The sequence below is a fragment of the Pelobates fuscus genome, chromosome 2, assembly GCF_036172605.1.
Source record: "Pelobates fuscus isolate aPelFus1 chromosome 2, aPelFus1.pri, whole genome shotgun sequence".
NCBI classification, from domain to species: Eukaryota; Metazoa; Chordata; class Amphibia; order Anura; family Pelobatidae; genus Pelobates; species Pelobates fuscus.
Window position 1 is genome coordinate 320,315,998 of NC_086318.1, and position 288,358 is coordinate 320,604,355.

General features: G+C 42.0%; 1 protein-coding gene across 1 annotated transcript; it reads left to right on the forward strand.

Moving 5' to 3' along the window:
* Positions 1–4,209: 4,209 nt before the first annotated feature.
* On the forward strand, positions 4,210–229,156 carry ATG5 (autophagy related 5). Its single transcript, XM_063441308.1, has 8 exons — positions 4,210–4,287; positions 8,840–9,015; positions 33,754–33,881; positions 57,770–57,848; positions 73,414–73,576; positions 117,770–117,864; positions 177,942–178,059; positions 228,111–229,156. The coding sequence occupies exons 2-8, from the start codon at positions 8,908–8,910 to the stop codon at positions 228,245–228,247; spliced, it is 828 nt and encodes a 275-aa protein (XP_063297378.1). The 5' UTR covers positions 4,210–4,287; positions 8,840–8,907; the 3' UTR covers positions 228,248–229,156.
* The last annotated feature ends 59,202 nt before the right edge of the window (positions 229,157–288,358 follow it).

Consider the following 288,358-nt stretch of genomic DNA (forward strand, 5'->3'; position numbering starts at 1 on the left):
CGAGTCCACCTCTACTGGCAGTCATCCAGACAGTCACTAGAAGTGATTCCTGGATTTTCACAGAGTTTAACTCCGTGAAGCGGTGCCGACGGCCTTAACATTTTGCATGGGAATGTCCAGCGTCTTCAAATCTCCCATAGGAATGCATTGATTTTGTGAGAGGTTACGAGATTTTCCGGTGTTGGCTCGGTATTGTGCAGGACGGGAGATTGGCCGCCTCACCCGTCCAGCAATAAGTGTGTCCCAGAGGACCCCAATAGGCAAATTATGCTCGGAGCACATGCAAAGCATGTCCAGCCACCATGAAGCTCAGGCCCCAACCCTTAAAATTGAATTTCAAACTTAAAGCCAGAGCAGCCAATCTAAAAGCATTGCTGACAGAGTTTTTTCCAATTTGTCTATTTTCAACTGAAATGTGAAATTATGGCGTGCAGTCCAGACGCATGGCGCTTGAGCTCTGCCAAGCTATCACATATTACACACTACAAAGCATGTCTTGGCTACACCACAGGGCCCTGGAGGTGTATAACAACCTCAATAAGAGATTGGGAAACATCCCAAGAAACTCTGAGGGCTGAGTTAGGAACATACCCGAGATATCGTCCAGCTCCTATCCCAAGCAGGCAGGCCAAAGATGGCGGACCTCCTGCCAGACTCGGCACAGGATTCCCTGTCAGCCTCTCAAGACGAAGACATAGGACTTTTGGCTGCTTCAAATCCACTCAGCAAGGGTCGGGCTGTGCCTTCCAAGAGACCCAAACCCCCCCTGGCTACTAAAGCGGATCTCAAAAACATGGTGTCAGAGCTCAAGGCCTTCTTCGCTTCGGAGTTGGCTGTGCTGAAGGAGGACCCCAACAATCTAACAGGCTGGATGAGGGCTACAGAGGAAGATGTCCATGACCTAAAAATTAAAAAAGACACCTAAACGTCTCTATTGCAGGAATTCTCTACTACCTGCTTGCAACTAAGCGCCAAGGTTGGGCAATTGGAGGACAACGCAATTTAAAGATGCGGGGGAACCCTGACACCACAGACGCAGCAGAGCTGCCTCAGTATGTTAGGAGGCTGTTTTCCGCTACTCTGACGCCCAAACAAGCTAAAGTTCTATCCTTGTATGGACTCTATCGATTACCGGGGTGATCTCACAACGTGACCCCCACATCTAAAGATGTAATTCTATGCTTAAAGTCACGGAATGATAAAGAGGGTTTCTTATGGGCAGTCAGAGGGCAAACCCCTTATATCTTTGAAGAAAACCAACTGAGTTTTTTCCATGACTTAAGCCGCCATACTCTACAATGGCGAGCTTCCATCAAATGAGTAACCTCACAACTGCCTGCCGCATCTATCCAATACAGATGGGGGTACCCGAGAGCCCTCATTGACGAAAAAGATGGCCACTGTTACCGGCTGACATCAATGTCGGAAGCCACCTCGTTCCTGCAATTGCTGGGACTTACACTGACATGAACGGTTGATCAATGGGACGTGGCAAACGTGGCAGTCTTCACCCCAGCTGGATCCACAGCTCCTGGCTGATTTAGCCTGTCATCCATTTTGCCTCCATCTGGAGCACGAACAGTTGCCGCAGACCTCTTGGATTCTACTTATCCTACCCAGTTTGTTATACTGCCGATTGTTTGACTTTCAGTTAACTTTTTTTTTTCTTTGTCACATACCACCTAGATACCGTGGGCCATGGTAGGGACTTAACCGTTCCTCCTAGTTACCTCACATGTTATATATTTGAGATATACCCTATGAACGTCGATGCTTGCCCATGATCCAGAGCCGATTTTTCTCCCCTCTAGCTCTAGGGTTATGGAGCTCATTAACCCTACTGTCTAAAGCACCATGCCTCTGACCTGAGAGGCTAATTGTAGATACTCTTATACTCTCCATCTAAAGCATGGGTTGTCAACCTGGTCCCTACTGCCCACTAGTGGGCGTTTCAGGTTTCCAGGTGGGCGGTAGGGATTTCGGCGGCCAAATCCTCTTTTTGAGAGGATTTCTCCTTTTGGGCGGGCAGGCGGGCGCGAGCAGCTCTGCGGGCGCAAGTTTTCAGTGACCGGCAGGAGGGAAGTGCTTCCTCCTGCCAGGCCGTAAAGCCCCACTGGACCCCAGGGACAGATCCACACCAGCTCTCCAGGTAGGGAGGCTGGGTGGACATTTAATATTAATAATTTGTGTGTATATGTGTGTGTCTGTAAGTGTGTGTGTGTCTGTAAGTATGTGTGTCTGTGTGTATGTCTGTAAGTACATGTGTGAGTGTCTGTAAGTGCATGTGTGAGTGTGTGTATGTTTGTCTGTGTGTATGTCTTTCTCTGTGAGTGTGTGTGTCTGTAAGTGTATGTGTGAGTGTTTGTCTAGGAGTGTGTGTGCCTGTAAGTGTATGTGTGAGTGTTTGTCTAGGAGTGTGTGTGTCTGTAAGTGTATGTGAGCGTGTTTGTCTAGGAGTGTGTGTGTCTGTAAGTGTATGTGAGCGTGTTTGTCTAGGAGTGTGTGTGTCCGTAAGTGTATGTGTGTGTGTGTGTGTTTGTGACTGTGTGTCTGTAAGTGTATGCGTGAGCGTGTGTGTTTGTCTGTGAGCAGAGTACTTGTAGAATAGAAGAAAGAAGGAGCAGAGTATTTGTAAAAAGGAGAAATAAGGTGCAGAGTACTTGTAGAATAGGAGAAAGAAAGAAAAGGAAAAGGAGAGAATTGTTGTTGGCTAATAATAGTAAGTGGGCTACCTAGCTCAGCCTTCCTACTGGACATTGCTATAAGGAAGGTTAAAAAATAGAAAAAGGAAGGAAAAAAAAGGTGGGGAGGGGAATTGAGGAGGGAGAGGAGGGGAGCTGATGCACGGATGAGAAATCATATTATGAGCAAACAGAGAAATCGTCTGAATATCACCGAAAGAGGAGACCTTTGTTTGTTCAATACGAAAATCGAACCAGATATCAAATATTTAGTCTCACAGCATCAACCTCAAGGATCTCATTAATCACAAGTAAAGGTAATTTCAATTTACTTTGTTTTCTCATTAAACTTGATAAAGTTAAAAACATTATAAACATGCATAAAGTAGAAATAAAAAGATAAATGTATTTTTTTTTAAAACACCCTCCTTTCTAAAAAATTGTCTGCACTTGCGTAAAAATTGGTGGGCGGTAAGTACATTTTTCCATCAAGAAAGATGCATTAGTGGGCGGTAGATAGAAAAAGGTTGACTACCACTGCTCTAAAGAATTGTATGCCCACTATCCCTGCTAGCCCTGATGCCTCATTTAGGGGGCCTTACTTAAGTCCTCCACATTACGGCTTTTAACACCTACCATCCCGTGGTCCAACCTCCGAGAGTGGTGCGCTCTAGCTAACACAACTCCCAGGGAGGCATTGGGGCAATGAAACATGTATTCTACTTACATAAAAATTTAAAATGGGCTTGCACCTTTTAGACAGGGTTGACACTCACAATCCACTCAAGTCTTTTCAGTATTGCTTTGCACAATGTGTTTGTTGATGCTGGTCCATTGAATGAGATAACTAGCATTTGATGTGGTTTTGTCATAGTTTCAGACTTTCAACACTGTACTATTACCATTGACAAAAAAATGATTTTTTTTTTTTTTTAATATTTGAAATTCACTTGGAAGTCACCTTAAATTATAACTTCAGTGAATAACCCTGAGAGACTGTCCATATATGGCCACCAAATCTGGGAGTATTATGAAATATGCTTTAGTGGTTAGGGTGCCAGAATGCTCTTGGTGCTATCCCCCCCCCCCCCCCCAGTTCTGTCTCAAACAATAGGTCTGACATATTTCCACAAACAGGTTGGCTATACAGATTATGAATAAAAAAATACAAATGAATATAGCTGAATATACATTAACTGTGAAATATTGTCCAAACAGCAGTCCATACTAGCACATTATCAGTGGTTTAAAAAGGAAGGTTAACTAAAACAACACACAACTTACCTCCCAAACACTTCTGGTTTGGGGGTCCCTGTCCCCAGTAATTGCACTATAAGTGTATCATTAGAAGCACTGCTCAAACTGAGCTCAGGACATTCCCTGCAAAGGGCTTCAATATCAATGCATTCTAATAGTTTCTGCGCTACATTCCAATGGCCTCTAGAGGGCGCACCCCTGTGTCCAATACTGGCATAGATTATTTTTGTACCTTGTGTGGGCCCGTCCAGGGCGAGCTAATCATGTGATCAGCAGGTAGGCGTGGTTCACCCAGTACCCGGAAGTAGTAGAGAAGTACCGGGGAGCGGAGGTGAAGAGCGCTTCTCGGGTAATAAAGACTCTGTCCTTTTAATGGGGTGTAAGGTGTGCCTGGCTGTATACACTGTGTGGGGCTGTCCGCAGCCCGTGTGTGTGTTGTTACTGGGTATGAGGAGCACAGAGCACACTGACAGCCAGGGGAGTCCATGTTTACAGACCTGGCCATGTGTGTTCTGTGTGTAAATATAGCCCACTGTGTGCACTGGGTCATATCCACTTACTGAGCATGTTATGCACTCAGTGTCTCAGTAGAATGCCTGAAAACACAAAAGATGCATTGCTTTTTGATTAATGAAAACTTGTTTGTTTTTTTGGTTTCTAACTTTTGAACATACAAGGAAGTGTGGGTTAAATTATTTATTTATTAAAGGACCACTATAGTGCCAGGAAAACAAACTAGTTTTCCTGGCATTATAGTGTTAATAGTTACCCCCCACCCTTAGGGTCCCACTCCCGCCAGGCTGGAAGAAGAGGAAGGGGTTAAACACTTACCTAGCCCGGCGCTGGAGACTCTCCTCCTCCTTTCCCCGTCATCGGCTGCATGCGCGGCAAGAGACGCACGCGCATTCAAACCGCCCATAGGAAAGCATTTCTCAATCCTTTCCTATGGACGTTGGTATCTTCTCACTGTGATTTTCAGAGTGAAAAGCGCGGAAGTGCCTCTAGCGGCTGTCAGTGAGACAGCCACTAGAGGCTGGATTAACCCATAGGTAAACATATCAGTTTCTCTGAAACTGCTATGTTTACAGCTGCAGGGTTAATCCTAGAGCAGGGATGGCGAACCTATGGCACGCGTGCCACAGGTTGCACGCCGGGCCGTCTCTGTTGGCACGCGGCCATAGCTTTGCCATCACTGCAGAGTAGGCGCCTGCCTGCCCGAAACCGCAGGCGCCTACTCTGCTTCCGTGTCGGGAGGATCGGAAGCAGGGGGGAGGGATCGAGGAAGCAGCTCTCCTGTCCTCCCGCGAGCCGTGTGGAGCGTTGCCGCGCGTTACCATGGTAACGCTCCACACAGCATCGCGCGGGAGGACAGGAGAGCTGCAGGACCTGTCCTCCTGTCCTGCATACCACCACCGGACCACCAGGGATGGCTGTGTTCCCCCCCCTCCCCTTCACCAAAGGTAACAAGAAGGGAAGGGGGGGGGTACTGATTTAATAACCTACCCCCCTTACCCACAGCACCCCTACTCCCCCTACCCACAGCACCCCTACTCCCACTACCCCCAGCACCCCTACTCCCACTACCCCCAGCACCCACAGCACCCCTACCCACAGCACCCCTACCCCCCCTTACCCCCAGCACCCCTACTCCCACTAACCACACCCCCCTTACCCACAGCACCCCTACCCCCTTACCCCCAGCACCCTTATTCCCACTACCCACACCCCCCTTACCCACAGCACCCCTACCCCCAGTACCCTACCCCCAGCACCCCTACCCCTACACCCACAGCACCCCTATCCCCCTACACACAGCACCCCTATCCACAGCACCCCTACCCCCCTACACACAGCACCCCTACCCCCCCCACACACAGCACCCCTACCCCCCCACACTCACAGCACCCCTACCCCCCCACACTCACAGCACCCCTACCCCCCCACACTCACAGCACCCTTCCCCCAAACACACACAGCACCCTTTCCCCCAAACACACACACAGCACCCTTTCCCCCAAACACACACACACACAGCACCCTACCGGCCCCCACACACACAGTACCCTACCGGCCCCCACACACACAGCACCCTACCGGCCCCCACACACACAGCACCCTACCCGCCCACACACACACAGCACCCTACCCGCCCACACACAGCACCCTACCCGCCCACACACAGCACCCTACCCGCCCACACACAGCACCCTACCCCCCCACACAGCACCCTACCCCCCCCACACAGCACCCTACCCCCCCCCCCCCCACACAGCACGCTACCCCCCCCACACACAGCACCCTACCCCCCCACACACAGCACCCCACCCCCCACACACAGCACCCCAACCCCCCACACAAGCACCCCACCCCCCACACACAGCACCCCACCCCCCACACACAACATTACACACAGACACATACACTGCACCCCTCAATGCAGTATATGTGTGTGTGTTCAGCAGTCTTTATGTATTCAGCAGTGTGTGTGTGTGTGTGTATTCAGCAGACTGCGTGCGTGTATTCAGCAGACTGTGTACTCAGCAGTGTGGGTGTATTTAGCGGACTGTGTGTGTATTTAGCAGTCTGTCTGTGTCTCAGTGTGTGTATGTATTAAGCAGTTGGTGTGTGAATGTGTTCAGCAGTCTGTGTGTATGTATTGCATTTGTTGGAGATACTAATATAAGCTTAATTTATATAATTATTTAAAAATTTTATAATTCAACTCTCTGTTGTGTTCTTCTTTTAAAACAAAAGTTGTTAACTGTACGAGTAGTTTTTTCTAAACGTAAACCTCAGTATTCAGGTTTAATTGCCATGTTGGCACTTTGAGGGAAAAAAAGTTGGCATGTATTGCGGTTTGGGCACTCGGGCTCAAAAAGGTTCGCCATCACTGTCCTAGAGGGACCTGGCACCCAGACCACTTCATTAAGCTGAAGTATTCTGGGTGCCTATAGTGGTCCTTTAAATTATATAAAATATTCTACCAGGAAGGTTTCTCTCGTTTTCAAGTATGCCCTGGGTGCACATACATTGCATGTTACAGTAGAGTACAATATAATACTAAAAATACAAATACGTATAATGTAACACAGAACAGGCAAATGTAGTAAAAATGTCCATACGAAATATATATATATATCCATATATAGAGGCGGTGGAAACCTAGACAAACCTGGGAATTGTATTTATACAGTACCTGGAGATTACCTTTTGACCTTATGCTAATACATGACTCCTAAGTGCTTCACTGCCAGTGTTTGTGATCCAATACAGAAATCAAGTTAATAAAGACTTACTGCTTTGAAATAATATGGGACGAATAAAATGCTTTTCTTAACATTTGTCAATTTTTTTTTTTTATTGGGGAGGGCTGCAAGATGGCGTTAATAAGAATAAATAAAAATGGGGAAATACACTGGGAGGGGAAAAAATGTGTTATAAGGTTATGTACACCTTAAAGTGGTGTTTCAACGTTTTCCTAATCAAGTAATTATAGTTATTTTCAGTTACAGGGACACTGTAGTCACCCAGACCACATCATGTATGTGGCCCTCTCATTTTAACCCTGTAGTGCAAAGCATTGCAGTTCTTTCTCTTTTCTCAAATAAATTGCAATGTTTACATTGCAGGGTTAAACCAACCTCTAGTGGCTCTTAGTAGGTCATCTGCTAGAGGTGCTTCAGTTGTACTGAAAGAGTGAAACTCGGTCACATGACGCAGACGTCCCTGTAGGAAAGCATTGATTCAGTTCAAAAAGTTAAAGTGGGAGAGACAACAATAACAAAAAGTATGTTCAAAAGGTTTCCAGTTATGCTATTTAGTGATGATATCAAGTAACTAACCAAGAAGTTAGTGAAAATAACGTCAGTGTTAGATACTATGCACAACAGGATATAAGCAGAATTGTCTTATAAAGGGGTAGCCTAAAAAAATCGCCATTTGTCCATATCATTAATTGGCCGCGTGTTTGTAGCATGCTGTAGTGGTTATGGTGCCAGTAGTGTCCTGGCTCTGTCCATATAAGTAGTCAAATCATTTGCTAATGTTTATCAACTTAACTGGGGTCTACCATTAAGAGTTGGAGGCTCCATGCAGGGACCTTCCATTAGCTCTTCTCAGGTAAACCCTGTGTACAGGACTTGCTCATCACTCACAGCCAATGAGCTAAGCCCTGCACTGCTGGTCTTAGCTCAATGCAGAAATATTCTGGCTGCCATGGAGGAGGTGACATGCAGACCCCAGACAAGTTGTTATATCCTTAGCAAACTCGTTGTCTACTTACACTGGAGAGGTGACAGGGCACTACTGGCACCATAACCATTATTGTGTGCATAGGGCTGTTTCACAATAAGCAGTCAAATAGCTTTAGAATTATTTGACAACTTACTTGGGTTTCCCTAAAGTGCCCATGCCACATCCGCTCTTCTCCTGCAGGAGATCCAGATGTCTCTATAGAGCTATGCCGATCCAGGGCCGTGTTTATTGGTAGGATATGCGGTCCTGCATGGCCCTACTTAGCACAAGGGAGCCTACTGGAAGTGAGAAGACTGGATGCAGTGTATGCAGCCAGTGGGACACAGGTAACATTTTTGCCTACTTACCTTGGGCGCTCTTGCCACCATATCTACTACAATGCGCTGTAATGGTTATTGTCCCTGGAGTGTCCTTTTAACCAAAGTTTTGCAAACTTTTCACAACTCTGTGTCTTTTAGATTATAGGCTCCAAAACAAATGCACAATTGTAAGTATTAATTTGAAGTTTGCACGTTTCACTAGCATTGATAGCTGCAATATGTTGCTTTTATGTTTTTTTTTCTTTTAAGTAATTATTTGGGTCAAGTGTGAAATCTATTTAGAACCAGCAAATGTATTTTCAGCATATTTTCATTTTTTGATTTTAGGTTATAATTTTGTGTCAACCACTGTGAGTGAAACAGAATATTTATGAGGTATCCTATCTGCTGGAAGAATGACAGATGACAAAGATGTCCTTCGAGATGTTTGGTTTGGGAGAATACCGACTTGCTTTACATTATACCAGGATGAACTAACGGAGCGAGAAGCTGAACCCTATTATGTAAGTGCTGTTCTACCAGCTAGCGTTATCTAATAACAAATAATTGTCCCAAGATATACATTAAGATGCAAATATCAAATTTTTTAAATTTTTGGGATAAAATTGATGATTTTTTTTTTAAAAAGGGTACTCTGACCATTATAATCACTAGAGCTCACAGTATTGGTTATGGTGAAAAAGTCTTGGTGCTGTTACTCAAGTTAATATAAAGCCATTTTCAAGCTGTCTTGGAGCTAAACTGTGCTCTCATGAAGGGATCCTGTACCCTCTCAACTTTCGAACAGCACTGCGAAACCCACAATGTCAGAACAAAACAACTCCCCGCTTTCTATAAACTCATCCAGGTAGACCAAAATAGCCCTCTACCACCTTTCACGGAATCCTGGGCCACCAATCTCAACATCCAACTCATGACAATGCAATGGAAAACAGTCTTTACACCGATACACACTGCCTCGATTTGTAACACTATACAAGAAAGCTGCTACAAAAGAATTTCCAGATGACATTACTCCCCTTCCAAACGACACAAGATGTTTCCTAATACCCTGGACATTTGCTGCAAATGCACCCAACCTGGAGCATCCCTAGCCCACAACTGGTGGCACTGTTCACTGATCTAAAAGTACTGGTCCAACATAGTAAAAATGATCAAAATAGTAACAGGACTTCGACTCCCACACACAACACTTCCTGATATGTCCCTGTACCTACCCTAAACCTCAACGTATTCTTCTTACTCACCTCCTCACAGCTGCTAACCTACTCATCCCCACAAAATGGAAAAACTCCAACATTCCATTCTTTATAGTATGTATTCAAAGGGTAGACACAATTAAAACTATGGAAGAAAAACATTCCTCTATCTCTCACATATATACCCTGTACAATGCCATATGGGAGCCATGGGCTAAGTTTATGAAAGACTAATGGAATGACTCATGTCGAGATCAAAACAGCGCTCTTTTACTCCCTACCTATCCCATGGTTCCTGAGACATATTGAATATGTGTCATAACTTCATCAACACTTGATCTTAGGCCATCCCCTCACTCCCTTCTCCTCCGGTTCCCCCTCTCTGGTGTCACTGGGCTGACTCTATGCAGCCTGACAGGGGCTGGCCCGGGTCGTGCTGACTCTGTTTTGGCTGCTACACAGTCCCTATCACACTACAGGCTGTCAGGCTGAGATAGCTTGATTTGATTCGTCATGAGCAAATATTTCCTGTGTTAATATATCATCCTGACATGCTAGCCATCTTGCGGCAGGCTCCGACCATCTTCTGGTCGTTACAGGCAATGGTCAAACATTCTAAAATACCTACTATAATTCAGGCTCATAAGGGTATACTCGGGTTCACAGGACACAAGTGCTCTCCTTCTCTAGGGATGTTGCATATGTATTGTTGTAACGATTTGATTAGATTACCTATTTGACTAAGTATAAAATTTTATTTGGCAGTTCCTACCTGATGCCCATGAACGCAACATAGATTGCAGTGTATTGACTTACTCTATATTGTTTCACTATGTAACAACTCTTCATTCCACCCTGTTTAATGCAACAATTACCGACATTTCTGTGATATGTTCTAATAACATGATATTGCACCTTTTCACAAAAACAAAACAAAAACTTGCTATACAAAGCTGGATGTTTTTAGGGAAAATACTTTGCACAGTTTTTTCTGAGGACTTACAGTTGCAAGAAAAAGTACGTGAACCCTTTGAAATGATATGGATTTCTGCACAAAATGGTCATAAAATGTGATCTGATCATCATCTAAGTCACAACAATAGAAAATCACAGTCTGCTTAAACTAATAACACACAAAGAATGAAATGTTGCCATGTTTTTATTGAGCACACCATGTAAACATTCACAGTGCAGGTGGAAAAAGTATGTGAACGCTTGGATTTAATAACTGGTTGAACCTCCTTTGGCAGCAATAACTTCAACCAAACGTTTCTTGTAGTTGCAGATCAGACGTGAAAAACGGTCAGGATTAATTCTTGACCATTCCTCTTTACAGAACTGTTTCAGTTCAGCAATATTCTTGGGATGTCTGGTGTGAATCGCTTTCTTGAGGTCATGCCACAGCATCTCAATCGGGTTGAGGTCAGGACTCTGACTGGGCCACTTCAGAAGGCGTATTTTCTTCTGTTAAAGCCATTCTGTTGTTGATTTACTTCTATGCTTTGGGTCATTGTCCTGTTGCAACACCCATCTTCTGTTGAGCCTCAGCTGGTAGACAGATGGCCTTAAGTTCTCCTGCAAAATGTCTTGATAAACTTGGGAATTCATTTTTCCTTCAATGATGGCAATCCGTCCAGGCCCTGACGCAGCAAAGCAGCCCCAAACCAGCCCCAAACCATGATGCCCCCACCACCGTACTTCACAGTTGGGATGAGGTTTTGATGTTGGTGTGCTGTGCTTCTTTTTCGCCACACATAGTGTTGTGTGTTTCTTCCAAACAACTCAACTTTGGTTTCATCTGTCCACAGAATATTTTGCCAGTACTGCTATGGAACATCCAGGTGCTCTTGTGCAAACTGTAACCGTGCAGCAATGTTTTGTTTGGACAGCAGTGGCTTCCTCTGTGGTATCCTCCCATGAAATCCATTCTTGTTTAGTGTTTTACGTATTGTAGATTCGCTAACAGGGATGTTAGCATTTGCCAGTGACGTTTGAAAGTCTTTAGCTGACACTCTAGGATTCTTCTTCACCTCATTGAGCAGTCTGCGCTGTACTCTTGGAGTCATCTTTACAGGACGGACACTCCTAGGGAGAGTAGCAGCAGTGCTGAAGTTTCTCCATTTATAGACAATTTGTCTTACCGTGGACTGATGAACAGCAAGGCTTTTGGAGATACTTTTATAACCCTTTCCAGCTTTATGCAAGTCAACAATTCATGGTGTGTGTTTTTTTTATAGGGCAGGGCAGCTGTAGCCAACACCTCCAATCTAATCTCATTGATTGGACTCCAGTTGGCTGACATCTCACTCCAATTAGCTCTTGGAGATGTCATTAGTCTAGGGGTTCACATACTTTTTCCACCTGCACTGTGAATGTTTACATGGTGTGTTCAATAAAAACATGGCAACATTTCATTCTTTGTGTGTTATTAGTTTAAGCAGACTGTGATTGTCTATTGTTGTGACTTAGATTATGATCAGATCACATTTTATGACCAATTTGTGCATAAATCCATATCATTCCAAAGGGTTCACATACTTTTTCTTGCAACTGTATGTCCCTTATTTAAATCAAATCTTGATTCATACCTGCCCAAATCAGTAGTTATGGTTCCGGGACTGGAGGTGGGCAGAACGGATCGAAAAAGGGGGCATTTCAGAGCTCTTACTGTCCTTCATGGAAACATTTCCCTGGTGACCCTAGATGCCTAACACCAGGGAACAAACTCGGGACATCAGGAAAGGAGCCTGAATTCAGGACTGTACAACTGAATCCAGTACTATTGTTAATTGTGTCATTATCCCCAAGAAGAAAGTGTCTGAAATTTATCAGGCAATCATGGGCCTTCTGTTGATTTTTGTTGAAGAGCTCTGCATAATTTATAGGATTCATACAGTGAGCTGTGTAGGGTAAAAAAAGACCCATAGGTTGACTGTTGATTGCTTTCTCTGACGAATTTCATAACCAACATCTGGAGGAAGTAGGATGTGTGTAGGGTGGTGCTGGGGGCAGGGAAGATATCTCAAGGGGTCTATCCGCTGGGAGACGGGGGCAGTTCACCTCTCCTCCCTTTTCTTTTTCTCTCTCTCTCTTTTCATATTTTTTTTTCTTCATTTCTTTCTTTTTTCCAACCCGTTTTCTATTTCTTTCTTCCTCATTGTTCTTCACCAAAAATGAGCCTTTGGTACTAATTCAAAGGTCCAACCCTGACATAAAGAGGTGCACGTACAACCAGATGCAATATACATGACCATATGCTTGAACCGATGTTTACTGTTAATTGTATATACTAATAATTTTGCAAAGACTTATGGCTCTCATATTACGAGGGACACACACTTTCCGTTACCAGATCTAGGGACTGTCCCTACATTGTATATGCTGATGACCTGTGTATCAAAAATAAATGAAAATATATATTTTTTAAAAGACCCACAGGACACGCTTGACTCTTTTTGCGTTTGTCTCTTCCTCTACACTTTCCCATAAACACTCAAATTGTAGCTGTAGAGGGAGTCAGTGGTTGTAGTGGGTTACCTTCATTTGAGTTCAGTTGACTATAGCTGTGATGTTCTGGATTGTAGTGAGTATAACAGTTTGGCTGACATTCTCACATGCTCAAAATTAAATTGCCAGGAGTGAATTTCAAATTGTAAGCCAAACTAGGAGAACCAAAAGCATCTTTGGTCTAACATTAATTTTAATTTGCCAGCAATTGATGCTATAGTGAATAATCCTGATACGGTTTTGTCGTTGAGCTGCTTCTAGATGCTTCTTGTGATTTAAATACCTTTCTGATGTCATGCCTGTCTAGACATGCTTCTTTCTGTGCAGTTCATTGTAGTTTCAATGCTGTAAATTGTGGCTTTATTAAACAACAAATTGTGTCTCATTAGTGTAAAGTAGATGGTGTCTTGGTGAATTCAGAACCAGGCGCCCAACAAGGAAAAAAAAAAACAAAACAAAGAGAACAGTGATTGAAGTTTTCTAAGCCATCGAAGCTTGCTGCCATTTCCCTGTTAACTTCAGAGGGAGACATATTTTTGTTGGAAGGGCAGGCATGTCAGGAAGGATGGCCTGTGGGGGGGACATAAAAGGCTTGGAGGGGGTATACTGTGTGCTGTGCTGCTACCAACAATAAACCAATATGCACAGAAGTGGCCTAGATTTCTGGATGCAGGCTAATGATGACCCAGTGATGCTGCCCGAGGTGACGTTACACATCCAGCCGTGAAAGTGTTAAATTTCATAGGCAAATGCTGCACATACAAACTTCAGGCACCATGACCAGTTAAAATCACTGGTTACTCCAACCACCATGACCACTACTGTTGTGTGAAATGGTCATGGTGGTAGGAGTTTAGATGTACATTGCACGTACATTTGCAATTGTATGTTGGGGGCTGTTACACCCCTGTCACATGTGAGTTTGGCAGCCCATAACTCTGTTTTGGACTTCCTAACGTCAATTCTGTGCATATTTTACGTCTGTCGTCATTGCTGGTGACAGACGTTCTTTGCTTCTCCCTGCTGCTTCTTGTGTCACCCCTCCCTCCCTTGTTCCTTAACTGCTGCCCTCCCTCCTCTTTATCCAATCTGCTAATTTTTTGTTTTGTCTTCTGCTTTCTGTCCTCCTTCTCTCCATATCCATGCCATTTCATAGAAACAAAGAATGTGACGGCAGATAAAAAACATTGGGCCCATCTAGTCTGCCCAACTTTCTAAATACTTTCATTAGTCCCTGGCCTTATCTTAAGTCTAGGATAGCCTATCCCACGCATGCTTAAACTCCCTCACTGTGTTAACATCTACCACTTCAGCTGGAAGGTTATCCCATGCATCCACTACCTTCTCAGTAAAGTTATATAGTTACATAGCTGAAAAGAAACTTGCGTCCATCAAGTTCAGCCTTCCTCACATTTGTTTTTTGCTGTTGATCCAAAATAAGGCAAAAAACCTAGTCTGAAGCTTTTTGCAACAGACTAGGAAAAAATTCCTTCTTTACCCCAAAATAGCAGTCACTTTTTATTACTTTACAAAGTTTGGTGCCATCTGCAAACACGGAAACGTGGCTTTCAATCCCTTTTTCAAGATCATTTATAAATGTTAAATAGAAGCGGTCCCAAAACAGAACCCTGAGGGACAACACTTACCACTTTTGTCCAGCCTGAAAATGTACCATTAATGACAACTCATTGTACTCTGTCCTTAAGCCAATGTTCTACCCAAGAACAAGAATATTAATCTAGACCAATTTCTTTTAGTTTGAAGACTAACCTATTGTTAAGAACCGTATCAAATGCCTTGGCAAAATCCAAGTAGATCACATCCACTGCAACACCCTGATCTTACTTCTTCGTAGAATGCAATTAGGTTAGTTTGACATGACGGATTGTTTTCCTGGCACTGGAGATTCCCTTTAAGCTCACAGGTCTATAATTTCCCGGCAAGGATTTTGAACCCTTTTTAAATATAGGAACAACATCTGCCTTCCTCCAATCCTCCTGTACAATACCTGAAACAAAAGAATCTTGAAAAATTAAATACAGTGATTTACTTATTTCCCCACTTAGTTTCATAAGTACTCATGGGTGAATTCCGTCAGGCCCCGGAGCTTTATTTAGCACCTTGTCTCAAGTCATCCAATCACAAGTTACCTGTAAGTTTTTTTTGCAGCAATCATTTGCTGTTCTTGCCATAGGATTCTCATTAATATATCCTGAAGAAAAATAGTTGATTAACATTTCTGCCTTTTCCTGGTCTTCATTAGCTAACACACCCATCTCAATTTTTCATTTTCTAGTTTAGCCACTTTAATTGCATTTTGCATGCATTATTGGTTTCCTTTATATCTTATATAGGATGCATCTGATTTGTCCGATTTAAATGCCCTTTTCTTATTTTTAATCTCGTTTTACTTCTCTACTAAACCTCATTGGTTTAAATTTGTTTCTTTTATATTTATTAACCAATGGTACGTACTGAGAAATGTACCTTTCAAATATTTGTTTGAATAGTTTCTGTTTATCCTCAGTTTATGCCAGTCGATATGTTGTAGAGCTGCCCTAATCTTATTGAAATTGGCTTTTTAAAATTATACGTTTTTAAAAAGCACTTGCTTTTTTCGAGTTTATTTAAAAAATTACCATATTGTGATCACTATTTCCCAAATGCTCCCCTACTTGAATGTCGGTCAAAAGATCAACATTGTTTGTTATAACGAGATCCAGACAAGCATCCTTTCTAGTTGGTGCTTGTACCAGTTGTGACATGAAGGTGTTATTTAACACATTCAAAAACCTGATTCCCCTATCTGAAGTACTAGTCACTCTATCTCAATTTATGTCCGGGTAATTAAAATGTCCAATAATTAACATGTTACCCCGATTTGCAGCTCTCCCAATTTGCTCTAACAGCTGTTCTTCCTCATTAAAATTTACATTAGGTGGTTTATTACATATCCCAACCAATAATCGATTCCCCTTCTTTTGCCCCAAGCAGATAGCTACCCATAAAGTTTACACATTTTCCTTGTCACACTCCACATGCCTAAGATTTAACTTTAACTCCTGGTTGACATAGAAACATACCCCATCACCTTTCTTGTTTTTCCCTATCCTTCCTAAATAACGTGTACCCATTTAAGTTAACTGCCCAGTCATGTGTCTCATCCCACCATGTTTCCGTTATGCCTATTATATCATATTGTTTAGCGTATGCTATTGCCTCTAGTTCCCCATTTTGTTATATAGGCTTCTTGCATTAGTAAGCATACATTTAATATTATCAAGAGTCATTTGTACTTTTTGTGAATTTTTATCAATATTACATACCTCCTCTGTTCTGAGCTTTCCCCTCCCCGCCATCTCCACCGCCTTTGTTCTGAGCTAAAGCCCATCTCCTTTCTATCCTATCTCCATTTTCTCGATTGCTTTGTCAGTGAGAATGTATGTGTTTGTATGTGTGTCTGACTGTGTCAGTGTGTGTAACTGTGTGTCAAGGTTTGTGTATACAGGTGACACACGAAAAATTTGAATATCGTGCAAAAGTTAATTTATTTCAGTAATGCAACGTAAAAGGGGAAACTAATACACACAAGAAAAGACAAGAAAAAGTAAAATGAAAACGATCACAATTAATAAATATTAGGCTCAGAAATTGATAAATATAGCACAAATAATAGAAACACTAGATTCACGGTATGATTTAAATTTATATATAAAGAGCTAAGTAATAAAGAGAAATAGGAAGAAGAAAGCACTCCCATACAGGAATGGGAGGGAGGGGAGAGGCGAGAAGGAGGAAGATAAGGGAATGAGGGTTGGATATGAAGCAATATTGGAATATGAATTATGAATTCTCATCAATAGAGAAAATAACATTGAAGAAGGGAAAGAGGATTACTGATATATACTTACCGTATATACTCGAGTATAAGCCGACCCGAATATAAGCCGAGGCCCCTAATTTTACCCCCAAAAACTGGGAAAACTTATTGACTCGAGTATAAGACTAGGGTGGGAAATGCAGCAGCTACTGGTAAATTTCTAAATAAAATTAGATCCTAAAAAAATTATATTAATTGAATATTTATTTACAGTGTGTATATAATGAGTGCAGTGTGTGTGTATGCGTGCAGTGTGCATGCGTGCAGTGTGTGTGTGTGTGATGGAGAGCATTGGTGGGGGGTGGGCATTTTTTATTATTATTTAATTATTATTTTAATATTATTTTTTTTTTCTTATATTATTTTTTTGTATTATTATTATTAATATATATATATATTTTTTTTCGTCCCCCCTCCCTGCTTGTTAGCTGGCCAGGGAGGGGGGCTCTCACTCCCTGGTGGTCCAGTGGATGGGCTGTAGGAGGGGGGCTGGCAGGAAGCTGTTACTTACCTTCACAGCAGCTCCTTCTCTCTCCTCCGGTCCGTGCAGCTCCCAGGTCAGCTCCCTCTGCAAGTCTCACGGCCGCGCGGAGCGTTGCCACGGTAACCCGTGGCAACGCTCTGACCCCGTGGCTCTCGCGAGACTTGCAGAGGGAGCTGACCTGGGAGCTGACAGGAGCTGCTGTGAAGGTAAGTAACAGCTTCCTGCCAGCCCCCGGTCCTTTGCCATAATACAGACAACTGACTCGAGTATAAGACGAGTGGGGGTTTTTCAGCACAAAAAATGTGCTGAAAAACTCGTCTTATACTCGAGTATATACGGTATATAGTTTTTTTTTTTTCTCTCAATTAACATGATAATGAAGTACCAATCTCTCTTTCATTGAGGTATTCAGCATCTATAATTGATCCCAGTAGGGATCTAGGTGGACGGTTTGATGAAAGGGGATATTCATCAAAGCCATCCATACTTCCTTAAAGGGATGTTTTTTTTTCTTCTGTATGTCTTAGTAGGTCTGAATTTGTTATTACGCTTAGTGTTAGTTTTGTATCGAAACAGCGCTTAAAGTGTAATATAAAGGAAACAGAAATCTGTCATGAAAAATTTATACTCATGTGTAAATGTCTGATAGGCAATAGAAAATATTATAACCTTATAGAAAGTCATTATGATACGAGTTACAAATAGGCTGATGCCTAATTTTAGGTTAATAATCAGTGGATAAATTGTACATTTTGTGACTATTAATGTACATGGTCTTAATTCACCCCAAAAAAGGAAAATACTAATAGATCGTATGAAAACAGAAAATGCCCACATGGTGTGCCTACAAGAGACGCATTGGAGACAAGCTGATGTAGGGAGATTTAGATTTCAAAATTTCCCTCTTTCAGAATGCTCGTCATTTAAAGAGAAAAAGAAAAGAGGAGTAGTGATTTTTTTTTTTTCAGATAAAATAAATGTCTCTATAAAACATCAGAGTATAGATAAAATGGGCCGATGGATTATATTAATTTGCGTTATTGATGAAGAACTATATACAATAGTTAATATCTATGCACCAAACTCTTCACAGATACAGTTTATACAAAATTTTTTTAATGAAAGTAGATAAAATCAAGCAAGGTACTCTTATAGTCTTGGGTGACTTCAATTCCGTAATGGGACCCCAAATTAGATAAAAGGTCTGAAAAAGGTAAAATATTTTCTAGGAATGTCTATAATCAATCCAAAAAAATAAGAAATATTATACAAAATGCAGCTCTTGTGAACTGTTGGAGGATATTCCATCCCACTGAAAGAGACTTTACATGTTTCAGTAAGACGCATTGTTCATATTCAAGAATTGATTTAATTCTAATAGAACGTAATCTGTTGGATAGAATAAAATCTTCCAATATAGTGTCTATTACCTGGTCAGACCATAATATGATAAAGGTCCAGTTGAAAGATACATTTATTAGACAAAGATCAGAATGGAAATTGGACAAGAAAATATTAATGCCAGAAGACAATAAAGAACAAATAGCTAAGGTAATAGACACATATTGGATAGATAATGAAAAGGATGGGGTATCACCCATGATAAAATGGTGTACATTTAAAAACGTTATAAGAGGCCATTTAATCAGTATGGCTGCGCATGGAAAAATAAATAAAGAGAAATCTCTATCAGAGTTATATATAGAATTAAGTGAACATAATAAAATAAATATGACTTTCCCTACAAGAGAACGAGCAAACCAAATAAGGATAATAGAGAGGAAAATTAATGATATTTTAATAGCTAAAGCTAATAAAAATTTACAATATATGAAAACTAATTTCTACTATAGGGGAAATAAGGCTGATAAACTCCTTACCAACAAAGTTAAAGCAAGTCAAAAAGCAAAATTAATAAATAAAATAAAACTAGGAAATGAAGTAATAATTGATCCAATTAAAATATTGATGGCCTTTAAAGAATATTACTACGATTTATATAATTTACCAATAACTGCCACCCAAGAAGATCTACAAAAATATTTTCAAGTTAAGCATCTGCCCCAATTAATCCACTCACAAATAAATAAACTGAATGAAGATATTTCAGTACAAGAAATTATAGAGGCTATTGATGCAATGAAAAAAAATAAAGCACCAGGCTCAGACGGGTACGAAGATTTTTTTAATAAAATCTATAGGGATAGACTTGTTCAGGGATTAAGGGAATGCTATAACACAGCTATGTTCACCGGAAAATTGCCACATGAAATGTTAGCAGCTAATATCGCCCCTATACTTAAACCCCCCAAAAATTCAGAAGAGATTACCAATTGTAGGCCGATAGCTTTATTAAATAATGACTATAAAATCTATGCATCAATTATATTTAAAAGAATTTAAAATATAATTACGAGCTTAATATCAGATGACCAAGTAGGATTTGTTCCCGGGAGATCATCGTCTAATCATATTAGGAAAATTATTAATATTTTTGCCAAGGTACATGCCACAAAAACCCCCTTTCTCAATATGGCGCTCGATGGAGAGAAAGCCTTTGACCGGGTTAACTGGAATTATATGAAATTAACACTAGAGGCTTTTGGATTCTCGGGGCAGATTCTTTCGGCAATTATGGCCCTTTATTCCTCTCCATCCGGTAGGATAGTGGGAGGGGGCATTAAGTCTGATTGGTTTGAGATTTCAAATGGCACACGCCAGGGGTGCCCTCTTTCCCCACTTCTTTACATCTTAGTGGCGGAACCACTGGCCCTTGATATTCGTTGAAATGCCAATTTAACAGGCTTCCACAAGAAAGATAAAGATTTAAAGATAAGTCAGTATGTGGATGATATACTGTTAACATTATCGAATCCAGTTCACTCAGTTCCAGAAGTAATGGAAGAAATAAAACAGTTTAGTTTTCTTAAAAATTACAAACTTAACATCCATAAAACAGTGGTGATGCCGCTATATATGGATCAGGATCAATATAAATTTCTAAACAGACAGTATGATTTTAGATGGGAGAGGAAGAGTTTTATATATCTGGGGATAAATATAGTTCATGATCCTGAAAATATTATGAGAGCTAACTTGACCCCTTTAATAAAAGAAACCATTCACCTCCTTAAATTACGGAGTAAACTCGAGATATCTTGGTGGGGGAAAATTAATTCTATAAGGGCCTATATATTTCCTAAGATTATTTATCTATTGAGGATGATTCAGTTACCGATTCAACCCCATTATCTAACAAATATTAACAAGATTTTTAGAAATTACATCTGGAATAATAAGAAGCCCAGAATAGGACAAGATATTATGTATTTAAAATATAAACAAGGGGGAACAGGATTTCCCAATATTTTTTTGTATCATCAAGCTGCACAACTGATGCACACAGTAAATGCAATTAATAATGAGATATATCCACAAGATTGGTGTGAATTAGAGGGAGAGGATATCTCGGAACCATATAATATAGTCAAATTGTTGTGGCCTATAAGAACATTATCCCGTAATAAATATATGGAATTGAAAGACACAATTTTGCCGGCATTACCGTTTAGATATGGAAATGGGTAGATAATATAGATGTAAGTCAGTGGACCAGACATGGTATCAATAAAATCTCAGATATATTTGATGAAAATAATATTATGTCCTTTAAGGATCTCTGTACTGTCTTTAACATCCCAATATCACAGAATTTACATTTTATAAGAATAAAAAGCGTTTTATATAGAGTTGTACCCCATCTGAATGAACATTCTCCAGCTTTTAAACTGAATAAATTGATAAATGCAGAAAAAAACAGTTATTAACAAAATGTGTTGAAATATTAAATTCAATTAAAGTGCAGATCCATCCTCCAGCTAAGTCTAAGTGGGAAAGAGATCTAAAAATTCAAATTGAGTTAAAAGACTGGTATTAGGCCCTCCAAACGGTTTACTCCACACTACATTGTTTAAACATTATGGAGGCACATTACAAAATATTAAACAGATGGTATTTAACCCCGGCAAAGATAAAAAAGTATTCTAATATAGAAAGTTTGGGATGTTGGAGATGTGGAGCAGAAGAGGCAGACGAATTACATATATGGTGGAACTGTGCACCGTTGAGGAGAGCATGGGAGTGTTTTTTAGCAGAGATCATCAAAATATTGGGCACCAGAAATGGTATTGTTGCATTTGAAACTACCACAATTAGCGAAAGAAGATAAATATTTTATAATTCATGCATTTATGGCTATTAAAATGTCCATTGCCAGAAATTGGAAAAACACGGCAATAGACTCTTGGCAACAATGTAAAGAAGCCATCATATATCAATGTAAAATGGAAAGAGGAATATCCTCCTATTACTGTAATAGTACAAAAAGCTATAAAATGTGGGATAAATGCATTAAGATTCTTGAAAGACCTATAAGTGAATGACACAACTATTAAAAAAGGTGTAGATAAACAAGGGGTAAAAAAAGGTTATAGTTAATTTTCAAGAGAAAGATAATAACAGCATCAGGACAGACTAAAAATGCTAATTCTGAAAGCGCTGTTTCGATTGTATTGTATGTTTTTTATGTTTATTTGCAACAATGTATGATATATGATAATCATACTTTGTATGAATATTTATGTATGTATGTAAAGTATGCAATTTTATACTATAAAGATAAAATCTAAATACATTATCTAAAAAAAAAAAAAGAAGGGGGAAACTAATATATGAGATAGACGCATTACATGCAAAGCAAGATAGTTCAAGCCGTGATTTGTCATAAGTGCGATGATTATGGCTTACAGCTCATGAAAACCCCAAATCCACAATCTCTGTAAATTAGAATATTACATGCAATCAATAAAACAAGGAGTGTACATAGAACAATACCTGACCTCTGAAAAGTATAAGCATGCATATGGACTCAGTACTTGGTTTGGGCCCAAATGCAGCAATTACTGCCTCAATGCGGCGTGGCATGGAAGCTATCAGCCTGTGGCACTGCTGAGGTGTTATGGAAGATCAGGATGCTTCAATATCGGCCTTCAGCTCTTCTGCATTGTTCGGTCTCATTTCTCTCATCTTTCTCTTGGCAAAGCCCCATAGATTCTCTATGGGGTTCCGGTCAGGCAAGTTTGTTGGTCAATCAAGCACAGTAATCCCACAGTCATTGAACTAGGCTTTGGTGCTTTTGGCAGTGTGGGCAGGTGCCAAGTCCTGCTGGAAAATGAAGTCAGCATCCCCATAAAGCTCGTCTGCGGAAGGAAGCATGAAGTGCTCCAAAATCTCCTGGTAGACGGCTGCGTTGACCCTGGACTTACACCAGCAGATGACATGGCTCCCCAAATCAACACAGACTGTGGAAACTTCACACTGGACTTCAAGCTTCTTGCAGTGTGTGCCTCTCCATTCTTCCTCCAGACTCTGGGTCCTTGGTTTCCAAATGAGATGCAAAAGTTGCTCTCATCAGAAAAGAGGACTTTGGACCATTGAGCAACAGAGCAGGTCTGTTTTTCTTTAGCCCAGGTAAGACACTTCTGACATTGTTTGTTGTTCAGGAGCGGCTGACCATCCTCTCCAGGTTGCAGTCATATCTGGTGCTTGTGCACCTTTTACTTCCACACTTTTCCCTTCAACATAACTTTCGATTAATGTGCATTGATACAGTACTTTGGGAACATCCAACTTCCTTCACAATTACCGTATTTATCGGCGTATAACACGCACCGGCGTATAACACGCACCTCATTTTTAGAAGGAAATTCCAGGAAATGTCCCCCCCTCCCATAGTATCCCCCCCCCTCATCCCATAGTGTCGTCCCCCCCTTTCCATAGTATTCTCCCCCCTCCCCTCCCATAGTATTCTCCCCCCTCCCCTCCCATAGTATTCTCCCCCCTCCCCTCCCATAGTATTCTTCCCCCCTCCCCTTCCCTCCCATAGTATTCTCCCTCCCTCCCCTCCCATCCCATAGTATTCTCCCCCCTCCCCTCCCATAGTATTCTCCCCCCTCCCCTCCCCTCTCATAGTATTCTCCCCCCTCCCCTCCCATAGTATTCTCCCCTCCCCCCTCCCCTCCCATAGTATTCTCCCCCCTCCCCTCCCATCCCATAGTATTCTCCCCCCTCCCCTCCCATCCCATAGTATTCTCCCCCCTCCCCTCCCATCCCATAGTATTCTCCCCCCTCCCCTCCCATCCCATAGTATTCTCTCCCCTCCCCTCCCATCCCATAGTATTCTCCCCCCTCCCCTCCCATAGTATTCTCCCCCCTCCCCTTCCATAGTATTCTCCCCCCCTCCCCTCCCATAGTATTCTCCCCCCCCTCCCCTCCCATAGTATTCTCCCCCCCTCCCCTCCCATAGTATTCTCCCCCCCTCCCATAGTATTCTCCCCCCTCCCCTCCCATAGTATTCTCCCCCCTCCCCTCCCATAGTATTCTCCCCCTCCCCTCCCATAGTATTCTCCCCCCTCCCCTCCCATAGTATTCTCCCCCCCTCCCCTTCCCTCCCATAGTATTCTCCCCCCCCTCCCATAGTATTCTCCCCCCCCTCCCATAGTATTCTCCCCCCCCTCCCCTCCCCTCCCATAGTATTCTCCCCCCCTCCCCTCCCATAGTATTCTCCCCCCTCCTCTCCCCTCCCATAGTATTCTCCCCCCTTCCCTCCCCTCCCATAGTATTCTCCCCCCCTCCCCTCCCCTCCCATAGTATTCTCCCCCCTCCCCTCCCCTCCCATAGTATTCTCCCCCCTCCCCTCCCCTCCCATAGTATTCTCCCCCCTCCCCTCCCCTCCCATAGTATTCTCCCCCCTCCCCTCCCCTCCCATAGTATTCTCCCCCCTCCCCTCCCCTCCCATAGTATTCTCCCCCCTCCCCTCCCCTCCCATAGTATTCTCCCCCCTCCCCTCCCCTCCCATAGTATTCTCCCCCCCTCCCCTCCCATAGTATTCTCCCCCCTCCCCTCCCATAGTATTCTCCCCCCCTCCCCTTCCCTCCCATAGTATTCTCCACCCCTCCCCTTCCCTCCCATAGTATTCTCCCCCCTCCCCTTCCCTCCCATAGTATTTCCCCCCCCTCCTCCCCTCCCCTCCCATAGTATTCTCCCCCCCTCCCCTCCCACCCATAGTATTCTCCCCCCTCCCCTCCCATAGTGTCCCCTAGTGTACTTTCCCTTGTCCCATAATTACTTACCTGTCTTCAAGCGTGGGCCGGCTTCACAGCGCGCACCGCGGTACAGGAACTTCAATTTCAGGTTCCGGTTTCCGGCAGGACTGAAAGGAAGTGTGCACACTTCCTTTCAGTCCCGCCGGAAACCGGAACCTGAAATTGAAGTTCCAGTACCGGCGGGACTGAAAGGAAGTGTGCACACAATAGTGTGCACACAATAGTGTGCACACTTCCTTTCAGTCCCGCCGGAAACCGGAACCTGAAATTTTAGTTCCAGTACCGCGGTGCGCGCTGAACACCGGCCCACGCTTCAAGACAGGTAAGTAATTATTGGATATCGGCGTATAACACGCACCCACGATTTTCCCCCTATTTTTAGGGGGAAAAAGTGCGTGTTATACGCCGATAAATACGGTACCTTTTTGAGGCTTTCCCTCCTTATGGAGGGTGTCAATGATGGTTTTCTGCACACCTGTCAGTCTCCCCCATGATTGTGATTCCTACTGAACCAGACTGAGAGACCATTTAAACGCTCAGAAACCCTTTACAGGTGTTATGGTTTACTAAGCTGATTAGAGTGGGACACTGTGAGCCCAGAATATTGAACCTTTTCACAATATTCTAATTTACTGAGATTGTGGATTTGGGGTTTTCATGAGCTGTAAGTCATAATCATCGCACTTATGACAAATCACGGCTTGAACTATCTTGCTTTGCATGTAATGCGTCTATCTCATATATTAGTTTCCCCTTTTACATTGCATTACTGAAATAAATGAACTTTGCATGATATTCTAATTTTACGATCACCTGTATGTGCCAGTGTGTGTATCTGTGGGTGCAAGTGTGTTTATATGTCACTGTGTGTATTTGTGAGTCAAGGTGTGTGTCAGTGTGTATCTTAGTGTGTGTATCTGTGTGTCAGTGTGTACACTTTGACTCATAGATATACACACACAGATACACAGTGTGTGTCAAGGTGTGTGTATCTGTGTGTCAGATTCATACACACAGACACATATAAACACAGATACACACACTTTGACACACAGATACATACACAGACAGATACACACTGTGTGTCAATGTGTGTGTCAGATACATACACATACACACACACACACACACACACAGAAATACACAGATACACACACTGGCACATACAAACACCGATATACACACCGGCACATAGAAAAAACGGCACAATAATTTTTTTTTCCATTGGTGGGAATTCCACAATGTTGATACACTATGTCAAAGCGTCCCATAGAAAAAATTAATTGGGAACCCCTGCTCTAGAGAAAGCCTATTAAAGATGTAGTTATTCCCCCCCTCATTTCTATTTGATGCCGTAATGTAACATTAAATTTAGCTAAAAAACAAAATCGCATTGTTTGCAGTTCCAAAAAACAGGGGAATGTAAATCGGTTTGTGTTCACACAGCACATCAATGGGCTATATTATTTCTTAGTTAATAATTAAAAGAAAAAAATAAGCCGTGCAGTTCTGAGAACAATGCTAAACGGGATGACCGCTGAGTAATATCTGCCTCCTTTGTCAGTAAATCATGTTTGTTAACCTCCAGTAACACAAACGTTATGTGCTTTTAGTCAGTTGTTTTTCTGTGTTTCTGTAAGTTGCCTGAAAATAACCTTTCCATGTTTTGTCACGTAGGAGTGAGTGCATTGCAGTTGTTGGACACAAGTGGGCTTAAACGCGAAGGCGGTGGTGCTTTTTATATTACAGGTTTCTTTACGGTCCTCGTTCTCCTACATTTCTTGTTAAAAAGGAAGAGTATTCGGAACTTCCCCACTTTGGAGGCGTTTGTTATTGTAACTAATGTTTTAAATTAAGCACCCGAAATATGTGAGATGATTGATGCAGCCTTGATTAATGTGCACATTCTGTCCTGAATGGTCACACTCTAGTACTTGCTAGCTCATTTAAGTGGCCGTCTGAGAGTTATTTTTATTATTTTTACTGGCTGGCTTAAGATATCTCTGCATTGCTCAGCATTGTGTTATACTGTACTCACAGGTTGCTGTTTATTTTTGTCCATTGGAAACGGCATCTGCCAACTAATGAGCAGATCTATCAGGGATTTAAACTTTTAGGCCAAAGTAGTTGGCCTGGAAATATTCTATGTCCGCTATGTTTTCCAATCAGCTATTCTGGCCTCAAATTTGAAATTCAGTTTGAATTCTCTATTTAGTGAATACAGCTGTATTCATCAAAATAATATGCATAGGGGGCGTGGCCTGACAAGCGAAGCGGATGGTCGCACAGCGCTGAGCTCCGCGCACCGAAAAGCCCGACAACGCATATATTCAGCGGTACCGGCTCCACAAAACATCGCCCGCAGGTCTCCTAACATGGCATCACAAAAAGCCAAGAAGCAGGTGGAAAAAAATGACCGCGCTGGCTTCTTTGCGACCCGAGCGTCGACGCCAAAAGCCCTGGGCCTAGCCGATCAGGAACAAGATGGCGACGGAGGTAATGACACGCTGCCACTACCATCCTCCCCGGGGGGGCAAAACCTACCAGTGACCCAGGATTTCTTGCAGAAATGCCTAGACAGTATGTCCAGCAAGATCCTGGAATCCCTGCAAGGTACACTGAGAGAAATTAAGAGAGAGATGCAGGAGCTGGGTGACAGGACGGCACACATGGAAAACCGCATGGAGGAACAGGTTACAGTGCATAATATAATGGCAGATCAAGTGAAAGACCTGCAGCAGCAACTTGACCTCACACAGAGGAAGGTCATGGACCTAGAGGACCGCTCACGCCGCCAAAACCTACGCATCAGAGGCATCCCAGAAGAAGTGAGGCAACAGGATCTACACGAGTACCTCCTGGGGTACTTTAAGGCGCTGGCACCAGACATACCGGCTGAAATTCTGCTGCTGGACAGACATCACAGGGTGCAAAAACCGGCGTTCCTACCACAAGACACCCCCAGAGATGTACTAACACACCTACACTACTTCCACGCTAAGGAAGCACTACTCCAAGCGACCAGAGCAGGTGCAGAGCTCCCACAGAAGTATAAAAACATCAAAATGTTCACAGACCTCTCTGCAGCCACGTTACAGAAACGAAAAGAATTTAAGGAAACAACGGAAACCCTCCGCTACAACAACATACAGTACAGATGGGGATTCCCAATCCGCCTCCTGATCAGAAGAAATGGTACGGTGACTACAGTGAACACACCAGAAGAGGGCCGCAAACTGCTGCGCAGCTGGAATGTCCTGCCAAATCCGGAGAGGAAAGACATGTCCACAGCGCCGAGAATGCCTCCAGAATGGAAAAAATCCAGAAAATGAACTAGCATAGAAACGTTTTTCCTTCTGCTGCTCCCACCATGGCAGCGCATGACATCTGGCAGACAACGAGGCGCAAGTATTCCTAGCACTATATGCCTCACTATAAACATTTGAGACCACAAGCACAACACACACAAATAAGCCACGAAGGCTTGACGAGCACATAGTCCACAAACAATCCCAGACACAAACTTCCACACACGTACACACACACAGAAAAAAATAAAAATAAATAAAAAATTAATTAAAAAAAAAAAAAAAAAAAAAAAAACATAAATAAATAAAAAGAAAAAATATACAAACGAAAACCACACCAGTACGCCTTACGCCACAGCCATAGCCGGTAAATACACAGCACACTCCGCATACCACACATGAGAATACCGATGGAATGATTCGGGCACTTTGGGTGCATCCAACCGTCCTACACCTTAGAAGTCAACACAGTAACCACGCTCACACCTGGCACTATCACGGTAGTGCAATACCCTTCAGTGGGAAATGTATACTAAAATGTTTGTTAATGTATGCATTGTTTTGTTATACTCGAATGTTATGTATGATGTTTGTATAGCTGACACCTTGACCCCACCTCCCACCCCCCCGATCCCTATCCCAGGCATTACAGGGCCCTGCTGTGGGGACCACAGGGACAGCAAACGCATGGACCCCCTGGGGAGACAGCATACCACCATGATGACACACTCAATGACAGAAATACCCAGAATCCGTATACACTGCCCATTAGAATATGAAAATATACAGCCATAATGTTAAGGGGTTGAACACCCCAGTAAAGAGATACTGCCTAACTAGAGATCTACGCAAAGCACGCCCAGACATAGTATGTTTACAGGAAACGCACTTTAAACAAGCGTCCAACCTAGCACAAGCACAGTACCCAGTCCAATATCATAGTACAGCCACATCCAAAACTAAAGGGGTCTCTATACTGATCAGCAAGGATGTTTCCTTTAAGCTCCTGTACGAAGACACAGATAAGCAGGGGAGGTACATCATCTTGGCGTGTGAGATCAATAACTTAGAACACACGATCGTAAACATTTACGCACCAAATGCAAACCAGAGAAACTTCCTGCACAAAATTATAACGCGCCTCGCGCAAGTCCAAAGAGGAGTCACGATCATATGTGGGGACCTGAACCACATATTAGACCCCAAAAAAGACTCCACAGTGGAGCCAAACACACCCAGACACACAACCCTCACACGGGAATGCAAACCCTTAGTCCGACTACTTAGTGAACATGATCTATATGATGCATGGAGGGTACTACACCCGGAAGAAAGGGACTTTACTTTTTTCTCCCAGGTCCACAATACTTACTCCCGGATAGACGGGTTCTATATAAAAGGTATGTTCCTGAACCAACTAACCGCATGCTCGATAGGTACTATCACATGGTCTGACCATGCCCCGATTACTCTTGAATTGCAAGACGCATATGATTATAAACACAGGAGCCCCTGGAGACTGAACGAGACCCTTCTGCATGACTCTCAATTCTGTGCAAACCTCACCACTGACATGAACCGATACTTTGCTAACAATCAGACACTGGGAATAACACCGGAGACCCTATGGCAGGCACACAAGCCGGTTATTAGGGGCTTCTTCATAGGTAAAGCATGTGCACTAAAACGTGAGTCCCAAACTAAAACAAAATACTGGCTAAAAACACTGTATACTCTAAACAAGCAAAACCAACTGACCCCAACTCCAGAACTAAAAAGACAGATTCAGGAGAAACTAGGGGAAATTAAAACACATGAACTGGCAAAAACAGGGTACCACCTTAGAAAACTTAGGGCCACACACTACGTACAGGGAAATAGGGCAAGCAAATTGCTAGCTAGGAGACTGTCACACAGGAATGCGAACACAAAGATCCCATACATTCTAAACCAAACAGGGGAGAAGAAGGTGACACCCAAGGACATAGGGGATGTCTTTGCAGATTACTACTCATCCTTATATAATCTTGGGAACGACGCTAACACATGTCAACCCACTACGGCCAGTATTGAGAAATACCTGGAAGGGGTCCCCCTACCGTCACTGACTGAGGAACAAATAGCTACAGTGCAAGCCGCTATCACAGTAGAAGAGGTGCTCCAGGCCATATCACGCCTACCGAGTGGGAAAGCACCGGGCCCAGACGGGTTCCCCAACAATTATTACAAACAATTCGCACACACCCTAGCCCCGCACCTCGCAAACTTATTTAATGCAATAACTCTCAAAGCTGACGCACCTGGAGAGATGTTGGGCGCACACATAGTTACACTGCCCAAACCGGGGAAACCACCCACATGTAGCCAAAACTTCAGACCCATCTCACTTCTTAATACAGACATTAAACTCTACGCAAAAGTACAAGCCAACAGAATAACCAGCATACTCCCGACCCTAATTCACGATGACCAGGTGGGCTTCACAAAAGGCAGACAAGGGTCGGACAACACTAGGAAAGTACTCGACTTGTTGTATAGTCTGCTCCAAGGAAGGGAGGGGGGAGTACTGCTCTCATTGGATGCCGAAAAGGCCTTTGACAGGCTCAGCTGGCCTTTTCTGCAGGCAGTACTTGGTAAATACAGGTTCCCCACAACCTTCATAAATGCCGTCCGAGCACTGTACTCGCATCCTACGGCCAGGGTCCTCAACTCTGGATTCGTATCCAAACAAATACAAATCACTAACGGTTCGAGACAGGGGTGCCCCCTATCACCGTTACTCTATATCCTAGCACTGGAACCCCTGGCAGCGGTCATCAGGGCAGACCCAGACATACAAGGCATACACCTGGGGGACAACGAATACAAGCTTAACTTGTTCGCGGATGATATCCTGGTAACATTGACACACCCCATAATATCCCTACCAAAGCTGATGGCAAGAATCCAAGAGTACGGAGCAGTGTCTTATTATAAGTTAAATGTTACGAAAACACAGGCTCTGGGTATAACATTAGGCGACGACCTTGCAGACAGACTGGAGAGGGCATTTCCCCTGGACTGGAGACATGACCACCTGACATTCCTGGGCATAAAGCTAACCAAAAACCCTGCCCACCTGTTCCGGCACAATTATGCCCGACTGCTGAAAGAATTCTCAGACACACTACACACTTGGAGGGGTAGATACTTGTCGTGGCTGGGCCGCATTGCGGCAGTCAAAATGACGCTCATCCCTAAAATACAGTATCTTTTCCGGACACTTCAAATACCCATACCGAAACAATTCTTGAAAAACATGCAACACATTATCAACTCCTTCATTTGGGAAGGGAAAAAGGCAAGAGTAGCAGCAGGGACACTATACCGTTCAGTCAAAAATGGGGGGTTAGGCCTACCCAACCTAACGACATACTACAGGGCGGCCTACTTACACAACATTACCCAAATTAATCGTCTGACAGACGTCCCGCAGTGGGTGACGATTGAAGCAAGCAAAGCCCCGCACAGCGATCTCCGATCACTAATGTGGAAACAGTCAGACAACAACCGGGCGCTGGACGCTCTCTTACCCACTACCCAAACTCTGCTGCGAGTATGGAGTAAAATGAAACATGAATTAGTGTCAACACAGACGTTACCCTTGGCCACCCCAATGCGAACTATTGGACTGGAGATCCCCACATTCCCGTGGGAGACTTGGGTGAAGGGAGGTGTACAACATATATACCAAGTCATAGACAGGGGTCGCATACTACCATTCCCTGACATACAGGACAAGTACAACCTTCCCACCAGAGCTGCATTCTCCTACCTCCAGCTCAAATCTTATGTGATAAACAGATTAGGGAAACGAACGGACGACACGGTAACGACACACATGACAGTATTCGAAAAACAATGCACAGGGACTACACCACTTCAAAAAATAATGTCCTGGGGATACCAAAAACTATTGGCGCAACAAACGCACAAGTTAGGAGAGCTAAAAGAGTCATGGCAGCGAGATATAGGGAGGACAATACCAGATGGGGACTGGGACAGAGCCTACATGGCTCACCAGGGGCTCACGGCATGTGCCACACACCTGGAACTACAGCGCAAAATCCTATACCGCTGGTATCTAGTACCGGACAAATTACACAAAATATGGCCAACAACCAGCAACACCTGCTGGAGGTGTGGGGGGGAGGTGGGTACAATGATACACGTTTGGTGGACATGCGCCAAACTCAGACCATTTTGGGAAGCGGTAGCGAATCTAATACAGAAGATACTACCCAACCCGAGGATAGATGACCCACAGGTATGTCTCCTGTTCATCTTACCAGAAAATCTATCAAAACGAGTCAAGATGATAGTATACCACACACTAATTTCAGCTAACCTAGTAATATCCAGACACTGGAAAAAAGCGGTGACCCCGCCTATAGAGGATCTCATACAGCAGGTAGACCGAAACTGGGCGTATGAAAGAATGGCGTACATGCAATTTGGAACACGAAAAGGGGTGCTGGAGGCGCATGACCTGTGGGTAACACATATCACGAACCCACGCACCACACACTCAACCATAACTGAGCAAGCATGACCTAACGTGACCTAGAGGTACCACGAGGAGTACCAACATACAAACCTTAGCACTCAACCAAGGAATAGATGACCCATAGTACGCCACCCAGAAGTAGCCATACTACTACGACTTGGTTAACAACGCACGCTAATAACACATGCTTTGCCTGTAAATGTAAAACCCATGTGAAATATCAAAATGTCGATGACTCTCTGACACCGGGGAAACCCAGGTATCACATGTATGTAAATATCTACACGTAGCTGATCTCTGTATATTCAGCCTGTAATGTACCCCTACCCCTCCTTTCCTGTTCTGTATCCCAATGTTTTGACATATGACTTATGACAAAATAAAAAATTGTCAATTGGAAAAAAAAAAATAATATGCATAGAAAATAGAACATAGTACACCCAAAATTAGAGCGGTGGCACATTACAGAACTACAAAGTAGCAGGTTTCTTAGAAAATTGTTTACAAACCTCATAAAATTTTTATGGTTTAACCCCTTAACGACGTTAGCGCATTCTATGCTGTCCTAAATAAAGTGGGCTTTAATGCCAGTAGGACGTCATGAAATGCCCTGCATAATTTGTGTGTGCAGGGTTAAATCTATCAGAGTGGATACCTGAAGCTCCCCTCTGTCTGCAGGGGCCATTTTCAGTGTACCCAGACCTTTAAGTAACTGTTTGCAATGCCGGAAACTGCATTGAAATGCCTATTAAAACATTGCGGTGTGAGCAGGGTGAGCAGGGTTAAATCCCTGCTCAGACCACTAACCCTAGGTATCAAAGGACACCTGGGGCTCCTGTAATTCAGCTGGTGCCATTTTTAGATGAGCTCTGTGCAGCACTGAAAGTCCAGTGTAATTCTGAACACATCTAATAGATTAATAATTTTTAAAAGTCTTCAGACAGGAAGCAACTAATAAGTGGCATTATGTAAGACTCTTTCTCCAGGTGGAAAAGTTGTTCAAAGGAGAAGCTTTTTGTAGGGTTTTCTTTAGTATATACTATATTACCATATGTGTTACTAGGAACTACTAAATTCAAAGCCCAGGCACCATGGCAGAACTAGTGGAGCAGAGCTGTTCTAAGAATTAAACTGAATTGTGTTTTGTTTTACAGTTGCTGTTACCCCGTATAAGCTATCTGACACTGGTAACGGACAAAGTAAAAAAGCATTTCCAGAAGGTAATGCGTACAGAAGATATTAGCGAAATCTGGTTTGAATATGAAGGAAGTCCTCTGAAATGGTGAGTATAGGAGAACCAAAATCTATTCTGTTTATTCTTTCCATACATTTTTTCTTTTCTTTTGACTTAATAACTTTTTTTGGAATGTTCTTTGTATACTTTTTGCAATTTAAAAAAACATTTTTCAGCTTTCTGAACCTAGAACCTTCTTGCCATCTCCCACCTCCTCCATCTAAAATATCTATTTGTGAATTACAGTACCTGCATAGAGTTATTTTTCCATCCCTCTCAACCAACAGTAAAGGTTTCTGAGTTTTGATTCTTGTAAATGTTTTCATACATAGAAAAGCTGCTAACTGAACTATAATTTCCTGAAACCCCTGATCTGCCGATAACAACTTGCTGTAGGATAACGGCAGTATTTTTTTTAAAAGTCCCTTAGAAAAATAATCTGAGCATTCCGGTTGACTGATCACTTCCTTCTTTGGGCAGTGCAAACTTGCAATTTATGTGAAACCTACAAAATAATTTCAAATGCAGCCATTTCAGATGTGACTTTCTAAAATAATTATTATTTATTGACTGATTTGCAAATGTGTAATGCATTATCGATGTTATCCATTTAAAAAGAAAGAGTCCGTTTAGCTTTAGTGCTCCATTAACGTTTGCTTCACCATTCATCTGCTATTTTGATAAGAACAATTAAGAATTTATTAGGAGGTTTAATATGCTCACATGACTGCACTTTTACATTCACTGTTGAGTTCAGTGGATGCAACAGTGCAGTGTACCATGAGTAAACTGGTAACATCTGTTATCTTTATATTTTCCATAACTCCCACTCATACATGTGGGAAAATTAACATGTTTTAATTGCAAAATCAAATTTGATTTAAGAAATGCATTCACTTTGGCTTCCTGCTTTGGTCTTATTTCAAGCATGTGTCCATTTCATAGACATGGGGCACCACAGTCACCAATTGTATCGGACATGTGGTGTTAGCATGAAACTGGCCTTGTGTATAGAGCTTAATATGCAGTGAACATTTTAAAGGGAAACCTTGCGTCAAAAATGCATATTCTTTATGCATCTAATCGTAGCAACAATATGCATTCACTCAAATTTGCAAAAATGTTTCATAAGCCCTACATACTTGCTTTTCAAAGTAGTTGCGGTACTCGCCTTTGCAGCCAATGAAAATCCATTTTTTTGCAGAGGGTGGAGACATTGAATGTTTGGATGCATTTTAGGCAGCCATGACCCAGGAAGGATCTCTAACAGCCATCTAAGGAGTGGCCAGTGAAGTTATCCCTAGGCTGTAATGTAAATGCTGCATTTTCTCTGAAAAGACAGTGTTTACAGCAAAAAGCCTGAATGTAATGATTCTACTCACCAGAACAAATTCAATAAGCTGTAGTTGTTCTGGTGACTATAGTGTCCCTTTAATCTGTTGGGTATAATCATTGTCTTCAGAGAAAAGGCAGTGTTTACATTGCCCCTAGGGACACCTCCAAGTAGCCAGTCCTCAGATGGCCACTGGAGGTGCTTCCTGGCTCAGTGCTGCACAGTAGGCAGCTCTGCTGTTCAGCGACCCCACGCTCTGCATGGGGAAGCTAAATTTTCCTCATAAAGATGCATTGATTCAATGCATCTCTATGAGGAGGTGCTGATTGGCCAAAACTTTGTAGATAATTTGTCACAGTTTTGATTCATATTCAGTAATTTTTAGTTTAATTTTATGTGCTGTTTATCTTTATCTTCCACCTCTCTGGGTGTAAACAATATTTTGTAACTTTATCGGATAATTTAAAAGTAGATTTTATTTTAACTCAAAAATGTAAGGAAAGGAACACTGTAGGGCTAGCAATACAAACCTTTCCCTGTTGTAGTTATAAAAAGGTCCCCCCCCGCCCCCCCCTGTTTCCAATAAATGTAATTAAACAAAGCTTTTTACTTACCTTTTTCAGTGCCGAAACTCCCTCGGCTCTGCTCACCCCTCTGCATCCTGCAATGTAATAGAGGAGGCAGCAGACTCCTTCAGCAATGCTCCTCATAAAGGAGCACAATATTAATGTTTTCCTATGAGCTTCCATGTCCTGTGACCATGTTTTACTTTGTCAGTGCAGGGGAAGCACCCCTAGTGGCTGCAGTGTATACATTTAAGTTTCTACAAAAATATGTGTACCCTATAAAAATAATAGTTAATTTCAGAAACCAAGATAAAATGTGCTAACAATGGTATAAGTTGCTGACTAAATTAAAATGTATATGTATTCAAAAAAGGACATAATTTGAACAACAACTTAATGTATGTGCTGGTTATATCCTGTTTTTGATAAAAGTACATGACTTTCCATGACACATGTAAACCAGGCTCTAACAGTCTTCTTTACTTAGTGTGTGTAATTGTGAAGAGGTTTTATAGCATTTAATTTTGGCATGTTTGCTCAAAGAGAGAAAGGGGTCAGTACGTCTAAGGCACTTTTATGTATTTTTCTTTGCTTCGTTATTTTAAATAACATATTTCACCCAGAACTATTGATTTGTGCGTATTGCTAGGTGCACCAATATGCTCAGTAATCACCCTGTTATTGCACATGTACAATTACTGTGAATTAATTGGCAAAGGGTGAAAAAGTACAAGTGCACATTGCCAATTGATACGTTCTCAGGTTACAGATGTACATTCATCTGTGGACGTTTTTCATTTTACATTTCTAGAAATGATCCACACTGCTTACATTTGTGACTGTTTTTCACAGTCCACAGGAAAGTCATTTGAAAGTTGTTTCTTCATTCTGGAAATGAATGTTCCACCGAACTATGAAACAATTTCACTTTTTTTTGTTTAACTGCTTAGTGTGTTTCAGCTTTCAGTCATTCATCAGAAATCCCTGATCAGTGGGTAAGTTGAGTAATTTTTAGAACATTCACTTATTCTACTTGGTCTACTACTGATCAATTAATTGTCTACTCTAAAGGCATTAATATCAAGAGTAAATATACAATAAATACTTTTTATATCAACACTTTGAAAGTTAAAGGGATACTCCAGGCACCCAGACCACTTCTGTCCATTGGAGTGGTCTGGGTGCCAACTCCCACTACCCTTAACCGTGCAAGTGTAATTATTGCAGTTTATTTACCTTGCAGGGTTAAGTCCTCCTCTAGCGGCTGTCTATCAGACAGCCACAAGAGGGACTTTCGTGTTCTTAGAACACCAAAAGTGTTTTAAGCAACGCTGGACATCCTCACACTATGTACAGTAAAGGTTTATACTAAGAGCTATAGTGCTCCGAATATAACGTTGTATTCCTAGCACTATAGTATCTCTTTAAGGAGAACCGAGTATTACTTGGTTCTCAGTGTGGAAGCCCTCTAGTGGCAGTCATGAAGACAGCCACATAAGGTGTGTTTAGCCCTGCAATGGAAAATTGCTGTATCTACTGCTAAAATTACAGTGGCACTGCACCCAGGCCAGTTCATTGAGATGAAGTAGTGTGGGTGCCCATTGTGTCCGTTTAGCATAATTTAACAAACTTTCTATTTGTAAGAATTTTGTAAGCCGTTGCTATACTAACTTCTGGCCAATTAGACATACACCTTTGAAAAGGTTCCCAAATATTTCAATCTTGTTTAGCATAGCTAAAGGCACACCAATGGTAGCTTGAGGCACACCATTGTGCCATGGCACACTGGTTGAAAACCTCTGTTTTTACACACACTACTGATCTAGTTTCAGAACATGTTAAAAGGTTATAAAAATAAACACTAAAAAACTTATGAGAAGGTCTATGCTGGTTAAGCAGAGCTCAATTTCCACTTGCCCACTAATCAATAGCGAGTGCAAATTCAACCCTGGTGAATATGCCTTCTCACAAGGCAAAGTCTAGTCCTGTCTATTAACACAAGACTTGTATTGAAGGATATTAGTGTGCTTGGTACACATAGTATGATTTTTACCGGAATTGATAAGTGAATATCTGCATAACTGTTTTCCGAAATATTGTTTTTGCTACATTTATACTGTATTTTATGCTCTGATAATTAATGCAAAGCTGCAAAGGAACCCAACTGATAAAATGTGACTCATACTCTTTAGAGAAGTGATAATTCACAAAATTTTGGAAAGTTACCATATTGCTATTTTCCTTTGTATAGGAAATAAATTGTCACTACTGAAATATCAATGAAAGGTAAAGTTTAGTTAGTACAAGAATAATTCTGTAAATGCCAGATGTGTGCTACGTGAACATCCGTTTTTGTTTGTGATTCATAATTTAATTATGGCCGCAACACTCTGTGATTGGGTTTCCAAATTGAGTAGGAAGAAATAACGTTGGTCAAAGATCCATTCTCATTCGAGCATTGATGATTAAGGCTACTAGGGAAAAGTTATAGAGGAGAGTTCTGGAATTAAAACCATTGCATAAATCTTTACAAATCATCTAAACCTTGTCCAAACAATTTATTATGAGATGCTCTGTCCCCACCCAATTAATAGTAAAGATTTAGCAAATAACATCATAATCTAGTACAGGCAAGGCAAAGTCGGGGCAAATGAAGGGAAGAGAGATAGAAACTTTGTTTAGTTCTCTTCTCTGTATGTGTTCAATGTGCTGACTGATGGCGCATAGGACACAGCTTATAACAATTACTGACAGGGAGTTAAGATAGAGGTGCCCAGGCAAAGTATAAAGAGGTGGGAATTACCTGTACTGGAGATACGGGGGACCGGGGGCATCAACAATCCATATTTTATGGAAATGCCCCATACTGGTCCCCTTTTGGAAAAAGATCTATGACGTTATGACAAGGGTGGCAGACTACTAACCATTCCTCATTTGTCTTGTCATTCGCTCCTACAAATACTCCTTCCCCGCCCCCCCTCCACATATATATATATATATATATATATATATATATATATATATATAGATTTCCTTCTATCCCTCCTTCTCCCTCCCATTTATCTACTATGCACTAACCTCTTTTCCTACTCTTCCTCAGATTGACTTTTAGTCCTGACTACTATTCACTTAAGTTATATTTCAGCGCACTAATGTGTCACTTTGGTCCTCACAACTTATACACTACTAGCCATTCCCTCTGCCACAATAGCCAAGCCAAAGCTACTTACTAACACCCCTTCAGCAACTTACCTTTCTCCAGCGCTGGGCTCCCTCGGCGCTGATGACCTCTCCTCTTCCTGCCGACGTCAGTGCCAAATGCGCATGCGCAGCAAGAGCCGCGCGCACATTCAAACCGCCTATAGGAAATAATTACTCAATGATTTTCACAGTGAGAATCACGGAAGCGGCCTCTAGTGGCTTTCAGGGAGACAGCCACTAGAGGTTGGATTAACCCTCGGTGAAACATAGCAGTTTCTCTGAAACTGCTATGCTTTCAGCTGCAGGGTTAAAACTAGAGGGACCTGGCACCCAGACCACTTCATTGAGATGTCATAGAATGTATACAGCCAGAAACAGCAATTCTTCCTCTCCTAGGGATGTAATTATCAGGTCCTTAAACTCTTCTGTTAAAGATCTACTTATGAAACAATTGAGATTCAATCCACACCTTAGAGATAAAAAATGTGAAGGGATAATGGTATTCCCAGACCTCTCTTGGCTACTAGAACGGAAAGAAGACGTTTTAAAGAGTTAACACTCCAACTGAAATAAAAAAAATTTAAGCTACAGATGGGCATTTCCCACTACATTTATAATATTACACAATGGGAAAAATTTAATTGTTAAAGACTCTCTAGAAGATATACCCAGATTGAAGGGCATGGGGATATTAGACTAGGTAATAATAGCCCGCCTTTTCCCTGCCCTTCCTGACCTTTCAAATAGTTTTTACTTACCTTTCACTTTAGGACTGCATTACTTAATACACTATGATATAATAATATGAAGACATTTTATAGTTTATATTATATGAGAGTTTATAGCATTTTATTTTTTATTCCTTTTATTTTGCGTTAGTTTAACACTTTATACTTATTTAATGATTTAATTTTCATGGTGTATAGACATTATGTTACTAAAGGCACTATTCTGATTAATATTAAACACTGAATTTGTCAAACTTGACACTTCACTATTATGAACTCACGCATCTAAAAAACACTCACATATCTTCGACTAGATTTAACCTTTGGAATAATATAGACTCATGGGGAGTCTAATAACTTACCGGTAGTTATAATTTTTGGTATATGAGAGAGTTTTTAGCATTTTATTTTTTCTTCCTTTTATTTTGTGTTAGTTTAACACTTGATTCTTATTTGATGATTTATTTTTCATGGTGCTATAGACGTATTGTTACTAAAGGCACTATTCTGATTGCATTGGTAATGTAATCTCTTAATATTAAATACTGAATTTATGTTAAACTTGACACCTCACTATTATGAATGCATCTAAAAAACACTCACATATCTTCGACTAGATGTCACCTTTGGGATAACATAGACTCAAGGAGGGTCTAATAATTTAATTATAATTTTTCATTTAACTTATATTGTATAAGGAAATATTGTTATTAATGATAGGGAAGGGGAAGAGAGGGAGAAACACTGGAGTAATGACAAAAGAATGGAATCTACTTCCTTGTCTTATGTTTTAATGTTGAGACCTCCTATTAGCTCACACGTGTGACATTTCTATTTTCTAAATATTTCACCATACAAACAGCCATCAGCGACTGAATGTCTCTGAGGTTCTTTTTTTTTTTTAATTGTTCCTGCTGTATTTTTGGGATGTTTTTCTCAAGGCTGCTACCGCAGGCAATATCCTTTATGGTAGCATACTTAGTGTTTTATTTGTGTTTGTTAAGTCTATGTGCTGCAACACTTGTGGAGGTTAGAGAGCACTCGCACCTATCTGTGCGCGAGAGGGATCATCTCTGGGATAATTGGGGATGACATTATAAAATAATGTCAATCAAGATAGCTTCTATCAACGCACAGGGATTAAACTCCCCAATAAAGAGGGGCTTTTTATATAGAATGCTGATTGAGGAAAAAATTGATTTATGTTTCGTACAGGAAACTCACTGGAGAAAGGATGAAACCTTCTGGAAATTTACAAGATTTCCCATTGTTTGAGCGCTTATTTCTCTGATTCCAAGAAGAGAGGAGTGGCCATAATATGTTCATCCAAGATTACATTTGAACAACTTCATATTGAAAGAGATCCGCTGGGCAGATTTTTAATTCTAGATTTAGTAAGTTGAATGACATTATATATACCCATTGGTGGCGATTGGAATCTTAGATGTTAAGGATAAAAATAAAAAAAATTGTTGAACGATAATGGTCAGGTCTCTAATGAGACTCTTTGGGCATCATTTAAATGTGTAGTGAAGGGGGTATTTCATCCAGTTAGAAGCTAAAGCCAGGAAAGCAAGAGGTGCTAATTTAGCAGACCTCTACATCCAACTTGCAAAATTGACCATCTTAAAAAAGGAGACCAACTCATGTGATTCATTTACATATTAATGCAATCCAGCACCAGATCAAATTTAAATTGTAAGAAAAAGTCAAACAATTAATTACACATTTAAATCAAAGATGGTATGTTAATAATAACAGAGTTGGGAAATCTCTTTCCAAAAACCTGCTCTAAAGAAATATGGAATTAAAAAAATATATATAAGGTGGAAGAGTCCATGTGTCCCCTCAGAATATTGGCAAGTCTTTTGAAGAGTATTATGCTTCTCTCTATAACCTTCAGGATAATAGAGTTTCCCCTATGGATTTTTTTTTTGCTAAACTTTCTCTTCCTAAAATTGACTTGATAAAATTAAATACTCTTAGTTTCATCTGCTGTGATGGGTTTATTCAGAGTTATTACGAATCTTAAAAATAACAAGGCCCCAGGCCCAGACGGTTTTACAGCATATTTTTACAAAACGTATGAACCAATTATTACTCCTCTATTATGCAATTTATTTGCAGAAAAGGAGGAATATAAGGGCATCTCTTCTGATATGTTAAGTGCAACAATTTCACCAATTCCAAAACCTGGTAAGCATCCATGTTATATAAGCAACTATCGCCCGATCTCGCTTATTAATCAAGATTATAAAAATCTTCTCTAAAATCTTAGCTGATAGATTTAGTTTGGTTATTTCGGACCTAACTCATATAGATCATTCAGGATTCATCAAATCGAGATTGGCTTGCGATAATGTTTGTAAGATTTTAAATTTAACGTTAGTTGCTAACTGAGATATCCTTCAGTCAGTTTTCATTGCGGTCAAGACTGAAAAGGCGTTCGACAGAGTGACCCTTTCCACTTTTGGAATTGAAGGAACATTTTAAGATTTAGCACTGTCACCGTATTCTAATCCTTCAGCAAATGTCTATGGAAATGGCTTAGATTCTTCTTAGTTTCCTATTAGAAATGGCAACCGACAAGGTTGTCCATTAGCGCCTTTACTTTATATATTATCTATAGAATCTCTAGAAGCATCAATTAGACTTATTAGGAACATCACAGGCGTCTATTTAGCCAATCAAGAACAGAAAATAACGCTGTTTGCGGACGATATAATCTTGACAAATCCAAAGGTTTCTATTCCAGTTCAGATGAGTTGTATAGAGGAATTTATAAATTTTTCCAACTATAAAATTTACATTCAAGTTATTCAGAATAATCTTTTTTTATTCATAGAAGATATCGCTTTTCGAAGCCTCCAAATTTAATTGGTCTAAGAAACTTATATCATATCTTGGCATTAAGATTAATTTTAGTATTAGCTCCTGGACTCAGGAAATATATAGCGAACTCCTATAAGAACTTAAAAGCTTGATAGATAAATGGAGTAAAGTTCAACTTTCTTGGCTTGGAAGTTCATATTTGCTTCCTAAATTGGAGTATCTTTTTTAAACAATTCCTCTCAGAGTCCCCAGAGAAATGTTAAGGTTCTTTCAGAAATTGTTTACATCGTATGTTTAGGGAGGTAAGAAACCGAGAATTGCGCTCGAGACAATGTCAACTAGGACGTCAGAGGGAGGGCTATCTTTTCCCAATGTTTTCCTTATAAATATTTCTGTTATGTTCTCCTATTCTCTCGAATGGGGAAACAGAAACTGCAGTACAAAATCTTGGCATAATTTTTTTTTTTTTAATTCTTTATTTTATTTGAGACGTTATGAACAACAGAAAATAGCAGTAGGAGCAATCAGCACGTTAACATTAAATGCAGTCAAGCAAGATAGGCTCCGTGAACAAACAGCCTCTTTTTTTTTTTTTTGTCATGAGTAAAGGCAGACATAACAGCGTATATAGAAAAGCTGATACACAAGCTAGACATGTTATCTGGGTGCATATTTTTTCAGATAGAACAATAGTTAGGTAGTTATATGAAACAGGAGAGATAATACCATTGGTACTGACTGGAATACTGTTGTTATGCAAAGAGCAGACATAAGCAAACACAAGAGCATAAAAGAGAACATGGGGAAACATAAGGAAACTGCTGCCTCAAGTATGCTAAAGGGTCAGTTTAAGGAAGGATTGAGGGACCCCCTGGCTTAGGATTTTGTTTTTACTCATCTTATCCTATGGCCTTTTGGCATTGCTGTGGACCTGACAGAGTTTTGTTGGTTCTTTTTTTACCCCGGAGTCTGCTGTCTCTGTGGTGAGAGACGGCCATTTTGGTGCCTGTTGGAGTGTGCAGCCGTACGGACGTCTGTGTTGCCGGAAAGTTCAGCAGCATGGCTGAGGAAGGGGTAGAATCCGTGTGGGGTAGTCGGAGAAAGCCTGGAGTGCTGTGCTGGAGTCTCGTTGGTGCTGCCGATTCTCGTCGCTGGGTTGAATGAAGGGTCCGGAGGGTCCCCATTGCTTGCCAGGGTTGTGGGTTGGAGTGTTCAGGGCGGCGGTTCCGGCGGTGTCCCATTTGTGGCGAGGTCAGTCTTTTGGGTCTGCGGGCCCGCCGGGAGCCCCGTCTACGTTGGCGCCAGTTTCTGGCTCTGGCTATGGGAGGGAGTGTGCGTGTGCGGTGGGGGTTTGTCTGCCGAGCTGTGGGTGAGCTTGTGGCCTTTCTGAGTGGCTCTGCTTGATGCTCCTTGGCCTCCAATTTGTCCCAGAACGCTGACAGTATAGCCTCCAGCCTGGTTGAGAGGTCGGGTCTTTCCTCGTTATGAGCGCACGTGGCGACGGCCATTTTACGAGGCCATGCCTCGCCTCTCTGCCCGCTTGTTTCTCTTATGGGGTTCAGTGCCCTGGTGTAGCTTCTGGAAGTTGAACCGGGATAACCCCCTCCGGTCCGGGGGGGGCAGGGGTCCCGCGGGTCTGGTTCTCTGATTCGTTGGCTGAGAGAGCGTCCGTCTCTCCCCTCCTCTGTCGCTTGCAGGCCCCTGCTAGCCATCTTGGGTTCCCGGTCGCCGATACTCTCGGGAAAAGTGTCGACTGTGTCACCAGGTTTCCCTTGTGTGCAGGCAGCAACTCCCGAATTTAATATTTAGCACGAAAAAATCAGGTTGGTCTGGTATGCCTATTGCAACACCCAGGGATGAGGGAGTCTGACTTGTAGTGAAATGGCTCTAACTGGATGCAGGCAGAAATTTCACCAAGTAATCTGCCTAGAGAGATAGATTATTTTGGGTCGCAACTGAAATCAAAAAAAGAGATCAGGTGCAGTGGGTCCAGGAGTCAGTTCATTCAGAAAGGCTTATTCTAATGTATTCTGGTGATTCAGAAGGAGCACAGCACTTGCATATATGGGGTGTATGTCTTTAAATCTGCTAAAGGCAGAGTCAAATTTTGCTACACACCAAATAATATACTTTTGATTTAAAGCTCCAAACAGGAAAGGATGCTATAGGAGAACAGTATGAGGAACTGTTCCCTATTTGTGTCAAAAAAAAAAAACTTGAAATAATTATATATGGTGTATACGTCTTTAAATCTGTTATAGACAGAGTTAAACTTTGTACTAGAGATATAAACCTCTTGTATTATGTATTAGATATACGGTATATATGGCTGTATTCTATAATGTAATATAAACCATATCTCTTTAAAACCGTTAAAAAATATATATAAAAAAAGGAGAAAATGAATAAATGCAGTAATGTGGAATTTATTGGATATAATTTTTCAATCAAAAGTAAAAACACTAGGAATTTATAAAAATAATAATTAGTATTAAAAGTATAAAAATATGAGCCAGGAACGTATAACAAGGATATTACCAGCAGTTTGGCAGTTCTAAAATCGAATAAACCGCAGGGACCTCCAAGGATGGATATAGATACAGTGTTGCAAGAAACTGTAATCTTCTGGCTGTCGGCTGTGAGGTTGGCGTGCGTCCCAGACCTCACTCTGGGTAATGCGCGCTGTAGGCCGATTGGTCCCCAGATCTTAGGGTGCACACTCTCACTAGTCGGGAGAGGAGAGGAGAGGGAATCCCTTGCTGCTGGTTTACGAAGTCCTGTGTCCGTATCCTGCTCAGTACTGGTGTGGTCTAACGCGTTTCGTGGGTGTTAGCCCCACTTCATTAGACCACACCAGTACTGAGCAGGATACGGACACAGGACTTCGTAAACCAGCAACAAGGGATTCCCTCTCCTCTCCCGACTAGTGAGAGTGTGCCAGTACTGAGCAGGATACGGACACAGGACTTCGTAAACCAGCAACAAGGGATTCCCTCTCCTCTCCCGACTAGTGAGAGTGTGCACCCTAAGATCTGGGGACCAATCGGCCTACAGCGCGCATTACCCAGAGTGAGGTCTGGGACGCACGCCAACCTCACAGCCGACAGCCAGAAGATTACAGTTTCTTGCAACACTGTATCTATATCCATCCCTGCGGTTTATTCGATTTTAGAACTGCCAAACTGCTGGTAATATCCTTGTTATACGTTCCTGGCTCATATTTTTATACTTTTAATACTAATTATTATTTTTATAAATTCCTAGTGTTTATACTTTTGATTGAAAAATTATATCCAATAAATTCCACATTACTGCATTTATTCACTTATTCATTTTCTCCTTTTTTTATATATATTTTTTAACGGTTTTAAAGAGATATGGTTTATATTACATTATAGAATACAGCCATATATACCGTATATCTAATACATAATACAAGAGGTTTATATCTCTAGTACAAAGTTTAACTCTGTCTATAACAGATTTAAAGACGTATACACCATATATAATTATTTCAAGTTTTTTTTTTTTTTGACACAAATAGGGAACAGTTCCTCATACTGTTCTCCTATAGCATCCTTTCCTGTTTGGAGCTTTAAATCAAAAGTATATTATTTGGTGTGTAGCAAAATTTGACTCTGCCTTTAGCAGATTTAAAGACATACACCCCATATATGCAAGTGCTGTGCTCCTTCTGAATCACCAGAATACATTAGAATAAGCCTTTCTGAATGAACTGACTCCTGGACCCACTGCACCTGATCTCTTTTTTTGATTTCAGTTGCGACCCAAAATAATTAATATTTAGCACGATTTTTGCAGGATATTGTAGATTATCGGTAGTTCGCACAGGAGCTCAGCTTTCAGGTGTCCGCTCTGCTTGCTGGCTTAGCCCCGCCTCCCAAAATCTTGGCATAAATATGAAAGAAATGTTTGTGGTAAATTTAACCCCTTTCATTTTTTATGGATTGATAATATTTTTAGAAATCTCAGTATAGATAATTTAGTTATTAATCAAGTATTCCAATTTATAGATCCCATAAAGAAACTCTCTTTTTTTCTTTTTTTTTAAAAAGAACCAACTCTCTGAACATACTCCACTGATCGTCTTGAAATTTTTTATTCAAGATCTTTATTTAACCCCTTAAGGACCAAACTTCTGGAATAAAATGGAATTATGACATGTCACACATGTCATGTGTCCTTAAGGGGTTAAAGGATCACTGTAGGGTCGGTCAGGAACACAAACATGTATTCCTGACCCTATAGTGTTAACACCACCATCTAGCTCCCCTGGGCCCCTCATGCCTCCATAAATATAGCAACATCTTACTGTATTCAAGCCAGAAGCTGTAGCTCTGCATGCTGTTTTCCTTAAAAAAAACAAAAAAAAAACAAGCAGTCTGCTGACATCGTCAGAAGTGGTAGCCTGATCCAGTCACAGTGCTTCCCCATAGGATTGGCTGAGACTGACAAAGAGGCAGATCAGGGGCTGAGCCAGCATGATTCAAACACAGCCCTGGCCAATTAGCATCTCCTCATAGAAATGAAATGAATCAATGAATCTCTATGAGGAAAGTTCAGTGTCTGCATGCAGAGGGAGGAGACACTGAATGCTTGGATGCAATTTAGGCAGCCATGACCCAGTAAGGATCTCTAACAGCCATCTGAGGAGTGGCCAGTGAAGCTATCACTAGTCTGTAATGTAAACCCGGCAATTTCTCTGAAAAGACAGTGTTTACAGCAAAAAGCCTGTATGTAATGATTCTACTCACCAGAACAAATTCAATAAGCTGTAGTTGTTCTGGTGACTATAGTGTCCCTTTAATGTTAATCACTTCACCTTCCGTGGTTTAAATGTTGTGGCTGATCAGTGTATGTATTATAACTACAACTATGACATCCTTGATGTATTGGTCTGAAAAAAGGTTTGAAAAGGATCCCTTTTTAAAAAATAAATACATTAATTAAAAGGATATTTACTTTGCTGAGAATATAAGTAAGTTCTCTGATATTCAATCAAGATCAGGTATCTCTTATAAAAACCTATTTACATATATGAGAATATTGGACTTTCTCCGTAGTTCCAATATCAAATGAAACACCCTTAGATAAACTTCTATTGGGTGAGCAAGAATATATTTCCTCCAAGATTAGAAAAGTTTTATATTCCTCAAACCAGGATACTAAATTTAGATCCATCACAGAATGGGAAAACATTCCCTCTCCAGTCTTGGACAAATTCTTTTAAAATACTTCTAATCATTGTGTAAATATTCAGGAGACCTTTCCTAAACTTGCTCATAGATGGTATATGGTTCCTACTAAGCTGTGTAAATTTCAACCAAATACTTCTAGGCAGTGTTGGAGATGCAACAGGAATCTGGGTTCAATATTACATTTTTGGTGGGATTGTGATAAACTGAACATCCTTAAATCTGATGTTATTAAAATCTTAACAGATTTAAAACAAAATGTTGCTTTGACCTCAGATAGGTTTCTCTTTCATTTGAACTTTCCTTCTTTGTCGAAAACCATCATATCTTACCATACATATTTTAATGGCTGTTAAGCTTTGGGTTTTAAACCTATTTGATGCGGTTCTTTTGATAAATATACCAGGTTAAAATATTCAGGCAAATTGTAGAAAAAGAACATTTTCAAAATATGTTGGCATAATCAATATAAGGAGTAAGTTAGACTGATACTGAATGATTGGCTATTTTCTTGTATGACTTAAATCCATCCATGTGTTTTTTGTAAATATGTGAATTCAAAATGAAAATGCACACATAATTGTTCCAGTGAATTGTGTAGATTGCATTTCCCCCCCATTCTACACACTTCACTAATACTGTACCTTTTATATTGTATTATCATTTTGGGCTAGGGTATGTGGCATATACCCCCCCCCCCAAGGCTCTCCCCTGCCGGCTAATGCAGGGCTGGCACTGTCCAAATGCCAGCCCTGCAAGTGCCTTCACAGACTGAAGGGGAGATCAGAGATCTCCCTCCCTTGTCCGCAGGCATCGTGCGGGCAGCCGGCAGGGGAGTGAGGGAGGCAGCTCCTCCTCTCGCGAGCAAGGAGCGTTGCCGCGGTTACCACAGCAATGCTCTGGATCTCGCGAGAGTGAACTCTAGCCCTGGAGCTGCAGTCTAGAGTTTACTCTCGCCACTGCTACCAGCAGGGATTCCCCATGTACCACCAGGGATCGAGAAATGTCCCACTTCTCCCTCAGTAAAGGTAAGAAGGGAGGGGGAAAATAAATGTGTATATATATTTTTTTACATTATTATAAAAAAAAGCCCCCCTACCCTCCTCATCACACATTCACACACTGCCCCCCATACACTTCCCCCACATACACACACACACACACTGCCCTCCTATACACATACTTCCCCCACACACAAATATACTGCCCACCCATACACACATTGCCCCATAGACACACTGCCCTCCCATACACATTCACACATTGCCCCCCACACACACCCCCATAGACACACTGCCCCCATACACACATTGCCGCATAGACACACTGCCCCCCATACACACATTGCCGCATAGACACACTGCCCCCCCATACACACTGCCCCCCCACACACCGTACACATTCACACACACAGACCCCCATACACACATTGCCCCACACACATACACACACACATTGCCCCACATACCGTACACATTCACACACTACATCCCACACACTCTGAACCTTACACACACACTGCACCCCTCACACATTGCACCACTCACACACACCACTGCTCCTATGCCCTACTACAGCCCCATATCCGAGCAGACCCCAGGTAAGTTGTCAAATTGTTCTTAAACGGCTTGACTACTTACTCTGGGAGGAGGTCCCGGCACTCCTGGCACCATAACCACCACACAGAGCTGTAGTGGTTATTGTGCATGGATTATTTCTTTAAATAATCTACAAGTGCCCCTCCCGATATCAGGCTCTGGATCCGCCACTGCCAAGCACATCTGAACAATTAGCTAAGCCCTGCTTAGGAGCTTTGGTAGTGAGACAGGAAGTAAGACAAGTCAGACCATTCAAAAACAGTTTGCCCTCTTACAGAGGGGAGGTAGGAGGTGCAAGGGCAATTTAGGTACCAAAAATACTGCAGTGAGTTCTAGCGATTATGTTGTTTAGTGTTCCTTTAATGTTAGCGTGGCATCAGTGATGTCTGATATTAGTAGGAGTTAGACCGTATGGCAGGTATATTATAACCACGTATATATATATATATTTTTTTTTAACCATTTTGCCAAGGTTCCATATTATGTATGTGGGGATAGCTTTGGTGATCCTTATTTGCAAACTTGCTTCAATTGCTTATACTAAAATTGTAATATGAGTAAATTCAACAAGTTTGAATGCGAAAGGCAGCACTGCAACATTTAACAAACTGTAATTGTTCCAACTAGTGGGGACCCAATTTAAGATGCAAGCCCAGGGGTGAAGAATCCCTTTTCTGTGGTAACTGGGTTCTGCTCTGCAGCTGCACGGAACCACAATACATCAGTCGTCAGCCCACACTTAGAGGAGACATAACAGTGAATCATGTGGATGTCTTTGTTTTCCCATAACAGACACTTCACCATTACTCTGTCTTATAATGCATTCTATTTTTAGACTAGGGTTAGTATGGGTAAAGGGGAGGAGTTTAAAGGAACACTCCAAGGCTATACAGTTCACTGTAGTGGTTGTGGTGCCAGGAATGTTCTGACCCCTTCTCCCCTCCCCACCCCATTGTAAAAAGGCAACCTTTTTGAATTCTGCCTGACTACCACAGGCAAATATACATATTAAGGTACATGAATAGCATAACATTGCTGTGTGTTGCCTGTTTACTCTGTAGTAAGTTGGTGTTCAATAGTATTCAAAACATCAAAGATTACAAGGAGAATTAAAGTATTGTATCTATAGGGTTAACAATGATCTCCAGGAGATGGCGCCATTGCACTAATATTTTGTGATACAAATTGTCTCCGCTTTTTCGTCTTTGGGTTTGAATTTTGACAGTAAGAAAAAGCATCTAATACTATCGTATGCATATTTTTTTGATAAAACTTATCACAGGGCTGTGATAAGTGAGTCATATGGGGCAGAGATATTTGTTTAGCAAGTTCTATAGAATACTGAACCACGCTTATAAATCTGCAGAATTACCTTTCAGACTATGATTTTTTTTTTTTTTTTAATGCTTCAAGTAAAAGTAAATATTGTTTAGACAAATGCTAACTGTAATGCTGTATTTAGTGTGAATTATTTTGCTTGCTTTCCCAATGGCAACAAAGGGATAAAAAACCTTTTGGTCACCGCTTGGTCTTTAAAGTACTAACATCACACATTTTTTAGAGCTGTGGTGATTGACTAAAAATGTTGGACTAGAAGGTCGTATTGATCCATATGACAACAAAATTCATCATATGATTTGGCCAAACGATTGCAATACTGTTGTTATGAGAGTAGTCTGCACTCTAAATTTTTTTTTATCAAAACATAACTGCTTTGGCAGTGATACAGGACACCCTCTTTGAATTCTGTAGTTTTACATATCAGGATATAAAAAACAATAATCTGTTCCTTAGCAGGTCTTAAAAATAGGTAAATACAACCTCAAATGAACAACACATGACATATTAACAAAAATAAAGCCAAAATGGAGACGTCATGTGGGAAAAACATACACCCTTACTGCTTCCATAGGAATTAAGTGGCTAAGTAGCAGGCCTTTGATTAATTGATCATCATGAAGTGTGACGTAGAAAAGCCAAAATTTTGCAGTTTGTTAGCCTGGAGCATGGAGTGTGTGTTAAAGGAATATTATAGGGTCAGGAACTCAAACGTGTATTCCTGACCCTATAGTATTAAACTAACTATCACCTCTGGCCCCCATCTTAAAGTTAGAGTTAAAAACTCACCTTTTTCCAGCCCATAGGAAAACATTGGATTAGCTGAGATATTCAATTCTAATTATCTCAGCCAAAGAGACGGCCAGGGGCGGAGCCAAATGCAGTCCTAGTCAACCAGCATCTTTTCTTACAGATGCATTGAATTATGCAAAGCTTGGAGATGCTGAACATCCGTACTGCACACTATGCAACACTGCCCCAGGAAGCACCTCCAGTAACATTCCAAGCACATCAGCAAATCTACAACAGAATGGCTGAAAAAGAAAAGAATCGATGTGTTACAATGGCCCATTCAAAGTCCAGACCTCAACCCGATTGACATGCTGTGGTGGGACCTTAAGAGTGCTGTCCATAAACAAATGCCAGCAAACCTCAATGAACTGAAGCAATGTTGTAAAGAAGAGTGGGACAAAATTCCTCCACAATGATGTGAGAGACTGATAAAATAAAATTTAAAAAAAAAAACATAGACAAAAACGATTATTTCAAGTTATTACTGCTAAAGCTTGTTCTACAAACTATGGAATCATAAGGTGTACTTAGTTTTTCACACATGGCTTCTCCATTTTGGCTTTATTTTTCGTTAAATCATGTCACACTGTAATATGTCATGTGTTGTTCATCTAAGGTTGTATTTACCTCATTTTGAGACCTTCTAAGAAACAGATATGTGTTATGTCTTGATATGTAAAACCATAGAATTTAAAGAGGGTGTACTTTCATTTTCCCATGACTGTATATCTACATGAAAGATAACTGCTATTTTCTTATCTGACTTGGGCTATATTCAGTAATTGAACATCATCCGTCCATCTTTTTAAGTTCTGTGATTGTGCATGGCGATAATAGATATGGCATATTGTTTTCCAGCTCTCCAATGAAGGACAATTGCTTTCTATTCTGAAGCAGGATATTGAGGGTACACTGTGTCCGGGTTATTCACAGAACTGTTTAGGAAAATTTAGGCTAAAATAGTCAATATGATTAATTTTGTGATTCTGATTTTCACATGCTACAGTTTGACTAATGAATAATCCAGTATGAGGTTGTGGATATTGTGCAAGAGTTTACCCTTCATTGAGGCTACGGGTTGTTGGTACAGCTCAGACTGCGAATAAGGAATGATATTGATGATATAACAGAGTACCTGAGTCTGTGTTAAAGTGGCACTGTCACTTTCCTCCCCCCAAAAAATGAGTATTTCATAAAGAAAGTATTTTTGACTCTATATCTCTTGACGTGGTTGGAAATTCAGTGAAATTCCAAACACAGACAAAATGCATATTTTACAAAGTAGGGACTACTTTGTCTCTGTATATTTCCCCCGCCTGACTTTCTTCGGGTGGAGTGCTGGATCCTCCATAGGCCACAATTCTATGCTCTCATACATGCGCGAGAGTACAGCAGTGATGTTCAGCGCCAGGAGCTGAAGAGAGAGCTCCAGAACAAGATGGCAAAGCCGGCGAGGGGCAGGTTCAGGTAGGTAAACCTCACCTTTACATTCCCCTTCCCATCCACAAAACCAAGCGGTGATGTCCTGTCGGGTGTCCTTGCAAATTTGGCAAGGTTCCCAAATGGTGACAATGCTGCTTTAACTATGGTGTGCTGTAGCCCATATTGTAACAGTGCGTTTTGCTCAAACATTTCATTGCATGAGCTTTAGGTACAGATGTTGATTGGCCATAGCTCACTGTACCATTATATGTCATTCTGATTTGTTATTTTTGTTTTGTCCATGCCAACCATGTGATCGTGGTAATAGTTATATTGCATCTAGAGAGCTCAAGGTTGACTGCCCAATAATCTGATTCCTGCACAGTGTCTAATTAGTGCTTAGCAGTTAAATTCTGGCTATAAAAGTTTCAAATTGCAAAAGCAAGATGACTGAAGACAGAGAGGTTTCAGAACATGTCACCTCAAGTCTTTGAATATCTCTGGTGGTCCAGGGAGAACCCCTAACTAGCACTGTTATGGTCATGTGATGCGTCTGCTCTTAACATCTTGTTCCACATGCAATTTAGTAACTTGTGAAAGCATGTTACTAGATAAAACAAAAAAAAAAGAAGAAAACCACATACATGCACCACACTAAAGGGTTGCAAAATAGCACATAGCACTTGAAAGAACACCAAAGAGCTAGTGCATAAAAAAGAATATCCAGAAGCATAAAACATGTTTAGTTTACATTTTCCTATACAAACGGTGTATAGTCCTTTTTTAAATTTTATTTTTTTTAAAGGTTGCAAGTTCATTCCCGGGAATAAAAAAAAAAAAAAGCATGCACTAAATGTTTGGTAATTTGTTCTTATTCACAAACAATGTATAATGTGAAATGGTTTCATGAGATTTAATGAAATAGGCCAGTAAAATCAACTAATTATCCCATCAGACTAGATGAGAAACATCCTGTTTTATTTTTAAATGTATTCATTTTTTTATATACTTCAGCTGCCGTCCTCCGACATTGACACAGAGATCAACTGTATCAGTTATGCATGTCAAAAGAAATTTAGCACACACACACCTAGATATTGACACTTTTGATTTCAGTCATTACTTAGAACGATTTTTTTTTATTTTCGTATTACCTGCCATGCACTTGTCAGTCAACATACTTACATTTCATTTCACTGCTGACTTCTTAATGCTTCTTGAAATATTCCACACTTTTTTAATTGTATTGCAGGATTGTCACCACTGAAATTAAACCCTCTTCACCTAGATAAATATAGAAACAGCTTTTTCATTACTCAATTTCCCAATATCTTGCAGTGCTACAACAACTGGAAGATGACTCAAAAAACAAGCAAATCTAACCCCTTAAGGACACATGACGTGTGTGACATGTCATGATTCCCTTTTATTCCAGAAGTTTGGTCCTTAAGAGGTTAAATGAACACGCCTACTCCCATAACTCCTAATTCCCCACTGAGGGATTTAGAAGGTAGAGGCATCTGGTTCAAACTAGAATAGAGCTTAACCCTAACAGTTTAATGCATTACAGTGTCCAGACACCCCTGCCCGATTACTGCTTTAATGATCTAAATTTGGTCCCCTGCACTAGTTTCCTGCTCCTAGTGTCCTTTCTTCTGGCTGCTACAGTTTGAGGAAAGGTTGCCGGGCAGTCAGTGGTAGGCTGAGGGCATCAGTGGACCAGCTCAAGGTTTAAACTATTGAAAAATGTCACCCCAAAAAGAAAGAAAGAAAAAGCCCAAACATTCTAAAATAAGTCTTGAGAGATGCTGTAGCGGACTGGACCCTGCACCAGAGTCTGCCCCAGTTTCCTGGAGGGGACTGCTTGCTCGCCTCCTGCCCAGTGATTATGGCCCCTGGGAGACATTGCCCTTTAAGGGACTGAGTTGGGGCTTATGGACTGCTATTATACTGTACTGACCCTTTAAGAACTGTATTTGGGCATAATGGATTGTATAATACTGTTCCTAGCCCTTTAAATACTTTGGGGAAAGATTGGTACTTTTTATATGGCACTTCGGACACAGTCGAAGTTGCCGAAGTCATCGAAGTGGCCGCCATTTCAGGACTTCGACACGTGTTTTGCCGTCGAGTGGAACTAAAATCGGACACTCAAGTAGGCAAACACTGCTGAGGCCTCCAGACCTCCACAATTTCGTACCAAAACTACCGAACGCCCCGCCGTTCGGTAGAAAGACTCAGTTAACTATGGGGATTCATCCGAACCTCGGTATAACCATGGATGGCAAGCTGTTCGGGACTTTTAACGCATGAACAGAGACCGACCGCAAGGCCAAAACCTATGGAACTATATTCGGCTATTTTGCCTGTGCGGTCGGTCAAAACTTTAAAGTCCCATAACTTCCGAACCCTTTATCCGAATGGGCTAATTTTTACATATGTTGTTCCCCCAGACTAGGGCTAGCTGGGGATACTGGATTTATGGATGTACCCCAAGTATTTGGTAATTATGTTAACTGGTTATCTGAGGGGAGGGAATCTGTGGGTTGCAACTGTTATGTTATTGGCTATTTTATACCTCCCCTGTGGGCGGTCTTATGTGTGCAAGACCGTAATAAAAACCAGACTGGTTGTGCCAGCACTGGAGTTCCTGTTTTAACCCTCAAAGTGAAGTGTCGTCTCATTCTTGGGGGAGGATTTATTGTATGCTGTTCCAGTTTGACTGCTACGAGTGTAAACCTATTCGTATGGATTCCTATTCAACTGTCTACAGCATTCCAATGCTTGAGAGGATTTATATGCTTCTTCGGTTCGGTGATTGTGGTGTCTGCCAGAGTGCTTGGAGTCCTCAGGAAACGCTAGGAGAGCATCCTTTAACGGAGGTACCCAGTCCGGGTGCCAGGCGATCCGTTACAGATGCCAACCAATCACTATGCTCTGATTTGTGTTTTTCATTTTTCCTGGCTTGTTTTTGTTTTTTAATTAATATTTTCATTTTGGTTGGGGGTGTGGGTGGCTCCTTTAGTGCCAAATAAATAATGAAAAAAGAAGAATTAATGATAAGTTGTTAACTTATAGATTTTGTGGAGTGTTTTTCACTAATAATATGGTAACTATGGTCTTGGGAAACTTTAGCCATCCTGGGGGTGGGGTAACTTTATTGGCCCGAGACTGTGCAACTTCTAGGACCTTAATGGTGTCCATTATTTTTAGTAATGAGGACCAAGAGGCCCATGGAGTAGAAAAAAAGGATAGGCCACTTACCAATCATTTTAACAATGTACCTTTTGTATTGGAGGGTCTCAGTCACTTTCTCAGTGGGGCAGAGCCAGTCATATATTTTTTTATATGACATGCTACGGTCTCACAAACCTTATAATATCTTCTCCAAATTATTTAAACTGATTTTTTGTGATGTGTTCCTGTTTGCATCTGTATTTGATAGCTTTGCACCAATTATTTCCCTAGCATCTTGCAGAGAAGGTTTCATTTGTGCATATCTTTCTTCTTCTATGCTAACAGAATAGAAGTGGAATCTTGATAAGAGAAGACAAAAGTAAAATGTAATCTATGCATTTTTCTAACCATTTTGAAAACCATAAACATGGAATGTTAAACTCCATAAGTGAAACATTGTAACTTTGCATGGCAGGTTCACTTTCAGTAGATGTAAAAGGGCTTTACATTTTAGATTATGCTGTCTTCTGCAAATTAAGTGGTCTGGGTGCCAGGTCCATCTAGGTTTAACCCTTTTCAGAGAAACTGCTATGTTTACCTATGGGTTAATCCAGCCTCTAGTGGCTGTCTCATTGACAGCCGCTAGAGACGCTTCCGCGCTTCTCACTGTGATTTTCACAGTGAGAAGACGCCAGCGTCCATAAGAAAGCATTGAGAATGCTTTCCTATGGACTGGCTGAATGCGCGTGCGGCTCCTGCCGCGCATGCGCATTCAGCCGATGACGGAAGAAGAGGGTGGAGAGTCCCAGTGCCGAGGTAAGATTTTAACCCCTTCCTCACCCTAGAGCACGGCGGGAGTGGGACCCTGAGGGTGGGGGCTCCCTCAGGGCACTATAGTGCCTGGAAAACGAGAGTGTTTTCCTGGCACTATAGTGGTCGTTTAACAGGAAGTGCCTACTGAAATAGTATACTGGAAGACTGAACATCTTTGCTTGACACATGTTTTTAAGTGCCTGATTATTTTTACCTAAATTATGCTACTAGATTATTTTATAGAAGGAAAACACATACAAAGTTTAAGCAGCTTCTGAAAAGTTTACGAAGAAGCGAATAATGAATAGGGTAGATCCAATAATTCACATAGCTATATGCAAAACATTGAAAAGGACCCCATGCATTGCCTACCTCAAAGCTGCAAAGTAGGGGGTAACCCAGAGAAAATACACAGAAAAGGAGACCCTTGAAACAAGGGGATCCTGAGAAGCAACTTTGGACACGGAAAAGGCACTTGAATGCCCGGTAACAGGAAAGAGAGAGAGAGTAATAGGAGAGTGAACAGGTGAAAGATAATGAATCATAACCTGTACCCCCAACTTGCTTGATATATCATACTTGTACAAAATAATAGTAAAAATAGATAAATAGCCCCACACGAGGACTATAGAGGAGTAACAAACAAGAGAACCCCCAAAAATATCTCTCCAATAGCTGCCTAGTATAGTATGTGGATACAACCACCTTAACTAAGGCAAACACACTAAATACCTGCTACCGCCGAAAAGTTTGCTATGCAATAAATGCTAACTTTCTAATGATCATGATTCTTTGTTATCTTTTTCAATCAAGAAAGCTTCAATGTATCGACATAAAAATGAATAGTCACAGCATCATGAATAGCAATTATGAATTATGTAAGAGCATACCTTCTAATTTATAGTTTTTGTTTTTTTTAGGCATTACCCAGTAGGTTTACTATTTGACCTACATGCGTCAAATACTTCTCTACCTTGGAGCATCATTGTGCATTTTAAGGTAAATCTAATTGTATGGTATTCTGTCTCTCCTATGTCTAAATGTGAATTACGGTGTTATTTATTATTATTTGTAATTAGAGAATACCATTTATTCTAAGCATAACAACTTGTTAAACTGATGATACAGAGATTATGAGATACATTTACATTTATTCACATTGTGTTGAGTTAGTTTAGTAAAAATAATATGCCATTGATAGCCAACAAAGAGAATGTTTTGTTCCACATGTGTCCTTTTCAGTGATTTTCCTTTTTATTTACATGCAAAGACCTTAGTCATTCTGTTTAAGTATTGGTTACGTCCCTTGCACCCATGTAAGGCTTGATTTATACACTGACCTTTTTTCAAAGCAATAGTGATCTATTAAAGGGACACTCCAGGCACCATGACCACTTCTGCCCATTTTCTTTTTTTCCCCCTACTGATCTCTTTATAGGGTGGTGGGTGCCAACTCCCACCACCCATAACCCTGCAAGTGTAATTATTGCAGTTTTTATGAACTGCTATAATTACTTTGCAGGGTTAAGTCCTCCTCTAGTGGCTCTCTATCAGACAGCCATTAGAGGGACTTCCGTGTTCTTGGAACACGAAAAGTGTTTTAAACTACGCTGGACGTCCTCACGCTACGCATGAGGACCTCCAGTGTTGCCGAGGTCTAATGCGTTCACGTGCGCCCTCCTCCTGTGGGGGAGGAGCTTGGGCAGAGCCTGACCCAGCGCCAAGGGACATCAGCGCTGGATTCAGATAAGTCACTGAAGGGGTTTTAACCCCTTCAGCAACATGGGATGGGGGATGGGAGGGAGAGGGGCACTGCAGTGCCAGGAAAACGGATATGTTTTCCTGGAACTGGAGAGTCCCATTAAGCTTCTAAATTTCATGTAATGTTTAGGCGTTTATGGCTATAAAGTGATCATAAAATTAGTTAATCCATTATATATACTGTATAATAGTACAATAAGTAAGGTCTCTAGTGCTTGTTTGTAGTGCCGGTAGGCAGCTTGAACAACACAAACCAGAGTCTCTTTTTTTATGCTTGTGGAAAAAAGACAGAGGGAAGCAGCGCCTTAAAAGTGTCCTCAAAATCCAATCGGGAAAATTCAATATGCAAAAGAGAGGACAACAAGCAAAATATGGTGTAGTATTTTGAGATAGTTGGTGAGATAAATTAAAGGAAAAGCACTTACACTTTTCGGAGCTAGTAATGAGCTACAAATATATGTGCTCGGGTGGTATTTTTCCCTGCCTATGGATCTGTGGTAAATCTTGATCTTGCTCTTGGTAGTTATATCGTAGCTGGTGTGGTACAAGCTCCCCAGCTCAAGGTATTTCAGAGTTCTGCTTGTAAGTGCACAGGATTGTAGCAGCAAACGGTCACACACACACACACACACACACACATATATATATATAGTGCTTTCTGCTGTAGAATAAATATAGAAGATAAGCAAAAATTATTATTATCGCCATTTATCCTTAGGTGGTATGTTTCCCACTATGGAATTTGATGTTAGAATCTTCTGGATAAAATCTGGAGGGTCCAAATATGGTTGAAAATAACAAAATGTATTGAAAATAAAGATTAAAACCTTAAAAGGAATAAACAGTAACCCGTTTCACCAAAGATTACAGGCTTTCGCAAAGTTTTGAAAACTATACTCACCTACCGCAGTGATCTTGATCATGGGGACAGCCTGACAACCCAACCCGGCCCTTCTGGACCATGTGATCACAATGACATCGCGATCACATGATTGGATCGGCAGTGTACTGAACTGCAGGGGGACTGCATGAGTTCTCAGGCAGTCCCCCACACCTGAAAATAAAGGGAGCAAAAAATAGTTTAAAGTGTTATGGATAAAATACTAAAATGTCTTTTTTACTTTTATACATTTGTGTCTTATTTGTCACACATTCCCTAATATCCTGGTAAGAGAGTCATAATGTCTTACACATGTGTGCTCAGTAACTATTTCCTCTGTAAAATCCTCCTACCTTCCCCCCTTCCCATCGAGCAAGCCACGTGTAACAAAATGGAGAATCACTGTTAACGTAACTGAAAGAAACTACTCACTCCCCCTCCCATCGTGTAACCAAGATGGAGCTGGAATATGGGTGGGAGAACTCTGTAATGATGACATCACATCCTGTAGGGTGGGTTTAGACAATACCCTTTAGACTGTTAATCAAATGTTGAAAGTATACTGTATGTTTAACTGTGACTCTGTACATGACGTATTTGTGCTTTAAAAGGAGCTCCCACTCCAGGGAATAAAGGCATTCCTCAGGTTTTTCACTGATCAGAAACGTTGTCTCCGGTGTGAATTACTTCTAGGGAAAGCATGCACGCATTAATTAATCAATTTGGAAGGAGTAGATAGACAAATAATCAAAGTTTTCTTTGATCTAAAACAAAAGCATTAATATAATATATAATCATGTTTAAATATTTGATTTGAAAACCCTGTTTCTCCTGAATAAAATGACATAAAATAAGTGTGGGTGCACTTAATATGAAAGAGGTAAATTCTGGTTGAACAGACATATAGCTCAAGTTCTAGGTTTTGTTTTGATTTTGTTTTGATCAGTACTTGTACAATTGCCTCTGTTCTTAAAGGGTTAAAGTATTTAATTTTTTTCCCCTACTGATCTCTTTACAGTAAACATAAATACCGCAAAATCAGATGTCATGAAAATAATTACTCATATTGGTACAGCATTTTTTTGTCAGCATAAAAAATATTCACACAGATACGAGCAAGACAATATGTGGAATAAGTTGCCTTTCAATGGAAATGTACATTTCTGATGTACCATAAATTTCTAAGACTATCAACAAGCGGAAAATGTTATATAAGTACTAGTTAGTTGTTCTTCATAGTTGTAGTACATTCTAGTAAGGTACCCCATCATTTTCAATACTTGCAAATCCTAGCTGCCATTTGTATAATGTTGTAAACCTATATTTGTTAAAGGACCACTATAGTGCCAGGAAAACAAACTCGTTTTCCTGGCACTATAGTGTTAATAGGTCCCTCCCACCGAGCTCTAAGGGGAGGAAGGGGCTAAAAGCTTACCTTTCTCCGGGCTTCCTCGATGCTGGGGGCTCTCCTCCCTCTTCCGCCGAATGTGCATGCGCGGCAAGAGCCACGTGCGCATTTAATCAGTCCATAGGAAAGCATTGAGAAATGCTTTCCTATGGATGCTGGCGTCTTCTCACTGTGAAAATCACATTGAGAAGCGCTTCTAGCGGCTGTCAATGAGACAGCCACTAGAGGCTGGATTAACCCATATGTAAACATAGAAGTTTCTCTGAAACTGCTATGTTTACAGCAGGCAGGGTTAACCCTAGATGGACCTGGCACCCAGACCACTTCATTGAGCTGAAGTCGTCTGGGTGCCTATAGTGGTCCTTTAATATTCTTAATTTAGAGATTTTTCATTGTTACAAATCAGAAAATGTAGGTTTGATAAGTGCTTGACATCCCCTTGAACTAGAATATATGGTCATTTCAACATAATCACCAATCAGCTTCTCCTCATAGTGACGCATTGAATCAAACTGAGAAATTTGTAGCAAAGAGGTTTCTCAGCAACTGTTGGTAATTTAACTATTAAAATGGATGTTGTATTGTGTGTAGATCTGGGTGTACAATGTAGGGAGAAAAAGTTGAGTGTAGAACTTTGGAAGCTTTTTGTTTTCTGGCCTCATTAGAAGCAGTGTGGGAGAAAAAGAGGATTCATGTTCTTTAGGAAGGTTGGAGAGATTGTGCAGTTAAAGAACTACAAACAATACAGCATCCATTTTAAAAGTAAAGACAAATAAGTCGATGGGGCCTGATTGAATACACCCAAATTTATTAAAAAAAAAATCTTGGTGGTATACTAGCAAAACCATTAACGGATTTATTCAACCAATCATTGTTAATGGGAGTAGTCCCAGAAGATTGGACATTAGCGAATTTTGTGTCTATTCACAAGAAATTTAGTAGGGAGGAGTTGGGCCAGGGACTAATGAGAATATTTCGAAAATTGGGCAAACTAGATGGCCCGAATGGTTCTATCTAAACGTCACATTCTATGCTCTCCCCAGACTGATGAAAAATAACAGCATTTACCGAAAGCTTAAGATGGATGTATAGATCTGGTCTATATTTTTTTATGATTTTCTACTTACGCAGATCTGTACTTTTTAACTTTGTCATGAAGTTACTGTCCCCACAAACTTTCTTACTTTCAGTGTGTACAGGGAGCCATCTTAGACATGGCAATTTAAACTCTTGGGGGACTTTATTCATACAGCTTATTATAATGGTGCTAGGATGTTGTCCTGAAAAATAGATCTTTATTTTCCCGATATTCTCTTAAAGCTGCAGTGTGGACATCTGGCACTTTTTAAATACAAGTAATAATAATAATTCCCTTATGTTTTCTAGACATAAGTGTGATAGGCACTCTGGAGTGGATTTTATTTATTTTTTATCATTTATAATGTGGAGCATTACAAAAACCGCAATAATCAGAAAGCATACCATTCCACTTTTTTGTCTGGATTGGGATGTGTTTAAGTCCTTATAGTGTAACATCCCTCATGGAAAATTATCTTATTAATAAATATGATTTGGAAGCTTCAATTACAAACTGATTCAGGCTATGTCCCTCTTTTACCGAATCATGCATATTTCTTGTTTCTGCAAAGCTTAGGATGCCATGACAAGTAAGTCACATGGTACTTTCCCCAGCATTCCTATCAATCTGGAGTCAAATGGTGTTTAGAACCCCGCTATTCCTGCACCTCTCTATTTCTCTTTCTGTGTTCTTTGACAATTGTCTTTCTTTAATTGATTCATTGCTTTTTCCTTTGATGTCTTAGTATAATATTCTCCTCTCCCTTTCAAATGGAGATATTCATATTCCAATGGGCTTATCTGGTGAGTAGATGCAAAAATGGCATTTAACTTTTGTGAGATATATCAAAATTATGTGCATGGCCTAAACTTGGTGTCCCTGCAATTCTAGAACAATTTGCAATGCTGCAATGTTAGTACAATATACACACACACATATATATATATACATATATATATATATATATATATATATATATATATATATATTAGAAAAAAAATCTTCTTAACTGCTTTAGAGTCACAACAATGCAGTAACTGGTATTATTACTGGTTTAGACCTAATGCAGCAAAACATCAATTTTTTGACTCTGCTTTTATGAGCTTACATTCTATAGAAAGGTGAGGTCCCCAAAAAATAAAAGCGGTTATTGAAATGGAGCATAGTGTGTGTCTTATAATGAACCCTAGATTGTCTTTATGAAATTGACACACAAATTGCTGACTAAGAACCATTGCCTTTTGCTCTCTGAACCATGAAAGGGAGATATTGAAAAGAGACCTCAATTGCTTTATTTGTAGTCGCTAGTCATCTCAAAATCTGTCATCCAGGGCATGACTTTACATGTTTTTTTTCGGTCTCTGAAATTACTGAACTAACAGCGATAACATCCAAACCGTTTATCAAAACCACTGCACTTTTAATGCAATACAGGAACGTAGCCTCCCTTTCAATTTACTAAAATGTGGCTCTAGTTCTGAGTCACAAGTTCCATCACGGTGCACGCATAGCCCTATTTTTTTTTCTTCTTTTTCTTTCTTCAGTTTGTCCTTAACCAAGCCTAGAAAGGTTTGTGTTCATAGTTACATAGTAATTCGTACTCGGTTTCAAATCACCATATTTGCTGTGTGAGTCCTGAGCAGTGATGTATTGGGGTGGTATTTGGGGTTTTCAAATGTGTTTTATTTTTTATTAATTATATGTGAGAATTGTTTAGAAAATTAGCAATTTTTTTTTAAAGAGCCACATACATGATGCATAGTATAACACAAGAATATATGTATTTTATTTTTATTATTTATTTGAATCACTTCATGAATCCCCATAGCTTTAAATGGGGTATGTTAGAACAAGAACACATACTTTATTTACACGAACACATTAAATTGTAATGCAATCGCCTGTTATGTGAGTTTTGTTGTGGCAGATCTCTGTGGTACATTATGTTGTCTGTAAAAGCTGGGGGTGCTGCTATTCAGTTGACATTACTGTGAACCATTTTTCTGCTGAGCTCCTGATGCACACTAAATGAAGGTGTGTGATTATGCATAAAACATTTGCCTTCATCCCATTTCTGCACTCTAAGTGTGTCTTGGTTATTGACGATGTTAGGCTATTATATCCTGGTGACGTCAGCTGCTAGGGCCCACCCTTATGTCAACTGGCACTTGAAAGCAAAGAGATGGGTGGGTACTGGGCTCAGAGGCACCCTAAAAAATGTCAGTGATGTGAGTATGCTTTGTTTTAAGATATACACATGACATATGGAAAAGGGCTAAGACTGCATTTTTTTTTAAAGGGGAAAATCCCAATCGGCTATGTTTTAAAAAGCAAAAAAAGAAAGAAGAAAACTTTCCCTGCTCAATGCCTGAAATCATTCACATGCATAACAGGGTACGTAATGCAAAGTCACATCTATAGAGAAGTTGTTCAAAAGGCAGTCCCTTAAAAATATGAAGCAATTTGCGTTGTAGCCCAGTCCTCACATCAGAATGTTCTGTTGAAGATCTTCTCATTCAGAAACGTGTAAAGCTGTTCATCTGCCAGCTATGTAGACAGTAATCAAGTGCACGCAAATGTAAAGGTTGGTGTAGTGGTTATGTTCTCTATATCGAATTGTTTGGAGCCACAGCTGGAAATCTCCCCTTCGTCAGCTGTATTGGTGATGTTGAGTTAACACGTGGTCATGGTTAATGTTATTTGGGTCTAACCTGCCTGGCTGAGGTTGTTGGGCTAACCCAGTCATGTCACTCTTAGCCAAGTATTGCTGCTTGTGAATGGTTTGCCCTAAGATTGGGGATTGGAGCCCTGAGACACTAGGAAATATAACAACTGCAGAGAGCTATACTGGCTGCACAACAAATACATGAAAGTATTAAATATGACATTACAATATAGGAACGTCAAATACATTCTGCAATCCCAGTATACAAACAGTTCATTAAGTAGACATAATACACAGAAAATCATCTGAAATAGTGCATTACCTTTTAAGCAGCACTATGACCAGATCTTAGGGTAAAATCATTCTTATGTTTTATGTATTTTGTGTACAATAGATCCAGTTACAGCTGGAAGGGTTCTGGGTACATCTCGCGCTGTTAACACCCTACGAACCAGAGTACATGCGTTCAGAGCTTTTCATGTACTCTCCTATACCTATAGCTAAACTAAAATGAAAGATTTTCAGACGTGTATTTTTTTTTCTTTCTTTGAAATATAAATATTTCAGATAGGTATTGTGCCTTATTATGTCTGATTCACATGCATTTCCCATAAAGGCACTTTTTACCAATATCATCATTTATTTATTTATTTTCTCGTATTATCTTTCTCCTTTTTTGTTTCATTGTTTTGTTTTTTTCTTTTCTTTTTCTTATATCCAGTTATTTATCTTTATAAAATATTTAATGCTTTATTACATTTTAAAAGAGTTAAGTTTCATACATAATTTATCTTATAGTCATATTAAAATCATATTTTAGAGGGATATTTGCTAATTATCTAAAAAATAATAATTCATCATTTATATCCACATTCTACATTCCCACCAGAGGGGTGGAGGGAGTAAGACAGGTCCCACTGGGGTACACCATCAATTAATGCTATCTCTGAATATTTTCCTTATATCCCATATATCATTATACTCAGAATTGCTATTACCTGTATTACTTAGTCTTGATTCTATATTACATTGAAAGTCAAGTTGGTTCCTTATTCCGTCCATATAATTAAACCTGGCTTTCTCCAGTTTCTTGCAATGCATAATTTTATGGCCATAAAGATATGGACAAGCAATACCTTTTTTTTTTGTAAATATATTTTTTATTACGATATGTACGGATCAAGATGAGACTCGCAGGTCTCAAGCTGCATGTAAATCAATTGTATAGGACACAACATGTGTCAGAACATAATAAAGAATAAGACACAAGATATATCACAGTTGACTGGGCGCGCAGGCCCGTGTTAGTATTGGACTCGCAGGTCCTTAATTGGAGTCAGCGATCCTCTCTAATGGATCAAGCTACAATGAAACCTTTAGCTTCAATCATGCTATAAGCCTGAAACTTATCCTATCCAGTAGCGTATATTCAGGGTCATACAGACTCTGTAAGTGTGTATCTTGACATCATGAATGGGAATTGTCGGTCATTTCTGTAACATCTAACTATCCCTTTCGGGTTTCCGACCTAGTTAGGCCTCTTGCACTGGGTTATGGCTCCGCACCCTTCTGGTCGGTGCGTATTGGTTGGGTCGGGGTCAGAGGGGGGGGGGGGGTAGGATCAGGTAGGGAAGGAGGGGTAGGGTTAGTTGTTGTCTCCGTGTCAGTCGGTCTTGGGCTCTCAGGTGTTAGACTTGTCAGTATCGTCTGGAATTCTGGTTTCGCAGTCGTCCGTATCCACTGCATCCAGATGTCTAGGTATGTCTGTTGTTGCGGTCCAGCCGCGTACATAGTGAGTTCCTCTATGGCTCTGAGGTCTTCCATTTGGGCAAACCATAAGGGTAAGGACGGGGTCACTTTCGTCTTCCAGAACCGTGGGATCGTCTGTTTCGCTATGTTTATGATCCGGATCGTGAGCGATTTTTTTATATTTGGATGTGGGGGTGTTTGTGTGGTGGAGTAGCATGGCTGCCGGTTCAAATGGTGGGGGATTGTCCGAAAAGCGGGTTATAATGGCATGAATAGTGTGCCAGAAGGATTGTATCAGTTCGCAGTCCCACCATATATGCCTGAGTGTGCCTAACACCTTTTCGCATCTCCAGCAGAGGCGAGACTCTGTCGTGTCTATGTGATGTGCTGTGGCAGGTGTACGATACCATCGTGTGAGCAATTTATAAGCTGTCTCTTGGCTCTTGCTGAATATGGAGCAGTGGTGTATGATATTGCACATCTTTTCCCATTCCAGGGTGCTAAAAGTTTGGTTCAGGGATTCCTCCCATTTACCCATAAAGTTAGGCGTTTCAGTTGGTGTCTGTGATTGGAGAAGGGAGTATAGGTGCGATACCCCATGTGGTAGAGGGTCCGGGTCAGAGCACAGCCTTTCACAGGCCGTGAGATCTCTGCCGAGAGCCTGGCCCTGTGGAAAGAGTTTTATGTAATTGCGTAATTGTTCATATTTAGAGCGCGTTAGGAAGGGCTGGGAGGTCTCCCCACACAGTTCTGTCAGGGTTTTCATTCCCCGTCTAGTGCAGACGTGTCGTAGAAGAGGCAGGGGGTCGTTTACCAGTGCCCTTAAGGCTCTCAGGTCTAGGCCCGGTGGGAAGTCCGGGTTATGAACCAGGGGTAGCAGTGGGGACGGGTGTGTGGAGAGGGCATGACGTCCGACACTACCTCGCCACACCGTCAGTGTCGCTTTTGTGTAGGTCGAGTATCGTGTTTCCTTCCCTGACCCCCTGGCAGGGAGCCACGGGAGGAGGGCGGCTGGTATGCCCGCTTCGTACTCCTCTGCAGTTTTCCATAGCTTGCTAACCCCCGGTTTGGACCACTCCACCACACGTTGCAGGTGGCATGCTTTGTAGTATAGTGTGAAGTCTGGCAGGGCAAGACCACCTTTGTCTTTGGGTTGTGAAAGCAATGTATGTTTCAGTCTGGGTCTCCTCCCATCCCAAACCTATGACCCCAATGCTCCCCGGAGTGTCGTGAAGAAGGATGTCGGGATCACTATGGGCAAGGCCTGGAGGAGGTATAGCAGTCTCGGTAAGAAATTCATCTTTACGACTTGCACCCTACCTAACCAGGATATGTGGGGGAAGGCCCACTCCCTCATCTCCCTCATCAAACTCCCTCATCAAACTGGGTCAGCAGTGGGGTGAAGTGGGCCGTGTATAAATTTGTTGCGTTCGCTGTCAGCCAGGTGCCTAGGTAGCGTATTTTGTTTAAAGCCCATCGGAAATTATGACTCCTACGCAATTGGTCGGCTCTATGCGCGGGTACACTGATATTTAGGATATAAGATTTTGAAAAGATAATTTTCAGGCCCGAGAGGAGCCCAAATGCCCGAAATGCCCGCACTAGGTTGGGTAGGGAGATCTCTGGGTGATAAAAAATAGTAGGTCGTCCGCGTATGCGGCTATTTTATGATGTGTATCTCCTGTATATAGGCCGGTGATATCGGGGTGGCGTCTAATGGTGTTTAGGAACGGCTCCAGGGCCAGTACAAATAGTAACGGGGAAAGGGGACATCCCTGGCGTGTGCCATTGTGTATCGGAAAGGCCTCCGTTAGTACCCCATTGACCAGCACGTGTGCTGTCGGCTTGGAATAGAGGGCTCTAATCCATCCCCAAAGGTGTGGTCCCAGACCCATATGTGCCAGCGTTCGGAACATATATTCCCAGCTGACCCTGTCAAAGGCCTTCTCCGCGTCCGTGGAGAGCAGGAGAAGGCCCGAGTCCACCCCGGATTTCCTATGCATAAGCGTGAGGGCCCTAATAGTGTTGTCCCTGGCTTCACGTCCCATCACGAAACCCACCTGGTCCGCATGAACCAGACTGGGCACATGTGTTTGGAGTCTGGTCGCTAGGACCTTTGCCAGAAGTTTAAGATCCGTGTTGATGAGGGATATAGGTCGGTAGCTCCCACAGTGTTCCCGATCCTTTCCCTCCTTGGGGATGATGGAGATGTGTGCTGTTAGTGCTTGCTCGGGAAGGTTGTGTCCCTCTCTGATTGCATTAAACATTTCTACTAACGGGGGGTACAGTATGTCTGCAAATCTCTTGTAGTATTTTAGTGGCAGTCCATCAGGGCCTGGGCTCCTCCCGGGTTTAGAGCTTTTGATCGCAAGCGCCAGTTCCTCTAGGGTAATGGGTTCTTCCAGTTCGTCAGCTATGTCTGTCGTTAGGGAGGGGAGTGTATGGGCTGAAAGGTATTCGTCTATAGAGTCACGGAGTCTGAGGATGTGTGAGTCTGTGTGTGGCCGCGGCATCGCGTATAGTTCCGTGTAGTATGCCCTAATGATCTCCTGTATCTTAGTGGGGTGCCTGTGAATGCGGTCAATGTAGGTGTCTTGCCTCTTTTTATTGAGCATGCGCGCTAAAAGTTTCCCACTCTTGTTACCATTTACGTGAAAGAAAGCCCTGTTGCGCAATGCGGCTCTGTGGTGTTGGGAGTGTAGGAGTGTAGTTAGCTCTCTCCGTAGACTTAGCAATGTCGCCTGGTGTGTGGGGAGTTGTAGTCGTTTACTGAGGGCGTCTAGGTGTTGTATGTCTGCCAGTAGTGAGGCCATGCGTGCCTCCCTCTGTTTCTTTAGGAGTGCGCCTTTTTGTATGAAATGCCCCCTAACAACACTTTTGTGTGCTTCCCACCGTACGGTGGGGGACGTCTGGGTACTATTGTGTGTGAAGTATTCGTGTAGTGTGGTTTCTATTTCGGCCGTCAGTTCTGGCTTGGCTAGTAGGGCCTCATTTAACCTCCATTTGGAGATCTTGGGTCTGAATAGCGGGGACTTCAGGGTGACCGACACCGGTGCATGGTCCGACCACGTTGCGGTGCCCTGGTCAGCCCGAAGTGCCAGCGGTAGGTGGTATCGTGGCATAAAGAGGTAGTCGATGCGGGTGTATGAATTATGTGGGTGTGAATAAAAGGTATAATCCCTTTCATCGGGGTGTAGGGCTCTCCAACAGTCCACTAGTCTTTCCCTTGCCAAAAGGGCCTTGATCGCTGTAAGATGTTGGGTAGGGACGTGAGAGCGACCCAGGGAGGAGTCCCACTTAGGGTCCAGAGCCACGTTCAGGTCTCCCCCTAGTACCAGCACGCCCTCTGTGAAGCTCTTAAGGGTGCGGAGTATCCGGGCTAGGAAACGATATTGTCTACAGTTTGGGGCGTATACGTTAGCGAAGGTGTATATTGAGCCTGCTATCTCCCCCTTTATGAAAATGTACCGTCCCTCCGGGACGGTCATCACCCCCTTTTCTTTAAACGGAATGCGTTTGTGAAGAAGGATTGCTGTCCCCCTGGATTTCCCACCCTGGAAGTCACTGTAGTATCCGATGGGATAGTGCTGATTAGTCAGTGAGGGTCGCGACCCCTTTCTGAAGTGTGTCTCCTGTAAATACACTATGGATGCCTTATGGGAGAGGAAGTCCCTCATGGCTCCCGATCTTTTCTCGGGTTTGTTTAGGCCCCTAGCGTTGAGGGAAAGGACCGTTATGGGGGCCGGGGTAGTGGACATGGTCGAGACCTGTCTGTCGGGTGTATGAGTGCTGTCTTGTCCGTCCGGCGGTCAAGTGGTAGGATGGGATAAGGGGGGTGCAGGAAAGTATAGGGTAAGTGGGGTGGAAAGGGTCAGGGGTTGTATATACACAGTTGCTGTAATCAACGGTGTTGGAAAAGAGCGTCGGAGGGCAGGGGCCCCTCCCCTGATACTTGTCGGCAGGGAACCGTTCCCCTGATACTTGTCGCTCACTCCAGTAGGGCAGTTGAAGGAGTCCCGGAATTCCCAAGTGGGCAGGGCCCAGGGGACCAAGTGCGCTCGCAAATCGGTCGTCGCTGACCACTGTGGCCTCTCGGGGCGCCACCCAGTCAGGATATTCTGTCTCCCCGACTTACGGCACAACCTATCAAGAATGAAGCATATATGTCAACCTCACCTTAGAAGAACAATAGTAACTTTAACATGTATATCAGCCTTTACAAAAAAAACATTTCAACATAGATCCCTCATGTACCTTCATCGTGTAGGTCATCTGGTGACCTGTCACGGGGCCCTCCCCCCACCCTTGTCTCCGTTTCCCTCCCACCCTCTTGTCCCCCTATTGTATCTCCCTCTTTCTTCCCCCGTTCCAGTGGGCAAAACCCAGCCTTGATGGCGAGCTCCTGGGAGCTAGCGTTGTGGGGTCTAGCCATCGGGCGGGTTCTCCTCTCGAGCATAAGGCCCAGTGTGAGTCACCAACCCTCGATGAGGAAGCAGGTTCAGTGTGTCCCCCCTCCCCCTGAGCTAGCCCCTCCAGGCTCTTGAGTGTCCCCCTATCTGCCCACCCTCCCCCCCCTGTCTGGAGCCGCAGCTCTAGCAATACTTGCTGTGTCAAAAAGCACATCAGCGTTCTTAGAGTGGTGGAGCACCAGAGGCACCCCGATGTAAGGTCCATAGTTCATATCATGCCTGTGTTATCAGGGTAACAGTTCCGAGGCCGAGTCGTCTAGCAGACGCGGCTGTTATCAGTTGGGCATCCCCACTGGTCTGGTCGTCTGTGTGCGAGGTGGTCTCAGTCTCTGGGGACGGGGGCCCATGCCTTACGGTCTGGGGGCAAAGGTGTAAAAATTTAGCGGGTTCGGCCAGGGCAGTGTCTCCGGTGGCAGGTGTAGCTCTTTCTGGAGCGCCTGAGCATCTTCCTCTCCTAGGACCATGAAGGGGCCGTTGGGAGTTGCAACCTGCAGTCCCTTGGGAAAACACCAGCGGTACCTCAGTTGGGCTGTTTGCAGTTGTCTGGTTAGGGGTTTCATCGCTCTCCTATATGCCAGGGTTGCTGGGGACAGATCGGGGAACAGGTGAATCTTCGAGCCTTCCAATAAGATTTTATCTGTGTTTCTGGCTTTGCGGAGGATCTCCTCTTTCAGGGGGAAGCTCTCCAGACATCAGATGATGTCGCGGGATGGGCCTTCAGGGGGTCCCTGGGGCCTAAGTGCGCGATGCGCTCGTACAAAGCCTATAGGCGTCTGAAGCGGCCGGGCCAGTAGTCTGTTAAATAGATCTGACAAGGTGGCTTGAATAGGGGTATTCTTGTCCAGTCCCTCAGGCCCCTGATGCGGATGTTCTGTCTCCTACCCCTGTTATCTAGGTCCTCAATATGAAGTGCCATTTGCTGCAATACCTTTGTATGGGATTGCAGCATGTCAGTGTTTGCTGCCTGTGCTGCAGACATGTGATCGCTGTCTGCTTCAAGCTGGGCCACTTTCTGGCTGAGGCCTTATATCTCCTCTCGCAGTGCGTGGATCTCTGTAGTGATGGAGGTGCGGAGTTCTGCATTCGGGTCCGCTTTTGTGGGTAGTTGTTGCAGTATGGACATCAGCTCAGGGGTGGAGGTTTGGGAGATCGCTGGCGTGTGTTCTCCCTGCGGGGACCGCGGGCGGGAAAAACCCGAGGCCGTGGAGTCAGTTGAGGCCTGCTGGTCCGGGTCCGCCTGTGCCACGAGGTACTGTTTCATGGAGGGGTTCGGAGTACTTTTCAGGGTGTATGCGGGTCTTTGGGCGCTTGATGTGCGGTGTGTTTTCCCCATTTTGAGCTGTTGGCTGTGCGGTCGGTGAGGTTTAGTGCAAGGCCGGCGGGGAGCTTACGGTTTAGGCAGCCATGTTCGCGGACCTCCAAGCCACGCCCCCAAGCAATACCTTTTGATACATCTTACACATTGGAAAATTAATATGAAATAAAAATAACTGTGGTAGTAGCTGGAAATTAGGGATAACTGGAACAAAATTTGACCTAGCTGATAATTTTGCTTAAATGGGAGAATATGTTTTCTCATTCCATTAGGAGTGACTTCATACATGTGTCCAAGACTTTCACCACTAAAATAGAGATGAATGGATTTAAGCATTCAGAACTGTACATGTATACAGTGTTATTTTTATTAAAGGACCACTATAGTGCCAGGAAAACATACTCGTTTTCCTGGCACTATAGTGCCCTGAGGGTGCCCCCACCCTCAGGGTCCCCCTCCCGCCGGGCTCTAGGGGGTAGAAGGGGATAAACTTACCTCTTTCTCCAGCGCCGGGCGGGGGACTCTCCTCCTCCTCTCCTCCTCCTCGGCTGAATGCACATGCGCGGCAGGAGCCGCGCGCGCATTCAGCCTGTCCATAGGAAAGCATTCACAATGCTTTCCTATGGACGCTGGCGTCTTCTCACTGTGATTTTCACAGTGAGAAGCGCGGAAGCCCTCTAGTGGCTGTCAATGAGACAGCCACTAGAGGCTGGATTAACCCTATTATAAACATAGCAGTTTCTCTGAAACCGCTATGTTTATAGAAAAAATCTGAAGTGGTCTGGGTGCCTATAGTGGTCCTTTAATCAATATCATATTCCAAAGTGATGTTATAAGTGGACAAAGAAACCTGTATCTACAACAAATGAAGTTGCTGATACAGGAACAAAATTTGCTGAGGGCCCTGCTCATATGGACATACATTTTATAGGGATGAGGGATAATTACCAAAGTACTAAACTATACATACATAACATACATAGTTAAAATTGGTTGTGAGGTAAGTTTACAGCATAATAAGATCTGGGAACATTAACACATTTGGCAAGAAAGAAAGAGAAGCAAGTATGTTTAGAGAAGAAGGGTCATTGACTGGTGTAATACATATTCTAAAATATTTCATACTGTTTAGTAGTAGTAATAGTCTAGTAGTTGGTAATATTAGTTGTTTGCACATCTTTAGTTGTATTCTGTTAAAGAGTCGGTCATTTCTAAAAGGATCTGCTAAATTTCTTTTAGAATTTTCCAGCAAAGGACCTTCTGCGATGCCAGTCAAAAGATGTAATAGAAGCACATTTTATGTCGTCTGTGAAGGAAGCGGATGCATTAAAGCACAAGAGTCAAGTTATCAATGAAATGCAAAAGAAAGACCACAAGCAGTTGTGGATGGGTTTACAAAATGGTAAGTACGTTTCCACATAGTCTGAACCGTTTCTTGATAATTCTATCTTCATTTCTTCTTACATGAATTATAACGATACTAACAATCGGTTTCTAGTAACAGTTATTTCCTACACTGTGAGAATCAAAACACTCTGCGTGCTGTTGGGTTTTAACTCAGTTGGAAGCTTTTCAATAGATACTCTTAGCCAGCTTAGTGATACAAGTTTTATTGAACTCGGCAAGAATTCAAAACTCTGAATTTAAACTACAGCACCGTGCTTGCTTTCCAGCACTCGGGGCTTGACAAATTTCCCTAGACTTTCAGTCACGCGCAATTTTGATCAACAAGCAACATGAACACTTAAAGGAACGCTATAGGATCAAGAACACAAACCAGTATATCTGACCATATAGTGTTAAAATAACTACCGGGCCCCCCTAAATATAGTAAAATCTTACCTTTATTCCTGTTGGCTGGTTCTGCCTCTATAATAATAATAATGACTAGTATTTATATAGCGCCTTTCTCCCAGTGGAATTAACCAAATCGTCAGCTGAATAGTAATAAATGGTTCTCATTTTATCTACATCACCAGCCCTCTACCCCTGATCCGCCTCCTTGACTGACATTATCAGTGATGATCTCAGCCAATTACAATGCTTTACATAGGAAAGCATTGGATTGGCTGAGATTGTCAATTCTGATGATCTCAGCCAAGGAGGCATGACGGGGAGTGGAGCCAAACACCACCTTGGCCAATCAGCATCTCCTCATAGAGATGTGTTGAATCAACACATCTCTATGAGGAACGTTCAGTGTCTCCATGCAGGGGGTGGAAACACTGATTTTCAATGCTGCACACTGTGCTGCACTGCCCCAGGAAGCTCCTCTAGTAGCCATCTGAGGACTGGTCACTGGAGGTGTTCCTAGGCTGTAATGTAAACCCTGTCTTTTCTCGGTCAGGTGGCCAGCCGACTAGCTCCAAGCTACCCTGAGCCAACCGCCTGCATTCTCCTGCGGACGGCCCGCTACAATACTCCCTGACCCGGCCGCCTCCAATGCCCCTCAGGCTGGCCGGCTACAGTGCAACCTGAGCTGACCGCCCCCATGCTTTCTAGGGCGGGCCGCCAGCTCAATTGTTTGCCCTGCTGACACCTTTAGCTAAAGGGCAGACAAATCCCATGGCGGCCGTTGCCTGGGATTTGCCAAGCCCTGTACTAATAACTATAATTGTACTTTCCTCAACCACTAGTGTATGTAACATGGCAGTATTTTATCAACAATAGTTTGAGTTACATTAACAGACATCTTACTTCCATTTTCCCTAATTGCTTGTTTGCTCTTTTCTTTGTTTAGGAAATATAAAACATTGTATACACTTGCTGTAGTGGAAAGATTTCTAAAAATGGATCTATTGTTTTTGAAACCAATAACAACATTTCAGTGGTATTCATATTTAATTTAAAGGGACATTCCACTGTTCAAATCCAAAATATTTTTTTGAAAAATCACTGTTTAGTAGACGTACCCCAAATGAAAACATCCATGCATTTAATTATGTATATAGTTATATCTAAAACCAGCTTGCAAAAACTGCAGATTTCTTGTCTAACCCAGTGATGTATTTGCCTTGGGCGGTATTTTCCAGGGGGCGGCAAAAAAACACAGCCCCCAAATGCCCATGTAATACCTTGTTAGCCTCGTTTTAAGGGGGCCCAGAGCCAAACCTTTGGGCCCCTCCGGGGCAGGCGGCCAGTTGAGCTCCAGCCGGGCGGCAATACGACATCATTCTGGCTCCCGGCATCACTCTGCAGCGGGAGTGAGCAGGGAGAGCTCACAAATCAGCACTCCCTTGCCGCCCGCCTGTCTTCCTGCCTTCCTGCACAGCAGCCCAAAACAGCCCGGCCAGCAGCCCAACTGGATCCAAGGTAAAAAAATCCAACCAGCTCTCCCAAATGTAGGGAGGTTGGGTGGATTTCAATTAAAATAAGCATAAATAACAATCTGTGAGTGCTGGGTGGAAATGTGTGTGTGTGTGTGTGTGTCTGTCTGTGTATATCTGTCAGTGTGTGTCTATGAATGTGTGTGTGGCTGTCAGTGAGTCTGTGTGTATGTCTGTCAGTGTGTGCCTGTGAGAGAGCCTGTGTTTCTGAGTGACTGTGTGTGTCTGTGAGTGAGTGTGTATGTCTGTCAGTGTGTATGTGTGTGTCTGAGTGACTATGTGTGTCTGTGAGGGAGCCTGTGTGTCTGAGTGATTGTGTGTGTCTTTGAGTGTGTGTATGTCAGTATTGGTCTGTGAGTGAGTGATCGTGTATGTGTGTCAGTGTGAGTGTGTGTGTCTGCATCATTGGGTGTGTATGTCAGTGTGTGCGTGTCTGTCGGTGATTGTGGGTGTCTTTCAGATTGTGTCAAATCAGTGAGTCTGTGTGTCTGTAAGTCAAAGGGTGTGTTATGTGGGGATATTTATGGGATGATAATATTAAACAGTCGAGAATTGCCCACTACTTCAATTCTCTTAGATCTTAGAGATCGTTATCATGTAAGTGAAATGTATTCCATGCAAATAAAATCACAATTTGTTATAAAAATAGATATAATTTATTGTGACAAAATAATAATAATATTAGGCAGCATGCATGATAATAATTAGTGAATATTTAGTATAACATAAGTATGCAATACAATGGCTAACAGCATCAACTGTCAAGATAAGATTTATGGGGTACTTCACAGACAGAAAAAGTTAAACTTCACACAGCCCAGCGAAAAGTCGTAAAACCTTGGCTAACAGTTAGATCAACTGAGTAACCCTTTCAATGCTGGCTAGATCCTCCTAGGCATATAATATCCTATTCTCATGTAATTTTCAATTAAAATAACATTCAAACCAGCTCATTAATATTTCCTGGAACCATCCAATAAGAATAATCTACCAGATTCTATAAGCCAAATTTTAATTTGCCTAAAAAGATATCATCTTATTTAGAGCAAATCAATACACCTGGTATGCTAACACGTGATATCACATTAATATATAATTATTCTTAATTCCACCTGCAGAATGGAATGTTTATAACTATATATTCTTTAGTTAACTAAGATTTCTAAATATTGAAATCTGACCGTTATTTATCCAGTCATATATCATGCTATTAGATTTTTAATAAATTTAGATTAATTAAATAAAACCAGCATAATTACCAGTTAAGTAGATATTCTCATCAGATGCTCTTAGGTAGCTAAGTGTCAAGGAGTGTTTCTTGAGTTGTGTCCAAGAGAGTTTGAATGTTAGTCCCAGAGGGAATATCTGTCCTGGATCTCTCTGAATGTCTGAATCTGAAAGCCCAACTAACATTTCTCTTCCCTTTGTCCTAACTTTTTAAAGGGAAAGATTACCTGTATGTCATCAGTTGGTATAACCAATAGGATACTGAAGGTGTGGTCAACCTGCAGATTGCAATTTAGGTATTTGGTCCATAGAGGGCACTCTCGCCTCACAATAATCTTTCCTATCCAGGAAAGAGTTATCTTTTCCTGATGACGATTTTGACGTAATTTGGCTTATCTAAAATGACTACCAAAACTTACATTTGCTGTCAGTTCAAAGCGTTTGCCTCAGTCTTTGTGGCAACGACTTTGATCGTAATTTCTAGAATTGACATGTCTAAACTCAATTTCACCCCTTACTTACAATGGAACCTTGTAAAATTTAGAAAGTAAAATTAATTACTTAATCTTCTCTGTCACTAGTGTCTGTATTTAAAATTATTTCTATTCTATTAGCATTTAAACAGAGCATTCCATCCCCCTGCTTCATTGCTTATCACTTGGCTTGTTTATATAATGCATTCTTTATCTCAGGCTCAGTGGCTGGTTACAGAAAGGATAGAAATTATGTGTCTTTGTTATCCTGAAGATAACAAAATGGAGTCTGCTCTGTTCTGAGTGATTCGGGCAATATACACTTTTAATTTCTATTTTAGCACAAAATGTCTGCCGATATAAATATCCTGACAGTTAGTCATTAACAAGAAGAGGTGTGGTTTTGACAGGGAGGGATGGGGAAAATTTAAATTAGGGCAGGGCAACACAGACCCCAAATACATCACTGGTCAAACCCCGCCCAGACTTCATGTGACTGTCCAATCACACACTTCCCAATTCAGTTCAATGAGAAGTCTTTGCAAATCAGGTGCTCCGGGCAATTGCTGCCTCTTGAGTTCAGTGCAAATAAGCTAACCACGCCAGGAGGTAACATTAGCTGTTGTCTGCTTGAATAGCAAGGGAGTGTAACCAGTATAGTTTGTAAAAGTGTCAATTTCTATTGAAATCTGCACTTTTTGATAATGGAAGAAAAGAGGACACACTCTTCATACATAAAGCTTTTTAGCAAGTTTAAGTGCTTTAGGGGTCTGGAGTGTTCCATTAATTATATTTAATATAATTCCTCCACTTTGCCGTTCATGGTTGGTTCTCTAAAAATTTATATCAATTTAGATAGGATTGATATAAAATACAACTACGGCACTTTTGTGAATAGACATCTAGTTGTTTAAAATGTAAGGTACAATGTATCATGTTGCCTGCAGAAAACAGTTAATGGCCAGCTCTTTACTCAGTGTGAGTAACTGAATTAGGCTAACAAGCACCAATACAAAAACAATTGGTTTGTTCTTCAGCAAATCATCTGACGCAAATATACACTCTAAAACAGAGCACTGTGTAGTTATCAAAACAACTTTTTATGTGATAACACGGATTGAAGTTGAAATCCAGGAAGCTATGAACGTATTGGGTACGAATTTAAAATCGGCAGTAAAATTATATTATGAAGGATGTATGAATAAAACCATAATGTAGATTACTGCATATCATTATTTATATGCTCTACTATGTTGTTTATTACAAAACTATACAGTATCAGGCTAGAACCCATTATATGACACTGCATTGATTCAGATTGGTTCACTTAAGAAGACAGTTTAGTTAAAGGGACACTCCAGGCACCAATACAACTTTAATGCATTTAATAGGTTTTGGCCTCACTAATACTCAGTATGTTTTGCATGCTCAAATCTTTTTAGTTTTTCCAAAAAAATAAAGGGAGATCCTCCCGAAAGCTTTTCATTCCGAATTCTGTTAGTTCGTTAAAAAAGTATTACAAGATACAAATTTCATGTTATTTTACATAAAAAATAATTTAATTATGCATTGCTATAAATACAATACCACTTCAAGGCTAGGTTTTTAAAAGAAACTTTCTATAATGATTTCACACTTTTCTCCTTTGAAGATCTGACACGAATGCCACATCATTGCTTTGTTTCTATTGCACTGTCACTCAGACTGACAAATGTGCAAAGGAAATAGTAATATTATAAGTTAGAGTTTTATACCCTTATGACAGGCAGCTGCTTTCTATGAGACGATATGGGGGGAGTGAGGGGGTAGAGGGGAGTTGTGTGTCACTTTCATATGGCCACCCTATCTCCTTCACCCTATATGACCTTTAAACAGGTTGTAGCCGACTTACTGAAAGTGGGCCAACTGCTAAGTTCCGAGAAACACGGTACTGCTGGTGAAAGCATGTGGGCTCAGACTGATATTTGGCAACTTCCATCTGCCGATGCTTAGTGACTCAGAAGAATAGTGACCTCCATCTTTCTGTTGCAGTATGACAGATAGTTTGGTCCCAGGTGCAATTGAAAATACTGCTGAAAAGCTTAGTCATCCTAATGGCATCAACAATATTCGCTGCAAGAAAAGGGTTTGCAAACATACACATCTACATTTATTTAATATGAACGAATACAAGGAGTACTGTGTTATCATTACAGAGAGTTATCATACAGTGCTTTGTAGTTTAGCTCCCTTATTCCAAACATGTAGTGTCCTGGAATAAAGTAGTATCCATACATATGTTTAAACTGCAATTGGATAAATACTTGTAAAAACATAACATACAGGGATACAATTTCTAATTAGTGGGGTAATAGCGGCTTGATCCGAGCAGACATCTGACTGCTATTTTGGGGTCAAGAAGGAATTTTTTCCTAGTTTGTGGCAAAATTGGAAGCGTTTCAGACTGGGGTTTTTTTTGCCTTCTTTTGGATCAACAGCAAAAACATATGTGAGGAAAGCTGAACTTGATGGACACAAGTCTCTTTTCAGCTATGTAACTATAAGACCTATTTCATGCTAACCTTACATGAGCATGTATGGATCCTGGTAAAAGTCTGTATCCTCATTTATATATTCTAATGTTTGAAATATTACTATACATTCATGTGCAATTATAATTCTGCTCTGTAGACTATTACAAGCTTATAGTGGCATTTTAATATACTAGTCTTATGCTATTCTAATGCAGAATTAGTTTTATGATTCCATTGTATATAACACCTCCATGGAGAGGTTGAGGTAATCTTTACTGTAGAAACCTATTTTCTTTTAAAAAGCTCACTGTGCTGTATATATATCAATATCCATATTCTTTATTTATTTTTGCTACCATGACCTTCTAATGAGGAGAAAATATTTAAAGGATATTGAAAGCAATGCAGTTAGATGGGTACCGTATTTTGATTCAAATGTTCTACTCAGTTAAAGGAACACTCCAGTTGTCAGCATGTCCCGTCTGTCTAATTCCAAGAGAAATCGGCCCTTTTATACACGTTTTATACACGTTATACACGTTATATCGGCCCTTGATAACACGTTCTGACTTTTTGCTTGGAGGTTTGTTTCCAAGTCGAAGTCAGAGCTTTTGCAGTATTTGTTTCAATGCTTCATTACCAGAATGTCTGGAGGATTATGGCAACTAACACACACATGTCTTGTGTCTAATTGCTTCTCTGTGAGAACCATTGAATTGACCTGGAGATCATCATTAGTTACAGCAGAGTTGGAACAAGAACACAGTCTTGCTTCTAGATTAGGTCTAAGTAACCTGTTTTTAGGATACATTTGGTAAGCCGTAAATCTAAAAAAACAAAGGAACTCCTATTTTAGAATGAAAATGTAAATATTTCTAACATTACAGTGATCCTGTACACTACTAACTAGATTAACTTGGCGTAGTAAAGAATATTTTTGTAGTTTTATTCATTGGTAGTGATCCATGACATTGAAACGTTCATTTTTGTAGTTTTATATATGTAGTGTTTAGTTGTTAGGTATGTGTGTCGTGGGTGATGCACAACATGTTCTTGAAATCTGCAAAAGGTTTTCGAAACATCTTCTGAAAACTTTCAAAAGCTAATTTAGACCTCTCAGCTACTTGCAAAAGAGAAATAAAACGACCAGTGAAACCAAGAATGACTCCAGTAAGACATAGAGTACTTTTGAGTGCTGTTTTATTTATTTTTTTGTAAGTAGGCTTTCGTTTGAGTTATCGACTCCTAACGGCTAAGTGATACACCGTCTATGACCACAGAATAAGAAAAGAAAGTACCATTTGCAATAACTATTTCACAGCATGTGCTTACATCTGCTGATTTGTTTGCTTTCGAAACCTCAAGGAAGTTTAATTCTGAGCTGAAACAGAGAAAAAAAACATTTACATTTCTTTGGTGACAGTTGCACTGTTTATATTTTTTTTTTTTTTTTTTTTTTTTTTTTTTTTTTTTAAATTCTTTATTTTTCACGTGCAAAGGGTTACAGACAAGCTTGAAACGCCACGATAGCTGTATCAAGCGCATACAATCGTCATAAAACAGTTACATGGCTTTATATAGGTTGCACATTTTATATTTAGTTAATATGAGAATCGTAGATAGTCAAACTTAAGTTATGAAATAGAGGATAAGTTAACTTAGTCCTTGCATTTTTTTTTTTTTTTATATTAAGTCATGCTAAGGGTAGACATATTGATGAAGCATTTTGGCAAGGTCTAGGTAAGCTCTGACAATTCAACATCATTAGAGGGACTAAAGTAGCTTAAACATATATCAGGTTGTTGATTATATGTTGAGTAACATGCTAGACAATTTCTAATACCCAATCTGCTCTAGCTAAAGTATGCAAGGTGTGAGTACAGTGTGCTAGACTGGTGAAGTGTACATATACTGATAAACTAATAACCATGAAATGAAACAATACTGTGCATTGTTAGTAACAAATGACAGGTAGCCTCTCCGTTCGCCATTCATCCAACACCGCATGCTGGCTGTGATAGAGAGTTCTCAGTGTCGGCAGTTAAGCAGCCTCTTGTCATCTCGGGGTACCGCTGGGAGCAAGAATTGGTCGGGTGTCGCGTGAGTTCTCTCAGGCAGTGCTGGGGCCGCTCCGATCTCCGTGCCCAGTTTGGGACGGGAGTCCCTTCCCTGTGTCCATGGGTCCCGCTGAGTAAGATCTTCCGGTGTCTATTAGCTGGGCTGTGCAGCTGGAGCAGGTTCCCTCTCGATGTGGTGTGCACCCGAGGAGGCCCTGGCTTCTCCAGTCCCTTCCGCTTTGCTGCTTTGCATGGGTGAGGTAAGTACTGAGCTCTCTGCCTCCATCTTCTATCTCTGTTCGTTGCCGGAGCTGTAGATTGTTGAGAGGAGAGCGGAGGCTGTCTAGATGAGTGGTCATCCGCTATTTGTAGTGCCCCATGTTGCTGCTTGTGCGTAAGGGGGGAGCGATGTGGGGGGGACCCCGGGGTGAGCCCCTGTTTAGGCTTTAGGCGACTCACCCGTCGAGAGTTGAGGTGATTAGGCTTGCGACGGGTCTCCAGAAACTCTAGCCAGTGCTGGCATTTCCACAAGCTGCGATGTGTGCAGTCCGCTCTGTGTACTGTTTCTGTGGAGAGGTAGCTTGTGAGGGTTCCGGCCCCAATGCCATCCCGCATGGCCTCCGCCATTTTGGTGACACTGCCTGGGGCGTGGGTCTTAGCGGTCCTGCTGCTTCGTCCGTTTCACTTGTAGGCGATAGGGTCTCGAGGGTGTAGACCGGGATAACCCCCCCGGTCCAGAGGGGGGGGAACGGGGCCGGTATCCCCGCGGGTCCGACTCTACGCCCCGAGCAGTAAGCGGCAGGGCAGCGGCCGTCCACCCCGCTCGCCTCCGGAGTAGGCCTTGAAAAAGTCGGGTAGGATTCCTCCTCCAGGGGACTGTAGCCTGTCGGGCCAGCCTCACCCTGGATCTCAGGGCTCTCTGCCCGGCGGGGGCCACCGTTGCCGGCAAGTTTTGTGCCAAAATTCGTGGATATATAGCTGTTTCTAATTTTAGGCTGCAGGAGCTGGTCTCACATGCGACCAGCCAGCTCGGCGTTCCGGCCCCGCCCCCCCACTGTTTATATTTTTAACATATATATATATATATATATATATATATATATATATATATATATATATACATTTTATAATTAATGCAAGCTTTTTCTTTTTTCTTTTTATCTTTTCTGCTCTTACTGTAACTTACAGTACTTATCCCCTGCAAAGGCATTTGCTGTTCATGAAGTCACACCAATAGTTTGCTGATCAGACTCCCTATTGACTTATAAGTGGCATACCAAGGCAAGAAACTACATAGAGCCACCATTGACCTACGTGTTAGGATATGATTGTGCATGAGAAAGGAAATGTTCACCATACCATGCATAAAATAGTATGGATCTTGGCCCTTCTACACCCAAAGATACGTAAGGACATCCATTAAATATTATTTACCCTGAAAATCTGAAAATATTGTTTTTACAAATCTTTTAAATTGCTACTTCTTATGCCAGACTTCAATTTTAAACTTTATTACACATCAGTTATAATCTGCAGCTCAACTGATGATGACATGGGAGGGACTCTTTTACACTTGCTTCATACCATTTACCTCCCAAAGTATTAAAAATTTGTTACTCTCTATTCAAGGAACACTATAGTGTTAGAAATAGAAAAGCCTGTATTCCTAACGCGAAATTGTCCATTTCCCTAACTTATTCGGTGTCTCACCAACCTCACTTGTAAAGTGTTAAAAACCAAGGGCTCCCTAATTCTAGTGCTGAATTACACATTGCAATGGCTAGTTCTCCTCCTTCCGTGACGTTACTGTTATTTTAGAATCTAATCATGGTGCATTTTGAATCAGTGTTTCCCTGTGATGAATTTGAATGTTAGACAGGAGTTCTTTGATAAAGCCACTGTTTACATGCTACAACATTATCAATTTGGTTCCTACTGAATAATTTACTTATGTGAAGCATATAAAAATAGAACTTAGGACAAAGTTTATGTTTCACCAATTGCAAAGGCTGGGGCTGGGCATACTTATCACTATGTATTTGGATCCCAAAAGATTTAAGACCCAAAGCACACCGGCTTCTACTGACCACAAAGTTGATTATGTCCATATAGGATAACAATAGACACAGAGTGTGCTCCAACACATTTTGGTCACCAGCGACCCCACTGAAAATCATACATGTAATTAACCCTACATTCAATTTTAAACAATGGGCAGAACAGAAAAACCTCAGGGACCAGGACACAAGCTTGACGCACACCACCAGGTTCGAACTCACGTGCATTAAAACACACTCAGGCAGGAAAAAAACTCTATCATTCTGTTATAGCACACTCATAGAGAGGTCACAGGGTACAGTGCGGGCATTCCAAAAAGAATGGCACAAAGACATTGGGAGAGAGTTGACACCTCAAGCCTGGAAAAAAAACCTTCACCGCCTTTTAGGGAATGTCATTCTGCGCATCCCACTTAGAGATATTGAGAAAACTGCTATACCGGTGGTACCTAATCCTGGACAAATTGGCCAAAATATATAAACTACCACATAATAAACGCTGGAGATGCCATTCAGAAGTAGGCACCACTCTGCACACATGGTGGACGTGCCCAATAATAGCAACACATTGGTCGCAGGTAGACCATTTGCTAAAAGTCAGCACAGGCACACAAAATAAGCCAACAATAGAATGTTATACATATGGCCTCTGGGCCTCCTGAAATCAATACAGAAACTAGCATTTCTCATCCTAATAGCAGCAGCCACACAAGTAGCGAGGAATTGGAAATCGACAACCATGCCATCTATAGTGGAACTAATTAGCCTGACCTCAACAAATGTCGAATATTAAAGTTTAGCAACCGTACAGTGGCAAAAAGGGGCAACTCAGGGGGAAGTCAACAAGCTTTGGCAAACATATAAGGAGAAGAACCATATAGAACCACCATAGATAAGGACTACCTCATGACACACTAAGCCCAAAAGGGCAGTAACGCACAAGGCAATAGGCTCAGCATGATGAGAACAAATGACCAACTGTTGTAAATAAGTTCTTACAGTTGGATAATAAGTCACTATAGTTAAAGTCGATACTGGTAACAGAATGTTGGGTGCCACCGCAAGAATAAAAAGATATATAACAGATGTGTACAAGTGGTATAAAACATGTCAACACCGTAGTATGACTAGATGGCAGTAACAGAATCCAAAGAGAAGAATTGTTTGTTTGACCAAAGTGTTACTTGTCTTATAAAAGGTATTGGCACAAAAAGGAGCATGTCTAAACGTTCTCCCAACCCCTTTTCTTTTTTGTATCCCATATTTCATGCTTTGCAAAACAATAAAAACTGTCAATTACATTTTTTTTTTTATAAATAAATTTGAGAGCCTCTGGGTTAAAGGGACACTATAGTCACCAGAACAACTACAGCTTAATGTAGTTGTTTTGGTGAGTATAATTCATTATATGCAGGCATTTTCATGCAAACACTGCATTTCCAGAGAAAAGGCAGTGTTTACATTGCCCCTAGGGACACCTCCAAGTTACCACTCCTCACATGGCCATTGGAGGTGCTTCCTGGCTCAGTGCCGCACAATAGGCAGCTCTTCAAAGACCTGCATTGGTTTAATGCATCTCTATGAGGAGGTGCTGATTTGCCAAAACTGTGTTTGACCCACCCCCTTGCCGATTTTAGCCAATCCAATGCTTTCCCCCAAGGGCAATTCTGATGATGTCACCAAGGGGGCGGGGCCAGCCCCGGCAGACACACGCTGTGCTAGAAATAAGGTGAGTTTTTCATGCTTTTAAAGGGGCTAAGGGGGGCAAGCCACCTAAATGGTGGATTATACACTATAGGGTCAGGAATACATGTTTGTGTTCCTTTAAAGTCAATCTCTGGTTGCTTCTATAGCAAACTCCCATTGAGACTCAAAATGTGCTTATGGGACATATTAATAGCTGCTGTGACAAACATGGCAAAAATACAAGATTCCATGCTTGCAATCGAAAATTGATTCTATGAAAACTACTCGTACCTGTGAAGAAATGACCCATACATTCTTTACACCTATTCCAAATTCTCTAATAATTGTAGGAAATCACTCATATATAGATAAGACCTTGTGCACAAATACTGAATTAATCAAATGCTTGCTTATTGTCAAATGAACAAGTAATTTCAACAAAACATCCAATGATTGGTCAGCGCAGTTGAACTGGATTTGTGCAAAGTCTAATGAGCATTATTTCCGCATGAACTATTGCATGTGTTTGCTTTGTAGTTCTTATTTACCAAGTCTGTGCTGCATGCATTGTTAAAAATAAATCAGAAGGTAATTGAAATGCAAGTGGAGTAGAGATAGGGAATTGGATCATAGTAAATGCATTGCCGTGTTTAATTTTGTAAATAAAAAAAAAGTAAACGTAAACCCTTGGTGTTTTTACATCTTCCAGTAATTAAATATAGTCATAATTGGAGAAAACAGGATGCTGTGCTATAATCATTTTACTACACTTTAAAATAAACCCTGTGTATGGGGAAATGTAAGCTGATTGAGCAGGGCCCTCAATCCCTGTGTTCCTGTGGGTCCAACTTGTCTGGTTACAAATACTTGTCTGTTAGTCCACCCATTGTACAGCGCTACTGAACTTGTTGGTGCTTTATAAATAATAATAATAATGATATTTCTTGGTATACGATGTGCATACATTGTTATGGTTGTAGTGCTGTTTAATCTAGAGGCTCTAAAACATATGCCTTAGAGATAACACTGAAAAATATATGGAGGTCCTCTACATCATATAAGGTAAATTAGTAACAATTGTATACTTCATAAGATTTTTGGTTTACGCTTTCTTCCTGTTGAATTCCGGTGAAAACCGTATTTCAAGGTAGTACTTGCTACTGAGTATTATTTTCATTTCATGTGCGTTCCGTGCAAATTCTGTTTATCAGATTTTATGTCATCTGAAAAAAACTGTACAAAAATGGATAGATATATTGATGTATTCTATGACATATATTTTGACCTATATATTTTCTGTACACTTCCTCTTCACCATCTGTGCCTTTATTCCACCTAAGATGTGTTTGTAGGTGCCGTCATTGAGCTAATGTTCAATCCACACCGCCACCACCACCGCTGTAGTTTTAAATTAGCTAGGGGCAGCAGTGGCGGCTCTAGACTTTGCAAAGCCTTTGGTGAAACTCAAACATGAGATACCAACTAACACCCATAGTGAAAAAAAACTAGCGTTTGCATTGTATGTGCACAAGGAGCTTAAGTTTTATTGAAGGGCGGGCTTGCAGCACTGGAAAAAATGGAACTGTGTTCGATGTTCTGAAGCTTGCAATGTCGCGGCTCGCTGACTGTAGTTACGGCATCATTTGCAATGAAATGAATTGGTAAAAAAGCATTTAATTTGGAATTATGCTATTCGTTTATACATGATTGCAGGGTATGGTTGCATAGCCTGGCAGTCGTGTATACCCCTTCAAGTGCTGGTGTGCTTGGGCAGGGTGAAGGGTAGTGAGCGTGGCAGTGTGAGCGAAGCTGAGTGTGACAGGATTACAGGGGTTTAATGTGATGGGGTGAGTGTGGCAGAGCGACAGAGGTGAGTGTGGCATAGGTGGAGGAGAGTGTGACAAGATTAGGATGGATTACTGTGGGTGTGGCAGGATGAAAGCGGGTGATAGTGGGTGGGAGTGTGACAGTTTGTGGGACGTTTACAGTGTGTGGGAAGGCTGTGTTTTAGTGATCAGCTGCCTTGTGATGTAATTCCAGTAAAATACAAGTTTAGCAGGCTAAGATTGCCACAAGGCATATGTATGTATATGTGTTTGTAGTATCAGTTAGTTAATTACACGTAGCTAAGATACTGTTATCACTGTACTGACCAGGTGCAGGAATGTAAGAACTGGAATTACGCGTCCCTCTCCTTTGTATCAGATGAGCCACGTGGTTAGACCGGATGGATGAGTTTAGACTCTATTCATTAAATAGGTTAAGGGTATGTGTGGGTGTAGTTAATTGTGGGAGGAGCTACAGTGCTATATAAGGAATGTACTCTATGTATTCAGTACTCAGACTTTGCTGTATTTTGGTGACGCTAGTCCCTCTGAGTCCCGATCGGTGATCCAATAAAGAATCTCTTCCTTCCTGAAGAAACCTGTGTCCATCTCTCTGTGCTTGGCTTCCGTCAGTTTCTCCGGTATCATTTGGTGCATTGGCCGGGAAGCTCATCGTTCAACGGTAGCTGAGAGGCAGAGGCGTGAGACGGTCTATCTTTGCCCACGTTCTCTACGGCTGCACCCCTGAACTTCTGCGTGGACCTCCCTTCGTCTCGGCGCCACTGGTCTGTTGTCCAGGAGATCATCGGCCTCTACGTGAGAAGTGCTGGGGTGTCCCCGTCGATGAGTGTGAACTCAGGTTCAGGAACGAGGAGGTAAGACAACTGCTGTTTTAGACGGCAGGACCCACTAGGGGTATACCGATTGTGCGGTAGGTCCAAAGGGGTTTTGAATCTGTGTATCTGCCCCCTCTGTCGGAGGGAAGGAGCGAAGGCGCACCGCTCGATCGAACGCTCTTTAGTCAGACCGTTTGATTTGGTTAGTCAGGCGGGGTCCTGGTGTAAATAGCCCTAGCCGGACACCGGTGTCTTGTCTAGACTAGCGTTCTAGGGTGTATATTACGTTCGCTAGGTCGGAGGGACCGGGAGACTAAGCGGCGCCTGTGTAAATTCGGTTCGCTAGTTCTCATCCTATCTGGGCTAAGTGGGAAGGCGTGTAAATTTGGAACCCACTAGACTTTTGATAGTGCGACTAAGAGGCGCCTGTGTAAATTCGGTTCTCTAGCTCGCTATATATGTGGTGATTGGGCAGTGTGGCTAACCAAAACGGGTGTATATAGTTTTAGGTAGTCCATTCAAGGTACTGGCCAATAGTTTAGTTGGGAATTGTAAATGTGTTAACGATTGTTTTAGTAAAGTGTATATCTTGTTAGATAGCGCGAGCTCAGCCGTCTAGCGAGAGTGTTAATAGTGTGTTGCTGTATTATAGTGCACGGTACCATAACCCTGTATATTTACTGACATTATATAATAAGTACTAATCATTGTCGTCCATTGCATGTTTAACACCATAACCACTAATAATTGTATTGTGACCTTAACTTGTGCTTTGACCTATGCTAACCGTACTGTAACCGCTATTTGTAAAAGACGATGTTACTGGGGTGTGTTATAGACGGGTAATTCGTATATAGAGAATTATAGCGTGGGTGACTGTATAGTTACGCCAAAGGGCATAATATTGATTATATAGTGACTGGTGTAACAGCTGTGTGTGTACGGGAATTCCCTGAGTGTTTATTGTTATTGTGTACGTTTCACTTGGTAACCGTACCACGTGGTGCTGTTGCCAGAGGAAACGGGTGTGACTGTTGAATAGTACGCGTGTATAGTATTCGTTGTCGACGACGTTCCATTGTTAAGTATGGGTGCGTCGCAGTCAACGATTCCGGATCCCTTAGGATGTATGGTTAAGAATTTTAAAAAGGGATTCAAAGTTTGTGATTTTGGGGTAAAGATGTCTCCTGTACGTTTGGTCACTTTGTGTACTAGGGAGTGGCCTACTTTGGTTGCGGCATGGCCGCCACGTGGCAGTTTGGATCCAACTCTGGTACAGCGCTTACACGTGGCTGTATCGGGTAGGCCTGAACTTTACGGCCAGTTTCCTTATATTGACTGTTGGAGACAGGCCGTAAATGACTCGCCAAAATGGCTCCAGACATGCCACGAGGAGCAGTGTCGCCTCATGGTAGCTAGGACTTGCTCGTCCACTAGGACTGGTGTTAGGCCCATTTTGGACACGCCCCCTGAGTCCGAGATCCCTTTGCCGCCCCCTTACTTTCCGTTAAGAAGAAGTGACGCAAACGCAGGAAGTCCTGCACCCCTCCCCTCATTACCCTCATCCACTTCCGCTTCCTCCTCCAGTACAGGATCCACCCCCCCTCGTACTAAATCTCCCCTTCCGGAACCAGAATCCACCCCCATTAGAAACGAATATCCTGATTTGGCGCCACTTCAGACTTCCGGTCAAGCTTCATCTAGCTCGGCTCGAAGTGTTTTATTTACGACCTTTTCCCAAAACCGACCTCCCACATCCCCATACCCTATCTCTCCCCGACCGGAACCCATGACTGACGCCTCTCTACGTAGCCCCATCCAAACCCGACAGTTGACTGGTGCCCAACAATTAAAGCACTATCAGATGCCTCTTCGTCTGAATCCCGGGTCAGCTTATATCGATGCCGCAGGTCAAATGGCACACGCTGACCCAGTCTTCGTATATGTCCCATTTACCACAACCGATCTTTTAAACTGGAAGACCCATAATTCCTCGTATACTGAGAAACCACAAGCTATGACTGATCTGTTCACCTCAATAGTACAGACGCATAATCCGACATGGGCTGATTGCCAGCAGTTACTAATGACTTTATTTAACAATGAGGAAAGGACAAGAATAAATCAAGCAGCCATTAAAGCATTAGAGGATAGAGCCCGTGCTTTGAACCAAGCCAATCCAGCAGCATGGGCCGCGACACACTATCCCAACACCGATCCCGATTGGAACGTAAATGGTGCTGATATGGTTCAACTCAGAGCCTATAGAGACGCTATAATTGCTGGCATGAAAGCCGGAGGAAAGAAAGCCATTAACATGTCGAAGACAGTTGAGGTGATCCAGAAAAGCGATGAAGCGCCCAGTGTCTTTTATGACCGATTATTGGAGGCATACCGCTTGTATACCCCCTTTAATCCGGAAGACGCAGACAATTCCCGAATGGTTAACTCCGCCTTTGTCAGCCAAGCATACGGAGATATTAAGCGCAAGCTACAAAAGTTAGAAGGGTTTGCAGGTATGTCCATCACCCAACTAATGGAGGTAGCAAATAAGGTCTATATGAACAGGGATACAGAAAGTAAGAAAGAGGAAGAGCGCAAGATGCGTAAAAAGGCTGATATGCTAGCGGTAGCGATCGCAGGCGTAGATAAACGGGGCCCAGATAGAGGCAATAATAGATGGAGTAGGGAGCTTTTGAGTAGGGATCAATGCGCGTATTGCAAGGAAGAAGGGCATTGGAGGAACGAATGTCCGCAAAGAGAGCAGTACGAGAGAGACCAACCCAGGGCAGGCTACGGAAACTTTAGAGGTAGAGCGAGAGGTAGAGGAGGCCCCGGAGGGAGTAATGGTTATAGAGGGAGTAATGGGAACAGAGGAAGTGTTAGGGAAGACAGGTATATTCCAGCAGCGCAAAGGTCCCGCGATAGAGAAGGTAGGGACTTTGTAGGATTGGCTGACACTGTCATGGAGGACTATTGATACCGACCGGGCTCCATCCCCCTTGGTCGAGCGGAGCCTATGGTCGATGTATCAATAGGGGGGAAAAGGAGTGCGTTCATGATCGACACTGGTGCTGAACATTCAGTGGTGACTAATCTAGTTGCTCCTCCATCTGGAAGGACTATTACTGTGATAGGAGCAACTGGAAGAAGTGCTGAAAAACCGGTTCTTAAAAGTCGACTCTGTACATTGGGAGGCCACGTAGTAAAACACCAATTCCTTTATATGCCTGAATGTCCAGTCCAATTGCTGGGACGTGATATGCTATCAAAATTACAAGCGCAGATTACGTTCCTACCAAATGGAACAACATCCTTAAAGTTTAATGGACCTTCAGGTATTATGACTTTATCCGTACCAAAGGAAGAAGAGTGGCGACTTTATACAGTGTTGACTAGCCAAAACCCTAGGAGTGATGAGACATTGTTTAACATACCAGGAGTTTGGGCAGAGAACAACCCACCAGGACTGGCCCGCAATATTCCACCAATAAAAATTGAACTGAAACATGGGGTTTATCCAGTGAGCCTAAGACAATATCACATTCCGCAGAAGGCTAAGAAGAACATCCAATCCTATCTGGATAAGTTCATACGGTATGGTATCCTAAAATTCTGTACTTCCCCCTGGAACACCCCATTGCTGCCTGTTCAAAAGCCCGGTACAGATGAGTATCGACCTGTACAGGACTTAAGAGCAGTCAATGATGCGGTTGTTAGCATACATCCAGTTGTACCCAATCCATATAACCTGCTTGCTTTAATTCCGGGCGGGGCTACTTACTTCACAGTCTTAGATCTCAAAGATGCCTTCTTTTGCCTCCGAATTGCCGCAGAAAGCCAATGTATTTTCGCTTTCCAATGGGAGAACGCTGTAACGGGCTCAAAACGCCAAATGACTTGGACAAGACTGCCCCAAGGGTTTAAAAATTCACCTACCCTATTTGGTTCAGCTCTAAGTCAAGATCTACTGGATTTCGAGTCTATCCCAGGAGAATGTGTATTGTTACAATATGTAGATGACTTGTTGATAGCAGCAGTTACAAAAGAAAAATGTCAGCAAGCAACGCACGATCTACTACATATTCTCTGGAAGGCAGGATACAAGGTGTCCAGGAAGAAGGCTCAGTTGTGTTTGCCAACTGTCAAGTATCTGGGATTCCATATCTCTGAAGGTCAAAGGATTATGGGGCCAGAGAGAAAAGAAGCTGTCTGCCAAATACCAATACCCAAGAATAGAAGACAAGTGCGAGAATTCTTGGGGGCAGCAGGCTTCTGTAGGATATGGATTCCCAGCTATGCGATACTGGCAAAACCTCTGTACGCAGCCATCAAAGGTACAGAGCACGACCCCTTCTTATGGACCCAAGAACAGCAAACGGCATTTGAAGATGTGAAGAAGGCTTTGATGAGTGCCCCAGCATTAGGTCTACCTGATCACACACGACCATTCTACTTATATGTACACGAGCAAAGAAGAATGGCTGTGGGAGTATTGACACAGTACTTGGGATCATGGCAAAGACCTGTTGCCTACATGTCTAAGCAACTGGATGCAGTGGCCAGCGGACTTCCACCTTGTCTAAGAGCCGTAGCTGCAGCCGCCCTGCTAGTAGCTGAAGCCGATAAACTCACTCTGGGTCAAGAACTTTATGTACGAGTCCCACATGCAGTACAGACGTTGTTGGATTACAAAGGAAATCATTGGTTTAGTAACAGCCGTATGACCAAGTATCAAGCAATGTTGTGTGAAAACCCAAGAGTGCATTTAGAGACTGTAAACACCTTAAATCCAGCTACCCTTTTGCCGCAACCTACTGAAAGTCAACATGATTGTTTGGAAGTAATGGATGAAGTATTTTCAAGTAGACCAGATCTTCGTGATTTTCCCATCCAGAACCCCGATGTTCAATATTACACCGACGGCAGTAGTTATGTGAAAGAAGGGATCCGCTATGCAGGATATGCAGTGACAACAATAGACAAGGTGATAGAAGCTCGGCCACTGGCGAAAGGAACATCAGCACAAAAGGCAGAATTAATAGCACTAACACGAGCGTTACAATTGGCTGAAGGTTTAAGAGTAAATATCTATACGGACTCTAAGTATGCGTTTTTAACCACTCATGCCCACGGAGCTTTGTATAAAGAAAGAGGACTACTGAATTCAGAAGGCAAAGAAATCAAGTACGCAGCTGAAATCCTACAACTATTGGAAGCAGTGTGGGAGCCGAAAGAAGTCGGTATCATACATTGTCGAGCGCATCTGAGAGGAGATGGTGATGTAACCAAGGGAAATCGGATGGCAGATAGTGCAGCTAAGCGTGCTGCTGAATCAGGAAGACAGGAGTATGTGGGGCATATAGCTGCTCTTATACCAACTCCACTGTCCCAATGGACTCCAGTTTATACAGCTCAAGAAGAGGAGTGGTTAAAGACTGAACCGGGAAAGTATTTGGAGAACAAGTGGTATCAGCTAGAAGATGGAAGAATAGTCATACCAGCATCACTAGCGGTAGAAATTGTCCAAAATTATCACAACGGGACACATTCTGGGAGAGACAGTACTGAAGAATCTCTCAGGAAACATTTCTACATACCAAGATTGTCCAACTTGACTCAGGCCATTGTACGCAGATGTGTAACGTGTGCTAAGAATAATGCAAGACAAGGACCAGTAAAGCCACCAGGAGTCCAGTTTATGGGGGGACTCCCCATGTCCGATCTACAAATAGACTTTACAGTAATGCCTAAATCGGGTGGACATCGTTACCTGTTGGTAATTGTGTGCACCTATTCAGGCTGGGTAGAAGCATGTCCTACTCGTACAGAGAAAGCAGGAGAAGTTGTAAGATTCCTGCTACGAGAAATAATACCCCGATATGGACTACCCTGTTCTATAGGATCGGACAATGGTCCAGCTTTTGTTCATCAGTGCCTACAACAACTGACTCATATGCTTGGTATAAAGTGGAGGCTTCATACTGCATATAGACCCCAGAGTTCTGGTAAGGTAGAGAGAATGAATAGAACTATAAAGAACCAGTTGGCTAAAATGTGTCAGGAAACCCAACTTAAGTGGAACGTTCTCTTACCCATAGCTTTATTGCGAATCCGCAGTACCCCTACCAGAAGGATGGGCCTCTCTCCTTTTGAAATCATGTATGGGCGACCACCTCCCGTACTTGGTAACTTAAGGGGGGACTTGAGTCAGTTGGGAGAAGGAATTACCCGGCAGCAGGTTGTAGAGTTGGGTAAGACTATGGAGGAGGTACAGAAATGGGTACAAGATAGATTACCTGTGAATATTTATCCCCCTGTTCATAGTTATCATCCAGGAGACCAAGTGTGGATTAAAGAGTGGAATAATGTACCGTTAGGGCCCAAGTGGAGAGGTCCTTATGTTGTTCTTTTGTCTACCCCTACAGCGATAAAAGTAGCCGAAGTAACTCCGTGGATACATCACTCCAGGGTTAAACCAGCAGCAGTCGATTCTTGGCAAATTACAGCAGATCCAGAGAATCCCTGCAAGATCCGGTTGAAACGCACTACTCAGTCGGAGTAACGAGGAATTATTGTGGATTACAAATTTTATTGTTACAGGTGTGAGTGAGAAGGCCATAATAAAGCCTGTCCGCTTACCAACACATAGTGTATAAGCCAGGAAAGTCTCGAAGGGACACCTGTGAAGACGAGCAGAACTCCATTCCCTGCAGCCCTCACATCCTGGAAGCTGAGGTTCCATCGCACGGACGAAGACTGAGGATGACGGCGAAAGATGTGCTTTTGATTGTGTTTATTTATATGTGTTTTTATATTCAGGAAGGTAGAGGTACCGACACTCCTAGCTGTGAGGTATGCATTAAGACTACGAGAACAGGTAACCATATTTCCCAAACCCTAATTTGGCATTCACAATACGAATGTAAAGGAGAGGTATCAAGATGTAGATACCTAAATATAGACTATAGTGTGTGCCATTTAGGAGTAGGAGAACCTAAGTGCTTCAGTCCAGAGTATCAACCTCGTACAATTTGGTTGACTCTCAGGAATGGAGATCCTCAGGGGACCCTAATTAATAAGACGGTGTTAGAATCCGTACATTCTTCGGGTGTTCTGCTATTTGATGCATGTAAGGCGATATCAAGTGGTAGAAAACCGTGGAATGTATGTGGGGATCTTAGATGGGAGAGGACGTATGGGTCTAATGATAAATATATTTGTCCCAGTAGTAAAAATAAATATGTGAGTCCTAGATGCCCAAATAAAGACTATAACTTTTGTCCATATTGGTCTTGTGTGGGGTGGGCGACTTGGGGACAGACAGTAGATAAAGACATGATAGTGACTAAGTTGCCGACTAGCCCTTATTGTAAGTCTATGGAATGCAACCCAGTCCATATACTTATTAATAACCCCGACAAGTTCCTAGATAAGTATGGAAATTTATTTGGGTTTCAGATATACGGGACGGGTTTAGATCCTGGGACATTATTGTTTATAGGAATAGAGACTGATACGGTATCCTCCCAGACTCATCAAGTATACCATTCCTTTTATGAAGAGATGAGTATAGATAATAAGATCCCCCATAACGCTAAAAACCTGTTCATTGACCTAGCTGAAAGTATTGCCGGTAGTCTTAATGTTACCAACTGCTATGTGTGTGGAGGTACTAACATGGGAGACCAATGGCCTTGGGAAGCAAAGGAGGTAATGTCCGGTTCTGAGGCAGTTGACCAACTAATATCTACACAAGCCGATTATCATTTGAGTGTTAGAGGTAAATCTGAGTGGAGATTAAAGACCTCCATCATAGGTTATGTTTGCATAGCAAGGAAAGGAATAATGTATAATACTTCTGTAGGAGAATTAACTTGTCTAGGGCAAAAAGCTTATGATGATGATACTAAAAATACAACTTGGTGGTCGGCTTCAAATGTCTCAGAACCATCTAACCCGTTTGCTAGATATGCCAGTTTAAAGGATGTGTGGTTTGATTTATCCATCACATCTACCTGGAGAGCCCCAGCAAATTTGTACTGGATCTGTGGTAAGAAAGCCTATTCGGAGTTGCCACAGGACTGGGAAGGGGCATGTGTGTTGGGTATGCTCAAACCATCCTTCTTCTTGTTACCGATTGAAACAGGTGAGACTTTAGGTGTTAAAGTGTATGATGTGAATCATAGGAAGAAAAGGGGACCCTTAGAGATAGGCACCTGGGAAGATAATGAATGGCCTCCCCAGCGTATCATAGATTATTATGGGCCAGCCACGTGGGCAGAAGATGGTACCTTTGGTTATAGAACCCCAATTTATATGCTCAACCGTATTATAAGATTACAGGCGGTGGTTGAGATTATTACTAATGAGACCTCACAAGCACTCAATCTTCTAGCGAAGCATAAAACCAGGATGAGGACAGCAGTGTACCAAAATAGATTAGCCTTGGATTACCTTTTGGCAGTAGAGGGAGGTGTATGTGGGAAGTTTAACCTGAGCAATTGCTGTCTTCAAATAGATGACGAAGGGCAAGCAATAGCTGAGCTTACTAGCCATATGGTTAAACTAGTGCATGTGCCTACTCAGGTATGGAAAGGGTACAATCCAAGTAGTTGGTTTGGTAGCTGGTATGAGTGGTTTGGAGGGCTTAAGGCAGTGGTAGGTGGAGTCCTACTGATTTTACTGTTGTGTCTACTCCTACCGTGTCTTATACCCTTAGTAGTTAGGTCTGTGCAAAGCCTGATAGGAAGTATAGCAGAGAGGAAGGCTGCTGCACAGATAATGGCGATATATAAGTATAAGGCTCTAGATCAAGGAGAACCAATGCAGGAAGATGAGTGTTAAAAGATTCACATCATAAGATAAGTCTGGTCTGGTTCATGGTAACCTGAGGTATATGCAAACCAAGGTTAAGTGATGCCTCAAGTAATTGTGAAATATCAGAGGCATCAAAGGGGGGAATGTGATGTAATTCCAGTAAAATACAAGTTTAGCAGGCTAAGATTGCCACAAGGCATATGTATGTATATGTGTTTGTAGTATCAGTTAGTTAATTACACGTAGCTAAGATACTGTTATCACTGTACTGACCAGGTGCAGGAATGTAAGAACTGGAATTACGCGTCCCTCTCCTTTGTATCAGATGAGCCACGTGGTTAGACCGGATGGATGAGTTTAGACTCTATTCATTAAATAGGTTAAGGGTATGTGTGGGTGTAGTTAATTGTGGGAGGAGCTACAGTGCTATATAAGGAATGTACTCTATGTATTCAGTACTCAGACTTTGCTGTATTTTGGTGACGCTAGTCCCTCTGAGTCCCGATCGGTGATCCAATAAAGAATCTCTTCCTTCCTGAAGAAACCTGTGTCCATCTCTCTGTGCTTGGCTTCCGTCAGTTTCTCCGGTATCAGCCTGACATTGAAATACCTTTTACGTTATGCAATAATTAATTCCCTGGCCAGTGTTGAGCCCTCGGTCTCCAGATGAATCAGTCTCTCCTTAGGCTAGTTAGGATGCCGCCTACTTCACCTAATTAGAGAGACCTCTGAGGGCCAGTCTAGGGTGCAAAACCCATATATGTTGTTATACTGGTTATGGTGATATTTAGCTTTGGGTGCCTTCCCCAGGTTTTGATCAAACATTTGTTGAGTAGCTTTAGCGAAAGCAGAGATCTCTGTGGCATGACCAGGCCTGGCCCTCTGTTCACCTATTGTTAATGTGTAAGTTACACTTCCACCGTAGCTATATTAATTTTATCCTTATTTTAAAGCCAGTCATTATCTTAGCGAGGCAGGAGGCTGTCTAAGGGCACCACAACACTACATTGCATTGGCATGTGGTGGATACTGTAAAGGGCACACAACCGATCTCTCTACAGTGACCCTTGTTGTATATGCAAAAGTTCCTGATTTAGATGATTTTGCACACCATGATATATCCTCACTAATTTCATAGAGATTTAGTTGATGGTATTAACTGGTTTGCACCAGATTTTCAACATGATCACTCTATGTTGTTTACATGTTGTTGGATAAACAGTGAATGCAGTTCCGTCTCTCTCTGTTAAATTGATTTAAAGATACAGATTGGTTGTTGTAGTCATGCCTACTCTCTTTTGTAGTGTAGTGCATTATGAAAACACTTCATTTTTGTAACATTTCTTTTTTTACGTTGGCTTTATTAGTTTGTAGGTTTATTAATCTCTGTGAATTTGCAATTTAAAGTATTTGGGGCATAACTTTAGTTAGCCTCACTTATTATTTATTTTTCATACAGTGAGTGTAAGTAAAATATTGTTAAACATGTATTCATGCACTATTTTATTCTGAATGGCACTGTCTACACAAGGCAGACAGGAAATTGTTTTGACGACAGTCTCACATAGCTCAATTTCACTCAGTAATTTTGTGAGTGAAAGCAGTTTGCTTAACTCAAAAAACAGGAAAAGAATACAACACAGCAGAGATGTTAATATGACTGTAATTAAAATGTTACAGATACAGTATAGTTGCACTGCACAAGAGGGCGATTATTATAAAAAGCACACATACTGTCAAAGTCACTAAATACATGTCAGCGTGCTAAATAATAATGGGTTATTATTAGATTTGTTTGTACCTATAATAAGATTTTTTTTTTTTGTTTGTTTGGTTTTTTTTTTAAATGCCTTTAAAGACTGTCATAATTTTCATTTGCTGCAGCCAGTTCTGCCAAGACCAGGAATTAACAAAAAAAAAATCTTTCAGCTATTCTGGACATATATTTTTATGGGAAATTTAAAAAGCTGAGCATATCCTATAAACTTCTACTCAGTGGGGGTTTATGACATGTGGTTCAATTCAGGGTAAAGTTTTATTCATGTAAGTACATAAATGAACCCACAGCTCATGTTGATAGAAGGTTCTTCTGTCCATTTAGCAATAGCTGTATCTATGCTTCTGTCATGAAGTAGATCTGTAGACTCAACCTTGCATGAGTCTACAGCAGTGGCCTCTTCATATATGTTTTTTTAGGAAGACAGAGGAGGTGGGGTGTTGTTATAGTCCTCTAATTTAAAAGGACATAGCAGATCCTAAAACCAGTGGTTCTCAACCATTTGCCGCAATGTACCTGCAAGTCTAAAAAATCCTAAGTACCTCTGCATCGCAGAACTGCTAATCTGAAGTATAAAAGCACAAAATGAAAATATACTTATAATACTTCTACACAGAGGACACTGGCACACAAACATTTACACAGAGGACACTGACACACACATACAGAGGACACTGACACACACATACGAAACTGACACAAATTTACACAGAAGACACTGACACACTCACTGATAGACAGAGGACGTTGACCCACATACTTTCTGACACACACTCAGTGATTTGATACATACTAATGGACACACTCAGTGATTTGACACAAACTCACTGACACTCTTACTGATTTGACACACACATACTCTCTGACAAAACACAAGATCCAGCGCACTCACTCAACCACTAAAGCAACTTCGAAGCTTACAGATTTTAATAGTTTTTTTTTGTGCAAAAACAATGGGGGTTTAGTTACAGTGTATGATCATACATTGCATAAGCTTGCCACAAGGTCACTGTACCCCATTTTTGGCAGGTCCTACTCTAGCATCCTAATATAACAACACACTTACTTGGGGGAAAACTTCCATCTCAGACTCTCTGCAGAGCAGGGTTACTGGAATTAGGGCCCTGGAATGAGGTACAAAACCAGGGAGTTGGCATAGACTGCCAAATATATATATATATATATATATATATATATATATATATATATATATATATATATATTGGAAGTCTAGACAAACTCCAGTGGGGGGGCTTTTGTAATCTTAATGCTCTTCCAGCACTGTTCCCTCGCACACTGTTTAGTAATGCCAGGGTGACTTCATAACCCGGTGCCCGGCATCACCACAGGACGCACGAAGCTCCTTTACCGCCTCCATTCTCCGGAGCAGTGTTTTTGGGCAGTGTATGCACCTGCTTTTCAGGTAAGACTGGCGGCCTCCTTAACCCCTTAAGGACACATGACATGTGGGACATGTCATGATTCCCTTTTATTCCAGAAGTTTGGTCCTTAAGGGGTTAAACTTGTCATTGTGCTTTAACTGCATGTTCTTGCAGGTTTAATTCAAGAGAAATCTACCCTTTTTTAAAAGAACATAGCTAAAACTAACCTTTATTTCTAGTTCTTCCTTCAGCCTCTTCGACTGACATCACTCTCCTATATTTCAGGGAGGGAGGACTGAGAGGAGGACATTAGAGGCAAGGGGAGGGGGGGGAGGGGGTGAGTGTGCCTCCGTTGGCTTTCTGGCGCCGGTATGCTGTGTGTTGGCATCAGAGGCCAAATTTAGAATTCAGATTTGCACCAGCCTAGCTAATAAAGCTGCCAGAGCTGGAGTTGCACCTCTAGCACCAAAGGAGTGAACAGTATGTGCAGCGTTTCATAGCAAAATGCTACATATACAGACTCCAGGCACCATGACCACTTCAAGTCAGTGTAGTAACCCTTTAAGGAAAACTCCAATTAATGGCATGTTTTTAAAAATTACATTGTCCTTAAGATAATATTCATGTGTAGTGATATTTTACTATTAATTAATTCAATATAGTGTGTGAACTATATCAAGTTCCCAAATCATATGTTTAATAAAATTTCCCCTATCCAAATCTTCATCTTCAAAGTGTAGTTTGAATAAAATAACATTGTTGGTGAACAGCAAGTATACCCTAAAAGTATGCAGAGATTGTTCAGTTTTGACATTTGACAAAACTGAAACTGAATACCAAAAAATATCCCTTTTTCAAGTTTGGCATACAAAGATCATATCAGCTGTCACCAAATGCTTATTATGTGGAGGAAGTTAAGTAATCTGTGAAATATGATAAGTTAACTTTTACCCTACTAACTTTTGATGTAGAATGCAGTAAATCAGATCTCAACTTATCATTATTACCAAACTAAGACAGAACATCACACTGTAGCTTACTTTGTTATGCATAAAATGACTGAGCCATGTTTTATATATTTTATCCATTAGGTAGATATTCTAAAAAACCTTTACACTATATTGAATTCTGATGTTTATCCTTCGTAATCTGTCTCACAAATGTATTGTTCTTCAGACACATTGCTTAGGAAGATGGCTGCAATACATGTATGACCAGACACCATATCTGGCAATGAACGAGTAGTTATTGTTTAACCCCTTCAGGACGGAGTCAATAGTGCACGTTCTGATCAAAACAAAACGTAAACAAAAACTGGAATTTGCGCTATATGTCTGTTCACCCGTAGTTCCCCTCTTTCAAATTATATGCACCCACACTTATTATATATCATTTTGTTCAGGAGAAACAGGGCTTTAATCTATCATTAACTATTCATATATGGAACATAATTTATTATGAATAAAATTAAAAAAAATGTGAGAAAATTAGATTTTTTTTAAATGTGCATTTCCGTCTGACATTTTAACTGTGAATGTCATAACACTGTTAGGTTTTACTGCAAAAAAATGCACAGATTTGTAATCAGCAATGTCCCACGAGTACAGCAGTACCCCCCATTAACAGGTTTTATGTTGTTTTGGAAAGTTACAGGGTCAAATATAGAACATTCCATTTTCAAATTGAAATTTTCCAGATTAGTAATGTTACCTTTGAGACGGTGTGGTAGCCAGGAATGAGCATTACCCCCATAATGGCATAGCATTTGAAAAAGTAGACAAGCCAAGGTATTGAAAGTGGGGTATGTTTAGTCTTTTTTAGTAGCCACTTAGTCACAAACACTGGCCAAAGTTAGCGTTCATATTTGTTTTTGTGTGAAAAAAGCAAAAAACGAATATTTGGCCAGTGTTTGTGACTAAGTGGCTACTAAGAAAGACTGGACATACCCCACTTGCAATACCTCGGGTTGTCTACTTTTGCAAATGGTATGCCATCATGGGGGTAATTCTCATTCCTGGGCTACCATACGCTCTCAAAGGCAACATAACCAATCTGGCAAATTTCAATGTGAAAAAAATGAAATGCAAGCCTTATATGTGACTCTCTAGCTTTCCAAAACACCATAAAACCTGTACATGGGGGGTACTGTTATTCTCGGGAGACTTCACTAAACACAAATATTAGTGTTTTAAAACAGTAAAACATATTACAACAATAATATAGACCATAAAAGTGCCGTTCGCTTGTAAAAAATGCGAAAAACGTCACTTTTACTTAAAATATCATCGTTGTAATACAATTTACCAGTTTGAAACACTAATATTTGAGTTCAGCGAAGTCTCCCGAGTAAAACAGTACCCCCTATGTACAGGTTTTATGGTGTCTTGGAGAGTTACAGGGTCAAATATAGTGCTTGCGAATTAAATTCTCTGCACTTTCTCCCTGTGTTGTCAGGCATGTCAATCAAATTTTAATTAATCAAATCACATAATTACGTTAAAAGGTTATTTAAATATACACGTAGAATTTTAATATATATGCATTTATAGGTATTTAAATTCTACGCGTATACTAATGTAATCTTTTATGTAATTATATGTATTTATCTATATATATATATATTTGCGGTTTTTTGTATTTTATATATAGATAGATATATATAGAATGTCATTCTAAGTGTATTTTGTTACCGATATATATATATTAATAACAAAATACAGTTAGAATGAAATTACATATGCATATATAATTTATATTAAATTTTGTTTCAATATTTTATTTATTCATTTTATTTATTTAATTTATTTATTATTTTAATTATACATATTTATATATAATATATATATGTACATCTATTATATATATATAATATATGTACATATATAATATATATATATATATGTAACATCATTCTAAGTGTATTTTAATATTAATATATGTACTTATATTAATATTAAAATACACTTTGTATGACGTTACATATATATAATATGTATATATATTATATATATATATATAATATATATACATATTATATATATATATAAATATATTTATTTTATTTTTACACATGTCTAATTTATTTTTTTTACACCTCCTACCAGCAGGGGGACTGTCTGATATTTCAGACAGTCCCCCTGCTGGCAGATCCACAGCCAGCTATAGGAGGCCATGTGATCGCTCTTTGAGAGCGATCACATGGCCCCCGGGGGCCTCATTTGCCGGAAGGGGACTGCCTGGGCTCTCAGGCAGCCCCCCAGAAGAGGATCGCGGCGGAGGTAAGTACACCTCTCTTCTTGGGGGCTTAAGCCGTTACGGCGTACCATGCCGTCGCAACGGCTTTAAAGCCCATTTAATGCGTGACGGCATGGTACGCCATAACGGCGTTAAGGGGTTAAAATATATATTTTTTATTTTTTGCTGTTTGTCAGGAACAATCTATAGATAAAGTGTTTAGCAAATTGAAATGCAGGACATGATGGGATGTTCGCTGAAGTTAGAATGCAAGGTGATTTCAGAGTAAAGTTAAAATTTAAGATGAAAATGTGGAAGAATTGTCTAGGTCAGCTACTTCACCTTAAAGGGACACTATAGGCACCAACACAACTTTAGCTTAGTGAAGCAGTTGTAGTGTATAGATCATGCCCCTGCAATCTTACTGCTTAATTCTCTTCCATTTAGGAGTTAAATCACTTTGTTGTCCAGCCCTAGTCAGACCTCCCTGCATGTCACTTACACAGCCTTCCTAAACACTTCCTGTAATGAGAGATCTAACCTTTACCTTCCTTGATTGCACACCCTGCTCTGTCAATAGCCTGCAGGAGCCTGCTGTATGTGATTAAAGTTCAATTGGCATAGCAGGTGATATAAAAATCTTTAAAACAAGTTAACATTTAAATGAAAATGAAACCATTTTTTTCATGCAGTCTATGTCAGTTACAGCCAGGAGGGGTTCATAGGGCTGCATAATAAGAAACAAAAGTGATTTTACGCCTAAATAACAGAGAATTGGACCGTGAGACTGCAGGGGCGTGATCTATATATATATATATATATATATATATATAAACTGCTTCAATAAGCGAACGTTGTTTTGGTGCCTTTTGTGTCCCTTTAAATGTATAATTTACTTTAAATTCTCACTTTAGTAATTAACCATTATAGATTTCATGGCGGTGCTTGCATTTAGTCATGAAAGAGAAACCATTACTTGTCAAGATTTTCCATATTATGTTTCTTTAACCCCCCTACATTTACAAATATGTTTGTGCGGTCAGAAAAAAAATAATTAAATGTTAAGATCTACACCCTGTTATCCTGCAACTGGGCACCCCCATCTTGACTCCCTGTGAACCATTGTTACAAACTCTGTCCTTTGCACCTGGCAGTCAGCATAGATAAGGAAATACAGTAACAATTGAATGCTTAGACTGAGCTGCATCTTTTAATATACATTTAAAAGCAAACAGGTTAACACCAGTTATAAGAGATGCTCAGTGGTGTCATATCCAGAGCAGTTACGGTTCCCCTTTAAATAGGATTTTACTAAGCACTGCATGCACTTTCTCCATCACTGAAAGTAAACAACTTTGCTTTTATTGCACAATTGGAGCATGCTCAGGAAGTGGTGGTATGAGAGATTTGTGTTTCTCATCACTTTAAGCTACCTAAGCTTGATGATTAGACATAAGGATTTAGAGTTATTTTTACTAGAGGTAGAACGTTTGGAAGGTGAAAGTTCCCATCTTATTTTAGGGTTCTTACTTATCATTTACTTGAGAAGATTCCACTTTTCTTCTGACTCTCTTGGTTCATCCACTTCATAGACCCCCGAAACAGGGAGTTTACTGCTTCTTTAAATGTGGTTTACATAAAGTGTCTCCATTAAGAGTATTGACAGTGATACTGACATAATTTAATATTTTATTGTATGTCAATATATTTACTCTTGAATAATAGGCCTTTGAGCCTTCCAATCTCTGTAATACTTAAAGGGACACTCCAGGCACCCAGACCACTTCTGCTCATTGGAGTGGTCTGGGTGCCAACTCCCACTACTCTTAACCCTGCAAGTGTAATTATTGCAGTTTTTCATAAACTGCAATAATTACCTTGCAGGGTTAATTCCACCTCTAGTGGCTGTCTACTAGACAGCCACTAGAGGTCACTTCCTGGTCCATAGCGCTAGAGTGTCGCTGGACGTCCTCACCCTGTGTGAGGACCTCCAGCGTCGCTGAAAACCCCATAGGAAAGCATTTACATTATTTTTCAATGCTTTCCTATGGGGAGACATAATGCGCATGCGCTGCATTGCCGCGCATGCGCATTAGGTCTCCTCGGCCGGTGGGCGGGATCAGTCTCGCCCACCGGCCGACGCAATGGACAGGAGGAGCGTCGCGGAGGAGGAGACAGCGGCGAGGGACATCGCCGCTGCCTCAGGTAAGTGACTGAAGGGGATTTCACCCCTTCAGTAACCGGGGATTGGGGGGTGGGAGGGAGAGTTTCCCTTTAAATATTCTTACTCATTTGTACTTGATGATATTTACCGTAATTAAAGTGAAATACTTATTCCAGTAAATATCTTTATCATACACAGACTGCTTTGGAATGCACCTAAATGGGCATGCTTGTGCATGCAGCGTTTTTGGAAGAGGTGTTAATACAAACATTGTATCTGCTGATTATAACAATCTAAGGTTTGCCTTGGCTTTGTGTTGCTAGTGAAACTGGAAAAAAAATTCAGCCTCCACATTTTCTGACTGTACAGTGAAGTTATTTTCCCATGCAGATAAAATTTGATAAGGATTCAATTAGTTAGTAGCAGCCATCTTGGATTTCAAGCATACTAGTTTATATGGCACAAGTGATACTTAAAAAGAGGACAATTGCAATTTGGAGCATTACAGCTTGTTTCAATGTTACCCTAATTTTTTGTTTGCATACATCAAGCATGTCAAACTCAAGTCTAGCATGGGCCAAATAAACAAGGTTTAAGTTTATGTCGGCTGCAAAAAAAAACCACTTAAATTTGCATAGAAACGTAAGTCTATTTTGAAAAGTACAGTATAAAAAAAAAACAGCTCCTCCCTCTACTAAATCCCAGTCCCCTCCTATATACTAAATCCCAGTCCCCTCCTATATACTAAATCCCAGTCCTCCCCCTATAAAAAATCCCAGCCCCCCCCCCCCATATACTAAATCCCAGTCCTCCCCCTATAATAAATCCCAGCCCCCCCCCCCCCCCCCCCCACCACCCTCCCGTCTACTAAATTGCAGCATCCCCTCTAGCCAACAAGCAGACTCCACTTACATTGCCGCTGCCACAATGCGACTCCGGAGTCCGGCCTCTGCTATACCCCAAATGGCACCGTCTGCACCCTGTGCCAAAGCGGATCCTCCCGCTACTTCTTGAAACCTTGTGAAGGTGGAGCACGTCAACGTCACCTCCAGGTACTCCACTGTCCAGCCACGGCCATCGCAACACTGACCGACACACACACACACTCACTGACACACACACACACACACTGACAGACACTCACTGACATAAACACAATCACTGACAGACACAGACAGACACATTCACTGACACACACACACAGACACACTCACTGACACACACACAGAGACAGACACTCACTCACTGAGAGATACACACACATTCTTGCACACACTCACATCATTCCCTGGGGTCCAGTGGGGATCTTCTATCTGGAGATCTCCTTCCTGCTCCTCAGTGCTCCCTCGCGCGCAGTTTAGGGATGCCGTCATATTCCCGCACCCGGCATCACTACAGCAGGACGCTGGCAGCAGTGAGGGAGCTCAGTCTTCCTGCTCGTCACTGCTCCATCGCTGCCGCCAGCATCCTGCCTCCTCTCCGGTCGGGTAAATTTTAGAAATGTGGAGAAAGCAGGTGCCTACTCTGCTTTAACACCAAGCATGTACTTGCTGCTCGCTGAGCCGCAAAGATGTCCACTGTGGGCCACGAGTTTGACCTGCTTGGCTTACATAATATGCAGTGTCAGCAGCTTGTACATGTTATTTAAAAAAAAAAATATTTAAAGTATATTGATCTACCTTTCCTTCTCATGCCTCTATTTATTAGTCCGAGGAGAGTGTATTGCTATGGTGTGCAATCCTTGAAATTTCTTTTGATCTCTAATAAACTGTGAAGCTGTCCACACTGTCCAGGGCCGGATTAACATAGGGGCTGATGGAGCTGCAGCTCCAGGCCCATGGCATAGGCCCATTGATTTGACTGCCTGTATTTATTTGAGGCTGACTGGTGCCGATATTGCAGTAATAAAAATTCCGGTATTTTTCTAAACAGAGATTACTCTGCAATACCAGCACCAGCCAGTAGGTGTCGCTGTGTGTGTGGAGAGAGGCAGGGCTAGGAAGTTACAGCATATACTTGAATTTGCTCACATTGGATAGAGACAGTTATACTAGGCTCTGTGTGTAAACGCCCCTGTGCCTTTAAGGGTAGAGATGCAGGAAGCAGTTGAAGATCCACTAGCTTGGTATATAGTATAAATCACAATTTATTGTATATTACAAAAGAAAAAAAAAAAAACTACAATGAGTAAAATACAAATAGATAAAATCAATGATGTGGTCTTCCTTTGAACTCCCAGACGCATTTCGCCGGTCTGCTTTCTCAATCGGATGAATGTGCTTCCTGGAAGGGCTGTACTTACGTTCCTGTGTTGCCACTCTGATTGGTCGTCCTATTCCCCTGACGGCCAATCACGATATGAATAATGCGGAGGTGTGTACCTCACAGCTGTTGGCCATAATCACGGGACCTCCGGATCCGGAAGTGATGTCACCTATGAAGTGTTGCGTCCGTCCCTCTTGGTCTTCTCAAATGTCATGTGCGCATGTCCTCTTTAGTAGCATGCTCATACATGTCCCTTTGAGGTATAAGTGGCATCTTGTGTGTGGGCATTTGTTCCATAAAAATGCCCGTTCTCAATGAGAGTATAGTGCATAAACGTCCCATGATAATCAATGTATACATGAAATTAAAGACAAAAACATAATTACATATTCATAATCAGCCAAAATAACTGTAAGATACATATATGCATATGCTAGGTTATTATCAATACATGTTTAAACAAATGGAGGTTTTTAGTTACCTCCAATGGCCATGAGAGGGTATGCCCACCTGCCAAAGTCAAAGCAGACCTCTTAGGTGGGTCCTAACTCTAACCATTCGCCTTGCTTTCTTGAGCTTCTGGCATAAATATCTCTAATGAGACAGAATGGGGTATTTTTTATATACATCCCTACATGCTTATTAACCCTTAATAGGGAACACATGGGATGGGCAGCAGCATTGCAACCTAGCTGTGTAACTTTTTTTCTTTGGTTTTTACTATATGTATTTTGGCTGATGTTTACTATAGTCATTGCTGCCGCCCAGGAGTAATGGGAGTTTGAGCACCTGCCAAAGTCAAAGCAGACCTCTTAGGTGGGTCCTAACTCTAACCATTCGCCTTGCTTTCTTGAGCTTCTGGCATAAATATCTCTAATGAGACAGAATGGGGTATTTTTTATATACATCCCTACATGCTTATTAACCCTTAATAGGGAACACATGGGATGGGCAGCAGCATTGCAACTTAGCTGTGTAACTTTGTTTCTTTGGTTTTTACTATATGTATTTTGGCTGATGTTTACTATAGTCATTGCTGCCGCCCAGGAGTAATGGGAGTTTGAGCGCAAGACTAGTTTCTTTGTATTTGTATTATCAGTAAATGTTTTTACCATATAAGGAATTGCATACTTAAATATGAATTATGCATAGGAATCAAAAAGCACAACAGATCCTTATTGATTGCTTGGATATATGATAGTTTGACACATATAATGATGAATGAAAAGTGTAGCCCCATATAAGGGGTACATCTAAAGAATAAAAATGTATGCAAATATATAGAAGGATATCTAAAAAGACATGTATAAAAAATATATACATTAAAAAAAATATTTATTTTAAGAAATAGCAAAGCTCAAAATCATTATTTAAGCCCTTTGGTTGCATGCTTTTTAAGTTAAAAATCCACTTCATTTCCGTTTGTCCCATTTTTTTTTAATAATGTCATCACCTCTCCAGTTAAAATTAACTTTCAGGATCCCTAAAAAGGTAATTTGACTCGGATCACTATTATGTTTAATTTTAAAGTGCAATGATAAACTGTGTTTAATATATCCATTTGTGATGTTCCGCACATGTTCTTGTATTCTGACCTGTAGAGGGTGAGTAGTGCGTCCTGCATAGGTTAAATTACATGTGCATTTTATCATGTATATTACATATTTTGAATGACATGTAATGATTTCTCTAATTTAAAATTTTTGATTTCTATCTTGGGGATGTTGGAATTCTTTTATGTTGCGTTTGGGGCTTTTTGTATTCTTACAGGCTCCACATATTCCACATAAATAAAATCCACCTGATTCATTAAATGGGTTACTTTTGGTTTTATTCAAAGAAGAATAATTTTGAGTAAGATTGCACTTTAAATTGGGAACACCCCTATAAATAATTTTTGGTCTTTCTGGGAGGATGTGATTAAGTACTTCATCACTTTTCAAAATGGGCCAATGTTTAGTTTAAAAACATGTCAATTGCTCACTCTGACAGTTAAAGTCACGAATAAACGGTACATTGTCTCCATTAGTATTCTGTTGTTTGTCTTTATATTTCATTAGTGACTCTCTGTCTTGTATATTGACTTCTAAAAAAAGCCTTCTTTAGCAGTGTATTCTCGTACCCCTTATCTCTAAAATCGCCAATAATCTTCTGCGCTTGTTCACAAAACTTATCATGATCTGTACAATTCCTTTTTATCCTCATAAGTTGGGACTTTGGAGCATTTAAGAGCTATGGGGAATAATGGCAGCTATTGCCTTGAATATAGCTACTTCATAGGTGACGTCACTTCCGGGTCCGGAGTTCCCGTGATAATGGCCAACAGCTGTAAGGCACACACCTCCACATTATTCATATCGTGATTGGCCGTCCGGGCAATAGGACGACCAATCAGAGTGGCAACACAGGAACTTAAGCACAGCCCTTCCAGGAAGCACATTCATCCGATTGAGAAAGCCGACCGGCGAAACGCGTCTGGGAGTTCAAAGGAAGACCACATCATTGATTTTATCTATTGGTATTTTACTCATTGTAGTTTTTCTTTTTTTCTTTTGTAATATACAATAAATTGTGATTTATGCTATATACCAAGCTAGTGGATCTTCAACTGCTTCCTGCATCTCTATACCAAAAGGGCAGTGCCTCCCTTAAAGGCACAGGGGCGTTTACACATAGAGCCTAGTATAACTGGCTCTATCCAAGGTGAGCAAATTCATGCACTGTCACTTTGATTACTTCTTCATCCATACATATTTGCACTAGGATACTTTGTTTTTTGTTTCCATATATCCGTAAATCTGCGAGCCGTGAATCTGGAGAAGGTCTGGTATAACCATATATACCCAAGCTGTTGAGATTTGAGCCGATCCCCAGGCTCTGTACCATGTGAGTTGGATAAATACTCCTCCTGCACTATACCCGTATTTACGTTTATGGCTGCTTCTGCTGTGCTCATATGATATATATATATATATATATATATTTTTTTTTTATTTTTTTTTTAAATTCTTTATTTTTGTATGTGCACAGGTTTACAACCGGCATGCAGAGCCACGACAGCTTCTGCACACTCTTGATATCATTTTACAGTGTAGGCAGCACATTTTTTTTTTTATAACACGAAGAATACAGGCATGTAAGCATAGCATTTAAACAGAAAGGCATTATGGGTTAGACTGAGCAGTTAACTAACATTTTTAGGTGAGGTCCCTAAATGGCAGGCAAGGTACACGCTACAGAGATCGACAATCATGACGTTACTTGCTGAGCATATACATGTTAGGTCGAGGAAACTTTAGATTATAGTAATAAGATATGATTGTAATTAGCGTGGCTAAATAGTGAGAGTTCTAGAGTAAAGTAAGCTAGACATCGTTTAACATCATTTAACAGTGCTAAGTTAGTGTCATCTATATGGGTAACAGGAAACTACTGCATGATACGCTAGACAGTTTGAGGCAGATTGTCACGTTAGCTCTCCACACATGCTAAACCCCATGTTAATTGCCACGTTGGACCCTGTTGCAGATACGAAGTGTGGTCGCTGCGCCTATCTGAGCATGGTGGTCTATCTACGCTAGGGTAGGCTGCATCATAGGCAATTAACTGAATTTACAATTGCACACCTCTTTATATAACAAAAAAAAGAAAATGCCATAAACCAGGGTTAGTAACTTCTACTATATAATAGATTTGGGTGACCCTGTGTATGCCATATACCAGCTAGATTGATGCAAGAGTAGTATTGATAAAGTGTATTCCCCTCTCTAATGGCCTGGCAGCGCCTGCATAAGACTGCTGCAATGGGACAGTGGTTAGGCATACCAGGGCTCCGTGGAACAACAAATCAGGGCATGCAAAACTTAAGTACCGGTATCCATTATGTAGGAACCGAGCTTAGTTGCGGTACAGAGAGTCTCTATAGCTGCAGTCCCCGGTTCTGCGAACAGCCGCACTGTGACACAGACTGTGCGAAGGAATTTTGCAGTGTCTCTGCCTTTGGTCCTGCAGGGGCACAGTCTCTGTCTGGGTCGGTCCTCTTCAGTCAGCCGATGCCGACTTGGGGAATTTGGCATGTGGGCTCGGGACGGTGGTAGGGTGCGTGGTTGGATTGGCGTCTGTCTCCCAGGGAGGGTCTCCACATGGTCCTGTCCTCTGTACAGACCCGCTCGATGTGCCGATTGACCGTGCTGTCTTCGGGAGTCTGTGGAGGCTGTGATGTGCTTCGCTGGTTGAGGGCTTTGGGTGCCGCCGAGCGGTTAGCGGGTCGGGCGTACTTTAGAGTCCCGTGTTGGCATGTACGAGGGCTGGTGTTGGCGTCCGCCATGTATGTAAGTACCTGCTTCCCCGATCTCGCACCTAGCCTTCGTCTGCGGGCCCCTCTGGGGGCTCGGGGCGGGTCACTGCTCATTTGGCGCCGGGTGGCAGGGCGAATCCACGCCGCCATTGCTTTTGTCGCCTGCCTGTAGAGCCATCTCCTGGTGCAGAGTTTGGTCCACAGACCGGTGCACAGCCGCTCGTAGAATTCCAGCGTGCAGTCGGGTGGTCTAACAGGTAGGCTTTTAGTCGTGGGTCGTGCTTGTGGCGCCATCTTGCTTGGGCCCCTACTGCCTCGGTGTCTGGTTAGTGTTTTCGTTTGGCCTTATCACGCTTTGGGGGTGTTCGTCCCCCACGAGGACCGGGATATCCCCCGCCGGTCCAGAGGGGGGGGTTGCAGGGCTGAGTTAATTTCTCGCGTGCAAGCGGGTCCTGTGCCGGGCGATCGGCCGCCTCCCCCAGGCTGCAGGTCCCACTTCAGTTTAGGCCGCGTGGCCGATTCGAACGCTCGTGTGGCTTGTCGGTACACTTTTGGTACCGTTTTGGTCCTGATGTGGTCTAGTATCCGTTTTTGGGCACCATGGGTTATTGGCATGGGTAGTTTCTGTAGGGTTCACGTTTTTATGCCCACTGATGCACCAGCTCTTAGGGAACACGTCCGGCCATCTTGGCTGTCAGGCCCCGCCCCCATATATTTTTTTTTTATTATTATTTTTTTATGTGGGTACAGACTAGGTTTTGCACCTGTTACATGTGCCTCATTCCAGGGCCCTATTTAACCTTGCATTGCAGAGAGCCCAAGGCGGATGGATTTCCCAAATAATTGTGTTACTCTCCTAATCGCAGGCATTAGGTTGCTATAATAGGACCTACAAGAAATAGGGTAAATTGGCGTTGTGACAGGCTTATCCAATTAATGAACATATAGTATTTAAAAAAAATACTATTAACTGTGAGCTTTGAAGCTGGTGCAGATTGATTGCGTTGGATTCTTAATCATTGTTCTTTCTGTTCCTTGAAAAGTAGGTCTTGTCACCAAGATTCACTGGGAAACCTTTTGATACCCATATAATAGACATGTTCACCTTTGCAAGAACATTTAGCAAGGCATTTCGCAACAGCCAAAAGAGCTGCCAACTTACTGTATAACATTTGCACAGTTTGTAAAGTTTTATTGTTTGCAGTCTACCTTGTTGGGAACACAGAGGCTGTTAGTGTTTCATAATTGATAGACATTGCTTATAAAATGACTAGTGTTTTACCTGGATATGATCCATCTAAAATAGAGGCTGTTCAGAGAGCTTCATGTGGTTTGCAATGGGTGGGAAAATGTAATTTCAATTTGGCGTTTGTTTTGTTTTTTAAATACACCTTGATGTATGTTTGTGGTTGCGGGTGATGCCATTTTCAGATGACTTAGGTAATTTTCAAAGGTCTCTGTTGTCTGGATTGCATTATATCATTGATGGCATGTAGCTTTCAAAAGCTGATACCATTTCTCTTACTTTCTTATTAATTCAACGTTCTTTTGATATCTACTACAGGTTTTCTTTGTTTTGCAATGTGTACTAATACATTAGTCAGTTAAAATTGTTAAGCTTTTAGCATAAATAGTGATTTATCTGTTTCTCAATGCAATTTCTGGTTGTCTGGATTGACACCACAATCTGCAGATAATGTTGCTACAAAATTATAGTACAAATGGTAAGATTTTCCAATGAAGAGCATGTGAGTACATAAACAGGCATACCCCGCTTTACATACACTCACTTTAAGTACACCCGCGAGTGTACGTAATGGTGCCTCGCGAGTACAGACATTCTCGTGCCTCTTCTGTCCGCGAGTGAACAGGAAATGGAAGGTCCTACTCTGAGCAGCTCAGCTGCATTACCCAGAATTCTGAGAAATCAAAGTTAAACCATAAATGCTTAAAGTGAGGAAGAGGTGTTTCTAAACAAAGTGTGCAAATAAGCTGCTAACAAATACAAATTGGCACTGTATTGGCAGAAAAGGGCCCAGTGGGCAGGTTTATTTCACTTTTCCTCCCAGTTTAAGGTTGTCAGACGAGTAAAACATTAAAGATAAAGGGTACAATCTGGAATGAGATTTTTCTTTTTACTGTTTGTTTTAACTAAATAAAAGCCCACTGGAAATCACTAAATAAATCACTGGGATTAAAATCACTGCAGTTGCAGTATCAGTTATGCCTCTAAATTACTATTGCAATGCAGTACATGCATTGGGAAGTGAAAAAAGGGTATTGCTTCACTTTAAGTACATTTTTGTTTTACATACATGCTTTGGTCCCATTGTGTACTTAAAAGTTGGGTATTCCTGTAATCAGTTGTATGATGTTATTTGAGTTCTGTTCTTTGTCCTCTTAAAGAACAAATGCGACACTATGCTGTAATCTCAGTCTCGTTTCCATTTACTATATGCCAGTATAGAACCGCCAGTTATTTTGCTTTGACAGATATGTGATGCCCTACAGAAATATTCCAAAAAATCCCTTTTAGTTGTTCTAAATTCCCCAATCATTGTTCTACTTTGTCAATAGTTTTACATCCATATTTGTCACCAATGTAATTTGGCTAACACTGTCCATATATGGATTTTTAATATGTACTCATTGGGCAGGTTGTGGGGAATATTCTTGTTCCTGGAAGAGGGACATGAAAAAAAATACTTGAATGCCAATAAAGTAGTGCAAAATAGGGGCTATTTCACCTTTTTCTGGGGCAGTTGGCAGGCCAAATAAGTAAATTATTACTCAGATTAACTTCTTTGCAACACCGCTATAGTGTTTTTTTCCAGATGACTAATTACTTTGTACATCTTAATTTTGAACTCTCGCGGCTGTCTCGTGATCTTTTCCGCAAACTTCTGAACTTATTTAAAATAATTTTTTATTGAAAATCTAGAATTTATTGTATAAGTTTATTAGATTTTCTGTCTTGGTGCAAACAGGTTTAGGAGTAGGGAGTAACTGCGATAAAAGCTCTACTTGTTTTAGTATAATGTAACTTTATCCTATGCTCTATGTTTTCAGGAATCCAAGATGTTGTAATGTGGAAAATATCTTGACTACAGACAACCAGAAATGCAGTCATAGTTTGATATTTACATAATCTGCTTTTGATGCGGTTGCCGTATTATGGGGGGTTGGAAGCATTTACCAATTTTTTTTTTAATGTTTTTTTTAATGCAAGAGCCACACATGGCATTTACCCTTCTACACATTAAAAGAGACCAAATGAATGTTAGTGTTTTTAGTGAGGTCATCCAACCAACGATTTATTTTCATTTTGAAGTGTAAGAGCTTTTTTTGTGATTGGAGATATGTCTCACTTCTTCTCTTTGTGTGTTTGTACTTTCTGCTTTGTCTGGTTGCCATTCATTAAGCATTTGTTTCATTCTTATCTCATGTAATCCAATACTGTGATTGCTGCACAGGCTGACACTTTCACTGCTGGAGGCTCGTTCTTTTCCGGAGAGAAATGAGTTGTGTACATTCAGTAACAGAGCATATATAGCCAGTAAGAACTATACTAGCAGTCCCTGTTTATAATGTAACCTTCTATAATGCAACGTTCTCTGATTTCTTTTTGAATGCCTTCATTTCTGTCTTATACATTTCCAGTATAATTGTGCACTGTTTTTTATGGCTTCGCATGATACATTTTTTGAGCAATTTTTGCTCTGAATGTATCAATCAACCAGTTGTCAAAATCTGAGTTATTTGAAAATTATTGAAATGCCTTTCAATCTCTGAAATCAGCCATGGATTCTCCCCCCTCTCCCCAAGCCTATTTTCTTAATTCTAGTTTATATTTTTCTCTTTCCTATACCCGTTCTAATAATGTAATTCAGCAAACCTTTCCTTGAACACGAAGTACCCATAAATTACAAGTTCTAAGGTAGTTTAAGCTCACTTAAGTTGAATGGCCCCGTAACGAGTAGGGCAAAACCATTCACTGTTGTATGGGGCCATTCAGATGGTAAAATCCAGACATTGGTGATGGGATTCATCAATGTCTAGATTTCACCTGGCCTAAACGCCGCTGGATGACAGAAATCTGGACTGAATGCTGCAAGTTCAAGCAATGGAGGCTTAGTGCAGCCCCCACCCGATGTCCACTGTATTAGTAATATTAGGACCTCCACCCACGATCCCAGGGGAGGGAACTTCACCACCTTATTACTTATATTAGGCATCTTTTTGGAACATTTTGACTCATTACCTGGCGCCCAGAGGGTGTCTCTACCCACCTCCGCTATTAACAACGGAGCGACAGAAGTGCTGTGTCCAAGCCCAGCTGATGCTTTCAGTCAATGAGCTGAAGGCTTAGCTCTCGAGATTTGAGAAAGCTGCTGCTTAGTAGTTTCTAGTTCTCTGCTTGTTTGTAGTGGAGGCGGTGAGTGGTACCCCGAGGACCCGGGTAAGAAGTCTAACTGTTCTAAAAAACAATGTAGCCGTTTTTACCTTTTCGTTTACTTCCCCCCAAAAATATACATTATACAAGAGTAGCAATTGCTTTTTACTTTGACAGCATTGTAGGAGTTGCTCAGTGTGTGTGTGTGTGTGTGTTTACATTTATTTCTTGTGTGCTGCTTCATAAAAATTAATTTATGTAACATAAACAGCTAGTCTATTTTAATTTTTTTAACTGAGAATATCTTGATTTATTAGTGCACATTTGCATGCAAGTTAATTGCTGGTTATTTTATAGCATACAATCTAATGCAAACCCAATGATTTACGTTTCTGCAGTGCAATGCATGACAATCATTTCATGGCAATGTCCGCTTTTAATATCTATTTTCTGGCAAGACCTTGAAGATTTGTTACTTTTTAAGGATGTGGTTTCAGTGACATTTGCTGCTTGCTAGTGTCACATCATATTCACTCAGTGTCCTGGAAGATTTTGTGTTGCAGGTGTTTAAATGTTAATCATACTTTTTGTAATTGTGTTGCTTTCTTTCTACTTTCATTGTTTTTCTCTGTCACATTTGTGTGTGTGAAACATTTCTTCATCAAGAACCCTACAATGTTATTAAATTACCTTTGTGACATTCAGGATTATTTATCTAATCAGGGAATTTCAAAAAACTGTATTGTTAAAATTCTCCTACCCAGGTATTTTTACTTATTGACCTAAATGTTTTAATTTCCTTAGCTTAATTTTCTTAGCTTCTCTCGGTTAAGAACAATGTATGTTGCCATGACAAAAGTATAATACTTCACGTACCCAGTGATGTAATTGATTTTGTTTCTAATGCTATGTATACAAAATAGGTAAATATCATTGTGCTTTTTTTTTTTTTTTTTTTCTAATACAGTCTTTTTAAAAAGATAACTAAGGTCCTAAAAGCAGTTTAAGATAACTATAAAATCAACCAGTAATGTACAATATGTCTTAATTAATTGTAATTACTGTTGGGAAAGTATGAAAACAGATTTTTAATTGGTACTTTGTGCAATTAAACACATGACACTTAAAATTATAATCATCTGATGTTACTCAAGACTTACATTGGAATTGTTTATATTATTACAGTTGGTTTTCTTTATTTTTTTTCTCTATATAACACATTTCAAATATCTAATTATTATATATATGTTTTTAAATTCTAGATAAATTTGACCAATTTTGGGCTATAAATCGGAAACTTATGGAATACCTCCCAGAAGAGGGTGGTTTTCGGTATATCCCATTTCGAATATATCAGGTAAGGATGCTAACAGTGAAAAAGTTAAAACTGTTTAACAGAACATTCCAATTACCCTATCCACTACAGTTTGCTGTAGTGACAATGGTACCCCGAGTGACTTTGCACCCCCCAAGAGTAGGTAGTCAGTCCATTTAAGAAAGAATTTACAGCTGACATAGGTCCCAACAGGTACCCGTCCCCATCTCCCCTGCAGCTGGAAGGTCCTACAAAGAAGCTTCCAGTTAGCTCCCCTGAGCTAAGCCTGTAAGTATAAGGCTACACTAATTTTCGGAGTGTGTCAACTGAGCTCCGTAAGCCTACGAGCCCTGCTGGGTCGAGCTTAGCTCAAGAGAAGGAGCTTAACGATTTGCCTACTTAGTCTGGGAGGGTGTCAGAAGTTTCCTGTAGTGGGTATACTGTTTGGAATTTTCCTATTTCTCAAGAACTTTGAATTTAAAAGCTATGATATCGGCTAGTAGAAATATAAATTAATAGAAATGTTGATGATATTTGAAGGAAGTTAATAGAATGTATATATAATAAGGTGTTTGGGATTTGTTTTGAAAATAAAGGGAATTATATGCATGGTGGTATGAGAAGACCTATGCCACTGAACGAATGGACTGGGAGTTTGGAGGGTAGAACATACTTGAAAACAAGAGAAATCTCAATGTATCTTTCCTGGTAAAATATTTTATAAATAATTGCCAAGATCTGTGCAAAACAATTAAGGCTGGTAATTATGTAAATGATTTGGACTGTGAGAATTTAAAATATTTTTAGTGTGGAGATATTTTTATGGTTTACAAGATTTATTGATGACTGAAATCTGAAGATTCCCTCATTTTAATGGTATTAAACTATATAACAAGCCTCTGTGTTGTGGGTCATCGTTTTTCCAGAAATTATGAAATGGCTGCCGAACCTTATAAACCCACATATCATGGTAATCATTTTGCACAATAAACTAGCAGGTGCCTTGTTTGCCACAGCTTTATTGCTCCATAACACGCACTATCATGACCCAAAACCATCAAGAAATAAGATTTAATCACTGAAGATGGGTTATATATTAGCATGTACAAACTAGATGCTCTTCTAAGAACACCAAAGTGTTTTTGTACTTGAAATATCTTCGTGGTATCTATGCATGTCTTAGAAGTAATATTCTGATTCTAATCTGCAGTTACAATAAAAATTGATGTATATGTGATTGTATGTATAGATAGATACCTATATTTATATTTGACACCAGCGCTTATTGGAGATGTATTTACTCATAGTGAAAGTAATGATTAATTGGGAACGGAAATCACAGCTATAACACTGTGAGCTGTGTATAGCAGCTGGCTAGCTGGGGTTTTAGCTTCAAAATATATATATATTTTTTTATATTTCACTTGTTCTTACACATTGTATCTAGTATTGTACTTACTGCCATTGGTTTTGTGGTAGTGTGATTGTGTTACCCATCTGATCTGACAAACTGTCTGTGGTCTTCAAAACATCATTGTCATAGATAAGATCCCACTATAAATTTATATTAATACAGGAGCTGGCTTTGATTCTGAGTTGGAAAGCTTCTATGACAGCACCAAGTAGTAAAGATGTGCCTAGTTGCATGCTGTGTGTGGCAATCTGAAAGAGCTGTGAAAATAATTATTCATAAATGTTGTGCCTGTATAGTGTTTGTATAGGTACCAATATCAACGTTTTCTTAAATTTCAAATCAAATGTTCATAGTATGGCTTTCAAAACTGAAGCTGCCATGTCAAATGGCCCCTGTTGGATGTACCTTGGAGACTTTAATATCTTGGGCCGAACTTTGATGGGTTTGATGGGTATGTATGGTGTGTATAAGTACCTGCAGGGTGTCATGGGAAAGAGTCTGTCACAGATTTTTGTGAATGCTTCCCCATGCTGTGCAGGTCATACTAATGGAGGCAGGGCTGCCATCAGGGGGTGACAACCGTGACAGTTGTCACGGGCCCGGCGGCCCTGGGGGGCCCGGACTGCTCTGGCAGTCCTGGGCCCCACTTTCTTTCTCTGCACACATAGATAGCGAATATCGCTATCTATGTGTGCAGCCGCGGGCCCCCTGCTCCCTGTTACCGCAGAGGGGGCCCAGGCAGCACACAGCCTCTTCTCTTCTCCTCCCTGCTAATAACTCTCGCGAGACCCGGTTGCCATGGCAACGCTCTGCGGGTCTCGCGAGCGTTATTGGAGGAGAGAAGAGGAGAAGCTGTGTGCTGCCTGGGCCCCCTCTGCGGTATCAGGACGCCGGGGGGCCCCACTGTTATGGTACTTTTTGAAAGTAAACCAAAATGTTCAAAGTCTATCTGTTCCTGTCCAAATCAATAAAATTAAATTGCGTATATACGCTGAAGTAATTAAGTCTGACACACGAAGTTCAGGTTAAAATAACTTCGAGAAAGTTTATTGGCAAGTGAAGTAAAAGCGGGCGCGCAGGCCCTTTTAAGAGGCATTTTGCGTCATCATTGATTATTAGAATATCAGCAAATAAACATCATCAATTGGATTAATTGTTAAGTGACGGAGTTAGTGTCTTACCTATTGGTTAGTAAAATTAAGAGGTTAGTCCCGTGCCCACCCATCAGAGGTGGGATTATTCTGGACACGGGTGGGGGACAAGGGGGTCCTAAGCGTCATTTTACACGGTCAATGATATCAGGCTTTATGTCCAGGTGCAAGGTCTCTTATGAATAGAACATTTCATTACTACTGTGTTCTGTGGCCTTCAAACTGTACTATCTTATAAGCTCTTAAGGAGTAGCCAGCAAGTCTTAAGGAGTAGCCAGCACCTCCTGGTACTTGTCCTTGACGGAAACACGGTCTTTGTCTACTGTATTAATTGGGTTGAGAAGTTCAGTCACGTAATGTAGTTTTAAAATGAACAAGTTAAGTCATGAGGACAAAATGGAGGATTTGAAGAAGTCAGGTTAGGAGGACAAAATGGAGGATTGTCACAATATAAAGTTAAAATGGAGTTAGTACAATAATTCAATACAAGTACAATAAGGATTTTTAATAATTCCACATCAGTCCCCCCTATGAAATGTTAGATTCTAAGAGATAAAACTTTATTATGTTAGTATCAGAAGACGTGTTAACCCAAAGGCACAGAAACCCCGTGGCCGCTAGCTAGATGTTAATGCAAAGTGCAAGGCTGTCCCTAGATCTGACCCTAATAGGCTAACCATCCGTCAGTATGGCTCTCGAACGCTTCACACCCAAGGGTATCCCATGGCAGCTAACCCACCACTTCTCCACATGGGGCCTTTACCATTCACTGACAGATGCTGTCCCTAATCTAGTCCCTTCCTAGAATTCCTGCACTTTATCAACGAAGGGGATAATTTGCAGCGGCAGACAGGGTGAGTTGATGTCTTGAAATTCTTGGTCATCAACTTCGAGATGGGCAAAAGCGGGTGCCGCTTGGTCAACAGTCTTCATGAGGGATTTTCTCAGACATGGGAGGACACAACAAAAGAGAAGAGCAAAAATAAAAAGAAAAATTAGTATAGCCATACCAATCTGCATTAAAGCCTTTTGCCATCCTGTCATCCAACCAAACCATCTTTCCCAGGGATCTTTTATCCCAGAATTCCTTTTTAACTCTTCAGACAAGTCATTTAATTTTTCTATAGCTAGTGTGACTTTACCATTAGGGCCTGTGTTTTCTGGGATGTAGGTACAACATGTCATAGTGTCGGGCAAAATCTTACAAACCCCTCCTTTTTCGGCTAAGATCATATCTAGGGCCATCCTATTCTGAAAAGTCATCTGGGATGTGGCCTGTAACTGTTCGGCCAACCCCTGGAGGGCGTCTCTGGTGTAATTGACAAAACGCTGTTGATTATAATAAATGTAATTTATCCAATTTAGATTCTTGTTTGCGGTAACTATGGTAAAAATTGATTCGAATCCTGCAGCAACTTCATCCCTAGCTTTAAACTCATTGGGCACCCCCCTGGGCACTCCAATGGCATCAATATATACATGAGGATCAAAACTTCCTTTCACTGGGGCGTCACGTTTAACCTTAGTGTGGCTGAACTCATGGGTGTTGAGGTGTGTGTCAGAAATAATATGTATAGGCATAATGGCCTTAGTCAAAGTACACTCTCCCCACCATTCTGTGTCCATTCTGGATCTTAGCTGTAAATCCCCACACAACCAATAAATGTCTCCTAGTGACCTAGTGTGATGTTGCAGCAAACGTACAGGGACAGTTCTGTATGTAGCACAATAGCCTTTGGAAAAGTTACCTACAAATTTACCAATACCATCGTACATGGCATAGCAAGTGTAATTACCTTTATATACGGTAATACCATCAGGGGGTTTGACGTCTTTGGCTAGAAGAGGATACTCCTTTGTCCATGCAATACATATGGACCTGTTAAAATTATAGTGGTAGGCAAAAAGGCTTAAAACACATTCTTCTATATCTACGGGTAGGATTAAAGGTACGGTACCCAGGTGAGGCCGGGCACCGCCACACACATAACATGCGGTTCTATTATGTTTATTAGCATTATATTTCATCCATTCTAACCATAAGTTTACATCATTAAAACCTGTTTCAGCGGCCATGGTATCTTCAAAAGTGGGGTTAGCAATGGCCATCATATCCTGAAAGGTCTGGATATGGGGTTTTAATGGGTTAGGGACCATATGGGTGGCCCCTTGCCATTCAGAAGAGTTGCACATATCTTTGAGGTAGAAATGCCCTAATTTCTGGTAGGAACCCTTTTTCCAGTACATTCCCATCACATACTGGTCTGCATCTGTTGGGCTTGGGCGCTCAATGTTAAGGATTAATTTCATTGGTGTGCTCCCCCCAGGCTTTCTCAAAGTCATTCTCTGGAGAAGCGATCTACCATGATCATCTACTTTAGCTACGGCACTTTTTGGTTTGTAACCCCAGGCAGGCCCGGCATTCCATCCCGCCGCCCCCCAGTGATCACAATTGTGCCCCCATTGTTTGTCAACTACACAAACATATGGGTCTTTCGAATGAGGGATATCTCTATAGATGCTCTGGATTTGTGGTGTGGGAAATGGGCATTCTACAATATCACAGTAGTCAAAGGTGTAAGTAGCCACCTGGGTGCATGATGAATTATACCAGAAGGTGTACCCACTAATGTCTTTGGTAATGGCTACTTGCTGGGCCTTCATAAGGCTAATTAAGGAGAAGATGTACCAGAGATACATGTTTGTGCGATATTCGCTTCCTCCGGGGCAGGAGATTTCTTGCAGTGGGAAGCGTGGATCCAATTTGGCCTACCGGCCAATTTGACGGAGGTTGCGGTAATCAGGAGAACTTGGAATGGACCGTCAAATCTTGGTTCCAGGGTATTTTTCCGCACAAACTTCTTGACCAGGACCCAATCTCCGGGAAGTAGGTTATGGGAACCTGTATCCAATTCGGGATCTGGAATTGAAGAGAAAACTTGGGCATGTATTTTGTTTAGGACATTTGCAAGTTCAGTTACATAGTCTACTAAAACATCTGATTGGAGTTGCAACTGCTGCGGATAATAACAACCTAGTCTGGGTGCTGTCCCAAATAGAACCTCATATGGGGACAGTGAATGCTTCCCTCTAGGTGTGTGCCTAACACTAAATAGAGCTATTGGTAGGCTTTCTGGCCAGGGCATCTTTGTTTCTTGTGACATTTTTAACATTCTAGTTTTTAGGGTGCCATTCATGCGCTCCACTTTACCACTACTTTGTGGGTGGTAAGGGGTGTGGAAGGCTAGAGTCACCCCTAGAGCAGTCCAAATTTCTTTAGTCACAGTTGCTGTAAAGGCTGGGCCTTGATCGCTTTCAATAACTTCTGGGAGTCCGAATCTACATACAATATCTGTAAGTAGGCGCTTTGCGGTTGTTTTTGCAGTGATATTGGCCACTGGGTAGGCTTCTGGCCAGCCTGAGAACATGTCCACTATTACTAGTGCATATTCATGGGGCCCACTCTTGGGCATTTGGATGTGGTCAATTTGAATCCGCTGGAAGGGGTACATGGGCTTTGCCAGGTGTTTCGCAGGTACTTTAACTGGTCTTCCTGGATTGCATTTTGCACAAATGACACAGGCCTTGCAGAAGCTATTGATCAATGTTGTGATTCCAGGTGCTTCATAATACTTCTGTATGAGGGCGGCCATCAATTCTTTTGACAGGTGTGCAGGCCCATGTGCCCATTGGACAACTGCTGGATACAAATTTCTGGGAAGACAAAATTTGAAGTTGTTGTAATATATTCCGTCCTTTTGGACAGCTCCTTTCTTTTTCCATTTCTGGACTTCTTCAGGAGTGACTGCAGCTTGCTGTTCTTGTAAAATTCGCAAATCAGTAGGAAGAGTTTGCAGGGCAAAAATAGGGACTTCTTCTTCTTGTCCGGACACTTCTTCATCCACTTCCTGCAAATCCCTGGCCGCTAACTTGGCAGCCTGATCAGCCAAATGGTTGCCCTTTGCTTCATCTGTATCCAATTTCCCATGGGCCTTTACTTTCAAAACGGCCACTTCTTCGGGGAGTAGGAGGGCATCCATTAGCTCCTTGATCGCAGTGCTGTGTTTGACTGGTGTACCGGCGGTGGTAAGAAATCCTCTAGTCTTCCAAATTAGGCCGAAGTCATGTGCCACGCCTAGAGCATATCTTGAATCTGTATAGATGTTGGCACGTTTTCCTTCGGAAATTTTGCAGGCTGAAGTCAGAGCCTGTAATTCAGCTTCTTGTGCAGACATTGCTGGTGGTAAGGATGATGATTTAATAACTTCATCTGTTGTGGTTACGGCATATCCTGTATGATATGTTCCTCCTTCATCGGCATATCTCGATCCGTCCACAAACAGGGTAAAATCCGGATCTGGTAATGGGTTCTCATGCACAGTTGGTAAGTGCACTGTTTCCATTTTCATCTGTTCAAAACAGTCATGAGGTGTTTCTGGGTCATAATCATTCTTTATGACCAGATCTTGAAATTCCTTTTCCAGGAAATGGCGTGGCCATGCTTCTAGAAGGTCAGTTGTTGGGTATTTGACAATACCATTTTCCTGTAGCTGTTCTTCAGTCATGGTGGCCCATAGTTTTGCCATTGGCCCAAGATCATTCCATGACCTTGTCTTCAACTTGGTAACAGGAATATGTGGGATAGCAGTATCCCAATGACGGTAAAGGTAGTTAAGTTGTTGAGGTAGCTGGATCAAGACCATACTATTGCCGTCAGAGTCACAATAGAAGTCTTGTGCAGTAAGCTTTACATCGGTCCGGTGGTAAAGCTCATCTTCATAGCAAGGTTCAGGGGTAATGTTTGGTTTGTACCACGTGGTGCAGAAGGCGTGATCTGGGCCTTCACAGAGAGGCTTCTCATCTTCATAAAATGTCAAATGTGGATGCATGACTTTCTTGATACATCCACAGAGCAGGTGAATGTAGGTTTCATCCGTGATAAATCCATAATAGATACCCCCCTCAGGGAGTGGAAGAAGAGTGGACGGATTAAGCACCTGACATCTTTGGATGGAAATGTTGTCAGGCAAAAGGAGATGACACTGTAAGCGCAGGTGTCTGGCTGGAGACACGTGCTTGAGCTGGACTTGGTTGATGATGGCAGAGATGTCATGAGGGGCCAAAACAACCAGAGGGTGGCCAAGGACCAGGTCTGAGGTCTTCTCTATGAGTTCTCTCGCAGCAAAAACAGCCCTGAGACAGGAAGGAGTCCCTCTGGCCACAATGTCCAGTTGACATGAGAAATATCCAATAGGCCTCTGGCGGCCTCTTAAGTCATTAGTTTGGGTGAGCACTCCTGTTGCGTGGCCTTGTCTTTCAGAGACAAACAATTTGAACGTTTTGGAGTAGTCAGGGAGGCCCAAGGCAGGAGCAGAAGCAATGGCTCGTTTGAGAGCAGTAAAATTGTCCATAGCTTCTTTAGTTAAACAGAAAGGGTCAGACTTAAGTGCGTCATAGAGAGGTTGCATGAGCAGAGAGGCTTCTGGGATCCATGCTCTGCAGTAGGAAATGAGGCCTAGGAAGGCATGAAGAGACTTAGAAGTCCTTGGAGGCGGAATATCCAGCACAGCTCTTACCCGGTCCCGAGTAAGATGTCTGGTACCTTGAGATAGGCAATGTCCAAGGAAAATTACTGAAGGTTGGCAGAACTGTAGCTTGATGAGTGAAGCTTTGCATCCTTGTTCCGCCAAATAACAAAGCAGACTAATTGAGCACTCTTCGGTAGTGGGTATGTCATCTCCACAGAGCAGCAAATCATCCACATACTGAAGCAGAACAACTTCTGGGTGCTCGGCTTGCCATGGGTCAAGGATGGTGGCCATGGCCTTTGCAAATTGACTTGGTGAATTTTGTGCCCCCTGGGGCATGACAGTCCAGGTATACTGTTGCATCTCATGAGTGAAAGCAAACAGATATTGGCAGGATGGGTCCAGTGGGACACTGAAAAAAGCATTGGCCAGGTCAATAACTGTGAAGAATTTTGCAGATGGTGGGACTCCAGAGAGCAGAGTATGGGGATTTGGTACAAGAGGGGTGTCCAGGACGGTAGCTTCATTAACAGCACGGAGGTCCTGGACCATCCTGTACTTCTCTGGTTCACCCTTTGGAGTTTTCTTTTTCACAGGAAATAACGGGGTATTGCATTCAGATTTACATTTTACCAGGGCACCCTTCTCCAAGAGTGCCTTGATGTGGACAGAAATTGCAGCGGACTGTGCTGGTTTTAATGGATATTGTGGTTTTCTTGGTAACTTAGCCCCTGGAATAAGCTTTACCACCACAGGGGGAACATTTAGGTGACCTATGTCCTCTGGGCCTGAGGACCATAACTTAGCGGGCACCTGTGTTTTTAATTCCTCTGGGAAATTGGACCTTAATTCTGCTGCCTCCTCACGGGGCTTTTCTAAATGCAGCATCAGAGGCAAAGAGCATAGGGCTGAAGTGTCTGATACAGACAGAGGTGTAAACATTTCTACCTGCCCATCCGGGGTAAAAGTGATGGATGCTTGCAGGCGTGAGAGGACATCAGCACCTAACAGGTTAATGGGGCATGTGGAGGATACTACAAAGCGAGCGAGTAGGTTAGAACCAACTCGTAGCGGAGTTGTTAGGGGGCTATGTCTCGGCTGGCCATCCACTCCAACACAAGAGACATCGATATTTGACAGAAAAGATGGGTCTGGCAGGTCTTGTTCTCGCAGAACACTACGGGCTGCACCTGTGTCAACAAGGAATGTGGTAGGGTGGCCTTCAATAGGCAAAGTCACTGTGGCGAGTGGCCCCCCTTTATCTCCTGTAGACACTGCCATTACAGGGGTTACAGACACAGGCTTGCCAGTCTCCTAATCGTCCGGTTCTTCAACAATTGGAACCTTTGTCTCGGTCCTGGGGCCTGGGGCAGGCTTAGAGAACTTCTTGGGTGCCCCTGGTTCCTTTTTAGGTTCCGGACAGTCGCCTCTGTAGTGTCCCTGAGCCCCACAATTGAAACAAGTTACATCTTCTAACCTGACTCTCTTGGTGCCAGAGGTGACGGGGGTAGCGCGAGCTACCATGAGGGGAGCTGGATTGGATCTTCTTGGGGTCTGAACAGATTCCAACCCTCTAGCAACTAAAAGCAGGGTATCCAGGGGAACAACCTTGTATTCAGGACGTGCAGCAATAATTCCCTTGCGTATAGAGTCTTTAACTCCTTGGACAAACGCACCTGACAGCATTTGTGAATGAATCTTGTCAGTAAGATCAAACCCCAAATCTGTGAACATTTGATACAGTCTTGCATGAAACCTTTCCACTGATTCTCCTTTATCTTGAATAACATCAGTAAGGCCAGCAGCCTGATCCGCAAGTTTGTCCTTAGCCCATTCTCTTAATTGGGTGCAAAAAGTTACTCCGGAGGGGTAATCAACGTCACTGCCGAGCAGATCCGTACTGAGGTGTCGGGCCATGCTTGGCCAATATGCATCCCCTGCTTTTATAGCACAAATGCTCAGTAGATCACGCCATGCTGCAGAATAAGTCTTTTGAATTTGAACTATCCCTCGGTAGAAGGGCATAGGCTGTTTTTCTGGGTCAGGGAGTGATTTCATTAGAGCACTAGCTTGAGTGGGATTGAAAGCAACATATTTAGGAGGGGCCTGTTCTCCCCGACCCTTGTGGCCAAAGGGGTCATCGATAGAACGAGGAGTTGGGGCTCCCGCGGCAAGCTCCGATGAGACATGGGACACCCTGTCCATCTCGTCATCATCGAATTCTATGATGTTGGCTCTTTTGCGTGGTGCAGGGCCCGAATGAGGTGAAAGGATCGGTGGTTGGGAACGGGCCCCAGATGCAGGGGTGGCTAGCGAGTCATAACCTGGGGATAGGTAGTCACCGGGAATTACTGGCATCAGGGCCGAACTGGGGGCCGCCATATTGGTGGCCGGAAAAGGTGTTACATTAGGGTTAGGGGAAGGAGTGGCGGCCATGTTAGATGTGGGCACACCCGGAGCAACCTGTGCCGGACTGGGCATAACCGGAACCTGGGGAGTGGCTTGGGGAAGGGGTAGTGGATATCCGGGATAGGGCAGGGCCATGGGATATGGGAAGGGGTAGGGCCAGGCTGGGGAGGGAAAGGAGGTGGGGTATTGGGCTGGGGCGGAGATGGGAGGGGACGGAGAGGGATTGGTAGGGGTGGGTGTAGAGGGAGGAGCCGGGGTGGGTGTGGAAGAGGTGGTTAGCTGGGCGGATGAAGAGGGGAGGGGATCATTAATGGAGAGGGAGTGTAGGGAAGGAATGGCAGATGAAATGTTAGGGGGAGGTATAGCAGGTAGCGTAGGGATGGATGAGGATGATGGGAATGTTAAAGATGGGGCAGGGGAAAAGAAAGATCCATCAGAATTCAGGACCGGGCAGACAGGGGAGGTAGTGGGATGGGTATTGGGAGTGGGGAACATAGTCAGCTGGCTATCACTTATTGCAGACTGAACCTTGGGGATAGACATTCCCTGGGCGCCGGTTTTGGGCGCTGGCTGAGGGTAGACCCCAGCAACACAATTATTATGATACACAAACAGTTTCACACCTTTGTGATTTATCTCTTCCTCAACCCAACCTTCTAGCTGAATAGCCTTCGCTACTCTATACCATGCTTCAGCAGTCTTTAATAAACCATTATCTGTAAGCTTGCCTTTCTTTTCTGTCAGTAACCTACGCCAACTTTCTGGTTGCAATCTTCCACATGTCGGTACAGCAATTCTACATACTTTCGCAATCTTTTCAACACCTTTAACCATTTCCTCACCCTCTCTGTCTTCGACTAAATCACATGCTAACCAGCCCTTACTGGGCTTGCTTAAATCCTGTCCCATAATCCCTTTACCCCTATACCAGCGTCCTAGATATAGGGAGAGAGAAGGAAAACTGAACAAGAACGTCTACAATGCTCGACTGCCACCCGAGAATCGTGGGACTTTCTCAGGTGCGTCTTCCCAAAACGTAGACTAGTCACTGAATCCGCCTACCCGGGGTGGTAGACACGGATTGGAGCGAGGTGAGAAGTGTGTGACCAATCACTTCTCTTTCAAGAGAAATGGGAGTGGATAGTATAATAATATAGGAAGTTTAGAAAAGATGAAAGACAAGGAAAAATCCTTAGAGACAGACACAGGAGCTCATGAGACTCCCAATTAAACAGACAAGACAACAATACAATTGAAATACAGTGCATGCATTACAGTTCAAATAAAATCAACAATAATCCCTTTCCTTCTACATGTGCTTACTCCAAAGTCACCTTTCTCAACCTCGTAGTGTCCCCGCTCGGAGAACGACTTTCATAAGTCTCACTACCAGCGGCCAAGGATAACAGCTAACACCGGTCCGAAATCCTTTCCAGCCTCCCTCTACTCTGCAGTCCACAAGAATGTGGCCACGTCTATCCTCACTCCCGTAGTGCCCCTATAAAACCCACTTATAAGTCTCACTACCACGTGATGCGAAAAACAAGCAATACCTGCCTGAATCCCCCCCGGAAACTGAGTCCCCTGCCACAAGGCTCAGACTCCTACCACAATTAAATAACCAGTGGATCTCCGGCTCAACTAGAGCCGAAAGGTCCGGGCCAGGACGTCCCCAACTCAACTAGAGCTGGATGGTCCGAACGTGCACAGTGAAGCTAGCTAGGCTATCAAAGTGACACACCATTGGATCACAGAAACCTATGATTCTACACAGATCCCACAGTTCCACCAACTTCTTTTTCCTTACAGCCACAGCCACGAGGCTCCTAAAAGAAGTAAACAGGCAACAGAAGACCCCCAGGAACACATCCACAGGTCAACCCCCCTTTTTCCTTACAACCACAGCACAGTGGTTCCTAAAAGAGGTAAAACAGGCAACAGAAGACCCCCAGGAACGAATCCACAGGTCCACCCCCCTTTATCCCAAAAGGGGTAAAATACAAACAGACAAACACGCTGAAGACCCAGGCAAATCCCCTCAGGTCCACCCCCCTTTATCCCAAAAAGGGGAAAACAAGCAAGACAGAACCCCAGGCAAATCCCCTGCAGGTCCACCCCCCCTTTATCTCAAAATGGGGAAACAGGCAAACAATTCAAACACAATTCAAACACACCCAGGCAACAGATAGACTAAAATGCAGGTAAACAAGTGAGTAACGAGACACCGGGCAAGATATTACCTGTCTTTGATGTCCTCCCGGGAAGCAGTCACAGACACGTGGACGGGTCAATCAAAGGGGCCGGAACATACCGGTGGCTCTGCAGAAGTCTCTACCGTGTACTTGGAGGTGATCAGTCTCCCTTCCTACCCCCAGGATTCCTCCGTCCACCCTTGTCTTCCTTAGGACGGCTCACCGGCCAGACATAGCCCGATGCCCCACGTTGGGCGCCAAGTTGTTATGGTACTTTTTGAAAGTAAACCAAAATGTTCAAAGTCTATCTGTTCCTGTCCAAATCAATAAAATTAAATTGCGTATATACGCTGAAGTAATTAAGTCTGACACACGAAGTTCAGGTTAAAATAACTTCGAGAAAGTTTATTGGCAAGTGAAGTAAAAGCGGGCGCGCAGGCCCTTTTAAGAGGCATTTTGCGTCATCATTGATTATTAGAATATCAGCAAATAAACATCATCAATTGGATTAATTGTTAAGTGACGGAGTTAGTGTCTTACCTATTGGTTAGTAAAATTAAGAGGTTAGTCCCGTGCCCACCCATCAGAGGTGGGATTATTCTGGACACGGGTGGGGGACAAGGGGGTCCTAAGCGTCATTTTACACGGTCAATGATATCAGGCTTTATGTCCAGGTGCAAGGTCTCTTATGAATAGAACATTTCATTACTACTGTGTTCTGTGGCCTTCAAACTGTACTATCTTATAAGCTCTTAAGGAGTAGCCAGCAAGTCTTAAGGAGTAGCCAGCACCTCCTGGTACTTGTCCTTGACGGAAACACGGTCTTTGTCTACTGTATTAATTGGGTTGAGAAGTTCAGTCACGTAATGTAGTTTTAAAATGAACAAGTTAAGTCATGAGGACAAAATGGAGGATTTGAAGAAGTCAGGTTAGGAGGACAAAATGGAGGATTGTCACAATATAAAGTTAAAATGGAGTTAGTACAATAATTCAATACAAGTACAATAAGGATTTTTAATAATTCCACATCACCACCATGCCACCGGACCACCGGGGATGGAATCTCCCCCCTCCCTAGACACAGGTAAGCAGGGAGGGGGGAGAAACAATTTAATTAATTAAATTATTTTTTTATTTTTTTTAAATAATGTTAAAATGCCCCTCCTCATTGGACATTTACACACACACACTACATACACTGACACAACACACACTACATACACTGACACAGCACACACACTATATACACTAACACAACACACACACACACACACTACATACACTGACAAAACACACACACACTGCATACACTGACACAACACACACACACACACACTACATACACTGATACACACACACACTACATACACTGATACACACACACACTGCATACACTGACACAACACACACACACTACATACACTGACACAACACACACTACATACACTGACACAACACACACACACTGCATACACTGACACAACACACACTACATACACTAACACAACACACACACTACATACACTGACACAACACACACACTGCATATACCAACACAACACACACTCTGCATACACTGACACAACACACTCTGCATACACTGACACAACACACACTGCATACACTAACACAACACACACTGCATACACTAACACAACACACACTCTGCATACACTAACACAACACACACTCTGCATACACTGACACAACACACACTGCATACACTAACACAACACACACAAACTGCATACACTAACACAACACACTCTGCATACACTGACACAACACACACACTCTGCATACACTGACACAACACACACTTCATACACTAACACAACACACTCTGCATACACTAACACAACACACTCTGCATACACTGACACAACACACACTGCATACACAAACACACACACTGCATACACTAATAAAACACACACTGCATACACTAACACACACACAGTGCATACACTAATACAATACACACACTGCATTCACTAATACAACATGCACTCTGCATACACTACACACTAACACACTCACTGCATCCACTATACTGACACACACTCTGCATTCGCTACACATTACCACACTCTGCATTCACTACACTAACACACACTCTGCATCCGCTACACACTAACACACTCTGCATTCACTACACTAACACACACTCTGCATCCGCTACACACTAACACATTCTCTGCATTCACTACACATTAACACACTCTCTGCATTCACTACACTAACACACTCTCTGCATTCACTACACATTAACACACTCTCTGCATTCACTACACATTAACACACACTCTGCATTCACTACAAATTTACACACACACTACATTCATTACACTGACACACTCTGCATTCACTACACCCTAACACACACTCTGCATTTATTACACACTAACACACACTCTGCGTTCACTAAACTATGCACACACTCTGGATTCACTATACTGACGCACACTCTGCATTCACTACCCTAACATACACTCTGCATCAACTGTACACACAGCATCCACTACACAAACATCCTGTATTCACAGTACACACACTACATTCACCACAAATTGAAACATTCTGCATTCACTATACACAGACACTGTGTCTAATACACACACTACATCCACTACAGACACTGCATCCACTAAACACATTTCATCTAGTACATACAAACACTACATCCACTACACAAACACACACTACATCCACTACTCAAACACACTCTGCATTCACTACACATTTACAAACACTCTGCATTCACTGCACTAACACACACACTACATGCATTACACTGACACACTGCATTCACTACACACTAACACACACTCTGCATTCATTACACACTAACACACACTCTGCATTCACTAAACTATGCACACACTCTGGATTCACTATACTGACTCTGCATTAACTGTACACACAGCATCCACTACACAAACATCCTGTATTCACAGTACACACACTACATCCACCACAAATTGAAACACTCTGCATTCACTATACACAGACACTGTGTCTAATACACACACTACATCAACTACAGACACTGCATCCACTAAACACATTTCATCTAGTACATACAAACACTACATCCACTACACAAACACACACTACATCACTGTACACACACTACATCCACTACTCAAACACACTCTGCGTTCACTATACACACTGCATCCGCTACACTAACACACTCTGCATTCACTGCACAAACAGTATCTAATACACACAAACACTACATCCATTACACACATTCTAATTCACTTCCACTATACACACCACATTCAGTCCCGCATCATTGTCAGCGGACTAGGTAGGACGTGGGCGGGGGGCCCAGACCTTGTGCTTTGTCAGGGGCCCCAAAATTTCTGATGGCAGCCCTGAATGGAGGTGCAGGGAAAAACAATGTCATAGGTAGACACATTGACTGCCTCCATCTGTCAAACCTGTATGTAGGTTGTGGTCTGTGATCAGTACTATCTATACAGAAATCCCTGGGTTTTGTGTGCAGAAAACACCATTAGTTTTACATCGCTAGCCTCCCCCTGAACTTATCCCAAGATTCATAAGCTGTTTTACACCTAGTAGTGAGTTTACCAGATCTCAGATGTTGGATTGAGTACTTTTATGAGAAACCTGTTTCAAATTATTATATTTTTTTTCTTTTCAATTTACCACAGTTCAGCAGTGTGAGGGGGTCAGTAAGGTGTGAATTCTCTGGCAGAAATATCTATGTATCTATTTTGGAAAAGTTCTTTGATATTCTTAAATCATCACTAAATCATGAATATCATGGCTTTAGTGCCAATATGTGTTGCCTATTAATTTATTTTTTGAAATATTAATAAAAGTAATAATACAATAGTAATGTTGTGCTAACACTCAGTTTACTCATGGTTTTATTTATTCCTTACTCAAATGTGTTTGTGCTGTACAGATATTTGGATGGCAAAGTTATATACTCTTCCCTTGACTTCCTATGACAGTAGACGGGGTCAGGAGATCGCCTCGAAACATAACATATACAATGAGCATAGGTTGTTATGGCATTTGGAGCACCCTTTTAGCTAGTCTGTTCTATAAAATATTTAGTATAATAATATTCCCTAATAATGCATTGTATTCATGGTCAGCCATATTATTTGTTTCCTTATTCTACTTTTTAGCATTATAGGTTACAGTGGCACTTGGGCATTTGCAAAATAAAACTTCCAATCATTTAAAGGACCACTAATGTCACACAGGATGCTTTACCTCAATAAAGTGACCTGATGTAGTGATCCTATCCCTTTTACACTTGGAGAAACTGCAATGTTTACATTGTAGGGTTAAATAGGAAAACATTGATTCAGTGTGCATGTGCATCAGGTCCCCAATGTTCCTCGGTGAAGAGCATTGGTTTGGACCCTCATGGAAGCGACCATGCCTACTCCATGACATTGCGGGAGAAGGAGAGCTAAGCAGCGCCGAGGGATCTTAAATACTGAAAAAAGGTAAGTAAAAAGTTTTTTTTAAAAAAAAAAACATTTTTATTGCACAGAGGGGGCTGGTAATGTGGCTGTATTTGAATGAAATGTATTTAGATTTCTTGCACTTAGTACTTCCCACCCAAAGAATTTACTTTGTCACATATATAGTAAAGACAAAATGAAATTGAGGGCACACTGTGAACATGCTGTGTTATCTGTATTATTTATCTAATATATGTCTGGGCAGAAGGTCTTTTTGGGGAAGAGCATGGGTTTATGGGCATTGTTGTGCAGTTGTCAGCGTTTTACTTATAAAAACTGTTAGCTGAACTACAATGCACAATATAATTTGCAATGCTTCCTGCGGTTATAAATAACTGTGTCTTTGGAGAAACACAGCACATTTAAAGGTGAGGGACTGAAGTAACATCATGTACATAGCTCAGGAAATGATATAGTTTAATAATATAATAAGTGAATACTTTATTTCAGTGCATCTCCAGACCTACTCCTGCCCCAAGGGGACAGCCATTTTTAAATCCCTGTTAGATCAGAAATACCACTTATCCAAGAAAGGTCCATGCAGCTTACTGAGATCTTTTGTCAAGTACAAGTGACCTGTTGCACGGTCTTGCTGATTTGTGGTGCTTTTCACCAAAGAGGGCTTAAATATGGCTTTCCTATAGAACAAGGCTAAACCAGGAGATGCCTGGAAAAGAGGTACCGTATATACTTGAGTATAAGTCGAGTTTTTCAGCACATTTTTTGTGCTGAAAAACCCCAACTCGACTTATACTTGAGTCAAGGTCTGTATTATGGCAATTTACATTGCCATAATACAGACAATGGGGCGGTGTGCGTTTACTTACCTCTCCTGTCAGCTCCCTCCTCCTCCGCGCCGGTCTGTTCAGCACCTCTGTCAGCTCCCAGTGTAAGCCTCGCGAGAGCCGCGGGGTGATAGTGCGGCCGCGAGACTTACAGTGTGAGCTGACAGAGGGAGCTGACCAGACCGGCGCGGAGGAGAAGGGAGCTGACAGGAGCTGCATGAGAGGTAGGTGGTCCTGACAGCTCCCCTCCACTGAACTGCCAATGCCACTGGACCACCAGGGAGTGAGAGCCCCCCTCCCTGCCATGTATCAAGCAGGGAGGGGGGACAAATAAAAATACATATAATAATAAAATAGAATAATAATTAAAAAAAAATAATATAACAGCATTTTTTTATTAAAATAATAATAAAAATGCCCACCCCCCACCAAGGTTCTGCAACACACACACACACACACTGCACTCATACACACACACACTGCACTCATACACACACACACTGCACTCATACACACACACACTGCACTCATACACACACACACTGCACTCATACACACACTGCACTTATACACACACTGCACTCATACACACACACACACACTGCACTCATACACACACACTGCACTCATACACACACACTGCACTCATACACACACACTGCACTCATACACACACACTGCACTCATACACACACACTGCACTCATAAACACACTGCACTCATACACAGTGTGTGTATGAGTGCAGTGCACTCATACACACACACTGCATTCATACACACACTGCACTCATACACAGTGTGTGTATGAGTGCAGTGCACTCATACACACACTGCATTCATACACACACTGCACTCATACACACACTGCACTCATACACACACTGCACTCATACACACACTGCACTCATACACACACACTGCACTCATACACACACACTGCACTCATACACACACTGCACTCATACACACACTGCACTCATACACACACTGCACTCATACACACACTGCACTCATACACACACTGCACTCATACACACACTGCACTCACTTATACACACACTGCACTCACTCATACATACACACACTGCACTCATACACACACTGCATTCATACACACACACACTGCACTTATACACACACACTGCATTCATACACACACACTGCACTCATACACACACTGCATTCATACACATACACTGTAAATAAATATTCAATTAATATAATTTTTTTAGGATCTAATTTTATTTAGAAATTTACCAATAGCTGCTGCATTTCCCACCCTAGTCTTATACTCGAGTCAATACGTTTTCCCAGTTTTTTGGGGCAAAATTAGGGGCCTCGGCTTATATTCGGGTCGGCTTATACTCTAGTATATACGGTAATTAGTTATATGTATTACAAATGAATAGATTTGCTTCAACTTCAGCCAGCTAGATATCGACTATTAAAAGAATGGTTAAGATTTTCTGTCTGGGAACATGGAGATTGTACAGAGTCAGTAGATTTCACAAAGTTGGACTTATTGAGTTCTGAAGCCTGGATTGCATTTGCATGCCCAGGTGGCAATATGCTGCTTTCTCAGTTTTGATGTTACTGGATATACATAGTTTCAAGAACAATAAAGAGTTCAGACTGAGAACATCACTAATTTTCTGCAGCAATCAAGTTTCACTATTTACATTTTCTAGGGTTTTCACTGTAACAGGACAGGTGTGCTATGCACGCATTTTGACCATGTGACACTTAGTCAGCAGTGCATATATTACTTCTACGTGTTATTAAAAGACGCAGTCAGTCAAAGCTGCATTGTATATAAAGTATCAACACAATTATTACCACTTTCCCCTTAGTTCCATGCCATTATCTTCCTTTTCCAAAAGGAGGAATCAGACAAAAGTACAGGAGTACAGACAAAAGTAGCGCTCTCATTATTTACTATGCAACAGTACTGCAGCAGTGCACATAAATGATAGACCCAGTAGATGGATTTTGTTAATCAAAGAAAAATAATAAACTAAGCAAGTCACCTAAAACTGTCCCAGGATCAGATTGACTTCAGAGCTGTAAAAAGATGAATGCAGTTTGTATGTATGCATTTTAAAATTGAGTTTCCTATTTGGCAGTTAATTAAAACTAGTCGGTTACTTAAAGGACCACTATAGACACCCAGACCACTTCAGCTCAATGAAGTGGTCTGGGTGCCAGGTCCCTCTAGTTTTAACCCTGCAGCTGAAAACATAGCAGTTTAGGAGAAATTGCTATGTTTGACTGAGGGTTAATCCAGCCTCTAGTGGCTGTCTCACTGACAGTGATTTGTATTTCAGCTGGCACTTTCCTGGTTTTCCTGGCACTATAGTGCCCTGAGGGTGCCCCCACCCTCAGGGTCCCACTCCCGTGGTGCTGAAGGGGGAGGAAGAGGTTAATCCCTTACCTCTTTCCCAGCGCCGGGCTCCCTCGGCGCTGGGACTCTCCTCCCTCTTCTTCCGTCATCGGCTGAATGCGCATGCACGGCAAGAGCTGCGCGCGCATTCAGCCAGTCTCATAGGAAAGCATTCTCAATGCCTTCCTATGGACGCTGGCGTCTTCTCACTGTGAAAATCACAGTGAGAAGCGCGGAAGCGCCTCTAGCGGCTGTCATTGAGACAGCCACTAGAGGCTGGATTAACCCATATGTAACTGCTATGTTTACTGCAAAAAGGATAAAACCTAGCTGGACCTGGCACCCAGACCACTTCATTAAGCTTCATTAAGCCTATAGTGGTCCTTTAAAGAATATTATGTTAAAGGGTGTCTACATCTTATGCTCATTATAAAGAGCATAAAAGTTAATGTATACACTGTGCTACCAGATTTTCTAGCAAATGTATTGATTGAGAGAAAAAACTATTTAAAAATAGGTCTTTCTCCTTTCTTTCAATTCTTTGTCAAATTCTATGCTATAGAATTAACTGAGAAGGGAGTGTAGAAAATACTTCCAACAGGTCCATCTCCTTTGTATGTATAGCAACCACAGCGCATGCGTCGTGGTTGGCCTGGAAACCTAGTTGGATACTGCTAACTGATGTCACTATGTTCAGACGCCGCATGCTGGCAACAAAACCAACATGTCAGCTTCATAGAGTAGGTTTGCCCTGCTTGGTGAAATGTACCCATGCAGCACAAATCACAGAAGACAGCAGTGGATGTGTTAATAGAAGTTAGGTGTTACAAAAAGCGTAACATCCACAAAGCTAAGAAAATAGCAGCACTGGATTGGAGGTAAGGCAAGAATATATTATGTTACATTGAATACACAGAAATAAATGATACATTCGGTGCATTCGGGGGCAATTTACAATAACATTAACCTGTCATGACAGGTCTACTTTGGGCAAAAATATGCCATTATGGGCACAGTATTTACAGAAACAATCCCCCCTTCCCTGCACATTCAAGAGAGTAGAATACTGGCTTACTATGGACGAGTACAGCAGACGTGCACATACATAATGAGCCTAGTGGGTGAGTTTCATTAAATGGACAAAAATATATAATCACGAAACACAGCTTGGAAGTGATTGGAAGCCTTTCACAATCTGTGGGTGACCCTGACATGTTGATGTCACTTTTAGGAATAAGCGTGGCTTTTGCTTCATGGCTGCCTACATAAAGTATGCTGATTTCATACTCCATCAAGGACGTGCCTGGAGACACCTCTTTCTCTTGTTTCCCGAATGCTAATCTTGTATAGCTCTATTCTAACATGCTTTTGGACACATCTCATTAAGATTTTGTGTATAATTTTCATATATTCAGCTTATTCCATTCTCAGAGCCTATCTTCGCCTTGCTGTTTGCAGTTCACTCGTAATTTTGTATGTTGCATAGATATTCACAGATCTTTCCTGTTTTATATATATAGCACATTCTAAGAAATAACAAAAATGCTGATTTTTCATGTTTGTCTCTTGATTCCCTGCCCATAGATCATCAGTGAGCATGCACCACGGGGGCTCATGGGAAAAGTATACTTATGAGTGAGTGGCATCATGGGAAAATGGCAGCACTCACTATCAGGTTATGTGTGTTATTTCTTGCCTCTGCGGCACACCCTCCACCTAGTAAGCACGATATTACAAGGAGCTCTCATCAAAACGTGGGCTATTTCCCTGTTTAAGATTGCTGTCTGCCTGGGCTCTTGGAGATGTGGAAAGCCTTTCAGAATGGAGTACATGTGCCTGAGAGATGCACTGTTTGTATGAGTTCAAATTATTTTTCCTAAGCTAAGCAAGCTACAATAAGGACTTTGCAAGGGAGCCTAAATCATTCTTTACCCTTCATTTATTTTTTTGCTGACATATACAAATTATTCCCACATTTTTCATGTGTTTGAGAGGAAAGAGAATCTTGAATCACATGTAAATATTTTATACATTTTAGTCTTAAGCAACCGTTGCAGCTATGACACAATTGTGAATCACTCTGTTTCCTTTTCTGATTATATATATATTTTTTTATTATTATACCATATTGAAGCCAGTTTTCTTTTTTAATGAAACATGTACCTCGGGTCCATTTACATATAATTATACAGTACAGTTGCAACAGGATATACTGCCCTTTCTTAAAGGTAACTTTGTTATAATTCATTATAAAGAACGGCCGAAATATAATTAGTCAGTTTGGGATATTATTTCTCCGCCCATGCAATATATATGTGTAGGATTTGCAAATGTGCATAGTAACTATCTACGATACTTTGGTGTCTGCTTTGGGAAGTTAGTCAAAGAGCAGTGAGTTGTATTGGAAAGTACCTAAAACAATATCGGACTCGAGATGTCTGAAAATAAATTATGTACAGATAGCTAAACAGAACAATGGGGAAATAGGATATGACATCATAGTCTAGGAATACTGCAGATATATCGGAAGCGTCTGCAAATGTGCACTAATCCACAAGTACAGGAGTTGATTAGCAGCCCAGTGTCTAACACATGTTGCATTCAATTCATATCTGTCAAACTTTTATTCAAAAAAGCATTTTTTTCCCCAGTGTTCCTTTAATGCAGTGGAGGTTTTCTTGTATTAAAACTGTACTATTGTTCAATCTCCTCTACAATTTTGTGACTTCATGCACTTAGAGTATTATTCACAGCATTAAAGCATTGGTTGAATTGACCAAAAGCGTTTTTTACCGAAGGCAGTTGTACATACCTCCCAATTATCCGTAGTTTGAGCTCAAATGGCTCTGTCCCACTTTTTGGTCCTAGTGGCCGTCTTTTCTCGGAGCTCCATATTGTTGGATTTCTTGGTGTATGACACAGCTACAGTCCATGTAATTTCTTGTTCTAAATTACATTTTGGTTGCATGAATTGTTATTAGTAAGTCACCCAAATTTCTCAGAGCAGCCCCACTCACACACCTAAAATGAAAGTGTCCCTTATGTCCATTTGAAATGTTGGGAATTATGGAGTTTTAGTTTTGTCCCTACTTCCCGTTCCTCTCTTTTTTCTCTAACATGCATTACTTATTCTAAATGTCCCCTTTATTAGGTTTGTACCTTCATTATTATTATTATTTTATTATTTATATAGCACCAGCAAAATTCCATAGCTCTGTACAATGGGTGGACTAACAGACACGTAGTTGTAACCAGACAAATGGACGGACAGGAACAGAGGGGTCGAGGGCGCTGCTCAATGAGCTTACATGCTAGAGGGAGTGGGGTATAGTGACACAAAGGGTATAAGTAGGGGTAAAGAAATAAGTTGCTAGAAAAGTATTCACTGGGAACTTAGTAGGTTATTTTTGACAGTTGCAGGAGAGGAGTCATGGGGGGTTAGTTTAAATGATATGATTTCCTGAAGAAGTGTGTTTTCAAAGCTTTTTTGAAGGAGTAGAGAATGGGTGAAAGTCTAACAGAGAAGGGAAGGGAGTTCCACAGATCACAGTCATAATAAATGTTAACACATTTGAAAATCCAGAGAGGCCCAGGTTCAACAATCTTTAAACTCTTAGTTCAACCAAATATTGATGGTGGTAAGTATAATGCTTGTTTCTCTATTAAAATATGTAGTGATACTAAATAAATGTCCAGATGACCAGATAGGTTATGTGTCTGAATGAGTGGATTTACTAGACACAGAAAATAGGGTTTAAAATACATGGGCTGGATAGCTTATCAATACCTTTCTGACATAACAGCTATGCTGTATTTTACTAAAATAAACACAAGAAAAGAGATGCATTAAAGGGATACTCCAAGTACCAAGACATTTGTTAATATGCTGTATTTTTTAAATGTATGAGGCTAAAAGTGTTCAAAGTGCATGTGCGCACTCAAGGCCAACAAGGGGAAGAAGAGATGAGTGGGCAGAAGGAAGGATGAAGTATTTTTGTCAATGCTTCAACAGCGGGAGGTGGGAGAGAGAGCAATGGGGGTCAGAAAAAAAAGGTAAATTATGGTTGAAGTGTTTATTTTGTCGACTAACAATTTTAGTCATATTTTAGTCGACTAAAATTTTTGAGATTTAGTCGACTAAAACAATTCAGATGACTAAAACTAAAATGGCATTTTAGTCAAAAGACTATGACTAAAACTAAATTTAAATTTGCCACCAAAATTAACACTGGGTTGAAGAAATGCATAGCTCGAAATCTAGGTTTTACTTTGGTTCAAAACTTGGACAATTAACACCGCGTCCTTAACGGAATAATGTTTTGTTTTCTTAGGGGCTTTTTTTTTTGTAGCTGTTGTGAAAAGTTAGCATACTTCTAACATAAGAAGTGGGAACACAATAAAAGTGTGATAGTCGTCCCTAAAAAAACACGCACATAGCAGATAGCTACAAGTCTTACAATCTTACAGCTCCTAACTTTTGTGTTTTTTTAATCTTTATCATACTAATATATATATTTATCATATTGTTAAATATATTAGTATGATAAATATAAAAACCAAAAAAAGTTAGGAGCAGATAACATTTAAAGAGCCATAGCTATCTGCTTTCTAGAATCGGCCTGGTCCTGCTAGTTTCAAAGCTGATGGGTTGAACTGTATCTTCTGTTTCCCTATACCGTGTAACAAATGTTTCACACATTAGTGAGACTTTGTGACCGCAAGCTCAACACAACTGTGTTATGCATCAAATGTATATCTTAGAGATGGTGTTTCAATACAGACTTCAGTAATCACAGTGATATAAATAAGTATTTTGTACATGATCTACCACTTTTCGTTCTTCTAAATTCTAGAAAAGAAAGTAAAGCAATAATGATTGTTCTGAAGAATTATGACCGTTTGCTTCCTAGGAAATTGCGACGATATTATATATTACATAACTTTTACTGGTTTCTTTGCTCTAAATGAATAGATAAATGTGAACAGTTTTCCTTCAGCTTTTCCTGAACAGATCCCAGAAGAAGTTTGAAAAAGATTGCATGTCATTTTCAGAGCCACCAATAGCTGGCGCATTTGAAATTCTGTTGCTGCACTGATACAAAAAAATCCCTCTAGTTTGTTAAAAAAAAACAAAAAAAAAAAACCCACAGCATACAAGGAAATCAATGTATAATATATTAATTACATTCTCAATTCTGCAGGGTAAGATATATTTGAAACCTTGAAACCATTTGGTCTTTGAATTTTGCTGTGATTTTCCTTTAGTTTATTTAGAAGGTTAAAACGAATCTTTCCACAGTGATTGTTGAGAGCCTGTGGTTTGAAGCATCACTTAGTCCCTACTTCCCATATGTTCATCCTGTTGAATATCTATCTATGGACTTCCTGTCCAAAAATAGACTTCTTCCTCTCTTATAGCTTTTTTTAGTACAGCTGACAAGAGATAATTGTTATTGTTTTGTTAGCACTGTTACAGTTGAACATATGTCTAAATAAATGGAAGTACTATATATTAATATATTATCATCATCATCATACATTGCACCAACATATTCCGCAACACTTTACAATATTACCTAGGGGAAAAATGTAACAAAAAATAAGACCATTACAAAATGTTAGAGGAACTGTTTTGAACAAGACATCAGGAACATTGACGCATTTTACTAAACACCATAGGAACGATAGGTTAATGAGGACCCTGCTTGAAAGACCTTATAATCTAGAAACTAAACTGTGTGTAAGTGATAAAAAAATAAAATCAAAATCAAAGCTTCCAACATAGCAAAGTTATATTATTGTAAAACCAAGAAGCAGTGTTTAGAAGATGGTAGTCACTTTGCCACTTTTTGCCGGTTTAGTGGAATATCTCACAACAATTGTGAAGCTCAGAAGTAGAAAATGGATGATTGAGCCCAGAAAATATGCCAGGCAGGGAAGCCCATCCACATAGCACCGCTTAAGTCTGCTTGCATAGGCATAGATGCTCTTCTTTAGTTTTACACAGCAATTGTGCATTTAATGACACATTTTCTCTGCGCTTTTCAGGGACTTTTTCTGAATCCAGACACCAGAGATTAATTTCAAGATTGTAGGCCTGTGCTCCAAATCGTGATTGTCCAATGGTCAGTCTTCTCATATATGCTGGGATACTATTAGAATTCACTGTCCAGTGGTCTGAGTGTGAAAACTCCACTTGGTGTCCTAGTTAATTTACTTCTTTAAGGAAGGGAACGCTTAATCAAGGCTGCCTGGTTTCATCAGGGAACGAGTTTCCAGGTTTGAAAGACACAATTTTTGCAGTCCTGGGAACTCCTTCAGAGGGTCATAAATAGAAATAAAATAAATCAGGGGATGAACACTTACATGTGAAATAACAAATGTACAACAAGAGTATGTTAACTCTAAATAATAAAGCACAATGAGCAGTATGAGCACAAACATTATATAAGTGATAAAACTCCCCAAAAATGTCACGTAGATTTCAAACATGGTGTGTGTGAAAGCATACCATTTTCATTTTATGATAAACAAAATGAAACCGTAACACTGAATTAAAGCTGTATTATCTAACAGAAATAAAAGCGAATCATTTCTGATATATATTCCTAAATATCTACAGAAACATGTACACCGTGAAGTCCTTTTCTAACATTAAATTACCGATAGGTTCCAGCCAACTTGTCACTTCTTTCAAATTTATCAGCCCACTCGTACCAGTTTACCTGGTAACAGAGGTGGCAGCTAAGAGGGAAGGCATACATTCTGACACATTCTGATAATGTTCAAAATATATATTTTATAATGGAGACAAAAGTGGTCTTGCCAATTGTCAGATATGTCTATATGTTATTGTTTTAACAGAAAGATATAAAGTCTGATTTAGTATGTGTATAATGCGAGTGCTCTACATCATCCTAGCTATACAGAATATTAAGCATGTCGTAGAGGGACACAAAGGAGCTGAGATATTACTCTTAAAGTCTATATATTATTAATTTCCTGAAAATGCAATAAGCTCTGTGAATTAGGCCGTGATCTGTTTAAATCCCCAATACATTGAAATATTGAATTTACTTACAATTAAGTCCGTTATTATTCTTTACCTGCTCCTCGCAAGTGACTTTTGTAACATTACTTACTTTATCTACATCTAAAAAAAAACCTTTGTTTTATCTAGATCTTAAATACATAGCAGTTTGCATAAAAGCGCACACACAACATTTTTTTAAAAAACTAACACACATCAAAGAAGGACCTTTTAGCAGAACTGTCCACAAACACACTTTCATTCTGCTTACTTGATCTTCTCTATGTTTTTCCCTCAGCTGTATAACATAAAAAAAAAATCTAGGTCACCACTGAGGTGTACCTTAAGTCTCTGTGAAGTTGTTTTAGGTTTTAAATGTCTTCATCCTGTTTTCAAAAAGAGTTTGCATTTGCTGTTCAGCGCAAGAAGATTATCTTTGAATATCTCAGTGCAGAAAATATATTTAAAAAAAAATATATATATATATACACGTACACTCCACTACTATATAGATGTAATAAAAATATGTAAATTAAGAAATGTAGTGATATGTTATTCGAGAGAGAGAAAAAAACATTTAACATTATGAATTTACCACATTTTTGTCTTCCTTTTACAAATGTTCTCACTTATTTTACAGCATTGTGTTCCATATATTTTGCATTGCTCATTTTTTTAGCAGCAGAATTAGGCTGCTTATGGTAATATGATAAATTGCGATCAGTTGCAGAGCTTTCAACTATTAGACTAGATAGAACAACATTCGAATCCATGTACTCACTGTTCTGCCGTGTGTTTTTGTACCTAATGAAAGTGGCAAAAACAAAATGTAAGTTTAAGTGGTGGGGTATGCAAGCTTGTGTCTACTTACGTCAAAAAAGTACTATCTCTAACTACTTTTAAGTAGTCTTCTCTCCCAAGGGCATGTCATGTTTTGTATTTTACTAAACACAGTTTCTAGATAGAAGTAGGAGTAAACAAGAGACTGATGGAGTCCAGACAAGGAATAGCACCTAAAATCTTTTTCCCCCCATGGATTAAATGAATAGCTTTTTATGGATATGCATCTAAAATACCAGACTAGCTGATGTTCTTAATAGTGTCAACATCTGGAATAAGGTGATAAACCTACTTGTACAAGTTAGTTTACTTTCAGCTGTGTCACAGAAAATTCAGTATTGTTGAACAAATCTATTTAAAAAAAAAAAAAGTAAAACCTATATTGAATGAGGGGAAAAAACATCTGCATTCCTGGCATTAGCTGCATGGTTTTTCTTGTTCCTTTACCATTTTAGCTTGTACATGTAAATCTATCATATTTTCTTAAGGCTAAGACACGGAAGGTGATGGCAGTTAAAAAGAACAATGCATTAGTCATAGCTTTTGCTTTAACTTTAACTTTCACCCCAGCTGCTGTATGTATGTATTTACTTTCTTCTCTTCAAATGTGTTCAAGCATGAATAAAAATAAAAAATATCTTCCTCTTCTTACAGAAGTGGATTTTAAAAAACACATTTTGTGCGTATTAGCATTACTACATAAAATATGCATTTGTTTAAAAAATTATACACGCACATCCTTTATTCTGTGCCTTTTCATCCCATAACCTTGGACAGAAAATTGGCTTCTCTTTCTTCACCCTTTGAGATTAAAAAGATAAAGTGTCATTCCCCCGTTAAAGTTAGACTCCATGCACTGAATTGAAATGACTAAAAACCCTTTGTGCATGTACCTTGTTTACTTGAGATCGTCACCTTGTGCGTTGGTGTTAATAGGTAGTACTGCTCATACATTAGCATTTAGCACAACTATTTGCTTAGTACAGACTTATTGAGAACATTAAAGTAGGTCATGAGAGAGCACGAAGAGGAGAATTATTTTCTTTACTTACTTTTGCACCTTTACCAAAATGTCAGAACTTCTGTAATTCTTCTTAAGGATTCTCAAATATTGCAAACAGAATGCCTTTTTAAGCAGGAGAACCATTCACTGAACAATCAATGTGTGAATGGTTTTGAAAGTTGATAATAAAGATTTTGAGGCAAGTGGATCATAATGAATTACGCCTTTTTACCCGATATCACCTTTTAAAATTATTTTTCTTGTAATTTTTATATTCAAAGCATATTCATTTATTCACTACAGTGTAAAACATTAAAACTGTTTTTTTTTTGTTCTTTTTGATTTTCATTTTGTTAGTGTCTTATAGTAACCCCTTATCAAGAATATTTATATTACACACGCCTTTACGATAAATGCTTAAAAGAAGTATGAGTCACAACAAACAGCACAGTGGCAGATTACATCAGAGAGACCCTCTGTGTAGGCTAATTCAATGCAAGGATGTGAGGAAGAGATGAGTTGTTTCCCAAGATTTAAGAGTAAAATTGTCGCTAAAGTTTATGGGATGAAGTACAGTCCAATAATTCTGTCTAGACACAGCACTTCTCTGCTAGTTCAAACAAAAGGGTTGGGGGGGACAGACAAATGTCAAACCAGATGTATGGAAGCCAAATAGCTATATTTAACAAACTTAAATTAAGACCTACTGAGCGTTAGGATATTCCTTATTAGCAAAAACTATCTGCGTAATGACAGTATTTCTGCAAATAACAAGCCTCTTCAAATCTGAGATTTCCGTTACAAGCAGCATATCTATGTCTTTAAAAAAAACAAAAAAAAAATGCATAAACATTACCATTAACTTTTCACACTACAATATACAATGAACAATGTTTAGCCTATATCTCTGTCTAAACACAAACCAAAAGGCCATTCCAAAAGGTGTTTTATTTTACTTCTGAATTAATGTGTTGTTGATTATGTTTACATTTTTGGATGTCATTTCTCAAACAGACATGTCACCATAAATATTCGTTGAGCATATTGACCCAGAAGGGCTCATTGTACACAATTCGCAAATTTGATCAAGAATTGGTTCTCTGTTTATCAGATGTTTGTCTTGCCTTCCGATTTTCATCAATTTACATTTTCTCCACTTTATTAAAGTAATTCTGTAAATTTTATAAAATGTTCCAGGAATGTAATATATCATTTGCAACTTACAATGTTCTACTTTAAGTGTTCTCACTACAATTCTAAATTGTGGTGCACTCAGCTAACACAAATACTATAGTTTTAACAAACAAAGTAAAGAAGACTTAATTTCCTCCCAGTATATGCAATTGTTATATTTCTAAAGGATATACATGTGAGCGCTCTCGATGTCCGATCCCACATTGTCAGACAATTTCATTTTTTTCATTGTCCAGAAGAGGCCACTATTGTAGCAAATTATGCCTTACATAGCTTTCTTTTTCATTGTACGGGTGAGAGAGTCTGCTTACATGCTCTGTATAACTGCTAAAAGCATAATAAACCAACAGATTCTTTTGGTATGTTTGAGCAATGCTGGAAGCTTTGTTTTTGTGTGTGTGTGTGTGTGTGTGTGTGTGTGTGTGTGTGTGTGTGTGTGTGTGTGTGTGTGTGTGTGTGTGTGTGTGTGTGTGTGTGTGTGTGTGTGTGTGTGTGTGTGTGTGTGTGTGTGTGTGTGTGTGTGTGTACATATTTTGGCTACAACAGCATTCATTCCAATACCAGCAAAAATTAAATATATACAAATATTTGAGCATACGACAAACCTAGTCTTATTTATTTGAGTACGCCCTATCTTAACAAAATGCATGTTCTAAATTGCTTGGCTCCTGCCAAAGGGTATTACTTCACTGAAACAATGGTGGATATATGGAATAACCTTCATGTGGAAGAAATGTGAGCCGTTCAGATTGGCACAATATTAAGAAGGCTAAATTACCATAACACCCTACACAAAGCCCATTTGTTTTTGTTATTTTGTAGCCTCAAATTTTAGATTTCAGAAATGTTTCAGTGTCTTTATCATCATTTCACGATTTTGTTTTTACTTTTGTACTGTTTCTTGACACAAGTTATTTTTGTATGGAATCATTTTGACCTAATTCATGTGTGCTTAAAATTCTCGAATGGGTAGATCCACTTCCTAACGCTAGCAAAAGAGCATATTTTTGCACCACATGCATAATGTTGCAAGTTTACTAAATCTAATAAATTGTGTTGAATTTATGTTTTTACACTCGTTATTTCATTAAACTTTATACGTATATTTATAGATTCCATAAAAAAATATCTCTTTTTATCTAGACATTTTTATATGTACACTTTATTTTTCAGATAAGTATATTTTTTTTAGTTACATACATATCAATTATAAATTAGGCTAATTTGAAATGTATTGTTCTAGGTGCCATATAATGCACTCTCTCCTTGCCTATGTAGCTTAATCCTGTAAATTCATCGCGTCCTGCCAGTGAGTCACCTTTGTGGTAACACAATAAGTACACGTTCCACATCACTCCTCCCTCTTCTTCTTCACTGAAGGGTTTCATTTACAGATTGGCGATATGAAACCGTTCCCATTATCTTTTCATAGGCCTCTTGTTGTGCCCATTGTTAATAAAGCATGCCTGACACTATGATCTGAGACGCTGCACTATCATTGAATTGAGTGACATTTTCTGAATGTGATAGTTTCCAGTAAGTTAACACAATGAATGCAGGTTGAGTAGCGCTTTGTGTAATGTGTATGTTTAAGTTCATCAAGAAGGAACAGATGTGCATTTCTGGTAGAGATTTGGGTATTTTAGCATGTATATTTTTATTTTTAAAGAGATTCATGTACAGGTAATTGAGTATACTCTTTATGGTATTTTTAAAAAATATATATATATATATCGTTTTCTATTCGTAAATAGTAAGACGGTGGTGATAGTAGTTGGCATAGATATTTTAATAAAATAGGATATTCTGAATCATTTGTAACACACATAATTTGATAGATTAACACCATTACCAGGTAATGGCTTGCTAATATGGATTGTAAGGGTGCAATTGCTTTTGGCCAGGAAGTCCTATACGACCACGGACTATAGTTTCACTTGTTGGTTTATTGTGGGAACAATGAATCTGCGGTCACATCATCTTCTTTGTTGTGATGTATTACTAAATAAATGTGTGACAATATAATATCATTACTTGGTACAGTCTGTCTATAATACCTCGAGTAAGAATAGAACACTCATTCCAAACACTGATCTCTTGTTGTTGACAACCAGACCTTCCTGAGAATTATGCGGGACAGTTCTTCCCTTCCCCATGTCCAAAATGAAGTAACAGGTCAAAGTACTGGTAGCAGAGAGGACCAAAATATTTTGCCTGCATTGAGTCTTTTGTAGCTTTTTCTTTGCTCTCGCTTATGTAGTCAGCTTCCCATCATACATCTGTATATTCTTATGGACTTTCATTTATTAAGCAACATTCATTGCTTTGCGTGTGTATGAGTAAACCAGGCAGCGAAGGCATATGGATGTATTTTGTACGTGTGATGGTCTACATCCAAAGCTTACTGATTGCCTAAACCAGGGCTTACTAATTTATTAGCTTCTTATAACACATGATATGAGTGTGCAAGAGTAAAATCATAGTAAACTGTCCGTGTGTGATTCATTGGTAAATAGTTGTTAACTAGAACCTGTAACTGTAAAGGTATTTTTTTTACATTTTGTGGTACCTAAATATTTCAGAAAAGTGTCATGCATTTAGGTTAATAGATGCCTGGTTATGGTGAATGCAGTCTTGAAGTCATCACTGGGTTTAGGTATGTCTTCTTTTGTACCTGCATCACTGTTGAAATAAATCTTTACACAAGAAACCCTCAAACTAAGTGGTCACCAAATGAATCACCCAACTATATTTGGTAATTTCCTTTCTTTAAAATCTTGTGACTGACAGTCATAATGGTGGTTTACTGTAACTCGTATTTATGGTGTTTCTCAAGTTATGTATCATATGGGAATCGTATAGCTGGTTCTATGGGAGCCTGGAATGTGAACGCTTTAATTTAGCTTGTTTTATTATACTTTCACTGTTTGTTCATTGTGCAGTGTCCCCTTTTCACTGTTTTCCTTTAATAAACGCAACTTTTCACCACATACTTTGAGAAACAGACTGTAAAGTATAATCACTCCTTGTGAGCCAAAGATCTTACAGTTCCATCATGTTTTACAACAAAACACTACAAATATGTTCATGAAACATCAAGTTTAATTTAGACCACAAGATGAAATCTGCTGCTTGTAGTGTTTATGTCTTGCCTGGCTTGCCCAATGTATTAAACTCCACTTGGCCCGATTATCAATCTGCTTGTAGCAGAACTAAATGAAGCAGTTTAAATAAGCATATGCTTAAAACTCAGGAAACTGATCTATATTCTTTTGGATGGTAAGTACTTCCCAAGCTCTCAAACAAGGTCTCAACATGTGGGTGTATCAGTTTGATACCCTACATCCAAATGGGTTGAATCGTGACTTCGATTTATATAATTTTTTATAACAATATGTACAAGTTTTTTTAATATATTTTTTTACATATTCATATATTTTTCAATATATTTTATTCTTATTTTAAATGTATTTTTTTTTAACCTTCAACATTCTTACCAATCTTTTTTACACCAATCCTAACTCTGCACCTATATATATATATATATATATACATATATACATATGCTTTCTTAGTCTTTATATTCCTGTCTGTATATATTGCACTAATGTACCTCTATATGAAATCATCTAATATATATTCTAACTAAGGTCCATCTATGGTACAATGTAATATATATATATTTGGATGTAACCTTCCCTCACTATATCAATGAGCTATGCACATCCACCCACATTATGTTTATCATATTTTAACCCTTTTTTTAATTATGTACCTTATGGTTATTTAATATATATTTTTTTATTTTATTTTTTTCTCTGTATATACCATCCTTTATAATTATTGCTCTCTTATGTAATTATAATAATTATGTATTCATACAATTATTACTTTGATGCCCTATGTGATACTAACATTTAGCATTTCTATTTATTTCATGTTATGCCAACTACAAATATGGCCGCCATGCCATCATTGCAAGCACAGAGATGGGTTATACGCCCACTCTCTATGCTTCCTGCTCCGATAAAGTTATCTAGCGCTTGGAACGCAACGCACGCTGCTTCCTGAGCATTGCATGCGTTCCATACTAGCGCAACAGCAACACACTAATTTGATTATGGGTATCGAGTAATTTTCGGCATGACGCGTGTACCACGTCACGTCCGGTGCGACGCGGGTACCGTGTCATTACCAATGCGACACGTGCGTTCCAGCCGAAATACCGTAAACAGGAAGAAACACACCAGCAAAGAATTGACTAATCTACAAGCCCATAAAAACGGATCCTTGAGGAGGTTACACCACACTTCTGAAGAAGCCTTACCAGGCGTTAAGTGGTCTTTATTTTATACCTATTAAGTTTTTTTTATATGTTTGTTTATATTAAAGCATACTTTTATTAGTTACTTTTATACTCAATCATTTTTTTACTTCCTGGATCCTGTACATCCTTGGTGGGGATTATACCACCCAAGCTGTTTACACTAGAGCAAGTTTTATGCTCTAGCAATTGTAAGTACAATACTATTTACCCTTTATCTTATTATTAGTACTTACTTCACCATTGGCTGCTATATATTTTATTTTTTCATATATACTACCATACTGCACCTTGGAAACATCTGGGTCAACCACAACCACATATCCTGAGACGGGGATTGTACCGTCCAAGCGCATCACAGCTGAGCTCTGTTATAGCTCATTTAAATGTGAGTGGACTGTGTATAGCTATATTCACCACTTCCTATATTTATTTACTGTATTGCACTATTATTTTTTTGTCTATTTTATTTTGAGGTCTTTGCCTTTCTGGATACATTTGAAAATATATGTATGTATATTTTGTATATAGAAGCTTTTAGGCGCGGTATACACTCCTTTTCTCAGTTCTTGTACTGTCAAAGCCAAAGGGCTCAGTAGACTAGGCAGTTACTAAGAGTAAATTTATGAAGAATCCTGTTTTTGGTACACTTGCTCCAGCTTGATATTTGGAAATTTGACCACACAAGCGGAATTTAAAATGTCCTCTGTTTTATTTATAATTGTAGTATAAGAAATCTAGTTAACGGGGTGCTCTAAGCACCAAAACCACTACAGTGTAATGTAGTAATTCTGGTGCAAGGACAGTGTCCTTGCTGTCTCGGCTTGCACACATTGCCTTTTCTGAAAACAGTCATTGTGTACATTCTACATTGTGACACATCTAACGGCTGTTACTCAGATATCAAGTAGAGGCTTCCTGGTGCGGTTCTGCAATGTTTGTAGGGCCGATGTTCTGCAACTTCATGCAGTGAGTCAATGCATCGCTATTTCTATGCATTGGTTTGGCTGAGATCATCAGTACATGTAACTTACATTTTTGTAAGTGTGCCTAAAAACACATGTGCCATGGCGTTACAAGCTACTCGAGGCTCTTTGATATAACTAGACTGTTCTCAGGCAAGGAGCAACTGACCACCAGGGGTTATCCGAGGTAAAGTGAACTGTAGAATTTGAATCTGGAGGGGAGATAGTGACTTTGGAAGGACCAGCAAAAGAAAGAAACAAGCTGAATGTGGAAATCCGTTAGCTACCATAACAGATCTGTTTGGGTAGCACCAGAGGCTATTAATGAACAAGATCAGCTGGTTGAGGGAACAGTGTAGTTTAACTAAGGGGTGCATTAAAGATCCTGATGCATATTATTTTGGGCTCCACATGACTGCTGGTATCCACTTTTAAACTAATACTTCTGTTAGCCAAGAGGAAAGACATTATTGGGAAACAGAACCTGGGTACTCCTACCTTCATAGCCACTACAATCAGCTGTAATGGTTGGAGCAACACTTTAATTCTCAGCTTATCCTGGCTCTCCTATTCTTAATGGGATTTTAACCCACAATACTCTGCTCAGTAGATATTATGGCACAGTGAGTAAGGCTCCTCTTCAGCTTCATGACAGATGACCCTTCGGTTCTCAGATAAGAAAGATGTGTGCATGTCAAAGGTACAGTGCCTGTCAGAGAAAGAACTGTGCAGCTGGAAAAAACAAAGTGCGTTGTAGACCACAACAAGTATATGGGGAGTAGACTTGGCTGACCAATGTATACAGCCTTATCTGGTAAACCGAAAAAGTATGTTCTGGTAAAAGAAAATTGCAATCTTTAAGCCAGGTTGCAATTTATATATGCTATATAAAACAAGCAGCCATAGGTAGGCAATACCCATTTCTTGATTTTATGTTGACCCTTTTTTCCGATATTTTATTTACCCAGTTCCACAAGCCTCCCTTTTTGGAATCCGATGTCTAAAGATATTGTGGCAAGCACTTTCCTTCCAGAAATCCCTCCACCCACCTCCACACCCTGTCAAAAGTCACCTAATATAAAGTGTTGTGTTTGCTATCAGAAAAGAGTCTGAAAGGACTCCAGTTATTACTGCCCGTCTCTACCTGCCCCGCAGTAATAATAGACTGTTTCAGAGTCTACCATAAAGAGCTGAACTTTTAAATCACCCTGTATGGGACTTTGTCAGTTTGATTGTTCTGTATTTCTCACCTCCTTTCAACTTGATTACTGTTTGATGGCTGCCTGTACCAAATTTTGTTATATGTTATATCAATGACTGACTTCTAGAGTCCCATTACCTTGGCTGGTCACTGTTTACATTAGGTCCAGCCCTTATAAAGTGGCTACACCAAATACTACATTTAGAATACTTGTTAAATGGTATGTCATCATGGGGGCAATATTCTCTCAAAGGCGATATATGCACATATAATCACTTAGTCAAGTTAAAAAAGACATCTTGTCCAGTAATTGTTATGCTCTACTCTCCTCACATCCAGTTTTTTTGCTGCTCATTCTGGGTCTAATATATTCCTAGGTGGAGACTGTTGCACCTGAAGCCCATTTCACTAGAGCAGATCATTGCTCTAGTAGATTGTAAGTAGGTTTATCATTTTCTTTTTATTATATACCTACATACTACACCATATGGTTTATCTATTTCCTTTTATATGCTGACCACATCCACCTGAAAGCCTAGCAGGGCTGCTCCACACCATGAAATCCATAGACGGGGATTATTCCGTCCAGGCTCCCTAAAAAGAGCTTATATAGCTCTATAAAGTGTGAGTGTTCATTTGGCACTATACAAATGTTTCCACTATAACACTATGTACTGCACTATTATTGTGTCTTTTTATTTTAAGATTAATACTTCTGGACTTCGTTCCAATTACGTATGTAACTTTTTTGCCATTAGCGCTGTTCACCTTATTATATTTTCTACCTTGATTTGTTTTGCACAAGGTTGGGGGAACACCTTGTTGGTAAATTGCAGCTCGTGCCAGAGAGCGAGGGCTTATTTCCGTTTTGTTATATCTAATATATTTTACTGTGAATTACCCTGAAAAATCAATATGTGGGGGTATGATTATATATTTTGAGAACGTGTGTAATAAAAATACTGAGAAGTTCTTGCACTTAACTCATATCAGAATTATGACATTTCCTGTGAAAATGGAATTCATGTGTGTGTGAATAAAACACAAAAGAAACTATGAACACTAAATGGGGCTAGCATTTATGATAAAGTGGCTATAGACCAAACAACTCAAATTACGCCATTTGGAATACCCTGGGTTGCCTACTTTGAAAAATGATATGCTTTCATGGGGGTAATTTTCTTTCCTGAGCTGCCACACTGCCTCAAAGGTGACATAGGCCCAGAAAATCACTTTGTCAAATTTCCAAGTTGAAAGGGACATGTAACTTATTTGGCCCTGTGACTTTCCTGAAGACCTGTAAAACCGATGCATGTTAAACACTGCTGGTGTGACAATGCAAGTAAAAATAGCTTTATTACACAAATACACATCAGGATCAGGCCTGTAAAAATAGAATGTGTGAGAAAAACACCAGAATAACCAGAAAATGGTGCCTGCATTTATGATAAAGTAGCTAGACCAAACTTCTCGAAATACGCCATTTTTATTATTTTATTTGTAATATTTATTATTTTATTTTTTTTGTCCCCCCCTCCCAAATATTGCTCTCAGTTTTGTCAGTGTTCCCATTAGAGCAAAAATCTGCTGGTGAGCCTTGAGGATTCACTTGGCAATCATTGCTCTAGGTGACATTACTATTTTGACATTTATTCACTAAGCAGCAACCTGTGGGGAAATTAACACTGAATTTTAAATGTATAGAAAAAAACGAATCCAAGAGCAGTCTACAAAAGAAACATTGCCATTTCCATCACCAATATTTATTTAACGGAACAATGCATGCACCATAAAAGCTTCAGTTGATTGAAGTGGTTATGGTGCCTGGAGTCAAACATCAATGCAACTCACTTCAACTAAATGATGAGTAGAGATGTTGATCTCCTGCAGCCTGAAGCCCAGCTTCCAATGAAGACCTGGCAGATCAACATTTCTTCAGATGATATGCCCCACTTCATGCCATTCCAGAAATAGCAGGCATTTTATGACCAATCCCTGCCCTAATCCTTGGCATGAATTGGCATAGTGAGAGGCAGAGCAGCTTGGCCTCAACAATATTGTCTTTGGAGCCTTGGCGTCATGCTGTTTGGAACACAGAATCTCTAATAAATGGTGCATAAACCATTTATTAGAGCAGGGCTCCTTCCCTGGTGGTCTAGTGGCATTGGTAGTTCAGTGGGGGCTGTGGGGGCTGCAGAGAGCGTTACTTACCTCTCCTGCAGCTCCTGTCAGCTCCCTCCTCCTCTGCGCCGGTCCGTTCAGCACCTCTATCAGCTCACACGCGGCTCTCGCGAGACTTACACTGGGAGCTGACCGAGGTGCTGAATGGACGCCGCGGAGGAGGAGAGAGCTGACAGGAGCAGCAGGACAGGTAAGTAAGATCTCTGCAGCCCCCACAGCCCCAGTCTGTATTATGGCAATGCAAATTGCCATAATACAGACTATTGACTCGAGTATAAGCCGAGTTGGGGTTTTTCAGCACAAAAAATGTGCTGAAAAACTCGGCTTATACTCGAGTATATACGCTACTTAATATGAAAAGTAAATTATAGTTAAACAGACATATAGCTCAAATTCTAGTCCTTAAGCGGTTAAGCTGAAGTTGTTTTGGTGCTTAGAGTATCTCTTTAACAACCTATACCTTCATTCAAGTTTTCTGATGAAGCTATTTGTTATCAAAGCTCCAGGTACACAGGTTTTACAAGCTACTATGGTCATGCTAGGACTTCCTTTGTGACATCATTTAGTGATTTGGTGAGGTTATGGCATAGGACAATTAATGCAGTTTTAAGTGACAGAATGCATTAAGACGGTTGTTTTATAGTTTTCTGAGCACTGTGCTCGCACTATGCAAGGAAGATAGGTTGTCAACGTGTTTGGCGTATCCCTTTAAGCTAGGGGAGTAAAAAAACAAACAAAAGGAAGCAGGCAGTATTATGGATGGAAAGCTTTCCAAATTATCTGAGCAGAGTAGCAAGTAGTCACAGGGACTTGAATGGCCAACTGATAACGAAAAGGGTCCATATTAACATGTCATAAATAGACGGAGAAGTGTATTGTGAGCACTTCTGGCCTTATTAATGTGTGTCCATGTTTTCCTGGCAGGCAGCCCTGTTTTTATCGCAGTGTGCATAAATAATTGTTTTATAACTACAGCTGGGAGCAGGCTGCTGACAGATAAAGCAATGATTTCTATGCCAGTGATCTGTCTGCATGTTTTGTCTGAAGATTACATATTATTCTTATCAGAACAAAAATGAATTTAAACACATATTAGCTGAGAATAGTTTCACTTTTTGCAGCTGGGGATAGCAGAAGCTTCTTAGCTTTTTTTTTTCTTGTTTTTTTTCACATGCACGCTAGTTTCACACAATTGATTAGAAAAGGCATAAGGCAAGTACCGAAAGCAGCAACACAGCACGTAAATATCGTACCATGGTTTCCTTTTAAAGATATGAGAAGAAACGTTTTAGAGAACCATGAGCATGGTTTTACAGTTTGGGCAAAAAATGCACATGTACTCTTCTTAGCAGAGTTTCAGTATTAACCCTTTCTGCTGCAAAGAGGCGAGTCCGATGTATTGGTGGGCTCAAACCATGCAATTTAAAAATAATGCTTGTGGCTAGAGTGGAACTGTGTTTTAAAGAAAACTCACTGAATGCCAACACTTAGTTTAACGGGTCACTTGAGGACAACTAAAGTTCATTAGATGAAATGTATATTCTTGGAACTTTGCAGATTATTGCTGATAAAGCACCCATCCAGTAACCAAAGAAAAGTTGGTGTTTAAGTGGAAAGAAGCTTTATGTATCCCCAAGCATTCATAAAGTGTCAGGTTGAATAAAAACTCTGTGTGCATGTAATACATATCTCGGTCCTGACTGGCGCACACACACACACACACACACACCCCACCACCACCACCCTCTCTTTTTTATTTTATGGACTTTTCAGTGGGTGCTGTAACATGTTCAAGGTGTTTATCTTTGGTACGTATGAAGTATGAAATGGAACACCCCTGTTTATAGAATGTATGTAGTTAAACATATACTGCTCCTTTGCCAGATAACTTGTTGTTCTTACAGTTTCAGATGTGTTGCTCAGCTGTCTCCCTTAACCCCTTAAGGACAGACGACGGATATATTCCGTCATGATTCCCTTTTATTCCAGAAGTTGCGTCATTATGGGGTTAAAGGGACCCAATAGGCACCCAGACCACTACATCTCAATGAAGTGATCTGGGTGTCATGTGCTCAAAGCACCATACACCACTATACCCCACGTATAGTGGTTATGGTACCAAGAGTCCCCTGGCGCCATTCCAGAGTTATCTGCCAAACAATTTTACAACCAGAAAGTGTGGTGTACCTGGTCTACTGAGAACTGGAGAAGCTGGAAGTCAGTTTGCAAAGACTGAGCTCTACATCATAGTTCCTCCAGTTCTGAAAACAACAAATGTGTTGCGGGCACCGAACGGGACCCAGGTAAATGTAAAACGTTGCTAAAACTGTCTAATTATTCTGGGATGACGCCAGGGCACTCCAGGCACCCAGGGCCGGCCCTTCCATTAGGCCACTTAGGAGCCGCAGGAGAGGCTAGCGCATGAGCGGTACTGCCGGAAGGCAGGCTGCAGAATATGCCGCCCGACAGGGAAATCAAATAGACCCGGCATTTTCTCAGTGAGCCTCCCCCTCCGTCACTATATGTCCCAAGGTCCCACTACTGGTCCCAACCTACTACTTCAGCCTCTAACCCCCTACTACTGCCCCTAACCCACACTAGTGCCCATAACCCCCTACTACAAGTCTAAACCCCCACTTCAGATTCTAACCCCTTCCCCCTACTACTTCCAATAACTCCCTACTACTGTCTTGTTACCAAACTACAGCTCTTATCCTGCACTACTGCCCGTATGCGTCCACTACAGCCTCTATCCCCCACTATAGCTCCTAACATCCACTACTGCCCCAAACACCCACTACCACCCTTATTTCTGACAGCTGCCTTTAAACCCTCACTACTGCACCCAAACCCCATCTTCCACTAGTACCCACATGTATTTCCCACACAGCACACATTGCCACACACAACACTCACAGCGGCACAAACTCATTACTCACACATTACACACAGTCAGCCTTATACATCACGCACAGAAAGCCACAACACACCTCACACATAGCTACAAAACTTACAACCACCCTACACAAGACATACACCCACGCCACACATCCAGCATTTTAATAAATATTCACATTACATTACATAAAAAAAATGGCATAGAGGAAGAATTTCCTAATGAAATAGGCTGTGCATGCCTATGCGTAGCACGTGGTGGCTTTACTGGAGTCTGGGCAAATGAGTTGCCCAGGCAGACCCGGCAAAGCCTTAATACTGGCCAGTCGGTTAGACTGCTGTAGAGGCAGGGATGGGGGCATATGTTATGTCATAACATAGGTGGATGATATTGGTAGGACATTGTGATGTCACAATGTGGGGGGTGGCAAATAATTTTTTTGCCTTGGGCGGCAAAAATCCTTGCAAAGGCCCTGCTGGCATCATAACCACTACAGCTGGTTGGAGTGTTCCTTTGAAGCCTAAACTAATACAAACCACGTTGCAGTGATGCCTTGTTTTTGCAACACAGCACCATATCGCAAGGGGCATTGTGAACACCCTATTCTGAGTGAGTGAGCGCAGGACTTTTCTTTTTCTATTTGTAATTACTTTTTGTATCACACCGATATGTTACAATGCTGCCGCCCATCCCATGTGTTCCCTATTAAGGGTTAATAAGTATATAGGGATGTATATAAAAAAATACCCCTTTCTGTCTCATTAGAGATATCTTTGCCAGAAGCTCAAGGAAGCGGGCTGAAGGGTCAGAGTAGGACCCGTCTAGGGGGGTCTGCCTTGACGTTGGCAGGCGGGCATTCCCTCCTGTGGCCATTGGAGCAACTGGGTGACCTCTATTTGTTTAAATATACATGGGGATTAAGGAGAGAGCGCAGGTAACTTTTTTTTCTTTGGTTTTTACCCTATTCTGACACTGTATCAAAATTGACAATATATTCGTATCTTTTATCACCGCAATATCACAGTCTAAATTCTAAGTAAGTGTCACTATCGAGGAGTTGATTTAAAGCAAAACTGTTTATATATATATATATATATATATATATATATATATATATATATATATATATATATATATATATTATTTTTTTGTTTTTTAAATACATTTAAAATGAAAGATTATATGTTGGCTCAGGAGTCTCCTAAATCTTATAACATTACAGTGCAAGTGAATATTTGTTTTATTGATCCTATTATGGTGGCAGTTGCTTATATTTAAACGCCAAGTATGAATCAGCAAAGGTAATAGGCATAGTTTAAATATGCACCCAGATGCATCCACGAATAAGTATATCAAGGGATTCTAACCCTTGACTTCTGAAAGACTTCTTTCAATGATTATAGTTTCATTTTGGATATAATATCCTTAGCATTCTTTGCTATATGTGTATTTAATTTTGAATGCATAACATTTTGAAAAAGCAATAAAGTTGCAAAGGAGTTAAACAATGTTTCATCTTCATTTCATCAATGAAAAAAAAATGCCCTGTAGCTCTCTGATAATAAAAACAACCACATGTCTGCATTGTAGATAGTTATGTCTTCGGTTTTACGAGGACTGGATAATGCAGCGTACTTAATTTCTTCATTTATTAATACAAGTTCATTTCTTTCAGGAATTTATTTTTATTTTTCTAGCTCAAGGAAAAAGGAATGATATATGACTTGCAGGAAGAAATACACTTAGGTCTGGTGTGCACTTGTGAACAATAAATTCAATCTCTGTTGCTTGAAAACACTTATAATAAAATTGCCTGCCTGCGTGCAGTAGTAAAGATTCAGTTTCGGACAATGGGATTTGTTCAGTCTCTAGTTTACAAAAGAAGGGAAAACTTTGGGATTTATGCTCTAGGCCAGGGATGGCCAAAAGGTAAATTCCCATAGCTGTAGAACTAAAATCTCACAAAAATATTATGAGAGCCATCCTGGGTTATTCACTATAGTGGGAAATGTAGAAACTGCAATGTTTACATCACATGGTTAATGTTTACATTGCAGGGTTAACTCACTTCTAGTGGCTTTCTCATATACAGCCGCTAGAGGCACTTCCACAACTATAACTATGTTATAGATAGAATGACTCTCCTGTCAAGCATTTGATTGGAGGAGTGCAGCTGTTTGCCCCGAATGCACACTAGCCTTCCAATTTTTTACCATGGGGAATTTTTGGGTTGGCTGAGATCATCATCGCCTTCATGATCTCAGCCAAGATGGCGCAGTGACACGTCAGATACCAGCGTGGCAAGACCTGAAAGGCAAGTAAAACTCTCCTTCTAAACCCTCACAGATGTACAGGTTTTATGGTGTCTTGGAAAGTTACAGGGTTAAATATAGTGCTAGCAAATTAAATGCTCTGGACTTTCTGCCTGGGTTATCAGGCATGTCCCGCAAATTGTAATTATTAAAAAAAAATTACATAAATATATAATAGAATATTATATGTAGATTAATAATATAAATGAATATACTTTTTTTTCATTATTTTTATTTATATCGCTATATATAAACATATGTATTTATGTATATAGATATATATATATTATTTCGTTCTTAGTATATTTTGATATCAATATATATGTATATGAAAATCAAAATACAGTTAGAATGAAATTACACATATATATATATTTTTAATACATTTATTTTATATTTTATAATTATATATATATATATATATATTTGATTAATATCATTCTACATGTATTTTGATATTAATATATATAATTATATATATATATATTAATATTTAAATACACTTAGACAGTGTATGTGTAAGTATATATATACTTAGATCATATATACATAAATTGATTTATTTTTTTTAGAGCTGATACAGATACCAATAATCTGTGAACTTTCAGGCCGATAGCTGATAACGTACCGATATTCTGTAAATGTACCATTTAAAAAAAAATATATATATATTTCTACACAAATCTACTGTTAACTGTTATTTATTTATTTATTTGCAAATCTTTTTTATTTTATTAAGGTAAATGCACAAAATATACATGCCAGTCGGAATTTTTCATGTTTTCAAGAATATGTGTGTGTATAGTGAATGCAGTGTGTGTTTGTGTAGTGTGTGTATAGTGAATGCAGAGCGTGTGTTTGTGTAGTGTGTGTCTAGTGAATGCAGAGTGTGTGTTTGTGTTTGTGTAGTGTGTGTATAGTGAATGCAGTGTGTTTTTGTGGTGTGTATAGTGAATGCAGTGTGTTTTTGTGGTGTGTGTATAGTGAATGCAGTGTGTTTTTGTAGTGTGTATATAATGAATGCAGAGTGTGTTGTTTGTGTAGTGTGTGTATAGTGAATTCAGTGTGTGTTTGTGTAGTGTGTATAGTGAATGCAGTGTGTGTGTGTAGTGAATGCAGTGTGTGTTTGTGTAGTGTGTATAGTGAATGCAGAGTGTGTTTGTGCAGTGTGTATATAATGAATGCAGATCGTGTGTTTGTGTAGTGTGTATATGATGAATGCAGAGCGTGTGTTTGTGTAGTGTGTATATGATGAATGCAGAGCGTGTGTTTGTGTAGTGTGTATATGATGAATGCAGAGCGTGTGCTTGTGTAGTGTGTATATGATGCATGCAGAGCGTGTGTTTGTGTAGTGTGTATATGATGAATACAGTGAGTGTGTGTGTGTGTTTGTGTAGTGTGTGTATATAATGAATGCAGAGTGTGTGTTTGTGTAGTGTGTGTATATAATGAATGCAGAGTGTGTGTGTTTGTGTAGCTATATTAAGTATGTAAAATCGAGGGTGGGGGGGGGGGGGCATTTTTTTTTTTTTTTTTATAAATATTGCATATTTTTACATTTTGCTTTAGTCCCCCCTCCCTGCTTCTTACCTGGCCAGGAAGGGGGATATGGCATTCCCTGGTGGTCTGGTGGCATGGACTGTGCAGAGGGGGCCCAGCACACTTTTACTTACCTTCCCAGCAGCTTCCCTGTCTAACTCTCGTGGCAACGCTCTGCAGGCCCCGGGAATCTGTTGATCCCTAAACTAAGTATATTTTAATTTTAAACTTTTTAAAACTTCATTGAACTTTATTTCAGGCACCAAGGGGACTACCTGTCAGTTCAGGCACTCCCCCTGCTGGCACTGTTATGGATGTGAGGTCTTCGCAAGGATCTCGCGATCACATGGCCAAGGATGGCCGGATCAGCAGCAGGGGGACTCCCTGGGATGCCAGGCAAGTCCCCCCAATCGTGATCGCCGGCGGGGGATCGGCAGCGAGTAGGTAAGTCCCCTGGACGGCGTGGACATGCAATGCCACCCGCCGGCGTTTAGAGCCAGTTCCCCAAGGACGGCATAGCACGCCTGCCATCCTTAAGGGGTTAAGGCCAAAGCATAACTGTCATGGAATTTTTTTCCAGTTGAGCAATTTTGGCCTTAAATTTTGAATTCACTTTGGAGTCCCAACAGTTCCCACTGCAGTAAACAACAATGATCGTTTTACTGAGCTGTGAATCTACAGTTTGACCACTCCAGTTCTAGACTATGAGTTTTACCTCCTTGATTGGTAGGTAATACATGTCCAATCGTAGTACAACTTAGGAGCAATTTGGGTGAAAACTCATGTAGTAGCTTTTCTCAAATTCACTAAAACGTTCACAACACTTTTGAATTAGGTCACTACTGAAATAAGCAGTAAGTAAATTGGAGAAAACCGCACGCAGAAGAGCTAAGAGCTTACTCGTACAGGCTTATTTAGAGAATATGAAACATGGCTAGAATACAGACCAAGAAATAGTGAATAGACAAAAATACAAATAAATGTCAATAAACCTGTATGTGGGAGGGGATAATACAAAAAAATTAATACTGGACACGTTTTGCATCTATGGATCTTTTCTCAACATACATTAAATAAATGAAACACTGGGTATTGAAAGGCTAGCAAGAGGGAGCACACACCCCTCCCAGCTTAATTCCATAATTTAGTAATTAGTAATAATTTGAGTTCCTCCGTACTTATTTGTTGCTCATATCCCACCTGTAAGGGCAGACCATCTAAGGTGTTTACTAACCATTCAATTGTCTGTATTTATATGATAGAAAATATAACCATAGAAAGGTAGTTCACTGGCTCATTCATTAGTCTGTATTAGAAATAAAATATTTATGCCCTAATGTATTAGAAATTGACATAAGGCACTATAAGAAAGTGTGAGTCTCTCAGCGTGGTTTCTATACCTATTGCTACAAATAACTTAAGAAGTTTCTTATGACACGATACTATGTTGCCAACATGGATCTAGTTCCAATAATATGCTAGATGAGTTTTAATACGTATTGCAACCAGCTGCATTATTTTCATCCCGGATAGTGGATGGAAGGACAAAATAGCAGTTACTAATCTGATCAATTGCTGATACTAACATTAATTTAGTTTAAATGTTTGACTGTGATTAATTGAATCAAATATAAACTTCAGAGGCCCCTTTGTAGGTGACCACAGGTATATATTTTAGGAGGTTTTAGATAGTAATGTCACTTTAATTATAATTTTCATAGAGCAGATAAATGATATGCATTGTGAGTATATACAACAAACTTCAAATAAACTATAACTTTAATTGTTTAGTTTTGACACAGTATTTTATTCACAGTGCTCTTATAACAGATTATTAAGATTCCCCTTTAGCTTAATTAGCAGAAGCACTATTTAATTTGTATCCCACACTGGAATTAGTATAGGACCCACCAATATTGGGGTACTGTGACGTAGTGGTGGGCTTAACACAAAATGGTCAAATGGTGGAACTAAATCCCCATATTTGTTTGCTGAGATAGGTGATTTTTAGTAGACTTAAAAAATGTATTTTTATGAGTGCGTCGTCCTTTTATCTGAATTATATTTAAAGTATGTTGTCCAGCACAGGACATGAATATACAGATTAAAGTCAAATAACAAACCATTGTATGGAAGAGAAAACATGAAAAAAGGTTGTTGGAGGCTGTGCATCAAAAGGAATACAGAGCAACAATTTGTTGTGGACCAATATGAAGGGAAAGTTCTGTTTTTTTTTTCGTTTTGATTGCTCCTGTTATAGTACTGTGTTCCCGTTGGTTTCCCCTGCCCTTCTCACAGAGAGTAGATTGAGGCATACAAACATATTGGATGGATGTGTGGTATGCACATAGTGCTATTCAGTTAACTAGAAATTCTGCAGATGTACACTAAAGGCCTTGAAAAACAGCAGCTTGCAATCCATACATTTGCTAGCAATTTGAAAAGACCTACTCAACAGTTTTTTTTGCTTTATGAAGTACAGTCATGTCACTTTATAGTCAATCCGTTTTAGTATAGTAACGTAATTGCTATGTTGTGAAACATTGGAAATGGCCACATTTTAATTAACAGGAAAATCCTATTTTTCTTAATTGGCGTGACTTCCCTTTCAGAAAATTTCTATATGAATTTCTTTACAAATCCTAGAGCTTTATCTTATATATATACAGAAGTGGATAATTTTAATGTATATGCATAATGCTAAAATGTCCAATCATTTTAGAACAGTTTGACACTTACCTGGGTCCCACAGGTACCTGTGCTGCAAGCAATCTTATTATGCAGGTTTGTTTTCATTGAATTTAGAAGGTCCAATAGAACCTCTCTTACTCAGTTGACCCTTGTAGCTAATGTCTATGGCCCTTCTTAGCTCAATGGAACTAAATGGATTCCAGAAGCATGGCTGCAGCCATAGGAGCCCAGAAGAACACAGGTAAATTGTTGAATCAATTTAAAACAGTTTAACACATTACTCTACAAGGGCACCAGTGACGGACAGTGAACATATGTAGTATTTAAAGGAGCACTATAGGGTCAGGAACACAACCATGTATTCCTGAACCTATAGGGTTAAAACCACCATCTAGTCACCCTGAGCCCCTCATGCCTCCCTAAATATAGAAATCTTACTGTATTCAAGTCTGGAGCTGCTGGCTCTGTTCCTGTTTCCTTTAGACCTGCCCACCACTGCTTGCTGACATCATCAGAAGTGGTAGCCTGATCCAATCACAATGCTTCCCCATAGGATTGGGTTAGACTGACAAGGAGTCAGATCAGGGGCAGAGCTACCATGATTCAAACACAGCCCTGGACAATCAGCATCTCCTCATAGAGATGAATTGAATCAATGCATCTCTATGAGGAAAGTTCAGTGTCTGCATGCAGAGGGAAGAGACACTGAATGTTTGGATGCATTTGAGGAGTGGCCAGTGTAGTTATCACTAGGCTGTAATGTAAACACTGCATTTTCTCTGAAGGTAATGATTCTACTCACCAGAATAAATTCAACTAGAAAAGCTACAATTTCTGGGGAAATTGTGTGAAGTGTTCTTGCCTCCACCAGTAGTCTACAACTGGAGTGGGCGGAGTAACTGTTATCATTTATATAGCACATTTAATTGCAACGTTGTTGCACAGTTACATTAAAACATACATTTATAAAAACATTAGCAGGTGTGAAAAAGGCTTTGTCTATGACATCACTTGCTGCTGCAGCCTGGCACAGGTCAGAGTATTTTGGCAGTTGCCATCTTCAAACGGTCGTATTTTAAAAACTATAAATCCTACAGCGAAGAGCTTTATATTGTGAGAATCACAAGACCCAGACCTACATTTTGATGCATAATATGTCTCTGCAATATTAACAATAAAGGCACAGTCGCAGTTTAGAAATTGCCCTTCAAATGTGAGCTTTGCAGAGTGGAGTTTCAATGAATGTCAATGGACTGCGTGAGTTGCAAACAAATAGTCATATTGTGAAAACTATCAGGGCTATGGCTTAGCTGTGGACAGCAGGGATAGCTGAACATTTTGATATAAGATTTGGTGTAGGTGGGCTTGGAAATGAGGGAGTGGTGGCAGTTTAGAAATCATGTCCTGATATTTCAGCTTTTGCCAGCTCCCACTCTAGCTTTGCCATTCATTCCTATGGGACAAATTTCGCCACAAGAACGACGATATTCCGTGAACCATTCAGCGAAACGTTCCACAAAGTAATAGCACACCAATCGGGAACAATCCGCACGTTTCGGTATATTACTGTCTATGTAGTGTAAAAACTGTGGGAGGAGTTAGGGTGGTAAATTTGGCTTTAATAAGAATCATATATATGTGAGATAACATTAAGTGGTCTTGCTTTGCAAGAACACTTAATAAGCTGTAGTTCTTCTGGTGACTATAGTGTCCCTTTAACTTAACTATCCACGTAGCTCAGTGTCCTCTTAAGATGCAGAATGCTGCAACTCTTTAGAAAAACAAACCAAAAAAAACCATCTAAATAAAATCAAGCGTACAAAAATGTAGCATATAATTTGGGATATAAGCATTATAATGTGTTTAACGTACTGTGGAGGAGATTACTGCTGTGTTTTCTGTTAATTGAAATGAAGTGCTACTATGACATTTGGTTTCCTGAAAAATGTTTTTACAGAGTTTCATAGCATATGAGCTGTAGATCTATACTTTACAAATGGGAGACCTTTTTGTTCTTTATGTTTGTGGAGGATCTGGATTGTGTCAGAAATGATGAGCACATCTGTAAGGTGTTGTGTAAGTCTGTCCTTTCTCTTCTTTGGGGTATAGTGTTTGCCTTGAGGATTTAGCCAGCTTACAAAGTATAACTTGCATGTTGCTGACTCTCTGCTAATCTGCTATTTATTTAAATAATGGCGTGTGTAACTCTAAGAATGTGTAAACATCACAAACACAAAAGATGCTCTGTGTCATGATGAATGAGTAGATAGAATTTTTTTTTATTTGATTTTGTTAGTTATGTGTCACCTAGACAAAACATTAGCAGAGTGGTCTTTGCAGTGGCGGATCCAGAACCTGATCTCGGGAGGGGCACTTGTAGATTATTTAAAGAAATAATCCAGGCACAATAACCACTACAGCTCAGTGTAGTAGTTATGGCGCCAGTAGTGCCAGGATCCCATCCCAGAGTAAGTAGTCAAACCGTTTAAGAACAGTACTTACCTGGGGTCTGCTGGGATATTGGGCATAGGAGCAGTGGTATGTGTTAGGGGTGAAGTGTGTGTGTGTGTGTGAAAGGTGCAGGGTGTGTGTGAGTGGTGGAGTGCGTGAGGGTGGCAGTGTATGTCAGGGTTGCAGTATGTGTGTTAGGGGGCAGTGTATGTGTGGGGCAGTGTGTGTGTGTGAGTGAGGGTGGCAGTGTGTGTATGGGGGGCAGTGTGTAGTGTTTGGGGGGCAGTGTGTGTATGGGGGGCAGTGTTGTGGGGCAGTGTGTGCAGTGTGTGTATGGGGTAGTGTTGTGGGGCAGTGTGTGTATGGGGGCAGTGTTGTGGGGCAGTGTGTGCAGTGTGTGTATGGGGGCAGTGTTTGTGGTGTGTGTATGGGGCAGTTTGTGTAGTGTGTGTATGGGGGCAGTGTTTGTGTGGCAGTGTGTGTATGGGGGCAGTGTTTGTGTGGCAGTGTGTGTATGGGGGGCAGTGTTTGTAGTGTGTGTATGGGGGCAGTGTGTGTAGTGTGTGTATGGGGCAGTGTTTGTGGGGCAGTGTGTGTAGTGTGTGTGTGTAGTGTGTGTATGGGGGCAGTGTTTCTGGGGCAGTGTGTGTAGTGTGTGTATGGGGAGCAGTGTTTGTAGTGTGTGTATGGGGGGCAGTGTGTGTATGGGGGCAGTGTTTCTGGGGCAGTGTGTGTAGTGTTTGTATGGGGGAAGTGTTTGTAGTGTGTGTATGGGGGGAAGTGTTTGTAGTGTGTGTATGGGGGGAAGTGTTTGTAGTGTGTGTATGGGGGCAGTGTTTGTAGTGTGTGTATGGGGGGCAGTGTTTGTAGTGTGTGTATGGGGGGCAGTGTTTCTGGGACAGTGTGTGTAGTGTGTGTATGGGGGGCAGTGTTTCTGGGACAGTGTGTGTAGTGTGTGTATGGGGGGCAGTGTGTGTAGTGTGTGTATGGAGTGTAGGGAGGCTTTTAAAAAAAAAAAAAAAAGTTAATTAAAATTCATATATTTATGTCCCCCTCCCTTCTTACCTTTATTGATGAGGAGGGGGGGACATATTTCGTTCCCTGGTGGTCCAGTGGGATTCCCTGATGGTCCGGTGGTGGTGAACTCTAGCCCAGCTACAGGGCTAGAGTTTACTCTCGCGAGATTTGGAGCGTTGCCGTGTGTAACGGACCACCTGGCACCCCGACTGAGTACCTCCGTTAATGGATGCTCCTAGTGCTTCCTGAGGGCTCCAAGCACTCTGGCAGACACCATAATCACCGAATCCAAGAAACCTTTAAATTCTCCCAAGCGTATGAATGCTGTAGACCATTGAATAGGAACCATACGAATAGGCTTGTACCCCTAGCAGTCAACTGGAACAGCATACAATAAATCCTTCCCCCAATAATGAGACGACACATCACTTTGAGGTTAAAACAGGAACTCTGGACTGGCTCATCCAGCCTGGCTTTTATTTCCAACTCACACATACAGGCCACACCCAGGGGGAGGCATAAAAGAACCAATGACATAGATGTTACCTCCCACACATCCCCTCCCCTTAGTGTGACACATAATCCCATTATGCATACAGTGTAAAATATACTTTTACACAACTTTCATAACTTGAAAACCATACATCACATTCACATAAAAATACATATCCACAATCAATCCATTCAGGGGAACAACATATTAAAAAATGGCATGAATCCGACCAGGGGTTCAAAAGTTACTAAAAGTAATATTTTTTTCCTTTCTAGCTGGCAGAAAAACATCCCCACAATGCACCCTGGTTTCCTCCCTTCTGCCCTGGAGTTAATTGGAGAAGTAATCCAATTACCCAGGATTAAAGGCAGACTCCATTAACCACATGGTTGCAAAACAACATAAAACACTTTAAAATACATAAAGTCACATTTACACATAACACACAGACATTTCACCTATCCCCAGATAGCTGGGATCTGCACGCACAAAACTACCGAATAGCGCGCAGATCCTACTCACACAGTACAATTGCCATGGAGCTAAAGTCTTTCCCATAGTCTTTCATTATATGAATAGGCTCCATGGTATGGCTATCTGGGGTATCACATTCCCATAAAGTCTGGTCCATAGTCCAAAGGCAAGAGGCGGGCAATCAGCCCCCTCCAAGGACACGTGGCGAGGTCGGTTTCGCCACACTTCTCCCCTTTACCCCCCAGACTAACAGGGTATCTGACCTCCTGCCGGTCAGTGCCCTGGTTAGTCCAGCAACACACCCATGAAGCACAAACAGCAGTACCTCCCATCCACAATAACTGGTTACTACACCTGGGTAGAGGAGAACTTTGTCCAGGTCCAGGTGCCTCACCACGGCTGTGTGGGGGACTGGTAGTCTGCCTTGGTGGGTTGCTGAGTGGGCAGAGACCAGCGGTACTCTGCCCTGGTGCCAGCGCTACCACTGAAGTAGCCTGATTGGAGCCTGGTTGTGGGAGGGGGAGACCGACCGTCTCCCCTCTGGGTACACAGCTCTGCTGCTGGAGACAGACTGTCTCCCCTTTGGCTAAACAGCCCTGTCGTGGGGGGGCAGGACCGACCGTCCCTACCCCCTGTGCTGGAAGTGCAGAGACCACTGTCCCATCTGCACAGGTGTGGGGCTTACAGTCTCCCCCTGGTACATTAAGCTGCAGCTGGGGAGAGGTGGTAACCAGCTCCTCTCCCATTAGAACACTCTGCCGCTGGGGAATGGAGACTGGGCTCTCTATTCCCTGTACATTAATGATCCGCCGCTGGGGAGAGGTGGTAACAATATCCTCTCCCATACATACTTCCCGTCTCTGTGGAGGGAGACCGACTGTCTCTCCTCCCAGCACAGAGTCCTGCTGAGGGGGAAAGGGGGCTGGGCTCTCCATTCCCTGCTGGATACTCTGCCGCTGGGGAATGGAGACTGGGCTCCCAATTCCCAACAAATCACACTGCCGCTGGGGAGGGAGGACGGCCCCTTCAGCTCCCTGTAGCTTGGGCGCAGAGACCACGGTCCCATCTGCGCTGGTGTGGGGCTTACTGTCTCCCCTTGGTGTGCTAAGCTGCTGCTGGGGAGAGGGGGTAACAAACTCCTCTCCCTTACACACTTTCAGCCGCTGGGGAGCAGGGCTGACCCTCTGTACTCCCTGTAGGCAGGGCGCAGAGACCACGGTCCCATCTGCGCTGGTGAGGGGCTTACTGTCTCCCCTTGGTGAGCTGTGCTGCCGCTGGGGAGAGGGAATAACAAACTCCTCTCCCTTACACACCTTCAACCGCTGGGGAGAGGGGATAACAGGCTCCTCTCCCTGCACCGTAGACTGCCGCTGGGGAGCCAGAACGGCACCTTCAGCTCCCTGTAACGCACACTGCCGCTGGGGATCTGGGCCGACTGCCCAGCATCCCTGTAGGGCCGGTAGAGAGACCGCAGTCCCATCTCCACCTGCCATTGGTGGGTCTTCCCAGGACCAATCCGTGAGGCCCCTCAACATTTGTGAGTAAGGGCCACCTGCTTCCCCACCTGGCAACTCTGGTTGCTGCTGGGGATCTGGGCCGGCTGCCCAGCATCCCGGTGGAGTGACCTTGGTCCCATCTCTACCTGCCTGTTGTGGTTCCTCACAGGACCAGTCTATGAGGACCCCCACTTCGGGTTCCTCCCGCCGCCTCAGGGAAAGACGGCTAACCTCCTCGGATGCAGCCTCTACCCGGCTGCTGTAACGCTCCTGCTGCTGAGCATACTTCCTCTCTTTTGCCAACCGGAATTCTCGGTCCAGCCTTGTGTTTCGCTCGGCCATGACCTGGTTCCAGATCACCCGGCGTGTCTCCATGGGTATATCATCCCCATACGCAGCCACTCGCTGCCTCACCTCGGCCAGCCAATCATCTCCAGAGCCAGAACCTTCCATACTTGTCTGCTCCCAGGGGCGCTGCACGACTGCTAGCGTTGCCCTCAATTGTAAATCCAAACGCACTGTGTCTCCGAGCTGCTTTACCTCGCACTAGGACGCCATCCCACCGCTGCCACCAATGTAACGGATCGCCTGGCACCCCGACCGGGTACCTCCGTTAATGGATGCTCCTAGTGCTTCCTGAGGACTCCAAGCACTCTGGCAGACACCACAATCACCGAATCCGAGAAACCTTTTAAATTCTCCCAAGCATATGAATGCTGTAGACCATTGAATAGGAACCATACGAATAGGCTTGTACTCCTAGCAGTCAACTGGAACAGCATTCAATAAATCCTTCCCCCAATAATGAGACGACACATCACTTTGAGGGTAAAAACAGGAACTCTGGACTGGCTCATCCAGCCTGGCTTTTATTTCCAACTCACACATACAGGCCACACCCAGGGGGAGGCATAAAAGAACCAATGACATAGATGTTACCTCCCACACATCCCCTCCCCTTAGTGTGACACATAATCCCATTATGCATACAGTGTAAAATATACTTTTACACAACTTTCATAACTTGAAAACCATACATCACATTCACATAAAAATACATATCCACAATCAATCCATTCAGGGGAACAACATATTAAAAAATGGCATGAATCCGACCAGGGGTTCAAAAGTTACTAAAAGTAATATTTTTTTCCTTTCTAGCTGGCAGAAAAACATCCCCACAATGCACCCTGGTTTCCTCCCTTCTGCCCTGGAGTTAATTGGAGAAGTAATCCAATTACCCAGGATTAAAGGCAGACTCCATTAACCACATGGTTGCAAAACAACATAAAACACTTTAAAATACATAAAGTCACATTTACACATAACACACAGACATTTCACCTATCCCCAGATAGCTGGGATCTGCACGCACAAAACTACCGAATAGCGCGCAGATCCTACTCACACAGTACAATTGCCATGGAGCTAAAGTCTTTCCCATAGTCTTTCATTATATGAATAGGCTCCATGGTATGGCTATCTGGGGTATCACATTCCCATAAAGTCTGGTTCATAGTCCAAAGGCAAGAGGCGGGCAATCAGCCCCCTCCAAGGACACGTGGCGAGGTCGGTTTCGCCACACCGTGGTTACCACGGCAACGGTCCAAATCCTGCGAGAGGAGGACCCGGAGGAGCTGCAGGTAAGAGCTCCCGGGTCCTCTCTCACTCCCTCCCCTGCTGTCAGCAATGTGCCTGCGGACCGGGGAGGGAGATCAGAGATCAGAGATCTCCCTCCCCGGTCCGCAGGCACATTGCAGGTCTGGTACTTGGGCAATGCCAGCCCTGCATTAGCCAGCAGGGGAGAATCTCGGGGGTGGGGCAATTGCCCCCCCCCCCCCCCCGGATCCGCCACTGGGTCTTTGCATGCTATAAAGTGACTGTCATTGGAAATTCGCTTTCCGTCTTCATACTGCTCTTTAACACCTTAACACCCTTATGAGGTGCCTTAACATTTTTGGAAATAGTAGGTTTTAACATCTCTTAAGAAAGCATGGAACCAGCGAGATCCATGTATCAGTCTATAGCTGAGGCCACATTTTGTAACCCAGTGGTGACTGGTCAGATGTGACTGTTACTCAAACTGAGCACTGTCACTGTCATTCTGAAGTTTGACCACTCTTTGTGACATCATCACTGTTGTCATCAGGTAACTGAACAGCCCCCCCATGGAGTCTAAAGAGACTCCACTTGAATTTTCCAGTATCCCCCTATTTGGCTTATACTGCCTGTTTGATCAACATGGGGACTTGCATCTGATTGCAGCTTTTGCACCAAATTCGCAATATCTCCGGTGACTGCGATTATGTCTTCTGGATCCTACACAGGGGCCGTAGCAGCAGCAGCTTTGCGAGTATGAAATACAGATGTAATCAGTGGGGATTCATCTCTTTCATTCAACTCTAAGGATTTGTCAAGTCTCTGGATAAAGGGTAGGACGACATTTTGGCCTACTGACTCAGGCACATTCTGTGGTTTGTGTCGGGCATCTGGAGAAACCATTGAATGCATCAAGTTTTATACTTGCTACGTGAGAGCTTCCACCTGTTTCTGAGTGTACTTCAGCATCCCATCGCAGTCTCCCTCTCGTGATACTATTACCATATTTCTTTGGTGCAGAATGCCCATTTCTGTTTGGACCTCTAGTAGATCTGCTTTCCATTCCTTTTGCAGTTCAAGAAGCAACTTTTTAATGTCTCCATTCATGGAGGGAGAGGACACTCGTCTCACTCCAATGTCTGATAAATGTCAAAGGAATGAGGTGAGCAGTTCTTTGTCTTCTAATTACTCATCAGTGATAAAGGTCTCCAGAGGCCTCACTTGTCATGTTATGGTGCTTGCACTGTCAGGGCCTAGCAAATAAAAACTTGATATCAGGTAAATGGGAGTTCTCTGGATGGTGATATTTCTGGTGATTGCGCCCCATAAAATCACAAACGTCTCGTCAAGTAGACTATAACCTTGGAAAAATGTTTTTTTCCATGCCTTCGTATTAGAGCCCCACACTTGTGCGTCTTGTCGGTAGCACAGCCAGCCACAAAACCCCCTTCCCAGAATATGCTTACCTTTAAAGGAACACAACAAATTGAAACTGATCCATTATTTTTGTGTGCATTACATAGATAAATTACGGTAATAAAGACTTTTGAAGCTCCACATAGAATGCATATTGTTTAGACCAGGGATCTGAAAGTCTGATATTGATAGCCTACAACTGCCAGAATTCTGCATATGCAACAGCTCACCAGAAAATAACAGGAGTTGTAGGTCCACAAAGTTCCTCTAATCTTTCCTCCTAGATTTGATAAGATTGTAAGCTTGTCACCTCTTGGTTCTGTAAACTTTGTCACCTCTGTACAATTGTAATGTGCTGTGCAATATGTTGGCACTTTCTAAATGCTAATAATAATAGTATGCAAGTAAAGGCACTGTGTAGTAGCTATCCAAAAGTGTAATTATTATTTATGCTGTTATTTGTTTTAAAGCGGAACTTGTTTTATTTATATTTGGGTTTGCATCAGAAGCAAGGCTGTAAAAGCACACGCTGCAGTGTAGTGTTAATTACAAATGTCCCACAATCCCCTACAAAATGCATCTTCAATACATGACAACACAAATCATCTAGTAGTATAGTATAGGTTAGTATGTTTTATAATCAGGTCCTGAGTGCAGTGGAGCTAACCACCATTAATCTTCACTAGGAGGAAAGAGGCTTTAGCCTGATAGGTGGCAGTTAGCTGGAAAACCCCACTGTTACCAAGTATTGTAAATTAGGGCCACATTATTGCCATCGGTTTGGTGGGTTACACACTATAGGGTCAGGAATACATGTTGTTAATGGCCCTAACTATTCTAGTACTTGTTATATTAAAATCCTGCCTACATACTTTGTTCAAGTTAGCAATTTGGTAGCCTTATCGTATAAAATAACGTGATACTTGCAACGTACAATTCACTATTGTGTATCTTTTCTTCTGGAAGTGCTGTTTAAATAACTAATTTATGGCAACGTAAATTTTCTGTTATGCATATGTTTAATTTCACATTCATATATGGAATAATTATAAATATTAAAAAAGCAGGTTTTTGGTCTGCGTTCTTCCTTAATGAAGCGGTGACGTTCAATCAGTGACCAACATTGTAAACACCTAAAATACCTGAGAATTGCTAAAAAAAAAAAAAAAGCACACAAAAAAACAGATTTAACTCATTTTATGTTGTATGGTTTAATTGCAACTTTTGTAACTCCATACGCAAATGTGAGACTGTCTTTCATTAGTGACATGTTTGGAAATATAAGAGCAGGCATGCTTAGCATTTGACTGACATTGTTTTTTTCTCCCTAAGCATTGTACTTTTAGTTTCATATGTCTCTCTGATGTCTCTGCCCTTGTCCCTCCTGTTGTCCTTTTGGCTGGTTATTTGACATACAGGGAAGTGATTATGTAATTATCTTATTATCAAGGTGGAGCGACCATAAATAGCAAAAAGCTGCCTTCCCCACCTCTGAGACCTCACTTTGTGCAAAAACACAATAGACACTTTCCCAACTTTCACATATTTACAAATAGTCATGCTGATCAGTAATTATCAGAGCTCTGCTGTCCAATGTTGCTGGTAATATTTCAGGTGTGTTTGTTGGCTCTGCCAAACCTGCAAAGACTTGCTGTGATTATAGCTTCAACTTGCTCACTGAACATAAATCAATTATATAGACAAAACTCACTTTGACTTGGAGCATTTAAAGAATTGTCAATGTGATAGGATGTTTTTTTCTGTTTGATATATTTGCAACTGGTGTAAAAAAATGTAGTTTTTGTTTTTGTTTTGTCAATAGGGTATCGAGTGTAGATCGATGTGAACAAAGTACAATTTAAACAATTATAGCATAACGCTGTAACATTAAAACATTGTTTTCAAAAAAATTACAATTTCTCAATGCACCTTGTGTATATTTTTATTTATAAATCGGTCAAATGTATTTTATAGAGAAGCAATACCAATAAGCAGTGTAATCTAAAATTGGCCAATTTTTAGGCTTTTAGATTTTTTTTGTCTTTGTTGTTTGTAAGAGTAGGGAGAAGGAGCTGAACTGTGAAGGAGCATGGGCATTGCTAAGATTAGGGTTGTTGGGTAGAGGATGAGTAGGGAAATTGTGGATGAATGATGGTAGGTAGAAGTGTACAAGAGTGTAGAGGTATACACGAATAATGAATATGAATACAGTGAAATGGAAAATATGTGCGTTATATGTATAGGGTTGTGCCTATTTATAAATATGTAAAATGTGTATATCTGTATAGATGTGCGTGGGGCTATGTGCATGTCTGTATAAATGTGTGTGGTAAAGTATGATCATGTGTGTATAGTCATATTTATGGTTTGTGTAAATAAATATGTTTTGGGGCAGACATGGCACTATGTCTCATATAACTGTGGAAGCTTGTGATTGGCTGGCCTCTGCAAGATTGGTTTAATGTAAGACGAATCCCGCAATTTCATTTATGATTAGGAGTGCAAAAAATAGTACAAATGGAATATTGATCATGTTTACAGATGAAGTAGAATAGACTTTTGGACTAACCTTTCGGTGCCAAATTTGTTTTGCTTTCACTAACCACCTTCTTCTTTAAAACCAGGCAACCGGCGAGCGCCCTTATGTCCAGAAATTATTTCGACCAATAGCTTCAGATGGAAAACCTCATACACTTGGAGATATTGTAAAGGAGGTTTGTCCAGAAGCACACCCAACAGAAGGTATTTATACAAATTTTATTTGTTTCATTCTTCGTCTAGCCTTTTTCCTTTTTAATATAAATGAAGAGGTTGAGGGGAGTCGTGATGAGCTTATTTCTGCTGGGGAAATAATTGGAGTGGAGTTATTATATTCTATTCTATTCACTAGACATGAATGAAAGCACAAATACTAAAGACCACTATGTTCAGCATAAGGGGCAATCACTCACTCTAGGTATACTTTATATGTATCTTTTATACTGGGCACTTTGAGTAAAGGGTAGATAACAATAATTTGGGATTATAGGACACAACAAGAAACCAATATTATTTTTAAGGCAGTTCTTTTTTGGTTCATAGTAGGGATCGACCAATATTCCCATATTCCCATCTGTGAACTTTCAGGCCGATAGCCGATAACGTATAGATATTCTGTACATTTACCATTTTGAAAAAAATAAACCATTTCTACACAAATCTACTGTTAACTGAACATGTTTATTTAAATTTTTTTGTAAAAAATGTTTTTAAGTGGTAAAATATGCATGCCAGTCAGATTTTTTTTATGTTTTCAAGAATCTTTAGTGTTCCTCTCCCTTCCCCTCCCTTCCCTGTCACTTAGTGTACCTCTCCCGTCCCTGTTCCTTAGTGCTCCTCTCCCCTCCCATCACTTCTCCTCTACGTCCCTTAGTGTACCTCTCCCTTCCCCCTCACTCAGGGCCGGACTGGGAATTAAAAGCAGCCCTGGAAAAAAATTATTTACCAGCCCCATAATGCGTCACGCCAGCATAATGTGCAAATACAGCGTTAGAAAAGATAATTTAAGATTAAAAATGATTACTCCAATGTAAAAAAAAAAAAGCACATATAGGCTTCAAAAATACCAAGAGTGCAGATTTATTTTAAGCAGACGTGCCTTTGCATATAACCAATGTTTCAGTCCAACTACCATGATATATTAAGGAAAGCTTGGTCATGGGACTGAAATGGTAAATGTATGTAGGGCACAACTGTAAAAAATGACGGTATCTTGTTTAGTTTGAAGTCCTGTGGGTGCGCTCTTCACTTTAAATATGTTATTGTGCTGGAGTATGCACCTAGCAACAAGCCTTGGCCAATATCTGCTCATTACATATGGTACATATCAATTACATTTCTCTGTGTATTACGTATATATATATATATATATATATATATATATGTACATTAATATATGTGTAAATATAATAGGCATAATTATATATATATATATATATATATATATATAACTAATACACACATTAATATACATGATAGATAGATATAGATATAGATATATATATATACACCCACACCAGTGGCGGATCCAGAGCCTGATCTCGGGAGGGGCACTTATAGATTTAAAGAAATAATCCATGCACAATAACCACTACTGCTCTGTGTAGTGGTTATGGTGCCAGGAGTGCCCGGACCCGCTCCCAGAGTAAGTAGTCAAACCGTTTAAGAACAGTTTGACAACTTACCTGGGGTCTGTTGGGATATGGGGCTGTAGTAGGGTATAGGAGCAGTGGTGCAATGTGTGAGGGGTGCAGTTTGTGTGAAAGGTTCAGTGTGTAGGGTGTGTGGGGCAATGTGTGTTTGGGTGCCTGTGTGTGTGTGTGGGGCAATGTGTGTATGGGGGGGTATAGGTGTGTGTATGGGGCTAGAGGTCGCAGTGGTGAGAGTGAACTCTAGCCCGTTGCTCCAGCGCTAGAGTTCACTCTCGCGAGAGCTGGAGCGTTGCCACTGTAACCGCGGCAACGCTCTGTACTCGCGCAAGAAGGACCCGGAGCTCCCGGGTCCTCTCTTCCTCCCTCCCTTGCCGGCTGCCTGCATGGTGCCTCCAGAACAGGGAGGGAGACCTGTGATCTCCCTTCCGGTCCGTGAAGGCACATGGTGCTTGGACAGTGCCAGCCTGGGGGGGAAAGGGCAATTGCCCGTTGCCCCCCCTGGATCACACACACACATCTATGTTTCTTTCTCCCCCTCACTGCTCCTCTGTGTCCATGTCTCCCCTCTCCTTCCCAGTCACTCTCTTCCCCCTCTGCCTCTTTCGCCCCTCCCCTTGTGTATCTCTCTTCCCCTCTGTTTCTTTTTCCCCCTTTTCCCTGTCTCTCTCTCCCTCTCCAACATCTCTTTCTCCCCTTGTGTCTCACTCTCCCTCCCTCTCTGTCTCTCTCTATTCTCCCACTGTCTCTTTCTTCCCTATCTCTGTTTTATTCCCCCCCTCCCCTTGTGTCTCTATATTACAACCCTTGTGTCTCTATATTACCCCCCCTTGTGTCTCTATATTACACCCCCCCTTGTGTCTCTATATTACACCCCCCCTTGTGCCCCTATATTCCCCCCCTTGTGCCCCTATATTCCCCCCCTTGTGCCCCTATATTACCCTACCCCCCTTGTGCCCCTATATTACCCCCCTTGTGCCCCAATATTACCCCCTCCCCCCTTGTGCCCCAATATTACCCCCCCTCCCCCCTTGTGCCCCAATATTACCCCCCTCCCCCTTGTGCCCCAATATTACCCCCCTCCCCCCGTGTGCCCCAATATTACCCCCCTCCCCCTTGTGCCCCAATATTACCCCCCTCCCCCTTGTGCCCCAATATTACCCCCCCTTGTGCCCCAATATTACCCCCCCTCCCCCCGTGTGCCCCAATATTACCCCCTCCCCCTTGTGCCCCAATATTACCCCCCCTCCCCCTTGTGCCCCAATATTACCCCCTCCCCCCTTGTGCCCCATCCCCTCCATTTACCTGAGAGTAGTCAGAGGGGGCCGGCCGCTTTCTAGGCTGGTGCCGTCGGGCCAGGTGGCAGCCTCGCCGGTCCGGCGGCACTTCTAATGCTGAGGACGGAGGAGCATGAAGGAGGAGGGAGGAGCATGTCTCTGTACCATGCTCCCTCGCGGTTCCCACAATTCCCAGCACAGGAACCGCGAGGGAGCATGGTACAGAGACATGCTCCTCCCTCCTCCTTCATGCTCCTCCGTCCTCAGCATTAGAAGTGCCGCCGGACCGGCGAGGCTGCCACCCGGCCCGACGGCACCAGCCTAGAAAGCGGCCGGCCCCCTCTGAGTGTGCCACCGGACCGGCCACCCGGTGGCACATACCTCTGCAGCCCCCAGGTGCCGCGGCCCACCGGGAAATTTCCCGGTATCCCGGTGGGCCAGTCCGGCCCTGCCCTCACTTCTCCTCTCTGTCCCTTAGTGTACCTCTTTCCTCCCTATTCCTTAGTGTTCCCCTCCCCTCCCTTCCATTTCACTTAGAGTACCTCTCCCCTCCCTTCCCTGTCCCGTAGTGTTCCTTTCCCATCACCTCCCCTCTCTGTCTCTAAGTGTTCCTCTCCCTTCTCTTCCCTGTACCATAGTGGTCTTCTCTCTCTCCCCCCTCAGTGTTTCTTTCCCTCCCTGCCCATTAGTGTGTGTGTGTGTGTACCCAGCCCCTACCTTAGTGGTCCTCTCCCCTCCCTGATGTCCCTCATTACCTCTCTTGTTGTGCGGCCGAACGCAGTGGACAGCAGTACTGACCTTATGGATGCGCCGGCCCTGCCTATCAGTGTCAATAGTGGCCGATACTAATATTTGCCAAAATCCGGAATATCTGCCAAACCGATAATTGGTCGATCCCTAGTTCATAGCAGTAAACATTCTAGTATGGCTTCCTTAGGTAAAATATGTATTAAACAAAACCTAGTATACAAACCTTGTTCTAGACTTCTCATATTGTTAAGTCTACTTTATTATTCCTCCATTGCTTTATCTATCTCATACCTACCTCATCTGATGACATCACGCATGTCATAGCAAGTGAGTTACATCATAAAGGCTTATCACTAAGAAAGGACTAGGTTGGTGAAGCATTTTGTAGCTCAAATGATGACATCATGCACATGTCACAGTAAGTGAGTTACATGCCTCTCACTACAAAAGGACTGGGGAGGTAAAGCCATTTGTAGCTAGATAGAACCTGGGATAGGGCAACAAAATTAGCAGCTGTAACTAGGAAGGTACCTCATTTATTGAAACAAAAAGCAATGAAAGCATGGAGGGCAATATTTTTAATTCCCACCCCACCCCCCCGCCCCGCAAAAAAAAATGTGTGCAAAAGTCAACATGAGTTAAAACTACTAAATTACTAAATGTGTTTGTAAGTTGAAAACCAGTAGTGTAAATTATAGTCTAAGTGTAGAGTAGATATGTCAGTGGAAATAAAGATTACACATCTTTTTATTTTTAGAAATTTTTGAAATTTGAAATTTGTAGAGAGAATGGGCAAGAAAATCTTATGTGATGTTAAGTGTCAGGTCTCGGATCTTATCACATGATCTGATAGATCACTAGTGTTTTCTATAAAGCTCATCTGTAATGGAGTTTCCAAAATAGCTCTAATCAGTCATTACACAGGGCCTCTTTAATGATTTAGTTCACATTGTTCAACAAGCCAGTGCAATAAAATGTTTGTGTAGTTTTATTTCTGTAATTCATCGCTTCCCATTGATATTATATCAAACACATTGTACAAAAAATTGAATTTAGAAAAAGTCCACAGCTTGTTGTTCTAATCATTTAAATACATAAATAGTAGCCAGTGTGAATATTGACAAGTATTTAGCACCATTTAAGTGACATTGGGAATGTTAAAGTAAAACATACACATTAGTATTCTGGCCGGGGTACAGGCCCTGTAAAACCACTGAAAAACACGTGGAAAACCAGTGCCTCTTTAACCCCTGAAGGACACATTACATGTGTGACATGTCATGATTCCCTTTTATTCCAGAAGTTTGGTCCTTAAGGGGTTAAGCCAGCATGGTCAACAACAAATCTCTATAAGTATGATAAAAATTAATTACAGATAAATTAGTTAATGGTTTGTTTGTGAGCTTTGACTTGCAGTACTAGACAGCATGAGAATTACTTGTGAACCGCTGTATATGTATACAAATAATGAGTTTATAGACACAGCCGCCAACAGTTCACAATATTGGGAGTTTTAGCTCTGCTAAGAGCTGATGAACTACAAGTTAGCCAAGCTGGGTTTTGAAGTTTAAACATGCTAAAACTATTACAGTATTTTGTTCATAGAGCAAAATTTTGTATTTTTGAAGTGGGTGTAATGGTTGTTTGGGTAGAGAGACACCTGCTTCAGGTCTCTGATGAGGGAAACCACAGATGCTTAACACATCTAAGACTGGCTACGTTTAGGAACGCTACAGAAGAAAGCACTGTGGTAGAAGATCAACCAGGGCTTTTCTTTTCAATAACTGACAGGCTCTAGAGGTGGAGCTAGACCCACAGACAGGTTACCTGCAGATTCACGTGTATGAAAAGGTGGCTATTATCATCTTCTCTTTGAAGATTTTCCCTCTTGGCACATGAAAGAAGTCTTTTATTATCCTTTCTGTTTGAAGATCTGAATATTATCACCTCCTTTAATTTTTGGCAGATAGTACCCCTTCTTATTTAATCTCCAATGTGTTTTTTTTTTGTTTTGTTTTTTTTCTTAGCGTGATGGGAAAAGAAAAAGGATTTTAGAAAGTGTTGCTATTTAAGCAAGTTGAAATAATTAATTTCTTTAATTTTATATGCTTGTAAATTAACCCTTTGAGGTTATCCACAGGGTCCGAGTGCTTTGACAATTTTCTAAATATTTAACAAGATGTAAAGGGAAATCCCTTTAACCACTAGATGATGATAATGTAAAGTGCAGAAATATACCTCAATATATTATCTGCAGGAGATCTAAATAATGCGAACCTGCAAATTTAATATGGGGCACCAAACATAATGTAGTCGTACATTTAATCTCCTATCAAAAATATAAATATAATATTAAAATCCTGGAGTTTTCTTTTCTTTCACATGCCTGCTACCTAATTGTCATGTGATTGTATTGTAGTATGCAGTTGGTTAATTGAGATTGTTAGTATGAAAATGTGCAGCTTCACCATTCAAAGGCAGAACAAGACAGCTACAATTACTGACACTCTTCAGCCAGTTAATAACACCACAGTACAGGACTGCAAAAATAAAGAATCATACTAACATTACATTGTGCGCATAAGTACCAAAACTACAAACCTGGTATTTACGAGCCTAGACCAGGAGCCTTGCAGACATTGGACAAGGTTGCAGGATCAAATTGTCTAGAGAAAGGAGCAAGTCTCTGGAAGTGGCTTGTGGTAGGAAGCAGAATTTCTAAAACCTGTGGCTTGTGGTAAAAAGCAGATAATTAAATATTTGTTTCCCAGTTACCTAACATGTTTTGTGTGGAGAAGGTAAAACATTTTGGTCATGGCATTTGAAGATATATACATTTTCCAATATTTGAATCTTGTTTCGTATAAGTGGGTGTACCTTAAGAAAGTATCATGTTCAGATACTTTGAGTATTTGTTTTTTGGTGTACATTACAACGTACAGCTTGATAGATACTGTCCCGTAAAGCTAGCGCACCTAAAATGTACAATTAAAATGTCTTACTTTTTATCACCTTCCTTCCCTCCTCGTTCTATTTTCTTTTTTATTTAGTCTCCCCCTCTGTTTGATGTATCTCCTTGTTCAACTGTCTCTGATCCACATTCAAGTTTCACTTCCCTTGGCATTCCATCTCCCTTTTTCATTTGTTATCCTCACTCCCTTATTTCTCAGTCTCCTCTTCCCCTACTCATTTAATCTCCACTTTGTTATTAAATTTAATACATATATACATATGCATATTGCAAAGAATTGGAATAGATGCTAAAATGTGGTGTTTAATCAGAGTGGTACAATAAACGGCAGCTCTCCATGACCCCTCTGACCATTTTCTTAAAAAATATCCCCCAGGGATAAATAGGATGGACCCTTTTAATGGTTGTGTTGTAGGCTTCTGGTAGGGGAGTGGGTACTGGCTTGGCCTGCGATGTGTTGATTTTTTTTCTCCTCTGCTTTCTGATAACCTCTGTTTTTTTCTCTCCCTTTCTTACCCTTATACCTCTCTTGCTCTTCTTCTTGAAGGGACATGATAGTCACCAGAACTACAGCTTATCATATTAGTTCTGGTGAGTAGAATCACTCTCTTCAGGCTTTTTGCAGTAAACACTCTTTTCAAAGAAAATGCAGTGTTTACATTACAGCCTAGTGATAACTCCACTGGCCACTCTTCAGATGGCTTGAAGATGTGAGTCCTGGGGCAATGTTGCATTCAGTGTCTCCACCCTCTACTTGCAGACACTGAACCTTTTCTCATAGAGATGCATCAATTCAATTCATCTCTATAAGGAGATGCTGATTGGCCAGGGCTGTGTTTGATTTGTGCTGCCTCTGCCCCTGATCTGCCTCCTTGAAGGTCTCTTCTGAATATGTCAGCTGTAAGCAGGCAGATCAGGGCCAGAAGCAGCAGCTGCAGACTTGAATACAAGTCAGATTTTAATATATTTAGGGAGGCAAGGGGGAGGGGGGCAGGTGGGTTAGATGATGGTTTTAACTTTATAGTATGAGGAATACATGTTTATGTTCCCGACCATATAGTGTTCCTTTAAGGGTAGATGCAAACAATTCATCTTGGTTACAAAATTCATATTGACCCTTTTCCTGTTGGAGCGCACTGATTGTAGCAACGTTTTGCTACTTTGAGTTTAATTCTTTCCTCATGGAGGTTACATTTCTTGTAAATCTTTCTTGACATGTCTTAAAATTTAAATTCATAAATAAATAAAATTGATACATTATCTGTTCTTCTTCCACCTTCTCATACTGCCCTGCATCAAAGACTGGACTACTATAGCACTATACAAATCTCTTTCTGATCTTCTAATTAAAGGAGCGGATGAACAATGTTCTCTTTTGTGTCTAGAAAATAGTAATGGAAGAAATTTGAGAGATTTTGTGAGGTTCAAAAGTCTTTGAGGAAATTGACTCTATATGAGTCTGAAACCTTTAAAAATGTTAGTTATTGTAACACAAAGAGATTTTATATAACCCAGACCTCACCTGAGCTTGCTTTTGGTTTCAGTTGATGACATCAAAACAGCTCATAAGAATTCCAGAAATATTTTGAATATATTTGTTATTTTATCAAAATACGTGTACGTTTTGTAGTTTATAAACATTGTCACAACCAAAGTGATGAACAGTGAGTACATTTCAAACCAACCTTATTTTTTTTAAAGCAATAAAAACTAAATGTTATCATTCCATTGCATTGTGGGCCTATAACAGGGGATTTCCCAGCCTTCCTTTAGCCACATCGTGGATGAAATGACATAGAACATTTGTGCCAAATAAGGATCCACATCTTGTTTCTTATATCCAGGATTGCTATGGCCAAAGTGAATAGTCAATTTTACAATGTGGAAGATATATCGCATAAAACATATACCAATACGTGTAGCACTATACAAATAAAGAATTGTGTATGGGTTCACTTACCATCAATTGGGTGTAACAACACGCTTGAATATCTAAATTTGAAGGTATATATTAAAAAGAAAAAAACACAGATTTATAATGTAAATGGTCTTGGATAGTAATTAGTGGTAAATAAATAACTAGAACGACTCACATGGTCTGGAGCCTATATGGCATTGGCTCCGTAAAGTAAACCTTTTTGCACCTAGGGCAGCAACACACAACTCTCTCAATGATGGTCCTCCAAGAAAATACAGAAAAGAGAAAAAGGCGACCAAATGGGTAGTACTGTGCAAAATGCAGGTGATACGCTTATGGTAAGTGTTATGCTCACCTTTTTAAGAGCCTTCAGTTCCTGGTTCTAAGGATAATCAGCAATGTGCCACTTTCTTGGGATGGCACTCCCCCCAATAAAGGTTTCTAGAGCCTCCAAGGACTTGGTTGCAATAACTTGTAAGATGTATTGGTTAAAAATAAAAACACAATAATATAAATATAAAATAAAAAATCCAATTTAAAAGTTCAAAATCAGCCAAAACGCGTTTCACTCTTCTGTGAGCTTCCTCAGTCAGCTGTAATGTAGCTCCAGGAATCCTTTGCTTTTAAATGTCCAGTGAGTCCTTTGAATCCTCCCCTTTAAAAGAGTATTATAGGGTCAGGAACACAAACATGTATTCCTGATCCTATATAGTTAAAACCACCATCTAGCCACCCTCGCCCCCTCAAGCCCCCAAAATATAGCAAAAATCTTTCTTGTATTCAAGCCTGAAGCTTCATGCTTTGTCCCAGTTTCCTTTAGACCTGCCCACTGACATCATCAGAAGTGGTAACCTGATCCAATCACAATGCTTCCCCATAGGATTGGCGGAGACGGAGAAAGAGGCAGATCACGGGCAGAGCTAGCACAATTCAAACACAGCCCTTGCCAATCAGCATCTCCTCATAGAGATGAATTGGATCAATGAATCTCTATGAGGAAAGTTCAGGGTCTGCATGTAGAGGGAGGAGACACTGAATGTTTGGATGCATTTTAGGCAGCCATGACCCAAGAAGGATATCTAACAGCCATCTGAGGAGGGGCCAGTGAAGTTATCACTAGGCTGTAATGTAAACACTGCATCTCTGAAAAGACAGTGTTTACAGCAAAAAAGCCTGAAGGTTATGATTCTACTCACCAGAACAAATTCAATAAGCTGTAGTTGTTCTGGTGACTATAGTGTCCCTTTAAGGTCACATGATGTTCAATCAGCCAATCCCAAGTTCAAATTGTGTGGCATTCCTTTGAGAGATTTCACTGCACCTGTGTTTGGGGGGCCCCTATTGGGTAAATAAATTTGCTGCTTTAATTTTTAAACAATTATTGGTGGTTAAGTGATGTTCGCTTCTAACACGTTACTTCCAGTCCGTGGTTTGCGCTCCGTTGCGGGTATTGCCGCTCGTCAAATCCGCCCTCCACCACCCAAAGGAAGTGGGAAACTCAACAAGTCACTGTATCATTTACTCCATTGGTGGTCAGGGGTGCCGGTGGTAAACCCTTCACATCACCTACATGGTTAGCGGAAGTGACGTAGTGGATCGTGTCGCACATCATCTTTGCCACCACCATGTGGACACAACTCCTCATCGCGCCGGGAATAGGTCTCGGTCTGAGCCGGGGTCGGGGAGGGGTGGCCGTGATGACATCACAATGTGCTGTGTGTCAGCCTAAACCACTCCGGCGGCGACCCCAGCCGACTCCACTATTTTGAAAGTGAGCATGAGAGAGGGAAAAAAATTGTGTCAAATGGTATAGTCCAAATATTATCCCACATGGGGGCAGGTGTCTCCAAAAGTGGGGAATGGGCAGAAAAAAACTATTTCCCATGTAAAAGGGGGAAGAAGGAGTGGGGAGAAGGATAGTATAACTTATGCTCAGTACATATATAATGCAGAAACATTTCACACATATGGAGTACAATTAAATACTGAAAATACTATAGTATTACAACAATAAACCCTTTGTAGTGGAGATTAATAAAAAAAAATGTAGTAAACATATGGTTAAATTATGAAATTGGGTGCTACCACAAATTATTATTTAAATGTCTCTATCTGTTGTGTGCGCATAAGAATAAAAGGATAGAAAACTAGAAACTAAAAACTAAGAAATGTAATAAAAAAATTAGATAAAACGGCTAAATCCAATATGGGAATAAAAAGTTGCGTTAAAGAAAGTGACATAATTCAAAATCGATATTCAAGTCCTGGGGTTGTAAAGTCCCAAGGTTGAGTATCCATTTAATTTTGTTTAGTCCTAATGTTTTGTTGAAATTTCCTCATTTCCAGTTACTCAGAAGTCCATTGGGGTTGCTGTTGTGTTTAATTTTATAGTGGTGTGACACACTATGGCCCTCATGGCCTTTTTTAATATTCCTTACGTGTTCTTCCACCCTCGTGTGTAAGTTTCGTTTTGTGCGGCCCACATATTTCAGGCCGCACGGACATTCTAATAAATAAATTACATTTGTTGAGTGACAAGTGATTGGATTCTTTATAGTAAATTCTTTTTTTTTTTTTTTATAAAAACGTTTTTTTAATAGACAATACATTAAAATATGCAAGAAAAGGTACTTTTTTTTTTTTTATTCATTTTTTTTTCTGTGCACGAGGGGTTACAAGCAAACGTTAAGCGCCACAACAGCGCGCATGGAATAAACACCAGTAATGACAATATGGCACTTGGATACTGCACATTTTTTCTCTGTAAATTAAGTTGAAAGTATTCTAGTAACGCTAGGAGATGGGGGAGGGAGTGAGATGGGTCTGTAAGAAAAAGCAGAACGTCGTCTGCAAATAGCGCAATTTTCATCGGCCCTAAGGGTGTTTGGAGCCCTTTGATGTCGTTCAATTGTTTTATGTGTTTGACTAGTGGTTCCAGACAGAGTATGAAAATCAGTGGGGAGAGAGGGCAACCTTGTCTCGTGCCGTTGGTAATTAAAAACGGTCTGGAGAGAAACCCTGTGTTGTATACTTTGGCCGAGGGATTTGAGTATAGAGCCATTATGCTATGTTGAAATTGTGTAGGTATCTCCAGTTTAGTCATCACTGCTGACATGTAACCCCAATGTAGGCGATCGAACGCTTTCTCAGCGTCGAGTGCCAGCAGTATGCCTTTTTGTTGAGTAGTTTGTGCCCAATGTATCAAGTTTAGAAAGTGGCGTGTGTTATCTCCTGGTTGGCGAGAAGGGACAAACCCTGCTTGTTCCGGGGAAACCAGATCTAGTAGCATTGGTTTGATGCGTGATGCTAAGAGCTTTGCATATAATTTGGTGTCAGCATTTAATAATGAGATCGGTCTCAGGTTAGCGCATTCTGTGGGGGGTTTCCCTGGCTTCGGCAAAGTTATGACATGAGCTAGGAGCATTTCGGTCGGGATAGTCCCTGTTTCTTTAATGTGATTAAATAGGTTGGTAAGATGAGGTGTGAGGTGCACAGCCAGCTTAGTATAGAAGGAGTTGGGGAAGCCGTCTGGCCCTGGTGCTTTGTGTTTGGGGAGCGTTTTGATGGTTTGGAGTATTTCATCCTCTGTGAATGGTGCTAGCAGGGAGGATTTTTGTGCGTCTGTCAGGGTGGGAAGGTCTACTGAACTGAGGAAATCTAGGATTTCAGCCCTGGAGGGCTGGTGAGTGTCAATCGCATTTTGTAGATTGTAGAGCGAATCGTAGTAGGAGGCCAATTCTTCCACTATATCATGTGGATTATAGAGTTTTTCGTGAGTGGAAGATGTCATGTATGGGAGTTTGGATTGCAGGCTACGTGCCTTCAGGCGTCGTGCCAGTAATTTGCCGGCCCTGTTGCCCTGCATGTAGTGAGTTAAGTTTAGTTTGCGCATGCGTTGTTCCATAGTGTGTAGGGATAATGTGTGTAACTCTGATTTAATTTTGTTTGTCAAGGCGGTCAATTTTTTAGAGGGATTGTGTTTGTTTTGGGTCTCAATTTGAGTTAGCTCCTTTAACAGGCGCTCTCTCTTTTGGTTCCCTTTCCTTTTGCGGTTTGCCCCTGCTTGTATGAGAAGGCCCCTCAATACGGCTTTAAGAGCCAGCCATTGTGTCGAGATGGACGTCCCATCGTTAGTATGGTCCTGATAGAATAGCTGAATAGTATTAGTCAGTTTGTTTGTTAATGTCGTTTCATTTAGTAGGGAGTCATTTAGCCTCCATGTACTTCTGCCCCTTGCTGGATATAGGGTTTTGAACGTTGTGATAACGGGGGCATGGTCAGACCATGTTCTGTTACCAATTTCGACATTTGTTACGTTTTGTAGTGTTATTGTGTCTACCAGGCACATGTCAATGCGTGAATATGCGTGATGTACGTGTGAGAAGTATGTGTAGTCCTTCCCGCTGGGGAAGAGGTTACGCCAAGTGTCATAGAGGTTGTGCGTGTGAAGGAGTGCTGACAGTTTACGACTAAGCTGCATAGCTTGGTGTGAAGGCTGTTTATTCTGGGTCCTCTGAATGTCCAGTTTGGGGTCTAAGGTGCAATTAAAGTCCCCACAGATGATGGTGTGGCCTTGTCTGATGCTAGCCACTTTGTTGAGTGCCGTGTGTAGGAAGGGGGTTTGGGCCTCATTAGGAGCATATAGAGAAGCTATTGTTACCATAATGCCATTTACTGTACCCACCAGAATTAGTAATCTGCCTTGTGTATCTTGGTATATCTCAGACTGTTGAAAGACCCAATCTTGGTGAAATAATATAGAGACGCCCCTAGACTTGTGGGGTGAGAGTGCATGGTACGTTTGTGGGTAGCAGGGGGGTCTGAAAGTTGGAGGGTTCCTTATACAGAGGTGGGTTTCCTGTAGGCAGACGATAGCTGCTTTAGAGTTGTGTATTTCTCTCAACGCTGAATGTCTCTTGAACGGGCTGTTCAAGCCATTTACGTTCATAGAGAGGCATTTGAATTGGTGTGCCATTATGGGGGAGATGGGGGGTCAATATTTTGGTTGTATTGCCGTGAGGCATGGGATGCTGCATGGTGGGACTTGCAATGCCCCTGTGGTCGGGTGATAGCATTGTGATGCCGAAAATTATCTTTTAGCTTGGATCTAGACAGAGTTATTGTACCTTGGAGGTAAAACAAACATAGGCTCGGGGGGGTGAAGGGGGGAAAACAACGTGGGAAAGCATAACCAAAAGTACAAATAAAGTATAAACCAAACTCTCTACTGCGAGAGTTTAACCATGGGTGGGCTGGAAGTCGAATATGCTCGCTTCCAGTAACCATCCTGTTATGGGAACGTGTGGAGCTGGCTCGCTCCAGAGCCGTAGCAAATGAGGTAAGTAGAATTACAGCACATGAGAATGCTAAGAGGAGGTATCAATGCGTCAGTATTGGTAGCCTGGGGGTAAATTCTATATTTCGGCACCAGGCTTTTAGAGGTGTTAGTTTGGCCGTCTACATTATAACAAGGGGAGGAGTTGTAGGCGTACCTGCTATCTTCTGCGTGAAGCTGGTAATCCGTGACGTGTACGTAAATTTGCAAATAATTTTTAATTTATTTAAATATTTTTCTCTTTTTCCCTTTTTCTCCTTTTTTTTTTTTTTTTTTTTTTTTTTTTTTCTTCTGTTTGTTTCTGTTTTTGTGTTTTCTACTTTTACCAACTATACTTTGATGTAGCGCTGTGTATATTGACCCATGTAGTTATAGTTTTAGGCCTAGTAGTAGTTGAGCACATTTGAGCGTTGGCCCCTTAAGATCGGATAAATGGTGCGTCTGTGCTTATTGTGCTGGGCATATATATGAAGATCTGGAGTTTAGACTGCATTGATTAAGCATGCCTTTAACATCATGGTGTACCAGTAGGATCTAAGGGGTGTGTTACTGAGTGGGGTCGGTGGTGTATTGTTCGCGGACATTATAGGGTGTCACACGTACCGCCAGTATGCCGGTGGGCTGGGAGGGGTTGGCAGTGTGCCCGCTCGTAGGTTACACCTCTATGCTACTATACATTAGTATATACTTGAGCGCGGGAATTATAGTGGAAATTACTTCTATGAGCTATATACACAAACACAAAAAAAAAATGAAAAAGACAAACATAATGAGCGCATCACAGATACTGATACCAGTTCAGCAGGTCGCCATTCGGTGGGTAGCGGCAAGAGTCATTTGAGCAGTCTTTAAGTCCGGTGCCTTATGTCGGGCTAACGCTCGTTCTGGCCCACCATTTTCCATTCTGGTCGGATACGTTGTGGGGATAGTCCTGTAGGGTTGTCCGGACTTCGAGGATCCCAAAGGCCCCAGCCTTTCAGAACGGACAGTCCTTGGTCCGGATCCGCCAGCACGTGTTGTTTGCCATTACGCCACACCAGGAGTTTAGTCGGGAATCCCCATTTGTACGCCACTCTGTGGTTTCGTAGGGTCTTGGTGATCGTGGAGAAATCTCGTCTTCGTGCCATTGTTAGGGCCGAGAGATCAGCATACAGTTGAATCTCGCCATAAGGTGATGGTAAGGTTTTCGCTGCTCTCGCTGCCTGGAGAAGGGCCTCTTTGGATTTGTAGTGGTGAAACCTTGCGATCACATCTCGTGGTGTATCAGGAGTGAGGCGCGGGGGCCTTGGTAGTCGGTGAATTCTGTCTAGCTCCCACGCCATGCCGGTTATCGTTGGCACTAACTCTGCACACATGGCAGTGACATAGTTGTAGAGCTGATCCGTGGCGACTGATTCCGCTATCCCCCGAAATCTCACGTTGTTTCTACGTGATCTATCTTCTATGTCTGCCAGTTTTTGCCATAATCTTGCATTGTCAGCTTCTAAAGATTGAATTTTATCTGCTGCAACGTTATGTGCCGAGCAGAGCTCATCGGTTTTTTGCTCCAGGTGGTCAGTCCGGTCTCCTAGTTCCGCTAATTCTTGATGGATGCTGGAGACTGCGGTAGTGAAGTCTTCCTTGATAGTGGATCGTAGATCCTGCAGCATTGTCTTTAGGTAGAGTTTGGTGACCTGTCCCTCCAGATCAGGGTCAGAGAGCTGGTCCGTGCTTGTCCCATGATCCGAAGCTGGGTTGGCGGGAACCGTCTCTGCGCCATCTTGGGACGGCTTGTGCCTGTCTTTCTTCGGCGGTCTGGTCGGATCAGTTAGTTTTGTTTGCTTTGAGGGGGACATTATCGAGGAAGGAGTATGCTCCCCGCTATATTTCCTCTAATAGTTGCTTTTCCAGTCGTGTTTTGTGCAATTAGGGCAGTTTTACGGCTCAATGTGGAGAGGAGCTCTTACTCCATGCGTCCGTTCAGACCGGAAGTCGGACACGCCCCCCAAGTTGAAAGTATTCTAATATCGATTGTAGCATGTGATAAAAAGTATACAATTTAAGCAGTCGTTAAGAAACTAATGTTGAGGTCTCTGTGATTTGTGCTAGGTTAAAGAAAGGCCGAGCTAGTAAGTTGTGTTAGGCAGTGTTTACCAGTCTGGGGCTGGGCTATATGGGTCAGTAGTGAGTGTCTGTCCGTCTAGTCCTGGCCAGACGGGTTTAGGGCCTTGTCTTGTTGTATGCTGCGCCTGATTTACCACGGGGCGCAGGAGGATGGTGGGGGGAGAGGGGAGCGATGTTGCCAGGGAACTGTCAGTGGGGTCCGGGTCAGGTTTCGGGTCCATTTATCTTCGTGAGGGGTCGTGGTGGCGGTGAGCTGAAGTTGGTGCCTTGATTGATTTTGGTATACGGAATATACTGGTTAGTTGGGTCGCTTTGGCCGTTTTGGGGTTTAGAAGTGCAGTTAGGAGGTGCCTAGTGAAGTGTGGTAGTTCAGCTTCTGTAATGTTTTCTGCTACGCCCCTTACTTTCAGATTGTTTTGGCACTGTTTATCTTCCTGGGCGTCAAGCTTTCGTTCCGTGAGGAGACTTTGTTGCTGACCGCCCGTTGCAGCTCCTTGATGTGGGTGGCCTGGGTGTTAGAGTTGCCTTCTACTACTCCCAGGCGGCTAGACAGACCGTGCAGGTCGTCTCGGATTGCGGCCACCTCTGCCGATATTTTTCAATGGTGGTCTTCCATTAGCTTGCCGATCGCTTCCATTATTACCGGCGTGGAGGCCGCCGCGGGCGGCAGAGGTACCTGTTGTGCCGTCGAGTGCCCCCATGGCTCTGGTAAGTACTCCCCCTCTGCTTCGTCCGATGTCCCGTCCTCAAAGTCGTAACAGCCACCATGTAAGGATGCCATATTGGGGCCTGGGGCGCTCAGGGCCTGTTTCCATAGGTCCCCGGTGTTCATGTCTTGCCGAGGCTTGTCAGGCTTTTGTTTTTTTGTTTTACGGCCCATGAGGTTTGGGGGGATGTTGGGGTACCCCCTGGTGTGTGATTAGGGTGGTGTATCCCACCTTTATCGACCGTTTTTGCAATTTTCATCCCGGAGCTCCTCGGCCATGCGTCTGATTGCTTCAGTAGCTAGACTCCGCCCCCTTTATGGTAAATTCTTAATCATTTTGTGTGTTATTAAATTTTATTATGTGTCTTTTTTTTTTTGCTATTTGTGCTTCTGCATGCTAGACACATGCCGGACCCAGAGAAACAGTTCCTTGTGTCAAGAGATTTTATATTACAATCTTTTTTAATATGATTCTTTACTAATAGTTGTTTCATGTTTGGTGCTCCTCTAAAAATCACTCTTGGTTTGTCCGGCAAAAAACTAGATAGAATTGGTTCTTTCTTTAAAATTGGTCAGTGTTTATTAATAATTCTAAATTGTTGGTTACCATGGCTATAATTGCAAATGATAGGTATAGCACTGTCAAAACCTGGTTTAGTTTCATTTACCTTTTTATCTTCTATTAAAGTCTCTCTTTTTATTTTTAAAACTTGGTTTAAATCATCAGATAGATCTTCCTTCTTACATCCTTTTTCTAGTAGGTTGTCTTTTAGTTTGTTTGTCTGTTCAATAAATGTGGTCTTCTCTGTGCAATTCCTTCTAATTGTGATTTTGGAATTGCCTTTAGCCAGGGTGCAAAGTGGCAACTAGTGGTATGTATAAAATTATTTACGTCAACCTTTTTAAAGTGTGTGCTCGATTTGATTTGATTTTCTTCAATAAAAATATCTAAATTTAAAAAATTAACCATAGTTTTACTAAAATTTGTGGTTGAAATTATACCCCAGTCGGGTCAGGGATACATGTTTGTGTTTCTTACCCTATAGTGCTCCTTTAATTTGTAGAAGGAAAGGATGGTATTGCATGTATTCCTGGTAAAACTGAATCAGGAAGCAAAATAGAGAACATTACAGCCACAGAAACTCTGACTTTACCTAGGTTTCCAGGAACACATCAACGTATTATTGACATCTTCGAGAAATTGTGGAAATATACTTTTGCCTATTGTCATTGAGCTTCTTTTGGCAGATTTACACCTTTTAGCTGTTTCTAGCAGCATTGTTTGTAGTTTCTGTTACATAAACACAATCATTGTATCTTTCTGTATCAAGTGGTAGTTGCTAGTTTTCAGTGTGTCAAGTAATGTTATGTTCATAGAATAAATAAATGTTGTTTGGCTTATCTATTTGAGCAATTCTCTTTCGTGTTGGCTAAATTTGTATTTCCATATATTATATTTAGTCACACCATGAAATGAAAACAATGTAAAAAAAATATTTTAATTTTTTTTTTAAATCCCACCATGGCGAAGATTAGAAATTAAAGCGGCACTGTCACGCAGAATCCGTTCTTCTTTTCTTTATTTCTAGTAGGGACTACTTTGTCTTACATATTTTTGTTACGCCTGACTTTCTCTTACCCAAGGAGGAGCTTAAGTCAGCTACATTTCCTGTGTCAAAGAAAGTACTCCCCCTCCTCCTTGACATGGATCTGACTTAAGCTCCTCCTTTGGTCAAAGAAAATGAGGCATAGGAAAAATACATACGATAAAGTAGTCCTTACTTTGTCTTATGTTTTGAAGAAAACTAGATCAGAAATAAGGAAAAGAAGAACAGATTCTGAGAGAGGAAGAAAAGAGGAAACAGTAGGAGAAAGGTAAGTTGGGCAGGAGGTGATTAAAGACTATTAAAGAACACTAACCTTAGAAATACAATAAATTAGATTATTGCACACTGTAATAAAACAATATTTACATACCTTTATTTCCCCGCCACGCTGGTCTCACTGTGGCCGCTGCTTTGCCTCTGCTTAGATTGACTAAGATCTCAGCAAACCAAATGCTTCCCCATAGGATTTTGCTATTAGCTCAATGCATCTCTATGAGGAACAGACGTTGCAGGACTTCAATAGAAGGATTTAAGAGGATGTGTGAATTTCAACTGCTTGGGCTTAGCTCCACAGAGCTAATTTAGGCTGAAGAGGGCCTTGGTGTAACAGGATTAAATAATAAAAGTGCCAAATTCTCTAGGATGACTCACCAAAATACAGGCAACCAACGCAACTGACGCTACCCAGAAACAAGCGTTGACATATAAGCTCTGATGACCCGAACTTGCAAGTTTGTGCACATGCTCCTTTACACATTACTGGACTCTTTTCACTTGTCACATAAAACCTGACCTAACTGACCACCAAACTCCCTAGGTCAGACAAGCTACCGCATACACACCTGTCACACATAATGCAAGCCAACTGAAGCTAACCCGGCTAGCACTATGACACCTGTTATACCCCATATACCTGCATTCTGTTCCACCACTTAGCGACCCTGCAAATCTCTGACCAACCCAATGTTGGAACACTCCTGTCTCCTGCTTTGGTGGCCGGGGTTCCACATAGTTCCACATAGCTACACATGTCTAAACCCCTTCATACTAAGTCCACGGAGGTACAACTATTGCCTAAGTCTTATTATTAACTACTCCCAAACGAGTATTACCTTTTCTGTAATCTACCACATATCAGTTAAGCAACTCCTATGTGTATTACCCAATTAAGCAAGAACCGCCTACAATACGAGATTGTTGATGTTATTAGTTTGCTTTCTAACTGCTATCACATAGTTAATATCATTCTGGTGACACCCACGGGCGCTGTGCCTTTAATCAAAAGATATACTCATACCCAGTGGGTTAGAGCATCCAGCTAACCTAACTAAAGCTATTACTAGCACTATTTTACAGCCTGATATGTCTCATATGTTACTCATGCTTTAATTTAATTTACAAAATGTGCTATGTTTTTGATGCTACGCTACTGTTACTACATGTTTCCTTTATGTCTGCACCAGCTGTCGTGGCAGTGCAGAACTGCTTGTTAACTCGATGCACAAATAAAATAAAGAATTTAAATGCAAAAAAAATAAAAAAAAGTGCCAAATTCTATTGGATTGTTACTTTTATAACATGGGGGGGGAGGGGGGGGGGAGAGGGGAGAGACAGCTCTCCACACATATAGCTCTTCTGTTCATTTTAGGACAACAACCATGGGTAACATGGCCAGAGATTATAGCTTTGAGGAACCTCTTGTAACATTGTGAACATATTCTCAGCATGTATAACATTACGACTTTTTTTTTTTTTTTACTTTTTCTATACTGAGACATATTTTTGTAAACTTTCTACTTCCTGGAATAGTTTAAATAAAGCTTAATTCCAACAAAGCTTGCTTTTAAAAAAAAAAAAAAAAAAGCCCCTCTTGAATTATGTCTCTGACTGCCTCTTTACTATTTCTAAATGGATGGCAGCTCACTTCCTTAAACTCATTCTCTCCAGAACTGAACGTCTCATCTTTCCTCCTTAAAACGCTGCTACTCCCGTGTCTATCTCCCTCCAAGTTAACAGCTCTACCATTGGCTCGACTTCACAGGCTTTCTTCCTCTGCGTTCTGTTCACTTCCACACTCTCCTTCACCCCTCACATCCAGTCATCGCCAAATCCTGTCTCTTTTATCTCAAAAACACAGCTTGCATCTGCCCCTACCTAACGCCAGATACAGCTAAGGTTCTTGTCCATGCTGCTCCTAAGCCCTTCCTTGACTACTGCAAACCGCTTCTAATTGGTGTTACGTGCTTCCAGCTCACCCCGCTATAATCCATAATGAATGCTCTTACAAAAATTCTCTATGCTCTCCCATACATCCCGTGCCTTACCCCGTCTATCAGGTCTTACATTGGCTTCCAGTAAGATATCTGGTTAAAATAAAAAAAATTGCTCTTCGCTTACAAATTTCTTCATAACACTGCTCCTATCCACCTATCATAAATAATACACAAGTATCTGCATCAAAGGTATGTTTGTATTTGCACCTCTGACTCTTCAGAACTTCTCTAGGGCTGTTCCTTTGGAACTGCGTTACCTGCTCCAATAGATTCTCTCTGAATCTCGATTCCTCAAATCACAGAAAATGCACTTCTGTAAGGCATTGGCAATTAAACTAGTAACAGCCTTCCCTCCCCACACCTCAATAACTCACTTCATCTCCTGCAACTTCGTCATCTGTAAAACTAAGCTTTCCATGTAAATTCTGCTAGCAGCCTACTTTTCTATTTGAGGAATACATGAATTACTACCTTGTTTCATTATAGCCCACTCCCTTAGAGTGTAGGCTATAGTGTTAAAACAACCATCTAGACCCTCTGGGACCCTCATGCCTCCAGAAATATAGCAAAATCTTACTGTATTCAAGCCTTAAGCTGTAACTCTGCATGCTGTTTGACTCATAAAAACAAGCAATCTGGTGACATCATCAGAAGTGGTAGCCTGATCCAATCACAGTGCTTCCCCATAGGATTGGCTGAGACTGACAAAGAGGCAAATCAGGGGCAGAGCCAGCATGATTCAAACACAGCCCTGGCCAATCAGCATCTCCACATAGACGGCCTCACTTAACGAAAAAATTAACTTAAAGGACCACTCTAGGCACCCAGACCACTTCAGCTTAATGAAGTGGTCTGGGTGCCAGGTCCAGCTAGGGTTAACTAATTGTTTTATAAACATAGCAGTTTCAGAGAAACTGCTATGTTTATCAATTAGTTGAGCCTTCCCCCTAATCCTCTAGTGGCTGTCTCACTGACAGCCACTAGAGGCGCTTGCGTGATTCTCACTGTGAAAATCACAGTGAGAGCACGCAAGCGTCCATAGGAAAGCATTATGAATGCTTTCCTATGTGACCGGCTGAATGCGCGCGCAGCTGTTGCCGCGTGTGCGCATTCAGCCGACGGGGAGGAACGGAGGCGGAGAGCTCCCCGCCCAGCGCTGGAAAAAGGTTAGTTTTAACCCTTTTCCCCTTTCCACAGCCGGGCGGGAGTGGGTCCCTGAGGGTGGGGGCACCCTCAGGGCACTCTAGTGCCAGGAAAACGAGTATGCTTTCCTGGCACTAGAGTGGTCCTTTAATCTACGGTAAGCTGCTTTTATACAGATCCATGTGTCTGAATCTCTTTTTATGTATTTTTTCCTGATAGCTTATAAAGAAAAGTAGGGACTATATTTCCTCATGTTTAGCAGTCAAGCTGACAAAACCGTGAGAATAGGCAGAGCCTAAAGCAAGGTTCTATTTCAGTGGCCAATCCAATTTATTCACAAGCCATCGGTAAAATTAATCCCACATTAGGGCAACCAGCAGGCTTCGTGGGCAGAACGAAACAAAAAATTGCTGCACCCACGAGTTGGATAAGATATTGGGAAAATATATTAAATATAAATAAGGGCAAGAGGCAAGGGAAGGGAGTACATTCTTTAAAATACAGAGAGCATTTTATTAGGGGGCTGTGGAAACAGGTAACGACATTTTATTTATTGAAGAAAAAAAAATAATACGAATGATACGCTGATTACAATTAATTAGATTAATTAGTCAGTAGAGGTTTCCAGTCTCTTGAACAAAACAACTTGGATTGCTCTGTTTACTAAACGATTACAATTGTTTCCTGGTTAAAGAGGAATTCATTGGAAAAGGGACATAGGTCCCAGAGATTGGGAATTTGCTGTAAATGAGAAAGATGAATCCACCTTGAAATGTCCCCTTAAGTTCTTTCAGCTGTTTATATAATAGTCCAGCGTCTCTAGTCTTATTATGTAATATGGGCATGCTGGATAAGCACATGTGCACGCTACATACTTGGCCATTTCCGTTCGTGAATAATGGAAGCATGACTGCTGAGGAATATCTATCCTACATCAGCAAGTGATTGGCTGAGTCATTTGCACATGCCTGCCATACTGTATGCCATCCCACAGTTTTTTTGGTTTTTTTTAAGACTAAAGCATGGGAACAATTTCTCCATTACACATTTCTTTAATAAAATGATTCCTTTTAAAATGCACAGCTATTAAAATAAGTTATATCTAGGGAATATGTAGAAATAAAGGAAGTTCCGTAACCAGTGATTCACAATGCATTTTATGATCAAAAGTGTCGGCCATACATTGTCCAGATTCCAATTATAAAATCCAGGCAGCCGACTGGAGAATCTAATCATTTTCAAAGCTTTTCTTTTTACACTGAAATAAATGTTGTTTTAATTACTTTAAAGAAACATATTTCTCCAGAATAGATACAAGCCACAAATAATAAAATAAGTTGGTAGTAAAATGAAAGTGTTTTATTTGTAACTTAGACTGTGTATAATATACTATATACATTTGATTACAATGAAAAATCAGCTCCCAATTTAATGAAATTGCTTCACCGCTTGAATGTCTTTCCTCCCCCTATTTGCAAACATTTGGAAAGCCTGGGTAATGTATAAGCCATGACACCATGTAATCCGGACATTTATCTTTTATAAAGCATGTTCACAAACAAGGACATGATTAAATGATCCAGCAAAGGAGATTGCATTAGTGAAAAAGAGAACACAAGGAAGCGAAAGGAACAGGTATTTTCCTTTTGATCTCATTTCCTTGTGTGACCTCTTCTAACACAATTTAAGGAAATATACCGCTGGCCTTGCCCTGTTCGTCATGTTTTATTCTCTATATAATCTATATAATGAAAAAGTCGCTAATCAAAATATCATCTGTCTGTAATATCTGCACAAGTCTATATAATTTTGTGCAAAAATCTATTTCTTAGAAATTCAGTCAGGCGAACGAATGATCGCTATATATTTTCTAATGAATTGGAGCCGTGCCAAACATTGTTTGTTTGCATTGCCTTGGCAAAATGCCAAAGGATGTGGGAAGAGAAAGTAGACAAAATAATCTGTGACTTGCGAGAGAGGAACAGGTTTCTGACCAGATAATGCAGGAATACAGCGCTGAGACAAATGTACAAGTGAAACTGCAGTGAAAGTTGTTAAAACTACATATGAATTGGCGATGGACACATTTTCAGTAGAATTACATTTGTTCGTAGATGAATGGTCAGAGGGAACCAATGTTTATTGAAATCCGTGGTCCTTGGCACAATAATCTCAGTCGGTTGCAAAAGTTCCATCATGGATATGTTCCCCGTAAATGTGCCCCAAATAAATGATTAATCGAGTAGAACTGTCTTTTTTCCAGTATAATAACGCCCTTTGACTTTGTAGATTGTCTAATGAAGGTGTTTGAAAATAATTATTTTAGCAAATACTCCAGATAAAAAAATTCACCATACTAATATTGTCATTCACAAAATGTGTGGATTACAAGGTCAGATTTATTTTAATGTGTCTTAAGTTAGTTGCCTTAATGCCCTCCTAAATACTACATCCACAAATCCCTACCCCAAATACCATGCATGACATGAAATAATACCTCTCTGTAATGGCACAAGATGAACTAAAACCAGCTTGAGATCTGAGCGGGGACCCACCGAAGGGCAGGCTATTTCAGCTGCTGCCCATTCTCAATACACTCTTGCACCCTGTTTTTTTGCTCTCCACGAGTTTAAAGGGTAATCCAGACGTGGACCCCTTGCTCACAGTGTCTAGATAGATATCAGCTATGCCTCACTGATGATGCCTAACAAGGCTGAAACAATCGTCTGGGGTTGCTAAGTCTCTTGTGCAGAGGGAACTGGCATTTCGGATCTGGACTGCCCGTATGGGTGGGACAAGTCTGATATGTCTCATAGATGTTCTCTCTGTAAATGCACAAGATGAGCTAAAACCAGCTTGAGATCTGAGCGGGGACCCACCGAAGGCTATTTCAGCTGCTGCCGGTTCTCAGTATACTCTTGTGCCCTGTTTATTTTGCTCTAATACCTATAGTATGTAACCATATGGTAAAAAAGAGGGGGATACTACCATAAAACGTTGGAAATTTGTCATGGAAACCAGGTTTATAGTCGGCCCTTGCGTAAGAAAATTGCTGATTGTATTAAACCTCTCCATTCGCAAGTTATTTGCTTAGACATGTGTAAATGGAAACTTCTTATTAAATGCACGTCTTTTCAGGTGTATATTCATTGCTAGATTATAATTCCATTGCCCTGTCATTTCTGTTGCATCAGCCCACACAGGTGTTGAATATTTGACAAAATATCATGAACATTTTTTATATTATGGTAAATGTTACAAAACCTCTGTAATCCATAGAATTGGCCCAAGATAGGAGGAAAAGTTACTTATATAATTGGGAAAGGCACTATTATGTAAACCCAAAATCAAGACTTAGTAGATATGTTTATCCAATAACACCTATATTTTCAAAATATATAATACTGTACCAGACAGACACAGAAATGTGCATAGCAGCTGGGAAGAATTGTACATTTTCTTCATATGAATATGAAAAGAATAGAAATTGAGCAGTTATTATAGTACTACATACACAATACATGCTTTCTTAAAAGGACACTATAGTCACCTGAACAACTTTAGCTTAATGAAGCAGTTTTGGTGTATAGAACATGCCCCTGCAGCCTCACTGTTCAATCCTCTGCCATTTAGGAGTTAAATCCCTTTGTTTATGAACCCTAGTCACACCTCCCTGCATGTGACTTAAACAGCCTTCCATAAACACTTCCTGTAAAGAGAGCCCTATTTAGGCTCTCTTTATTGCAAGTTCTGTTTAATTAAGATTTTCTTATCCCCTGTTATGTTAATAGCTTGCTAGACCCTGCAAGAGCCTCCTGTATGTGATTAAAGTTCAATTTAGAGATTGAGATACAATTATTTAAGGAAAATTACATCTGTTTGAAAGTGAAACCAGTTTTTTTTTCCTCCATGCAGGCTCTGTCAATCATAGCCAGGGGAGGTGTGGCTAGGGCTGCATAAACAGAAACAAAGTGATTTAACTCCTAAATGACAGTGAATTGAGCAGTGAAATTGCAGGGGAATGATCTATACCATGGGTCGTCAACCTGGTCCCTACCGCCCACTAGTGGGCGTTTCAGGATTCCAGGTGGGCGGTAGGGATTTTCAATTTTTTTTTTATAAATTGGGCAGGCGGGCGGGCGCGAGCCGGCGGTACCACTGTGACTGGGTACCGCCATCACCACTTGCGGCCCCAGCGGCAAACCGCCGGGGCCGCATATGGAGGGGTCCATCGGGTGGCCCATGCTGTCAGGGCCACCCGATGGATGTGGATTGTGAGGGGGCCCGGTCAGCGCTGGGCGCTTTAACAGCGCGACCGGGCCCCCTGTGATGACATCAAATCTGCTGGGAGGAAGTGATTCCCCGGTCACTCCTCCCAGCATACAGAGAGCCGCGCGGGAGGAAGGAGGAGGAGGGAGTCAGAGTGGGAACTCTGACTCCCATGCACCTGAGCCACCACTGGACCCCAGGGAAAGTCACCCTCCTGCACCTTAAAGGTAGGAAACAGGAGGGTGACTTAAATATAATGTGTGTTTGTTTGTGTATGTGTCTTTGTATGTATGTCTTGTGTGTGTCTGTATGTATGTCTTGTGTGTGTCTTATGTAAGTGTCTTGTGTGTGTATGTCTGTATACATGTGTCTTGTCTTTGTATGTATGTCTTGTGTGTGTCTTATGTGTGTATGTCTGTATACATGTGTCTTGTCTTTGTATGTATGTCTTGTGTGTGTCTTATGTGTGTGTGTGTGTATGTCTGTATATATGTGTGTCTTGTCTTTGTATGTATGTCTTGTGTGTGTCTTATGTATGTGTCTTGTGTGTATGTCTGTATACATGTGTCTTGTGTTTGTATGTATGTCTTGTGTGTGTGTGTCTGTATGTGTGTCTTATGTATGTGTCTTGTGTGTATGTCTGTATACATGTGTCTTGTGTTTGTATGTATGTCTTGTGTGTGTGTCTGTATGTGTGTCTTATGTATGTGTCTTGTGTGTGTGTGTCTGTATACATGTGTCTTGTCTTTGTATGTATGTCTTGTTTGTGTCTGTGTGTATGTCTGTATATATGTGTGTCTTGTCTTTGTATGTATGTCGTGTGTGTGTCTTTGTATGCATGTTTTGTGTGTGTGTGTTTGTATGTATGTTTTGTGTGTGTGTGTGTCTTTGTATGTATGTCTTGTGTGTGTGTGTGTGTCTTTGTATGTATGTCTTTGTATGTGTCGTGTGTGTGTGTCTGTCTGTATGTGTCGTGTGTGTGTCTGTCTGTATATATGTGTGTATGTATGTGTGTCTGTTTCTTGTGTCTGTATGTGTATGTGTCTTTGTATGTATGTCTTTGTGTGTGTGTGTGTGTCTGTATGTCTGTATGTATGTCTGTATGTATGTGTGCCAGTCTGTTATAGTGGGATACCTAGCTCAGCCTTCCTACTGGGCATTGCTATAAGGAAGGTTAAAAAAAGGGGGGAAAAAAAGGTGGGGAGGGGAATTGAGGAGGGAGAAGAGGGGAGCTGACGCACAGATGAGAAATCATATTATGCGCAAACAGAGAAGTCGTCTGAATATCACCGAAAGAGGAGACCTTCGTTTGTTCCTTACAACCTCAAGGATCTCATTAATCACTAGTAAAGGTAATTTCAATTTACTTTATTGTTTTCTCATTAAACTTTTTATAAAGTTAAAAACATTATAAACATGCATTAATTGCAAATAAAAAGATAAATGTACGTACATTTATTTTTTTTAAAACACCCTCCTTTCGAAAAAAATATTCCGCACTTGCGCGAAAACTGGTGGGCGGTAAGGAAATTTTTTCAACCAAAAAGATGCATTAGTGGGCGGTAGTTAGAAAAAGGTTGACTACCACTGATCTATACACTAAAACGGCTTTATTTAGCTAAAGTAATTTAGGTGACTATAGTGTTCCTTTAAGCACTAACATTGTGAACAGTGTCATAGCTACATAGATTGCAATAGTCCAAGTGTTCTGCAAATTTTACTGCCCCTGCATTCATCTCAATGGTGTGATATGTCTATACATCTATAGACATCAGAATTTGCAGTCTCGTCTCTCCTTTTCTCCCATCTCCCCATGCAGGAAGGTATGTGCTGGTCAGGTATGCTAGGACATACTTACTTAACACTTATCGATGGCACTGTAACCATTTAACCCTTGCATGTCAGTAACTCTCTTCTTACAAACCTAAGGCGCTTTAATGGTTTACCGTTTTAAATGTCTAAATCTCTCCTTATATGAAGAGCATGGTAACCATGAGGAACATCCATGTATACCTGATTAATGTCAATAATCTGTTAGTTTTGCACACTATTACAAGGCAGTGCTTGTCATTCTAAAATCAGCACTGGAAAGCCATTCTCCATTTACATGTTTATACATTTGCTTCTACATTGCGTTGTATTCTAATCACATTCCCCAGGAAAGTTTTTCCTCTTAAGATTAATTACCCTTTTAAAATCAAGGTTTGATGTATATTCTGACTTTGTGTAACCCTGTTTGACCTGACATCATTCACATTACTCGGGGGCAGGATAAAGTTTTTCCTATGTGATGTATAAATAGCAGATAATCAGCCTGTTTTTTTTTTTTGTCTGTTATTAATTTAACTGAGCATGTTTTACTTATTAAGATTGTAAAATAAAGGCACTACTGACGTAAGTTAAAACTCTTTAAACTATTTTATCAATTGTTTGTCTACCCCCATTGCCCTAGATACACCCATTGTGTCTAATTTCCAACACCCACTCATCAGTATAAAGATACTCCTTGGATGACCATGTCAGTATCACCAGACAATGGCTTCCTCGAGCTTTGTTTCAATTTCATTCCTTATATTAGTTGCTTTTATTTATTTAAAAGTTGTGTGTTCGTTTTCGTACACCCACACACATCTACGTCACCAAATTTTCTTAGTTCCCAGAACCAAAGTATACGCTTTCCCGGACTTTAATCTCCCTGCTAAGCTGTAAACTGAATTATGTGCCATTTCATTGATGACTCAAATCTAAATAGAAAGTGTAGTCACTTCTCTGAATGCTTTATTTTTGGGTTGTTTATTTGTCTTACCCTCTTGCGTATATGAGAAATGAAGATACACTAACTATATACATTTAGTCTGTTTTCCTCGTTTTTGTGGTTTTTAAAAATGACACTGTTTTGTTAATTGTGTTACCTTTTAGAACATTTGACGCCAACTGTCATACGGTTCTTTATCCGTCGGATATTTTGTATATTAAATATAGCTCCGGTTGACCTCACTAGCTTTGTGTATTCTAACTGACCAATCAATGTCAAGCCAGAAAAGGAAATTACAGGATTATCATGTCATGTCAAATGTTTTATTCATCATTCTATCATTTAGGTTTTTGTAAAATAGGTCATTATTAGAAATGACGCCAGCATGCTGTCGGATTTATCAGCTAGTTACTTCTGTTGTTAATTATCGCCATGAATATTGACATGTGTGTTACAACTGTACTTAAGATATTATATTATATTAAAGAGGAACTGTCACTTCCAGAGAACTGGTAGTCCCTTTTTTTTCACCCCAGTAAATGCTTTTACATATTTAAATCCGGAAGTGTGTCAAAACAATCAGCATCTCCTCGTAGAAATACAAAAAAAATCAATACACTGCTTGGAGACGCTGAACACCATTCATGCACACTATGCAGGCTCTACCCTCCACGGTCCGCAGGCACTTTGCTGGTAGGGAGGAGGGAGAGAGGATCCGGGAGCTCAGCCTGCAACTCCGCCGGGTCCTTCTCTCGCGAGCACAGAGCGTTGCCGCGGTTACCATGGCAACGCGCCGGATCTCGCAAGAGTAAGCTCTAGCCCTGAAGCTGCGGGCACTTTGTCTGACCATCTCAAATCAGCAGAGGAGCAAAGTGTGCTCCATTTCCTGTGGTCAGAGAAACTTTCCCACAGTTTTTACCTTTCCTCCGTGATCTTGCGATGCTTCCTGTCAGTATTCCCGAATTCTAAAAGACAGGACGTTCGGCGAAACCACTGAATGGCGTCCTAACAGAATGAGAACAATTTGTTCATTCATGTAAGGACGCAATTCGGGACTTTGCCCGGATCGGAATTTCATTCCAATGAATTAAACTCCGATCCTATTCATGCCACGACTGCATTCCCACGGTATTAGGGAGCTATCTACCAAATTTACTAATGCTAAGTAAAGATTACTTAATATTAGTAAACGCTGCCGCTTCTCGCTATATCGCGAATAGGGGCATATCTAGTAAACAGTGAGCAGCCAGTGGCTGCTCACTGTTAAAAAACAAAACAAAAAAAAACTAATCCCTAGTATCCCCCCTCCAGATCCCGCCGCATGCCGCGTGAGTGGGCACTATTAAACTGAAAGGGGGACCTATTGCCCCCACCAGTGAGCGGAGGGTGGGGGCCCTAAATGAAAATGGGAGGAACCTATTGTCTTCCTCCCTGGCCCCCACCCATGAGCTGTGGGTGGGGGCTCTAAATTATAATTGTCCTCCCCCAGGGCCGGCGCTACCTGTAAGGCGACCTAGGCAGCCGCCTAGGGCGCAACTTAGCAGGGGGCGCCGGATCCCTGCACCCGGAATCACTGGTGCGGCTCCTCATGCTGCGCCGCCTGAGCGCTTGTACAAGCCTCAGGCGGTGCAGCACTGCTGTATGGAGGGCGGACGGATTTGAGTGACCGACAGGAGGGAAGCGCAGAGCGGAACGCGGGGCAGGAACCTCTGTTTCCTGTACCCAGCCGCCGGCGGACTGACAGTCCCTTCAGTCCGCTCTAGTCCCCCCCCCCCAAATAAAATTAAATCACTACCTACCTATCCCCCTCACCCTAAAAATAGTGAGGGAAGAGACAATATAACTAAATATCTAGAGAGAAAAAAAAAATCAGACTTCTTTTTTCTAAAACCTTCTTTCTCCAGCCCCAAAAAAGGTCAAATAAAAAAAACGTAATAATAGTAATGGTTAGTGGTTATTGTGCCTGGATTATTTCTTTAAATAATCTACAAGAGCCCCTCCCTAGATCACGCTCTGCATCCGCCCCTGTTCAGTAGCAGCCATACATACCAAAACCATAACACTACTATTCAGTCTTATATCCTTATTATCTTGTCCTGGTAATTCTTTGACCCCCTTGTTTAGAAACAAAGCAACATATTGTAAATGTGACGTGTAGAATGCCGTACCTAGATTCATCAGATCTTCTGTTTGCTATTGCTTTACTTCTGATGGTGTACCAACACACACCAGGCTAACAAATAGATAAGCAGCCGTTTTTCAATTACTGGGAAAACGGAGAGGATACATACAAAAAAAGCTATAATTCTTGTATAATTCTCACAATATACATTGTAAATACCTTTCAAAATAAAGTTGACCATCTGCACGTTTTTCTTTTGCTCATTGGCTAACTCCACGTTAGATTTGTTGAAGCACACAGCTCAAACACACTTGTGCCATTGCCCAAATACTAATTGATTCTGTGGATTTTGCATATTTTTACTCGGAAGTAGGGCAGAAAAATGACAACATTCTATTTAAATGTATAACTCACTTTGCTTTTTTAACAATGTGTATAGATGTTATCTGATTATATAAGGCACTCAGAAAACACTACGTACAGATTGTAACATTTTTTTTATATATATATAAAAGTGGAGTAGTTAAAAATAAGAGCAAAGCCTTATCATCTGGCATCTCACAAGTACCATTGGCAGTAGAATAATGTATTTTTAGTTATCGGTTACTGCTTAGTAATTGTAGAGACAGACTGGCTGCCTCACACCATCTCGACTATGCGCAGAGTATTTGGTGCCATACAGAAGACATTATATGCACACACATTGCACTGCACCGTCGGTTATTTGCCATGCCTGCACTATGACCATACCTGGGTAATTGCAGAGTCTCATACTCAACTGAGTTTGTCGACTAGGCTCTAGGTGTAACCACTCTGACATCACCCCCTTCTGTTCTGCCCTTTCTGGCCTACCTGCCAACTTTGGTGACGCACAACTTTTTCATGGGCTAACTCTTACAAAGATCCAAAGGAACAAATTAATTGAAGTGCTCCCAAGTCTGCCTACGGTTAGTCCATGACTATGTTTAGCCATAGAGATTTACAAGCATATGAAAATAGTCATGCAAAGGTTCAGTTATATTTATTGCTGAAGGTCACTAGGACTGCTCCAAACCCAGGTGGCGTAACACCAAGCAGGAGATTCTGTTTTGAAACTTAGTTACCTGTCCAACACTGGTCACAGCTAATATATCCTAGACCATTTAAACCTGCAACAACTGGACTTGTTCATCATTTCACTGTTAACAAATTCCTCATTAGCATGCTTTTCATTATTTTGTGGCACATTCAGACCAGGATCATTTTGTCTTTCTTGCATTATGCCATGTGAGCAAAGTAATACCTTCCTGCTTCCAATCAAATTTTGTATATGTCTCTCCGCCATGTTATCGTTAAAACACACTATATTGCATACTGCTTACCTTGTCTCAGTGAATCGGTATGCCTTTGTTTAGTTAGAAAGTCGCTCCTGAACTGTTGCAAAACTACAGGTCCCATGATGCCCTGCCAAGAACATGGGAGGTAGTTTTCCAGCAGCTGAGGATCCACATTTTGGCCACTCCTGGTTTATACTCTGCTACTTATATTGTTTTATGTAATAACTTTTTTAATAGGAAAGTATCACACCCTTAGTTAGGAACATCCCCATCTTTATTGTTAATTTTAAGTAAAAATCCAACTCTGCTAACACTTTCCATTTCCGAATCCCTGACTCAGACTTGTGAGTACTGTCACTAGAGTGTGAACCAATCAAAGCTTGTTACATAAAATAACTGAATGTTTAGTTAGCTCATTCATTTGTAATTATCCAGTCCCGACATGTTCCCCCTCTGTGCTGTCCTAATTCAGTCTTTGATATTCTGCGGCTTACACAGCCTTTCCAGCACGTGAATGATTGATATCAGAAATATTTGTGTATAGACAATTAACTTAGCACTAGATCTACCCTAAATAAAGACCACAGATTGAATTGCGACAATGTTTGTTTGGGAGTGTGATAAGCACCTGTTCTTTTATCTGCCCCAAGTCAAAACATGTCCTGATGTTATGGTAGCCTCGAGCATCCATCCACCTCATCCCATGCTATCTTCTACAATTGTTTCTGGGGTATCTGTGTTTAAATTATAAACATCAGAAGCACGCCATATATACGATGTTTATTATCTTCTAAATAGAATACGTTCACCATTACTGTTATGTTATATTTACATGAGGAAGTGTATGCCATAATTATATTTTTTTTTATTCTTGTGTGCAAATAACAGATAATGAACAATGTTTTTAACACACATTTTTACAGTGCTTTGTATTGCTTTTTATGTTGGTTGTGTTGCTTACTGTTGTTAACATTGTTGGGTATATGGGAGGTTCTTGTAGGTCAGATAGAGTCTCACCAAAGTTCATTCCAAACGTGGCAGTTCACCCACTCAATTGGAAGATATAGAAGTTATGCTAAGATTATTCTCTATACACAACCCAAACGGAATTTAAAATATAACTGGTGCTACTAAAATTAAAGTTACACTAAAGACGCACAGATTCGGCACAATGTAGATTAGTTAATGCGGAACTGTCACTTCCAGAGACTTAAAAGTTCCTCACTCATTCATCCCAGTGTCGCAGCAGTTACCACGGTGAATAGAGCAGCAGAGGTAAGTAAAACATTTACTTAAATTAAAATAAAATAGTCTGTAAATAATTTAACCCCTTAAGGACCAAACTTCTGGAATAAAAGGGAATCATGACATGTCACACATGTCATGTGTCCTTAAGGGGTTAAAGGATAAAAAAGCACAACAAATAGCTAACGCTTAGTTAGCTTTTTGGTAGTGTTAAAATCAAGGAAGTGACAGTTCCTCCAAAATATACCAATATATATATAAAAAAGCACAACTAATAGCTAATGCTTAGTTAGCTTTTTGGTAAAGTATATATATGTATAAATATATATATATATATATATATACACTTTACCAAAAAGCTAACTAAGCATTAGCTATTAGTTGTGCTTTTTTGTTTTAAATTCATTACAGATTTGATATATATATAAAATCTGTAATGAATATATATATAAAAATACACAAAAACAAGGTTTCACTTTGTGAGCTTAGCACTACCATAGAAAGTAGCTAAGAGAAGGGCCAATATCACCTAGCTCAGCGATGGCGCACGTTGACACCGTAAATTGTTTCTTGACTACATTGCCCATGATGCTCAGCTAGCTTTTAGAGTCTAAAAGCTAGCTGAGCATCATGGGAAATGTTGTCCAGAAACAATTTATGGTGTCAAGGTTAACCATCACTGGCCTAGCTGAAGAGATGGCTCATATGCGACAAAGCCAGCACCGGTTTCAATCAATATAGGCACTGCTGGAGGATTCTCAAAGGCGGTGGAATCTGCAGATCCGAGGTATCCCGGAATCAGTTCCCCTGCAAGAGATCCCACACTAACTGCGAAGGCTTTAGGCCTCCATGCTACCTCCAGCTAAAGTGTAAATCCTAGTGACTGACACGCATTTTAGAGTGACCAAATCACCCAAGACCCCCGCTACTGTCCCTTGAGACCTTATGGAAGCTGACAGTGCTGCGATTATGACCGAGGCACGGAATACCCCACACTACGCTTTTGAAACCTTTACCATCTCGTTTTATGGGGACTTTTCTCGCCCTACTGTTCAATGGCGACAATTACTAAGGCCACTTACCAAGCAGCTGCGAAAAGGAGCCATACCCTACAGATGGGGCCCGGAACTTTAACTCGGCATACAGCACAGCAGAAAGGAGCTGCGTCTCACTGCTCCCGTAGAGTCAGTGACTTTTCTCGCGACCTTGGAGCTTCCCCTGTTTCCTCCAGTGAACTCGGTGATAGAGCAGCACACTACCCCGACTACGATCTGGGACATTGATAACATCACTCCGTTCCATCCTGCGAACCCGGATACTGCGAGCAAGAGCTATGCTAAGCTGGCCAACACATGAGTCGTTGTACACTAGCATTTGTAATGTCTCCTCTAAGCCTTGCCTAGTGCAAGTTTCTGTTTTTAGTTTTTAAAGGAACACTATAGTCACCTAAATTACTTTAGCTAAATAAAGCAGTTTTAGTGTATAGATCATTCCCCTGCAATTTCACTGCTCAATTCACTGTCATTTGGGAGTTAAATCACTTTGTTTCTGTTTATGCAGCCCTAGACACACCTCCCCTGGCTATGATTGACAGAGCATGCATGAAAAAAAAAACTGGTTTCACTTTCAAACAGATGTAATTTACCTTAAATAATTGTATCTCAATCTCTAAATTGAACTTTAATCACATACAGGAGGCTCTTGCAGGGTCTAGCAAGCTATTAACATAGCAGGGGATAAGAAAATCTTAATTAAACAGAAATTGCAATAAAGAAAGCCTTAAATAGGGCTCTCTTTACAGGAAGTGTTTATGGAAGGCTGTTTAAGTCACATGCAGGGAGGTGTGACTAGGGTTCATAAACAAAGGGATTTAACTCCTAAATGGCAGAGGATTGAGCAGTGAGGCTGCAGGGGCATGTGCTATACACCAAAACTGCTTCATTAAGCTAAAGTTGTTCAGGTGACTATAGTGTCCCTTTAATTTTTTTCTTTATGTTGTTCTTCCTTTCCTGATTTTCAGATATTATTATACTATTGCTTTAGTGATCACTAGATAGCATTTCAGGGGCACAACCCCCAATATAGGCATACAGTGCCTGTTTCTATCAATGGAGTCTAAATCATTCAAGTTCTATATCCTCATAGTTGAGGAGCCACGCTACATTTGCAGCCACATAATTGTGTTCCCCGTACTTCTTACAAAGTAGGCCTGCAACTTACCTGTCTGCCATCTACCTGTCACAGATAGGCCCTATGATAGAACAGATTCCATCTTATGACTGAGTTATGAACCTGCCGACTGCTTTTATTTGCTCATTATTGTTCTCTCAACAAGTATACGACTGAACACAATGCAAAGCTCATTTTTTCTTTACTTCTCTAAAAATGCCTCCTTTCACGTGTGGTGTATTTTCTTCTGTACGACCTGATATCTTGTTGTATTGTGGTGACTTGCAATATTGTTGCTTATCCACATGTGGGTGGAGAAATAAATAAAGAATTTCAAAGAAAGTAGCTAAGAGGGGCTTCATGAATGGCAGAGCCCACTGCAGATGCTGCAAATCCTGGGGATTTAGAGAAAATTAAAGATGTTCAGATGTTAATATAATTTGTATATGTTTAATTGTCTTACATTTATGTTTAATGCATTTAAATAAAGACCAAAGTTTAGCTTGGAACATAGTGGTTATTATGCTAGGAGTACCCTGGCGCCAATCCCCAGTAATGGAGCAAACTGTTAGCTGCAGGTGGGCAGTGCTGCAGAAATCCGATGCCGGTCCTGTCAGCCATTCATTGGCTGAGAGCATCAGCTGTGCGCTCTCAGCCAATGAACGACATTGTGCGCATAGAAATTATCCCAGAGTGGACATTAGCATGGTCTGGCTAATGCCGCTGGAGCAGGTATAGTTACACCTCAGAGAGCAAAGGGGTTAAACTCTTTATGTGCATCTTTCTATAGCAAACTGCTGCACATGCAGACTCCAGGCACCATGACCACTTCAAAACAGTGAAGTGGTCACTGTGATTGGAATAAATACTAATCATAAAATACAACACACTGAAACACATTGAAGGGTTATTGATATTCAGGTGAATGCAGTTATTTCAGTACAGAGTGTACATTGTTTGCTCCTCATGGTGCCAGCAAGGTTAACTGTTGCTTTGAAGTTTGTAGAATAACAGCCTTAGTTTATATGGGCCCGTGCTTCTCATACTGCCAAGTACTGACACTTTCTTTTCACCTGCTTCTTCAAATTATATATGGAATGTAAAAACCGGACTGGGGAATGTCTGTCAATAAAAGCAGACAGAATAAGTAGTAACTAGTTGACACTGCGCAGAAACAACATTTTAAACTTTTACCTTTTATTATATTATTTTGCCATTTAAAGCCCTCTCCTAATTTGCAAACTTTCATTCATTAACTCTATTGCAGTCTTATAACAAAATATTCGTACACCTTGCTTATTTGAGATTTATTCATTAACCCAATCATTTTCTATCCCTTCCTCTTAAGTATCATGCACAATTTCTGTACCTTTTCTTCCCTTTCACCTTTCTCTTGTTCCTGTCTCCATGTTTTCATTTACAAATTTTTAATTTTTAAACGTGTTGTTTTAGATTAAATTTTTTTATAATTTATATCATATTTTGGTCTAATATTTAGAATTTACTGACAATTCACACTTCCATGATATAACCTTGAAAGATTTCTATAAGTAGATACTGCATATGTTAAAACAGTAAAGGCACATTCTTCTCCGAAAAAGCAACTGAAGTTCAGTTCATACCTCACTGTTATGAGTTCACAGGCATCCATTCACACTGCTTGGTCTCTTCTCCTCAGAGCTGTTATACTAATTAGGACGGATTCGGCATTTGTGGTATCCAGAGAGCACTATCATAGCTTGAAGTTCTTTGTGCCTTAAATGATCACTATAGGTTCAGGAATTCAAACATGTATTCCTGACTTATAGTGTAAAAAATACTATTTAGGTGGCCTTAACCCCCTTAAAAAGGTAAGAAAATTGCCTTTATTCAAGTGCCGCGCTAGTCCGCTGGTGCTGCCTCCGCCTCCTTGGCTGACTACATCTGAATTGGGAAAGCATTGGATTGGCTGAGATTATCAGTTCTGATGATCCCAGCCAACAATGCAGAGCGGGGGATGGAGCCAAACGCTGAGCTGGCCAATCAGCATTAAATGCTCAGCGTCTACATGCAGAGCGCTGAACATTGTGCAGCACTGACCCAGGAAGCACCTCTAGTGGCCATCTGAAAAGGCAGTGTTTACATGCAAATAAATGCCTGCAAGGACATACCATAGTCATCTGAATAACTACATTAAGCTGTAGTTCTTATGGTGACTATTTTAAGTATAACCATTATGTATTGCCTTTTTACTATTTTTATTATAATTTCTTTCTTTTTTTTTATTGTATTATTTATTCCTTTTACATTAGATACAAGTATTGAACGGCATTATAACATAAGTAGTCCCCAATTGATGATAATAGATTATCTGACCTAACCTTTTCTTTTCTAGTAGAATTGATTGAAATACAAAAATTATATTTTTTTTCATTCTGCAATGTTTGTGAACATGAACTACAGATGGCCATTAGTTGCAGCCATAAAACTGTTTGTAAATCAGATATGGTTATGAACTCATAGTGTTCATGCATTCTCAATTATTCATCCCCCAGATTGTCAGCAACAGAACTCGAGTACGAGGGGAGACACGATGGGTTTTTTGGTCAGGAGGGTTTCAGAGTGGGCAGACAGAATGACTCAGCTTCAGACTGTGATGTAATTCCAGTAAAATACAAGTTTAGCAGGCTAAGATTGCCACAAGGCATATGTATGTATATGTGTTTGTAGTATCAGTTGGTTAATTACACGTAGCTAAGATACTGTCATCACTGTACTGACCAGGTGCAGGAATGTAAGAACTGGAATTACGCGTCCCTCTCCTTTGTATCAGATGAGCCACGTGGTTAGACCGGATGGATGAGTTTAGACTCTATTCATTAAATAGGTTAAGGGTATGTGTGGGTGTAGTTAATTGTGGGAGGAGCTACAGTGCTATATAAGGAATGTACTCTATGTATTCAGTACTCAGACTTTGCTGTATTTTGGTGACGCTAGTCCCTCTGAGTCCCGATCGGTGATCCAATAAAGAATCTCTTCCTTCCTGAAGAAACCTGTGTCCATCTCTCTGTGCTTGGCTTCCGTCAGTTTCTCCGGTATCATTTGGTGCATTGGCCGGGAAGCTCATCGTTCAACGGTAGCTGAGAGGCAGAGGCGTGAGACGGTCTATCTTTGCCCACGTTCTCTACGGCTGCACCCCTGAACTTCTGCGTGGACCTCCCTTCGTCTCGGCGCCACTGGTCTGTTGTCCAGGAGATCATCGGCCTCTACGTGAGAAGTGCTGGGGTGTCCCCGTCGATGAGTGTGAACTCAGGTTCAGGAACGAGGAGGTAAGATAACTGCTGTTTTAGACGGCAGGACCCGCTAGGGGTATACCGATTGTGCGGTAGGCCCAAAGGGGTTTTTGAATCTGTATCTGCCCCCTCTGTCGGAGGGAAGGAGCGAAGGCGCACCGCTCGATCGAACGCTCTTTAGTCAGACCGTTTGATTTGGTTAGTCAGGCGGGGTCCTGGTGTAAGATAGCCCTAGCCGGACACCGGTGTCTTGTCTAGACTAGCGTTCTAGGGTGTATATTACGTTCGCTAGGTCGGAGGGACCGGGAGACTAAGCGGCGCCTGTGTAAATTCGGTTCGCTAGTTCTCATCCTATCTGGGCTAAGTGGGAAGGCGTGTAAATTTGGAACCCACTAGACTTTTGATAGTACGACTAAGAGGCGCCTGTGTAAATTCGGATCTCTAGCTCGTTGTATAGTGCGACTAAGAGGCGCCTGTGTAAATTCGGTTCTCTAGCTCGCTATGTATATGTGGTGATTGGGCAGTGTGGCTAACCAAAACGGGTGTATATAGTTTTAGGTAGTCCATTCAAGGTACTGGCCAATAGTTTAGTTGGGAATTGTAAATGTGTTAACGATTGTTTAGTAAAGTGTATATCTTGTTAGATAGCGCGAGCTCAGCCGTCTAGCGAGAGTGTTAATAGTGTGTTGCTGTATTATAGTGCACGGTACCATAACCCTGTATATTTACTGACATTGTATAATAAGTACTAATCATTGTCGTCCATTGCATGTTTTAACACCATAACCACTAATAATTGTATTGTGACCTTAACTTGTGCTTTGACCTATGCTAACCGTACTGTAACCGCTATTTGTAAAAGACGATGTTACTGGGTGTGTTATAGACGGGTAATTCGTATATAGAGAATTATAGCGTGGGTGACTGTGTAGTTACGCCAAAGGGCATAATATTGATTATATAGTGACTGGTGTAGCAGCTGTGTGTGTACGGGAATTCCCTGAGTGTTTATTGTTATGGTGTACGTTTCACTTGGTAACCATACCACGTGGTGCTGTTGCCAGAGGAAACGGGTGTGACTGTTGAATAGTACGCGTGTATAGTAATCGTTGTCGACAACGTTCCACTGTTAAATATGGGTGCGTCGCAGTCAACGATTCCGGATCCCTTAGGATGTATGGTTAAGAATTTTAAAAAGGGATTCAAAGTTTGTGATTTTGGGGTTAAGATGTCCCCTGTACGTTTGGTCACTTTGTGTACTAGGGAGTGGCCTACTTTGGTTGCGGCATGGCCGCCACGTGGCAGTTTGGATCCAACTCTGGTACAGCGCTTACACGTGGCTGTATCAGGTAGGCCTGAACTTTACGGCCAGTTTCCTTATATTGATTGTTGGAGACAGGCCGTAAATGACTCGCCAAAATGGCTCCGGACATGCCACGAGGAACAGTGTCGCCTCATGGTAGCTAGGACTTGTTCGTCCACTAGGGCTGGTGTTAGGCCCATTTTGGACACGCCCCCTGAGTCCGAGATCCCTTTGCCGCCCCCTTACTTTCCGTTAAGAAGAAGTGACGCAAACGCAGGAAGTCCTGCACCCCTCCCCTCATTACCCTCATCCACTTCCGCTTCCTCCTCCAGTACAGGATCCACCCCCCCTCGTACTAAATCTCCCCTTCCGGAACCAGAATCCACCCCCATTAGAAACGAATATCCTGATTTGGCGCCACTTCAGACTTCCGGTCAAGCTTCATCTAGCTCGGCCCGAAGTGTTCTATTCACTACCTTTTCCCAAAACCAACCTCCCACATCCCCATACCCTATCTCTCCCCGACCGGAACCCATGACTGACGCCTCTCTACGTAGCCCCATCCAAACCCGACAGTTGACTGGTGCCCAACAATTAAAGCACTATCAGATGCCTCTTCGCTTAAATCCCGGGTCAGCTTATATCGATGCCGCAGGTCAAATGGCACACGCTGACCCTGTCTTCGTATATGTCCCTTTCACCACTACCGACCTTTTAAACTGGAAGACCCATAATTCCTCGTATACTGAGAAACCACAAGCCATGACTGATCTGTTCACCTCAATAGTACAGACGCATAATCCGACATGGGCTGATTGCCAGCAGTTACTAATGACTTTATTTAACAATGAGGAAAGGACAAGAATAAATCAAGCAGCCATTAAAGCATTAGAGGATAGAGCCCGTGCTTTGAACCAAGCTAATCCAGCAGCATGGGCCGCAACACATTATCCCAACACTGATCCCGATTGGAACGTAAATGGTGCTGATATGGTTCAACTCAGAGCCTATAGAGACGCTATAATTGCTGGCATGAAAGCCGGAGGAAAGAAAGCCATTAACATGTCGAAGACAGTTGAGGTGATCCAGAAAAGCGATGAAGCGCCCAGTGTCTTTTATGACCGATTATTGGAGGCGTACCGCTTGTACACCCCCTTTAATCCGGAAGACGCAGACAATTCCCGAATGGTGAACTCCGCCTTTGTCAGCCAAGCTTACGGAGATATTAAGCGCAAGCTACAAAAGCTAGAAGGGTTTGCAGGTATGTCAATCACCCAACTAATGGAGGTAGCTAATAAGGTGTATATGAATAGGGAAACAGAAAGCAAGAAAGAGGAGGAGCGCAAGATGCGTAAAAAGGCTGATATGCTAGCGGTAGCGATCGCAGGCGTAGATAAACGGGGCCCAGATAGAGGCAATAATAGATGGAGTAGGGAGCCTTTGAGTAGGGATCAATGCGCGTATTGCAAGGAAGAAGGGCATTGGAGGAACGAATGTCCGCAAAGAGAGCAGTACGAGAGAGACCAACCCAGGGCAGGCTACGGAAACTTTAGAGGTAGAGCGAGAGGTAGAGGAGGCCCCGGAGGGAGTAATGGTTATAGAGGGAGTAATGGGAACAGAGGAAGTGTTAGGGAAGACAGGTATATTCCAGCAGCGCAAAGGTCCCGCGATAGAGAAGGTAGGGACTTCGTAGGATTGGCTGACACGGTCATGGAGGACTATTGATACCGACCGGGCTCCATCCCCCTTGGTCGAGCGGAGCCTATGGTCGATGTATCAATAGGGGGGAAAAGGAGTGCGTTCATGATCGACACTGGTGCTGAACATTCAGTGGTGACTAATCTAGTTGCTCCTCCATCTGGAAGGACTATTACTGTGATAGGAGCAACTGGAAGAAGTGCTGAAAGACCGGTTCTTAAAAGTCGACTCTGTACATTGGGAGGCCACGTAGTAAAACACCAATTCCTTTATATGCCTGAATGTCCAGTCCAATTGCTGGGACGTGATATGCTATCCAAATTACAAGCGCAGATTACGTTCCTACCAGATGGAACAACATCCTTAAAGTTTAATGGACCTTCAGGTATTATGACTTTATCCGTACTAAAGGAAGAAGAGTGGCGACTTTATACAGTGTTGACTAGCCAAAACCCTAGGAGTGATGAGACATTGTTTAACATACCAGGAGTTTGGGCAGAGAACAACCCACCAGGACTGGCCCGCAATATTCCACCAATAAAAATTGAACTGAAACATGGGGTTTATCCAGTGAGCCTAAGACAATATCACATTCCGCAGAAGGCTAAGAAGAACATCCAATCCTATCTGGATAAGTTCATACGCAATAAAAGTAGCAGAAGTGACTCCGTGGATACATCACTCCAGGGTTAAACCAGCAGCAGTCGATTCTTGGCAAGTTACAGCAGATCCAGAGAATCCCTGCAAGATCCGGTTAAAACGCACTACTCAGTCGGAGTAACGAGGAATTATTGTGGATTACAAATTTTATTGTTACAGGTGTGAGTGAGAAGGCCATAATAAAGCCTGTCCGCTTACCATCACATAGTGTATAAGCCAGGAAAGTCTCGAAGGGACACCTGTGAAGACGAGCAGAACTCCATTCCCTGCAGCCCTCACATCCTGGAAGCTGAGGTTCCATCGCACGGACGAAGACTGAGGATGACGGCGAAAGATGTGCTTTTGATTGTGTTTATTTATATGTGTTTTTATATTCAGGAAGGTAGAGGTACCGACACTCCTAGCTGTGAGGTATGCATTAAGACTACGAGAACAGGTAACCATATTTCCCAAACCCTAATTTGGCATTCACAATACGAGTGTAAAGGAGATGTATCGAGATGTAGATACTTAAATATAGATTATAGTGTGTGCCATTTAGGAGTAGGAGAACCTAAGTGCTTCAGTCCGGAGTATCAACCTCGTACAATCTGGTTGACTCTCAGGAATGGAGATCCTCAGGGGACCCTAATTAATAAAACGGTGTTAGAATCCGTACATTCTTCGGGTGTTCTGCTATTTGATGCGTGTAAAGCGATATCGAGTGGTAGAAAGCCGTGGAATGTATGTGGGGATCTTAGATGGGAGAGGACGTATGGGTCTAACGATAAATATATTTGTCCCAGTAGCAAAAATAAATATGTAAGTCCTAGATGCCCAAATAGAGATTATAACTTTTGCCCATATTGGTCTTGTGTGGGGTGGGCGACTTGGGGACAGACAGTAGATAAAGACATGATAGTGACTAAGTTGCCGACTAGCCCTTATTGTAAGTCTATGGAATGCAACCCAGTCCATATACTTATTAATAACCCCGACAAGTTCCTAGATAAGTATGGAAATTTATTTGGGTTTCAGATATACGGGACGGGTTTAGATCCTGGGACATTATTGTTTATAGGAATAGAGACTGATACGGTATCCTCCCAGACTCATCAAGTATACCATTCCTTTTACGAAGAGATGAGTATAGATAATAAGATCCCCCATAATGCTAAAAACCTGTTCATCGATTTAGCTGAAAGTATTGCCGGTAGTCTTAATGTTACCAACTGCTATGTGTGTGGAGGTACTAACATGGGAGACCAATGGCCTTGGGAAGCAAAGGAGGTAATGTCCGGTTCTGAGGCAGTTGACCAATTAATATCTACACAAGCCGATTATCATATGAGTGTTAGAGGTAAATCTGAGTGGAGATTAAAGACCTCCATCATAGGTTATGTTTGCATAGCAAGGAAAGGAATGATGTATAATACTTCTGTAGGAGAATTAACTTGTCTAGGGCAAAAAGCTTATGATGATGATACTAAAAATACAACTTGGTGGTCGGCTTCAAATGTCTCACAACCATCTAACCCGTTTGCTAGATATGCCAATTTAAAGGATGTGTGGTTTGATCTATCCATCACATCTACTTGGAGAGCCCCAGCAAATTTGTACTGGATCTGTGGTAAGAAAGCCTATTCGGAGTTGCCACAGGACTGGGAAGGGGCATGTGTGTTGGGTATGCTCAAACCATCCTTCTTCTTGTTACCGATTGAAACAGGTGAGACTTTAGGTGTTAAAGTGTATGATGTGAATCATAGGAAGAAAAGGGGACCCATAGAGATAGGCGCCTGGGAAGATAATGAATGGCCTCCCCAGCGTATTATAGATTATTATGGGCCAGCCACGTGGGCTGAGGATGGTACCTTTGGTTATAGAACCCCTATTTATATGCTCAACCGTATTATAAGATTACAGGCGGTGGTTGAGATTATCACAAATGAGACATCACAAGCGCTCAATCTTCTAGCGAAGCATAACACCAGGATGAGGACAGCAGTGTACCAAAATAGATTAGCCTTGGATTACCTTTTGGCAGTAGAGGGAGGTGTATGTGGGAAGTTTAACCTAAGTAATTGCTGTCTTCAAATAGATGACGAAGGGCAAGCAATAGCTGAGCTTACTAGCCATATGGTTAAACTAGCGCATGTGCCTACTCAGGTATGGAAAGGGTACAATCCAAGTAGTTGGTTTGGTAGCTGGTATGAGTGGTTTGGAGGGCTTAAGGCAGTGGTAGGTGGAGTCCTACTGATTTTACTGTTGTGTCTACTCCTACCGTGTCTTATACCCTTAGTAGTTAGGTCTGTGCAAAGCCTGATAGGAAGTATAGCAGAGAGGAAGGCTGCTGCACAGATAATGGCGATATATAAGTATAAGGCTCTAGATCAGGGAGAACCAATGCAAGAAGATGAATGTTGAAGATTCACATCATAAGATAAGTCTGGTCTGGTTCATGGTAACCTGAGGTATATGCAAACCAAGGTTAAGTGATGCCTCAAGTAATTGTGAAATATCAGAGGCATCAAAGGGGGGAATGTGATGTAATTCCAGTAAAATACAAGTTTAGCAGGCTAAGATTGCCACAAGGCATATGTATGTATATGTGTTTGTAGTATCAGTTGGTTAATTACACGTAGCTAAGATACTGTCATCACTGTACTGACCAGGTGCAGGAATGTAAGAACTGGAATTACGCGTCCCTCTCCTTTGTATCAGATGAGCCACGTGGTTAGACCGGATGGATGAGTTTAGACTCTATTCATTAAATAGGTTAAGGGTATGTGTGGGTGTAGTTAATTGTGGGAGGAGCTACAGTGCTATATAAGGAATGTACTCTATGTATTCAGTACTCAGACTTTGCTGTATTTTGGTGACGCTAGTCCCTCTGAGTCCCGATCGGTGATCCAATAAAGAATCTCTTCCTTCCTGAAGAAACCTGTGTCCATCTCTCTGTGCTTGGCTTCCGTCAGTTTCTCCGGTATCAAGACTACATGGAATGCTTTTCTGAAGGAGACATCCCTTGCACAGTATACACTAACTTCATAAATCACGTTCAGAATGAGGAAAAGTTACTTTTGCTGCAGCTTTTTGTCCAATTAAACATTCATAGTAAAAACCTTAATGGACAAGACTCGAAGCAATAGACTACCAAAAAATGTATAATTCACATTCCATGGGGCAGACAGCATGTGTACCACAGTTAGAAATATGTCTAAACGACTTAAAATGCATTATCTGTAGATCTGTTGTGGTTTGTAGCTAGCATTGTCAGACAAGCATGCATTTTACTTTTCACCCTTTACTGCCTATTGCTAGAATACGTAAAGGACCAAAGAAACCTATTCAAGAGCAAATGCTGTATAAGGCTTTCCTTTCTCTACAACTTTCTCCCCCCCCCCCCCCCAAAAAAAAAAGTACTGTTGATTTATTCTTATTTAATAAAATAGTTGATAGATTGATACGATTTTAGAATTTATTGTGTACTTTGAATCTTATTAATTGTATTAGCATTAATGCAAGCAATTACTTTGCACTATTAAAAACATGATGATAATCTGAAGAATAAATAAAGGTTATATATATATATATTGTTTAGAACCAAATCTAATTGAATCAGTGTGCTTCCACATGGTAACAAGCATGTTTTATTTAACCCCTTAAGGTCCGGACTGTTTTTGCGATGTTGTACATTTGCGACCAGGCATCTTTTTACACTTTTGTGGTGTTTGTGTTTAGCTGTAATTTTCCGTTCTCTCATTTACTGTTCCTATACAAATTATATATTGTTTTTTTCAGGACAAAAGGGGCTTTCTTTACATACCATTATTTATATAATCTCATGTAATTTAATTTAAAAAATATGATGAAAAATTTAAAGAAATACATGTTTTTTGACTTTTATGTGAAAAATCTTTTACTCATCTACAAAAGCGAATAAAAAAAAAACTGCTAAATAGATTCAAAATATTGTCCGGAGTTTAAAAATACCCAGTGTTTACATGCTTTTTGCTATTTTTTTTGCATGTTATAGGGCTATAAGTACAAGTAGGATATTGCGGTTTCAAAACATACATTTTTAAAATGTATCAATAGTGACATTGTAACATTATTATCTGTCATAAATCTCTGAATAACACCACACATATTTTTTTTAAAGTAGACAACCCAGGGTATTCAATACGGGGTATGTCCAGACTTTTTTAGTAGCCACTTAGTCGCAAACACTGGCCAAAGTTAGCGTTCATATTTGTTTGTGTGTGAAAAAAGTAAAAAACTAAATTTGAACGCTAATTTTGGCCAGTGTTTGTGACTAAGTGGTTAGTAAAAAAAAGACTGGACATACCCCATTTGCAATACCTTGGGTTGTCTTCTTTTGCAAATGGTATGCCATCATGGGGGTAATTCTCATTCCTGGGCTACCATACGCTCTCAAAGGCAACGTAACCAACCTGGCCATTTTCAATGTAAAAATATTTGACCCTGTAACTTTCAAAAACGCTATAAAACCTGTACATGGGGGGTACTGTTATACTCAGGAGACTTTGCTGAACACAAATATTAGTGTTTCAAAACTGTAAAATGTATCACAACAATTATATCATCAGTAAAAGTGCTGTTTGTGTGTGAAAAATGCAAAAAAAAGTCACTTTCACTGACAATATCATCGCTGTGATATGTTTTACTGTTTTGAATCACTAATATTTGTATTCAGCAAAGTCTCCCGAGTAAAACAGTACCCCCCATGAACAGGTTTTAGGGTGTCGTAGAACGTTACAGGGTAAAATACAGTGCTAGCAAATTAAATTCTCTGGACTTTCGACCTGGGTTTGCAGGCAGGTCCCTCAAATTGCAATCAATAAAATTACTTAATTATGTAAAAACATTACATAAATACACACGTAGAATTTAAATATATATGCATATTTATATATTTGAAGTCTACATGTATATTTATATAATTATTTATGTAATTTTGTATATGGACATATATATATTTTGTGTTCTTTTTATTTATTTATATATACATAGATATATATATACAATTTCATTCTAAGTGTATTTTGATATAAATATATATATATATATATTAATATCAAAATACAGTTATTTTGATATAAATATATATATATATATATATATATATATATTAATATCAAAATACAGTTAGAATAAAATTTCATATAGATATATAAAATTTTTTAAATTTTTATTATTTTTACATTTTTTAATTTAATTTAAATTACTTATTATTTGTATTTTATAATAATATATATATAGTTATTATATATATATGATATATATACGTGTGTAATAAAGTGTATTTTTATATTAATATATGTACATATTAATATAAAAATACACTTAGCATGACATTATATGATATATAGACATATATTATATAGTTATAATATATGTCTATATATCATATATATATACACATATATAATTATTTTTTTTTTATTAACATTAACTTTATTTTTTTTCTTTGAATTTTACACTAGAAGGGAGACTGCCTGTAAGCACAGACAGTCCCCCTGCAGGCAGACACATGGACACCTATTGTGACCATGTGGTCGCTCTGTTGAGCGATCACATGGCCCCAGGGGTCCAAATCCGCCATGGGGAGACTGGCTGGGCTGCAGACAGTCTCCCCACATCGGGAGCGCCGCCGGGGGAACGACGGCGATCGGGTAAGTAACTAAGACCGTTAGGACGGTTCAGGACCGTCACCGGTCGGCAATGCAAAAATGCCGATGACGGTCCTGAACCGTCCTCGGTCCTTAAGGGGTTAAATATATTTAATTTAAATCATTTGTTGATATAGATTAGTCTGTGAAGAAGTTATAGCAGATTCTGACTCTCAAATAATATATTCATAACACTATACTTAATTGATCACTAACGCATTAATCTAGCCTTTATAGTGATTAAAGAGTTAAGGACCACTATAGTGCCAGCGAAACATACTCGTTTTCCTGGCACTATAGTGCCCTGAGGGTGCCCCACCCTCAGGGACCCCCTCCCGCCAGGCTGGATGGTGAGGAAGGGGTTAAAACTTACCTTTACTCCAGCGCCGGGCGGGGAGCTCTCCTCCGCCTCTGATCCTCCCTTTTGGCTGAATGCGCATGCGCAGCAAGAGCTGCGTGCGCATTCAGCCAGTCTCATAGGAAAGCATTTACAATGCTTTCCTATGGACGCTTGCGTGCTCTCACTGTGATTTTCACAGTGAGAATCACGCAAGCGCCTCTAGCGGCTGTTAGTGAGACAGCCACTAGAGGATTTGGAGGCTGGATTAACCCATTTATAAACATAGAAGTTTCTCTGAAACTGCTATGTTTATAAAAAAAAATGGGGGTTAATCCTAGAGGGACCTGGCACCCCCAGACCACTTCATTAAGCTGAAGTGGTCTGGGTGCCTAGAGTGGTCCTTTAAGTCTCCCACTGACACCAGTATCTATGTTTTTAAATATCCTGCCTGATCATATACCTGCATAGAATACTGTTGCTTCCCTGCCTTAGAAGTCCCTGTACAAGACCTAATTATAAAGCACTGCCTAAAACCCTTGCTTTAAAGAACTGTCTTGTGCCGATAATAGTGGTTGGGTTTTTTTTAACAGCAAGAAGTAAAATCTGGTATGTATTTTAAATCTACACACTGACAAGTGCTGGAAGATTTTGAGAGACCGTGGTACATAAATATCCATTTGCCCCATATTACGTTTATTTTCCACTTGTCCATCGTCTTCATTTTTGTCCCTTTCTTAGTGTCTTGGTTCTTAACCTCTTTCCCATTATAGTTCCGCCATAATCCTTTTTTATCTTCCTTTCTCCTTAGCTCATCCGACATTTGCACTATTGTTTCACTCTATCATCTATCCATCCCTCCCTCCACACAACCAGCTCTTTCTCTCATCGTGCTCTCTTTACAACTTGTACCACTGTTTCAAACTCTTGTTTCCGCAATCATTTTTCTTTTCAAATTTACTTTAATTACTTTTGCTTTCCATTTACTACATCTTCCAACTTAATTTTTCTCTTTTGCTATCCATTCACTCTTCTCTCCGCCCTTTCCTTTAAAACCCTATACCTCTCTATTTTCCCCTTATCTCCCATCCATGGTGGTGTCCTAACTAGTTCTCACTGCCCTATTGTTGTCCTGATGTGATTTACAAATAGAAATTAAAATTACGTATTCGTTTGGCAACTGCAGTAGGGGTGAGCTTAGGGCCCCAGGAAGACCCTGTCCTTTGTAAAACCACTCAAAAATGATTTGACAAAATCTGAAGAGACTGAACCCTAGGACTCCTTAGAATATAGCCACAATACTATAAGTTGTAGTTGGTTATGGTGTTTTGAATTTCCCTTTAACCATATTTTTTCTTGTTTTTCTGGCATAGAAATATTATTTTAGTATGTACCAGTCAGATTGACAGTATTTCAGTTTTCATGTGTCTTGAACTCATGTGTTGAGACCTTTATAGCCCAGACCAGGCATCTTAAAGTCTGCCCCATTCAGAGGATTCTGGGAGTTATAAGCCAACAACATCGGGGGAGGCGGGGCAGAGAGTTTGAGGTCCGTTGTCTAGAGTGAATGGATGCTGGTAGCCTTAGAGCAAATGCACAATATCAATTTAAAGCAAATTAAAGGAAATGTTTGATTTTTAAGTGTGTGACTTTAAATTGCAGCTCGCCCAATTCAACTAAAGCTTTTTCTTTTGTTTGTAACTAGATGGTGAGAAGAAGTATCAAGTGGTGATTCATGGCATAGAACCATTGATGGAGACACCATTACAGTGGCTCAGTGAGCATCTCAGCTACCCGGACAACTTTCTACATATAAGTATCATTCCTCAACCCACAGACTGAACATATTGTGATGCTCTAAGTGAAAGACAGTGATTCTTGGGCTGCATTTAAAAAGGATGATGACAAAGCCTAACTTTGTGTCTTGTTTGGAAGCTTTACGATCCAAAGAACAAGAAGACTTGATTGCCATGGGAGTACGTCCCTTTCACTTTTCTGTCACCACATGAGCCTGAGGGTACCCAGGATGTCCTCTGAAAGCCACCTGCAAACACATTCATACCTGGAGAATCAGTGACAATATGTGCCTCTCAGTTCCTAGTTTGCACTAGCAGATGTGCGAAAAAAACAAATTTCACTTTATTTTTCCTTTCTTAAGACGGAAACTGAACAATAATTAAAATGGAAGGGCAGGGGAGAAAATATCGGTTTAACTTTACAAAATATTAAACATTGAAAATGGCACAGCAGAGTGCCTCGATGCTTCCACCAATATACTTTGTAACGCTGTTAAGTGATAACTGGGTTTTTGTTTACAATACACCGTCTCTTATATGGAAAGTTAAGCAAAGCAGCGATGGACACTTTTAACTCAGTCTGACTAATTGAATTTGCCATGCCACTAGAGAAATTAAGTGTTATTTTAGGCAGTCTATTTGAGGGATCAGCTTTGCATAAATGTCCTTAACATAGGTTTTATCTCGAAAGAAACAATAGTATAGTGACAGGAAAATATGACTGTTGACTGTCTACATATTTCTAAAAGAACAGGCCATTCATTGAAAGTAACCTTCCCAGAAGATTAATCTAAAGGATTCGTGTCCATCTGCAGACAATACATTTGATCTCTGCAATTATGAGAACATCTATTTTTTATAATAACTTCCCTCAATCTTTGGAAATTTGGAAACTTTTCCCTTTGAAAGTTATCTTGTACTTAAATCAGCTAGTAAAACCTGCCTAATTAAATAACTGTACAGCTCTAAATTGTGTTCTTTATTCTTTCCTTTTAGGCTTCCTTATATCATTATAGTGCACACCGTCAAATATATATACATATAGTATGGTTAACAACAGATAGATGGTTGGGAAGTATTGCAGGGCAGTCTGTTGATGACCACACACATTTATTTCTGACTGTTAACTATCATTCTTAATAGTAAACTATATGAGCCACAAACTGCGTCCCTTTACATTGCTAAATGACATCATATTAAAAAGAATTCTCAGTTCTGTGTAACACTGATTTCAAAATGTGGGTCATCAACTTTAGGTGACTCAATTCTAGTGAACTGGAAGTGGTTACCATGACCCAGCCTAGTACACATTTACAAGTGTCAAACTTATGTGTTGCATTTGTTATGTATGAGAGACGGCTTTTATTCTTTCCCATGCATTTTCCAAAGAAGAAACTCCGATAATTTTTTCATAGAAAGTTAAACGGGCTACATATGTATCTTTGCAATAAACTGCTTTATAATGTAATCCTTTTGTGAGGAAGGCATGTTTACATTGCAGCACTAACACAGCCTCCAGTTGCTATCTACCAGACACCAACTAGAATCGCTTCCGGGTGTTTACCGGACTCTAGGTCGCCTAACTGTCGCTGGACGTTGTTAAGCTCTGCATGAGAACATCCAGCGTCTGTGAAATCCCCATAGCAAAGCATTGATTAATTGCTTTGCTATGGGGGGGGGGGCTAACGCACTCGCCGCTCCTCCACGTCGAAGGAGGTGGAGCAACGACCCAGCACCGAGGGACATCGGCGCTGGAGTTGGATAAGTACATAATGAAGTGGTCTGGGTGCCAGGTCCAGCTAGGATTAACCATTTCTTCTATAAACATAGCAGTTTCAGAGAAACTGCTATGTTTATAATAGGGTTAATCCAGCCTCTAGTGGCTGTAATTTTTACAGTGAGAAGACGCTTGTGTCCATAGGAAAGCATTGAGAATCCTTTCCTATGGACTGGGTGAATGCGCACGAGGCTCATGCCGCACATGCGCATTCAGCCAATGAGGAGGAGGAGAGCCCCTGCCCGGCGCTGGAAAGAGAGGTAAATTTAACCCCTTCCACCCCCTAGAGCCCGGCGGGAGGGGGGCCCTGAGGGTGGGGGGGACCTAGAGACCCTATAGAGCCAGGAAAACTAGTATGTTTTCCTTGCACTATAGTGGTCCTTTAACAATATTGCTCAACATCCATCACTTTGCAGCACAGTGTACAAATTGCCTTTTCTAACTCTGCTCTATGACAGTACACTGAGTTTTTTAAATAAGAGTATATTACGATATGCAAAATTGCAGTGAAGTGTCCTGCCATTAGTCGGTTATATATCTTTTCTGCAGCCATTTGCTTCTAATCCTTCTGGACTCTAATTTAGAAGAGAGGTGAGTGTGTAATCTCAAAGCTGACAGTTTGTTACGAAGGTCTGGTACCATTTAATGTAAACACTGCTTATAATGCCTCACAGTTAGATGGATGAGGACAGTGATGCTACTAATTAGCTCAATAGCTTTGGCACGTTGAGTACAGGCTTTATGCTGAACTAATGATCACCACAAATTCTTTATTTGTAAAAATAAATCAAAATGTTCTAATTAGATCGGGGAAATTATCTCAGTTCTTAACAGGACAGTAATAAGATAAAATAAAACATGGATGTATATTTCCTAAACAGTTGTAAGGAACCTATTTGCAAAATGTAGGAATTTTCTAACCTTTAGTAAATAAAAAAAAACTAGAAAGTAGAAAAGCTTTTAACATAGAAACCATCAGGTCAAATTTACTTTATTATGTTTCTAAGTGTAAAAATTCTAGCACACTAAAAATATTGGTACCAATACTTATGATAATATAAGTATAAAGCGATTTACATTATAGCATTTGTGTTTACCTCTTGAAATCCCAGTTCATCCTGAAGATCATGCAGTGACGACAATGCTTACACACCACAGCTAAACCTGACAATAAGGTATATGGAAGTTCTTTAAGAGCATTGAGCTGCTGTCAAAGAGCAACATCGAACATTCTCCTCCTGATCAATGTGATTTCACCTGGAACTACATTAACATGAAATATCTTTATATACAACATTTACAGCTGTATGATGGAGACCTATGTGTGTCAGATCACTGGGTGCTTACTCATAGGCACAATGGGGCCCCAAACAACCACCCATTTATAGAGGCAAAAACATTAATTAAATGGACACAATAGTCACCCGGATCACTTCATCTCATCTCAAGCCTTGAACAGCTCTGCACATTGAACGCATGATGCTTGGGGAGCCCAGAAGTTAAAGTCCTAGTTCTCTTATCCAGGTGGATTAAAGTCACGCTTCCAAGCCTTCTAAATATAATATTTTGGAGACTTGCACATGGGAGGGAACTACTTATGGCACTAAAGCATCATCAGTACAATGTTCTAAAGAAGGATATCATGGCACTAGAAAAAGTGCAGAGGCGGGCTACAAAATTAATAAAAGGAATGGAACATATCAGCTATGAAGAAAGGTTAACAAATTTAAACCTATTTAGTTTAGAAAAACGTCGCCTGAGAGGGGATATGATAACATTATACAAATATATTCGGGGCCAATACAAACCATTGTGTGGAAATCTATTCACAAACCGGACTTTACATAGGACACGAGGCCATGCGTTTAGACTGGAAGAAAGAAGATTTCGTCTAAGGCAAAGGAAAGGTTTTTTTACTGTAAGAACAATCAGGATGTGGAATTCTCTGCCTGAAGAAGTGGTTTTATCAGAGTCCATACAGATGTTCAAACAGCTACTAGATGCATACTTGCAAAGACAGAATATTCAAGGATATAATCTTTCAATGTAGGGTAATAACTGCTTGATTCAAGGATAAATCTGACTGCCATTCTGGGGTCAATAAGGAATTTTTTGTCCTAGCTTGTTGCAAAATTGTGCTTCAAACTGGGTTTTTTTTTTTATTTTTTTATTTTTTCTCTTTTGGATCAAAAGCAAAAAACAGGTGTGAGGAAGGCTGAACTTGATGGACGCAAGTCTCTTTTCAGCTATCTAACTATGTAACTATGTAACATGTTTTATCACCTACACCTGTTCCATTAATAGATAAAATCAAAAATAATTATTTTCTTTTTTTTAATAGTTCTTATATTATCTGTTTTCTAAAAGTGCATCTGTATGATTTGTTTGATGTGTTAATACCCTGCATCAGTAATTTAACATAAGTAGCTGGTTAATTTATTTGAGCCAGTCAACAATCATGGTCTTTAAATACGTTCAAAAGCATTTTTTAGCCTATCCACAGCACCAAGAAACAGGAATTGAACACATTATTACGACTGATACCCTGATTAATTCTCCTTTTTTAAATAGGGATTTAATGGAATGGCTGGTGAGGAAGCATCTAGTTTACATGAAATGGGTGAAGCTTTTTAATTGTTATAATTTTTATTGCATTCAAGATCCCCCTTCTTTGCAATTTTTACTATCAATATTGGAAGGTTTGTAAAATATAAGTTCCACTATCTTTATATGGTATGCAGGTAGTATTTGGTACTAGGAAGCTTATCATGGATTTGGTCTTATGGTGTGTCCATAGGTTAAGTTTGAAGAACATTTCTGTGTTAAAGGGACATTTATGCTTTGTTTCCACTGAGCGGATCGGTTCGGTACGGTTCGCTATTTTGGGTGTTTCCATTATGAAAATAGTCCATACAAGCGAACCGTACCGATCCATTCAGGGTCCTGCTTCAGATGTAGGGCCATAGGAAATGGAACGGTTCGGTTAGGGCGGAGCTACTATACAATCCATTGATAGGTGAACAGGAAGAGCATTTTTTCTAAACCCCGCATGGCCCTGAAAGGTCTGACTTGCAGTGTAAACGCTCACCAGAATGGGCTGGTCCATTCGAAACCTTCCAAACTGTACCGACCCGAACCGATCCGCTCAGTGGAAACGAGGCATTAGGCACCTAACCCACTTCATCTCATTGAAGTGGTCTAACTGCAGTGTCACTAAGGAACTGCAATCATTACATTGTAGGGTTAAGACTGCCTATGGTGGCTGTCAATCAGACAGCCACTATAGGCACTTCCTGCTTGCTAAGTGACTTTTAATCACCTAACTGCCGCTGGACAACCTCACGCTCTGCATAAAGGCATCCAACTTCAGTAAAATCCCCATAGGAAAGCATTGCAGCAATAAGGGGGAGCACCGACCCAGCGACAAGGGGCATTAGCGCTGGAACCGTGTAAGTACAGTAAGGTTTCTTTTTTACCTTTACAGTGTGGGGAGGAGGTGCAGAGGGAGCTATAGTGCTAGGAATACAACTTTGTATTGCTAGCACGATAGTATCCCTTTAATAAGACAGCAAAGTATACTGAACAGTAAATAATGTCACACTTTGTGCAGGGAAAGAGTAGCATTTATATATTTACATGATTTATTTTATACTGACACTAGGGACACTTCACTTACATAAAGCACATCAGCTTGCTCTCTGTGTGCGGAGTGTCCCTTTAATATAAATGTGTAGATTACGGTTTGAAATGGGTGTTTTTATAAAGAATTGTAGTACTACCTCCTTGGCTGTCAACTAAAGTCACGGGAAGTGAAAGGCTTGCTATGCTAGAGTGCGCCTGTCGTCTCCCCCAAGTCACAGTGAGCCTAGGAGTGCATGCGTCCATAGGGTCAGTTTTTTGTATCGCTCAAGATGAGAGCTCCTCCAATGAGAAGCCTTTGGTCATTTACTGAAAGTCTGAGTTTGGGAAAAAGGGGAGAGATTGCAAAGGCTGCAGGAGAGATTTTGCAAGCTGGTTTTAGATATATATTGCAAAATAAATATTAGCTATAAGGGTTGATCAACTAGATTAATAAAAAAAAAAATGTAAAAAGCTGATGTTGAATTTTTGCGTTTCATGTATTTAAGTGCATATGGCTCTCTGCAATGCTTAATACAAAACGTAGATCCACAGCTGTCTCAAAGCTGCAACTCAGAATACTTTAAGGCTGGAATGCATCACAATGATCTATATTTTGACCACCAACATTGTGGTGAGTATAGAGTACATCTGTAATTTCAATCTCTATTTGATACATGCTTGGGCTCAGCGTATAGATAATGTGTTTAAAAACAATTAACATTTTATGGTGGTTCGTTAATTATATATGCCTAAATCTAATTTAACACCAAATGTTATTATTGTTTTTGGGTGGATGTAAAAGATTAAGAAAATGGCACAACAGCACCGGCCAAATGAATAATGTGCATATTCTTAGAAGTATAATGTTTAGCTGTTTGGCTTTCAAAATCTGGATAAGAATAGCCATGAATAAAAAAAAAAAGTATTTCATGTTGCAATAATTATTAGAATCATACCACAAACTTTTTTTTTTTTTTTTTTTTACAAGCTAAGCCTACATTGTCTCAGTCCATATGCAAGACACTTGTCCCATGAAACTTCTGTAGGACAGAAACTATTACTTCAAGCAGCATGTTCTTATTAACATTAAGTCTTTTGACATATGGAAATCTTTTGTGGGGACACCTAATGCACCCAGACCACTTCATCTCAATAAAGTGGTCATTTGATTTGGTGAAACAATCCCATTGTAAAGCATAGGATTGGTTGAGATCATCATGATTGATGATCTCAGCTAGAAAGGACTGGTGGCAGCGCGGAGCACAGCAAGGTAGAAAATGAAAGTAAATCTTTATTTTTTAGATGTTAAGCTTTTGGGCAGGGCTCTTACCATCTTTTTAGATTTACCCTGTGGAATTTACTTGTATGTCTTCTTACACCAATTTCTCAGTGGTGCAAAATAAGTTGATAGTTTATAATTAGGTTGATCCGCAACTAATTTATAGTGCTTTTAATAAATGAAATGCAATAATAATAATGCAATCATGTGGTAATAGGTTTAAAAAAAAAAAAAACTTGGACTAGAGTTGCCAATAACTGCGGTAAAAAAAACAAAAAAAACTGCATCAGGCTCCTTTTGTAGACTTTATCGAGATTAAGAAATGGAAGTTATAAAACCTCACAATGCATTTAGATTTCTGGAACTTTTTTTTCTTTCTAATATTGTCACAGTTTGTTAATGATGTTACAGTTGATGTTAGACCCAGGATGACTTGTGCGCTGTATAGAATCATCTGCTCAGATCTAAACAACCTTCAAAAACTAAATGCATGGTACTCCTGCCTTCAGCAGGACAATGACCTCAAGCACATTGCTTACAAACACGATTTTTTTTAATGGTACTGAAATGTTCTAAACAAGATAGCCGTCCAAGGTAACCTAAATTCAATTGGGCATGTCTTACTCTTAAAGATGCAAATGAAGGGTTCCCATGTTTGGGATTACTAATAATTGTTTAGTAGGTATTCCACCAATTAAAACATGCATGTATTTATTTTGCATATTTTCATTGAGGGTTTATCTTAAAACCGCTTGCTCAAGCCCTACCCTTCTTCTCCAGTCCAGACATTCTGTGGCTCTCCAATCACAGACTTCACAATGCAGCTCAATGAGAAGTATTTGCAAGGTGTGTGTTCTGGGCAATTGCTGCGTCTTAAGGTTAGCTGTACTGAGCTCAGAACTGGTGATAGCTGTGGGATGTAATAAGGTTAATTTATAAAAGTGCCAATTTCTGTTGAAATCCACGCTTTATGTAAAATACTTTCGATGTACAAGCAAAAGTGCTCTGGATTGTTTCTTTAATATAGAGAAAAAGAGGAGGAAGAACAAAAAGCAATAAAACGATATATTGCTTTTTGTGTGTATATATATCTATATAGATATATATATTGATGTATTGCTTTTTATGTGTGTGTATATATATATATATATATTGATGTATTGCTTTTTTTTTAAATTTATTTTTGGTCTGACGAAGAAGATGGTAAACATTTAAGCGTATACATTTATGCAAGAGACAGTGCAGTGTCATACAGTGTTTTACAGAATGCAAATTGCAGTGGTTAGTTTAGACATGTTACATACATCATGCTCTCTGTGGGTGTCTCCATCTGATATTTTCTGTTATGTTGGCAAGCAAAAGTAACTATATACAATGGCATTGATGTGGAGGAGTAGGCTTAGGGAGCAGAGTTTCAGCCTCGAGCCCCTTGGGGCGCCCGACTGCTCCCCGCCCCCCCCCCCTGTCTTCTGCGGAATGTAAGCATATTTTAGTCTGACACCCCTCCTGCCGGCTTGCGAGTCTAGAGTGCTTGCATTCAATAGATAGGTAGAAAGGAAAGGTAGAGAGTTAGAGGCAAGTATATGTGTATAAGTATCGTCTTGAGATGGTTTCCCGATGGGCTAAAGACTGCCAGTCCCCACAGGCTGCGCTCCGTGTGCTGGGTTGACCATATACCCGTCCGGTAGTGGTGCCGCTGCCACTTGTCCGGGTTCTGGTGTGATATTTGGTGTTGGGTGAATCCCAATTTTTGCCACTTTTTGGATCGAATGGATGCCGCCCCACGCCCCGAGTCACTATTCTAAGTATCGTACTGCTCCCACAGGTCCCAGACCTTTTGGAACTTAGTCATAGTGTTTCACACCTGGGCGGTTAATTTATCCATTATGTAGTTATCTCGCATTTTTGTCTTGACCAGAGATATCCGCGGGAGGTCTGGGCATGACCACTGTTGTGCTAGGGCCCTACGAGCCGCTAAATAGAGCATGTTAAGGAGCCTTTGTTCGTGTCTGGGGAGGCATTGCCAGGGGTCTCCTATCTTGTGGGAGGTAGGGATTGGGGTATGCACATTTATTGGGGTATGTACCCCCCCTGACTAGTGGCTGGCACGTCTGCCACACCCCATCCAGAAAAAGTGGGCCTGTCCTGTACCTTGTGCGTATTATCTGCGGGATGTCGAGATCTGTGCGTCCCCCTCAGTGTATGTGATCCCCGTGGGTGTAGCCCCTCAGGGCCTAACTTGCTTCCATGCTACTGCTCCATCTGAGTTTTTATGCATTATACAGTATGTCGTCCTGCTCTTCCCCCCCACCCCCTCCTCCCCCCCTAATAGTACGCTAATTACATTTCCAACATTAGTTACAAAGCAAATAAAGGTAAAGCTAATAAAAGTAAAATAAAGTATAGCTTGGTATATTATGGTGTCTTCCTCTGGAAACTTAGCTGTCCTGTGTGCAGAACTTGCTGCTTTGAGCATTGTGGATGCCTCTATGAGGTCGTGCAGTTCAGCTTTAGGCTTCAGTTCTCCTGATCTGCTTGTGCTGTGACCGTGTACCAGTCTCTTGGGAGAGGTGTGAGGACCGGTCGAGCAGGTCCCGGTAAGGCGAAGTCTTGCGGTGGTGTGATGTCCAGGTCCCGGAGGAATTTTTGCGGGTCTCCTCCCGGTGAGTAGGTGATCATTTTCCCAGCTTTGAAGGCTACAATTTTAAATGGGTGGCCCCAGGTGAAGCGGATTTCATGTTGCCGCAAGATCTCTGTCAACGGCCTCCACTCCCGCCTTCTTTGCAATGTGCTCAGGGCCAGATCCTGGTAGAGGGAGATGGGTTTGCCCTTGTATGTAAATTCGTGGTGTCTATTGTGCCTCAGGAGAGCCTCCTTAGTTGTGTAATGGTGGAAGCATATTATTATGTCTCTTGGCATATCTGTTTTCGTGCGCCGGGCACGCAGAGCCCTGTGTGCCCGGTCTATTGCCCACTGGGCCTTTGGTATGTCTGGTAATAGGTTGCTGAAATACGCCACCATAATGGGCGCCAGGGGGCCTTCTTGTGTTGCTTCTGGCCATCCCCTGACGCGGAGATTGTTCCGCTGTGTGCAGTTGGAGAGGTCCTCTACTTGCATTTCTAGTTCGCTGAGGTGGTGATTTAGGGATGCGGAGTGTTGTGCCACCGAGTTGTGGCCTTGTACTATTGCTTCCATGCACTGCTCCAGTTCCGCTGTGCGGGCGCCTAGGGCCTGGATTTTTTAACCTCTGCTAGTTGTTGCAGGATTTGCGCGGTAGTATCGCCGTTTTGTCCGGGCTGTCCCCTGTCTGTGTCTGCGGATGGGGACTGAGAGCCTCGTGCGCCCGTCCGGCGGCCATCTTGTGCGGCCTGTGTGGATCTCGAGGCCGTGAACATGTCAGCTACTGTGGGGGAGGAATCTTGTGGTTCCCCCCGTTTTTTCCTGCGTGGGGTGGCACCAGGGCCCTTGTGGGACATGTATATAGCAGTTTGCGGTTGCGATGCGTTTTACCAGTGCTGGATTAAGCATGGATGCGCGGGAGCTCCCTTGCTAAGCTGCCATCCTAGTCGGCTGCCAGGCCACGCCCCCCGATGTATTGCTTTTTATGTGTGTATATATATATATATATATATAGCTTTTTGTGTGTATATATATATATATATATATCGATGTATTGCATTTTTGTTTTTCCTCCTCTTTTTCTCTCTATTGGTTGCATCTTCTCACTTGATCTGTAAACCAAATACATAATACATATATTTTGCAGGTCTCTGACCCATTTTCGTACCATTTTGGTTGGTCTGAATCATTTACCCAAATCGTTTGCATGGTTGAAATTCTGACAATCTGAAATGATATCTGAACAAAATTCAGACCACCCAAACTAAGATTTCATTTTCTGGATGAATTGGTTTGGACAAAGCAAATTTCTTCTTTATACCCGAGTCTAGTAAACATGTCGGGCAACACAAGTCATAGCGTTCTTAAATTATGCATCTGCTGTTCCCTGGCTAAACAATACAATGCCAGATATACTTTACAAATTGGATTGTAGCCAGATATTCACATGGCTTCCTTTTGATGTTACTAATAAAGTAGTGCATTGGTTACTACAATAACTATAGCACGTTAAGCCTTAGAATTGCAAATTCAGTCCCCAGTAGGGTACTTCAACCTTTCATGCATCTCAGATTGATCATAAAATCATCTATAATCTTTCCTGGTAAAATATTTTATAAATAAATATAAATAATCCAAGGCATGCTTGAAAACTAGAGAAATGTAAGTGTATCTGGCTAATCAATTCCTTACATTTTATTTTTTTTATTAAATTTTTGTGATGCATTTTTTTTTTATCAAGAAATGTATATAAATGTACTTTTTAAAGGAACATGCATCTCTTGACATTTATTTATTTATTTAATTCTTTATTTTTTCATGACAGGAACAGTGGCATATCAGTCATAGTTTGGCTTGCGCAGAAGCCCATATGCATCATTGTATTGGATAACGATTCAAGCCATGAGACTTTTTGTATGTATTTAAATTCTCTGCGGCCAAGTTTCACCTTCTGTCAAGATTTTTATATTATAGAAACAAGATTTCCATAAGTACACTATTGTATGTGCCTCTAATGCGTAGATTTGCACATCGAGTATGTTATCTCGCCCTCGGGTGCAGATCTGTCAGGTCATTGTGACCCTCGCCTATCCGGTATCACTACCGCTTAACCCCTTAAGGACATATGACATGTGTGACATGTCATGAATCCCTTTTATTCCAGAAGTTTGGTCCTTAAGGGGTTTAAACCAACTGTAGCCCTCTGTGCTCCCCGGGCCTGCCTAAATAGGTTGTATGTGCTACGTGCTTATCAGCACTCTATCATACATGTGGACAATTTTTTTTTAAACCAACAACCAAACACTTTTATACAAACCAAAATAAAGCAAGAAAAAATTTGAATAGTATGTAACATGGTCAGTTTACATTGTTGGGTACACCTCTCACGTAGGGGAGTTTCTTCAACTCCCCCTCTTGCCTACTCTTCATACCAGTCCACTAATGACTTAAAGGTAGGCAGACAATGTAATAGAGCAGCAGGAAATGCTAGCAGAATGCTTGGTTGTATAGGGAGAGGTATACAACCTCATGCCATTGTACAGAACACTGGTGAGACCTCACTTGGAGTATTGTACGCAGTACTGGAGACCGTATCTCCAGAAGGATATTGATACTTTAGAGAGCGTTCAGAGAAAGGCTACTAAACTGGTTCATGGATTGCAGGATAAAACTTACAAGGAAAGGTTGAAGGAACTTAACATATATAGTTTGGAGGAAAGACGAGACAAGGGGGATGTAGCGGAGCACTAGTTCCACATAGACTTTCTCCGCTGATAATCCAAGAATAGCTCAGGAACAAGTAGTTAACACAGCAAGCACAGCATAAGCAGCAAATAAAACAATCCAAGAATATCCTATCACGTTTCCCAATAACTGGACGACACACAGTATCAGGAGCAGAACTGATGTTTAATGCCACATATCCTGCTTTTATGCATCTCTCCAATGCAAGGGAGGCACCCACATAAAAATGTACATTAACCAATCACATATAGGTTACAGCCCACACATCTCCTCCCCTCAGCCTGAGAACTAATACAATTACCAAAACAGTTTCAACACACCTTTTTCCCCATTTTTCAGATGTACCCCAAAGACATGACATACACCCCTAAATGATACATCCCCTGATAGCCCTGATCTGGGTGAGCAACATACTCAAAAATCACCCATATCGGATCAGGGGCTCGGGAATTTCATGGAAGTGTTCGTTTGACCGACCGCACACGAGGCAATAGCCGAAAGCATTTCCATGTCTTCTGGCCTTGCTTAGTTTGTGCAAACAATTCTACTGAACAGCGTTCTCCTGTCTTGTCAGGAAAAGACGCAGACGTTTGTATAAAATCACCGGTGTTCGCGAGGTCGAGTGTACGACTTATAGTCCCAGACACTCGACGACCAAGTCCCGCTGCCTGTGTTCGTGAACATGATGGCCACCTTTATCTTCAGCACGTGTTGTTCGGTTATACGAACGGCGGCCACACAGGGAGAGCACTTAAGTCTGTGGTTTCTGTGAAGTTCAATGAGCCAGGGGGTTGTCGGTGTTCGGTAGATTTGTCTACCGAACACAGGGAAATTAACTGGGATAATAAAATACAGCATATTGTCACACTAATATCAACAGTTGCTTGATATCCAACTATTTTAGTTTCCAATTGCCTTGAAATGTATATGTATATATACCAGTGATAACTCCCTGCTTATTGTAACTGTCTATCAAATGGGTTCTCCAAGTTTGACCCAATATTTGCTTTTGAACTATTATTCCCAATAGACAATGGCTAGCAAAGAATTAAGAGAAATGTAGTCCAATAGCTCGATCAACAAGGTTGGGCATCCTTGACCTATTCAATGTAGTACTGCATCAAATACGCCAAGACAAGTGATGGATGAAAAAGTTTATTGGCTCCATGATTATCAACATGGGGGAACATATTTTGCATCACGCGGTCCTTAATCATAGGATACTGATCTATTACCTCTATCTGCAAGTAGTATCTCATGTTAATTTTTAACACATATGCAAACTTCCATTTATATTATATAACTTCTTATTCTTCATAACTTCCATTTTTTCCTTCCTGTATAGTAACTTGATGAACTTGTTACGGTATTTGTACCATTGTCTATAAATAAGGCTCTCTTGGTGTCTTCGCTGTCACTGTATTGAGGACTCTGTTGTCTTCCGTCATTATATCCCATACCTGATTTGGAGATTGAGGAATCTGCCTGGGTATATGGAGATAAAATACATTGGTATATTACTGAAAATGGTCCGTGACCGAGTGCAAAATAAAAACAAGCTTCTCGTTACAAAATGTGATTAAACGGCTCACAGGACTTTTACTGCAGCATAAGTAACATATTGCGGGAAGTGAAAACAGAAACATTTCAGAGTTCTTTTTTAACTGAGAAAGAGGCACAGCCTGACATGTTTCTGTTTTCACTTCCTATATCGCACATTCAATCACATTTTATTATTTCTCACATTTTAAAACTGATGGGGTTATTTTCAGTTTCTTCTCTAGACGATGATGAAATATCTAATCATAATCACAGTCATTTAATTAAAATGTCAAAACTATTACTTAGTAAAACATAAGTTCTATGAAATGTGAAACAAAAGTAGCACAAGGTAATTAAACTCGTAAAGGGAAACCCTGGGCTAGGCGTCAGCAGTCTATGGCCCTCAAGGCTTCCAGAGCCCAACACCACTGACAATCCACATACACGCACACAACCACACAAGTAGCCTCTCACATGCAATACCACAAGCTGCCCCACACATACACACACCACCAAATACACAATGTGACATGTCATCCAGACACTTTACACCAGCAGCCCGATACACAGTCAACATTCATAGGTTTTAGCCACTATACCACAAGCTATTCATGAACTTAAATAACAGCTCACATACGCACAAATACAACCCTAGAAAGCAACCCTAGAATGTACTCATAAATAACACATGCAGAGTGCGGCAACATGCACATCACAATTTTAAAGAAAATAGAACCGGCACACAATGGGGCTTCAAGATCTTGTTCTGGCACATTACTACCCCCGGCATATGGCCTGTAATCACGTCTTCTCATTGAAGTGGTTATAGTGTCCGTAGTCCCATGTCTCCATCCTTCCATTCATTGTTAAACCATTTTTAATGGTTCAATGTTAGATGAGCGTCTCTAGCAGCCCATCACCTCTGTGGTGCCCAGGCCATTATGCTCAAAATGAAATGTTGCTGTACCTTGTTTACAAATAAAGACTGCCTTTGTAGGAAAGTACTTGGTATGCCTGGGAGGGGCCAGCCGAAGCACGTCTGGCACGGAAATGGGAAAAAAGGTAAGTGAAATACATTTTAACACAATTATGGGGGTGGAGGCAGTTACCTAAACAGGGAGTCTAACACTATAGTTTTAGGAATACATGTATTCCCAACACGACAGTGTTCCTTTAACACCAGTTATGGGTGATTTTGAATGATTTCTTATATGCTGTAAATTTCAGTGAGGTGACCGTTCCTTTTCAAAAATACTGTACATAAACTGAAATATACACACAAATGTTAGAGAGAATTACTGTATATGTAAAGTCTAAAATGTGCATCCTTTTTCTGACCACTCCCCAGCATCTCCAGCAAGTGTCAGTCTGTCTGGTAGGTGAGAATTGGTATGATCCAATTTATATACACAAAATGCTACTAACCCTTCCAACGCAGACCCATTAAAATAACACAACAAAATGAGACTAGACTTGTGCACAGATTTTTTTTTTACTTTGGGTCATTCGTTCTTGGCAGATCTATTGTCCATGAAAAATATTTAGACAAACTAAAAGGGCAGGAAAAAAAGTTACCTATTTGTGTGCTACAAAGCAAAAACATCTACTTTAATGACTAGGCTTAGTCAGGCTACCCTATTAAGGGTTAATAAGTATATAGGGGTGTATATAACACCCCTCTCTGTCTCATTAGATATATCTTTGCCAGAAGCTCAAGGAAGCAAGGTGAAAGGTCAGTGTAGGAACCACCTGAGGGGGGCTGCCTTGACGCTGGCAGGTGGGCATTCCCTTGGAGTAACTAAATGACCTCTATTTGTTTAAATATACATAGGGATTTAGGAGAGAGCGCAGGTAACTTTTTCTTTGGTTTTTACTATATCCCATCAACGTTGGTGTAAGTGGCAAAGTCTCGGCACAGCAGTAAACCAAACCAGTCTCATATTAGGAGCAATTAAACAATTAAAATAAACAGGCTACATCTATTTCCCACTCTAAGTTATTGTAAGTGGTAGTGGCTAGTTACTGCAGTAACTGAACCACCAGTCTCACACTAGAATTAATTAAACAGGCTATATCTGTCTGCCACTCAAGTAGGTGCAAGAGACACTGTGCCACTGGCAGCGGCTAGGCACAGCAGTAACCTAGCCAGTATCACACTAGGGTCTATGATTCAGGTTATCTCACACTCAAAGAACATGCTCATCCATTGCATGAGGCGTTTGTTCAGGTATGGTGCTTTGGAGTTACGGAGTTTGGATTACCTGCTGATTGGGCAATATTTGGTCAAATTGCATATGGTTTGAGAACAAATGCACAAGTCTAACGGAGACCCTTTTTATGTGCTGACTGGCAGGTTATAAAGAGTTATAGCATACATATGTGGATTACCATAGTCATTGACTATTCTGCCTATCAATATATTTATGTATAGGTAATTCCATATCTACAAATTACTAGCTAAGATTAAATCTCTGAATAATATTTCTTGGTACAATCCTGCACATTGAGGGGCACCTTGTTAAGCGTGTGGACTGCTTTGGTCTGACTGTGGCAAATACAACCCTTTCGGCCTGCGGACATACTTGAGACAGGATAGGCGACCGATCCTCTGCCCGGGTCTGGAAAGCATACATTGTTAAGTCCCCCGCCCCCCCGGACTGGTGAGGGTTATCCTGGGTCCCACTGGCACATTCTCGTGGCCTACTACCAGCGGCTTTGCAAACCAAGCAACTCACGAGGCTGCGGCTTATAACTCAAAATGGCCGTCATGCTACAGCCAGCATGTATACAATATCTCCCACAACTATCTATCTACAGTGCACCATCTCTTCAGGCCTTTGATAGGCTGTGTGCCCAGTTCTGGTCGAAGTTGAGTACTCGCAAACTCACCACTCCTCTGACTGCAGCAAAACAAGCTGTGCACCCTAAGGCATGTCCCGCCAGCTGAAGCACCAGGAGAGTGCCTTCACCACATTTTTCTGGAAGGCCACTGTGGAAGGGAAGGCGCAAGAGGCCGTGGTGGCGGCGGTTGGCAATCCAATGCTTTGGCTCATACACTCACCTCGATCAATCTCAATACTGGGCATGTATTTAAGCATGTGGCCGACGCAACTGGCATGTTCAGAAGGCTCATCTCTCAGGTAGCCGGCAAGACAGGATCCGCAGCAGACACACAAAAGTTTGGGTCAAGATGTCTGCATGAAGAGGGGAACCCTGCTCTGCTTGTGTGCTGGGGCGAGATGGAGAGACTTCACCGAGGTGGCTGGCGACGGCAGAGGCTGGAACTCACCCTGCATGGGAATAGGTTGACTGATCTACAATCTTTGTCAGCAGCTGGTCACCTGGTAACCTACCTGCACTACAATTTTTGTTACCTGGCAAGTCTGCCTTAGCTGCATGTTCAGACCCAGTGGTTAATATATAGTTTGTAATTTAACAACAGTTCAACGTTTGAGCTTAAATCTCCCACTTTCTCAAATATATAGAACTGTGTACCCAATTTTCTATTTAATTACTACGTGTTGTTTAATTAGCCTGTTTTATTTTATATTACTTAATTATTGAGACCACGCTGTGTTTCTACTACTGATTTAACTACACTACACTATGTATATCACTCATCAAATCTAGAAGCTTTACCCTAAAAAATGCTTAGCCTCTCTGTTTTATTATAAAATGTGCACTGTTATCAATATCCTATGCAACTGTTTCGCTATGTTTTCTGTTTGTCTTGCAATAGCTGTCGTGGCATTGCGCGCTTGTTTGTAATACCATGCACAACAAAAATAAAGAATTATAAAAAAATAAAAAATATGTTGTATTCCAATATATAATTGGAGTAATGTAGATCTGTCAGGATCTTTTTTGGATATATTGCAGCATTACTGAGAAAATATTCAATCCAGACTCACATACAGCTACGTGCACAGATAAAATAATCACTGAGACATGTACAGACTAGTCTAATAATACATAGCTGCGTGACTAGACAATTGGTGGTTAAGAATCTTCTGGGGATCTGACTATACATTGAGTTCCACAAGTAGTTTAAAAACCATAATAATTCCATTGCCATCTACACCATTGACATATTTACTATTAGACTTACCGGATAATATTACAGCACACCAAAGGAAATTAATAGTACATCACACTATCTGCGTTCCAGCTTATCGCTGAAGCGTGGAGATCTCCCTCCCCCACACTGATATCAGTAGTGGAAACCCAACGCGTATATGAGGGGGCATGTCTATCCCTCTTCCCGTCTTAAAGGACCACTCTAGTGCCAGGAAAACATACTCGTTTTCCTGGCACTAGAGTGCCCTGAGGGTGCCCCCACCCTCAGGGACCCCCTCCCACCGGGCTCTGGAAAGGGGTGAGGGGTTAAAACTTACCTTTTTCCAGCTGTGGGCAGAGAGCTCTCCTCCTCCGATCCTCCTCTTCTCCTCCCCGTCGGCTGAATGCGCACGCGCGGCAAGAGCTGCGCGCGCATTCAGCCGGTCACATAAGAAAGCATTCATAATGCTTTCCTATGGACGCTTGCGTGCTCTCACTGTGATTTTCACAGTGAGAATCACGCAAGCGCCTCTAGCGGCTGTCAATGAGACAGCCACTAGAGGATTAGGGGGAAGGCTTAACCCATTCACAAACATAGCAGTTTCTCTGAAACTGCTATGTTTATGAAAAAATGGGTTAACCCTAGAAGGACCTGGCACCCAGACCACTTCATTAAGCTGAAGTGGTCTGGGTGCCTAGAGTGGTCCTTTAACGGGTCGTACAGAAAGCCTAGGAGGAGCGGGTGAAAGGGGGAGCGTTCGGGAAGGATCAACCTCGGAGTTGAGGACTTGAGACGAGGGTGATAGTTGGGAGGTAGGTTGCCCGATGCTTAGCTGAGGTGACCTGATACCGTCAAGAAATATGTAAGCCACTCAGTGGGAGTTGAGGCAGGGGGGCACTATTCCTTAGAAAGGAAGAAAAGGAAAGAAGGTTGCGCCTTAATAAAATGGAATATACCAAAGTAAAAATAACAGAAATGTTATATACAGTAAAACACTGTAGTATGCTCTCCAGTGCCGTTGCCTGTTGGGGATTACACTTACATGTACGTGTATTGCTTTCACCGCTTTACCTGTTTTTACTAAGAGGGCCTACAATATCGAACTGATATACTGATATGGACTAACCTGTAATGTTTCAAGTGTATATCAAGGATGATGCTCCCCCTCCCCCTCTCCCCCTTTCTTTTTTCTCTACCCCCCTTTTTAAAATCAATAAAATATACAAATGAAGAAAAAAACAGTAATAATTTGGGGGTTGTTCACTAAACATCACATTGTAGTGAATTTAAAAAGGCACAATTTAAACAAAAAGCACTGATTTTGAAAAATTATTCAACTTGGCTTCATCTTCAAATTTCAGCTATAGTCCCAGACCGGAATTGTGTTCTATTTCTACCTACACATTCTGGCATGACATATTGTGACAGATATTGACACAGTGTGGCAGACTTGTTGGGCAGGCCTGTGGTTTTCTGTGAGACGTATTCTTTGGTGATTTCTAGAAACTGATTAGTTTAGATAATAGGCAGTATTGTTTAATTGCAAACAATTTTCCAGAAGTAGCTAAATACCATATTTATATATGGGGAGCGGGGATAGTATAAATCTTGGCAAAATTATTGTAATAACAATCTTACTTTAAGGATTATTAATCAAAAACATTCAGTTCTAAAAAACCTCAGAAGATTGCATTGCATTGCAATGGCTTCCCGTATACATTTCAGACATGAAGACGGAAATAGCACAAAGATAATGAAAAAATGGGAGAAAGATAAGGAGATGAGAGGTCATAGTTTATGTCAGCAGTGCTGACCTTTATGAAAGGATAATTTAATGAGGGTGAAGGTGCAGAGAGAGAAGAGCAGTGGCTGAAGATTGATTATTATTTTAGATCTCTATCATGTACACAAAACGAGCACCATTGAGTTGGGTTATAACCTCCATCTCTCAGAACATACTTAAAGGGATACTCCACACACCTAAAGCAGTTTAGCTTGCTGAAGTGCTTTATGTGTGAAGAGTGTGTCCTCCTTTTTTATAATAAAATAATGCAGATTTCAGCAGAAATTGGCCTTTTTATAAATTACGCTTGTTACGTTTGCTTTTATATCTGTATAGTACTTGAAATCATTTCTACGATGGTTTTATTCATGGAAACAATAGAAACAGTGAAGCTTAGTTAATCTAAAGGCTACTTGTTGATTTACAATTGTGACCTTTAGGGCTACCATCAGGAATCGCAGGGCTCCTTACAAAACCATTTACACAATATCACAAAGACATTGACAGGCATACCCTCGCCGATATGCTCTTCCAGACACAAATTACAAAACATCCACACACAAACAGTTTACTATACACACTTACACATCCATCCTCCTATTTTCATCCCCTTTTGGTCCTTAAGGCTTGACTTCTCTGAGGACAAGTAGTAGTAGGCCAGGGCTCCTGTCTCACCCCTACGTGGCTCTGTGTGTGCCTGAATGGAGTGATCTGTAATAAGTTGTTCCATGTCCCAGTTCTGTCATGTGAGGCCCAGATTGTTTTGAACAGTGGTCAGCTTGTTCTGATTATGTGCCGAGCTATTCCAGTAATGGGCCTATTCCAGTGTGGCTTATTAACACAGTCTACTTTGGGGGGATATTCCTATCTTCCCAACCAGACCAAACCATGTTAAAGGGTCCAAGGTCCTCTGTACTCGACCAATCCCCTTAACACCGTGTGGGCTTTTATGCCCTGATGGTGGCCCTGGTGACTATATTAGAGTGGAAATAGCAAGATGAGGTTTGTAGTGTAATAAATGGATTTACAAAATGCTGCACTTCTGACACCATATGTTTTACATCAGGAATCACAGGGCCCCTTACAAAACCATTTACACGAAATCACAAAGACATTCACAGGTTTACACACTCATTGTTCACATAATCATTGTGAACTTAATTTGCATATCCTAAAATATTCAGTTAAATTTTGTCTACACCACATAATGAATTATCTCTACACCTCTGAAAAAAAGAATGGTCTTGTAACGACCTCAAAGCAGAAGTTGAGTAAAAATCCAAAATATTAATATTATATTACTAAAAAAGCAAGGTGGGGGGGCGTGGCCTGACACCGCATGGAAGCAGTCGCATAGACCGCGAGCTCCGCCATACCGTGGACTGATCAGCGTGTTACACAGCTTCAGACCACACACCAACACAACCATGAGCCATCCGGATCGCAGGGGTGGAGATGTCCACAAAATCGAGCAAGAAACTCAAACAGAAAACACTGCACTTGCATCTAAAAATGGTGCATAACAGCGACCAAGATGGTGACGGTGATCCACATTCCCCTTTATCAGATCACGATGCCAGGGATACCCAAGATGTCCCAGACACCCCAAACTCACAGCCGGCCACGGATGCTTCGGTGAGCAGTATGCTGCGCTCATTACAAACCAGCCTGAGAAATGACTTCTCCAAAATGGCGTACGACATCAGGGCAGACATACAGGCTCTGGGAGACAGGACTGCTCATCTAGAAGAGAAAACTGACGGGCTATTGGAGGCACACAATGCGCTAGCTGAAGCACATACCACGCTCCAGCAAAAAGTGTCCTACCTAGAGGGGAAAATTGCTGACAACGAGGACCGAGACCGGAGGAATAATATAAGGCTGAGAGGAGTGCCGGAAGACATAGGCCCACAAGACCTAACTAAATTTGTCCAAGACACGTTCAGAGCCCTGATTCCGAACCTCGAGGCCTCCGACCTCCGCCTAGACCGTACACACTGCCTGACGAAACCCAAGCACCTACCACCCTCTACACCAAGAGATGTAATTACGAGGGTTCATTACTTCACAGTGAAAGACCAACTAATGCAGGCTTCTCGGGCCGCCACAACGCTGCCAGCCCCATTTACAGACGTCAAGCTGTTCATCGATCTTTCTGCAACAACGATGTCCAAGAGAAGGGCCTTTGTGCCTATCACCACGGCTCTCCGTGCCGCCGCCATTCCATACAAGTGGGGATTCCCAGCAAAGATATAACTGAGAAAGAATGGAGCGGACCGTATCATCCTGACGCCACACGATGGCATTCGACTACTTAAAGAATGGGACATACCTTTACAACAACCATCCAATTTCACATCGCCACCTAGGAAACTCACAACAGACTTGCACATGATCCCCTGGCACGACAAAAGTGCAAGATGTGCCGCCTACCTACTCACATAAGCGTAATCTGGCAGACCACCAGTGAAGACTCACAGATATGTATTCAAGTGTAATGTATTAATACTGTTTACTTATCACCCCCCTGTGCAACCCCCGCGCTGCTTTCACCCGCAATGTGTCCCACAACCACAAGTCCACACTAGGCGGACAACGTTTTGATAACGTTCTTTAAATTGTGTTGTTACCCTGTTATCGGGGCTGTACTATAAAATACCACATGATAAGAGTGACTGCAACATTAGTCACACATAGTTACTGACTATTTTACACTTGTGGACGGGTATAACCCCGAACACCACTAAGTAATATCTAACGAAATACCACCCACGATCCCCCATACGGCTTAAATTGCAAGCCACATCTTGCCTGTTTGCAGACCACTGCCCTGTGCCACTTGGCTAACGGGTCTTGTTACATTCCCCCCCATACCCACCTACCTCCCACCACCCAGAAGAGAAAATTACCTGTCCCACGCCACCTAAACCCCACAGACGAGATGTTGATCAAAATACTCTCTCTAAACACGAAAGGATTAAATTCGCCAAATAAGAGGCGACTGGCGCTTTTGGAGGCCAGAAAACAGAGGGCGCAGATAGCCTTCTTCCAGGAGACACATTTTGAATGGGGCTCCAGGCCCAGGTTCAACTCATCATGGTTCCCGATAGACTATCACTCTTGCTTCTCCAAAAAGAAGAGAGGGGTTTCTACTCTAGTGAGTAAATCTATTACATTTGAGCTAGTTAGAAAAATTAGCGATAGTAAAGGCAGATATCTCATCCTCCAATGTGATCTCAATAATAGTCCCTACACATTAGTGAATGTCTATGGGCCTAATGAAAACCAAGAGTCATTCATATCACATGTATTTGCCTTGTTGAAATTGTATAGCTTTGGGGAGGTAATACTTGGAGGCGATACTAATTTTCTCCTGGACAGTACCAAAGACTCCTCTGCTTCAGACACTGTAACACCCACAACATCTAGGAGACGACTTACACAGTCCCACCACATCTGCACTACCTTGGCTGCCCACGACTACGTAGACCCCTGGAGGATAACGCACCCCACCGACATCGACTATACTTGTCATACCCCTGCACACAACAGCTACTCAAGAATTGACAGGTTTTTGATCAAAACGACATCCCTGCCGAAAGTAATACACACAAAAATTGGCATTATCTCGTGGTCAGACCACGCTCCTATATCAATGACCCTAGAAGATAGGTTTCCTACCAGTGACAAACCCACCTGGAGACTTAATGAATCTTTACTCAATAATCCACACATAGTTGAACAAATCACGTTAGACCTCCGAAACTACTTTGCGGACCATGCTAAGCCAGACATAGATCCTGAAAGCACCTGGCTAGCACACAAAGCGGTCATAAGAGGCAGCTTTATTAAACATGCCAGTCAGGTCCAACGTTCCAGTAGAGCACTATATATAACCCTAATTAACGAAATTAAACTCCTGACACATGAGAACAAACATTCACCTACTATTGACACACAACACAAACTGTTACAACTACAGACTAAACTAAGGGATATGGAATTGGCTAAAACTACATATTTTCTACAAAAATCAAAACATACATTTTTCATGGCAGGGAACAAAGCTGGAGCCACACTGGCAGCACAGCTTAAAGGGACACTATAGTCACCTAAACAACTTTAGCTTAATGAAGCAGTTTTGGTGTATAGAACATGCCCATGCAGCCTCACTGCTCAATCCTCTGCCATTTAGGAGTTAAATCCCTTTGTTTATGAATCCTAGTCACACCTCCCTGCATGTGACTTGCACAGCCTTCCATAAACACTTCCTGTAAAGAGAGCCCTATTTAGGCTTTCTTTATTGCAAGTTCTTTTTAATTAAGATTTTCTTATCCCCTGCTATGTTAATAGCTTGCTAGACCCTGCAAGAGCCTCCTGTATGTCATTAAAGTTCAATTTAGAGATTGAGATACAATTATTTAAGGTAAATTACATCTGTTTGAAAGTGAAACCAGTTTTTTTTTCATGCAGGCTCTGTCAATCATAGCCAGGGGAGGTGTGGCATAGGGCTGCATAAACAGAAACAAAGGGATTTAACTCCTAAATGACAGTGAATTGCAGGGGAATGATCTATACACTAAAACTGCTTTATTTAGCTAAAGTAATTTAGGTTACTATAGTGTTCCTTTAAAAAAATGAGTGCCTCCAGGATTGCCTACCTCATAGGAGATGACGGTCATAAAATCATTGACCCTCGAAAAATCGTTAACACGTTTGCACTATCACAAGTTGTACAACCTCAAAGAAGACCAGACCACCAATGTTCCTACCGCAGCAGACATAGACAGTTTTCTAGCTGACCTACACCTACCCTCTCTACCACAGACCGCAATACACTCCCTACGACAACCCATAACACTAACCGAAATCACACAAGCGATAACAAACCTTCCATCTAACAAAGCCCCAGGGCCAGATGGCCTTACCAACAGGTATTACAAAACGTTCACGCAAATCCACTCTCCCCACTTGCTCGCAATGTACCATCAATGTGCAGAAAAGGGGGCCCTACCTGCTGAAGTGCTTTTAGCACATATCTCCACACTACCCAAACCTGGGAAGCCGCCCACAGTATGCAAAAATTTCAGGCCCATATCTTTACTAAATGGGGATGCCAAACTATACGCCAAGATACTGAGCAATAGATTGGCCCCACTCCTCGGCCGGCTAGTGCACAATGACCAGTCAGGGTTCATCCGGTGCCGCCAGGGCTCGGACAACACCCATAAGATTCTCACAATACTGGCTGCAATGGAGGGACATGCGACCGAGGGCCTTCTCCTAGCACTAGATGCGGAGAAGGCCTTCGACCGCCTCAACTGGTCCTACATGTCAAAAGTATTAGAGAAATACGGTTTCCCAGCCGAAACAATCAAGGGTATAGGTGCCCTTTACAGTAACCCAGCAGCCAAAGTATCGAACGGAGGGTTTACCTCTGATAAGTTTCTAATCACAAATGGGACCCGCCAGGGATTCCCCCTATCCCCCCCTACTGTACATTCTTTCGCTGGAACCACTGGCACTAAAAATACGCACACACCCGTAGATTAAAGGCATCGGAGTCCGAGACAAGGAACATAAATTGTCGCTGTTCGCCGACGATGTTCTAGTCTCGTTAGAAAGCCCAGAACAATCCCTTCCACACCTTATGCAAACTCTCAAAGAATTTGGTCAGGTCTCCCATTATAAACTCAACCAGGACAAAACCCAGGCACTACCGATATGCATGCCACGAGAGAATCTACAACGCATGAAAGACTAGTATCAATTTGACTGGAGGTCCTCCTCCCTCACGTACCTGGGAGTTAAAATTGGGGCGTCTATTGACGCAATAATAAAACATAACTATTTGCCACTACCACAACAATGCAAGTTAGAACTGTCGAAATGGTCGCACACTCATCTGTCCTGGCTAGGGAAAATCAATGCGTATAAAATGTCTATATTACCCAAAATACTGTATATCTTCCGGATGCTGCCCCTTAAAATTTCACTATCCATACTAAAAGCATTACAAACAACGTGCAACTCATTCATTTGGTGCAATAAGAAACCCAGGGTCCCCAGCACAATACTATACGCACACATCACAAAAGGAGGAACGGGCCTCCCAAATATCACCCAATATTATAAAGCTACAGCACTAGCGACAGGCATACTCTTACACTCACCGGCGGGGGAACTGCAGTGGGTGGACATGGAAAGGACACAATTACCAGAACATAACCTGGTTGATATAATGTGGACACCCAAACACCTTCGACCTCCTAAACTTAACTTTTTCCCCACCACAACATATACGATTAGTGTATGGGACAAATTCATGAACACACTAGATTGCAAAACAGTTTTTCACGCCCACGCTCCCCTGACAGCCTTAAAGGCCACGACCCCAGACTTACCACTGGCAAATTGGGTAAAAGCAGGAATCACCCACATCCACCAAATTATAGACAACAAAAAGGTAATACAGTTCACAGACCTACAAACCAAGTGGCAATTGCCGACCAAAGAAATGTTCACCTACCTAAGACTAAAAGGAATAGTAATATCTCACGTACAGCGACACCACACCAAACCTACAGACATGTTATTACCAGCGACAAATATCCTAAACAGGTGTTGGGCCACACCGAGTAAACAAAAGGCTATATCCCTGTGCTATGGAATGTGGACTAATACACAGACGAACCAAACCCAAGTATGCAAAACAAGATGGGAAGAGGACTGCTCCCTCAAAATCCCTGACACAGACTGGTTGCGAGCCATCAATGACCTATCCAAACTCACAAAATGTTACACACACATAGAGGCACACAGAAAACTGCTCTACAGGTGGTACATGACTCCACAAAAACTCCACAAACTGGGGGGGGGGGGGGAAACACGTTTCTGTGGAGCTCCGCTTCACCCAGAGAATTAAACCCAAAACCCATTGAAAGAACAACCGAAGCGGAACACCCACAACCTCACCCCAACAACTATAACATGGGGCGCAAACACCGCAAACCTCAGGGGCCAGGCACCTCCAACACCAAAGATATAAGGCTGGCATTTGAGCGGCCTACACCGCCGGCGCCCCTCAAAATGGCGCCCGCGGAGACTCGCCAAGACGAGACCTCGGAGGAATCCCTGGAGAAAGAGGAAAACAAACTTACATCCTCAAGACAAGGCGACTCGGATGGGGCAGATGACTCGGAGGATGATTTGGCTCCAGCAACCAGAGGAGATATAAAGCAAATGCTCCTGGAGATGCGCCGAACATGGAGGTCGGATCTCCAGGAAATCCGACGAGACATGGGGGACATGCGGTCAAACTCCAAAAGGTGGAGGGGAGAGACGCGGCAAGAGAATCCCGGCTGCAAACCACCGAAACCAATGTCAGCACTTTCACGCTGCAGGTTCAGAAACTGACCCGCACGGTTGCATCCCTGGAGACCCAACATAGACGCCGCAACATATGCCTGCGGGGTATACCTGAAGAGGTGAAGGGGGAACAGCTGCTATCCTACTCCCACCGGCTACTGACAGCTATAGGCTCGCAGGGGAAGCAGACCCTGGTATGGTACTCACTGTCTTCAGAGTGAGGAAGGCAGCGACGGCTCCGGAAGCAGCCCCGAGAGACGCCATACTAGTAACCAGGGACACTGCTGTCAGAACAGCCATTATGGCCCGATCCAGAGAGCTGGGGGCGCGGAACTGGACGGAGCCGCCATCTCATTCTTCAACGACATTCCCTTCACCGCACTGCTGGAAAGAAGAAAACTGGCTCCAGTAGCCAAACAATTAAGAGATAAATCAATGCGGTACTGATGGGGAGCAGGATTGTGGAGGAGCATTGAAGGAGCATTGATTGTGACAAAAGGAGGAAAGACCACCATACTCACCTCAGCAGATGATCCTGAGACGTTACTCCAGAGCCTAGACAAAGAAGTCACACCGACCAAAGTGAGCATGAGTAGCCGCAACGAAGAGGAGAAGCGGAGCACTGGGGAAGGCAAACTGCGGACCGGGACCAAGATACACAGACTGGGAGTCCGCAAACTGTGAACGCTAATAAACCACACTCTAACACAACTCAGAGGCGCAAGACAACTAAGAAACAAGTACAATTCTCAGCACTGCAGCAATACCCCAGTTAGAAGCCCACACACACACACACACATTCACTAGCTTACCACGAGGCCACACAGTGAGACATACATGTCCAGGACACAGCCTGAGGTAAAGCGAATTCCGACTACAGACACCCACAGATCTAACGCCTTACTCTAGCTGACATAAGATGCACAGACATAGAGCCTAGATAGATAGATAGATATTGCCAGTTAGGCAATTTGAAATATATCTGATCCCATGTTACTTGAAATATGTCTTATCCACTGCTGTTATTTTGTTAACTTGAAAAAAACGATACTCTGATGTGAATATCTGCTATTTTGCATGAAATTCAATAAAAATACAAATTATAAAAAAAACTCCACAAACTGTACCCCACAGTCTCCCCTTTGTGTTGGAGATGCTCACGGGAAGTAGGATCACTGCTACACATATGGTGGTCCTGCCCAGGGATTCAACCATTATGGACAGAAGTCCAAAACACACTCCACAAATTGGCCATACCGACTCTACCTAAAAATCCACAAACATACCTTCTGCTCTTATTCCCTACCAACCTCACTAAAGCACACAAACAAAAATGTGCCATTGTGCTCCTGGCGCCAGGAATCTTTTAGCCACCAACTGGAAATCACAAGTGTGCCCATCCAAAACCCAACTCTAGGACAAAATACAACAATACTACATTTACGAAAGCATGACAATGACAGCGCAGACACACAACAATTTTGGGATGCATGGAAACCATGGGTAGACCTACAGGTATAGAAAGCAAACGCTCGGGCGGAGCCAAGCAGGCAAGCAGCCCAGACGTGCCCAGCAAGAGCTCCCACGTCTGGGGACAAAAAACGGGGCACAGCGCCTGCACACTGACTCCCACAGACTGCAGACCTCGGTACCCGTAATCAGGGTAGGCTACCGAATCGTATGGTACCTCTTGTAATTCCCTGCACAGCCGACCTGACACGACGAGGCTTGCGGCCTTCATGGGACTGAGCCACGGAGAGACGGCCGCTCTCCGGGCATATCAACAGTAACAGGGACCACAGCGAAGTACTTCCCCCCCCCCCCCCCCCGACCGGTGGGGGTTATCCCGGTCACCGAACAGCAACCGCACGCATCCACACCTCGCTACTGGTCGGCCAGCGCTGCACACTCGGTCGAGCCACAGAGACCAAGATGGCGGCAGCTGACCATGAGGCGGAGGCAGACGAGCAGCACACAACGCTGGAACAGCGTCTGGACGACCTGTTCAAAAGATTCTGGCGAAAGCTCCGACACAAAGCACAACAAATGAGGCAGGTACAGCAGGGATACTCACCTCCCGGGGGCAGACAACAACAGGGGGAACCCCACAGGTTGCAGCAAGCAGCAAGCACTGAACACGAGGCTGGGCACAGCAGCGCTACCATGTGCGCCCTGCCGAAAAGACCACTAGGTCCCACGAGAGCGGCCAAACCTGGCAAGCTGCAGAAACCGCCATACTCCCTCAGGGCGTACAAAGCACACCATGGAAAAACCCTGTATAAGCAGCACAAATATGCCCAGGGAGGGGGAAGAAAAAAGCACCCAAAAGGCAAAATGTACCAACCTCGACCTAACCTAAACCAAGTATCCACTACAGGGACAGTCACACAAGCGCTCTCCACTAAAGGGCACTCACCCGCACGACTCTCCCGCGGGCTGCACCCCTGGTACGCCTGGAAACAGACCCCATCGGCACACCACGCCACAGCACCAAAGAACATGGGGAGAAAACAAACCGGAGAGGGACTCACACCCAGTGCAGTCAAGATCGCCTTACTGAACCCCCATGTTCCAGGTCTCTGTTTCCCAGACTTGGGTATTGGCTGACTGGACGCAGATCATTGATCAGTAAAGTCCCTACTAAGCTAGTGACTCCAATACCCATAATTATAATGCCAGTTTTATACAGTATCACTATTTTGTGTATGCTCGATTTGCTCCCAAGTTTACTCTTTATATACAGTACAGCTCTGCTAGCATAATGTCTTGTTCACTTGTTTTTCCTCATGATATGATAACCATACTACTGTTATTACTACTATATGATCGTAATATGTAGCAACGTAACACCCCACTAGTTTTGTTTAAAGCGAAAAGGTCTAACCAGTTATGTTTTAAACTATACATACACTCACGCCATTACTAAGCATGTATACGCATCTAGGAACGCATCTATGGCGTATAGATAAGCCTGTACCTAAAAATCTAAAAATGCGCATGTAGCGCTGCCACTGTTTTAAGTCGTTGATTTGCACGTATACGCTGTTGTGGCGTTCGTCAATATTTCTGTAACCACCTGCGCAACAAAAATAAAGAATTTAAAAAAAAAAAAGAAAGCAAACGCTCGCCAAATACACGATACCAGGAGGGCGACAAGTCACCTCCAACTATAAGAGGTTCGTAACCCCACAGAGCCCAAACCAGACTACTCGTGTATATATGTATTTCTGAGAACCCTGTTGGGAACTAATCTGGTACACTCACCAAGAAGTAGCTAACAAGCCTCAACATAACACGGAATAAACACAAAAGTATTGTATTGAAGCATAAATATGCCTATTATGTAACAAGTATCTTACTGTTCGACCTGTGCCTTCCCTTGTACCCCCCCCATGATACCTGTACCGTATATAAGCATTGATGTACGAATTTTGATCCCCCTTCCCTTCTCTTCTGTACCCCATAACTTAAAATCCAATAAAAATTGTGAATTTAAAAAAAAAAGCAAGGTGAACCAGGATAATGGTGAAAATTATCTCATGAATGTATTCTGAGTGCAGTTGGAATTTATAGCAAAATAAGCAACTGTACCAATATGCAAAAATATAAAAAAAATTGAATAAAAATTAAGAACAGAAATTAGGATCATTTGCACAGAAAACCCCCACCATTTCGCTTCTGGAGCTGGCGAGTGTGGGTCAGGACACTTTCAAGTTCTAAGTCTAACCCGAGGCTTTTATTAAACAGAAACGTGATCATTCTAAACACGGAATAAAACATTATTAAAAATGGAAACATTAATACTTGAGCCCTGTTCTACGCCATAGAGCAGCGGTCTCCAACCGCGGAGGAAATTCCCACATTGCAGTCAATGTGTTGCTTAAAAAATGTCTTAAATCTTCCCTTTAAACTTGAAATGTTTTATTTAATGTATTGCCAAAACAGCTGAAAATAATTACTAATTAAAAGGATACAGTGACATGGTACTTCTCATGCCTGGAAGAGATGTGCGAGTGAAAGCGGCCCATCTGGACCGCAATTGTTTTGACATAATTCAGGACATTTTAAAATTATTCAATAGTACTCCCTCCAATGTTAACCGCACAAGGAAGATAACTTAGATATTAGGCTTCATTATCAAAGTCGTAAAACATAAGGAGATGCAGCCGCACTGTGTCTGAGGAAGCATGTTCTGCAATTAGTTTCAGCTACATCTAGTCCATAGCTCCAAAACAGTTTTAAAGAGACAGTAACAAGTAAAAATGCTCAAGGTGAACAGTCCTCTCTCAGGATTTTTTAGAATATGTTAACCGATCCCTTATATTCAATAAATATATGATTTTAATATCTAGAAAATAAAATAAAAATTATAAAAATAACTAAAAGTAGAAATCCACACTATTGTATTTAGATCTATTCTACCTCTATGTCTTAAAAACTCTGCTATTTTCTGTCTCTCAGCATAGTATATGAAGACAATGTCATGGTTGTATTGATTGACCGGATTGTGATATCAGTTGCTAAATCAATTGCTAAATAGCACCTCAAAAAGGTTTAGTACAAATTTTAGGTTTTATTTATTTACAGCTAGTGATGTACCGAACTGTTCGCTGGCGAATAGTTCCCGGCGAACATAGCGTGTTCGTGTTCGCCACGGCGGGCGAACACATGCGCGGTTCGATCCGCCCCCTATTCGTCATTATTGAGTAAACTTTGACCCTGTGCCTCACGGTCAGCAGACACATTCCAGCAAATTATCAGCAGACCCTCCCACCTCCTGTACAGCATCCATTTTAGATTAATTCTGAAGCTGCATTCTTAGGTAGAGGAGGGAAAGTGTAGCTCCCGCTCATTTGATAGGGAAATTGATAGCTAGGCTAGGGTATTCAGTGTTCACTACAGTCCTGAAGGACTCATCTGATCTCTGCTGTAAGGACAGCACCCCAAAAAGCCCTTTTTAGGGGTAGAACATCAGTCTGCTTTTTTTTTTCTGTGTAATGTAATTGCAGTTGCCTGCCTGCCAGCTTCTGTGTCAGGCTCACAGTGGATACTGTGCCCACTTGCCCAGTACCACCACTCATATCTGGTGTCACAATAGCTTAAGCGTGCATTTAAAAACACAAAAAATGTTTTCACTGTAATAGATTGAATAGCAGTTAGTTGTCTGCAAGCGTCTGGGTGTCAGGCCTTCAGCGTGTACTCTGCCAACCTCTGCCAGTGTACTTTGCCACTCATATTTGGTGTCTCTATAGCGTGCCTTTAAAAAGAAAAACGTTTTTCACTGTAAGCTAATAGCAGTTAGTTGTCTGCAAGCGTCTGGGTGTCTGGCCTTCAGCGTGTAAAAGTTTTTCACTGTAAGCTAATAGCAGTTGGTTGTCTGCAAGCATCTGGGTGTCTGGCCTTCAGCGTGTACTCTGCCAACCTCTGCCAGTGTACTTTGCCACTCATATCTGGTGTCTCTATAGCGTGCCTTTAAAAAGAAAAAAAGTTTTTCTTTGTAAGATAATAGCAGTCAGTGTCCTTAAAGCGGGTGTCAGGCCTTCAGCGTGTACTCTGCCAACCTCTGCAAGTGCACTTTGCTACTCATATCTGGTGTCACTACAGCGTTCTTTTAAAAGGAAAAAAAGTTTTTCACAGTAAGCTAATAGCAGTTAGTTGTCTGCAAGCGTCTGGGTGTCAGGCCTTCAGCGTGTACTCTGCCAACCTCTGCAAGTGCACTTTGCCACTCATATCTGGTGTCTCTATAGCGTGCCTTTAAAAAGAAAAAAAGTTTTTCACTGTAAGACAATAGCAGTCAGTGTTCTTAAAGCGTGTGTCAGGCCTTCAGCGTGTGCTCTGCCACCCTCTGCAAGTGCACTTTGCCACTCATATCTGGTGTCACTGTTGCGTGCCTTTAAAAAGAAAAAACGTTTTTCACTGTAAGCTAATAGCAGTCAGTGTCCTTAAAGCGGGTGTCAGGCCTTCAGCGTGAACTCTGCCAACCGCTGCAAGTGCACTTTGCCACTCATATCTGGTGTCTCTATAGCGTGCCTTTAAAAAGAAAAAAGTTTTCACTGTAAGCTAATAGCAATTAGTTGTCTGCAAGCGTCTGGGTGTCAGGCCTTCAGCGTGTACTCTGCCAACCTCTGCCAGTGTACTTTGCCACTCATATCTGGTGTCTCTATAGCGTGCCTTTAAAAAGAAAAAAAGTTTTTCACTGTAAGCTAATAGCAGTTAGTTGTCTGCAAGCGTCTGGGTGTCAGGCCTTCAGCGTGTACTCTGCCAACCTCTGCCAGTGTACTTTGCCACTCATATCTGGTGTCTCTATAGCATGCCTTCAAAAAGAAAAAAAGTTTTTCACTGTAAGCCAATAGCAGTCAGTGTCCTTAAAGCGGGTGTCAGGCCTTCAGCGTGAACTCTGCCAACCTCTGCAAGTGCACTTTGCCACTCATATCTGGTGTCTCTATAGCGTGCCTTTAAAAAGAAAAAAGTTTTTCACTGTAAGCTAATAGCAATTAGTTGTCTGCAAGCGTCTGGGTGTCAGGCCTTCAGCGTGTACTCTGCCAACCTCTGCCAGTGTACTTTGCCACTCATATCTGGTGTCTCTATAGCGTGCCTTTAAAAAGAAAAAAAGTTTTTCACTGTAAGCTAATAGCAGTTAGTTGTCTGCAAGCGTCTGGGTGTCAGGCCTTCAGCGTGTACTCTGCCAACCTCTGCCAGTGTACTTTGCCACTCATATCTGGTGTCTCTATAGCGTGCCTTTAAAAAGAAAAAAAGTTTTTCACTGTAAGATAATAGCAGTCAGTGTCCTTAAAGCGGGTGTCAGGCCTTCAGCGTGTACTCTGCCAACCTCTGCAAGTGCACTTTGCCACTCATATCTGGTGTCACTATAGCGTGCCTTTAAAAAGAAAAAAGTTTTTCACTGTAAGCTAATAGCAGTTAGTTTTCTGCAAGCGTCTGGGTGTCAGGCCTTCAGCGTGTACTCTGCCAACCTCTGCCAGTGTACTTTGCCACTCATATCTGGTGTCTCTATAGCGTGCCTTTAAAAAGAAAAAAGTTTTTCACTGTAAGCTAATAGCAGTCAGTGTCCTTAAAGCGGGTGTCAGGCCTTCAGCGTGAACTCTGCCAACCTCTGCAAGTGCACTTTCCTTAAAGCGGGTGTCAGGCCTTCAGCGTGTACTCTGCCAACCTCTGCAAGTGCACTTTGCCACTCATATCTGGTGTCACTATAGCGTGCCTTTAAAAAGAAAAAAGTTTTTCACTGTAAGCTAATAGCAGTTAGTTGTCTGCAAGCGTCTGGGTGTCAGGCCTTCAGCGTGTACTCTGCCAACCTCTGCAAGTGCACATTGCCACTCATATCTGGTGTCACAATAGCGTTGATTTAAAAACAAAAAATGTTTTCACTGTTATAGATTGAATAGCAGTTAGTTGTCTTCAAGCGGGTGTGTCAGGCCTACAGCGTGTACTCTGCCAACCTCTGCCACTGCACAGTGCCACTCATATCTGGTCGCACAGTAGCTTGCACGCATAGTACCACTAATCCAAAAAAAAATGACAGGCAGAGGCAGGCCACCCCGCAGGGGCCATCGTGGTCGTGGTGCTGTGATTCCCTTTTGTCCTAGAATAATGCCCAGTTTTCAGAGGCCACGTACCCTGAACTTGAAAAGTTCTGAGGACATAGTTGACTGGCTAACACAGGACACCCAATCTTCTACAGCTTCCGCTCGGAACCTTGACGCACCATCCTCCTCCAGCTTAGCTTCGGGCACCTCTCAAGATACCACTCACCCGCCTGCCGCCACCACCAACACTAGCACCACAGCCGCTTCACTTGGTATGTCAGAGGAGTTATTTACACATCCGTTTGAAGAAATGAGTGATGCGCAGCCATTATTGCCAGAGGATGTAGATAACAGGGATATATCTCAGGCAGGCAGCATTACACACATGGACGTACGGTGTGATGATGTTGTACCCGCTGCTGCTTCCTTTGCTGAGTTGTCAGATACAAGTGAAGCGGTTGGTGATGACGATGCGTCCATGGATGTCACGTGGGTGCCCGCTCGGCAAGAAGAAGAACAGGGCGAAAGTTCAGATGGGGAGACAGAGAGGAGGAGGAGGAGACGAGTTGGAAGCAGGGGGAGGTCGTCGCAAGGAGCTAGTGGCACAGTCAGACAGCATGCATCGGCACCCGGGGTCAGCCCGATAGCACGCCAATCAACGCATGCTGTGTCCACCACCAGAATGCCGTCATTGCAGAGCTCAGCAGTGTGGCATTTTTTTTGGTGTGTCTGCCTCTGACTACAGCGATGCCATTTGCAACCTGTGCCAAAGGAAACTGAGTCGTGGGAAGTCCAACACCCACCTAGGTACAACTGCTTTGCATAGGCAAATGATCGCACATCACAAACGCCTATGAAATCAACACATGAGTACAAGCAGCACACAAACTCAAAGCCGCCATCCTCCTCCTGGTCCAGCATCTTCAGCCACGTCAACCACTGCTGTCCTCCTTGCCCCCTCTCAACCATCCGCCACTCCGTCTCTCGCCTTGAGCAGTTCCCGCTCATCTGCCCACAGTCAGGTGTCTGTCAAGGACATGTTTGAGCGTAAGAAGCCAATGTCAGAAAGTCACCCCCTTGCCCAGGCTCATCTGAACTATTAGCCCGCCAGCTTTTACCATACAAGCTGGTGGAGTCTGAGGCGTTCAAAAAAATGTGTAGCTATTGGGACACCGCAGTGGAAGGTACCCGGACAAAATTTCTTTTCACAAAAGGCAATCCCCAACCTGTACTCGATTGTGCAAAAGGAAGTAATGGCATGTCTGGCACACAGTGTTGAGGCAAGGGTCCATCTGACCACTGATACCTGGTCTGCAAAGCATGGTCATGGCAGGTATATCACCTACACTGCGCATTGGGTAAACCTGCTGACGGCTGCCAAGCATGGAATGCGTGGCTCTGCAGAGGAGTTGGTGACACCGCCACGACTTGCAGGCAGGCCTGCTGCCACCTCCTCTACTCCTCCTACTCCATCCTCTTCCATAACCTCCTCGGCTGAGTCCTCTTCTGCTGCTGCGTCTTGCTCCTCATCAACGGCACACCCCCAGCTCCCCAGGTACTATTCCACATCCCGGATACGGCAGTGTCACGCCGTCTTGGGTTTGACTTGCTTGAAAGCAGAGAGTCACACTGGACAAGCACTCCTGTCCGCCCTGAATGCACAGGTGGAAAAGTGGCTGACTCCGCAGCAACTGGATATCGGCAAAGTGGTTTGTGACAACGGAACAAATTTGTTGGCGGCATTGAAGTTGGGCAAGTTGACACATGTGCCGTGCATGGCACATGTGTGTAATCTGATCATACAACGCTTTGTGCATAAGTACACAGGCTTACAGGACGTCCTGAAGCAGGCCAGGAAGGTGTGTGGCCATTTCAGGCGTTCCTACAGGGCCATGGCACACTTTGCAGATATCCAGCGGCGAAACAACATGCCAGTGAGGCGCTTGATTTGCGACAGCCCGACACGTTGGAATTCAACACTCCTAATGTTCGACCGCCTGCTCCAACAAGAAAAAGCCGTTAATGAATATTTGTATGACCGGGGTGCTAGGACAGCCTCCGGGGAGCTGGGAATTTTTTTGCCACGTTACTGGACGCTCATGCGCAATGCCTGTAGGCTCATGCGTCCTTTTGAGGAGGTGACAAACCTAGTCAGTCGAACCGAAGGCACCATCAGCGACATCATACCATTTGTTTTCTTCCTGGAGCGTGCCCTGCGAAGAGTGCTGGATCAGGCCGTAGATCAGCGTGAAGAGGAAGAGTTGTGGTCACCATCACCACCAGAAACAGCCTTATCAGCATCGCTTGCTGGACCTGCGGCAACGCTGGAAGAGGATTGTGAGGAAGAGGAGTCAGAGGAGGAATGTAGCTTTGAGGAGGAGGAGGAAGACCAACCACAACAGGCATCCCAGGGTGCTCGTTGTCACCTATCTGATACCCGTGGTGTTGTACGTGGCTGGGGGAAGAACATACCTTCATTGAGATCACTGAGGAGGAGGAGGAAAGGGAAATGAGTAGCTCGGCATCCAACCTTGTGCAAATGGGGTCTTTCATGCTGTCGTGCCTGTTGAGGGACCCTCGTATAAAAAGGCTGAAGGAGAACAACCTGTACTGGGTGTCCACGCTACTAGACCCCCGGTATAAGCAGAAAGTGGCGGAAATGTTACCAAATTACAACAAGTCGGAAAGGATGCAGCATTTGCAAAATAAATTAAAAAGTATGCTTTACACAGCGTATAAGGGTGATGTCACAGCACAACGGGAATCTAACAGGGGAAGAGTTGAAAGTCATCCTCCTCCTCCCACGACCACTCCGGCAAGGACAGGACGCTTTAAAGACGTGTTGTTGATGGAGGACATGCGGAGCTTTTTAAGTCCTACGCATCGCCACAGCCCTTCGGGATCCACCCTCAGAGAACGACTCGACCGACAGGTAGCAGACTACCTCGCCTTAACTGCAGATATCGACACTCTGAGGAGCGATGAACCCCTTGACTACTGGGTGTGCAGGCTTGACCTGTGGCCTGAGCTATCCCAATTTGCGATAGAACTTCTGGTCTGCCACGCTTCAAGTGTCCTGTCAGAAAGGACCTTCAGTGCAGCAGGAGGTATTGTCACTGAGAAGAGAAGTCACCTAGGTCAAAAAAGTCTAGATTACCTCACCTTTATTAAGATGAATGAGGGATGGATCCCGAAGGGACTGACAGTGGGTGATACATTCGACTAAAAAAGGCCTGATGAGATGAGCTGCCTTGGGCTAAAAATGGTCCACACGCTGCTGTATTTTAGCTCTGAATGCCTGTTGACTTGCGTGACTTATCCGCCACCAACTAGGCTTCAAGCCGCAATGTTTTAGGGCACTTTCTGCCTGGGAAACAAACATCAATTTTTATGGCCGCTGCTACAGCAGCGGCTGCAACAATACCTAATTTTTCAGGCATGTGTACATGCCTAATTTTTCGGCCCTCTGGTGCTGCACTGTGGCTTCAAAAACCAAACCAAAAAAAAAGGCACAAAACAGGGATTAAACTGATAGGAGTGGTGTGTTAAGTAGTACTATTCCTATCTGGTGGCACATTAGATTGCACGCGCAGTGCCACAAATTTGAAGTAGGAGGACCGACCAAGCATCTTTTTCCATCTCCCGGTTCCTAAAATCGATGCCAAATACACGTCTCCTGATAGGGCACCAGCTCGTTATTCTCTTTTTCACTTCACTAGGGACACTTTACTGCACTATGGGCACTTAGACCCACTCTTTGTCTTGCACACTGTTATTCCTAGCCAGCATCTGTGATGGGAAATCAGGCAGTCATCTAAACGTTTAGATTGAGCTTTAGCTTAGAACACCCTTGAAGGTGTTTAAGGAGATTAGGGCTAGTTTAGAGGATTCTTCTTAGACCTCTCTGAGTCTTTATAGCCCTTCTACCTATCCAGCATTTCTGGAAACTAGCTGATAGAAAGGGTGTCTGTGTGTCTGTGATACATTTAACTTTATATCACCTTATTGACACTTTATCACTCCGGTCTCGATACTCTCTGCCTATACCCATCTATTTAGAGGGAATTTCCTTGCCCCTGCCAGTATTATACAATAGATAATAGTATTACCATTATTACACAATTATTGAAATCCCCAAGTATAAGGGAAGGGGTGCTAGATGAGAGGAAGTGAGGAAGCCAGGAAGAAAAGTGCTCAATGAATAGCCTAGGATGACCGGGGGGTGGTAGATGATAGCAATTATTAAAAGAGTGGGTTTATATAGGCAGACAATGTGAACTTTAAAAGAAGAAAAGGATAGGGCAGGGGGAGTTATGATTGGTTGAAAGGTACATGAGGGGAGAGAAGGATGCCTACACCACCTCCTTTACAGTGGAGTCTGGGAGTGTGAGAGAGCTGTAGCCCACCAAAACATAAAGAGGCAGGAGTAGCGCTATCAGAGGGGGGCAGCCAGGTCTCTGTAAGTGCAAATACTGTGAGTTTGAGATAAAAAAAAAAGTTGTGTATGGTTGTTGATTTTAAATTACTGCAGACGGAGCGGGCATTCAAAGTGCACACTGAATGTTGGTAAGTGAGGGTAAAGGGCAGTTTATTGTGATGAGGTTTGTGGGGTTTTTGGTTTTCTTAGTGTGTGTAGAGAAGGTGAAGGGCCCTGGATTTGGAGAAACATCACCAGCTGCTAGAAGCAGGAGGAGAGAAAGTGACAGGAGGTGTGAATAGGTTTTGTATGCATGGGGTCTAGGATGAGACATTAGACATGTGCAATTCGTTTCGGTCCGAATAGGAATTCGGACGAATTTCGGACATTCGGGTACTTCCGAATGTCCGAATTGCCAAAGTCCCGAAGTTCCAAAATTACAGAATTTTCGAAGTGTTGAAGTGTTGAAGTGCCGAAGATCCGAAGAACAGTATTGCCTAAGTACTAATATACTTACCCAGTGGAAGAAGAAGAAGAATGTTACATTCTATACAATTTTAAATAAAAAGTATACAAACATAGACAGGATTCAGCTGTAAGCATTTGCAACACTTACAACAATCAATTAACACACATTCATATAAAATGTAAGTTACTAAAAACTAATAAAGGGGGGGACCTAATGTCCTCCCCCCTGGCCCCCACCCCTGCACGGCGGGTGGGGGCCGTAAATACTAATAAGGGGGGGACCTAATGTCCTCCCCCCAGGTCCCCACCCTTGAGCGGCGGGTGGGGGCCCTATAAAAATGTCCCCCCCCAGGTGACTAGGTGTCCCCAAACCCCTAGTCACCCCCTCCCCCCCCAATAAAAATTATCCCCCTACCTACCCCCCTCACCCTAAAAATAATGAGGGGGGGGGGGCCTTTAACTAAGTACCGGTAAAAAAAAAAAAAAAACTTACCAAGAAGAAGAATGTTACATTGTATACAATTTTAAATAAAAAGTATACAAACATAGACAGGATTCAGCTGTAAGCATTTGCAACACTTACAACAATCAAGTAACACACATTCATATAAAATGTAAGTTACTTGGCCAGTCAATGTAATGACAGGAATGAATAAGTAGATAACTCCCTAATTCCCACGGTATTAGGAAGCTATCTACTAAAAGGCTGAAAGACCTAAATTAGTCTTTCAGCCATATTTACTAATACTAAGTAAAGATTACTTAGTATTAGTAACTTATGCCCCTACTCGCTAAACCGCAAGTAGGGGCATGTCTATGGCTGTGGCTGCTCACTGTAACAAAAAAAAAAATATTGCCCCACCCCTGAGCGGCGGGTGGGGACCCTAATGTAAAATAATGGGGGGGGCACTAAATCAGAATAAGGGGGGGACCTAATGTCCTCCCCCCTGGCCCCCACCCCTGAGCGGTAGATGGGGGCCCTAAAAACTAATAAGGGGGGGACCTAATGTCCTCCCCCCTGGCCCCACCCCTGCGCAGCGGGTAGGGGCCCTAAATTGGAATAAGGGGGGGACCTAATGTCCTCCCCCATGGCTCCCACACCTGAGCGGTGGGTGGGGGCCCTACAGTAAAATAAGGGGGGGCCTAGTGTCCTCTCCCCTGGCCCCCACCCTTGAGCGGCGGGTGGGGGCCCTAAAAACTAATAAGGGGGGGACCTAATGTCCTCCCCCCTAGCCCCCACCCCTGAGCGGTGGGTGGGGACCCTAAGTAAAATAAGGGGGGGACCTAGTGTCCTCCCCCCTGGCCCCCACCCCTCAGCGGCGGGTGGGGGCCCTAACTACTAATAAGGGGGGGGACCTAAGGTCCTCCCCCCTGGCTCCCACCCTTGAGTAGCGGGTGGGGGCCCTATAAAAATGTCCCCCTCGGGTGACCCCTAGTCACCCCCTTCCCCCCAATAAAAATTATCCCCCTACCTGTCAATCTCTTCATTTACCTGTCAGAGCACTCTGATTCGATGGCTTAAACCCACCAATCAGAGTGCTCTGAGCCTAATTGCAGGGCGGGGCAAGGCTTTATAAGCCTTCCCCCGCCCTGCAGAGCTCAGTCTGCGCGGAGCCCTCAATGGGTGAAGATGGATTTTTTTTGGGCGCTCGTTTTTTTATAATTGCCTCGGTTATTATGGTTTTTTATTTGGCCTTTTTGGGGGATGAAAAAATAAGATTTTAGAAGAAAGAAAACATTGAATGGTAAGTTTTTTTTTTTTTTACAGGTACTTAGTTAAAGGACCCCCCTCATTCGTTTTTAGGGTGAGGGGGGTAGGTAGGGGGATACGTTTTATTGGGGGGGTGGAGGGGGTGACTAGGGGTTTGGGGACCCCTAGTCACCTGGGGTGGACATTTTTTTTAGGGCCCCCACCCACCGCTCAGGGGTGGGGGCCAGGGTGGAGGACCTTAGGTCCCCCCCTTATTAGTATTTAGGGCCCCCACCCGCCGCTGAGGAGTGGGGGCAAGGGGGGAGGACACTAGGTCCCCCCTTATTACAATTTAGGGCCCCCACCCGCCGCTCAGGGGTGGGGGCCAGGGGGAGGACATTAGGTCCCCCCCTGACTAGTATTTAGGGCCCCCACCCACCGCTCAGGGGTGGGGGCCGGGGGGGGCACTGTTTTTTGTTTTAAACAGTGAGCAGTCACAGGCTGCTCACTTTTTACTAGACATGCCCCTATTCGCGGTATAGCGAGTAGAGGCAAAATTTACTAATACTAAGTAATTTTTACTTAGTATTAGTAAATTTGGCTGAAAGACCAATTTAGGTCTTTCAGCCTTTTGGTAGACAACTCCCTGATACCGTGGGAATTAGGGAGTTATCTACCAAGCGGCTGCAAGAGAAGTCCTGAGGTGCCAAAGTCCCGTAATTCTGAAATGCCGAAGTGCCGAAGTTGCCGAATTTCCGAAGTGTCCAAGTGTCAAAGTTCCGAAGTTGCCAAATTTCCGAAGTGCCGAAGTTTCCAAATTTCCGAAGTGCTGAAGTGCCGAAGTTCCAAAGTTGCCGAAGTCTTGAAGTGCCGAATTGCCGAAGTCCCGAATTGCGAAAATCCAGAATTTCGGAATGCCGAACCGAACCGAAATTTTTGCCCATGCACATGCCTATGAGAGAGTAGAAACATGAGTGCAAGGCATGAGATGAGAGAAGGGGGGAGTGTAGCAGGGTGGGGCATATGTAAATATGGATGGGGGGATGAGTGAAGTGTAAGGAGAGATTTTTATACTGAGGGAGAAGGAGGAAATATATCAACAATTATATCAACAATGTGCAAAATACGCTTCAGACTCTGTAATTTGCAAAAAATTTTTATAAATCTTCCCCTTTATATCTAGTTATCTGCTTCTTCATAATCTCTTGAGATATATAACAAATGAGATAATGTGGGGAAAAGTGTAGATCATGTAATTGAGATGATCTAACATGGTCCAGGACAGTAGAGCACACTAAGGTAGGTGCTACTAAATATCATTGCCTAATGCAATGCATAATGAATGTAAAATGATTTTATAAAAGATTTAAGATACTAAGTATAGCATAAAAATAGGTAGACAGACAGGTAACCAAATGTGTTTGTGAGAAAATTGCAGCCACAGTTAAGTTAAATGTCTGGTCCATCCGAATGTTCTGTTTATCTGTAACAGTTTGAAACAGATACAGTTACATTAATCAGATTAAAAAACAGACAATATACACACTAAAGACAACAATATGGAATACAAAAAACTGAATGTGCGAGGGGGTGTGGTCCGACGCTGGGCGAAGATGGCAGCCTAACTCTGAGGCTCCGTCCCTGCTCGCCCTAAGTGCACTACAATAAGCACGGGAAGGCCTACATGGGTCGAACAAAACGCACCCAAATGACGCCGTCAACCCCTAGAACTCAGGGGGGGCCCACCTCAACATCAATCCAGGGCTACCTCCAAACGCCGGCGGTGCTGGCGGCAAGCCTCGAGGCCGCAAATATGGCGCCGGCCTCTCCGGGGTCATCGTCGCTGTCGGAGGCAGACTTCACCCCGGAACCTGAAGGAAACACGCCACAGACTCCGGACTGGTACGTGCTATTCGCCTCACTGCCCAAGAAAGAGGATTTTCAGAAGCTGGTGGATGAGGAGAAGGGCGCCCTGCAAACAGAAATTTAGGCGGTGCGCACTTCAATGACCGCGCTGGAGACTAGGAACAATGCACTAGAGGAGAGAGACTCCCGCAGGAACGGCCCAGACCCAGCAGCTGCACGCCAACACGCTGCACAGATGGCAGATATGAGGATGCATATTGAAGACCTGGATAACCGCAGTAGATGGCATAACATAAGGGTAAGGGGCCTGAGGCTAACCTCAGACCCAGAAAACCTCAGAGCATCACTTACCCGCCTTTTTAATTTGATTCTGGGCCGACCAAGAGAGAAACGGGTGGCGATGGATAGGACGCACAGAGCGCTGCGCCCGCGCCCGCCTCCAGATGCCCCTCCACGAGACGCAATATGCAGGATACAAGACTTCTAACTGAAGGCTGAAATCATGCTGAAAGCAGGATCAGAACGGGCCTGGCGCTTTGAGGGCCAAACAATAGAGCTATATAATGACCTGTCACACATCACTTTACAAACAAGAAGAGCTCTAAGGCCAATCACGACAGCATTACAGCAAGAACTAATCCGCTACAGATGGATGTTTCCTTTCGCTCTCTCAGCACGCAGAGGGAATACGGAGGCCATGATACGGCTCCCAGAGGATGTACCAGAGTTCACGGAGGCACTGGGGCTACCGCAGATACAAGTGCCGAATTGGCTTACTTGCCCACTGAATGAGCGACGCACGGGAGTGCCGGTAAGCCGCAGGTTGGAGAGTTGGGGAAACCCCGGAATGGACTTCGCCATGCTACCCCAGGCCGGACTGGAGGAGTGATCGCCACGGCCGCGGGGGAGAGGAGAGAGATGAGACTGAGACTGCTTAACACCCACACAAGGTACAAGGGCCACGACAACAGAGACTGACTCGACGGAACGGAGACTGAAGAGGACGGAGGACACAAGGCACCTGAGGAGACCCGCACAAAGCTCCCCAACAAACTTTGCAAGACATTCCGAACTTTTCCCCCTTTTTCCTTTTTTTTTCCTCCCCTCCTCCCTCTCCCGGCTAGGGATGGAGGCCTCCTCTCCCTCCGCGGCCTTGATGGGTCCCGCCGGGGGGGGAGGGGGGGCACCAGAGGGGGGCCCTGAGGTGTAACCTACCCCGCCACAGGGGAGGGGGTGCACTTTCTCTCGCCACCGGCTCAGCAAGAGGCATGGACAGCGCCCTCGGCAATAATGCATAGCTTTATAGACTTAACCATCACCACCTCCCCTGGGTGGGAGGGGGGGATTGGGACCTAATGCACAGGACTGATGGGGGGAGGGAGGGACAACCTGGAGGTGGGGGGGCTGGGGCTCCCCCTCCCCTCGCGGCCTGGGCCCTCAAGGGTCCGGCCGCGGGGGGCGGGGGGGCGCTGGAGGGGAGACTTGAGGTACATCCTGCCCCACCGCAAGGGGGAGGGGACCACCCTTTTCCAAATGCACAGAAAGGGACAGGGGTCGCGCTTTCGGCAACAGAGTAAGGCTAGGACACAACTACCACCACCACTTATGAAGAGGGGAGGGAGGGGGGAGGAGCGGGACCGCTGGTGGGGAGGGAGGGACAGCCTGGAGGCGGGGGGGGGCTGGGGCTCCCCCTCCCCTCATGGCCTGGGCCTTCACGGGTCCCGCCGTGGGGGGCAGGGGGGCGCTGGAGGGGGGATTTGAGGTCTTTTCCAATTGCATAGCAAGGGACAGGGGTAGCGCTTCCGGCAATAGAGTATGGCTAGGACACAACCACTTCCACCACTTATGAAGAGCGGGACCGCGGGGGGGGGGGAAGGAAGAGGAGGGGTGGGGACGCACAAGCGGCACCGTCACAAAGCTCACACAGGGCAGAACAGAAACCTACATGACTCCGAGAAGCGGAGGTCGGTAGATGTGACGGCAGCAGGACAGCATGCACTAGCTATCCACGGGGAGGGCACAGGGGTAAAACCACACACGGGTAACACAGACAAGAGATAGAAACACCGCAGGACTCAGACCATCTCTCCGACAAGCCAATGCAGGCACCCCTGCTAGGCCAGACAGCGACACCTTCGACTTACGTACGGAAGGACCCCACCTAGAACACAAACGGGAGGCAGGGACTTGCCACACTCAACGAGGGGACCTCCCGGCCCTATAAGCCACATAAGAGGACCCAGGAGAGGGGCGGACGTATGCAGGGTCAGGAAGGGGGCCTAGGGGAAGACGGACTCTTACACCGCTTACAGTTAAGATATGACAGACGATGCAGCTTCGATAGCACACAAACCAAAGCAAGATCCATGGACTGGTGTAATTACCAGGCAATGGTCAGACCACGCTAACGCCACTTAGGGCGCTTGGGGACAGTGGACCAACTCGTTCTCAAGGAAGACCTAATATACACCCCACGGGCGTACTGCCAAGACGCTGAGGATCTGAGGGTGGAAGGGGAGATAGCCGAATCCACCCTCGAACACAGTGGCACGTTGCCCCTATTGACACCGTCTTCGGCGGCACCATATATATCCATCCTCCCAACCATCCCGCATCCTCGGTGCAGAGGCTGCCGGTCTGTTGGGTTCTGCCCCGACTCCTCCACTCCCCTGCTCTGGACCTTCCCGGGGCTCCTCCTTTCTTCCACCGCTGACTCTTAACCCACTTTCTTCCCTCTCTGTGGTGCGCTCCCCCCCGGCCTGGGCCGCTCAATGTGCCTCCGTCTCAACCCTCGGGTCCCTGGGGGAGGAGGGGCTCCGCAGGGGACCTGGTACTATACTCAATCAACGCGAGGGGTCTCAACTCGCCACAGAAAAGGGCGCGGGCGCTCCGGGAGCTGAAGGCTCTCGGAGTGTCTATAGCATTCTTTCAGGAGACCCACTTCCTGGCCACTCAGACTCCCAGGTTCTCCAATAAGTTTTACCAAACGGGATACTTCACGAAAAACCCGCTAAACAAGTCTAAGGGGGTGGCCATTCTCTTTTCGGAAGACACCCCCTTCCAGAAAGAAGAGGAACAAGCAGACCCTCAGGGGAGATTCATCTTCCTGAAGGGCACAATTCACCAAGTAAAGTACACGTTCGCAAACGTATACCTACCCAACAAGGGCCAGAAGGTCTTCCTATAGAAGACACTTGGAGCCTTGGAGGATTTTGGGGAAGGCATGATAGTGATAGGGGGAGACTTCAACGTCCCGATGGACCCAAGGCACGACACGTCTTCTGGAGGGACGACACTTCCGGATCACGTAATTCGGGGCACCAGAGCGCTACTACGAGAACACCAATTGATAGATTGCTGGCGCACGCTACACCACGAAGAGAGGGACTATACCTTCTACTCGACAGCGCACAAGTCTTACTCCCGACTTGACTACTTTTTTCTGCAACATCGAGACCTGGACAATCTCCTCACAGCGAGGATAGCACCAATGACATGGTCAGACCATGCGCCAATTCTCATATCGGTTAGATCCCCTGGCCCTACAACAAGGCAATGGATATGGCGGCTGAATTAAGCCCTCATTGAAAACCCAACAGTTTCCGCAGATATTCTCACACACTTGGAACAATTCTTCTTAACTAATGATACTCCGGGAGCCAGGCCATCGGCAATATGGGAATCCCACAAGTGTGTGATCCGGGGACTTCTCATCAAACATGGCTCACACCAAAAGAAACTCCGTACCCAAGAGATATCGGATTTGCTGACCCAGATAGCACGCTTGGAATCCTCACACAAGGACACGCTAGATGACACCACGTACAAGAGCAAAACTGCAGACGTGTCTGACGGCCAAAATCCAACTACAGTTCCGGCTAGCACGTAAATCTTTTTACGAGTTTGGGAACAAATGTGGCAAAATGCTCGCTCGAGCATTAAGAGCCAGGCGACAGAAATGTTATGTGCCACTGATTAACCAAGGGGGAGAAAGCCACCTGACCCCAAAAGCCATAGCAGAAGCTTTTAGGCAATATTACGCCACCTTATACAATCTCACACCCACAGCAGAGAACGCATAGGGAGATACCTCAAGTATTCAAGATAAGCGCCGAGAGTATGTCACACGCCACATGACCTCTAAACTAAGCACAGAAGCAAAAGAAGCACTGGACGAACCCATCTCTATAGAAGAGATACATCAGGCGGTGAAGCTCGCAAAGACAGGGAAAAGCCCGGGGCCAGACGGGTTCACCGTACAGTACTATAAAAGATATGTTGCGGCCCTAGCGCCACACCTGATGACAGTCTTCAATTCCATCAGAGAAGGGAACACACTAGATCCTGCCATGCTGCTGGCCCACGTGGTGGTACTACCGTTTATAGGCCGATCTCCCTGTTGAACGCCGACTTAAAGCTTTTCACAAAGATCCTAGCTCTCCGCATCCAACCACACCTGCCGGGGCTCATCCATCCGGACCAGGTGGGATTCGTCAAAGGCAGGGAGGCGAGAGACAACACGATAAAAGTCATCAACCTCATACACGCAGCTCAACAGCACTCGTCCCCTGCACTGATGATATCGATGGATGCGGAGAAGGCGTTCGACAGGGTGGATTGGTCATTTCTTATGGTAGCGCTTAAACAGGCAGGATTCGGGCCATATATGCTCTCATGGATACAGGCTCTCTACTGTAAACCAGCTGCAAGAGTCTGTGTGAATGGGATTCTATCGCGCCCATTTGACATATGCAACGGAACCCGACAGGGATGCCCCCTACTCTTCGTTATCAGCCTGGAACCATTCCTCAACGCAACACGGGGGAACTCGGAGGTGAGGGGAGTGGGGGGGCCCTGGGGAGAAAGCAAACTTTCGGCGTATGCCGATGACCTACTTTTCTCAGTCACCGACCCGGGTACGTCCCTAAGGGCGCTCATGCACGCATTTGAGGAATATCATCTCCTCTCGAATCTACAGATCAACTACAAAAAATCGAAAATCCTGAACGTAGGATGTGACACGCGTACGGTGCGAAGAATTCGCGACAAATTCCCACTACACTGGTGTGGCGCAGCTTTGAGATACCTGGGGGTGTGGGTAACTGCAAAGCTGTCCGACTTATTTCACCATAACTTTGACCCACTCTTGGAGAAGATACAAAAAGACCTCTGACAATGGGCACTACCGCACATCACATGGTTAGGGAGAATAAACGTCCTCAAAATGAATGCGCTACCCAGACTGCTATATCTCCTCCAAACTCTACCAATTCATATACCGAAAGAGTTCTTCGCCAGGGCACAAAAATCCTTCACCCAATATGTATGGAACGGGAAACAAGCAAGAATAAGGTACGAGATACTCACACAGACTAAACAACGAGGGGGACTGGGACTACCGGACCTGCTAAAATACTGTCAAGCTGTGCATCTGCAGAGGATCGTGGAATGGAGTCAGGCGCCCCCAGAGAAACTCTGGATTTGTCAGGATCGGGACAGGGATCCAACACGCAGAGTACAAAGAGTGGAAAGGTACGTATACCGGGCCTTAGAATGGCCGGACTAACGTACCGAGAGTAATAGAGAATAGTCAGAGACAAGCCGAGGTCGAGGGAACGAGAAGACAGATAAGCGAGAGACAAGCCGGGTCAAGGGATAACAGAGAAGCAGGGTAGTACAACAAGCCGAGTCAAAACCAAATAGAGCAAACTAGAATACCAGAGCACTGAGTGACTAGACAAGCTAGAACCACGACAGGGCAATGAGCAGAAGAGAGAAGTAAGCTTAAATACCCTGGCTCTGGATGGTAAGCACGCCTCTGACAAGTACCGATTGGATATCGGACACTTGAGTGACAGGTCGCTCGTAATAGCGTCATGACGTCACGTATTGAGCGTCCTGCTAGAAAAGGACGTGGATTCCTCGCGGCCGGTGTTTAAGTGAGTGGATGAACCGCGAGGAACGAAGGAAACAGCTCGCCTGGACGGAGAAACCACCAAGTCTCTACCTCCCTTAGAGGTAGAGGCCTCAGGTACCCTGACAGTACCCCCCCTCTCAGATACGCCCACCGGGCGGAAGGAACCGGGGCGAGATGGGAAGCGGAGGTGAAATGCTCTGCGAAGGCGAGAAGCATGAACATCCTCCTGAGGTACCCAACTCCTCTCCTCAGGACCATATCCCCTCCAGTTGACCAGATATTGCAATTTTCCCCTTGAGATTCTGGAATCAATGATGGAGCTGACCTCGTACTCCTCCCGACCCTCCACCTGAACAGGGCGAGGCGAGGAGACCTTAGAGGAGAATTTGTTGCAAATAAGAGGTTTCAACAAGGATACATGAAAAGAGTTAGGAATGCGTAAGGCAGGTGGCAGAGCAAGGCGATACGCAACCGGATTGATACGAGTGAGAACCCTGTAAGGACCTATGTAGCGAGGAGCAAATTTCATAGATGGGACTTTTAGGCGAATATTCTTAGTACTCAACCATACCCTATCCCCAGGAACAAAAACAGGAGCCGCTCTTCTATGTTTGTCAGCGTGTTTCTTGAACAACGAAGAACTATGTAACAGAATTTGCCGAGTCTGATCCCATAATTTCTTCAGGTTGGCGACATGATCATCAACCGACGGTATCCCCTGAGAAGAGGAAACCGAAGGAAAAATTGAAGGATGAAAGCCATAGTTCATGAAGAAAGGGCTAGAGCGAGTTGAATCACAAACAAGGTTATTGTGTGCGAACTCCGCCCAAGGAATCAGACCGACCCAATCGTCCTGGTGTTCGGAAACAAAGCAACGCAGATACTGTTCGATCTTTTGATTGGTACGTTCAGCAGCTCCGTTAGACTGAGGGTGATAGGCAGAGGAGAAGTTCAATTTGATGCCCATTTGAGAACAAAAGGATCTCCAGAAACGTGAGACAAATTGAGAACCTCTATCAGAAACAATCTCCGAAGGAATCCCATGTAGGCGAAAAACCTCTCTCGCAAAAATCTCCGCCAATTCAGGAGAAGTCGGAAGTTTGGGTAATGGCACGAAATGAGCCATCTTAGTAAATCTATCCACCACCGTGAGAATAACAGTCTGTCTCTTGGAAGCAGGTAAATCAACGATAAAGTCTATGGACAGACAGGACCAAGGTTTCTCAGGAATGTCCAAGGGGTGTAACAGGCCACATGGAGATGCATGAGGTAGTTTAGTCTTGGCACAAGTCTCACAAGCAGCGACGAACTCCTCAATATCTTTTCGAAGTGAAGGCCACCAGAAATCCTTGGATATCAGAGAGTATGTCTTGCGAATACCAGGATGACCAGCTATTTTACTTTCGTGAAAACATTGTAAGAGCTCCAGTTGAAGTTCAGGAGGAACAAAGTTTCTTCCCTCAGGAGCGTCTCCGGGAGCTAGATGTTGTGACTTCAGGATCTGGTCAAGTAGCGGAGAATGAATTTTCAGACTGGTATTAGCAATAATATTGCATTTGGGTACAATGGAGGACAAAAGTGGTTCAACTGAAACAGAAGGCTCAAATTGGCGAGATAGCGCATCGGCTTTAGAATTCTTTGAGCCAGGTCTGTAAGTCAGAACGTAATTGAAATGGGTAAGAAACAACGACCAACGAGCCTGCCTGGACGACAAACGCTTGGCCTCTCCGATATAAGACAAGTTTTTGTGGTCTGTTAGAATGGTAACGGGATGTAAAGTACCTTCCAATAAATGTCTCCACTCTTTCAAAGCCTTGATAACCGCTAGTAATTCTCTGTCACCAATGTCATATCTGCTCTCAGTACCGGACAATTTTTTAGAGAAAAATCCACATGGATGTAATGGTTTATCAACACCCAACCTTTGAGATAAGACAGCACCTAAACCAGTCTCTGATGCGTCTACCTCAAGTAGAAAAGGCAGGGAAGTGTCGGGGTGAACTAAAATTGGAGCGGAAGCGAAAAGCTCCTTGAGAGTTTTGAACGCAAGAAGAGCTTCAGTAGTCCAATTCTTAGTATCAGCCCCCTGTTTGGTCATATTAGTGATAGGTGCGATGATTGAAGAATAGCCCTTAATAAAGCGCCTATAATAATTGGAAAAACCAATAAATCTCTGTACGGCTTTAAGACCTTTGGGTAAAGGCCACTCTAGAATGGACTGGAGTTTATCCGGATCCATCTTAAATCCTTCCCCAGAGATCACATAGCCGAGAAAGGTTACCTGGGTTTGATCAAAGCTACATTTCTCCAACTTGCAGTACAAGCCATGCTGGAGAAGCTTGTGCAAAACCCTCCTGACTTGCTTGTGATGAGTTTCAATCTCACTAGAATGTATAAGTATATCATCTAGGTATACAATGACGCAATCTTGCTGAAATTCCCTAAGGACCTCATTTATCAGATCCTGGAAAACAGCTGGAGCATTGCATAACCCAAAAGGCATGACTGTATATTCATAGTGGCCATAGCGAGTATTGAAAGCCGTCATCCACTCATGTCCCTGCTGGATTCTCACCAAGTTATATGCCCCTCTGAGGTCTAACTTGGTGAAAATTGTAGAGCCCTTCAAACGATCGAAGAGTTCGGTGATCAAGGGAATCGGGTAGGCATTTTTAATGGTTATCTTATTTAGGCCTCGATAATCAATGCAAGGTCTCAAAGAACCATCCTTCTTTTGAACAAAAAAAAAATCCAGCCCCGGCAGGGGAGGATGACCTCCTAATGAATCCCTTGTCTAAATTTTCGTGAATATACTCCTCTAGAACTGAGTTCTCTTTCGTAGATAATGGGTATACATGACCTCTGGGGGGCATGGTACCAGGGAGTAGGTTAATTTTGCAATCAAAGGACCTGTGTGGGGGTAAGGTATCGGCTTTCTTTTTGTCAAATACTGCCTTTAAATCTAGATACTGAGGCGGAATTTGTGTCTCTGTAGGATTGTCGGAGTTAGCCGATGTGTTGGTTAATCCGAGAGATGAGACCTTCCGCAAGCATCTTCCTTGACAATTCTGTCCCCACGAAACTATCTCCCCTGACTCCCAATTAATAATAGGGTTATGTCTCCTCAACCAGGAGTACCCCAGGACTACGGGAATAGACGGAGAAGAAATGAGCAGTAAGGATATGTCCTCTCTATGTAGGATGCCAACAGTTAAGTTAATCGGTATGGTCTCATGGAAAATAACAGGCTCAAGTAACGGTCTACCATCAATGGCCTCAACAGCCAGTGGTGTCTCTTTTAACTGGGACGGAATAGCATGCTTGGCAGCAAAACCCTGATCTATAAAGCTCTCCGCAGCTCCAGAATCGATTAGTGCCATAGTCTTAACTACTCCCTTCTCCCACTTTAAAGAAACGGGTAACAGAAGCCTGAGCTCTTTGTAGTTGTGAATAGAGGACAAAGTAGAAACACCCAAGGCCTGTCCTCTAGAGAAACTTAGGTGCGAGCGTTTCCCGAACGATTGGGACAATTTAGGCGTAAATGACCTCTGACTCCACAATACATACATAAACCCTCCCTTCTCCTGTACTGTCTCTCCCTCTCTGTGAGATGAGTACTGCCTATCTGCATAGGTTCAGGAATACGTAAGTCCTCGAACTCAGAATTTTGAAAGGTAGGCGCTAATTTAAAGGAGGGTCTATGGGTCCTATCTCGAGTGTTCTGCCTCTCTCTTAAGCGTTCATCAATACGAGATATAAACGAAATTAAATCCTCCAAATTCTCAGGGAGTTCTCTAGTAGCGACCTCGTCAAGAATTACATCTGATAACCCATTCAGAAACACATCTATATAAGCCTGTTCGTTCCACTTAACTTCTGCCGCCAAGGACCTGAACTCTAGTGCATAATCCACAAGTGTTCGATTGTCCTGTCTAAGGCGCAACAGTAATCTAGCTGCATTGACCTTTCTACCAGGAGGGTCAAAAGTTCTTCTAAACGCAGCTACAAAGGCATTATAATTGTAGACTAGTGGATTATCATTCTCCCATAAAGGATTGGCCCATCTCAGAGCTTTCTCAATGAGTAAAGTAATAATAAATCCAACCTTCGCTCTATCTGTAGGATAAGAGCGGGGTTGTAATTCGAAATGGATGCTAATCTGGTTCAGAAAGCCACGACACTTCTCCGGTGACCCGCCATAACGTACTGGTGGGGTAATACGGGAAGAAGCACCTACAGTGGCTACCTCTAGACCTGAGACTGCAGGAGAAATAGAAGGAGTACGTGTCTCCTCAGGTGGATTATTAGTACGAGACAAAAGTGCCTGTAGTGCCAAAGCCATCTGATCCATTCTATGCTCCATGGCGTCAAACCTGGGATCCGAAGAACCAAGCTGACTGTTTGTACCTGCAGGATCCATTGGCCCTGTCGTAATGTCAGGATCGGGACAGGGATCCAACACGCAGAGTACAAAGAGTGGAAAGGTACGTATACCGGGCCTTAGAATGGCCGGACTAACGTACCGAGAGTAATAGAGAATAGTCAGAGACAAGCCGAGGTCGAGGGAACGAGAAGACAGATAAGCGAGAGACAAGCCGGGTCAAGGGATAACAGAGAAGCAGGGTAGTACAACAAGCCGAGTCAAAACCAAATAGAGCAAACTAGAATACCAGAGCACTGAGTGACTAGACAAGCTAGAACCACGACAGGGCAATGAGCAGAAGAGAGAAGTAAGCTTAAATACCCTGGCTCTGGATGGTAAGCACGGCTCTGACAAGTACCGATTGGATATCGGACACTTGAGTGACAGGTCGCTCGTAATAGCGTCATGACGTCACGTATTGAGCGTCCTGCTAGAAAAGGACGTGGATTCCTCGCGGCCGGTGTTTAAGTGAGTGGATGAACCGCGAGGAACGAAGGAAACAGCTCGCCTGGACGGAGAAACCACCAAGTCTCTACCTCCCTTAGAGGTAGAGGCCTCAGGTACCCTGACAGGATTAAACTGGAGAACGGCCTCGCTGGGATTCCACTGACAGCCCTACCGTGGATGCCGGGGGGAACGGAGGGGCTACGGGGGGGGATCACCCAACCGTCACCACCACGATGACAATGTGGCGGACGCTGGCACCGCGGGAACACATGGCACCGGTAGTGTCACCAATGTACCCCATAGCGGGAAACCCGCGCTTCCCGCCGGCATCCTCCCTGCAGTTTCTGAGGATTACCCAGGAACTGCAGACTCAAAAACATAACCACAGGAGGGGTAATAGTGCCTCTCAGGGACCTACCGGCACCTAACCCCTCGAGCTTCCTGATGCAGTTCCAATACCATCAGCTGGCAGGGCACGTACGGACTGTCCCACACCTGGAATTGGCACACAGACAACCCACCGCATACGAAGCATTGTGTGATCAAGACACCCCCCTAGCGCACGGGATATCGGTACTATACCAAATGATACTACCTACCCAGAGAGGAAATCAACCCCATATTATACTAAGTACTGGGAGAAAGACCTGGGACACACGCTCATGGATGACCAATGGCTAGAAGTATTTGTGAACATACACAAATCCTCAATTAGCACAAAGTACCAGGAATCGGGATACAAGCTAGTTACCCACTGGTATAAGACCCCTGGAAGGCTTTCCGCAGAGGGCCTAAGTGGCAACCCAGAGTGCTGGCGCTGCAAAAAGGAACTGGGCACACAATTCCACATTTGGTGGAACTGCCACGACATCAAACCCTTCTGGGAGGGGGTGCACAAGATCATTACCGATATAACAGATGCCAGTGTAGAGCTCACCCCCGAAGCCTATCTGTTACATGTCACCTATATGCCACCTACGAAATACAAAAAGACAGTGATACCGCACCTACTCAATGAGGCACGTAGCCTGATACCCAGCCACTGGAGACGAAAAACAGTACCCACCACTAGAGACTGGGTAAAAAGAGTGGAAGAAATCAGAGAAATTGAGGAACTCATTTTGACATCAACGGGGCGGACCCAACGATATTACCAGACCTGGTACCACTGGTCAAAATGGCTCTCAGTCGACCCAGCAAGCGCACGGGGGCTGACAGCCCCGCGGGGGGCAGGAGGCGGGCCCGACGGGAGGGAGAGGCCTGAGAATACCATCTGAAACAAGGTGGTCCTAAACTGACCCTTCACCCACTTTACCCTCTCTATGTTGTACATCTCTATATCTGCCCATACCTCCTCCCCCCCCCCCCAAGCCTGGAGTCCAATAGCCCCGATCCCTCCTCTAGCAGGGGCACTGGGGGAAGGAGGGGACAAACGAGACACCGCAGGGAGACGTACGCACCAGCCATAGGAACAGGTCTCCCAATGCCCCAATCCCTACAATGACTGGGGGGCGGGGGGTGGCCACGGGGGGAGGAGGGGAGGGGGAGGTGGCTGCGACAGTGCACTCCAGCACAGAAACCAGGGGGGAGACAGGGGAGGGGGGGGGGACGGTCGGGGGAGAGGAGGGGTGACCTCGGCTTCACCTTAAACAGGGAGAAATGAGAACAGCATGACCAACTGAGGGTCATGAGCTATAGCCCACACTACTCTCAATCAATACCCACACCGGAAAAGGGAGTAACCAAGCTGTAATATCTATAAATACACGAGCACTGGAGGGAGAAAAACCCGGGGGGAACCAATTTGATAGGAGGGAAGGAGGATGGCGAACAGGTACACACACACAGGGACAGCAGATGAAGCGGAGAGTCTAGTTAAAAGGCAAAAAGAAAACAGTTAAGTAAGGTTATGGTTCACGAGATTAAGCCACGATTCTAGGTAGTTTTACCTCTTCTTGTTGAATAACACTCAAGTGGCTCTGACAGTCAATTTGTAAACTATGTCAAACTGTACAATTGCATCAATAAAAATGCTTTAAATAAAAAAAATAAAAAACTGAATGTGCTTCCATGTGTACATCACAGACACCCAACAAATAATCAGAACAGAGAAAAGTAGGAAAAAAGCACCCAGTATACGTATATGAAAACATTTTCACAACCTGGAAATATGAACCAGGATCTGTGGATCAATACAAGATCTATAATAATAACAAACAAAACATAGCGTAATACAGTAAAAAATAAAATAACAAAATGAACGTGGTGTTAGTAGAAAACTCACAAACAAATGGTAAATCAAGCTTCTCACCCCACCAGGGGTTAAAACGAATCAGGAGTGTCGAAAATCTCAGGTGGCGAAAATGTCTTGACTTATGTATGAAAAGGAAAAAGACCGCACATAGTGAGGTATCATAAAAAACAAAAAAGCATTTATTTGATTGCACTTACAAACAGGAAGAAATCATAGGCATATCTCCACAGATGGTGGAACTTGGCAGCAGCGTAGTATGGTGTTGAAATACCAAGAGCAGCAAAGTGAAGAGTAAAAAATAAACAAAGTTAAAAAACATATATATAAAACAAAATCCATAAAAGTCTGTATAATTTAGTAAAATCCAGTGTGTTTCGTTTGTTATGAGCATAGATCTTGTATTGATCCAGGGATCCTGGTTCATATTTCCAGGTTGATTTTGCCATATACATATATGGGGTTTTTTTCCCACTTTTCTCTGTTCACATTAATCAGATTACCCACAATAGTTTTGATTTACCATAAAGTATTGACATGTTTCAGTGACTGACCTTTATTGTTTTTATCACACCTTTTGTTACTGTTTTTTCATTACTTTAAGTTGTTTTTAATACAAAGTCCACTTGTGGTTGTCCCTTAATGTCAGCTGTACACTTCATCTTTCCCTGATTCAGTTACTCTCTATCTCGCTGTTTCCTGTGTCAGATGCCCTTACCGTTTAATGTCACTTTGCAAACTCCTTCTAATGCCAGATCATCTCTGCACTCCATTTTGATATCAGTTGCCTTCTCCTTTTCCCCTATTTCAGCCTTCACAGCTTTTTATCTCAGTCTTTCTCTTAGTTTCTCCACTCTCCGATATCTACTTAGCTTTCCCATATCAATTGCCCTCTCCCTCTCATGTCAGCTCCCCATACCTTTTATGTCAGCGTCATTACTCCACTACGATATTAAAATCCCCCATGTTTAGCTCTATTCCTTATCTTCATCCCATCCCAGGTTTCTTCATAAGTATTTGATGTGTTATTTGCCTTATCCCTCAAATGTCTGCTCCCACTAAACCTTATCAACCACCTCCCCCTTGCTATTTACAGATTATGGGTTCTATCTCTGCAGTTAAAATGAGCAGGGTGGATGGAAGGCAGTTATGGTGCTTGTAGTGTCCATTTAATGTAGCATGTTTCATGCCTCATGGGCACTTCCTCAGAGCATTAGTTGTAAAACGTGTTATATTCCTCTCTATGGTGCCTCCCCACATTTGCACCTTGTACTAAGCCTTTGTTACATTCCACTTCGTAAGGTTTCTACGCTTTGTTTCATTGGAAAACTACCACTTTGGTCTTCAACCTAAAAGAATGATCAACTTTTTCTGTAGAAGTTTTGCCATCATGACATATTGTGGTGTAATGGCTCAAACAACAATGTCTTAATTCCCTCGTCCTAACCACTACATGTACTTATTGCATGAGTCTGGTGTATATCCGAAGCTAAACATAATTTTAATTACCGATTAAGGAGAAGAGTGTCTAAATTGCCTCTATAGTTATTTGTAAACTACAATACATAGTATATAAATTGATTGGGGAAATAAATATACAAACGTTAAATATGGATAATGAGGTGTAAACCTGCGTGAGATTGATTTGTGTTTGTGTTTTCTGTTATAGTATGAATGTTTATGTCTATGCACAACATTTTACCACATTACTAACCTGTGTATCCCTAATTTTACAAGGTCTGGTCACTGTATTTGGGCTCATTCCATACCCCCTCCAGGTAAGCTCTACTCCTCTCCCTAATTTATCCTTCCCTTTATCCCCTGCTCCCACATTTTTGATTCTGTTTTCCTCATATCCAGTCATTTGGCATGTTTACATAGACAGAGTGTGTTTTTTGCTTTGGTCTTTACATTTGATTTTCCTTACTTGATTTTGGTATTGTCTCGAGTTTGGAATTTATTTATTTTTTACCAATGCACATGTTTGAAATTAATAACTAAAGTGAAAGTTCTCAATATTGGGGTTCAAGCAGAGGTTACTGACTTTGGGTGAATCTTCTGATTTTGTTTGGTTAAACTACTTGATATATCTTGGCAATAACTGAAAAGACTCCGCAGGTCATAGTTTTCATTGAACCATAACCAATTAAATGGCGATTAGTGCGTTCGATTATTTTAATTATTTTGTCGGAACACTCCAAGCATCATAACCACTACAGTGCAATGTAGTAGTTATGGTGACAGTAGTGCCTTGGTAGTCATAAGTAGTCAAGCCATTTGCGAACGGTGGGACTTTTGCTTGTGGTACTCCAGGTGCCAGTCCCCGCTTCTCCCCTTGCGGTATTGAAAGCTGGAAGCTCCATTAGCTCTCGAGCTAAATTGCTGAGTGTGTTTGTTGATCATCACCCAGCACACCCCAGGTAAGAAGTCAAACCAATAGCAAGTTAGCCAAACCAATAGCAACAGTTTGATTACTTACACTGTGGGGCATCAGGGCACTCCTGTTTTTGTAACTACTATAGCATGCTATATAGTTTTTACAATGCTCGAAAGCAAAAGAGGTTTCTTATTTTATCTGAAAATTTGAGCTATATAAACAACTGTCCGTGAAATGTATCCATAATGAGTATCTTGTGTATTTATTTGTATTATAAAAAAATAATAATAAGAAAAAAAATATATATATGTATATAAATAAATATATATATATATATATATACATATATATATATATATATATATATGCATAAGGGGTAAAGGATGTAGATTATGACTAAATATAAAAATATATAAATATGATATATGTAAACGTGGCATTGAGCTTACAGTTTAATGGTAGAAAGAGACAGGGAGGAGAGAGAGCGATAGAGAGACAGATAAACAAACGGATATCCACTTGAACAAACGGACAGCTTTTATTCAGTTTTATAGCACAAAAACACAGAATTCTGTTGAGTAAGTTTGCTTGAGTTTGTCATTCAGCTGCCAAGTCATTTATTAGAAAGGTTGAAGATAATATACCCTGTTATTCGCCAAGGTACAAAATTACAAGTTACCAGCTATGTAACCCTGAAATCTTAAATCATTTGAAAGAGCAATGATTTTCTGATGTTACTCACATCCCTTTACACCGATCATTTCTTTTTATTTCCCCTTGTTTTCTAAGTGGAATAATTACTAACCTTTACACATGCCAAAACGAGAGCTGGAAATTGTAAGCTGACAGCAGTTCTGTTTGCATTACATGATGGTTTTGCTGCTCTAAACAGTCTGCATTTCCTGCTGTCCTTAAAGAAAGGTCTCATAAAACCAATCAACTCTGGGTGGTTCAACAGAGTCATATAGGAGGTTATGTTTAAAGAGTTTCGAATTTATACTTCTTGTAAAGTCTCGAATGTATGCTTTAACTGCTCTTCATATATGAAAACCACGCAAACAATGGTTTTCAAAAACGACACAACTAAAATGTTTCAGTCTGTATACTTTAACCACAAGTGGAGGCTGGTCTAGGTCAGAAGACATCAGCATTGGAAATACATAGATAATGAAAATAAATATAGATACATAGTTACATAGACTTAAAAAGGCCATGTGTCCATCACATTCAGCCTTTCTCATCTGTTTCTGTTGTTGATCCAAAAGAAGGCAAAAAAACTAGTTTGTAGTACTTCCAGTTTTGCAACAAACTATGAAAAATTCCTTCTTGACCCCAGAATGGCAGTCAGATTTATCCTTGGATCAAGAAGATATTACCCCATAATTTAAAAATGATATCCTTGAAAATGCATCTAGTTGCTGTTTAAACATCTGCACAAAATATATAAATAATATTATAAAATATATAAATTAATATAATTACATCTCCAATTAACATATATAAAAAAAATTAAAAATAAAGTGGAGATCCCCATTAATATGTTACCGGAGGGGAAGCTGCAGTTGATCCCCATTAATGACGTTGAGGTGTCTCTTAGCTAGTAGCTAGTCAAGGCCTGACAAAGTAACCTTACAGTGGAAAAGAATGAGCAGGGAGTTATTAGAACTTCATGCAGCCAGACGAAGTGGCCATTGCCTTGACAAATTGACAGGGCTTTGAAGCCCAGGACTTCTTTGTGGCACTTGAAAGCCAAACAGCCTGTCAGTCTGCAGAACCACTTGTTCTCCTTTAACAGTATATACCCAGACGGACCATAAGTGCACAAACCCCCTCTACCACCAACTGCAATACTGCTCCTCAATAATTAATGGACCAGGAAATGATCAAACTATTGGTGCCAAGTGCATACATCCTATTCTCTAGCAACTGTGTGACCAGTATGTTTAGGTCATTTTTTTTTTAAATCCAG

Bases quoted from the DNA above. Each gene is read 5' to 3' on its own strand.
- ATG5 (XM_063441308.1), top strand. From the start codon at position 8,908: ATGACAGATGACAAAGATGTCCTTCGAGATGTTTGGTTTGGGAGAATA. The intron at 57,849-73,413 runs GTAAATCTAATT...AATTTCTTTTAG, and splicing joins GCATCATTGTGCATTTTAAG to AATTTTCCAGCAAAGGACCT. The intron at 73,577-117,769 runs GTAAGTACGTTT...TTTAAATTCTAG, and splicing joins GTGGATGGGTTTACAAAATG to ATAAATTTGACCAATTTTGG.